A 282,272-nucleotide genomic window follows, 5' to 3' on the forward strand; every position below is an offset into this window, starting at 1 on the left:
TCTTTGTGCCGTGAGCCACGAGCACACACATGTACTGCGGCCCTGCACTCAGAAGCCAGAGCTGCCAGCCATGGGGCCCCAGCGCCATCATCTGGGTGGTAGATCTTTGGAGCTGTATGAACTCTGAGACTTTGTAGAAGAGTCACAGTGGCTACAGGACTGGGGTGTGATGGGCGCTGGAAGTTCCTTGGTCATTCAGGACGTATTGAGTACCGCAATGCACAGCACATTGACAGTAGGTGGTATCTGCACAAAAGGCCGGCTTCTCAGTAGCCCCTCAGGAACAAGTTCACTAGGAGCTCCAATCCACGCTAGCCTGGCAGGCGTGAAGGGGTTGAGGCCCAGGCTGAGACTCATTTAGCACTCTGGGGTAGCGACCTCCTTTCCCATTGTACTTCAGAAGCTCTGGTGGCCTACCCCTTAGTGCTGTGGGCATGGCCTTATGTCTCCAGGGTCTGTGATGTGCTCAGAGATCATATCAGGCATTGGCTCTACCCACCAGCTGGAGTGGAGCCACAGTCGAGCCCTTCTCCCCAACAGAACCAACCGTCCAGACTCAGGTGCTCAGGTGACAGAGCCACTCTGTCATGCTTACTGCGTTTGTATTTAAAGTAGAATCACTGAGCAGCCATTTAGGGACTTTTTTGTTTGTTTGTTTTGTTTTGTTTTGTTTTTTTCTTTTTTTCCTGAGATTGGGTTTCTCTGTGTAGTCCTGGCTGTCCGGCAACTCTCTCCACAGATCAGTCTGTGAGCCCTGAGCTCACAGAGATCCACCTGCCTTTGCCTTTGAGTGCAGGGATTAAAGGTGTGCACCACCACCGTCCAGCCTGTGTAGGGACACCTTAAACTCAGAATTCCACACAAACATTAAATTTAGATTTGGTATGATAGCCATTGTATGGAAATTAAAGACTCATTGATTATTTGTGAATACTGGTGGTGTCTGACAGCTCCAAACTGATCTTTTCTGTATCAAGCACCCAACTCTTACCCAGAGGTGCACGTACTAAATGGGTAGAGAGCCTCCTCCCATTCCCCAGGGACAGCTTGCTCTGCCCTTCTGTCTTCCAAGCCTCCTCCCTTTCCCTCCTCCCTCTCCCCTCCCCATGCTGACTCTCAGGGGCAGAGACCAGTAACAGTAACTTCACACAGTTGGGTCCTGCTGGTCTGGTACACATCATGGGATCCTCCTGAAGCCTCTCTTTCCTTCCTTCTCTATTTAGCAAGAAAGGAAACGGAGGCTGAGAGAAAACATTTGTCCAGAGTGGTAGTGCTCAGGGTGAGGCTTGTCTGGGTAGCTCACACTAAGGGAGGAAGACCTACTGACAGGGAGCATCTGGCCTAGGATGAGGAACTTGGGGCCTCCCTGGATATCAGGTCTTAGGCATGGTTACAAATATTCCCCGAGCAGGATGCTGGAGAGCTTCTGGGTCTCTGCTCCTCCTGTGTTTTTGTGTGGTCCTTCTGCACTCTCCCTTCCCACAAGCCTGTCCACTCTGTGGGGGAAGGGTTGATTCCTGGAGCTGCCCCCACTGCCCCACTGACCAGCCCACCTCAGCCTCTCCTCCACTTCCCCTCACAACAGGCCAGCAGGCCGCTAAGTGCTTGGGTGATCTTATGCCCGCAATAAATCTAATCATTCTGTCCCTCCAGGAAAAGGAGGAGCCTCAGGCATTAGACTGGACAAACATCAGCTCTCCCCACAGGCCAGTTGTAATCCCACCACACTTCCTGTAACGGGCATTTGTGCTATTAATAAGCAACCTGGTAGACATTTATCACCTCTTTCTGGGGAACTCAGTGGCCTCCGTAGGGGTTGGCAGGTGGCTGGGCCCTGTAGGTCTGTGGTACCAGGTGGCCCCTAAGAGTTACTGGCCTCTCTGTGCAAGGTCAGCAAAGCAGTCACATACATCCCTGACCGGAATGGGAGCCTCACCAGCTAAGGTGAGGCCTCTATTTGCATGCACATAGAGCAGGGTTGCTGGGATCAGATGGGCAGGATGGAATGGACCCAAAGGCTGGGGACGTGTAAGGTGTGGTCCTAACATCCTTCTCTGCATTTTCCCTGCGTTTAGATAGAGGAATATACTTGATGGTAGAACAGCTGCCAGGCATAAATGAGGTCCTGGGTTCAATTCCCAATGCTGCAGGAAAGTCATAACTACAATGATGATGGCTCTACCATTTCAGTAACATTCCCTGCTTGGGCTCACATAACCCTCGGAGTCCCAGGGCTCCTCTGAGAGCTCGCCTCCAAAGATTTCTCTCTGTTGTCTTAAGGTAGCTTATGGGCAGCCTGAGGTGTTAGGCAAGGTCAGGGGATGCCAATCTTTGAAGCCAAGACCTAGCAGGCAGTCCCAATGGGAGTGTGGACTGCATCATAGGTAGGCTGCCAAGGAGGCCCCAAGGCTTGGACAGAAGCCCAGGGCATCTCCAGTCCTTGCTCCCTGCTGTCTTCTGCATCAGGGTTTTCCTTTTCTGCTCTCTCTGTTCCTCTCCTGACCTCCTCACTTGCAGAGCTCCTACAGTGGGTTCCCTGGGCCCTATGGGGTAGAAAACAGGGTGTCAGAACCACTTGACAGTGGGTGATGCCCAGAAGAGTACATGCATGTCAGTTCAAACACATGGGGACCCAAGCACTCAGGTACATTCCTTGAGAGGAACAGGATGGTGGATTCCCACTGGTCAGTGTGACGAGGCCAGGGGCTGCTCAAAGAGAGCCTAGACAAAAATGTGTTGGACAGGAGAGCAATTGCCCTAAAATACAGAGGGGAGGGTGATAGGCTCCTTAGCCCCAGCAGTCTTCCTGGGCCCACAGCTTTGAGGTGGGAAGCTGGGTTTCTGGGTGCCAGTCGTAGACCCAGGACTTGGAGCCCAAACCAGATCCAGCTAGGGCAGGCAGAGGCTAAGGAGGCCCCAGAAGGCTCCAGCCACCCTAGAACAACCCTCTCCATCTTCTGTTCCCTGCCCCCTAGTTTCTGTGGGCACGATCCACTCCTGTGTTTACCCAGGGCGATTTCAGCTGCGAAGCTGTCGGCGGCAGTCTGCAAACAGCCCCCGACGCTGCCTGCCAAGCGCCGCCAGCCGCCAGCTTGCTTCGCAGGCGGTTCACACAAGCTGCCCCGCCTGGCACCAGGCTGTTAGCCGGCCTTCTCCAGGAGCTGGCAGCATCCCCAGGGTGTCATCTCTTAGTGTCCTCATCTGCCAAGGGTGGTTTTCTGTCCAGCCACCTTTGCTGCAGTCTCTGAGTACCCCTAGACCCAGGAGGAAATAGGGGATTCCAGGGTTCAGTGACACCTCAGAAGTGATAGAAGAAGTCTGGGGAGATGGTAACCCTGGAATCCCTCAGGACCCTGGTAAGGGGTATACAGTACCCCTGAGACTTGGGTATGGGCCACCTGTGCAGTACCTTGTACCTCGGCAAGCGGGCATCCTCTGAATTGGCTCTGTGGGTCACCTGGGGCTGGAGACCTGACTGCCTTTGGGTCTCTTTAGTAGATGATTCTGGTTAACCCGTTACAAGCACATTTATCAGTCCTGAGATATTTCCTTCCTAACCCTGCAGACCCTGGGTACTCAGCCTGGCTAGAAGAGTGGCTGTAGACCTGAACTCTCCTCAGCCTGAACTTCCTGGCCCTAGGCATGCATGGGTGGTGAACCATCACCATTGGGAGAAGTATTAGCAGTTGATAAGCTCCTATTTGCTCCAATCCTTGGTCCAAGTTCAACCTTGTGGACATGAGGAGTTGCTAGGGTCACACTCCAGTCAGCCCTGTTGCTTGTTGCCTCTTGAGATTCCAGAGCTCTGGACTGGCTTTCTGTCAGCCTAGACCTGTATTGCCACACATCCTGCTGAGGGATGAAGATGTTAGAGGCCCCAGCGATCTCCGAGGCCTGACACTCTCAGGTCCCCCCAGTTTCAAGGCAGCATGCTCCCTCTTCCACCTCCGAGCTCAGCCAGTTCTATTTTAGCTGGTTTATTGAGGCCAATGCCACAGGTTCAGGGTTCCCTGAGGCCAGGAGACACCACGCCTGGCCTTAGGACTGGCCTACATCCTTTAAGATTAATAATCATGTTGGCTCATGGCCTCATAATTAAGTGCTTGTTCATCCCCATTATCATCAGGATGATTTGTTCTCTGGACAATGAAAGTCCACCTGCTGAGGCAGGGGCCTGCAGGCAGCTCGCTGGTACCCCAGCCTGCAGTTGATGCCAGAGACAAGGGATGGGGTACCCGCCCCTGGGACCATGTCTCCTTTGCTTTTGTTTTCCAAATATTCTGTGGCTTAGAATTAACCCTGGGACTTCTTTGTGTGTGTGTGGTTTTTTTGAGACAGGGTTTCTCTGTGTACTAGCTCATGTGGTTCAGCCTGGCCTTGAACTCAGAGATCCGCCTGCCTCTGCCTCCCGAGTGCTAGGATCAAAGGCGTGCACCCCCACTGCCTGGAACCTTAGGACTTGTTTACTGATCTCAGGAGCTGCCTGAAGCTAGGACTGCAAATGGCCTGGCCCTGGCATCTAGCAGACCCCACCGGACAACCTCAGGGATCAGAGATGCTACAAAGCGGTATGGATGACCCCAGAAGTGCTGTGTCACATGTACGCACACACACACACACACACACACACACACACACACACACACAAACACGCACATGACCCACACACACATGCACACACAGGACTGGGTCTTCGGCCTCTCCTCTCAGCTCTTCTCTCTCCTGCTTCTTTGACTCCATCATCGTAAAGTGGGACCAGATCTGTGTTCCCCCCCACTTCTGAGAAGGAGGCCTGTACCGAGAGATGAACAACCATTCACAGCTTGTCTCTGATACCTGCCCCGCCCCATCCAGTGGGCCCTGAGGCACTCTGAGCCAGTGACCCCTCCCCAACCGTCTGGGCTGTGTTCTGTCATGGCAAACAGGTATTGTTGCCTTCGCAGATGCTGGTTTGTGAGATAGGTCATTGGGAGCCACCCCAATGGCTCAGGCCCTGCAGGACCAGGACCCTTACCTGGCCCACAACTCTAGTCCAGCTCCACCCGGACCTGAAAGGTAGGAGGAGAACAGCTGAAAGGTAGGAGATCCACGAGCTGACTTTGGGCTTACGGCCACAGAGGTCACCAGGTGGCCACTCTTTCCCCTCCCCACTGACTCTACTCTAGCTGGCAGGTGCCAACAGTGGAAAGAGGGGTTCACCTCTGCACCCCGTGCTCTCCCTGTGATTAAGGTCAGTGCCTGCCCACCTGGAACTTGTGGAGCTGAACACTTGAAACACCCATGTCTCAGGGTGATTTAGGCATCCTGTAACCATGATGGCACCGTAACCATAACTCACAAGGAGTACACACAGACTGCTTTATATGACTTGGGGCTTTTTTCAAATTAGGGCTAAAACACATAGCAAGATTTCACCCCCACCCCCACCTCGAGGGAAGAGAAAATATAAAATCATGAATTAACAAAGGATATTTGGTCAAACATAACCTCCCAATAAGTATCGATGTTAAAATTACGGTTATTAGCCATATTTCCTTTCAGGAGCAGTTAGAGTCACTTCAGAAGGTGAGGCAATTAATTTTTAAGTTTATGTTGCACATTATAACACAGCAGGCCATTAACAAGATGGCAACATTAACCTTAATGTACTTGGCAAAGACAGCTGTGGACATTGGCTGGCCAGGCTCCTGAGCTGCACAGACCCGGGACATCCGACAGGCCAGGGCTGAGAGACTTCACCCCACTTCCCCAGCCAGTGGAAAAGCCTCTATCCAAGCCCACCAGACTGCTGGCAGTGGTTGCTGTCCGCCCCAAGAGAAACGGCAAAAGTGTCCTGGGCCAGACCTGGGTAGAAAGCGACAGCTTGGACTCTCCACAAGGAAGATGGAAGCTGGTGAGGGTCCAGTGAGACTCTCTCTGTGTCGGTTGGGACCAGAGATCAGAGCTCAGTCTAGAGCTATGGTTAGAAGGCAGAGACACGTGTCCCCATAGCCAGAGAATCTCCTTCCATAAGCCCCTCAGAGTAGACACACAGGGTGCTCCCACTTTCCAGGAAAGGTTCCGGTTCAATGCTGCACCAGGTAGGGTTGGCATTCCTGCCTGCGGTGACTCCAGAGCCAGGAAGTGCATCCCTCCTCCAGGCCTTTGCACACCCCTTCTGTTGCCCCTGGCTGCACCTCACCTACAGTGTGTCCTCTGCAGACTCTACACCAGTAGAGACACTCCTGGGGGTGGGGGGGGTCCAGACACCTGGGAGAAGGGCCACCGACCGGAAATGTGTGCCATTCATTTTTGAAAGAAACATCCCCAGGGGGCTGGAGAGCATTGCCTGCTCTTCCAAAGGTCTTGAGTTCAATTCCCAGCAACCACATGGTGGCTCACAACCATCTGTAATGAGGTCTGGTGCCCTCTTCTGGCCTGCAGACATACACACATATACAGAATATTGTATACTAAATAAATAAATTATATATATATATATATATATAACTTTAAAAAGAAATAAGCATCCCAGGCAGCACTGTGGCTCCAGGGTGGAGCCCTTGTTTAATATTCCCACGTGGGAGCCCCTGGGGTCATCTCCTGAACAAGAAGGAGGGGCCATGAGGGGTGGGGAATCTTTGGCCAGGACACAAGAGGCACGAAAGCTCTTGAACTGGCTTGAGTAGCCAGGCCACACAGGTCATGAGGTTACTTGGAGGATCCTCACCATCTCAGGGAACACAACGGCGAGGCTAGCTGGGGACTTGGCTAGGGCAGGGGACAAGCCTGCTTCTGCTCCCTCTGGACTTCATAGGCTTTTAGCCAACTTTCTTGCCCAAGATCATGACTGGGAGTGGCTGGCAAGGAGGTGTGGACTGTGGTTGGCCCTGGAGCAACCTGCAGCGGCTGGGCGGGAGGGTGTCCAGGAGCAGGCAGGAGAAGGTCTGCCCCGAGAGGACAAGCCAGGGAACCAGACCAGCACTGTATCTTTCCTCTGGTATGAAGCTTGCTCCCCTCAGGTCCCAACTCAGATGTCAGCCAGGTCTCAAGCCGAGTGGGGAACTTGGAGCATGGAGACGTGGAGATGGAGCGTACCTACACTCCATAGCTGAGCAAAGGTGACCACTGGAACCGGTAAGGATGTGAGATTTAGGAGATGCAAAAGCGGAGGGACTGGGAAGGCTCACTCCGACTAGGAGCCAGTAGTGGGGTCCTTTCTGCTGCTGGCTAGGGAATGGGCTGGCTGTCACCTCCAGGATGCTTTTCTAGCCTGTCTACCCCGGCAAAGTGTCTCCTCTCCCCAGCTTGTGTGGATCTGGAGTGGGGATGAAAGCTGTGCTGCTGGATGTGTGGGGGCGGAGCTGAGCAAAGGTGGGCTCGCCCCAAGTTTTCCCTGGACACGAGGGGTGCTCCCTACATCTAAAGAAAGCATTAGAGGCCACCACAAGGGCACCTACCAGGTTCTCTCCATCAGACCCTGAGTGTCAGAGCTGGCTTCTAGCTCAGCTAAATCCTGTCCCTTGTCCCTGTTGCCTGACGCAGGCAGGAACCTGTATCTATATACCACATGGCTGGGCTGGAAGAGGTGGCTTCGTGGACCAGATGAGGGCAGAGGTCTGGAAAAAGAAGAAGATTCACCCATTCACTCACTAATTCACCTCATACGGTTGTCACTCACTCGCCCCCTCAATGGTGGTGTTTCTCAGGACCTGAGCCAGACCTGGCTAGCAGCATGGGACACCTAGTCTCCAGAGGCCTGTGCTACCTGGGGCACATTTGGGTGCTGAGAGCGACTCCCTTAAATCCAGGTGTCCCAAGTCCCTTTGGGAGAAGCCTTACAGTCACAGAAGGCACTAGAAGACACCCTTCCTCCTCCCTCATTCAGCTCCCCGTGGTGTTGGGAACCCTTGTGTTCTTAGCTTCTTGTCTGTGCCTCTATTACCCTGAAGTGGCTTCCTTGTCTCTGTGTGGCCGTATCCTGAGGACACTGGTCACAGTAGAGTCAAGATCTTCTGTACTCAGTGTGGCTGGACTTCAACTAGTGAATTATATTCCCAACAACCAAACCCAGAGAAAGCACTGTCTGAATACCTGGGTGGGGGTCAGGACTTGGACCTGATTTAGAGTCTGCTCCCTCTGGCTACCACCCAGCTGGAGACAGGCAAGCCCAAGGTATAGGCTGAGCACATTACCTCAGGCCTGACCCTTTTGTACTCTAAAGCCAGCCCAACTATTCTCATTGGAAGCTGAAGAAAGCAGGATGGGAGGTACCCTGCTCACTGTGTGAGGGCCTGGAGGGGCCTGGCTCCTGAGGGGCCTGGCTCCTGAGGGGCCTGCCTAGGACCCCCAAACTCTGAAGTGACATGATGCTTAATCCCCACCACACACCAGGTAGACCCCTGAGTCCTGAGACCCCTTTGCTACTGCCCTGGCTCTTGCCCCAGGAGATGAGCCTTCCTCCCACCTTGTAGGGCCAGTTAGAACCTCAATTAGCTCGAGCTGATAAATGGGGAGGGACGGGGGTGCCGGGACAGTAGCCCTCTTGCCATCTTGCCCAGGACCTCTGCCAACAAGACTCAGATGGATCTGAAATGAGCCTGCCGGGTCTCACACCTATAACTTTAAATTAAAAAAAAAAAGCCATGTGCTGTTCTGGGCTCCAGCTGCAGCCTGGTGTGGCAGCCCCATAAAGATCATGTTATAGTACAAGCCATTACGCGCCGGTTTACTGTACACACATTTCTAAATGGTTCGGCAAACAGCAGCCTACTCACGGGCAGGGAAGGAGAACAGCTTCATTTGGGGTAACAAATGATCCTTGATTTGATTTTAAATGCAATGACAGCCAAATTTATTTCTTATTTAATCACTTCCCTGCGCCGCGGAGAGCGGGGCGATATTAACTCCACAGTGAGCAGACTGCGGAATCCACGAGAAGAGACGACCCATACATTATGTTTACAGGGCTGAGCAGGGCGGCTGTGCAAAGCACGCCACTAGAATGGGTGTTTTTGTCATTTACACAGTGGCTTATATCATTATTTCTTCCTGCTTCCAATTTTTCAGTAATAAAAATATAGGCAATGTGATTCTCTTTGCATTACAGATAAACCATCTTGATTCTTTATTAAATATTTTTATTAATCTGAAGTGCTGCAAAGTGTCGGGGCAAATAAATCAGGTTGGCAGCAGTCATTTCCCTCTGCCGGTAGGAGCTCCATAAAGTGGCTTCGGCGAAGCGCAGTGCCCGGAAAGGCCCAGCTTCATCACTGGCTCCTGTCTGCCCTGCTTCGTGGATGTGTACACTTGGCAGAAGTGACAGTAACGGGATGTTTGTTCTTCAAGATCCAACTGGTTTGGGAAATCACTCTACAATCCCCTGGTTTGTGCTTTATTTAATTAGAAATTATTCTCAGCTTCACTCTGTGCCAGCTTGGAAAATGCCCTGTCCCAGTAAGGCTAGGAAAGAAGGGGTACCCCAGAACTCTAGAGAAAGGCAGCCACTGGACAGGGCCTAGGTATATTTGGGGGCTATGCCCAGGGTCATACTGTAGCAGTATCCTGGTCTTAACAGGGGCGGACCAGCAACAGCTGAGGGTGGGCAGGGATGATAGTGCAGTTCTAGCTGCCTGGCTCCTCACCCCTGCTTGTTTTCCCTTCCCATGATGGAGACATACAATGAGAGAAATGGGCTAGGATCATTAGAGGGCACAGTTTCTTGCTGGAGCATTCTCTCTCCAGACTCCGCTAGAAACCCATTTCCGAGCTGGTCACAGTTACAGGCATGGGATTTATTTCATCAGCATCCCTCCTTCTTTTCCCTAGCTGTCTTATTCCTTAGGGAAGCTAATTGGTACCACTCAACTCTGAGATGACTACACAGAGAAGACCTCTCTGGGGTTACCTCCTCCTGGCTGTTGGGGTCATTGCCGCCTGGGGACTCTAGTTGTATCTGCTCTTTGATGGGGTATCTGACTAATGGGAGGTAGGTTGTCCTTCAGTACCCAGGCTCATGGATGGGTCTGGAGTTAAAAAGAGTTCCAAGGGTCTCTTGGCTTCAGTGGAGCAAGATGTGGAGTCAGCTCAGTGTGTGTGTGTGTGTGTGTGTGTGTGTGTGTGTGTGTGTGTGTGTATTGCTGCCAAGGCTTTGTGACTCTGGAATTCCATTAGTCATGAGGTCCCACGGCCTTGACATCTGCCCAGTCCTAGCCTGCCTCTTGAATGACAAAGTCTGCCCACTTTGGGGTGTAGCCTCCTTCCTCAAACAGAAGCAAGACTGTTGACTCCACAGTGGACAGCTGTTAAGACTTGTGACAGCTCTGACCCTGCAGTCCCGGGCCTGGTGACCCAGACAAGCCCTGACCAATGTCTAAACCATAGCTTCCAACTCAAGAGTAGAATATCCACACACATCTTGTAGACTCATTTTCTCAGGCTGTGAACCTGGACCTGATAGACATCCTAGGAATGTTTCTCCCAGCTGATGGTGGAGGCTGGGCCCCTGTGGAGTGTCTCACTAAGTGCAATGCCCATTAAAGGGACCTCAGAAGGCAGACCGGGGAGCACAGGCCAGGGCAGGGTAAGGTAGGAGAAAGGGAGAGGATGGCACAGTGGGAGAGGTAGATGGAAGATTCTGGAAGAAGACCGTCTTGGCAGTACCTCCCAGGGCGACCCCTCAGAAGGAAGGTGAACGCCCACATCTCTGTGGGGCCCAGCACTTGAAGTAAAGGGTATCCAGGGGACACTTCCAGAGAACCCTTGGTTACAATCACACAGCCATGCTCAGTGCCAAGAATTCACTGCTGAGTGTCTCTTTGACAACCTGTGGGGGTGGAGGGTGCTCATGTTCCTATTTTCCACTGCTTAGGCCAGGGGTCAGTGGTGGCCTGGCTCGCCCACATGGGGCTCCTGCTCTCTTTCTTCAAGCCTGTAGTTCCCCACCTATAAAGCCTCCTTTCAAGTCTAGGTGTTCCTGGGGCTCGGACTGAGAGCTGTGTGTATCTGGGAGACGAGCGGTTCCTGAGACTCAGCACCCGAGTTGGGAAGGGACAGGGATGCTGTCTGGGCACCAGGAGAACACGGAGTCCCTGCCACCTCCTCAGCAGGGAGCATGATTGAAGCTCATGTGTCCCAGCCTGCCCAAGGAGCAGAGACTGGTGATACCAGTTTGTTACTAGACTTAGGCCATCCCACCTGAGAACAGGGGTGCCAACTGGGCAGAGCCAGCTGACTGGTTTTGCTGGAAGGATAAGGCTGGGGTTGGTGGAGGAATGAATATTCGGGACTACCCAGGCAAATGATTCTATCCCTTCTTTGCCTCAATTTCCTATCCTACTAGTGAGAGTGTGACTCTCCTGGACAGCCACACTTCTGCTGCCCAGGCTAGAGGCTGTCTCACAGGGACCAAGTGGGTGCTTGCTGTGGTCACTGAGGGAACCAAGACTCTGAGTGCTGGGCTGTACTGGCAGTGCCCACACACTTGCTTCAGTTGTCCCAAGAGCTCTCTAAGGGCACTCAGGGTATAGGAGGCCTATGTGGTGGGTTGAAGGGAAACCCATCCCTCCCAGTGCCTCTTGTGAGGTAGTCCTGTCCCCTTCGGCACAATGACTGGGGACGGTGAGTTTGGTGACACCTTGTCTCCAGTAGGGATTTCAGTTTGGGAGGGGGCTGTTTAGACACCAAAGGAGGGTGGGTCCCTGAGCGCTCTAGTGGGAGGACCCGACCTCTTACCAAGCAGAGACATTTCTAGAAGCTAAACCTCTGGGTGTCCAGGGGGAGAGCAGGTGTTCATGTGGCCTCTGGGTTAGAGTAGGTTACTGCCACCTGTAGTCGGGAGTGGGTTCCTGCCATCCTCCATGCCTCAGGTCTCCCAAGACTCCCTAATAAGAAGCCCGAGCTTCTGTCTAGCCTTGAAGCTCCACTCAGGCCTGGAGTCACGGACAGTGACTATTTTGTGCTTTCATTCCAGTGACTGAGTGCTGTCTGTTGTGCCAATTGTGACGTCCGCACAGTTGGTGGAAGAAAGGAAGGGACCTTATCCAGGGGCAAAGATTGAGGCTTTGGCAGACCTCACCCAGGCAAAAGCAAGCCATCCCTGACTCCTCCTGTGCAGCTCTAAGCAGGGTCACAGAAAAGGGCCCTGTCTGTGTCTACTGTGCCCACGCACCGTTTGCAGGACTTTGTTCACAAGTGCCCTGATATGTACGTGTGGGTACGTTCATGCCATGCCACAGTGCGCATGTGGAGTTCGGGGGAACGGCTTGTGGGAGCTGCTTATCTCCTTCCGCCATATGGGTCCTGGGGATTGAACTCAAGAGGGTGGCAGTCCCAGCTCTCTAAGAAACAGCCATTCTTCCTAGAACACTCACTCCGAAGGAGGGTCCCCAAACCGCAGGCACCTCCTTAAGCCTCCCAAAGTCATTCTTATCTCTGTGACACTTGTGTCTGGAACCAGGAAGAAAGGCCGAATACACATATCTTACTATAATTTTGGGAAATTCCTGAGGATTGCCAGCCTTTTGAAGGAAGGAGTTCTGATGCTTCCTACAACATCGATGAGCCCTGGAGATGTTGTGCAGCCAGTCACAAGAACAAATACCTTGCATTTGTGTGTGTGTGTGTGTGTGTGCTGTATAGTTGCAATTAAAACTAGCAAAATTATCTATTTAGGAAATCCTTGGGGGGGAAACAGTTATGCCTATGTCAAGGGGGCACAGGAGCTCACTGGAAAGGCCGAGAATGGAAGCAGATGGAGCCAGAGTGGCCGAAGGCCTGGGTTGTAAAAAAACTGGAGTGCGTGAGCACCTTGGGTCTGTGCTAAATGGAGCAAGCGAAGGGGTGAGCGGGGGAATAGGAGACAAATCTCTCACACTGAAGAGAATTCCAGGTCACTCACCCCTCACATGTGGGGGCACAGTTCTTTACTTTCTTAGGGCCAGAAATGGGGTGGCACTTCCCACAGAGTAGCCTGGCACAGGGCTTGCCAGGAGAGCAAGGCTGACAACAGAAATGACAGCCTGCACTGGCAGGGTGGGTTGAGGGCGGCCCCTGCAGGACAACCCCATAGTCATGAAGGTAGAACGCAGCCAAAAGCAGAGAAAACCCCTGCCCAGATGCACTCTGAGCCCGCAAGGCCACCAAAGGAAAGAATGCTTGAGATGCTGGTACAGCCAAGTGGAACCTAGGGAGCCACTGGATACAACATGTGGTGTCCCAGGACAGGATGAACAGCAAGTGAAAACAGCAGACCCGGATGAAGCTTCAGTTACTGAAAGAGACTAGATTCCCGGGAGCATGGTATCAGGCAGTTCCGGGGTGTAAGGTGACTTTGGATAAGCCACACACTTCATAGGCTGGGACGTGTGGACCAGATCCTGTGTGGATTCCTCCAGTCCCAGACTCCAGGCTTCTTTTGTAAGCTGGCCAGAGTCATAACGCTGACCCTGACCATCTATGGGGCACAGAGCTGTTACAGCTGTCCCATCTTATGTCGCAGCTGTGATGACATCACCATCCCCCACAGAAGGGGAGTCTAGGGGAGAGCCTGGCAGAGGGCTGAGGGGCACTGTTGTTCGCTCTGGGAGGGACTTCAGAGGGAGAGAGTGGCCGGAATAACCACATTTAACCTATCATAATGTGGAGAGTTTTGTTATGAAAAACACCAGAAAGCCATTAATGTAAATCATGAAATATTCATCAAGGAAGTCACTTAAATGTCTTGTGTTCCCAGAAGTGGCGTTGGGTTCTTCCTGCATCCGGGCGCCAAACACCAGCTACTGAACTCTTCCTATGCATTAGCGCTGAACTGGCAGCCATAGCTCATACCACAGGCGGTGGCCTCTGTGCCCTGGCTCACCTAACAGGAGTCGGAAGGTGTTGGGGGAGCCATGACCATTATTCTCCCTCATGGGCCACTCAGAGTGACACTTGTCTCGTTAGAAATCCCCTGGATCAGTCCATCAATTCATATCCCTGCGTGAGAATGACCAGAAAGGGAACTGCCAGGCTGGAGAATGAGTCAGCAGTTGAGAGCACTTGCTGCTCTTCCAGAGGATCTGGGTTCAGTTCCCAGCACCTACATGGCGGCTTATAAACATAAATACCCCCCCCCACACACACACACACGAGACAGGGTTTCTCTGTGTGTGTAACAATTCTGGCTGTCCTAGAACTTGCTATAAAGGCTGGCCTTGAACTCACAGAGATCTGCCTGCCTCTTCCTCCTAGGTGCTGGGATTAAATATATATACTACCGCCACCTGGCATTTATAAACATTCTTAACTACAGTTCTAGAATACCTTCATCTGGCCTCCATGGGTACCAGGCACACACATAGTAGACACACATGCATGCATACACACATATATATAGGAAAAATACTCATAGATTAAAAAAAGTAAAAATAAATAAATATCTTTAAGAAAGAGGGTGGGAAGGGAAGGTGTAAGCAAGTGAGGGTGGGTCTGGGAGGGGCTGGGGGAATCTGCCTAGGAAATGGGGGTCTAGTTCTCTCTGGTCTCTGCCTGTTCTTGACAGTGGCAAAAGCAGGGCAAGTGTTTGATGAAACTTCCGGGGCTTCTTCAGGACTTTGACCCTCCAGCTGGCTACACACAGGGTCCCTTGATGAAGGGGACAGAAGATGAACCTTTTGGAGCTGTACACAAAGAAGACCCTAGCCCAGTAGAGGGAAAGAGTGTGCTGGGAGGCCCTGAAGGGCAGGAAGTCCCCAGTGGGGTCCCAAGAAGCCTCTGTCTCATCTTCTGCTGTACCACAGTATCCTGGAGAAGGCTGGTGCTCATCTTTGGACTTTTGATTCTCTCCATGTTCTCAGGGGTTTCCTGGGCCTTCAGAGTCTAGCCAGGGTAGGAAGGGCCAGATGAGGCTGGGGCAGGAAGTGGGGGAGCTCTGGCCCCTGTTCCTTTGCTTGTGTATACCTGGCACAAGACTTCCCACCTGGGTGGGTGGAACCCCTAGGAGAGATTGCCGTCCTTGTCAAAGGGAGGCCAGGGATGTGCTACTAGGCTCGCTGTCCCTTGCTGGGATTTAGTGTCCAGGATTCAGGATGCTAAAGATCATTCTGTGTGCACTAGCCTTACCCCATAAAGGATCCTCTACCCATGGTGCTGCTGTGACAAGTCACCACAAGTCCCACACAGTCCATTTCAGTGACAAGCTTGGAGCCTTCTGGTAAAACTAAGCCTCTGGAGGCTCCAGGCTCTCAGATTCTCAGTGCCATGGCTTCAGGGATAGTTACTTGGGTCCCAATTCAATGATTTCCATGGGCACAACTCACTTACGTGCACAGACAGAGCTGCCTACTGTTTGGCACCTCTGAGACTGACCAGATGCTTGACGTCTCAGGCCTGTTGGACCAAACTCTAATTACCAATGGGGCTACTAAGGACCCATTGGGTACACCCCATGCCCTCCCCTACTTCTTCCCTCTCACTTCTTTTTTCCTTCTCCTCCATGTCTTTCTTTCTTTTTTGAGACAGTGTCTTGCTATGTAGCCCTAGTTGGTTTGAATTTACTATATGGATCAGAGTGACCTGCAAATCCTCCTGTTAGTCCTCCAGTCTCTGATTCCCTGGAAATTGCAGCCATCTTCCTATTTCTGACTCCCAAGTGTTGGGATTACAGGCCTGTCAGCATACCCAGGTAAGAATATTTTTAATCTATTTTTTTTTCTCGAGACAGGGTTTTGTTGTATTGTTTTATTTGTGCTGTAACAAATAAAGCTTGCCTGAAGATCAGAGTGCGAAACTAGCCATAGTAGTTAGCCACAGAGGCCAGGCAGTGGTGGCGCACACCTTTAATCCCAACACTTGGGAGACAGAGGCAGACAGATTTCTGTGGGTTCAAGGACACCCTGGGCTACACAAGATTAAATCAGTCTAAAAGAGAAACAGAGCTCATACCTTTAATCCCAGCACTAGGGAGGTGGAGACAGGAGTGATATGGCTGGATGGAGTGAGGCAGATAAGTCAGGAGGAGACAGGAGTTCATGGCATTCAGTCTGAGGATTTGTGGAGACAGGATATTGTGCTTTGGTTCTGAGGATTCGGTAGAGGTAAGAACTAGTGGCTGGCTGCTCTGCTTCTCTGGTCTTTCAGCTTTCACCCCCTAATAGCTGACTCCAGGTTTTATTATTAAGACCAATTAGAACCCACACTTCAGGGTTTCTCTGTGTAGCTCTGGCTATCCTGGAACTCATTCTGTAGACCAGGCTGGCCTCAAACTCAGGGTGATTAAAGGCGTGCGACACCACCACCCGGCAAGAACCGTGTTATTTCCACAACCTCTGCTATTGTCCTGACACGTTCCACAGGGAGCTGATCTCTCAGGCCTCCTCATGTGCAGGGTTGCTCTATGTCATGGCCATCCCTAGGACTCCTATATTCTTTCTTTATCCCGAGTTGAGAGGACCAAACTCAGGGTCTTGTGCTTGCTGGGAAAGCTTTGGACCCCTGAGCTAAATCCCCAGGTCTTTGTCTGCTCTTTCTAGACAGCCAAGAGCAACTGTGGCCACCCCACTGCTTACAGGCACACTGGGGACAGGGAGGGCTGAGGAGGACCCAAAGTGGCAGGCTACATGAGATCCCAGAGGACTTTGGAGGTGGGGTCTGGGGAGGTGGTGGAACCTAATTCTGAGCCTGTGGGCTCTGTTATAGGTATTGCCCTGGCTGAGTCACAGGGCAATGTGAGGGAGAACAGAGGGTACAGAGGGTGAGAGAGCCTCACACAGCTGGCGCCGCACACATCCTCTGAAGGTTGGGAAAAGAGGTTTTCTCTGGACGGTCTGGAATGAAGCAGCGGTCATGACGATAGTGCGGGGGAAGGGAGGAAGTCTGGGTGGCCCTTTTGTGTGTTGTCACTCTTGAAAGGAGGCATCTTGGAAAGTGTTGCTTTCCACAAGAACAATCAGGGAAGGACATCATGAAATTTGATTTTTCACTTACTGTGGACTTAGTAAACTGTGGTTTACTGGGCACTCGAGTCAGCCTCTAATTGTCTTAAACAGCAGAGAGAGCCTCGGAAAACTGCTGCAGGGAGGCTCGGGAGACTCTGCTTCTTCATCCAGCTCTGGAGCGCAAAACGGAAGATTGACGTCGGGCCAGACCCTTGGTCTTTGTCTTTCCATTTCAGATACAGAGAAGATGCAGAAAATCCGCCTTGGTGTTCAGTCCTGGTTCATGCTTCCAGGCAGAAAAGTCTGTGGAAGTTAAGATTACACAGGACTAGCCTGCATCAGAGTTAAGATTGGAATTCAGTGTCTGTGCGGATCAGGGTTAAGCTTGTCTTCCGGTCACTCCAATCTTAGCAGTAAGACACAGAGTGGCTGCCAAGGCCCAGGAACCTAAGAGTGGGCAGCATCCCCTGCGCTGAGGGGAGGGGTAGCTGCTTTTGACTCCATAATGATATTCCTCTAAGCTGACAGAGAAGAAAGCTGACCTAGTGTCCCCTTGGTCTCTTGAGGAAGGGACAGGGCCCGGCTGCACAGTTGAGGGCCCAGTTCCCAGATGACTGGAATGGTGGCTCTCATCTCATTATTTTGGGAGCTGGGAAATTACTATTCATGACAGTAAACTTAAAAATGAAATAATAAGTCTGTCCTTTTAAGAAGCAAATTACGATGTCAGAATATTCATGAGCTGTGACTTCATGGGAAATGGCAGCCGCCGGGAGATTATCATTTGGTTAAGTCAGCAGCGGCAGAATTTAGGGAAATGTGCCTGTCAGTCTGAGGAGATGGTGATTAATACTTCCTGTTTGCGGCCCCTTAACGGGTGCATTTTAATGTAATAATTAATTAACCTTGGGGATCAGTCACATTTCACAGCTCCTGCTGCTGTGGCTCCGGGCCGGTGGAGGCAGCCTCTTTCTGCCAGATTCCTGTCCACCCTGGGCACTGGATCCTTCAAACTGACCTCCTGAGGGGCTGAGAGGTCACGACTGAGCCCTAATCTCAGGGAGAGAGTGTGTACATGATGGGGTGGCATAGGCAGGACAGGGGACAGGAACCCAATCCTGTGCTAGTAAATGTCTGTGGCCTTTCCCTTAGTGCTGCACGTTGAGGGTCCCTGAACTCATGTCCACTTGGAACCCTAGGATGTGGCTTTTCAGGAGAGGGTTTCTGTAGGTTTAGGATCTCAGATGACCTTGCTCTGGAGCACTAAACCCCACAATGAGTGTTCTTACAAAGAAGGGAGTGGAGAGTCAGAGGGAAGAAGCCAGTGATTTGAGCCAAAGTTTAGGATGCCCAGGACTGAGGGAAGACACAGGAAGATGGGAGAGGCCTGGGATGGCCAATCTTACTGGGAACTTGGTGTTGACGACTGACCTCCAGCATAGGCGAGAAGGCATTTCTGGTGTTTGGAGTCACAGACTCCCTCATGAAGCTGCAGCTACCCCAGGACACTCTATCAGCTCTCTGCCAGGGTGGCCAGCATTGAGGCCAGCTCAGGGAGGCCCTCGGGTAAAGAATAGGAACTCTTTAGGAACTGGATCGGAAGACCTGGTGCTGGCTTTTGCAGTGAGCAGTACAAGTGACCAAACGCCAGTTTTCTCCTCTCTAGGTCTAAGAGTCTTCCGTTGTAGAGGGTTGACCAGAGATACACCTCTCAAACTGGATCCCCTCCCGTGTACTCTTAGGGAGCATGGAATCCGAAAAGCCTGCCCTTCTATTTCCTTCACTTGCTGCCTGGAAAACACAGTCACCCTTCCTAGCTATTCCCAGCACCTTCCTCTGGCAGTGCACACCTCAGTACTCTGTATGTGGCACTGTCCAAGACAGCTCGAATTCTGGGTTCTGCAGAGCATCAGTAGATTAAAAGTGGCCATGCCAAGCTTTGGGGTCCCAGGTAACACACACACCTGCTCATGCATACATGTGCACCACATACATGTGATGACGGTCATGCCTACAGACACACACACGCACACTCCCATATAAACTCATACACGTATGTGCACAAACAGATCCACATGTATACACTCATATACATGCTCACACATATGCTCACTCAGGCTACATACCCAGCCAACTCACAAATACCTGCTTTGAGCTGGACAGCAGCTTACTTGCGCTGTCTAGTGGCTTTTCCCGGGTACTGCAGTATCAAATTTGCACCCTGGGGCCTCTGTCCTGTTCAGGGCCGGTGGCAGCATCTGGGTCAGACTCGATGCCTTTTTCCAGGGAGGCCCTTTCCAGCTTGTCCAGCATAGTTAACGCCAACATAATATGTACAATGACACCACACAGGGCTCAGTGGCTTGGGGCAGGGGATAGGGAGGACATGGGAAGGAGGGCCATTTTCCTGGCAGCCACCATTGAGGGATGCCAACCTCCTCCAGTGAACTCCTGGTGCTGGGGCAAAAACCTGGTCTCCACCCAGGGTTAGCGCTTTCTGAATCACAACCCTCTCTGGCTCAGCTGGGCCCTTGGGCCTGCCACACTCAGAACACTTGAGGTGGGAACTGGCAGGCTCTGAGAGCACCCATTTGGCTTGTTCTCTCCTTGAAGACCATATGGGTAGGAGGAGGTTCCTAAAGGTGTAAGTCGTGCTACGTGGTACAGGTTACTCAGATCCTCCTCATCCGGTTTTATGGGCTAGGGTCTGGGCTAGGGGTCCTGTGTGAAGGTAGGAGTGGGTTCATCTAGTAGACTGTGTATATAGCCCTGTATAGTGTGACTTTGGGACCTTATCCTGGTCCCCTTGGCTAACAGAGGTTCTGAGAGAGCCCAGGAACCCCTCTCCGAAGTGGTTAAAGCTGATTTCAATTGCTGTAATCAAGAGACTTCAGAGCTTTACTTAGCCCACCTTAGGAAACCTTGATCTACCAGTCAGGGAGCTCCCCTGCCTTCCCATGTCACACCCCTGGCATAAATAGCAAGTACTCAATAAACACTTCTTTCTTTGGGTTGGCAGGGAGCTAGCATCATGTTTTCTGAAGCAGAGACTGAGATCAGGGAGAATCTGAGTCTCCATGCAAGTCCCATGCGTGAGCCAGGCAAGTGAGTGTTAGGATTTAGGTATTATGCTGGCCTGCACAGTCATATGGCAGAATGTGCCCAGGCAGTACTCTGGCCAGCCCAGTCCTGGTCTATTCAGGGGTCCCTTGAGGGACGAGCTCCGCCCACTCCCCCACTTTCTTCCTTTCTGCCATTCTCTCTCTTCCTCTCTCCCCTTCCCTCTCTGTCTCCTCCTTTCCTCTCTCCCCCACCCTCCTCTCCTCTCAATAAACTGCACACCCAAACTCTGTCTGCATGGCACATTCTGTCACCCACTGTGGTTTAGACCCACCTGTCATGGGATGCCACAAAGGTCCCAACTTGTGCTGTATCATAACAGTAAGTAGGGGGAGAATCAAGTGAGTGTCCCTTGAATACTACATCAGCATCTGTATAGCTTGGCTTTAGAGAGGGCTGTGACCTTCAAGTTTCTGTAGCAAGGTCGACCTGGGAGGCTGGGCAGAGGGCTTTGAGTGGTGTCTCTGTGTTAACGTGGAAATCTGGGTCTGTTGGAGGAGCGGACTTGTCACCTGCTGGGGACGGACAACAAGCATACATTGCAGAGACCACTTTCCCCACAATTTCTCCTGTTTACCACCCCTCTCCTGGGGGTCCTGGAGAGCCAGATCTAGCACATGGAAGGGACTTGTTTCATGTCCCTCTACGCAATCCCTTCAGCTTCTTCAGTGGCAGGGTGCTCATACTGACTTTTGGCTCTGTGGAAATATGTTGCCAACACTCTTAGTCTACAAATGGGGAGTCTAGGCAGCCATGACAGGCTTCCAGGAGAAAAGTGTCCTAAGCTTGAAGAATGAGTTGAGTTGCCTAGGCTTTGGATAAAGAGCAAGGGTTTGATGGGGAGAAGACTGGGGGACTTGTAGATCAGCTGGAGGGGCCTCAAACCCACTGTTCACAACCTCCATTGCTTGGTTCTGGGACCATCCACCAAGACTCTGATCTGTGGCAGGAGCCTTCACCTGCAGGGCCTTGCGGACTGGAGACTCCAGGGTGGTGCAACACATTACATGCTGTACTTAACTAGAAATAGGTGCCGCGGACCCTTCTGGGCCTGTCTAAGGTCAGAAGAAGTGCTGCTCGTGACAGGATCTCGTGTACCCAAAGATAACTATGAACTTGACCTCCTGATCCTTCTATTCCTACTTTCATGCCACCATTCCTGGCTCAATGATCGTTGTTTATTGTTCGTTTGTTTTTTAATTTAAGAAGATGTATTTTTGTGAGTGTTTTGCTTGCATATATGTATAACATTGCAGACAAACCTTTGGACATCAGAAGAGGGCGTCCGATCTCCAGGGTGGTTGTGAGCTACAAGGTGGGTTCTGAGAAGTCAACCTGGAACCTCTGCAAGAGTAGCAAGTGATCTTAGCTTCTGAGCCGTCTCTCTGGCCTCTGTGTGTGTGTGTGTGTGTGTGTGTTTTATGCAGGTTTTTATGTTTTCCAGCGTGGCCCTGAACTCATTATGTAGTCAAGGATGACCTTTCTGATCCTTCTGGTTCTGCCTAAGTGCTAGGATTATAAACACGTGTCAGGTTTATGCAGTGCTGGGAATCAAACCCAGGGCTTTGTGCATGTCAGACAAGCACTTCACTATTTGTGACACATTCCTAGTAACCTGACCTGAAACGTCCTGGCCGAGACGTTTCATATTTTTTAATGCCAACTCTGAGATCGTGTGTGCTTGATTCTGTAGCCCTTTTCAACAGGTATCAAGGATGGTGGTGCTGACTGAAGGAACGAGGCGGAAGGATAACTGCTCCCCATAAGCACCTGACCCTTTTCACACAGTTTTGGTAAGGGAGCCGGGAGCCCGACTGGGAACTACACCTCCCGGCATGCCTCGGCGTACTACGTATTTCCTGTGTGGCGGCAGCGGAGGCGGCAGCAGCAGGGGGAGCGCCTACCAGAAAAACCACAACTCCCGGCATACTCACGGGCGCACATTACGTACTTCCGGCGCGGCTGCGGCAGCGCGCCCCTGGCGGCTACTGCGACGGCGGCAGCGGCAGCGAGGGGACAGCTTCGGCCCCTTCAGTGACGGGCGGCCCAGCCGACAGGAGCCGGGGCGGGGCGGCGGCGGCCAGCGAAGGAGCGCGCGGCGGCCCGGCCCCGCCCCTGCTCCTCCCGCCAGCCCCGGTGACCTTCACGGGTTCGGGCGGTAGGCACAGGCTCGGGCGGCGGCGCGATGTTCGTGCAGGAGGAGAAGATCTTCGCTGGCAAGGTGCTTCGACTGCACATCTGCGCAGCCGACGGCAGCGAGTGGCTGGAGGAGGCGACCGAGGACACGTCGGTGGAGAAGCTCAAGGAGAGTTGCCTCAAGCACGTAAGGCCGAGCCCCTTAAGACCCCGTTGCACCTCTGCCTCCTTCCTTCCTGGAAACCAAAAACTTAGACTCCTGGCATGGATTCCGCCCCTGAGTCCTATCTCCACCTACTCCCCAGACCTTCGCTTCTGCCTGGGACTCGACCCCGGGATTCTTTGTACAGCCTGCGCCTCCCAGCCGTCGCACCTCTGGGTCGGGTCGGGACAGCTCCTCCAGCTCCTTTTCGGAGCGAGACGCAAACCTAGGAGAGAGTCCGGCCCGGCTGATAGGCGAGCTTTATTTAATTTCTGCAATATCCTGATGTAGTGAAGGCAACGAGTGAACGGAGACCGGGAAGAGAGAGAGCAAGGGCTCCTGGTTTTCTAGTATTAGGGCTTGCTTGATGTTGGGATGAGGTTTTTTTGTTTTACATAAGTTTTTCCCAGAAGCTGAGAAGTAACTGGATCCCTTTATTAAGAGGGCCCGCTTCTTGCTTGAGAGCCAGCTACCAGGAGCCCCTGACCTGGGGTTGGCCCTTAGCTGTAGTCACTTAAAATAGTCTCACTCTGGGAGAAGTCCCTGGGCTTCTGTTTTCTTCTGGGGCAACAGTTGATTGAGTGGGAAGGTCCAGGACTAGGATCTCCTCACCAGCAAGTGTCCTTTGTAAAGTTTACTTCCATGCTGTGAGCTTTGTACTATCGTTAGCTTTTTGGTTTTAGGTAGTTCAGTCTTGGGACTAATTCTTGAAGCCTCTCTGCCTCTAAACTGCTCTCAGTTAAAGGTGAGAGAGATAGATGCCTGTTAAAACCCGTGTGCCTGACATGATTAGTGCCAGAATTCATGTTAAAGGTGGCCACAACTTTTTCATGGAGACTCTGGGAAGTCAGGGACCTGCAGTGGTAGGTAGTGGAGCATTGTGTTGCCTCTAAAGGCAGTCTTCAAGTTTTTGTGGCAGCTCTTTGAAAAGGGTAGTTTAGCATCTCCTTTGTGGGGTCAGTCTGTAATGTCAGGTAGGCACCAGGAGATCTGGTTCAAACCCATGCTACTGCACAGATACTGGGTAATCATGGGTCTTGGCTTCTGTGGTTCAAGTCAAGGAGGCTCACATGAGCAAGGGTGAGATGTATTTAGACTGCTTTCTTGTTTTTCTTCTTCTTGTTCTTGATCTTCTTGCTCTTGTTCTTCTTGTTCTTCTTCTTCTTCTTTCTCTTCTTCCTCCTCCTCCTCCTTCTCCTCCTTCTTCTTCTTCTTTTTTTTTTTTTGAAACCAGAACATTTATTTTATGGCAGATTGAAATCCTCAAGATGAACTAGATGCTGCAACAGCTGCCCTCTTGGGTGTAGGGGTTGTCCCTTCATGGAATCCATGTCTGAATCTTCAGTATCTTCAGTAGACAATTTTTAGGTGCCTCATCTGCCCAGTCCCGGTAGTGTTTCATCTCTTAGCCTTGGCACTCCAGTTATACTTTCTCTTGCGCTTGGCAGGGCAGCCGCATTTGCCACAGGTAGACTTCTGAAGGTGGTAGGCCTTCGAGCCACAGCGGAGGCACAACGTGTGCGTCTTGTTGCAACGCTTTCCAAAGGATGATGTTCCTTTCGTTATCTTGCTTCTGCTAAAGAGACCGGAAGAGCTTGTTTTTCTTTTTAACAGGTCCCCATGGTCTTGCTATCTAGAAAACCCACAGGGTCAGCACAAGCGAAAAGGTTGGGGACTCCTTGGGCATCTAGACTGTTCGTAACATTTACACTTGTCTAGTTCTGTGCTTTGTTCTCTACCACCTGGTTGGGTTCCTTGGGGCTAAACTCGGAGTGACTCTGAAGCCCGTATAAGGATTGAGGGAGCCAGTGAAAATGTGTTGTCAACCCCAAACCACATCAGCATGGGATGTCCCCTCCACTAGTGTGGCATTTTGCTTAACTTACTAATGGTGTGGATTTATATAATCAGTGTGGCAATATTTTATGAAGAGACTGAGAAATGACTCATAATCAGTGTGGCAATATTTTATGAAGGGACTGGGAAATGATTCATAAATGCTTACTAGCAAATTTCAGGAACAGTGGGGAAAATTAGGCAACTGATTTTGATATGGTGCTAATTATTTGTGATATTTAATATTTCAGTTGGTATTGCAGTTGTATCATTTTGAATTTATGGGTCTTTATCCTTCTTTAAATTGAGATTTTATTCTACTCTGCGTTCTCCAGGTGTGAGGATATAGCATAATTAAATAACAGGACTAGAGAGCGGAGGCATCAGAACTGACCCACCCCCAGGTCCCGTTGTCTCTAGGAGTCACAAAGCGTTCATCAGAAGAGAGGGTTTTCCAGTTGTCCCTGACTGTCTCCCTGGAAACCTATCAGTGCACATCATGTTTCTGTCTTGACTTGACTTGCTTTCTGCTCTACATACTTGTGCTGGCGTTGTTATTACTGTGATTTTTCTTCTTTCGGCGCTACCAGAGGGGTATGATTAAGTCTTTCAAACTTTTCTTCCACAGTGCTGCTGGAAGCCTACTGCTGTATTGAGGAGTCTTGTTATTGTAGTTCTTAAGGAAATGTTTTCTGCCTTTCCGTTTTTTTGTTTTATCCAGAGTGACTTCACTATGGTATTCCCTAGCCTCCATTGCCTTTGTCTGGGAAAGGGACATAGTAACCCTCTTTTCTAAAGGGGGTTAGTGGTGGTATGGTGTGATGGAGCTGTAGTGTGGAGGAAAGTGTCCGAATGAAGCGTAGAACAACTGTCCCAGGTCCTGTGAAGATGGACAGTACCAGACACAAGCATGAGGAGCCAATGCAGATACCTCTGGGATATATGTATGTGAACTTGCGGTTTGTGGTGGTGTGCAGTTTCATGACCTATGCTTATGTCTTGGTACTGGAGTGCTGTTGACATGCTTCAGAATACAGGATTGTGTGTGTGTGTGTGTGTGTGTGTGTGTTTCAGACTATATTCTGAACCTGGCAAATCCACTAGGATTGGCTACAGATTTTTGAACTTCAAAGTAGCCCACTTAGTATTAATGGAATCAGAAGGGGTGTTATACTCTTTTAGTTGCTGTGACCAGGTACTACATAAAAGCGTCTTAAGGGATGAGTTTATTTTGGTTCATTGAAGGGATGCAGTTCTTTATGGCAGGGAAGATGGCTCTGTGGTGATGGGAGCTTGATACTGCTTGCCCACTTATCTTTAGATCAGGAAGCAGAGAGAGGGCAGTGCTGGCCCTCAGATGACTGTCTTCTTTTTAGTCAGTCTGGTTTTCAGCCCATGTTCTCTTCTGGTTAGCAGCCATGTGTAGAGGCCCTTTGTTGAGTGTGTGCATCATGGTATCAAAGGCCTGGCAAACCCTGTAACATGAGGGCCAGCTTGTTGGGGTTTCCGTCCCGCCCGGTACCCCAACAGCCGGCAAATCCCAAAGAGAAATTACACACAGGACTCCATAAGGTTATAAACTGATTGGCCCTTAGCTCTGGCTACTTATTAGCTCTTATAACTTATGTTACCCCATTATTCTTATCTACGTTAGCCACATGGGCTCAGTACCTTTCTCAGTATGACAGCTTACATGTTGCCTCTTGGTGGTCTGCGCAGGAATGGCTGAGAGAGAGCTTCTGCTTCCAGAATACTCCCAGTCTCTTTGCTCCACCCCTACTTCCTGTCTGGCTTTCCCGCCTATACTGCCTGCCTGGCCAATCAGTGTTTTATTAAAATATGATTGACAGAATACAGATAATTCTCCCGCACCATTTCCCTCTTTTTTTTTTTTTTTAAACAAAGGAAAATACCCATAATCCATTTGTTGGGAATGTGGGCGTAGTATTTCAGGCTACTTCATGCTGGTTGGGGGCGCTGATAGTCTTAAGGGGACCTAAAGAAAATTTAGAGTTATAATCAAGTCCTGACTGAAGTATCCTGGGAGTCTTGATCATCACAGGCTGCAGTCTTGAATCAGTTCTGGATGTAGAACTCTGTCATCTGGGCCATCTGTTCCTGTCGGAGATTTCTCAGGTGGCCTCCCTTGGTCAAAGATGATTTTTCTTAACTCTGAATAAATCCATAGCCTCTCATTTTCTGTGGAAACAAAAGCAAAATCTCTTCTCCAAAGTAACATACCTTTTGACTTTAGTTTTGAAGCCAAGGTATTTTCAAAATACCTATCTTGGGTTAGTTCAGCAGCATTTATAAACAAAAGTCTTTTAGCAACTGTTGCTCCTTCCTCAGCATTCAAACAATCCAAAGAGAGCATAATAGCATACAGTATCAAGATTCTCTGTATATTTTCCATCTTTATGTGGCTTTACTTTAACCTCTATTTTTTTTATTTTTACTTTTACTTTTTGAGACAGGTTCTCTGTATATCTTTGTCCTGGAATAACACTGTAGACCAGGCTGTCCTTGAATTCAGAGATCCCACTGTCTCAGCCTCCCCAGCACTGGGATTAAAGGTGTGTGCTACCACACTTTGAACTCACAGAGATCTGTCTCTGCCTCACAGGCATTGGGATTAAAGGCGTGTACTACCACACCTTGAGGTCACAGAGGTCAATCTACCTCTGCCCCTTGAAGTCACAGAGGTCAATATGCCTCTACCTCCCAGGCATTGGGATTAATGGTGTGTACCACCACACCCAACTATTTTCTTTCTTCCTTTTTTTACATTAAGAACTTTAACTTTTAGCCTGCATATATATTTCTAACACACTGTAAAACATTTAGAGGTTTTCTTCCTCTTTGAATCTCTCTTTACTGTATATCTCTTTTTTTGACCACATGAGCCTTTAATTTACAAAGCAATATGGAAAGCCGTGGCTTTGACAGCTAGATCCAGCTCATTCCTTAGCTTTCCAGACTCATAGCTGAGATACCAGCCAGAGCTGTGTTCACTGCCACAACTCTATGGTGTTTCAAGGTCCTTGCTAGCAAGCAAGCTGCATCATTCTGCTCACAGACCACACTCAGTCGGACTGCCTGCCTGAAAGAGTCAGAGTTTGCTCTGGCAGGACAGCCCAGATAGCCGGCATTTTGAAACAGCACAGTTTTTCTCCTGCTACAGCTGAAAACTGAAAAGAATGCGTTCAGCTTGTCATCAACAACATTTAAGTGTTTTGTGGCAGAACCTCTTTAAAGAGCTGCAAGGTTTTGCAGCTAAAGCTGAGTCAGGAAGCCTCTCTCAGATGAGAGCGCTTGCTTGCCTCTAGCAAGCAAAGTAGACCTGAGAAATTGCTGCCACCAAGAAGCCATGCTTTACTCTATTTTTTTCCAAGCTTTCTCAGGCTTTCTGTGGATTCAGTTATCCACGTCTGGGCGCCATATGTAACACGAGGGGGCCGGGTCTGCTTGTTTGGGGGTTTTCTGTCCTGCCCAACCCCCCAGCTGTTTAGTCCCAAAGAGAAATCACACACAGGACTCCATATGATTATAAAACTGTTTGGCCCATTAGGTCAGGCTTTTTGTTAACTCTTATAACTTATGTTACCCCATTATCCTTATCTACATTAGCACATGGCTCCGTACCTTTCTCAGCTGGGCAAGTTACATGCTGCCTCTTCGGTGGTCTGCGCAGGAATGGCAGAGGAACTTCCCTGCTTCCAGAATACTCCCAGTCTCTTTGCTCCACCCCTACTTCCTGTCTGGCTTTCCCGCCTATACTGCCTGCCTGGCCAATCAGTGTTTTATTAAAATATGATTGACAGAATACAGACAATTCTCCCGCATCAAAACCCTATGTTCCAAATGTGCTAGGTGGCCCATTCTGGGATGGGCCAAAGCTTCCTCCAAGCTGTGTCTCAGTCTCTTTCAGTTTTAGAAAGTACTGATGAGCCATCTCATTGGGTTTCCTGGGCTGCTTCCTTTTTTAATCTAACACCAAGGGATCCATAGCAGCAAGTTTTGGCCTTGTTCTGAGTTTGGGGAGGGCCTGCAACTGACTTGGCATGATGTGGTGAACTGGGCAGTGGTGAACTTGTGGAAACTTGTACCGGTATACTTGTGAGTATACCTGATGTTGAACACACAGGCACAGTGAGTCTCTGTCTTTGTCATGTGGCACTGGCAGTGTGTTCTTGGTCTCTGTCTACATGACAGTCAGATAGATGTGGTTCAACTCAAAGACAAGCAGGACTCTGTCCTTGGAGATGGGTGAGTGCTGGAGCCTGGCTGAGATCGTGAGCTGTTTGCCAGGCCTCTGCCTACAGTTTGTGGTGGAAGGTTGGAAGGGGCTACACAAGCCTCCACTCAGTATGCGAAGTCACTTGTTGTGAGGGTAGCTTCTCTGGTCACTGCAGGGTCCTTTTGGAGATGTTATCTTCCTCAGTACTTCTGATAGTTTGCTTTCTAGTTCCTGCCTACCTCCTCTGCCTGACACTGTTTCTAGGTTTCTAGTGCCCTAGGGCATAGACACAGTTGTGAGCCCCCTGGTCTGCTGTAAGCTGCATCTGGAATATGACTATTGCTTGGGCCCAATGCAAAGCTGAGGCCAGTAATGCATTGTGCTCTGCTGAGGACTTTGTGGTATTCATTGGGCAGGTGTCACCTCCTTGCTCCTGGAAAGCAGTCTTCTTTCTGTGCTTGTGGACACATAGATACACACCCACATGCAAACAAATATACACTATACACATATACTATGTACAGAGATAGAGAGAGAGGGAGGGAGGGATGGACACAGACAGATGACAGACAGACACAGGGACAGAGAAGAATCCTCAGTAATTCCGGGTGTGGCTTGAGGTGTTAGGCTCAATGTTACTCCTATCACAATTCAATTTTATTTATAGATATGTGACTTGATTCTCCCCCCAGGGTGCTCATGGGAGCTTAGAAGACCCTAAGAGTGTGACCCACCATAAGTTAATACATGCTGCTTCAGAGAGGGTGCTCAGTGACACCAAAACTATCTTGGAAGAAAACATCCAGGACCAAGGTAAGGAGGCCATGAGAGGCAGTATCCACAGAGCATGGCGCCTGTGTCCCAGTGCCACCCACATGGTGCTTTTCTGAATCTAGACAAAAGCAAAGACCAGATTGACTCTGGTTCTATTTATTTATTTTTTATTAAAAGAAGTGTGGGTTTTGATGTACTTGTGAACAATAGCAGAAATATAAACTGAACAACTGGCAGACATCTGAGAAGCCATAACGAGAGTGTTATGTTTAATCCTGTTTTAAAGCAAAACGACATTCTGGAACTTCTGGGGCTTTATTTTTCTGTTGGACACACTCATCACAGTGGCTGTTTCAGGGTCTGAGTGAGATACTTCTGTTGTGCACACCCACTTCTTCATTCATACATCACTCTGGGAGAAAATTTGTTTTCTGTATGTCATTCAGATGCGGACTTCAGGTTGTCATCCTTTATGATGAGCTATGACCAAAGCTCAAAATGTCATGGACGGTGATTCTCCTCCCCCATGATGAACTGTGAACTGGCTACAGTTCAGGTTGTTCAGGCTTTAGGTCAAGTTAGAGATTCACAGATTTTTAGGACCAAGCCCTTGAAAATAAGGACATTGTGCAAGATGTCCCCCAGTGCTCTGTATGCTTCTCAGGAATATGCTGTGCCCACCTCAGAAGCCACAGGTTATCTATGGTGACTCAGTGGCCACTTCAAAGCTGAGGAGGGAAAGCTGGCTCGACTGGGGGGGGGGTCCCAAAGGAAACCCTGACATCAAGCATCCAGCACCTTTCTTGTGTGTGTGTGTGTCTCACTATAGCCTGGCTTGCCTAGAGCTATATAGCCCAGGCTGGCTCCAAACTCACAGTATCCACCTGCCTCTGCCTCATGAATGCTGGTATTAAAGTGTGCACCACCATTCCCAGCCCTTTTACTCTGCAGAGGTGTGTGTCCATGTATGAATATGCACGTGGGGGTCGTGTTGACGTCACTTTATGCACTGAGGCAGGGTTTCTTGCTAATGCAGAACTTGTCTATACAGCTGTTCTGACCAGCTTGTCTCTGCCGTGCTTACCTGTCACTCACGTGGGTCTGCACTCCAGTCCTCACTCTTCTATAGAAAGGCCTTAAACCACTGAGCTATCCCTCCTGACCCCCTTCTGGTACCTTTTATGTCATTTATGGCTATGAAAAGGTAACTGTCTTCATAGATACAACTGTTACATTTTTTTTTCTAGATGTCTTGTTATTGATAAAAAAGCGTGCTCCTTCTCCACTTCCTAAGATGGCTGATGTCTCAGCAGAAGAAAAGGTAAGTTTCAAAGTTTGGAACTAAGGGCTCTTCACTGGTAGGTGTTGTTCCTTGTGCTTCCGACTTCAGAGAGCTTGGTTTATTCCCTGGGCCTGTATAGCCCCTCTAAGGGGACTTACATCGTGACTGAGCCTGTTCTGCTTGAGTGTGTTCATGGTTGGTGTCTAGTGACAGAGAGCAGAGGAGCGCGAGGGCACCATCCTTAGTGGGTGCTTCCTCCTGTGCTCCCGTGTGAAGTGCCAGTGCTGATCTGTCTTTCCCGTCTCCCAGAAGAGTACTACAGAAAGCTGTAGTTAGATAGTCTGCCCAGAAGGAGCAGGCGTGCGCCTGGACTGGCCTGTGTGTGTTCTTGCAGTTGTATTGAGTGCAGTGGCCTGGAGTTTATGTTAGAGGGTGATCTGTGGCTTGCACCTTCCCTTTATCTGGAGCCTTAGGAAGGTACCCCCTTTGTTGTTTGTGTAGTGACTGCTCCAGAGCCCATCCTTCAGCAAGGTTCTCTTATGCAGTGCAAGATGCATCCTGTGCATAGCTTGTCTCAACACCAGACCACACACCTGTGCTTGGTGGAGAGATGATATTTTAAAGATTAATTTCTTTTTAAACATAGATTTTTATTTATTTATTATGTATACATAATTCTGTCTGTGTGTATGCCTGAAAGCCAGAAGAGGGCACCAGACCTCATTACAGATGGTTGTGAGCCACCATATGGTTGCTGGGATTTGAACTCAGGACTTTTGGAAGAGCAGGCAATGCTCTTAACCACTGAGCCATCTCTCCAGCCCCTTAAAGATTAATTTTTAAAATTTTTTATTTGTGTATTTGTGTGAGTCTGTGTTTTTATGCCTGCAGAGGCCAGAGAATATATCTGATCCCCGGAGCTGGAGTTAGAGATGGCTGTGAGTCTCCTGAAGTGGGTGCTAGGAACTAGACTTAGGTCCTGTGGAAGAGCAGCAAGCATTCTTACCGGCTGAGCCGTCTCTCCAGTCCCAGGATGTGCTCTTTTAAAGAATAGTCACCTTTATTTAATGCCTTTTCCTGTTTTAGGAGTCTGGGCTTTCTTTATATGTGCTCTGAAGTGCCAGGGAAAGTGTTGATCTCAGGGAAGGATCAGGCCAGCTCTTGGGCTGGATCCATGACCTGATAGCAGATGAGCTATTTTGGAGACTCTTCTGGGGCCAAGGATATATGAGAGCGCCTGGGTTTCACACCCTCCTTATCTTTGGCCACCTGGCCATGGTGGTGTGGGTGTGGGTACTGACAGGCAGCTCCATCCATCTTCACCAGACAGATCCTGGGCCACCCCTGCTTTCCTGAGCCAATGGCAGAACTCAGATTACAGACTTGAAACTCCTGTAGCTATTAAGGACATAGTTCCTATCACAAACTGTGTGGCCTACTGCTTGCTTAGGGTACTTATGCAGAGTACCTAGCTAGTAGTTTGCTAGAGCTGCCTTGACATAGTATATAACAAAAAGAGAAACATCATGGCATTATTTAAAATTCTAAGTAAAAACAATGCAGTTATTAAGAGTCAAAGAGTACTACAAATCTAATAAAAATCATACTGGATTCATAACAATAAGTGTTGGGGACAGATCTCAGCTGCCTTGCACTTGCCACTGAAACCCATCCAGTCCACCTCTACTTCTTTCAGCTCTTATTCTTGGCAGTTCTCTCTCTTCCTGCTTCCTAGATACTCTGCATTCCTTGCTCTTTCTGCCTTTACCAGAGTTAGAGTGTGGCTTCTTAGTGATAAGGATACAGCTCCCCTCCTAGTCTCCTTCCCTCAAGTGATAGTAGAAGATGGGGTAAATACTGTTTTCTGTTTACTTACTGCCCTAGTTTGGGTTTTTATTGCTGTGAGGAGATACCATGACAACTATAACTCATTTAGTTGGGGTGGTTTGCTTACATTTTTAGAGGTTCAGTTCATTGTCATCATGACTGGGAGCATGGTGGTGTGTAGATGTGCTGCCTCATCTTGAAGGCAACAGGAAGTTGACTGACAGTCACACTGAGGGAAGCTTGAGCAAAAGAGACCTCAAAGCCTGCCCCCACTGTTACTCACTTCTTCCAACAAGGCTATACCTACTTCAACAAGCCACATTCTAATAATGCCACTCCCTTTGGAGGCCATTTTCTTTCAAACTACCATATTCCACTCCCTGATCCCCAAAGACTTACAGCCATAAAATAATGCAAAAAAATGCATTCAGTCCAACTTCAGAAATCTCCATAGTCTCTAACAGTCTCAAACTTGTTTCAAAGCCCAAAGTCTCTTCTGAGATACATGGCAATCTCTTAACTGTAATCCCCCTGTAAAAATCAAAATAAAAAGCAGGTCACAGGCTGGAGAGATGGCTCAATGGTTAAGAGCACGGGCTGCTTTTCTAGAGAACCCAGGTTCAATACCCAATACCCACGTGGCAGCTCTCAACCTTCTGTAATTCCACTTCCAGGGGATCTGACACCTTCATGCCAATGCACATAAAATAAAAGTTGGGAAAAAAAGCCAGATCGTATACTTTCAACATATAATGGCACAGGATATACATTATCATCCCCAAATGCAGGGAAGGGAGCATAGTGAGGAAATACTGGACAAGAGCAAGGTCGAAAACCAGCTGGGCAAACTTCAAACACTGCAGTTCCATGTCTGATGTCAAAATACTCTTTAGATTTCCAACTCTGTTCAGCTCTGTTGACTGCAACAAATTTCTTTCTCTTGGGCCAGTTCTGCTCCCTGTTAGCAGCTCTCCTGGGCAGGTATCTCACAACTCTGGTGTCTTGGAGAACATCTTGTGTTCTCCAAGACAATCTAGGCTTCAACTTCACAGCTTCAAGAAATGGCATGTCTTCTAGACCTCCATTCAGGGACACCCCTGATACATGCCTGGCCTCAGTGACTTTATTCCATAACTCCTTTCTTCTGTCCTTAATTCTAAAACCAGAACCATGTGACTGAAACTGCCAAGTTCTGTTGCTTGTGGGGGCTGGGACATGGTCCCCTGGTTCAATTAGATCTTCATCAGCTTTCTGTCTTCACTGCCTAAACTTGACTGCCTGAAATTTTCTTTGTGGACCATGCTGGCCTCAAAGTTGGAGAACTGCCAGCCTCTGGCTTTACAGTGCTGGGATTAAAGGTGTGCCCCACCACACCCGGATCTAATCTTTTCTTTAGTTTCTTTTCACCAGCTTGAAACTTAACTGGGCGGGGTCTTACCTTGAGGTCACCACTCCCTTTATTCCATTTCTTAATCCATTTATCGCCTTCAACAGAGGATTTAGCTTCATTCCACTTTCTTGTGTTCTTTTTCTCCTCAGATATTTTTCCTTGCTTAGCTTGCTCCTTTTCATTATATATCTGCATTTGAGTTCCCACTAATTTCCACATGAAAACATCTATACTAGGTTGTTTTGAGATTTCTTTTGTCAACAGAATTAATACAAAGTTCTTCACTTTACTCAGGCAGACTCTTTGGACAATGACAGAAGGCAGCCACTTTCTTCACCAAAATATCATGAGAACAATCCCTAGGCAATATACTAAAGTTCTCTGAAACCTCTTGAGTAAGCCCCCTATAGTTCAGATAACTCTTAGCACCTCTGTCTTCCATGTTCCTACTAGGATGGCCCATTAAGCAGTGCTTAAAGCATTCCGTGGCTTTCCAAACTCAAAGGACCAAAGTCCAAATTCCTCCAAACAAACACATGGTCATGCCTATGACAGTGATACCCCAGTCCCTGGTACCAACTTCTGTCTTAGGGTTTCTGTTGCTATGAAGAGATACCATGACCATAGCGGCTCTTATAAAGAAAACATTTGAGAAGGCTTATAGTTTCAGAGGTTCAGTCCCTTATCATCATAATGGAGAACATGGCAGTGTGCCGACATGGTGCTGATAATGCTACATCTTTTCTTTTCTCTCTTTCTCTTTCTTTCTTTCTGTGTTTTTTTGAGATAGGGTTTCTCTGTGTATTATAGCTGACCTGGAACTAGCGCTTGTGGACCAGGCTGGCCTCAAACTCATCCACCATTGCCTAGCTGGTCGTGCTACATTTTGCTGGCAATCAGTTTCATGAGGGAAGCTTGAGCAAAAGAGACCTCAAAGCCCGTCCCCACAGTGACAAACTTTCTCCAACAAGGCCACACTTACTTCAACAAAATACATTCTAATAGTGCCACTCCTTTTGGTGGTCATTTTCTTTTGAACTGCCACACTTACTACTGTTGTTGAAGTGTTTTTTTCTGCCAGGAACATAATATGTTAAGATATTTTGACCTGGTGGTGGTGGCATCTGCCTTTAATCCCAGCATTCAGGAGGCAGAGGCAGGGAAATCTCTGAACTCAAGGCCAGCCTAGTCTACAGAAGGAGTTCTAGGACAGTCAGAGCTAGAGGGAAAAGAAAAAGATTTTTGTTTTGGGGCTAGGGATGTGGCTTAGTGGTTGAGCACTTGCCTTGTGTGTCCAGGGCCTTGTGTGCTGTGTCAGTTGCTGCCCACTGTGCAGTCTTTCTGTGCTGTTTCTGTTGCCTCCTCTTGTTGGCACTGGCTTGTTTTCTGTACTTAGGCTTGTGAGGACAGAAGGCTCAGCTGACTGTTGTGCGTTCTTTTCTGAGGTTGTGGGAGGATGTGTGTCTAGGTGCTTTTCATGCAATTGACAGGATTCTGTCTCTGCTGTTAGCTGGGGATTACTCTTAGTTCCTAGAGGCAGTTTGCATGACCTTCCGTCTTCATCAAAGAAGTAGAGATTTTTAGTGGTTGACTCCCCTTGCTGGAAAGAGTGATATCCTTTGTAAGGGCCCTCTGGCCAGTACTAAAAAATCAATGTGCTTTTTCTGCATTCAGCTGTGCCATATGACACAACCCAAGCCCAGGGCTGATCAATCCTGCTTATGTCTTAGTATCTTGCAGTCTTTGGGGACTGTTTTCAGGAAGCATAGGACTGTCTGAGTTCTTTTCTGAAGAATTGGGTATCTTCTTGTCTTGTTCCTTTGGTGTGTCAGACTTGACATCACTGTGATGTAATACCTAAGGGAACATGCTAGAGGAAGAATTTATTTTGTCTTAACTTTTCAGAAGTTTCAGTCTGGGGTCAGTTGGCTTCATTGTTTTAGTTATCACAGTGCAGAAACCTGGAGGAAGAGCATAGCGGACAAAAGCTGTTCACTGCATGGTAGTCAGGAAACGAAGAGTGACAGGAAGGGGTCAGTCCAAGTTAATACTCTGTAAATGACACATCTGCAGCTGACAATGGTGGTGCACTGTAACATGAGGGCCTGCTTGTTGGAGTTTCTGTCCTGCCTGGTTCCCACAGCCGTTCAGCCCCAAAGAAAATCACACAGAGGTCCTCATAAGTTATAAACTGACTGGCCCATTAGCTCAGGCTTCTTATTAACTCTTAAAACTTATATTAGCCCATTATTCTAGTTTATATTAGCCACATGGCTCAGTACCTTTTTCAGTGTGGCAGATCACATCCTGCTTCTTTGATATCTGGACAGGACTGGGGAGGAATGGGCTTCCTTCTTCCCAGAATTCTCCTGTTCTCATTGACCTGCCTCTACTTCCTGTCTCGCTTATACTTCCTGCCTGGCTACTGGCCAATCAGTGTTTATTTGAAACATAATTGACAGAATACAGAATTGTCCCACACCAGTGCATGTCTTTAATTCCAGCACTTGGGAGGCAGAGGCAGGCAGATTTCTGAGTTCAAGACAAGCCTGGTCTACAGAGCTAGTTCCAGGACAGCCAGGACTGTGCAGAGAAACCCTGTATGGAAAAACAAAACAAAACAAAAAGATACATCTTTACCCATTTCATCTAACCGGGCTTTGCCCCCATGGTTCTGCCATCTCCCTACTGACACTTTGAATCTGAAAACCGATTAAATCATGGATTAGGCTACAGTTCTCAAAAGCTCTTTGGGAACACCCTCTCAGACGTACCACAGATGTGCTTTACTAGCTTCTCTGTCTCTCAACCCACAGGGTAGGTGGAATGTGACTTCATCTTGGTCTCCAGGCTTGGCAATCCACATCTGACCTGAACAGAGAGTGTTACTCTTGGCCTTCTGTGATCACCTCCTTTCCCTGCTCCGTCTGTCTGTCTGAAACCTAGGATCTGTATATCCTGAGGAATTGTGGAATTTCATTATGCACTCTGAAATAGACTTTTCCCAGATTCTGGAGATTCAGATGTTTGAATTCTAGAAATTGACTTCTGGATCTTTTGCATATTTTGAGATAGGGCCTTGCTGTGTAGCTTTTGTTAGCTTGTACTTCTATGTAGACTAGACTGGCTTTGAGCTATTGGAGATCTTCCTACTTCAGCCTCCCAAGTGCTGGTATTGTTGATGTGTGCCACCACACCTGTTTGTTCTGATTGTTGTTGATTCTTTTTTTCTTTAGATTTATTTATTTATTATATAGACAGTGTTCTGTCTGTCTGTACACCTGCAGGCCAGAAGAGGGCACCAGATCTCATTACAGATGGTTGTTAGCCACCATGCGGTTGCTGGGAATTGAACTCAGAACCTCTGGAAGAGCAGGCAATGCTCTTACCTGCTGAGCCATCTCTCCAGCCCCAATACTTTCTTTCTTGCTTTCTTTCTCTACTGCTGTTGTTGGCTGACCTGGTGGGCTTGCATCCTGTGGATTTCCTTGGCTATATCTTCTAACTATTCTGTAGCTTCTTTACCTGGCTGTTTTGGCTCTTGCCAGTGGCACCCTAGTGTATACATGCTGGGTTGGTGTGACTTCAAGTTGCTGGTACCGAGGTACCCAGCTCCCTTACCTGCTCCTCCTCTTCCTCACCACTTCCTTATACCCCTAGCCTCTGAGAGCCCTGGAAGCTTGGTGCTTTGTGCCTAGATAACTTGTGCCAGCTGCTGAGCTCAATGGAGCAGAGACCCTTTTGCACACTTCTTACTCCAGTCTACCCTGTTCTGGTTGGCTTGCTGATTATGTGAGTAGCTGGGGTAAACAAGAAGCAAAGCAGTAGTAGGGTACAGGACGGTTCCCTCTTCCCCCTTCTCCCTCCCTTGTTGTTAGGAGCGCCGTTTGTTCGTTTCCAGGCTAATCAGCCTTGAAATAACCACACAGAAACTATATTATTTAAATCACTGCTTGGCCCACTAGCTCTAGCTTCTTATTTGCTAACTCTTACATATTAATTTAACTCATTTCTAGTAATCTGTGTATTGCCACATGGCTGTGTCTTACTGGCAAGATTCCAAGTGGTGGCTGTCTCTGGCGGGGCTACATGATTTCTCCCTGACTCTGCCTCCTTTCTCCCAGCATTCAGTTTAGTTTTTCCCACCTACCTAAGTTCTGCCCTATCAACAGGCCAAGGTAGTTTCTTTATTCACCAATGGTATTCACAGCATACGGAGGGGAACCCCACATCACTCTCTCTCTCTTAAGTGCAGCCTCCCACTCTAAGCTTTCAGTTTTCACCAGACTGTTGTTGGCCAAGGCCAGTGAGGCAGAAGTATGGTTCTGGCTCTTGGATCCAGGCCTGCCTTTTCTGGCACCAGTATCCCAGTGCCGTTCAGTAAGTTGGTATGGCCTTGCTCTTAGGTTTTATCCTGTGGGCTCTTGGCATTAACTGTGACCCCAATACACCCTTTGTGTACCTTTCCGTTCCTTCTGAACTTGCTGAGTGCTGCTCCCTCTGCTGGTCTGGTTTTCTCTCCTGTTCTTATCTGTGAGCTTCTGCCACCTTCATCCTTTACTTTCATTCATGGAGGCTTGGGAGACCTCCAGGCTTCACTGCAGCTGTGTGCTTCCTCTGGAGACCTCTGCCTCAGCCCCACCAAGGTACCACAGGACTGCCACTCTGCAGCACCAACCTCTCTGTCTTCACCTGCATATGGTTTATAGCAGGTACGATCATGTCCTAAGCATCTTTTGGCTTCTGCTTCTAATACTGTGCACAGCACTTTCCAGAATCTTCTAGCCCAAGAGGATCACAGCTAAATCTTAAGAGGTTACTGTTCTCCTCGCTTTTGGCTGTTGGTCCAGGTTCATTGTCATACTCTTCATATTCCTGGACTCTTCTTTCTTACTTGAATCATTTTCTCTGCAGAAGAAACAAGAACAAAAGGCTCCAGACAAAGATGCTATCCTCCGGGCAACAGCCAACCTGCCTGCCTGTAGCACAGACCGGACTGCAGTCCAGACCACCATGAGAGATGTGAGTATGTTGCTAGTGTGGGGCTAGGGGCATGTCCCGTGGGGTAGCAAGAAGCTCTTTAAAAGTGTTTAGGGTTAGTGTGGTGGCTGACATATACTTGTGGTCCTGGCATTCAGGAGACTGAGGCAGGAAGATGGCTTGAGCTCAGGCTTGAGGCTAGCTTGGATATTATAGTCGTCGCCCATACACACACACACACATACACACACACACACACACACACACACACCTGAAACAGAATATTCAGGGACTCTTTACGACATCAGCAAGCTGTTGTATAAACTATAATTTTCTCAAACTACAAAATTGACAAGATATCTATATCACTGAACAGACAGGCAGCTGTAGGGAAATGAAGTGGCTTTGCTCTGAATACAACAAAGCTTTCAGGGAGGAGTCTGAGCTTCCCAGTTACTTTAGATAAGAAAACTAAGCTAAAGTCGAAAGCCTGCAGCTTCCATGGGCTAGTCCATGTTAGAGTATGCGTGTGTCTGTGCAGGAGTCAGGGAAAGTGGCCGGCATTTAACTTCAGCCGTTCTGGATCCGTACTGACAGTGCTAGGAGCTCAGCTTCCCTGGGGACTTCTTGAAGAGTTCCATTTGATAAGAGTTTTGTAATTCTTCTGACTTGGACATGTGACCCTCCTTGGTTTTCTAAGGGTCCAACCCTGAGTAGGGTCTCAGGAGGCTTTAGGTTGTTCATGTCCCATCTCCAGGCCCAGTACCAGACAGGGAGCTGGTGCGGATGGTGAAGGAGTCTCTGATCTCACCAGTTTAGGGGTTTTGTTTATTATATATAGCTCAGGCTGGTTTTAAATTCGCAGAGATCTGCCTTCCAGGTGCTGGGATTAAAGATGAGGGCCAACATGCCCTCATCATAGATTTGGAGGACTATGTCCAGGGTAGAGTTGCAGATCGATTAAGGTTTGTTGGATATTCAGAGAAATAATTTTTTTTTGAGACAGGGTTTCACCATATAGGTTAGGATGGCCTTAAACTTCCAGCACTCTTTCTGTCTCAGCCTTGCAAGAACTGATTACAGGTGTGCATCACTGTGCCAGGCATGATCTCTTTCTTTATTCTACTGCAGTTCCAGACTGAACTCCGGAAGATCCTGGTGTCCCTCATTGAGGTGGCACAGAAGCTGTTAGCACTGAATCCCGATGCAGTTGAATTGTTTAAGAAGGCGAATGGTATGAGTGGGTCCTAGCTTGTGCCTGCCAGCTGTCTGCCCAAGCCTCAGAATGTGTCCCTAGCCCTTACATTGAAAGCACGTTCTGCTTTTGGTTGACAGCGGGAGTGGCTGGGGGCCGGGGAGGGTGGCCATTTCTTGTGTGTATGTAAGAGCTGATGTTAGGCTCAAGTTTTCTGTGGCATCAGTAATTGCTAGGAGCCTTTGCAGATGAACTTATGGGCTTCAAAGGACTTAGGAATCCTCTCATGGTAGGACTTCTCTTTTTTCTCAGCTATGCTGGATGAAGATGAGGATGAGCGAGTGGATGAGACTGCCTTGCGGCAGCTTACAGAAATGGGCTTTCCCGAGAGCAGAGCTTCAAAAGCCCTCCGACTGAACCAGTATGCTTTCTTTCTTTCCTTCTTGGAGCTTGACCTGGGCTTCCCTGTGCTGTCCCCTCCCAAACTCTGATGGAGCAATACTTTTTTTTTTTTTCAGATTTATTTTGATTTTTATTCACCTGTGTATATACATGTGTATATGTCCACCCCACCCCCAACTCAGGTTCTCCATCTTAACCTCTGAGCCATCTCTCCAATCTGATTAAGTCATTTCTAATATGTGTGTTTTAAAAGATGCACCTTAGAGGCAGGCGGTGGTGACTCACGCTTGGGAGGCAGAGGCAGGTGGATCTCTGTGAGTTTGAGGTCAGCCTGGTGTACAGAGTGAGTTCCAGGACAGGCTCTAAAGCTACAGAGAAACCCTGTCTCGAAAAACAAAACAAAACAAAACAAAAAGACGCACCTTATTGTTGTGTCCCAAGTGGTTTGATTTATGATCCTTTTGGTGTGCATGTGTGTTTTGAGGGTCTCTGTCTTGAACTCCTGGACTCATGCAACACTCCTGCTCCTCAAGCTCCTGAGTGACTGGGACTGAGGTGTGAACCACCATACCTAGATGTTAGGAAAGTTAAAAATCAATCTGTAAATAGGCTCTGCGCCCTCAAATTAGGAGAGCTCTAAGCCAAACTTGCCTCGGCAGGGACAGTTCTTTCTTAGTCCTTCTTGCTCTCCTGGTTTCAGTCCCTTATTCAGATCCTGTATGAATACTGTAGACCAGATCAGAGCTGCTCTTTGAGCTGTGGACCTAGGACCTAGATTCCTTTATCCCTTTCTTTTGGGCACATATCTGTGCTGCCCTGTTGGGTCTTGGGAGTTTGAGGCAAGGGCTGTGTGAAGGTTTCCATCCCCAGAGATCATCTGCTGCTGCTGTTGCTGCTGTTCCTGCGGTCTCTGTTGAAATATGTTGGAACACACGGGATAGAAAAGTCTCCAGTGACTATCCTGGAATCTCTTGTCCCCTTTCAGCATGTCAGTGCCTCAGGCCATGGAATGGTTAATCGAACACTCGGAAGATCCAGCTATTGACACACCTCTTCCAGGCCATGCCCCACAAGCAGGGGCAGGTGCTGCAGCTACCACCTCCACCTCCCATGAAGCTGCTGTGGGAGCAGCTGTGGGAACTAGTGCTGGAGATGAGGAGGCCCGGGATGAGCTCACAGAAGTCTTCAAGAAGATCCGCAGGAAAAGGGAATTCCGAGCTGATGCGCGGGTATGTGATGGGGGCTTCCGCCTGAGGTTGTCTTTGTGTTGTGTTGTGCGAGGAAACTGAGAGGCCTGGAGTCTGGGTGGGAGTTCCCATTTAGGCCTGGGCAGACTTGGGTCTTCATAAAATTTTCCGTGCTTGGGTCCAGTTGGCTTCTTTCTGCTCAGTGACATCTCCTGAAAAGCTGAGTGTGCAAGCTTCTGTCTGTTAGAAGTTTGCTGCTGCACCTGTTGCTGTGGCCTTTGGGCTGGGTGGGCAGTGTCCCGAGAGCTGGAGGAACATCTCGTGGACTGGCAATGGAGTGGGAATATGTCATGCTGGCTGACTACTGGACAAGAGCCTAGGATCTAGGATATCTGTCTGCCCTCTATCAGCTGCCACAAATGCACATTTATGGCCCCACCTGATCATCGCCACAGGTTGATACTTTTCTTTGTGTTCTTTAGTCTCGCTCCTGTTCTTGACTGGAGTTTTAATTCCTCCTTGGGCCTTTCACTTTTTTCAGGGTGCACATCTGCCCACTCAGGGTGCATGCTACTTGCTTTTTGGATTTTGGCATGTTGAATAAATGGTTTTCTCAGGGCGTCAGATGTGGCTTATATTTTCCTTAGTAATCCCATTGGCTAGGTTGAGAGATTTCTAAAGATAAATGAGGCTTTACTTGTGCAGGGCTGAGGGAAACTGGCAGCTGGGGCCTGTTTAGTTAGTTGTCCCGGTGCAGTCATGTGCAGTACCAGCTGCACTTCCTCTGACTTCAGTCCTTGACTGTAAAGACAAAGCATTTCCTTGCTCTGCTCTGCTCGCTCTGGCTTTAAGTAAAGATCCCAGTCCCCTTCTTCCCTCAGGTGTGCCAAGTGTGATCCGCTGCCTGTGACTGACTGAAACAAATCTGTTCTGCACATTGTGCTGCTCCTTGGTGGGCAGTGTCCTCTGGTGAGGTGCTGACCAGCTTGTTCTTCTCTCTTAGGCTGTCATTTCGCTGATGGAGATGGGCTTTGATGAGAAGGAAGTGATTGATGCACTCCGAGTGAACAACAACCAGCAGAATGCTGCTGTGAGTGCCAGCAAATTGCAGCCTGCACATCTAATGTTGCCTTTACCTTATGTGGCATACACTGGGAATGTCCCTTGTCTCGGAGTTTCCACACATAGTTGGTGGTGGCACTTTTTATGTGAAATACTAGGGCAAATGTTTCAAACAGAAACTGAGAAAATTCTGGACCCACAATGCTTTTGTGTATATAATTTGTGAGTTATTAGCTGTTAAGATCAAGTTCCATAGAATGGGTGTAGTAGTGCGAGCCTCCAGTCTCAGCACTTGGGAGGTAGAGGCTGGTGGACCTCTGAGTTTGAGGCTGGCCAGGGCTACACAGAGAAACCTTGTCTTAAAGAAAGAGAACAAACAAACAAACAAACAAACAGAAAAGATCAAATACCATGCCATGAACACACAGTGGCTGCTAACAGGTTCTCCGTCCAGGGAGTACTGTGTGATGGGCCTATCCTCACGTGTGTGTGGAGCTGAGGCTCAGACACCTGAGGCACAGTTCTAGATCCAGAATTTCCAGGATCATTGGCTGTGGAGAGATAATTCTCATACTGGGGTTTTCCTCAAGTAAAGCCAGTGGTAGGGACTATGTTGTGAATAGGGCCATGTCAGTGATCAAATTGAACTGCAATGATAGCTCTGCTAAGAAAGCAAGGTTGATACTTCCTTCTGTCTCTATCCTGGCTGAATGTGGACCAGGTTTGTTTATGTTAGGGCCCCTTCCTGGTATTGCAGCAGCAGGGGCTTGTGGAGAACCACAGAAAGGGACAGGTAAGCCTCAGGTGCTTTGAGAAGGGACTAACTGCTCCTCTGATGTTCTTGGTTTAGTGTGAATGGCTGCTAGGGGACCGGAAACCATCCCCTGAGGAATTGGACCAGGGCATCGATCCCAGTAGCCCTCTGTTTCAGGCCATCCTGGACAACCCAGTGGTGCAACTGGGTTTGACAAACCCTAAGACATTGCTAGGTATGTGTGTCTACTTAGACCAGCTGGGGTAGGGGACACATGGTGGGTGGGTTTCCTGCCACAAGACATAGGTGCCAGTGAGACATAGGTTTGGGCACTACTAGTGTGCCATGCAGGTTGGCTTCTGCAAGGCATTTTAGGCATTTTAGCTATACTTCTGAAAGCCTGGTCCCTGGAAGTTGGGCTGTCTTGGTGGGATGGATATCTGCAGAAGGTCACTTGAGACGGGCAGAGCAGTGGTCTGAATGGGGATAGGAGATGAGGAGATGGTATGTTTTGGCTTTTGCTTACTATTTATAAGACACTTCTTTGATAATTATTTTAAGTTGTGATATATATTTATATATTAAAAATCTGCCAGTTGGTGGTGGCACACCACCACCTTTAATCCCTGCATTTAGGAGACAGAGACAGATATTTGCATTTGAGGCCAACCTGGTCTACAGAGCTAGTTCCAGGCCAGCTAAAGCTATGCAGAGAAACCCTGTCTCGAAAAACTAAAAAAAGAAAGAAGAAAAGAAAAAAGAAAAAAAATTCACATAATGGGGCTAGCAAGATAGCTTAGTGGGTAAGAGTATTTGCTTCTAAGTAAATTTGACCCTGGAAATCACATAGTAAGAGGTGAAAACTGACTTCTGCTTGCACACTGGCACATGCATTCCCCCTAAATAAGCAAACAAATAAATAAATGCCAAAAATATAAATAAAATCTATACTTTTAAAAAGTGATAGAGCTAAATAGCTATGCATATGGCATCCATTTGTTAACAGTGCAGTTAGCCAGTTTTAGTGGCCATGACTATAACCTTAGTGCTTGGAAGGCAGAGGCAGGAGAATTGAGGGGCTAAGGTCAGTGTGAGGTGGATTGCAAGACCCTGTAGCAGCCTCTCCCCACATAACTGTTATCATCGGTGTCCTCAGTACTGGTTCCAGGGAGTGTGTGCAGATCACTCAGGTCTCTCCTAGTGGAGCATAGAAGCAGATGTGGCTTACTCGGGCAGTCCCAGAGGACAGCCTAAGCTAGGAGTGAGACCCTGTCTCAGAGAAACAATAGAAGAAGCGTAGTATCGCTTATACTCTCTAGATTCCTTTTGGCTTCTAATGTAACATAAAAGCCAGGGGAATGGCTGTGATTCTGAATTGTTCAGGGATGATGATAAAATGGAAAATTCCATATGCATTTGTGTAATGCACATTTTTTTTTCTTGAAGTTTTATGTTTGTTTGCTTGTTTTTTTTTTTTGTTTTTTTTTTAAGACAGGGTCTGGCTATACAGCCTCCTGAATCAAGGTGGGCGTTTCCTCAGAGTTTTATTCCTGTGAGTGCAGGGGGCCGACCCATCCAATCCCTACTTCCTCTGAGCCTTCACATGTTGTTCCCATTCATCACCCATCCCCTTGCATACAAGAGTGGCCGTGACCTTGAGGGCCTTCCTTCCTGGGCTTTCCTGTAGGATTTGTTTTGACCACTCTTTTATACATATTTTCTGTCACTTGCCCCTGCCTTATAATGTGGCATCACTTTTTAGGCTACGTCTGTGGCTTACTGCCATTATCTCCTCCTGTGAGGTGTACTATGCCATGGGCCAGAGATGACTGTATCCTGCTGTCCAGTGGTACGTGGGTTTTTTCCTTGCATTCAGGAACTTGTTGCTGTCCCTCATGCACATGGGCTACCTGTGGTGGGCACAGAAAAGGTACTGCTGCCTGGACCCAACGTGTTTTATGCTCTCCGGTCTCTGGTGGAGTTCAGCAGCAGTGTGTGACGTCACAAGGGCTTCTGTGTCTTCATGTCTCTTTTCCTTCTGGGTTCTTCTTTTTCTCATTGTTATGCAAGCTTTTCACATTGTGAACACAGGTCCTTCCTAGCTTACTGTGTATGTGGTCCCACTTGTGGCTGCCTATCAAGTAGCTTTTGGGAACAGAAGTTCTCTCTATTCCTTGAACTTGAAAGGTGCCTGTTATCTTTATGTTCAGAAAAACATTTCTCTTAGGTTATTGGAGCATTTTGAAGTTTCTTTAAGTCCATCACTTAGCTGAAAATGTGTATGTGTGCATGCAGGTGTGGGTCGTAGCACGTGTGGTATAGGGTCCAGAGTTTGCCTTATGTGTTTAAGGCTGTGTCGTTGGTGTTTTTGTTGTCACTGGTCCTTCCACACTGACAGCATCACTCTCCCAACCCTTACCAGGCTCTTTGTGACTCTTAAGAAAATAATAGGTGCTGTGTTGGGATCTGACCAGAGGACTGTGTGTGTGCTGGGGATCCAGGGCCTGGCATGCTAAGTACACGCTCTGATGAGCTTTCTTTTCGTTTGTCACTGCGGATCTTGCTGTGTGGAGGCAGTGGGTTTTAAGGTACATTTGGTCAGATAAAAGAACCTCTCCATTTTAGGTACTGGTGTTTAACCTTTTTTTTTTTTTTAAGACTATTACATATATATTTAGCTAGTGTTACCCTTTCTTCCTTTTCTGAAATAAGCCACCTGGAGTAAGCATCCGTAGTCTGTACCTGGTGTGTGTGTGTGTGTGTGTGTGTGGTGAGGGGTCTGGGCCAGTAGGACAGGACCCAGATACGTAAACTGCTCACAGCAGCAGCCTGATCACAGGGCAGGGTGCCCAGCATAGCAGGACTGAGTTGCCTGCAGCAGTGGCACATGGCTCTCAGCCATGTCTGCACTGCAGGCTGCTCCATCGTGAAGTACTCCTGTGAAGGTCCAGCCTTCCATGATGTATTCACTGTGCTTGAGCATGGAGGTTTTTCCAAGCTGATGGTGTTGAATCTGTTGGGGTACAAAGGGTTAGGCACATGGGCATTTCCTGTGGTGTCTGGAAATGGAAGTTGCAGGCTGACTTTTAAGTCTTGCTGGTGGCTCTCCAGAGTTGAGGTGCTCTGAGCTCAGGCTGTTGACTACCCACTGATGGACTGTGAGCTGGAGTACTATAAGCACATAGGCAGTCTATGGCTTTGCCAAAGATGTAAGCGAGGGCAGCTGACCACCTTGCTGGAGGGCCATGGGTTGTGGGTGCTCTGATCACACTGTCTACCTCCCTGTTGACAGCCCCTGAGGTCTGACTTCTCTTCTCAGATCTATTTGGTCAACAACTCAGGCACTGTGGTTGGATTTTAAGGGTGAGTGCTAGGGTCAGTATTGAGCACTTTGTGTCCCTGCCCCCATCACTTCAGGGCCACTGGGAAAGGCTCAGTGTGCCCATTGGTTTTGGGTGCTGCCACTCAGCTCTGTTGTCTTCCCACAGCATTTGAAGACATGCTGGAGAACCCACTTAACAGTACACAGTGGATGAACGACCCAGAGACGGGCCCTGTCATGCTGCAGATCTCTAGAATCTTCCAGACACTGAATCGTACGTAGGTGGTGCCTACTGTGCTCCTTGGCTGTGCAACCTCAGCAGCCTCCGAGGCAGTGGGCACAGGGCCCAGCCGGGATCTTGCCTGGATCACAGCTGCGGTAACTCTCCTTCCCTGACCTTACTGCTTATCACCTTCTGCCATGTGGCTGGAAAGCTGCAGTCCTAGCTTCTGCCAGGTGTTTACAGGAAGTGGCTCTTGCACTGGGAAGGTGAACGATTGCTGCCCCATCCCCTCCAGATGCTCTGCTGGGCTTCCGAAGTGCTACTTGAATTGACCCTTAGGTATTTGCTTGTGGAGCCCACTGTATTTTAAAGATGGCATGTTCTGATCCAAAGTGTTATGTCAAGTGTGCTAATTTAACCAGAGTGACTCACAGATAACTTTAATAAATAAACCCTTTTCCTATTTTCAGTTGTGTTACTCCACGGCAGCAAGGACATCACATGTGTTCTCTAGGCGGTGTGCGTGCAGCCTCTGCCCAGAGCAGCTGTCATTGCCGCTTCTCTTTTTGAGACAGGGTTTCTCTGTAGCCCTGCCAGTCCTGGAACTCGCTCTGTAGACCAGGCTGGCCTCAAACTCAGAGATCCACCTGCCTCCCAGAGTGCTGTGATTAAAGGTGTGTCATCGTCATGTTGTGCTCCCCCTCCCCCCACACTTTTATTGCCACTTCTTTACCTTGGAATATGGATCTTCTGGGATGGCCTAGCTCAAGTCGTGTCTAGGGACAATGACATTGCTGGAACCAGGCTTTTTCCCCACAGGTACAGCTGGCAGAACAGGGAAGTCTCCTAATGCCATCCTTTTCTCTCTTTTCTTATATATTTTTATTTTTTAAAATTCTAGTGTGTGTGTGTATGTGTGTGAGAGAGAGAGAGAGAGAGAGAGAGAGAGAGAGAGAGAGAGAGTGTGTGTGTATGCACTCATGGGTGCGTGTGCTTGTGCATGTACTTTGTGCCACAGTGCACATGTGGAGATCAAACCTACACAGGAATTGGTTCGTTCCTTCCGCCATGGTCTCAGGGATCAAGCTCAGATGTGCACCAAGTCTTATGCACCAAGCCTTATTTTTTTAAATACCTTCTGGCTCATCTTTCTGGCCCATAAAGGAGTCCTTTTCCTGTGACCCCTGCTCAGTGCTACTGTGTAAAGCTCTCAAGTGTGTTTAAGCATCTTTATGAAGCAGCCTCACCTGCCTGACCTCCACCTCCAAGGTTAGCTATAGCCTTGGCACTCACCCTGTTGCAGAACCATCTAAGAACATGTTTCTAGGTGCTGGGGAAGCAGCTTGGTGGGTGACGTGCTTCTGTATAAGCACAAGGACTTGGAGCTTGAATCCCTGGCACCATGTAAAAAGCTAGGCATGGTGGCACGTGCCTGTAACCCCAGTGTTTGGAGAGGGTAAGTGGAGTTTTGATCCTGGAGGCTAACAGTAAGCAGGAAAGTGATAGAGGAAGGGGTACACAACAAAGACTACGCTGCTGTCAGTCCCATGTCAGGGCATCTGGCTATCTGCCTAGTGAGTTGAAGAGTCAGGGATCAGAAGCTCTGAGGGAGGGTGGAGAAGTGACTCAGTGCCTAAGAGCACTTGCTATTCTGGCAGAGGACTCAAGTTTAATTCCCAGCATCCACATTGGGTGGCTCAACAACCACCTGTCTGACTCCGACCCCAGCTTCAGAAGATCTGGTTTCTTCTAGTCGCCGCACATCCAAATATAAATAAAGGGGCTGTGGAGGCCATGGAAGTGTCCTGTACCTGGGGATAGGCCCTGATGCTCTGGGCTTTTTGTCCAGGATCTGTGTGTGTGTGTTTCCTACAACACAAGTGTCCTCAGAGTGACCAAGTAGACGAGCAGCTGTGCCCATGTGACAGCTTGAGAAGCCAACGCAGACTGGCTCTGTAAAAGGTCTGCATTTGCAGAGATTGGATTTTCTGTTCTTTTGGTTTTTTTTTTTTTTTTTGAGACAGGGTTTCTCTGTGTAGCCTTGGCTGTCCTGGAACTCACTCTGTAGACCAGGCTGAACTCGAACTCACTCAGATCCACCTGCCTCTGCCTCCCGAGTGCTGGTATTTCAACCAACGTGGATTTTCCCTTCTTGGCTGTTCTTACAGAAGGCTTCCCCTGCTAGTGTGTGCCTTATGTGGCTCATTGGTAGCCCAAGGCTTGAGGTTGATAATGCACTTTCTTTAATCTCAACCTCTGGTGTGCATACAGCAGTGTTTCGATGGGGTTGTAGTTTTTTGACATTAAAAAGAATCTTGAATTGTTAATGATGCGTGTGACAGAGTATTTTTTGAGCCACAGTGCGTGTATTAAAGTCAGAAGATATTTAGTGGAGTCCATTTTCTTCTTCACTTTTTAATATGGATTCTAGGTGTCTGACTCAGGTTGTCAAGCTCACCTGCAAGCATTTTACTTGCTGAATCAACTGCCCAGCTCTGGGTCATAGTTTTAATACACTGTGCAGTTCTGGAAAGAACCACAGTGTTGGTAACCAGTCTGCCCTGGGGCCCCAGTCTGCCCTGGGCACTACTCTAGTGCCAAATTTCACTCCTTTGTCCACTGGGGAGTGCACAGGTATTGTTGTGCTCTTGCTACTTGATACACATACAGCCTCCTGTGGAGCCTGTTGGGTGAGCACTGTCTAGCAGTCATTGTTTAGGGCTGGTGTTGCATGGCTGGCAAAGCATGGAATTTGTCATTCTATATGTAGACTTGAATTGAAAGCTGGAACCCAGAGAGAAAAAACACTGTGCCTTGAGCTGGCTTTAAGCTCAGTTTATGTCTCATCTGTTGATGGCTAAGTGACTTCAGCCAGTTGCGGTGGGTTTTGTGGTTCTTAGATGTAGCTTTTGCTGATGAGGTATGAACATAGGTCTAGTGACAGAGGCCTGATGGTATTTGCACCGTTGGCCTAGGTAGGACATTCATTCTTTTGAACACAGGGCAATTGTGTCATTTCAGCTTCTGCACAGCCTTGTCCCTTAGGGAACTTGTAGGATGGGTCTCCGTGCAGATCCACATTTGACACTTAAGGGGGGGTGCACAAGGAAATTCTAGTGGGGGAACTGGATATAGGGAAGGCCTTTGGGTTCATGGCCCACAACCTTCTTGAGGGCAGGACCTATGCAGGATTCCAGGTTCAGGCCTGGCAGGTAAAAACAAAACAAAACAAACTTCGTGGGATGGGTGGAGATAGCTTTAAGCATGTGGCCTCTCAACCAGCAGTAGATCCTGTGCCCAGAATTTACTTGCTAAATTTCCACACTGGGCTTGAAGCACTGCTGTGATCAGATGGCTTAGAAAAACCAGTGTTTCATTGTAAAATACTTGTATTTAATGGCATATTTCTCTCTCTCTCTCTCTCTTTTTTTTTCCTCTGAGACAGGGTTTTACTGTGTAACATCCCTGGTTGTCCTGGAACTAGCTCTGTACACCAGTCTGACTTCTGAGTCACAGAGATCTGCCTGAATAGTATGTTCCTAACTATGGTTTTTTAATAAGACAGGTATTCCAGGCGGTGGTGGCACACGCCTTTAATCCCAGCACTCGGAAGGCAGAGACAGGTGGATCTCTGTGAGTTTGAAGCCAGCTTGGTCTATAAGAACTAGTTCCAGGACAGCCAGGGCTACACAGAGAAACCCTGTCTTGAAAAGCAAAACACACACACACACACACACACCAGGTACAGCTGGGCGATGGTGGCACAGCACTTGGCAGGGGGCAGAGGCAGGTGGATCTCTTTGAGTTCTGGGTCAGCCTGGTCTACAGAGTTAAGTTCCAGGACAACCAAGGGTACACAAAGGAACCTTGTCTTGGGGTGGAGAGGGTAGACTCCCAGGTATATTTGGATTTGGACTCTGTACGTACAGAAACCGTAGTCTGAGATGCATGGCATGGGGCAGAATAAGGAGTGGACACGGCACTCAAGAGCCGACCGGACATAGAGGTTTCTCTGTGTAACTGTGTGGATTGTGGACCAGGAATAAGGGGTGGGTGGAAAAGTATGCATGCTGCCCTGAGGAAGAGCATGAACCACAGAGTCTTTTGTCAGCTGGCCTGTTGGTTTTCCATCCTTGCTAGACCCTTGCCACCTTTCCCTGTGATGTCCTGTCCTCCATACATACCCTATGACCCCAATATGGCGATGTTGAGACTGGTCCTTTTGAGGGGTCTTGTTCCCTGCTTGGTTGTATAAGGCCTGTAGTACCTACATGTTCCTGTCAGCACGTTGCCATGGGAGTCCAGCTGCGAGGTACCCACTAGCTGCAGAGCTGTGCAGGTAGATGAAGGCAGGGAGTGGGAGGTGGAGAGCCATTGAAGTAAAAGGTGAAGATCTTGAGTCGAGGATTGGCATGGGGAGTTGCAGAAGGGAATGGGAAGGGAGATAGACAGGAAAGTTGTGGGGATAGAGTTCTGTGCCAGAGAAAAGGGCCTGAAGGACAGTAGAAACAGGTCGCAGACAGGGAAGGGAACTTGAAGATAGTTGAGGGTACTCTCTTCACTACCAGAAGGCTTGGACTACTAAGCATAGGACTACCCTAGAGGGTGGTGCACCTCCACCCTTGGCTGCTGTATGTTTTCCAAGCATAGCTCCAAGAGCAGCTATTTATCAAAACACCAAATATAGACTGGTGTATGATTCATCAATCCCAAGATACCCTAAAGAAGTGAAAGCAGGCTCTCCAGCAGGTCCTGTGTTCATAGCAGAAACTGCCATGTAACCCAGAGGTGGGACAACCCAGTGTCTGCAGACATTCTGGGTCAGCAGCATGTGGTCCATCCATCCCTTGGGGCGCTACTGTGCCTTAACCAGAGGGAAATCCCCTCCTACAATAGGAATTGATCCGGAGGAATCATGTTGAGTGACAGGAGCCAGACACAGGTTTCCAGAGCTCACAAAGCCAGGACAGGAAGTGAACTAGCGTGTTTCATGGGACAGTTTCAGTTTAGGAAACGGAAGTTATAGAGAAGCGTGATGATGATGGTCGCACTGTGGGTGTGTTAGTATACTGAACTGAAGTTACAGTGAAGTCGGCTTCCAACTCCAAACCTAGGACCAAGGGACGAAAGAATGTAAAGGTACACGTCTTTTAGTGATGCTTAGCAAGAAGCAGCGGCCTAGCTTAGGGTGCCTCAGGAGACAACCTTTCTTGCACGGGTGGGGTGCCCTGGAAGAAACCCTTAATTGCCTGTCCCTCTTTCTAGATTCTTTCTGACCAAGCTGAGAGACCCAGCACTCTGCAGTCTGGTAGTGTTCCCGGGGGACAAGAATGGTGTCAATTCAGATCAGCCTGTCAGGTTCCACGCCCAGGAGAGTTGGCAGAGAGACCAAGATGGTTGATGCTGTGCTATCTATTGAGAGATACTTGGATACCTAGAGAGGTGCCCACAGGAGGATGTGTGACTGGCAGCCATGCTGAGGACTGAAGAGTTGTGCCTCAGGCTTGGATGTCTAGTGGAACAGGCACAGAAGTATCCTCTCACCCATCCTTTCCGTCCTCTTTCATGGGAGCTGTCAGAGCCTCACAGATCCCTGGAGAGAGGACGAGGCTCCCATACACCCTGTGGGTGTTAGGCTACAAACTGGCCCCACTTGCTTCTAGGCTTCTGGTGCCATTCTAAAGGAGGATTCATTTGGATTTCAAAGGTCCCTGCCAGCTGAGAGGCCCGACTCCTGTTGTCATACTGACTTTTGGGGGCTCTTCACGTCTCTGCCCCTAGTGGCTGGTCTCTGGTTAGATCATAAGGCACAGGCCAGAGAGGCTGTGATGGTGGTGGTGGTGGTGGTGGTGGTAGTGGTGTGGTGTATGGCTTGTGCAGGCCATCCAGCTCCTTGGATTTAGTTCTTTTTGTTACATTTTTACTTCTGACCAGCCAGCTCCTGGATGACAGCAGCCATCTCTACCAGGTGCCCTTATACACATGGGGCTGTGGCTTGCCTTGTTCTGCCCTTGACTTTGAGGGCACAACTTTGTTCTGATATGTCCTGGTACCCTGGCCCTGCAAACTGAAACCATATGCTACTGTGTCCCTTGGGGGTTAGGCTTTCCAGTTAAGAAGTGTGGTGCCATGTGTAAGGTCTCCCCACCATTGGCCACACAGAGACAGATTACACCTAGTTTTTTCCTTGGGAGCAGCTCTACCCCATGGACTTTACTGTATCCAGACAAGGTGAGACCCCCTGATCATAGGAGCTGTATCCTTGAATACACAGAACCTATTTCCAGGCTGACCTCGAAGTTATAGAGATCCATCTGTCTCTGCCTCCTAAATGCTAGGATTAAAAGCATGTGCCACTGTCGGGCACCAGGCATGACTTTGACATTTGGTTTTACCCAGTTTGTGGAAGTCTTTTGGAACTAAGGGACTGTGTGTAGGACTTTGTCCTCACTACCTTGAGGTTGTGCCTCAGTTTCCTCCTTTACATGGACAGGAGTTTGCTGGCGGGTACCTGCTCAGACCCGGGTCTCTGCTGAGCTGAGTTCCATCTTCTTTCACACCTATTTTATTTCACCTTTGGTTTTTCAAGACAGGGTTTCTCTGTGTATCCCCGACTGTCCTAGAACTCGCTCTGTAGACCAGGCTGGCCTCGAACTCACAGAGATCTTTCTGCCTGTCTTCCGAGTGCTGAGATTGAGATTAAAGGCTTATGCAACCATTGCCCCACCTCTTCATACCTAATTTTAATGTGGGTCTCAAAGAAATGTGGACACATGTCCAGTGTGCAGAGATACAAGTGCCCCAGGGCCACACAAAGTCAAGCCTTGATTATGTTCTTCAGCATTTACCCTGTCTCCAGAATTCAGAAGGTCTAAAGATGACAACAGGTGAACAGTGCTTATGTTCCAGAAGCAGCTGGCCTTGAGATGTATGAAGACCACTCACGAGTGGTGTGGTCAGAGGCATTTGACTGGGCTCAGGAGACCCCAGACTTGGTCCTGGGTAACATGGAGTTTTTCTACTTGCCACTGTCCAGATGAGTGTTCTCATTCACAAAGCTGAAATCTTGGGCTAGCATGGGTGAAAACACAGCTACGTCCTTGTTTTGGGCTGTGTGGTCCACAGATCCTGACTAGTAAGGAGACAGCCTCCAGGCTACTCAGTCCATTGTACAGCACAGTGCCTGCTGGGTGGGTGGGTGGGGTGGGGGGGCTGGTATATGTTCCAGGAGGGCAGGCAGCCAAGGACTTCTCAGCAGGCCCAGAGCTGGGATAGGGCTATACCATCTTAGGCTCTTAGGAACTATAACTCCAGTTGCACAAAAGCCTGGGCAGGCTTGCTTGTCTTCTTCAGAGGCCTAATGGCCAGAGGAGCTTTAGTCAGTAAGCGTGTAGCAGACATCTAAGCAGAGGACAAGCGGGCATCCCCAGAACATCATGGTTATGTTGTAATTTCAAAAACGGCATGCAGGAGAAAGACAACATGCAAAAGAGCTCATGTGGAGAGGTTTTTTTTTATTGGGGGAAAGAGAATGGGAAAAATGGGGAAGGGGAGATGGGAGACCAGCCTCTGGGGACAGGAGCAGCAGAAGAGGAGAGAGAGAGAGAGAGAGAGAGAGAGAGAGAGAGAGAGAGAGAGAGAGAGAGAGAGAGAGAGATGGGAGGTAGGCAATGCCCATCCTTTAAAAGGGAACAGTGAATGTGCACAGGAGGGGCTCTTAGTGGCTGCAGCTGAGGACGGAGCCTGTCAGGACCAGCTTGTGCCCAGCCTGACTTTCTTTAGGGTACCTTTAGTACCTCAACAAAGCATTCCTCAGTCACCCAAACGAGAGTCCATATATCAAGTTTAGTTGGGGTGGGGGTCGTGCTGAATTTTAGGGTTTTGTTTTTTATTCATAGTTCTTTTATTTGGATAGCAGTCTCATCATATGTGGTGAAGAACATTCAAATATGAACCCAAGTAAATCCAGATGTTAAATACTGGTCTTCAAATTTTATAGCCAATGATGCCACGTTTGCCTATCATCCCCGATATAACCACAGCCACACTTCAGTGGCCACCAAACTATTCAGCACCTCTTCCTTAACTGTTAATTATTGAAGATACCAGTTTTAGCACCTAGAATTTTTTTTTTCAAGTTCTGCGTAGCTGCTATAGGGAACTCAGCAGAGAGTTGTAATCAGGTCAACCTTGGTGTATTACCAAAATGTGGCCAGTCGTGGCTTGAGTTTACAGTGCTGGGGCCTTCTCTGACCGGTGACTGATGAGCTCAGCTGTGGTCTAAGGTGGAAGGTCCGTCACTGTGAACCACCATCTGAATGTCACCTCTGGAAGCTTGTCTGCTGTTTGGAGTTTATGTCTGTAATCTCAGCACTTCCATTTACAGGAGATAAAAGCTAATGTGAGATACATGGTGGGACCCAGTCTCAAAGAGAAAAAAAAGACTGAGTTTTTAAACCATTTGTGTTGAGGAACTAATTCCCTTAACTTCTCTAAGGCTATTTAAAATCTAGTTTCTCTTTTTCTTTTTTTGGAATTATGTACAGAAGTGACCTGTGTTTAGAGTGAACAGCTGATGGGTTTTCTACGAACAGGAAAGGGTGTGCAGTGGGCCCTTTCCTGTTGAGAAATGGCATTCTGGTGTTTGCTTAGTCGTCCCCTCATGCTGGGTCAAGGATACCAGGGCTATAAGCGGGACCAACTCCATCTCTTTCCCCCACAGTGAATAAAGTGAAAATTGTGTCACCCTAGGAACTAATTCTGAGGGGTCATCCTCATTTGGGGGTCAGGATGGAACACCATAAAATTGTAAACCTTTGATTTCAAACATGCTACAATCAAAACAGCTTGAATTCGCCTCCAAAGCTGTGTGTCTTACTATGGGGCAGGATTTAGTTAGCACAGAAGTGCTTCCAACGTGACCACCACGCCTGCTGCCCACCCAGACATGGCACTAGCATCGTCTCTCCCCTCAGCAGCTCTAGCTGTTTTCTTTTCAAACTGGAAAAACTTTAGAGAATACACCAGCATCTTCACATCTGGAAATACAAGGGGACTCTGGTAAGAAGACACTGGCAGGAGGGGCACAGACATCATTAGTCGCTTTTTTCCTCTGGTGGAAAGCAGCCCTGCTTGCCTCGGTGTTATGGAGGCATGGAGGTGATGTAATTGCTGGGGATTCCCATCCCCTGGAGAGTCTCCTATCTCTAGTGTCAGTCCATGGGCTCTGTCCTGCTTGGGGTGGTCAACTTCAGCCAAGAAGAGGCCAGGGGCTTCCAACCAACCAAAGGTTCCGTTGAGGCTACTCTGGGCCTTGATGGGGTTTGCAGGGAGGGTCACACCAAAGGTCCGCAGCTCCTGGATCTGAGGGCACTACCAGGAGCAGATGGTCTGCTGTGAGATGGAACCCAGGAAAGCCAATACTTCAACCTAAGCCACTGCCAGTCTGGATTAGCTATAAGCCACACTCATCCTCAAAACCCTCCCTGGCAATGGTAACCATCAGCTCCTGAAAAAATTGGCTGTTCTGCATCCTCAGGTAGAAGTTGCTATTGATGGCAATGTCAATGACAACCCTGGTCTTTTGTATTCAGCTCACTGTCTGGCTTTCCCAGGCTCTTGGGGATTTGGAAGTTGACTTGGTCTGAAGCAGTTTATCTTCAGTCATGTCCGCCCTGGGGGAGGGATGAAGGAGAGTGGCAGATGTTGATGAAAACCTTTCCTTCCGAAGAGTTGGTCTTTATACAGAAACCAGGCTGGGGCTGGATCTGCATAGATTCTGGCCTAGCTATCTGGGCTTGCTCTTTGGAAGGTGGCAGCAGCGGCTTCTGAAACCACACAGTCTCACTGCCTATCGACTCTGTGTCTCTTAGCTCTGGAGCCAGAGCTTCGAGTCAGCCACGACCCTGGGAAAAACTCCTAGGCATCCAAAACATGGAGAACTTTTCCTGGATAAACAAAGCTGGCCTGCTGTAGGGCCTCAGTTGATTCTTAACACACAGTACTGTTGCGTGAGTTCTAATTGGTCTTAACAATAAAAACCCGGAGTCAGATAGATATTAGGGGGTGAAAGCAGAAAGATCTGAGAAGCAGAACAGCCAACCACTAGTTCATACCTCTACAAAATCCTCAAGCTGGGAAAAAAAGGCTTGCTCCTCTCTCTGCCCAGCCATATCACCTTCTGTTTCCTCCTCCTAATGCTGGGATCAAAGGCGTGAGATCCCAAGTGCTGGGTTTAAAGGTGTGTGCCATCGCTGCCTAGCCTCTATGGTTAACTAGTGGCTAGCTCCATACTCTGTTCCCCAGGCAAGATTTATTTGTTAGAGCACCACTCAGGACTCAACCTAACAGTCTACAGTCCCATTATGATGAGGGCATCGTCCTCAAGTCTGTTGGGTCTGTTGGTCAGTCCTGTTTGGTAAAATTATATCTGTTTTCTAAAAAGAATTTTGAAATGGGGCGAGCAAGATGGCTCAGTGAGCACAGGCGCTTTCACTAAGTGGGTGACCTGAGTTCAATCCGCAGACCTGCAGGATGGAAGGAGGAAAATGGCTTCTGCAGATTGTCCTCTAATCTCTTCATGTACACCGTAGTACATGTACATCCTCATACACAAAATTTACAAAATTGTGAAATCACACAATTCACTCTTTTGAAGTGTGTGATTCGGTGGTTTTTAACACGTTTTGCACATCCGTCTAGCTCGCGGCGTTCCTGATCCATGCCTATCAGGCCGTAGCACTTCAGCTATTCTGGATCTGCTGAGTCAAAGCACATTTTCCACCCAGGCTTTTTTTTTCACTTAGCACCAGGCTGAAGAGCTTCCCCTGAACTATAGCATGGGCCTGTGGTTCATTCCCTGTAGGAGTTAAGTGATTTTCACTAAGCTGATTCCTTTGTATAATAGGCCATTGGACAGTTGGACGCCAATGTTTACTCTTCATCCATTGATGGACCCCTGACTGTACTGTCTCTTGGCTGTAGGGAATAATGCTGCCGGAAGTGTGGGTGTCCATTTTTGTTTGCTGTCCCTTCCACATTCCTACTGGACACAGGTGTCCACACTTAGTCCTTTCTGTGCTATGTACCCTTTGGATAATCTGGTAAAACCCAGACCTCTTCTGAGAGAATGCCCTCCATTTTGAGACAGGGTCATGCTGTGTGGCACAGGCTGTCCTAAAACTCTCCAGCCTCCAGCCTCAGTCCTCCCAGGAGTGATGCTGGGATTACACGTGCATGTCACTACACTAGCAAATTAAAAATCACTGTTTCAAATGTCTTTTTCTCCCCTTTGCCATGATAGAGATGAAATTTAAGGCCTTACACATGCTAGGCAAGTGTGCAGTACTAAGTCATATCCCCAGCACTGGTTTCCATTCATTTATTCATTTGGTTTTCTGAGACAGGGTTTCTCTGTGTATCCCTGGCTGTTCTGGAACTCACTCTGTAAAGCAGGCTGGCCTTGAATTTATAGAGATCTGCCTGTCTCTGCTTCTGGATTCCTAGGATTAAAGGTATACTCCACCACTGCCCAGCCAGCCCTGTTTTTCTAAAGATTTTGTGTGTGTGCATGCGTGTGTGTGTCTGCCTGTCTGTCTGAGTGTATTTATGTGCAAGGGACTGAGTTGTCTCCTGGAACTAGAGTTAGAGGCAGTTTTGAGCTGTTATGTGGGTTCTGGGAAGTGTCCCGGGTCCTCTGCAGGAGCAATTAAGTGCTTTTAGAGCCATCTTTCTAGCCTATGCTGGCCTCATGTTTAAAATAAATAAGCAAGCAAACAAAAACAACTCTCAAAATAGGGCTTGGTGTATACCTTTCAGTACTTGGGAGGCAGAGGCAGGTAGATCTCTGTGAGTTTGAAGTTGGCCACGGCTACATAATAGAGACCCTGCCTCAAAAGAAAAAAGTCAAAACAGCACATACAAATGTGCTACCATCTCATTGTCAATGTCATATATACAAGCACAAGGCCAGAGGTCAATGTTGGGTGTCTTCCTTAGTCATTTTTCATCTTTTTTTGTTTTGTTTTTCGAGACAGGGTTTCACTGTAGTTCTAGAGCCTGTCCTAGCTCTTGTAGACCAGGCTGGCCTCGAACTCACAGAGATCCACCTGCCTCTGCCTCCTGAGTGCTGGGATTAAAGGCATGCGCCACCACCTTCCGGCTTCTTCATTTTATTTTTAATAATATTTACTATTTTTTATGGTGTATGGGTGTTTTTTATATATGTGTGTGCACATGTGTTCCTGGTGCCTGTGGAAGCCAGAAGAGAGCACTGAATCCCCTGGAACTGGACCCAGTTGCGAGCTACCATGTGTGCACTGGGAATTGAATCCAGGTCACTTAAACCATTGTTCTTGTCTTAGTTAGGGTTACTGTTTCTATGATTTGACCAAAAGCACATTGGGGAAGTAAGGGTTTATTTGGCTTCTGCTTCCACATCACTACTTATCACTGAAGGAAGTCAGGACAGGAATGCAAAGAGGGCAGGAACCTGGAGGCAGGAGCTGATACAGAGGCCATGGAGGGGTGCTGCTTACTGACTTGCTACTCCTGGCTTGCTAAGGAGAACCCAGGCCCACCAGCCCAGGAATGGCACCACCTATAATGGGCTGGGCCCTCCCCATCAATCACTAATAAAGAAAATGGCTTACAGGAGAAAACAGGAATTTTTTCAAGTGAGGTTCCCGCCTCAGATGACTCTAGCTTGTGTCGAGTTGACATAAACTAAGCCAGTGTAGTAGCTCTTAACCGGAGTCAGCTCTCTAGCCCTTCCACCTTAGTTTTTGAGACAAAGTCTCTCACTGAACCTAGCTTGCCAGTTTAAGCCAGTCTCACTGCACCCTCTAATCAAATTCTATCCACTAAACACATGTGAACAGGAAATAGACCTCAGAACAGGTGACTGGGAGCATTTCTGAGTTCTGTGTCCTAGCTGGTGTCTGCCTGATTTTTTTTTAAAAATTTTTTTATGGCTATGTAGCAGAGGATAGTCTTGAACTTGTCATCCTCCTGCCTCAGCCTCCTAAGACTGAGATCCCAGGTTTGCACTACCACATCCAGCTTCTATCTGGTTTTGCACATAGAAGTGTCGTGAAGGGATAACGGTTTGGTTGGAGACCTCAGAGGAGTTTGCACTGGGGTGTGGAGCAGCCTCCCTCCTGATTCACCTCTCAGCTCTGTCCAGATTGAACAGGAATGAGCCCAGGAAGGGGAGCCTGCTCTCAATGGGCCACACAGCCTCTTACTAGCAGGAGCTCCTATTGTGCTCCAAACTGGGTGCTGGTGGAGCTGTGAGTATATAGGGAGGACTCCTAGGAACACCTTAGACTCCCAGCTCCGGGGTGGGAGCAGACAGCTGTCCTAGGTTACAGGGAAAACTGTTACAAAGGCTTACCTGCTCAGTGTCCCCAGGTGCAACAGCCCCTCCAGGTGGCCTCGTCCCAGCTTCCTGTGGTGCTATCTTGCTTTTTGTTGTTCGTTTTTCGAGACAGGGTTTCTCTGTGTAGCTCTGGAGCCTGGCCTCGAACTCACAGAGATCCGCCTGTCTCTGCCTCCTGAGTGCTGGGATTAAAGGTGTGCAGCACCACTCCCCGGCTCTGTGGTGCTGTCTTAAAACTTTTTCAGAGCTTCCTGTTATGCAGGGAGGTATGGTCAGGGATCTTCCCATTATTCATGCAGGGCCAGGATGCTTCTGATTTCTCTGCTGTCTGCACACAATTCTGATGCAAAGGCCAGGAAGAGTGGAGTAAATACTGTGTTGGAGCAGGTCATACATATCAAGCCTTCTGTGGCTATATTCCCTTTGTGGACCTGGGCCATACTCGCCACTGCCACAGATCGGGAGTGGGCCTCAGAGCCACGCTGCATCACTTTCTCCTGGGCATCTGTGATGAGCCTGTGTCTAACAGTAGTGACTTACGGCATATGGGGTCATACCTGTTGTGTGTCTGAGTGGGGGTAGAGGACCAGTTTGAACCAGAATTTTTAAGAAGACAGGTCAGCGGGCCCTGGCTTGCCAGGCAGACTGTTGGCCTCCTCTGGGAGACACTAGAGGGTGAAGGACAGAGTTGCTTCCTGTTCTGGTTGCAAGCTGGTTTGTGTGTGTGTGTGTGTGTGTGTGTGTGTGTAGCTACTGCCCACTCTTTGATTGGCACTTTCATTGTATCCTGAGGAGTCAAGGGTGTCCAAGAGAAGCTGTTACTCTTGTCTCCTTAGAGCCTGCTAGCAACTCTGATAAGCCACTCTCAACTCCTCCTGGAGTTTGTTGTAGGTGCTGGGACAGAGCCTGCCTTCCGATGGGGCTGAGGCCTCTCCTTCCCATGTTAGATGTTGTCGGGGCCTACAAGATGTGAGCACTGTGCAGAAGCGTGGGCCATGGCTTTGAGGGACGATCCCTAAAAATGAAAACAAGCTTAGCATCTAGACAAGGGCTAATCTTGCCAGCTAGTCTTTCAGAAGGCAGTTTAAATACACGGCTCTCACCAGCCCAGTGCGGCCAGTGTTTCTCTAGGCTCAAGTTCATTCTTCCTCTGTGCAGCCGGCTGCTGGAGCTCAAGGGACCTCAGGCTGTTCCTTGAGCCTGGGGCACCCTGTGTTGCCGGACCCTCCATCTGCCTGTTGGCCCAGTGTCACCAGTGTCTCCAGCACATCCTTTGATGGTTCTATCCTGGTCAAACTCAGTAGCTCTGCCTAAAACTTCACCCATGTTATAGCCCCCTGTCCATTTGTAGCAGGGAATGCAGCTGGCATCATGTTCTGTCTCTGCAGCTGAGACAACTGTCCCAGGCCTTTTCTTGTCTAACCCATAGTGCCTTGGCTCTGCCACCAGTACAGAACTAGCTGGTGCTCACTCCAGTCAACCTTCCTGCCCCAACACCTCCTGCTTTCTCTCCTGCTGCTAAAGGAGGAAGAAGAAAGGCCCTCCCTGCTAGCTTTTGGCCCAGTCGTACGATGCCAGCACTCTGCCAACCTATCCAGCACTAGACCTTCCTACTACTGCAATATGCCAGTGGGCATCCCAATGATGTAATCTTGCCAATCTTAAAATGGACTTGGTCTACTGTACCTTCTGTAGCCCCTAAGTCCCACCTCCCCTCCTGAAACTGCACCGATTGTGAGAATTCTTCCTCTGGGGAGACAAAAACCAACCCTTTCCTCATAAGGATAAAGCCCCAAAGACAAACCAGAGTTCACTGTGTGGAACCAGTGAATTTATTGGGCTCACTTACAGAACATGGGTGAAGTGCTAGTTATAAAGGGGTGGGACCCAGCTGGGCAGTGGTGGACACGCCTTTAATCCCAACACTTGAGAGATCGAGGCAGACGGATCTCTGTGAGTTTGAGGCCAGCCTGGTCTATAGAGCGAGTTCTAGGACAGCCAGGGCTACACAAAGAAACCCTGTCTCAACCGCACCCCCCAAAAAGTGTGGGACCCTAAAGCAGCTATAGCAGATTTTTTTTTTTTTAAATCCTGCTGTCCTGGAACCTGTTATGTAGACCAGGCTTGCCCCTAACTTTTGGAATTAAAGGTCTGAAACACCACACCTGACGTTGCACCAGAAAGTCTTTGCTCGTCACAGGTGGCTTCCTAACAGCTGCAGGATGGAGGTCTGTCAGCTTTAACACCTCCATAGGCCATATGCAGTTAGAGCATTATTATACACAAATGGCTAGAAGGTGCAGCAGGGAACACCTGGACTCTCAGGCAAGGGCTCAGTGACCCTCCTCACACACCCTCCTCCTTCCAGCTGACCTGATAAACCCGGCAGCTGTCTTGCTCAGAGGACAGCACTGTATGACAGCACCGCATACCTTGCTGTCCCTTATGGCACTGCACCATCTGCCTCCGGGGGCCTTGTCTCTCTGTTACAGCAGTTGCATCCCGTGCCTGGGGGACCTCCGTTTTCCTTCATAGTAACAGTAATCCCTGTCTTCCCTACTTCACCTTTACCTCAACATTCCTAAAAGGGTTTATTTTGATTGTCAACTTGAGGAAATCTGGGAAACAAACTCCATGACACATCTGTGAGGGCATTTCCAGAGAGGTTTAGCTGAGGGGACATGATCCACCCTGAAGGTGTGTGGCACCATCCTATGGGGGTGGCCATCCAGACTGAATAAAAAGGAGGACACAAACTGAGCCCTAGCATTCATTTCGGCCATTTCACACTCCCCCTGCTGTGCCTTTGCTGCCACGATGCGTTCTGCCCTCAAACTGTGAGCCCCTAAGTTGCTACCTGTTAGTATTTGGTCATAGCACACACACACACACACACACACACACACACACACACACTACAGGATGCGATGCAAATACTCATTGTGAGGATGTCTGGCCCCTTCAGGCCTCTGTTTCACAAAAGTGCCTGTCAAGGATAGTAAGACCCCATGAACAGAATCACTCTCCAGACTCCTGAACTAGCTTTCTTCTCCTCCTCTGCCTCTCCTATCTTGGCTGAAGACAAGGCTTAGGCCCAAACCCCTGGACTTGAATAAAATGAACAGATTCCTAGAAAGACACAAAGCATGGAACTTGACTGAACAAAGGTGATTTGAGCAGACCTCCAGTAAGGAGGAAAGTCTGTCATGACTACACGAGCTTCAGGCTACACGAGCCTGAAGGACTGAATTTGGTCCCTGGAATCCACTGTGGAAGACGAGAGTTGACTCTGAAAGCCAACCGCTGACTGCCACAAGTGCACCATGGCACATGCTCTTGCGTGACCTCCCTCACCACAAGCCACCCGGTAAGACAAGACCAAGGTAGGTCTGTGAGATACTGAGAGCGTTCATACCAGCTCTTCCCAAAACTGTTAAGAGGGGTCAGACATAGTGGGTGGCTCATGTCCGTAATCTTAACACATTGGGAGGCTGAGTAGGAGCTTGTCATAGAATGAGTTTTAGACTAGCACGGCCCATAAGGCTTTGCCTCAAATAGTTAAACCAAACCAAGCCAAGATACAAAAGGAACACTCCCAGCTTACTTTTTTGGCCAGTAGCAATCTACTACTAAAACCACCCACAGACACCGCAAGTAAACCGAAGACTAGAATCTGCTATGAAAACTCAACGGGTAGCAGCAAACAGAGGTAGGTTTATATAAAAAGGATTATGCTCACGCCAAGTGGAATCTCTTCCAGAATACAGGGATAGATCAGTATCTGAAAACCAGTCAATATACACCACAGCCAAAATAAAAACCTTTACATGACCAGCAGGTGCAAAACAAATCCCTTGACAAAAAGCAGTTTCCAAACTGAATGTCTTCAGTCCCAGCACTGGGAGGGCAGGGAGGGCAAAGGCAGGTGGATCTCTGAGTTCGAGGCTAGTCTGGTCTACAGAGCCAGTTCCAGAATAGTCAGGTCTATATAGAGAAACCCTGTCTCTAAAAGCAAACAAACCAAAACCAAACCAAACCAAACCACCCTAGTTTCATGAGGAAAAACACTGCACCGACTTGGAATAGATGGGTTTCTTGAGCTTGATAAGGAACATCTACCAAAACCCCACACTCACAGTCAGTGCAGAATGCTCTCTTCAGGTCAGAGTAAGACAAGGAGCCTGGTTTTCCTGCTAGTCCACAGGGCACTGACGGCTCTAGGAAAGGTAGTTAGGAAGGCAAGAATGAAAAGGCTCCCAGGTAGGGAAGGAGGAGGTAAGGCAGACACACTCCTCTCTACTCACAGAGGACATGTCTGTATCAAGGACATCTTGAGATCTAAACTAGCAAATGGGTTTCTCGGAGCTGCAAAATACAGGGCCAGTACACCAGATCCCTATCCCTGACCCCCTTTCACCTCTCTCCCATTTGCCAGCTTTGTCCTGCTACATGCCTGGTACCACCCCACATCTCAGTCAGACCAAGTTCTGCTGTTCCAGCCTTAGGTCCTACGCTCTTTTGCTCCTGGGGCTCTGTGCTTAGTGGCCTTGCTGTTTCTTACACACTGGGGTTTAGATCAGCCTACTACAGCAACCCAGTCTACTTTCAAGGACCGGCCTCAACAGTCTACTGCTTCCCAGACTCACACCAAGCTCACATCTTGCCTCTTTCTACCCAAATGTCCCCCTCTTGTCTCTCCCTGGCTATCTAGCCCTAACAAATTTTTAATTTTTGAGACAGGTCCTACTAGGTAGTTTTGGTTGACCTGGGACTCAATTAGAAATGGGTGTCCCTGAAGCCACAGAGATCCATTTACCTCTGCCTCCCAAGTGCTGGGATTCAAGGTGTGTGCCACACCAGGCGTCTATACACTTTCCGTTTTGCTTTTTGAGACAGGGTTTCATCTCTAGGAGCTGAAGCCGGCCTTGAATTTCATTCAGATCCTCCTGCCTCTACCTCCTCAGTGCTGGGGTCACAAGCATGGGATACCATGTCCAAACTCATCCTCTTTTTATTTATCTATTATTACTTTATAAATAATACCAATCAAAATTTCCACTTTCTCCCCTCCTCCCACTTCCCTCCCGCTCCTCCACTCCCCTCCTCGCCTCCAGTCCTAAGAGAAGGCAGGGTACCCTGCCTTGGGGGAAGTCCAAGGACCCCCCCCCCCATCCAGGCTTAGGACGGTGAGCATCCAAATAGAATAGGATCCCAAAAAGCCAGTACATGCAGTAGAGACAAATCCCAGTGCCACCTCAATCACCACTTGATCTGATTGTATGCACTCTCTCCTCGAACATCCACTCTACTTACTGTCTTTTTGTGGGTAAGGGATGCTCTGACAATGACAGAGGTTAAGCACCCTGAAGCTTACAGGGCCAGTACGGTTACCCACAACCCTCACACCCGGGGTGCTGGGTTCCTGCTGCTCCCCCTGGGCTGGTGCATACACTGTCGCCCCTCCAGTGATGTCTTCCGCATTGCGCACCCAGGTTTCACAAAAATACTCTAGTTCCTTTCAAGCACTAACGCAGGCCACACGCGGCGCTGGTCTTAAGCATCCATTCCCCTAGGCGCCGAACCTGAGCGAGAGAACACCCCAGTGTCCGTTTGGGGTAGTGGAGCTCGCGGTTGCTCCGGAATCGAGCGCTGATCTCAGGTACTGTTTCCGAGCCGCGTGCACTCTGCCTGCTTCGGTGGCGACGTCTCGCGATCTCCGACGGCAGGCCCAGCGCCCGTGCAAACCCTAAGGGTGCTCGATTCACAGGGAGCCGGCCTTGCCAGAGGTAGAGACGAACCAGTCCTTGAGCGCAACAGTGATGCTCTATGTACCCAATGCGCCCGATGGTAATCCCCCAAGTCGCTGAAAAGGAGGCGGGTCCCCAGCATAATATACTGCGCCTGCGCAGACCCGGGCTTGGGGGCGGGCCAGGGGCGTGTCTACTGTGGCAGAAGTGGGCGAGACTGGGTGGACCGGCATGTCTACTGCGCTTGGGGATGAGGTAGGGGCGGGGCCGAGGGCGTGTCCACGGCTACTGAGGACCCGGACTGGGCAGGACTAGAGGGGCGTGCCTGATGCTCCCGCAAAGGACGCGGGCTGAGGGCGGGCCGAGGGTGTGTCTAGAGCGCCTGAAGAAGGGCACAGGTACTGAGCTTGCGGAAGGAGGGCGGGGCGAACAGGGATACGGGGGCGGTACCTACTGCGCCTGCGGAGAAAGGTGGGGCTGCGGGAGGCGCCAAGTGCGCCTGCGTGACGCGGCGGCGGCGCGTTAGCTTCTACCCGTTGGCCGCCGCCTCAGCTGCCGCTCCTCCGGGGCCGCGCACGCGCCGCCACCGCCGCCGCCCCCGGCCCGTGCCCGCACCGCGCCTGCCCCGCGCCTGCCTTGGCCGGCGCTTGCCCGCCGCCGCCTCCCCGGCCGGCTCGGCGCCTTCTCGGCCTCGGCTCGGCGCCCGCAACATGCAGCAGCAGCAGCCTGGGTGGCGGCGGCGGCCGTGAAGCAAGGGCCGTGTGCCCGGGCGGGCGGCGCGGGAGGGCGTCGGCGTCTTTGTTGCGGCCGGGCCGCCGCGGCCTTTGTCTGCAGATGGACGCGGGCGGCCGCTCCGCCGCTGAAGGCTGGAGGAGGATGGAGGCACCGCCGGAGGGAGCCGACCTGGTGCCGCTGGACCGCTACGACGCGGCGCGGGCCAAGATCGCAGCCAACCTGCAGTGGATCTGTGCGAAGGCCTATGGCCTAGGTGGGCGGGCGCGGCGGGGTCCGGGGCAGGGGGATGGGATTACAGGGGGACGAACGGGGAACGAATCGGACTCCGGGTTGGTACTAGAGGGGAAGCGACGGGACATGGACTGCTGTCGGGCGCGACCGGGAGATGTCGGACGGGTGCGGGAGCCGGGGGATGGGACCAGAGGAAGACGAACCGGGGTCGGACGGGATATGGGACCAAAGGGGGACGCAATAGCCGTAGGATGGGACCAGAGGAAGACAGACAGGGAATAGATTGGACTAGGTATGATACAGAGGGGACAGAAAGGGGACTGACATGCAGGGGGATGAGACCAGAGAGGATCGTCGCTGTACGAACCGGGCAATAGGACCAAAGGGGATCCGATGAGTCGGGGGGATAGGGGACACGGAGAAAGGTCTGGGGACGAGGAGTGGAGACAGCCAAGGTTGGGAATGAGGCCGGTGACAGGGCCAGGGCGCGCCTTCGCATGGTGTCGGTTCAAGACTTGCTGTCCTGGCGGGTGGCCCAGGTGAGCGAGCACTGAGGTCGGCCGGAGTAGGTCCTGGCACGGGACTACGCTCGCGTATCATCCATACTCTTTGAGTCTCGGGTGGGGTAAAGGGTGCCTGTCTGGTGCAGTGTTATTCTGGGCTACTGGACTGGCCGTTTGAGTCCAAAAGGTACTTTCTTGTGTGAGTAATCTCCGTTTAGCCATCTCCTACTGCAACTGTGGCCAGAAGGCTTAGTTTGAATAGTTGGAGACTTAGTCCAAGGGAACAAACCCAGAGTCCCAGCCATTCTGGTTTATATATTATGAATTTTGATACTTTCCAGAACATGAGCTATTGGCTACTCCAAAGATAAATTTTGTGTTACACAAATTGTGCAGAAACAACCCCTTTGGCTAATTCCTGTTGTGAAGAACAAGGTAACCTTGTCATGAAACCCCATTTATGAGACCTAATATGCTTAGTGGATTAAGACGCTCTGGTTGGGTGTTCTGAGAGCTTTGCAGGCCAAATAATGCTGGTGATGAGTTGACTGGAAGGCTCTAGTATCAGTGACAACTACCTTGTTTCAGGCACAAAACTAAGTGTTAAATACTTTTGAATCCCTTTGAAATGAAGCATGAGTTGCCCTTGTTCTGGCAGAGCCATTACAGACTGGGTTGCTGGAATAACCTTTTCAGGACAGGGTTAGGTGACCAGTTTAAAAGACTTGCTAAGCAGGTGTTCTCTGTGACAGGGGACTGTGTTGCATCAGGCCTCCACCTCATCATAAGGACAAGCATGTTTCGCGAGTTTTGGGAGTAAATAAACTGCTTTATTTTATTTTAAATTTAATGCTATGGTGTAAAGCTAGCAGTGTGGAAGTAGTTCTTTTACAATTTTTAGTTTTATAATTCTTGGTCACCGCTTCTGTTGAGTTTCAGGTTTTGCATGGTGGTGGAGAAACACTGCTGTGTAATTGGCTTTATCTGACTTTAAAAAGTACTATTGAAGAAGCCAGGTGGTGGTGGTGGTTCATGCCTTTAATTACAGCATTTGGGAGGCAACATAGAGAAACCCTGTCTTGAAACCTGCTGCCCCCCAAAAAAACCCCAAAACACCGAATAACCGCTGAAATGGTTAAAAAGGTGTGTGATACCTAACTAGAGCAAATAGTGAGTGCCCAGTGGTTACATCCACCATTGCTACTTCCACATACCCCTCATTGCCTTGGCACCTCCCCCTACACTGCTGTAAACCTTTGCTGTTGTTCTAAGCTATATCATTAAGTTTTTTTTTATTTGTTTACTTTTGGGGACAGGGTTTCTTTTTCTTCAATAATTTGTTTATCTTTATTTTATGTGTATTGGTATGAAGGTATCATATCAGATCCTCTGGAACTGGAGTTACAGATAGGTATAAACTGCCATGTGGGTGCTGGAAATTGATCCCATGTCCTCTGGAATAACAGTCAGTGCTCTTAACCACTGAGCCCTCTCTCCAGCCCTGAGACAGGGTTTCTTTGTGTAGTCCTGACTGCTCTGGAACTCGCTCTGTAGACCAGGCTGACCTCACTCTCAGAGATCTTCCTGCCTCTGCCTCACCAGTGCTGGGATCAAAGGCTTGGGACACCACAGCCTGGTATCATTCAGTTCTGCATGATTTTTCTTCTTCTCCTTCTCCTTCTCCTTCTCCTTCTCCTTCTCCTTCTCCTCCTCCTCCTCCTCCTCCTCCTCCTCCTCCTCCTCCTTCTCCTTCTTCTTTTCCTTCTCCTCCTCCTCCTCCTCCTCCTCCTCCTCCTCCTCCTTTTTTTCTCTTTTTGAGGCAGTGTCTGGCTTGGATTCTTATTTAGACCATTCTGGCCTTGAACTCAGAGATCCATCTACCTCTCTGTCTCCTGAGTTGCTGGCATTAAAGGTGCATATAGACACACTGGCCTAGTTTTGTGTATTGTTGAACCTTTCTAGTGCTGTCTTTTGAGGCTTTCTTTTCTTCTATAGATTATGTTTGTAAGTTCATCTTAGCTCCCAGCATTCTTTTGCCCGGCTGTTTAGTATTTGACCAAGGCTAGCCTACCACATGCCATTGTCCTACTTAGAGGTGCTGGCTCATTTCCAGATTTTTGCTCTTAAACATGGTACATCCTAGTGCACAGCTCCTAGTCTTATGTACAAGTTTCACTCTTGTGTATATGTATTCTTTTAACCTTTGTGCTGGGCATGGGACTCAAGGCTTTGCTAGGCAAGTACTCTTGTTGAACTGCCATCTGTGTTTTTAAGGTTGGCCATGTAGAAATAGTTTATTTAGACTCTGTTTATTTACTTTGTAGTTTCTCTAGGAGGGTGTGTTTAGTTATGTTTAGTGGTAACATTCAACTTGGTTTGTAGTATCTAGAGATAAATTTTTCTCTCGTTGGCACCTGGTTTAGTTTTATTCTAGTACCAGATTACTCATGAGGTCTTGTTACCTCATCAAATAATGGAGAAAATGGGCTTTAAGGTTTTAGTTTTTTTTTTTTTTTTTTTTTGAGACAGGGTTTTTGGAACTGGATTAGTAGACCAGGCTGGCCTCAAACTCACAGCGATCCTCTTACCTCTGTGTGTGCCACCATGCCCAGTGGTTTAAGAATTAGAGTGCTCATTTAAGGACCGGGAGGAAGATCAGGACTGAGGACCAGCAAGGGACCCGAGCCTAGGTGTCCCTATGATCTGAGACAGGGCCTCTGCTAGCAGAATGCACATCATATGTGTGTTAGAGGTCTTTCCCTTCCGTTCACTGTTGTAAATGAGAAGGTTTCCATTCTAGACCCAGCTTCGGCAATTTATATGACCAGGCTGACTCAGCTGGACAGTTGCTTATGGTGTTCATAGCCTGGTATGAATTTACTTCTACCAGCCTGGCGTTGTATCTTCCAGAAATCAGGGTGGGGAGGGAGTTCTGGCAAAATATAGGGGACATCCTCCTCCCCCCAAAACAACTCTGTTCCTATTCCAGGGTGAATCTTTATCTTTGGCAATCTCCATGTGATCTCATCTTAGGCTACTAGTCATTGGCCATGCTGCTTTCCATTTGGATGCTTCAGTGACAACTTAGTTTTCGTGGGCAGTCATAGGGAAAGGGTCTTCTATGTTTTATGTGTTATGCTCTTTTTGGTTAAGTCTGGAAGTGAAAATAGTTTTCCTTCTGTGTAGGAGTTGGAAGTGTGGTGGAACTGTGTGGCTGACTACTGGAGACTCCATTGTCACTTGCCCCTGAGAGTCCATGACCCTATTTCAGGCTGCAATCTATAGCGAGTGGCAGGCTCTGGAGCTCACCCTAGGCCTTGGGCTTATGGTTATGAAGAAACATTTTCTCCAGATTTATTCTGCTCTCGTGCAACAACCTAGATTTGGGCTCTGTCCTATACTTCTGTTTTTAGGTTTTTGGGGAATATGATTTTCGGGTGTGTGACTTTTGTTATAATGCATTTGATTAATGGTGAAGCTGTGATTCTTTGCCTGTCTAAAATACTTGATGGTCCTAGTAAAGACCAGCCAATATCGAGGCAGAAGCAAGGATAGGCGGGGCCAGCAGGCAGAGCATAAATGGAGAAATGAGGAGCAGGAAGACATCAGGGGTCAGCCACCCAGCTACACAGCAAGCCATGGAATAAGAATTAAAGAAGGTTATACAGAAATAGAGAAACATAAAAGCCCAGAGGCAAAAGGTAGTTGGAATAATTTAAGAAAAGACTAGGCTTTTATAATTAAGAATAAGCCTCCGTGTGTGAGATTTATTTGGGAGCTGGGTGACAGGCTCTCTTAAAAGGCCAAAAGAGTAAAAGATCACACAACAGATTCTATCTCTTCTTTTTCTGGCAACTCTTGCATTACATTGATAGTCTTTTAGTTATTTTTTGGGAGTAACTTATTAGGCATGCTGAAAATTGTTCACTTAAATGTGTTTGCAAAGAGGAGCAAAGTCTGCTTAACTGTAAGAATATAGTGGCATTTGTGTGAAACCTGCAATAAATTAATTGATAAGTTCAAAGGGGTGATTTGAAGGACCATTTATTTTACAGGATAGTGTGCTAGACCAGGGCTGCAGCAGTCCTGGCTTTTGCTTCTGGTCTATTTGCATTGTATTTGTGCCCTTAGCAAACTCAGAGGTATCTAGGCTTTGGTTTCAGGGAATAGTGGGGGAATATGAGTTTTTATCTCTCAAGGACAGTGGAACACACAGGGACCGGATGAGAAGGTTCTCAACTGTTTGCAAGGAGATTGCTCTGTGGCTCAGCAAAAACTGATTTGTCCTTTTGCCCCAGAGCTGAGCTGTCCTGAATCCTAGGCCCAGTCAGGAGCTGATCCTTCTCATCTTACCACCAGCAGCAGGCTGGGTTGGAAAAGGGTGGTGACCTAGCTGGGGGGTTAGGTCTACTAACCAGGAATGCTGCTCTCTGTCCTTTTTCTACCCCCGCCCCCGTTCTTCTATGCTCACCAGAGTCCTACAGACTGCTATTTTGAAAAACACGCTGTAGAATAAGAATTCATATTCCGATCTGTGGCCAATGGAGCCCAGTTCCTAGGAAATATGTGCTAGAGCCACTGCAGACCTCAAAATGCTTTTACATTGGTTGGCCTAGTCAGTGTTAGGAGCAGAGCCCTCTCCTAACTCTAGGAGTCACCACATTGCTAGAGTCATGGTATTGTTTTGTTTAGTGGCATTTGGTCAAAAGGAGTTCTATTGTGATGTTTTACTCTTTTGGCTTTTTGGGGGGTGTACCACCCAGCTCCTAAATATACACAGAGGCTTATTATTACTTATAAACACCTGGCCTTATCTTGGTTTGTTTCTTGCCAGCTTTTCTTAATTAACCCGACTACCTTCTGCCTCTGGGCTTTTATCTTCTCTATTTCTGTATACCTTTCTTTACTTCTCTTTTGTGGCTTGCTGTGTAGCTGGGTGGCTGACCCCTGGTGTCCTCCTCTCCTTGCTCTCTTGCTCCTCTTCTTCCTCGTTTCTCCTTTTTATGCTCTCTGTCTGCCCGCCCTGCCTGTCCTTGCTTCTGCCTTAAAATAGCCAATAGGCCATTCAGCGCTTTATTAGACCATCAGGTGTCTTAGACAGGCAAAGAATCACAGTGTCACAGAGTTAAACAAATGTAGTATAAACAAAAGCAACACACCTTAAAACAGTCCTCCCCAACAGAGCTCACTTCTTGGAACCTCTTTCGATAGCTCCAGAGCTGGCTGGGACTGCTCACTGCTCCTCTCTTTCCTGGACTGGGCATGTTTCCCTGGGAGCAGTCTGCTGCCTGAGCTCAGTTCAGAAGTGTCTTACCAAGTTGTTCTAAGTCACAAATTGTTCAGACCACTGTTTCATGAGTTTAGATTGTGGCTTTATTTACTTTTATTTTAAGTGTCTGGGTACATTATCTTCATGTATATGTCTGTGCACCATATCTGTACCTGGTGCCCTCAGACTAGAAGAGGCCTTCAGGTCCCCTGGCACTAGGCATATATATAGTTGTGAACTCCTTGTAGGTGGTGAGAATTAAACCTCAGTCCTCTGGAAGAACAGCCAGTGCTCTTCAGGGCTGAGCCATTTCTCAGCCCCTAGACTGTAGTTTTTAAATAGCCTTTTGTTATTCTTGGCAAGTGAGTTGGGTGTTTCTGAGTGGGCGGGTCCAGGAGCCTCAAGTGTTTGCTGTTCGTGAGAAGTTTGATACTGTAGGGGCTGCTGCCTGGCAGCGGTTGCCATGACCCTTTCTCTGCAGGGTGTCTGGAGAACCTCCTATCTTCTTGTTTTGGTATCTCTGCAAGATTAGGGGTCCTGGCTCTCACATGTACTGTTGTGCCCACCTGCAGAATACTCTGGTGCTTGTTATGTATGTAGGGGGAATTTATGTCTTTAGAGTTGTGCTAATTCATGTTCTCCTTTCTGGCCAGATGCCAGGAGCTAAACACTAATCAGAGAATGAAAATCTGTCTTTAATCTCTTAGCTAATCCTTTGTTTGACCCTCCGAAGGGTTAGCTACTATTGTGTTTCAAAATGTTAATTTTGGCTATACATTCAGATGGCTTTTAAGAGGGGGACTGGTTGAGACAGGGTCTCACACTATTTAAGGCTGTCCTGGAACAAACTTACTGCTGCCATGTTGCGTTGATTTTTGTTTCAGGATAGCCCTGTCAACTTTAGGTATGCTAGTGCTCCCTCTACCTCAGAGCTGCACTGTTCAGTGACCTGGATGGCTCTCAATTTTCATCTTGTCTGAGGATGACTAACATGGAGCCAAGATTAGTTTCATCTAATGTCTATTGTATGCATAGCTGTTTTTTACAGTATAGGAAATATAAAAGGAAAAGACACATGGTGCCATCTAAATTTGTTGATCACAATCCTCATGAAATATGGACATTCATGGAGGAAATGGAAGAGTTGAAGGTGAGGGACTGAGGAGACAGCTCAGACACTAAAGAGCTTGTGAGGCAAGGAACTGGGGAGATGGCTCAGATTGGTCAAGGGCTTGTTAAACAAGCATGGAGACTTGAGTGGAGTCCCAGAACCCATATTAAAAGCCAGGTATGGAGCTGGTGAGATGGCTCAGCAAATAAAAGATGCTTGCTGCCAAGCCTGACAACCTGAGTTTGATCTCTGGGACCTACATAATGGAAAGAGAACTGGCTACTACAAGCTGTCCTCTGACCTCTACACATATGCTGTGGCATGTATGAGTATACATGCACATATACGAATTAACAAATATTGTTGTTTTCAAGACAGGCTTTCTCTTTGTAGCTCTGACTGTCCTGAAACTCGCTCTGTAGACCAGGTTTGCCTTGAACTCAGAGATCCATCTTGCTGCCTCCTGAGTGCTGGGATTAAAGGTCTCCCCCCCCCCATCACTTGCCATAAGTAATTTTAAATACTAAAAAAGTCAGATGTGGTATATGGTTGTAATCCCATACTGGAGAGGTAGAAATGGGTTCTCAGCCTGGCCTACTCTTTGACGCTAGGTCAGTGAGAGATCATGAGTCAAAGAACAAAAGTGAATGGCTCTGAAGGGTGGTGAAGGCCTGGATAGCCCCTGAGAGCAGGGGTGGGTATCTGACTGCACCATTGTGTAGCAGCCAAGTGATCTTGTGCCTTGAGTAGATTAGCTGTGCTTAGGCAGAGGCGTAAGGGCTGACACAGTAGGTGATTAGTTTGGAAATAGTCTGGGGCCAGGTTGTTTACCATGTTCCAGGTGTCATTGGGGATTTCTTTGTATGTACCTGGGAACACTTTTGAATAGGAGATGGTTTGCTGCTAGCCTGGGAATGTACTTTGAGCAGGTAGTCCCCAGTAGGTAGTCCCCAGTTGCTACAGTTTCAACCAGTCAAAATTAGAGGTGTATCAGTCCAGGTGAACATTGTCTTATGACCTGTAGGAACTGAATGGAACTTTGAAGGCCACACATGCAAAGACCTATAAGGAGAATCCTGTATGATGCCTCATTTACAGAGGAGCAGATGCCACTAGCAGGTCAGGTGGGGAAGAAGATCTGGATCTGGAATGCCCCATAAAGAAGTATGTAGTCTAGGCAAGGGCAGGGAAGAGGAATGGAGGCAGGTGTGGGTGCAGCTAGCACAAGCCTAGGCAAGTGGAATTTAGAAGCTGAGATTAGCTTGGACAAAGGGCTGAGTTTCAGATATTGGGATGTCTTAAATGACAAATTGTTAAACCCTTGCAGGGGTTTACTTATGGACTGTTCTTAAGGATATTTTCTGAGGAGGAAAGAGATCTGGCTTTTTAGCAGGGCATAGTGGGTACTGCTCAAGTGGATTCTTGTTTATCAAGTGGATACTTGTCTTGGACCTTTATTGGAGTATAGTTGATACACAGTACAAAGTTTTGGTGGTGTGCCTCCTCCAGATCCCTGTAAGTCTCATCCTGGCCTTCCTGTACCTCTTCCTGCCTGGAGTTTCTTCCTATTTAAGCACATCAGGGTCCTGCACCTAACTTTCTTTTCTCCACACGGTATCATTGAGATTCGTCTGTGTATCTCATGGTGTGCAGGTCTTTGCTTAGTAATAGTATTACATTGTATGGCTAGCCCATTTGTCTGTTGGTGAATGTTATTGGGATGGTTTCTAGTTTTGGGATATTATGAAAAAGCTGCTATATGTATTCATTTCTGTGGACAGATATTTTTATTCATCTTAAATAGATGTAGGAGTAATGGGTCATGAGATAATGCATTTTTAATTTATAAGAAAGTATGAAGTTTTCTAGAGTGGCTGAGTCATTATTTCCCATGAGCACTATATGAAATTCTCTGCCTTCATGTCACGCTTGGTGGTGTTGGTCTTTATACTTTTAGCCAGTCAAGTGGGTGGATTGCACCTTCCTACTGTGGTTTAGTATGCATTTCCCTGATGACAAGTAAAGAGGAGCCTTTTAAATTATGCCTTTTGTCCTATTAGTTTCTTCCCATGTAGTAATAGCTTTTAGGATCTTGGACAATATAAGAAAAATTAAATTATTTTGAGGTTTATTAACATGTAGTTGTAAGATGTTCTGCAAAGGTTCTGGATGTCTTTACTCAGTTTCTCAATGGTAACTTCTTTTTTTTAAATTTGCTTATTTTTATTTTGTGTGCATTGGTGTTCTGCCTGCATCTGTGTCTGTGTAAAGGTGTCAGAAGCCCTGGGACTGGAGTCACAGATAGGTGTGAGCTGCCATGTGGGTGTTGGGAATTGAACCCAGGTCCTGGAAGAGCAGCCAGTGCTCATAACTGCTGAGCCATTTTTCCAGTTCTGCCAATAGTAACTTTTTATAAATCTATTGGAAAATTGAAACCAGATGTTAGTTACCCTTTCATGACTGTGACTGTTTTGTGGTCTGACTGTTGTTGCCCTTTCTTTCTAGTTTTTGACTAGACTTAGCCTGCTGACCCCTGCTTAGATAAGCAGTTAGTGCGGCAGTGTCACCTTCCCTGCAGCTCACATGTGTTGGTAGTTTATAGTGTGTGGTTTTGTTTGTTTGCTTGTTTTGGGATGAAGGCTTATGTAGGCCAGACTCAACTTAAGCTTAGGGATGACCTTGAACCGATCTTCCTGCCTCTACCTCCTCAAAGTGCTGAGATTACAATGTGTGTCACCATGCTGGGTTTATGTTTTCATGTTTATCTATTTCTATGTGTGAAACGTTTCCTTTGATGCTTGCTTTTATTTCATTTTGTTTGCTATGAAAAATACCATAGCCTGGGTAATTCATAAATGATGGAGATGTATTGTTTACAGTTCTAGGGGCTTGGAAGTCCAAGTTGAGTGCAATAGCAGATCCTACATGTGATAAGGCTCTGGTCCTGGTTCTATACCCAGGACCCATAAAACTGGGTATTGTGGCATGTGCCTGTAATTCTAGTACTTGAGAAGTAGAGGCAGGAGGATCAGGAGTTCAAGATCATCCTTGTATACAGCAAAATGAAGGCCAACCAGAACTACATGAGATCCAGTCTTTATTCCCATCCCACATTTAAACATTCGAACACAGTACAGTGCGAATATACCATTTTGATACTTACATGTTGAGGAATGATGGGAAATATTTTTCTTTTTTCTTTTTTTTTTTTTTAAAGATTTATTTATTTATTGTGTATACATTGTTCAGCCTGCACATATGCCTGCAGGCCATAAGAGGGCACCAGATCTCATTACAGATGGTTGTGAGCCACCATGTGGTTGCTGGGAATTGAACTCAGGACCTCTGGAAGAGCAATCAGTGCTCTTAACCTCTGAGTCATCTCTCCAGCCCTGGGAAATATTTTTCTGTATTAAGCTATTATGTTTCTACAGGAGCAGAAAACATTATGTTACAGTAAAAACATATTGCTGTTCATGACACACAGTAGCCTTGAATTCAAGGTGATACATTTCAGGTTATATTTGTTGGCTTGTGTGGTATGATGGCATGTACAGTGTGTATGCTGTGTGTTCAGAACCAAGGCTGCAGTGAGTTTTTTGATAAAACATGAGTAAGCACTGCCAGAAACATCTTGGATCCATGATACATTTGATTTTGGATTGATTTTCTGGTTGTTGTGTGTTTGGAAACTTTTTACTGTTACTATTTACTTCTAGCTCCACATTCAGGTATGTTGCCCCTACATATGTTGCTACCTACAGTGTAAGAAGCTGAGGCCTAGAATTTAATTTATTTTGGTGAATATTTGGGCATGTAGCAAAGATCATTTTAAACAGCTTCTTGCTCCCCTCGCTTGCCTTCCAATCCTCCTGTTCTTTTGGCCAAGTAGAAGAGCTTTCCTTAAGACTCTGCTGACCAGGTGCCGGAGGTCCAGGTCCTTGTGCAGTTCCTGTCTGGACCCTCATAGATTAAGTTGTGGCAACATCTCCCATTTCAAAATCTCCAGCTTTGTTTGATTCATCAGGACACAGGCAGAACTGAGGTGTGTTGCCCACACACCCTTGGGATAGAACAGTGCAGATGGAAATGCTGTTCATACCTTGAGCATGAACGGGTAGAAGAATATCAGAGTAAGAAACTAAGCCGGTTATTTTGAAGGAAGAGAACTGAGTGTGAGGTGATGAATTGGAGCTTTAGTTTTCTTTCCAGTCCTTTCTCTAATCTCTTAACATTAATCCTTTTTCAGTGCTACTTCCCTTCTCTCCTTTTGTTCCTGTTAACTGGGTTATTTAAGAATAAAATGCCCAGGAGTTCCCAGATCCAGATGACTTTCAGTAAGAGGGTGGGAATTTTCTACTTGTTGTCACTCTGTACCCCCTCATGTTTCTATATTCCCTACAGCTAGCTTCTTTAAATCACCTTGGCTTCTGGGCTTCTATAGAATGTGAGTCCTGTGGACCCAGATTCTGGCAATAAGCATTCTGTCAGTAGCAGCCTGGGCTTTGTGTACAGGTAGTCTTGGTGTCCTCGCTGGCTCTAATAGCTTTTTCAGTTGCTGATGAACAAGTGCCAGAGTTTTCATGCTAGTGGATTTGTCTGTTTTATTAGCTCTGTCAGATGTTTTATGTATTTTGAGTCTAGTTAGTACTAACAGTAAACATCATTTACTGTTTGTCTTTAGTAATTTCTGCCCTACCTACCTTTTTTTTTTTTGTTTTTTGTTTTTGTTTTTCAAGACAGAATTTCTCTGTGTAGCCCTGGCTGTCCAGGAACTAGCTTGGTAGACTAGGCTGGCCTCAAACTCACAGAGATCTGCCTGCCTGCTTCCTGAGTTCTGGGATTAAAGGCGTGCACCACCAATCCTGGCCTCCTTCTGTTTTTTCTTTCTCAGCCTTCATTGTACTGTCATCCTCACTTAGCTGTTTTTCATTTTGTGCAGTATGCTACCATGATCAACTGCACTCTGAAAGTGTTTAATGGAAAAATCCAGAAATAATTTCTAAGTTTTCAATTGCATGGCATTTTGAGTTGCGCAGTGGTTCTCAACCTTCCTAATGCTGTGACACTTTAATGCAGGTTCTCATGTTGTGGTGACCCCTGACCATAAAATTACTCGGGTTGTTGCTTCATAACTGTGAAAGGGTCGTTCAACCCCCAAAGGAGTCTCAGCCACAGCTTTCGAACCACTGGAGTAGTATGATTAATCACACACCATCCTTCCTGGGCTCTTAAAATTGCTTTATTGTGAATTGAACTTCATCAGTTACATCTGTATAGAAGAATAGGGTTTGGGACTACTTCAGTTTCAGATGTTCATGGATGTCTGGAAACCAGTCCTGGCAGAAGAGGATAGAGGGCATTGTAATCCTTTCTGATAATGTAACAGCTACTGAAAGCGTTTAAAGATTTCTCCAGGAAATCCCATGACAGGGAAGGAATTACTGGAGGAGAAAGGTGTCCCGGAGAGTGTTAACTTATGACTCTGATAATTTACCTGATTATAGCTAATCCCACAGTGCCTAGTTCCTGGCTTTTCCTTTCTTTTTTCTGTAAACTGTAATGTGGCTAAAGGGAAGGCTGAGAGAAACATAATTTCCTTTCATCATTTGGGTCTAAAACTTATATTTCCATTGACCAATATCCATCTCTCAATTTTTTGGTAGAGAAACCAGCAGTGTACTTCAGATTCTACTAACACCATCTTCTTATTAAATACTGTTTGCATAATATAGATATATTTTTCTGCCCTACATCTGGGCTATACTCCTAATCATGGTGTATCTGTTTCCATTTTATTTTTTTTTATTTTGTTTTCTCATCCTTATCCCCTCCTTCCATCTGTCACTCCCTTCCTTCCTTGTTTCTTTTTGAGACTTGGTCTTGCAGTGTTAAACTCAGGCTAGCTGCAAGTTGGTTTATCTTGCTGAATTAGAAGTGAATTTCTTGTGACTAGCATATTGCTGTGCTGCTTTTGTTGTTTGAGATAGGGTCTCTATTATGTAGCCTTGACTGGTCTGGAACAAATTATGTGTAGCAGGCTGGCCTCCAACTCAAAGAGATCCATCTGCCTCTACCTCCTGAGTGCTGGAATTAAAGATGTGGGCCACTAGGCTCCTGGTTCTGGTGTGGTAGTTTTGTTTGTACCGTGTTTCAGTGAAAACTCCAAAGGACAGTCTGCTATAGTTATCATAATGCTCATTTCTTCCTGCTATTTTTTCTTAATGCTTCATTTTCTTTCTCTTTGGAGGACTTACTTTTGCCATTTTCATAGTTTTTTTTTATTTTACTTACTTTTAAAAATTATTTTATTATGGGAGGCAGAGACGAGTGGATCTTTGTGAGTTAGAGGCCAGTTTTATTTTATTATGGGAGGCAGAGACAAGTGGATCTCTGTGAGTTAGAGGCCAGTTTGGTCTACAAAGTGAGTTCCAAGAAAAAAAAAATATATAATATTGCTTGCGTGTATGTCTTGTACCACTCCCCTGCTTCATGTACAGGGAGACCAGAAGAAAGTGTCAGATCTTCTGGAACCAGAGTTACAGTTGTGAGCCACCATATGACTTCCAAGACTCAGGTACTGTGCAGTATCCAGTGCTCTTAACTGCTGAGCCGTCTCTCCAGCCCCTGGTTATTTGTATGTGAGAGAGATGTGTGTGGGTGTTTGTGTTCGCCACTGTGTATGTGTGGAGGTCAGAGACAGCTTACAGGAGTCAGTTCTCTTCTTTCACTGTGGTGGGTTCTGGGGGTGGAACTCAAGTCATCAGGCTTGGCTGCAGGCACTGATGCATACTGACACCACAGCTTCAGATGACAGTCCCACTGTCACCGAATTCCCTCTACAAGTATGTCATTCCTCTGCTTCAGAATTTTCTTTTTAGCTTTAGAAGTTTGAATATATGTCTTGGCTCAGATTCCTTTGGGTTTTCCTGATTTATGGTTTGCTCAATGTTTTTATGTTTTTGTTTGTTTTGTTTTGTTTTTCGAGACAGGATTTCTCTGTAGCTTTGGAGCCTGTCCTGGAACTCGCTCTGTAGACCAAACTCACAGAGAGCCACCTGCCTCTGCCTCCTGAGTGCTGGGATTAAAGGTGTGTACCACCACCTTCCGACTCAATGTCTTAAAATCAGTAGGTTGATGTCTTTCATTGTATTGGTAAAATTTCAGTCATTAATTTGCTCTGTACTCTTCTTGCTGCCTTTTCCCATGGGACTCTGGTGGACAGCTCCTCTTCCGTAGCTCCGTCTCTTTTCTTCTTCTTCCCCATTCTAGTCTCCATCTTCTGCCTGTGGTTCAGATTGAATGGATGCTATTGATGTAAGCTTAAAACCTGCAGTTCAGTCCTGTGCCATTGTCACCCTGCGGTTCAGCCTGTCCAGTGAGTTTCTAAATGTCTGTTGTTCTCCTTTTCATTTCTTTATTTAGTGTTTTAAAAAACTTTCTTTGTTGAACTTTTCTAGTTTGCTTCAGAGTTTAATTCCTGCAATCATTTTGTGCTGGCGACTTTCACATGTCAGAGATGTTTCAACACTTGCATGCTAGTGTGTGTCAGTTGGTCATCTTACTGAGTGGAATTTCAGGTGATTCCTCATCATCTTAGTTATTGCATGAGGAGCCAGGGCTCTTAGACTGACTTTAACAGCCGGTCTCCTGTCGGGTTTGCCAGCAGCCTTGAGCTTCATTGTTGGCTCTGGTTCTAGTAGGTCCTGGGCCCAGCCCTATGCTTCTGGTTCAGTCTACTCATGGGCCTCCCTGCTGCTGTTGCTTAAGGGCAAGAGGAAATTCCCAGGCTGGGTAGGTGGGACGTTGGCCTACAAGACTGCTGCTTATTTCACACAGTTCTGACAACTTATCAACCCATTTTATAGGACAGAGCTGTGATTGGCCAGTGATAGGCAGGACCATTCCTTGATCTGGACTGCTTAATTATGCATGCCTTTTCTTTGAGCCTAAATTTCATGTCAGTACCCTAAAGATGGACTTAGAGGTCGCTGGACCCTACTATTTTTCCCAGTGTGATCACAGTGAATACATTCTTTTCTGTCCGTCTCTGTCACTTGTACTGTTAATTGGTGTATTGAAGACAGGTGGCCAAGCCTAGCTCGTTGGGGATACCAGGGACCAGAATTATACCCATAATCTCTGGTAACAAGGTGATTCCCTTTACTGGAATCCCCAGCTATATGGGAAAAGGAATTTCATGACCAGTGGGGAAGGAGAGTATCTTCTCTGCCAGGTGCTTTTGGTGAGACCTTGTTTGTTGTGTTCCTTGGTCCATGTGGCTCTGACTTTAGGGAAAGGTGTCTCAGGCTGGATAGAAAGCAGAGCACCTTTGCCCCACAGTGTCTCCATGTCCCCTGATGTTTTATTGTTGTTGGGGGCTTCCTCTTGATCCCCTCCTTCTAAGGCCCAGAAACTAGTTAGTTGCCTGTTTTGCCTGTTGTACTGGGAGTCCTCAAACATTGGACCTGCTCTTGGTGGGGGTGCCCTGCAGTGTGAAGTCCAACCAGCATCCTCCACTTTCTAGTTCCCCTCTGCTTGTCCTTGATTTTTTTCAGGGTTTGTAGCTGCCTTCTACACAAAGGGGCAAGCAGGAATGGTCTGCTGGCCTGGCCTGACAGGAATCCTTCTGGTACATAAAATAAAAAATATTTTTGCCTTTGAATTCTGTCAGTGCTTTTTTGATGTGGGTTTCCTTTTTGAGTCTTGCCGGTATTTTTAGTGGTTTCATAAATTTTACAAGGATTAGAAAATTCTCTGCAGTGTCTGCTTAAACATCCTTCTGCCATGTTCCTTCTCCCTTCTGGGCTTGCATTTCCTTTCTGTGGTCTAACAACCATTGCCACTTGCTTTCTCCTCATTGTCTTATTGTTCTTCATTATGGATACTTACTCTTTGAAAAATGAAACTTATGCCCTGGCAGTGCTGAAGCATGCATGAGCAGCCCATATATGGCGGTTCTGTTGAACTTGTGCATGTTGGGTTTCATGGTCTAAGTTGCTGCTTGCTACCTACTCATCTTCCTCTCTCAAGTGTCTAATCTTAATCTGCTTTCAACAGTTCATTTTATGAAACTTGTTCAGTCAGTATGTGTGTGTTGATTGTTGTTCTAGAGTTTCTGTTTTTGCTCTTTCTCTAGTCTATCACTTTTTTCTTTATTAAAAATACTTTTACTTTTCTACCTTGGGTGTCATCCACAATCAGCTAGTCTGTGGATGATCAGTTCTGTGGCTTTTTGTGGGTGCCTGAGCCTGACTTTCTTTGAGTTTGTTTATGTTAGGGTTTGCTAGGCTTCCTGAGCTTCTTGAGCTGGCCTTGAACTCACCAGGATCCTCTTGTCTCAGTTTCTGTCTGCTGCTGTGTTAGAGCTTTCTCAGTCGTTGCCATTCTAGTTGCAGTGGATTTTAGCAAATGGATCTCTTGAGGTGGCCAGGACATTTTTATACACAGCTGACTGTAGTAGTAGTAGTAGGCTTTCTCGGACCACCAGCCTGCAAATCATGGCACACAAACTTATTAGTTATGAATGCTTGACTTTTCCTTATGCTTGTCCCACTTAACTTAACCTTTTCTCTTCGTCTACATTTTGCCTTGGAACTTTTTACTGTTCTTTCATTCTGTATGTCTTACTTTCACTGCTTTCTCTGTGTCTGTCTGTCTGGTGGCCTGGGACGTCTCTTCTTTCTCCCTCCTCTCTGTTCTATTTATTCTCTCTGCCTGCCGGCCCCTGCCTATCCCTCTACTGACTAGCTATTGGCCATTCAACTTTTTATTAGACCAATCAGGTACCTTAGGCAGGCAAGATGAAGCAGTGACACATCTTTACATAGTTAAACAAATGCAGCCTAAATACCTTTTCATAGTTAAAGTTTTAGTTCACGACACCTGACATCTCTTCCTTTCTGTTTTGGAATCCCTCCCCACTCTCTGTCCCCCCTCCTAGCCTCTGACTAGTAGCCCAGTCTACACTGTACAAAGAGTCCATGGAACCTTCTTTCCCTTGGTGTGTCTGTTCCTGATGCTGCTGAGGCATGTTGATTTTGGTGGCTCTCCTCAATGTGTTTGGGTGGAATAGGGTGGCTGTATAATTGCCAGTGTCTCCTGGAATAGGGTGGCCGTATAATTGCCAATGTCTCCTGACCACTTAATAGTTCCTTTGGCTTGTCTTCCTTGCCTGCCTAGCCCAGGGTGAGCTACTAGTCTGACCTGCTCAGCTTACATTCTCACTGTGCCCTCTTTCTGGGTATTCATACATAGCATACATAAATGCTGTTTCTTTAATTTGTATTTCTGCTTCGCACATGTCGGCCTCTTCAGAATGCCGACCCTCCCCCCATATAGCTATGTCTCTTACTGAGCTCCTCTTTTTGCCATGGTCATCTTCTGGGCCATAGTTCCTACTTCAGTGACAGTGCCTGTCCTGTGCCTGGCTGGTGTCCAGGCCTGTCTTCTACTCTAGGAAGCTATTTTCCTACCCTCTTCTTTCCATTATTTCCCAATACAACCTGTTCTAGTTTATCCTTTTTTGTGCTTCCAGAGTATATAAGCCTACTCAGTGCCCTGACAGTTGAAGGCACAGCATTCTCGTATTCTGTTCTATTCGCCACTCTGAACTGTGTTTCTTAAAATTGTCTGATGAGAGTCATTATCTTTTTTTTTGTTTGTTTGCCTAAGCTGGGCTCTGTGCATACTTCAGTATGATGCTCCTTGTTATGGAAGTTGCCTACTTTTTTTTTTTTTGTCCTCTTCAGAGCCTCAGGTGTTTGCTGAGGGTGATGGTCTTCTACCTCCTTTTGGTGGCCCAGAGTGTTCATGCATTTCCCAGTTCCTGTAGGTGCTCAGTAATTGCTCAATGATTGTAAACTGCTGTCTTCGCATTTATAGGGCAACAAGTCACCCAAAACACTCAGAAGACATTTACAATGCTTTTGTATTATTTTTAAATATTTTATTATCATTATTATCATCTTAAAATTATGTATGTATATGTGTGTGTGTGTGGGGGGGTGTTGTTCATATGAGTATATTACTACAGAGGCCAGAAAGGGTGTTGGAACTTAGTAGGCAAGTAATTATAAGCTGCCCAATACAGGATCTGAGACTCAATCTTGATTCTGCAAGAGCAGTATGTGCTTTTAACCATTGAACCACTTCTCTAGCCCTAAATTGCTTTGTTTTAAGAATAGTTATTGACTGCTAGATATTAGAAGAACAGACGTGTGCAAACATAGCTTCTGATACGAGCTGAGCTGAGTATTATCTAGGAACAGTCATTGCACAGGTGGACTGGGAGAAGTAGGTGCTCCCTTTCTGAGCTAGGGATAGTTTCTGCCCTGAAGTGGGCTGTAGCACTTTATAGCTGGATTGGAGGGAACTCACAGATTGTGGTGGATCTACTGATCTGATTGCTGTCTACCAATATAATTGTTCTGGTTTGTTGTCATGAATCTCAAGTGTACAGGAATGGTTATTGTTTGTATAGGATCTGATGTGCTAATGACATGAACCACCTCAGGCCTAGGGAAACATTTCCATTTGGACTCCTATCCTGGCCGGGGTTTGTTTTTTCTTTTTCTTTCTTTTTCTTTTCTTTTCTTTTTTTTTTTTTTTTGTCTTGCTAGTTTCCAAGTCCAGGATGTTTATGTCTTTATACTGTGGCTTGAGCTCCAGATCTTCCCTAGGTCTTCCCTTGTGTCTGTCAAAGGCTGACTTTTGGTGTGCTTTTGTGGTGTCCTGTCTCCTTCCCTGCAACAGAGAGAGACTCTGTAGTGTCCCTCCTGAGCTGTGCTATTTCTGCTCTCAGAAAGGAACCTTACTGGCTATCCAGGTGAGCGGGAGAGTGGCTTGGACCAGCCAGTATGGCTTGCAGTTTTCTAGACATCACATGGATGTCATGTAGATGGTTCAGAGGAGGTAGCTGGGGCTAGTATACATGTTGGGATAGACATACATCATGGCTTTTGAGGTCTCAAGGTGGGTAAAGTCCCCCAGAGGTGAAGTCAGATTTGTTCTTGGAATTTTTGAACATGCAAGAAGAACCCAGATAGAGCTTGAGGTATGAGCTGAAAGTTAGACGAGGGATAATAGCTCTTGCTGGTAGCCCTGGTAGCGAGGTACTGCTACTAGGCACTTAAAGAAGGTGTAGGCCTAAGATGACTCTTGTCTATTTTCCTGGCAGAGCACAAACTTGGGGTTTGGGCTCCCTAGCTCAGAACCTTGCTTGATTTTACCAGACTAGAACCAGATCCCACAGTGATGGTGTGATCTGTGCCTCTCAGTTCCGTTCCATGGGACTCCTCACTCGAGTGTGGTGTGGCTCATCCCCTCTTTCTGTGCTACACATGGCACTACGGCTCTTTCCTCAGTCATCTGACCAGGCAAGCAGAGGCCTTCCCATGTGGAATACCCAGGGCTCATCCTTTTATTACCACCACTCTCTGCTTAGTGTTAGAACTGTAGATGGCTTCAGAATAGGATGCTACCCAATGTAGTCATCCCGTATGGGATTTGACGTCCACTAAGCCTGGGCAGCGAGAACTGGTGCACAGCCATGTTCACTACTTTGATTGCTGTAGTGACCAAATCCTATGTGCACAACAGAGCTTCAAAACTAAAGTGCTGTGTAAACTTTAGCCATGTTGTTAAGAAATAAGAATCAAAAGTGAAGTCGGGATTGTGGAGCAGGGCTGGCAGTGGGTAAATGTGCTTGTCATATAAGCACATTTGATTTCAGTTCTGGAACCCATGTAAAGGTGGAAGGAGAGAGCCAACTCTACAGGCTTATCCTGTCTTTCATATTCATACAGTAGCTTGTATGCACTCCCTCGTATATATATACATATACACACATACATACAAAATAATAAATTTAGAAAATGATTATGGAACAATAACAAGGATCTAGAGACCAGTAATTAGACCCGGGCCTCAAAAAACATAGTACCTATCAGAAACAAACAAACAAGGGAGCAGAGAAAGGATGCTGGGGCAGGGTAGGTAGCTTCTGAGAGCTAACCTTTTCTCACTGTGGTGGCTACACCTGGCATAGGGCTAGAGGAGTTTGGATGTTTTCCTGTTAGGGTTACTATTGCTCTGGTGAAGCACCATGACCAAAAGCAAGCTGGGGGAGGAAAGGGTTTATTTGGCTTACACTTCCGTGTCACTGTTCATTATTGAAGGAAGTCAGGCAAGAAACTCAAACAGGGCAGGGACCTGGAGGCAGGAACTGATACCGAGATCATGGAAGGGTGCTGTTCACTGGCTTCCTCCCCATGGCTTGCTCAGTCTGCTTTCTTACAGCCCCTGGCACCACCCACAATAGACTAATCACTCACTAATTAAGAAAACGTACCAGGCGAGGTGGTGGTGGCACTTCCTTTAATCCCAGTACTTGGGAGGCAGAGGCAGGTGGATCTCTGTGTGTTTGAGGCCAGCCTGGTCTACAGAGCTAGTTCCAGGACAGCTAGGGCTACACAGAAAAACCCTGTCTTGGAGAAAAAAAAGAAAGAAAGAAAATGGACTGGGCATACACTCCCAATGCCAGCACTTGGGAGGCAGAGGCAGGTGGCAGATCTCTGTGAGTTCAAGGCCAAGCCTGATCTCTGTAGTGAATTAGAGGACAGCCAGGCAATATAGTGAGATCTTGCCTCAAAAGAGGGGAAAAAAAAAAGAAAGAAAAAGAAAGAAAATGCCCTATAGGTTTGCCTGCAGCCTGACCTAATGGAGGCTTTTTCTCAATTGAGGTTAAAATCAGGTGATTTTAACTTGTTGATACAAATCAACTAGCACAAATGTCCATGGATTGTGGGGTAATTGTTTCTAATATGTTTTTTCCCATTTATTTGAATACCCTTCTTGGTGATGGCAGCTTTCTAAACTCTCCAGGAGGTAAAGATAAAGATGTTTGAGAAGACCAAACTCAAAGGTCTGGGGCCCTGGGTAAAAGAATGGAATTCTTTTTCAGGACTTTGTGCTTTCTACAGAGGATAGGTTTCAGTATCTTACAAGTGGTGCAAAGAGATACAGAATCAGTGTAGCACACTTGGCTCCCTGGTCATGTGTTTGTTGTAGGCAGTGAGTGCATGAGAGACCAGATTACAATTGGTTCCTGTCTCTTTTGACATTGGACATGTCACATCTTTTTTTTCTGTGCCTCATTTTCTTGTCTGTAATGTGGGCACATTAGTCATTAGTCTTGATCAGTAGAATTATGATTAAATAGTGTGCTGCCTGAAGCAAAGATGAGTGAAAGCTGGTTGCCTTTGTTCTGTTGTTACAGTGCACCAGATTTGGCTCATTTCCTAAAGAGCAGGCTGTTGAGTCTCTGCTGTTACCTGGATCTTGATTTTGAAAGAAGACACACAGAGCTCCCTCCCCAGAACTAATGCCACTGTGCTCACAGCCTCCTATTCAGGGGTCACCAGATGATGCATCGTCTCATCTCAGCCCTGTGATGTGTTGGTTTCCTTTGAGCACACTAAGACCCCAGGACTTTGTACTTGTGTCCCACCATCATTCAGGTGATGGTGGAAGTTCAAAATGCCTTGTATTGCCTCTGTTGTGCAGATGCTAATGAGACTGTCAGTTGGCCCTGGACCTTGGTGTGTTGATTGTCACCTGGTCAGTGGGCTGCACCTTGGCTGACATTGTGCTGGAAGGTGCTCCTCTGTATGTTCTTATCCATCTGGTGATGCTCCAGACTGAATTGTGCATGTCCACTCACCCACTGCTCTCTCCTGCCATAGACAACATCCCTGAGGACCTCAGAGATCCTTTTTACATCGACCAGTATGAGCAGGAGCACATTAAGCCACCCGTCATCAAACTTCTCCTGTCAAGTGAGCTGTATTGCCGTGTCTGCAGCCTCATCCTAAAAGGGGACCAGGTGGCTACCTTACAAGGACACCAGTCTGTCATTCAGGCACTGTCCCGGAAGGGCATCTATGTGATGGAGAGTGATGATACCCCTGTGACAGATGCTGACCTCAGCCAGGCACCTATTAAGATGGTAAGTGTCTGACAGGCATTCCTTCTGTTCCCTTGGCTGAGCAGGCAAGACTCAGTGCCCTGTTGTTAGGTGACAGATGGTGAGGTCTGTCCATGTGCATTGGTGGTCCTTAATGACATGCCTGTATTTTAAAGAATGCCACCATTCTGAAAAGAGCAGCTTGCTTTTGGTTCTTCTCACTGTGACGCAATGAAGTGTGATGATGTAAATGTGGCAGGGCACACCACTGCAGAGCCTTTCGGTTGGATGGCTCTACTAGCCAAAATAAGTTGCCCTGTCCTCAGAGCTTCTGCCTGGTCCCTAGCCCACTATGTCTTTGCATTGCTTTTGTTAACTTGTTCCCTGGCATTTGCATGCCATAGCTTTTTTCACTCACTTTAAGGATGACGTGTTGTGGGTGAAGAGAAAGTTCTGAAGAGACTGAAGGTAGGGTGATACAGAAGAGCACCCTGTTGGCATCCCAGAGCCTTAGGAAGCAGAGGGAGGGTACAGCCTCTTCCCACAGCTTTTCCAGGGCTACAGAGGAAGCTTATAGTCTTCTGGTAAGAAATGAGGACCCTGGACCACTACTTCTGTCTAGAACAATGCCCAGCCAGTGTTGTTCTTTGTGGGGAAGCCAAGGCAGAAAGTTTTTTTTTTTGTATTGGGACCTGGTTTAGGATACTGACTGCTGCCTCTGTCCCCAGAGTGCCCACATGGCAATGGTGGATGCCCTGATGATGGCCTATACTGTGGAGATGATCAGCATTGAGAAGGTGGTGGCCAGTGTCAAGCGATTTTCTACATTCAGCGCCTCAAAAGAGCTTCCATATGACCTCGAGGATGCCATGGTATTCTGGATCAATAAGGTGAGTGCCTGTCTAGCTCTCTCTTGATCAAGAGCTATCTGCTTCTTGTTCCCCTTGCTGGGAATTAGGCATTAGGACTTGTCATTTAGGACTGCCTTATGCAGTATCCAGCTAGGTGACCAGTAGGTTAGCAGACAGTCCTCACTCCTGAGCACTGAGAGTAGAGCAAGATGGGTTTGTGTGTGGAAATACACATATATGTGTAGTGACAGCTAATGAGATTTTTAATGAGCTAACCTCATTTTTATCTGAGGTACTTGTGTATAGTACTTGTTCGTGATCTTTGCCAATAATTATTGGGGAGGGATCAAGTTTCTTGTGTATTTCTGTGTTTGAGTGATTGGTTGATTTTTTTTTTTTTATCAGTGTATACGTGTGTATACACATGTATTTATGCATGCCTGTGGAAGAAAACCTCAGGTGTTGCTCATTGTCTTCCACCTTGTTTGAGACAAAATCTTTGGTTCTCCACCTTCCATTTTGCTGTAGGAACACAGATTTCAAACACTCGCTACTGTGTTTGGGGTTACATACTGTGCTGGCTGGCTATAGGGGCATCGTGGCCCAAGATAGAGTCATTTTGGAAGAGAGGAGGACCTCACTTGGAAAAATACCCCCACTAGATTGACCTGAGGGCAAGCCTTTAGTGCGTTTTCTTGATTGATGATTAATGTGGGAGATTCTAGTGATTCTTGGTGCTATAAGAAAGCAGGCTGAGCAAGCCATTGCTGCCAGGGGGTAGCATGCTTTCATGGCCTCTGCTTTTAGTTCTTCCAGGTTCTTGCCCTGACTTCCGTCAGTGATGTACCGTTACCTGGAAGTATAAGAAGAAATACTTTCCTCCCCAAGTTGCTTTTGATAATGGGGTTTTAGCGTAGCAGTAGAAATTATATAACTAGGGGCTGGAGAGATGACTCAGTGGTTAAGAGCACTGGCAGTTCTTCCAGAGGACCTGGGTTCACTTCCCAGCACCCACACAGTAGCTTACAACTGCCAGTAACTCTACCTCCAGGGGATCTGACACCTTCGCAAAAATAGCAATGCACAGAAAGTAAAAACAAATAAATCATTTTGAATAAAAAAAGAAGAAACTATAACTAAAATACATAGTTTTGGGGGATCTCATTTGGTTGCTTATGCTTGCTTAGCAAGTATTTTACCTACCTACTGAGGCCCCCCCCCCCATCCTGCATCTTCATTAGGGTTTTAGTCACTGTGAAGAGACACCATGACCACAGCAACTCTTATAAAGGAAAGCATTTAATTGGGGCGGCTTACAGTTTCAAAGGTGTAGTCTGTTATCATCATGGTGTGACATGGTGGTATGCAGGAAGACATGGTGCTGGAGAAGGAGCTGGGTATTGTACATCTTGACTCACAGGCAACAGGAAGTGGTCTGAGACACTGGGTGTAACTTGAGCATATGTGAGACCTCAAAGTCTACCTTTACAATTCCTCCAACCAAGCCATACTTACTACAACAGAGCCACACCTCCTAATAGTAATATTCCCTATGAGTTTATGGGGGCCAATTACATTTAAACTATCCCCCCCCTTTTTTTTGGATAAAGGTAACCTGGGTTGGCCTTGAACTTGCTGTGTAGCTGAGGATGACCTTGAACTCCTGCCTCCCAGGTCCTGGGGCAGACATACAAACATACACCATCATGTCAGGCTACATACATATTTCAAGCAAATAAAATATATTATTTGTCTTCTGATTTGTCACATGGTAGACATAATGTGCTGATTTGAGATTATGAAAATTATGCACACTGTCACATAGCCCTCCATTTCTGTCCCTTGTTCTTATGTCACAGACATATTGGCATTCCACCATTAGATTTAAATTACTGTGTTTTGGTATCTGCTTATACAACTATATTCCTGTTCTAGGACCACAGTTTGTTTTTCTTGCTTCAGTTTTCATAAACATCTTCTTACCTAATATTTATAGTTCATGGTTTTCTATTTTAGCATTTCCACAGCAACTTATAGTCCCTATTTATTTGTTTTCCCTGGTGTGGCTTCTCTGGTGGTTGCTAGATTGTAGGCTTTTTCCTTGGTCAGAGTCATCAGATGCAGTGTATTTTCTGGCTAAATGGTCTCCCCACTCTGCATCCAGGGTGAATTGTCTAGCATCCAGCAAAATGGAGCTCTCTTGTAACCTTCACTACATTTGTGTATTCTTAGAGTCTTCTCTACAACTTCACAGGGGCCTCACAAGCTTCAGCATTGAAGTCTGTATAGTGTATTGAGTTTTTTCCTTGTGGCATCCCTCTGGGATCCTGTCTTCCCCTAGCTTAGATAGTGGAAGCCTAGTCTGCATGCATTTCTGCCATTCTGGACTCCTTTTCTCCTCCTAGCTTGAGGTGTAGTTGATACAGCCTTTCTGCAGAGCTGCACCCCTACTGTGATTGAGCATTCTGGGTGGAAAATCTGGCACAGGGCTACAGCTGATCAGGTGTATATCATTTTGGTTCTCTGTGCTGAAGGTGGACTGAATCATCTCTGGTGGTCACTTAGGGTTTCCTTACCTCCTAGGTATTCTGAGTTGTACCATGACCCATCTTTCTGGGGCTCATATAACTTTTTTTGGTGTGTGCGTGTTATATGTTATATGCATATATGTGTTTGCATGTGTATACATGTGTATATGTGCATTGGCATGAGTACATATGGAAGCAAGAGGCCAAAAGTTGTAAATATCTTGCCACCCAAGTTTTTTTAACTAGGGGCTCACACTGAATGGATTGCTCCCTAATTGGCTAGAGTGTGTGGCCATTTGTCTTAGGTCATCCTATCTCCATCTCAAGAGTTGAGATTTATTGATTGATTGATTGATTGATTGATGGGTGCTGGGACTGAACTCAGGTCTTCATGCTTGCACAGCCAGCACTTTACCTCCTGAATCCTCATCTCCAAGATTTTACTGATGCCTGTGATTTAAAACTCACTCTACTGAAACATAACTTGTGAACCATGCCACGTATGGACATGGTTCCTCCCATTTTAACAAGCGATGATATCCTTTAAATAGCCACCACAGTCAAGGCAGCTTTTCTGTCATTCGTAGAATGCTGCCTTGGGCTCCTTTGTAGTCAGCCCCTCCCCCAGGCCCAGATTCATACCCATCTGCTTTTATCTTTTTATCAGTCTGTCTGCCTAATTTTATGTGCACTGGTGTTTTGCCTGTATGTACGTCTGTGAGGGTGTTGAATTTCTTAGAACTGAAGTTACAGACAGTTGTGAGCTGCCATATGGATGCTGGAAACTGAACCCAGGTCCTCTGGAGGAGGGTGTGTGTCTCTGAATGCTGATACTCTTTCTGTGAGTAAATACTTAGTAGCATTGTTGGGTCAGATGAGTGTAAGTTGTTTAGACAGAGTCTCACTAGACCAGACTGGCCTCAGTCTCACCAGTTGCCTCTGACACCAGGTGCTGGAACTAAAGACCTATTCCACACCCAATGTTTAGTTAAGTCTTTAGGAAAAAAAATGCTGCAATATTTTCTAAGTGAACACCTTTTTAAACTCAGGAACAGGATAGAAATCTTTTGGCTCTAACTGTTAATCAGTACTTGATCTTTGATTTGGGGCCATTTGTGTGGCTGTGTAGTAGAATCTCTTGTGTTTCCTGATGTCTATGTTTTTGCAAGTTCTTATTTGGATATTTTACACAACTTTTATTTGTTTTGTTTATGTGTTTGAGATGGGTCTTACTTTGTAGCTGAAGCTGGCTTGGAACTCTGTGAAGCCTAAGCTGGCCTTGAACTTTCTGTCTTCCTGCCTCAGTCTCTTGACTGTTGTGATTACAACTGTGAGTGATATCACTCTTGGTTTAAACCAGTTTTTAACTGGGTTGTTTGTCTTAATCTAATTGTAAGTGTACGTACCTTGTTAGGACTGTCTGTTGTGATTTTTTTAGTCTTGACTTCTTACCATTTCTTAGTAAAGTGAAGGATTCTGGAATTTTGAAGCCCAGTTTACATTTTTCTTGCTAAGTGCTTTTTGCACTGCCCCAAAATTCAAGGATTTGCTCCCTTTCTTCCTTCTAGTGGTCTTTCCTCTTGCCTTGAGCTTTCTGGTGCACCTTGAGTTTATCCACTGTGCAAGAGGAGGGAAGGGATGAAATCTACCTTCTTTTTGAACAGAGAGCAGTTAGTCTCCCCATAGCAAAGATTTTTCTTTCTTCTACATGCTACTGTGGCAGTGGCTCCGTTGGGACCCATTTGAGCTGCACATGGGAGTCTGCCTCTAGGTGTTCCTTGTCTATTGAACTGTGTGACTAGTTCCATGGTCACTTGAGGTGAGTGTAGCTTATGCAAACAGTGGAATGTAATAATGACTTGAATTTGGACAACACATGTCTTTGAACTGGATTCTTCTTTATTAAAGAAAGATTTGTTTCAGCTCTAGTAGGTTATCTGCATGTCCTCACGAATTTTTAGAATCAACTTATTCGTTTCTACAAAAGCACTTGTAGGGATTTTGATTGGGAATTCATTGAATCTAGATCAGTTAGAGGGGCATGGATGTGTTACCCTGTTGAGGAATGCAGCCATTGTCCTTTTCATGAAATTTATCCCCAGAATTTCAGTGTTTTGAGTTGTGTTGCAAGTGGTGTTTCTTAGTTCCATTTCCAGTTGCTTGTTGCTATTCTACAGAAGCACAATTAAAAAACCCTTTTCCCTATGGAATTGGCTAGGACCTCTTGTAGAATGTGGAGTTGAAGTGGTAGAAGGCAACATTTTGTTTGTCCCTAATCCTCAGGACCCAGATGTTGGTCTGCAGTTATCTTTCAAGCATTACATGTCTCTGCTTTTTAATATTTATTTTCTTCTTTTACCTTTATCTTCTAATTATTTTACTTTTTTTTTGCTTCACCTTAAATTAATTAATTAATTAATTTATTGTTACAGAGTTTCTCTGTGTAACAGGCCTAACTGTCCTGCAACTTGCTTTGTAGACCTGTGTGACCTCCAACTCACAGAGATCTGCCTGCGTCTGCCTCCTGAGTGTTGGGATTAAAGGCATGCGCCACCATGCTTGTCTTGCGCACAATGCCTGGCTTATCTTAAATTTATTTTTTTAGAGACAGGTTCTAATTCTTTAGTCCAAGCTACCCTTCGAGTTCCCAGCATTTGTGCTGTTCTAGCCTCAGTGTTCGCCTCTTGATTGTTACTCGCGCATAGCAACTGAGCATATTTATATGCAGTGATGTTTAGCACCATGTAATGTTTGGATCCAGTTAGCATATCTGTAATGTCAAGTATTGATCTTCTTTAGGCTGAGAGCAGATAAACCTTGTTTCTAGGAGCTGGGCAAGTAGCGCAATGGGCAGAGATACTTGTCTAGTGTGCAAGAAGCCTTGGGTTCTGTTCTCAGCACTAAAAACAAAAGCAAAATTAAATGTTTCAGCTATTGGAAGCATTACACACTCTCTGCATGCATTGTTAAGGTAGAAAGCTAGTTCCTTCAGACTTGGGCTTTGCTTCTCCTGTGTGAGGCCACAAGGCGGTGCATCCCCTCCAAGCAGTGCTTTGCTTTGTCTCATGGACTTATGGATGCTGCACTTCATCATTCCCTTTATTCTGTTTCATTTGTGGTTTCTTGTTTTATCAGTGGGTTATCTGAAAAGACTTGTTTGATTTTTAATATTTGAAGGGAATTTATTCCAGACACAGTTTTGTATTTTGGGCTTTATTTTTTAAAGATTTATTCTTACTATTTTTATTATGTATCTGCTGGGGGTGGAGGTGGGGCATGTGAATGCGAATGCAGGTACTTGCTCAGGCCAGAGGTATAGGATCCCTGGAGCTAGAGTTATAGGTGAGCCACCCTAAGTGGGTGCTAGAAACCAAACTCAGATCCTTAAAGAGCAGTATCTGCTGTTAACTGTCGGGCTATCTCTCCAGCCCCTGCATTTTGATTTCTAGTTTAATTTGGTGGTATGGTTTGAATCCCCTGGGGTGACTGAGTCCCCTTGGCAGCTAATGGTACCTTCACTTGTTCCAGTCTTCCTACTCCTGAGGGTCGTTTTCTCGGGGGACAGGAGCTACAGTGTTGCCCACTTCATGCTTCATTCTGTCAGCTCTGCTCTAAATAGGTTCAGTCTGTTATCAGGGTTTGTACATTTTTACGAATTAACCCCTAGTCTTTAAGCTATGTCTATCAAAAGTGAGAAATAGCCCTTGTCCCCAGAGACTTTCTGCGTTTAGAACCCAATATTTTTTCCAGCTGCCTTGTGAGCAGTATTGTTGTGCCTGTGCTATACCTCTTTCCTTCTGTACTTGTTTTGTGAGTGTGTGTGTGTGTGTGTGTGTGTGTGTGTGTGTGTGTATCTCATTATATAGTCTGGCTTGCCTCAAACTCATTATGTAGACCAGGCTAGCTCCAAACTCAACAGAATCCACCTGCCTCTGCCTCGTGAATGCTGGTATTAAAGGTGTGCACACTGTCCCCAGCCCTTTTGCTCTGCTGTCTATTTGTTTAAGTGGATTCTTGAGCACACTGTAGTTAGCCATCCTCATTTATTCATTTGATAGCCTCTGACTTGTATTAGAGTATTTAGACCAGTTAGATTAGTGTTATTGTCCGTGTGTCTGAATTTTACCGTCTGGCCTGATGTCTGGTTATCTCATCTTTTTTTTTTTTTTTTTTTTTTTTTTTTTTTAAAGCCTTCCCTCCTTTCTTTCTTTGGGTTACCTGTAGTTCTCCAGTATTTCATAGGGGTTGCTGTAGGTTATGACATGCATTGTTAGGTTGCCAGGGGCTACTGTGACCAGAGTGATGTATTCACGGTAATGGGAGACATATTTTTCTCCTAGGAGTCTGTTGTTGTCGAATTCATTTTATGGCAACCCCACCCAGTTAGTTCTTTTATTTTCAGCAGTCGTTTGTTTATTTTGTTTTCTCTTATTTTGTCCTCGCTGTGTTTGTTGCTGGGGAGGCTGCTGCTGACCAGTGCTTTCTGGTTCTTGTGCCCTTCCTGATTGTGAAGAAACAGCAGTTCACAAAGACCATGTGGTGTCCACACTGCAAAAAGACAAATAGAGTCTTGATATTTTAAGGAGACATTCTCTTTGTTGGAGGGGCTTTGAATATTGTCAGTGCAGGTGCACAATGAGACCAGAGGAAGATGTCTGTTACTTCTCTTCTTTCCTTATCCCCGTGTCACAGGGTCTCTCACTGAACCTCGAAATCACCATGGTTTTGGCTAGACTGGTTGGCCTACAGTGATCCTCTTCTCTTTGCTTCCCACAGTGTTGGGGCCACATGTACTGTTGGCCTGTACTACGTGTACTATGGTACTACGCACTATGAGACAGTTCTCGAGTCGGGCAAGGGCCTGGAGATTTAAACATACACACACAGACATTGAGACAGTGATACGGGTCTTCCTTGTGTTCAGGGGCAGCTTATATAGTGCTCTGACCATGCCCCAGCTCTCAGGATCTTTCAGCTGCAAACTCATCAATAACCACTCACCTGCAGTCAGGATCTCGTGCTCAGAATAGTTGCAGGCTGCTATGAGCAGAAGAAAACAAGTTGTTGACAGGAAATTCAGAGTCTGGTGGTCTGCAGTCCCCAACAACCACAGGTGCACCTAGTCGTGCTCAGTTTAAAAGAAATTACATTTTTTAAAAGATTTATTTATTTATTACGTATACAGCATTCTGCCTCCATGTATGCCCAAACGCCAGAGGAGGGCACCAGATCTCATTACAGATGGTTGTGAGCCACCATGTGGTTGCTGGGAATTGAACTCAGGGCCTCTGTAAGAGCAGCCAGTGCTTTTAACTACTGAGCCATCTCTCCAGCTCAAGAAATTACATTTTATCTATCTGTATATAAAAGTATGTGTGCTTGTGCTAATGGTGCCATACAGAGGTCAGAGGACAATTTGTGGAAGTTGATTCTCTAATTCTACTATGTGGGTCCCAGGGATTGAACTCAGATTGTTAGGCTTGGTAGCAAGTGTTTTTACTCACTGAGCCTTCTTGTCAACTAACTTCCACCTTCCCCCTTTCAACACTGGGATTTACTGAGCCATCTCTCTAACTTGTATATATTTTTATTTACTTTTGGTTTGTGTGCTTGCTTGCTTATTTATTGATTGACTGATTGACTGATTGATTCAGGGTCCCTCTCTATATAACTCCGGCTGTCTTGGAACTCACTCTGTAAATCAGAGAAGTCTTGAACTCACAGAGATCTGTCTGCCCTTTCTTCCCAAGTGCTTGGATTAAAGGTGTGGGCCTATATTTATATCTTGGAATGGGGTATCCCATATCCCAGGCTAGTCTTAAACTGGTTATTGTTATGTAGTTGAAGATGAATTTGAACCACTAGTTCGCTTGCCTTCATACCAAGGGTTATACCTAGTTTTATGTGGTACCAGGAATTGAACCTAGGGCCTTGTGAATATTAGACACTCTATGACTGAGTTATACTAATCCCTCCCTCTTTTAAGAGACAGGATTTTGCTATTCTAGGTTGACCTGGAACTCACTATGTGGCTCAGACTGGGCCTCAAGCTCTTAGCAGTCTTACCTCAACTCCCAAGTGCTGGGATAAGCTTCGTGCACTACCTTGCTGTAAAAGGAGCAGCGGGCTGCTTTTCGTCCCACCTGGTTCCTGGCCGCCTGGCTAGCCTGAAATAATTACACGGAAACTGTATTTATTTGAACACTGCTTGGCCCATTAGTTCTAGCCTCTTATCAGCTAACTCTCACATCTTGACTAACCCATATCTAATAATCTGTATTTTACCACGAGGTCGTGGTATAAGTCTAGCCAACGTCCGTCTCGGGAAGGGGAATCATGGCGTCTGCCTCATTGCCTTCTTCCCAGCATTCTATTCGGTCTACTCCACCTATCTAAATTCTGCCCTATCAAAAAGTCAAGGCAGTTTCTTTATTAACCAATAAAAGTAACACAGACAGATGACCCTCCTACATCACCTTGCCTGGTTTAGCTTTGCTCTTGTGTAATCCCTAGCAGTATCTCAGATTTCTAGGTGTCCCTGGGTCCCATTTGGAGAACTGGCTGTACTTGCACATTTCCTGCTGCTGTTTCCTTTCCACCTAGTAACTCCTGTAGTGATTTTTTTAGACTAGGTATGAATTAACTGAGCCTTGGCTTCCTGGAGGAGACTTAATAGACATTTTTTTCAGGTGCTACTACATCTGGATATAGACAGTGGTTGGCAGCATCTGTCTTTGGGTGAAGGGGAGGCACTGGGGGCTGAGATTACAGTTCTTGCCCCAATTCTATTTTTTAAAAGTCAGCACCTATTCTCATGCTCAGCTTTACTTCCCCTCAGAATGTGGGGTGTGTGTCTCGTGTCCTTCCTTCCCTTCCTGTCTGTCTCTCAGCCCACTCCTGCCCTAGCTGCTCTGTTCTTCCCTGTGCTCCCAGCAGATACTTGGTTTGCCTTGCTGTGGTTATTCTCCTTGATTCTGAAAATAATTTATGTTTTTCTTTAAAATACAAAATTAATTTACATTTTAGGTACAAATATAGAATTTTATGTAGTACTTTTAAATTTTTTTATATATATAATAACAAGGGCCTCATATATCCAAGACTGGTTTGGAACTCAACTGTGTAGCTGAGGAAGACCTTGAACTTCTGATCTTTCTGTCTGCATCTCCCAAGTGCTGAAATGACAACAGGCATGAGCCACCTCATCTAGTTTTTATGAGTGGCTTTACTCGCCTTCAAAAATCTGACTATTGGCTTAGTAAGATGGCTTACCAGATAAGGGTCCTTGCTGCCAAGCCTGCCAACCTGAGACTGGTCCTTATTCACATGGTAGGAGAGAACTGCTTCCTGTAAGTTGTCTTCTGACCTCCATGTGTGTACTGTGGCACTGTGAGCACAAGCGCATGTACACACATAGAGATAGACAGACAGACAGACCGACTATGTGCGCCTATGGCCTTACCCTGTGTGGGGCAGAGATAAGCAGTTGTAAACCACTATGCGAGTGCTGGAACTTAAACCCAGGTCATCTGCAAAAAACAAGTGCTTTTACTACTGAGCTGACTCTCTAGCCCCTTTATCTTAGTTTTAAAGAGATTTTTGTACCTTCTTGATATTATGGTAATGTAGTGATATTTCATTTGTATTTTAATAAATAAAGCTTGCCTGAATATCAGAGAGTAAAACAGCCACACTGGTCAGCCATATAGACCAGACAGTGGTTTGGCACACACCTTTAATTCCAGTAGCCACACTAGTTAGCCATAGAAGCCAGGCAGTAGTGGTGCATGTCTTTAATTCCAGCCCTAGAGAGAGGAATATAAAACAGGAGGAGACGGGTCTCTGCTCAATCTCATTCTGAGATTTCCTAGAAGCAGGATCGCCATTTTGGTCTGAGGTAGAGGTAAGAGCCAGTGGTTGTTGGCTGCTTAGCTTTTCTGATCTTCAGGTTGAACCCTAATATCTCTCTCTGGGCTTTTATTATTCATATTACAATGTAGTTCAAATACTGTATTTTTGTTTGTTGATGAGCCACTCAGTCATGTACATTTTCACCTATTACTCTGACCACTCCTCTAGGTATTAATGTGTATTTTTACAAAATAAAAATTATTATTTTATAAATACAAATTAAGACATTGTTTGTGTGCAGGATGTACGTGTGGGTGCACATGTGGCACAATAGGCTTGTTGTAGCTAGAGGATAACTTTGTGGAGCTTGTTCTCTCTCCTTCTGTCTTTGCATGGGTTCCAGGGATTGAACTCCAGATACTAGGCTAGAGTGACAGGTGCTTTATCTGCTGAACTAGCTCATTGACCCAATCAGAAATTTGATGCTATCTTAATTTCAAGAGAGATTGCTTAAATCTCTTTTTTAGGGATGTACAGCTTGGATTTTATAGTTGAACTTTATTTTGTGTTGACTTTCTCTGGTCAGAGGAGATGTGACCCAAGATTAGGTCGGTTGTTATGGGTTGTCAGCAGACAGCTGTGTACACAGTGTGCATGGGGTCTGACCTTCATGACCACAGTGGTGAGGGAAGAGCCTTGCACTGGTGTTTGGAGGCACAGTGATTTCTTTGCAGGAGCAGGCTGACCCTGTGAGTCCTGGTAAGTCTTGGATCACATGGAATCCAACTGTTTTTACATCTTTGTAATTGACCTGATAGCACTTGTGTCTTAAGAGTTAACAGTCGGTGCTGTGGCTCTCCTGGTGATGAAATGGAGAGATAGGGGATGACATGGGGAGCAGTGGCCTTCTTAATGCATTTTCCTTCTGTCTTAGGTAAATCTTAAAATGAGAGAGATAACAGAGAAAGAAGTTAAATTAAAACAGCAGCCATTGGAAAGTCCTGCTCATCAAAAGGTAAAGGGTAAATTTAATTTCTTCAGAACGCATTAAGTTAATGTTAGTAGTAAAGAATTATGTCTGTTTCTACTTGCTCATTCTATATTTTTGTCATCCCAAGCAAGCTAGCCTCTTTAGATTCTACTGGTGGCTGATTTTCAATGCTTCACTTAGGTGTTACCATGGGCAGCCTGTCTTCTGTTCCTACCCCCAAAAAGGGTTCATAGTTTGAACAGGGGGTATTCTGGGAGGACTTGGGAGGATCAATAATGGAAACAATGTAGCCTGAGCTGAGAGTGAACTTCTGAAGGTAAGAGATTGTAGTAGCTGTGCCCTGGCAGATTCTTGAGATGGCCTGTTAGGTTTCATGAGGCTAATGGGGGTCTGAAGCCCAGTGCCTGGAGCCAGTGGAAAGTGTGTACCTTGGAATGGGTGCAGATGGGTGTGTTCATTCCTCATTCTGGCTTTGGCCTCATTTCTGGCCATTTTCTCTTTTGCCAAGGCCATGTGTTACAGTCAGTGGTGTGTGCACAGGAGTGCCTGACTGTTGACACAGTTTTATTGCTGAGAGCAACATGTCTTCTCTCCTTGTGGTTTTCTCTCTATATTGTCCAGCTCTAGTCAGTTGGGTTGAGTGCCTGCCTAATCCTTTGATGGGACAGACACACATGGGCATAGACAAAGGGGGCAGAACTCTAGCCTGGTCCCTGACTTTGTCAAGTGTGGAACTATTCTTTGCTGTTGTGAAGGATAGAGTTGTGAAGGGGACAAGTTATCTTCCAGTTTAATTGCCTGGTATTGTGATCGACTGAGGTCATGCACACTGGAAAGCCTTTGCTTACCAGAGGCTATCTCCACTTTTTCGTGTGAGCATGTGTGTCATGGCCACGCCTGGACCTACAGTGCTGACATTCCTTTCCACCTTCCTTCCCGCTTCCTGAGCAGTCTCCCTCCAAGTGGTATTGGAAGTTAGTACCCGTAAGTGACCCAGACCACCAGCCGCAATCTGCAAAGCCATCTTGTTGCCATCATGCGCTTCCATTAAAATTGCTCGCACCCAAGACTGGGTTTTTGTTTGTTTGTTTAAATGTCCACCTGGGGGTTGTGTTACATCTTCTCTAGCATGAGCCCTGCTGGCCACGCTGATGGGCTTTGTTATGTGGCACTTTGGAATTTCCATGTCATTTCCCCCAGGTTCTAAGTGATCTCTAAGTAACCAGTGTAGCATAGCTGACAGGAAGCAGTCTTTCCTCATAGACCTCAAGAGTCTGATGGTGACCTAGTGACTGGCATCGATCCTTAACCTTTTTTCCTGCTGTTACTTTGCCTGAGAGGTAGTATCTACCGTGACCTTTCCTACTACCTATATCCTAGGCTGTCAGGTTGGGAAAGTGTTCCCCCACTGAGGGCACAGGCGGGCTGCAGAAAGTACTCTTGCTGGTGTGTCTCGATATGGTCTCCTTGTTGCTGTCCCTCAGCCCTGTATGGAAGTCAATTCAGATTCTGCAATCTGAGTTAGGTCAGTGCTTCTGAAATAATGAATTTTAATACAAATTTTAGAAACCAGGATTAGGTTTAGTAATTTCAGCAGTACCTCACTGGTGACCAATTCTGGAAGTGGGCCAGTCTGTCACTGCTCTTATGTGCCTGGTGCCAAGTGGTGCCTTTTCATGTGAACTTTTGGGCACAGATCTCTTTGCAGATTTTGAATGTGCCCTTTGATTGCTTCGATCCTGTAGCTTCATTATTTGGCCCAGATTGTCCTTTGGGTTCTCACTTGGACCCATGGCTGTGGGTTACAAAAAGCCTATGTAAACGTAGGTTGTTCTGCCTTATGATGTGTTAGAAGGAGAAGAGCATGCTTAATGGGTGTTTGAGTCCTGGGCTTGACTAAGGCAAGGGCTCACAAACTCAGGTGTCAGAGAGGTTTGGTTTCAGATAAGTTTCATGAAAAAAGAGAAATATAACCAAAATTAATCTCCCTTATCTTGCCTTTGTTAGAGAGGCTATGGGTGTCTTATAGTGATGTTTAGTAAATAGACCAATAAGAAAAAGTGTGGTAAAGATTGACAGATTATGGGTTTTATCTGAACATTTCACAACTAGAAGTTTGAAGATGTGGGTGAGCAAAGAGTCGTGAGCCTCCTGTGCCCCTGTAGTTCAATGTCAGCCTAATTTTTACCCATACCATCCATCTTTACTCAAGAAGTCATTTGCTTTGCTGCATGCCTGCTCATTCCCTGTCTGCTCTCTCCGTGAAAGCCTGGCCTGGAGCATGCTGTGATGCATTGCATGCTGGAACCTGTGGACTTTGCACGTGTGGTACAGTATGAGGCGGGTTCCCTGTGATAGTACATGTCATGGGCTCTGAGAAACAAGTTAAAATGTATGTTGGAATATACAGTCAACACAAAACAAGCCTGTTGCCAAATCCTAGGGAATCTGTTGTGTTTTCTGGCAAGCATCACTACTGGTTATTTCAAATGTCTGTAGAGACATCAGCTTGAAGTCTAGAATCTAAGATGATTGTTTGATTTGGATTCACCTGCAGAACTCTAAGAAACCAATAGTTTTTGTTATAGGCAGGTGCTGGCTTTCTTCTTTTTTTAGTTTCTGTTGTGTATGTGCCCCCTCTGGAGGAAATGTGATTGGAGGTTATCCTGCCCTGAGCACTGACACAGACAAGAGCCGTGCACTGCAGCTCTGGGGGAGTTGTCTCTTCACTGAGCAGCCCTCTCTGCTAAGTTCTCTCTGACCACGGGCAGAGACACATGGGCTGTGGTGCTTAGAATACCGACGGTGGCTTCCTCAGGTGTGAACATAAGGGAGCCTCGGCCTGGCATTTACTTGATGATCTTGTGAGTTTTAGTCCTGATGTTTCTCTTGCAGTTTTTGGTGACTGGTGTGGAAATGTGAGAAATTTGTTGAACCTGGTTTCTGAAATTTCTCAAACAATCAATTAATGCTATTTTCTTAATGATCAGTGCTAATCTTGATAATACTTAGAAAAGTGCCTGTAGCTTGGGTCTTTCAAGCTGTGAATGCTTACTGTTTAACTTGTTTCTCATTAGTTTGTAATGCATTGGCTTATAATAGTGTAGATGTGTGTTTTGTCTCCTCCCATGTGTGCCCACTGCCAGAGTCAGTTTAGAGTTAGACTGGCCCTGGTGGTGTTAGCAGTGGATCTCTGCCATCCAGTGTACCCATGGACCCAGTCCTGGATCTGACTTGTTTATTCTGGACAGAGGATATCATCCACACAGTCATAATTTTTTCTAGGCAATAACAGTTGATCTTCATGTGGCTCTAGGCTTGGTGTAAATCTTGCTCTAGCAGTGTGCCTGTAACATACGCAGGGTGAAGTGATCTCACACGCAGAGACCATTTTCCTTTTATCAACTGCAGGTCCGCTATCGGCGAGAGCACCTTTCCGCTAGGCAGTCACCCTACTTCCCGTTGTTGGAGGACTTGATGAGAGACGGCAGTGATGGCGCTGCTCTCTTAGCGGTGGTTCACTATTATTGCCCCGAGCAGATGAAACTGGATGGTGAGTGGAGAATGCTTCCCCTGAACAGACCTGAAAGGGAACAGTGTGCATTTAACATGCAAGAAAAACCCAAGGAATTAGCATGGAGTCCCTGTATCAGCTGGCATACTACCACATACCTAGAAATGCCGAGAGACCAAATATCTCTGCATCGTATGTGATGTGGAAATTGCCCATTGAGTATTTGGATAATATGTCATTGTATTTTGTGACTTTGCCTCTGTTTCAGAGTGAGTGAGATCCTTCCTTATTTTGAAACACCTAGAAAGTAAGCTGGACAGGGTGGCACACACCTGTGATTCTGGCATTTGGTAGGCTGAGTTTGGACCAAGATCAGCCTGGGCTGAATAAATGAGACCCCTTGTCAGACCACAAAGAAACAACTCTGTAGAACTTTCTGAAGACATAAGGATGAATGCTAGAATCAGTTTGTCTCCTGCCTTGGCCTGATGCCCGAAAACCTCTTTCTAGGTGATTGTGACCTGCAGGGGAAGGAGGAAAGTGAATGGTTGTGAAGGGCATGGCACAGACCTGCTAAGGTGATGTGGAAGCACCAGTTGTCAGTGGCTCGGTGTCCTAAGTACCTTTTGTTTGGTGTGGACAGGTAGAAGGCTAGGGACCCCACTAGTGCCTCTACTGGAACATTGCCTCAGACTTTGCCTACTCCAGGCATGGAATCGCAGATAATACATTCTTTACAGATACAGAGGTGACTTGGAAGACAGGGAAAAGGGCTAGAGGGATGGCTCAGCAGTCTTCCAGAGGACCTGAGTTCAATTCCCAGCACCCACATAGCAGCTTAAAACTGTCTGTAACTCCAGTTCCAGGGCACTGCCAACTGTGGTAAAACACCAATACACATAAAAATAATTTTAAAAAATGATAAAATAGTTTAAAAGAAAAAGAGGAAGAGCTACAGGTTCCAGGAGGATCAAAGCTGCAGGTGGACAATGAGTTCCTCACGTCCAACTGGCCTTGGTCCTATGACTAGGACCTTTTGGGGAACCGTACCAGAAAAGTCCTATCTCACCCAGGAAAATACGAGGAGGCTTTTCAAGTACCTGTGTCTCTGAAGGACTAAGAAGTGAGTAAGAGGGAGGCCAGGTCCACAAAACAAAGCAAAAAAACAATTCTGGGGAAATAATTCAGTGGTAGACACTTGCGTAGCATGACTGAGTCCCTGGGCTCAGTCTCCTGTATCACGCAGAAAAGGAGGAATGTTTTCTGGGGGTGTAGCACAGTAATTTAATGCTTGTACAGCTTGCAAAGGCTCCGGGTTTCTTCCCCAACGCTGAAAGTAAGACTTTTCTAGTGTTAGCGACGCTCTGGCCCATCTTCAGAAACCACATTTTCCAAGGAAATGCACCTCAGTGGAGCTCTTAAATGTCACACAGGTTTAAGGCCAAGACTTAGGTGAAAGAGCATAGACTGCTTAAAACGCAGAGGGACGTAAAGAAAGAAATAGAAGTGGTATGGAAGAGGGTAGGGCGGGCACTCCATCTCAGAGTTTTGGGGTTTTCCCCTTCTGTACCTCAGCTCCAGCCAATCTGAAGCTCTAGGTATTCTAGACTGCCCTCCTGAGAGTTAGAGATACATGCACCACTGCCCATTGTGCTTTGCCATCTCCCTCTCCAGCTCCGTCTCCACTTGTTGTCTGCTTTGTTTGCTTCTCTGTTTTTGAAACAAGGTCTCTACATAGCCCTGGCTGTCCTGGAACTTAGTATGTCGGCCAGGCTAACCTCAGATTCACAGAGATCCTCCTGCTTCTTCCTCTTGAGTTACTGGGATTAAAGGCATGCATCACCATGCCTGGTCTGTACCCTGCTTTTTAACCTGCCTTTTGAGGACCTTATGGCAGAATGTAAATTGGGGCTAACATCATTATTGGAAACAAAATGACAGAATTGTATGAAGAAGCTGACAAGCCACACATAGCTAACTGAAACTGCCAGAAGCAGGAATTTGGTAATACCATAGAAGACTTGAATATAAACGTGGCAGACTACATTTATTGTCCCAGATATTGTGCTAACACTAAATAAAAATAATTGATCACAGCTGGCAAGATGAACGGGGTAAAAGTGCTTACTGCCAAGCCTGATGACCTGAGTTCAGATCCAGAACACACAGGGTGGAATGACAGAACTGATTCCTGCAAGTTGTGCCCTGGCCTCCATATATACAAATATTTGCAAATAATGACCCTGGGCCAGGTGTGGTGCGACACATGTTTATTTAGTGTTGTGTCGTGTTCTTCCCCCCCCCCCCAAACACACTTAAGCAGAGATAGGCAAAGCTGTGAGTTAAAGGACAAGCCCGGTTTACAATGCAGGTCCAGGTTGGTCAGGGTCACATAATTGAGACCACGCCTGAAAAAAAACAAAACAAAACAAAAACAAAAAGACTTGGGTGGGCTGGAAAGATGGCTCAGTAGTTAAGAGTGCCAGCTGCTGTTCCAGAGGTCGTGAGTTCAACTCCCAGCAACCACAGGCTCACAACCATCTATAGTTGGATGCAGACATTTGTGCAGATAGAGCACTTATATACATAGAATAAATAAATAAATCTTTTTTTATAAAAAAGAGAGAACTTGATCAAAGCCACATAAGAAATTGCAACAGATTCCAAAGCATATGTTCTCACTAGTTCAGAACATTAGAAATCAGTAACAAAGACAGCTAGCTCCTTTCTGTAATACTTGCAGACCAGGGGCAATATGTATAAATGCTCCATGGGTAAGAGAAACCAGAACTGGTGGGTAAGAGCTGTAAGAGTGGGGGCTTTTTATATGTTTTCACTGATAGGTAACAACCATTTAAAATAACACTGGAACTGGAGAGATGGTGCAGAGGTTAAGAGCACTGGCTGTTCTTCCAGAGGACCTGGGTTCAAATCCCAGCACCCATATGACAGCTCACAACTGTCTGTAAGTCTAGTTCCAGGGGATCTGACACCTTCACAACAATGTACATAAAATAAATTTAAATGAATTATTTTAAAAAATAAATTAACATGTAGGATAAACGATATGGACTAGGTGTTGAACAAGTGAACAACTAGAGGAACTATAGTACACAGCCTGAAATGTGCTGTAAGGGAGGTGAATGTGTTTGTCTGAAAGTAAGGCACTTGGGAATGAATGAACTAGGTCCATTGCACAACTTAAAAAAGTCTGACACAATCCCAGAGAAAAGTGAAGGGAAGAAAAATGAAGTTTTGTGACTGTAGAGTGAGCAACTGAAGTTCTAGGCTCTAAGGAGCTGGCTAGCCAAGAAGTAAAACAGAAGGACAGAGGAGGTCAAGCCAGAGAATCAGTGCAGTTCACCAGCCAGAATTCTGAAGCTGCCACAGGAAGATGGAAGGACTTTGGCTAGCAGTCATACATGGGGGTGTCTTTGAAAGTCAGTGTGAAGATCGGTGAGAGCCTGGGTCCCCCTTTGCTTCCAGCAACACCCTCCATGTCCAAAGACTGGGGATATAACACACTTGGGGGAGACTGAGCCTGTAAGTCATAGTCTCAGACTTCAGCATAGGAAAGGCAGCGGTGAGGTGACCAGAGCTTTTGTGTGAGCTTCCTCCAGGCACCTGTATCATTAAGCCTTACTTCCTTGTTGGATTTCATTAAGACCTTTATTTGTTCCACATGCAACACAGGGAAGGCGTCTTCTTTGCAGAAACTTGTCTTAAGGACAAGATCCACAGTTACTGAGGTTTGGCATCAGCTGGCTTTTTGCATTGGTCACCTGCAGCAAAGACCACTTCCTAATGCCTCCCTCCAATAGTGAAGGGGTGTCCAGGGTGACCCTGACATTTGAGAAAATCCCCTGAGGGCAGCTATAGTTCAGAATATACAGACAGCAGTAAGAAGCTGGGATCTAGTTGCTAAGAATGAGTACTGGGAAGGGGCATTTAGAAAATGGTCATATGGTATGTCCACATTAGGTTCCATATAGTTCTGAGGAAGTGTGTGCATTTTGGTATCTGAAGTGTAAGAGTCTACTAAAGAATTAGATGGCTGAGTAGAAAAAGAATCTCCCAGGAAACAGAACAAAAAAAGCAAAGACACGGAAGTGAAGGAGAAACTAGAAAAGTGAGATCAGTTTAGGAGGAACTAACAGAATAGAGAAGATTTAGCCAAGGGAAGTGTAGATGTCCCTGGGATGAGCATAGACACATTTCAAGAATCTTCTGAATGTGTCTAGTCAGAGGACTGTGGTGTATACACTAGGAAAGCCCTAAATAACTTCGTGAGAAGGCAGAGCAGGTTACACAGACTAGGAGATTGTATGACAGCAGCAGAACCCTCAGCCAAGTCCTGGAAGCAGCACAGCCTGCTCTTTCTAGCGTGCCCCCCCCCCCCTCGTACTCCAGGTTTGCTGGGGAGAGGCGACATAGAACACTTCGTTTTTCTTTGTGGAGTTTAAAAGATAATGTATCTTGTTGAAATAAAAATAAAAAAGTAAATTTAGGAGTAAAATAGAAACATTTTAAATGTTTTGAAGAGAAAACTATAAAACTTAAAGCTGTTCTTTTGACAAATTCATAAAATAGGTAATTTTCCAGACTGATTAGTCAATAAAAGGGGGCAAAATAAAGACTGCAGAAAACAAAAGGACATAAATTCAGGTCTAGTAGACATCAAATAAAAATATGAAGAGTATTTCTGTGCTGGGTATGTTCACAGTGTTCTGACACAGACTGTGCGTATTGGAGAAGGAGGAATGGAGAGCTAGAGACCCATAACTACAAGGCAGGTAGACTCAGATGTCAAGAAGGACGTCCTTGTGGTCTGACTTCTTGTGGGAACTTTTGCTGGGCCATTTCCCATACTTGTAAGAAGTTGACAGTTTCTGTGGTTTATAAATTGTCAGAGAGTAGGGAAGATGGGACGCTGTTGGTCTCTGTGTAAGAGGGTTATCCCTGACTCACTGGGAAGAGACCCCAGAAGATAGTTAAGGCTGGCTTGTCTTGTCAGCACAGATCGAAACCTTGTGTAAAATGTTGGAAGACTCGAAACCTTTACACCTGCTTTTTACACAACTGGCTTAGTAGGTGCACTTCCTGGCCTGCAGTGATGTGATTTTACCTGGTAGATGCTGTGGTCTACAGGCTGCCCCAGCTGTGGACCAAATATGAACAGGACCAGTTTCTTGTGTCCTGTAGGCTGACTGCACCAGGAGGCAAGGAGAAACCCTGGTGATAGCCCAGTTTGTCCTAAACTTTTCTGTAGTACTTAGAAGAGGCTTCACATTCTTAGATGTGGAGAGGCAGTATCCCAAAAATTATTATTTATCTGTTCTGTAAATATATTGCCAGTCCAGTAAATACTTTCTTTTCAGTTATCAGTTACCTTTTTAAATATAAAAATGAATCCTCTTTTTAAAAAGTAATAATGCAGAAAAAAAAGTTTCCTGAATTCACAAAACATTTCAGACAAATTTCTTAATCATATGTTTATGGACTCTATTCTATAACCTAGCTTAATCTGCTAGGCAGAAGCTTCTGAAGCTGTTACTGACTCACTTCCTTATATACTCGTGCACAGCCTTATATCTGATATATACAAAAAATAACAGCGCCAATTTTTTTTTGAGCCACTGAAATATCCAAAATAACCAATCATGCCAGACAGAAACAGACACTTCTGCCTTTGAAAGTCAACGCTGATGAGAATATGCTCGGGAGAACCTTGGACCCAAGAGCTCTCTGGAGGGAGTGTGACAGATTCTATTGTAAGGCCATGACTAACTTGCCACAGAATCCCCACGGCCACGTATGTCTGGACCCAGACACGTGTCTGGACCCAAATGCTGGAGGGACTGAGGGCCCCTCTCCTGCCACATCCAAACCACAGTCACAAAGATATTGCTCAGAATTCCTCACTGTGCTAGACTAGGGGAAAGCCACCATGTCTGGAGCAGAGGCTGATACACACATAAACACCAGGCCCAGCTGTGTCAACGCCAAGGATGCCCACAGAATCATACCAGCACCCGTGCATCTCACAACCCCTCCACAGGTTGAGCCACAATTGCATTTCTCACAAGATTCTGCTTCTTTGTTGACCTCCAGCTGAAATCTTGCGACCCTTTGGCTGGGGTGGAGTGGGCTCCCAGCTACCTCCCAGCTCTCCCAGACCCTCGACCCTCGGCCCACCCTGCCAATCACAGGCAGCAGTCCCAGAGACTGCCCAGAGCAATACTTTTGTTTTGTTTTGTTCTTACCAGGATCGACAAGGCAACACAGGGGCAAAGTCGTAATGTTTTATTTTGGCATAAGTTTAATATGTAGCAGATGGCTCAAGGAATTTCTGTTTTTTAAAATCTAGCTTTCCCAGGGTGAGACTTTTCACTTTTATGTTTGGAGTAGCTTAGGGAACAGAGGCTTTCCTGGCAGTGCTGGTATGTCCTGAGGCACGCTATCTGAGACCATGTCCAGGCTTGCCAACTGTCCAGCGACGGCCTTCCACCCTTCCCTCACTGTTTTCAGTTGTTAGGCCTCGCAGTCTCCCTGAAGCCACAGTGCCCAGCCTTTGCCTCTCTTGATTTTCAGGCTGTTGAGTTGGTCCCTTGTCCCCTGGTTGATTGGTTTGGTGTTTCCTTATGCTCTGCCTGCCTCAGACTACAGTGTGCATCCCAGCCAGCATCTGTGCCTACTGTGTTCTTGGTCAAGGTGCTGTGCTGGCCTCTTAAGACCCCTCAAGAGAAGTGATTGATGCTTCATGATTACCTGAGTCCTTTATGGGGGAGACCCTTGGAATATGGATCTTCATTTATCATCTCCCTCCTCATCTGAATTTTACCACTGGAGTTTTCAGCCTCATTTCCTGTCATGCTGCAGGGATAGCTTTGTCTTTTTCCTGCCAGCACGTCTGTTTGTTGATTCACGAATTGAACTCTTGTTACAATCTCATGATCTTATAGCCTGTGTTAGATTCCATTTCTCTCATCATACTTGTTGCTTACGTTTTTACAGATTTTTTAGCTGCATTAATTTTGAAGAATAAGAACATGGGGTTCTTGTTCTACAACTGTTAAATTTTGTTTGACTTTACACTGGCTGGAGTGTGGCATTGGCCCAGGGCAGTCACTTGGAACACAGAACAGCACACAAACCACAGGAAAGAGACATTCAGTAGAAAGCTGTGTGTTGAGAACAGGGAGGACTGGGCAGTCAGGAATTTTACAAACAGTATTTCATGACCAGGTGACAATACCTCACTTGATACTGACACACCCTGTTCTTGAACTAATGACCTAGACTGGAAGACAGCATTTGAGATCTTTGCAAAAGAAGAAAAAAAAAATCCTTTTTTTCTTATTTTTGTTCTTGACTATGCTGAACTCCTCTGTTCCCCCCACCCCCCCAACCCCCCCACTTTAAAGGGTGGCACATACCCGGAGGCCTTGGTGCATTTGTCTTTTGATCCTACAACTGCTGTTTACTGACTTTTACTAAGGAGCATCCAGACAAACACTGGAGGCCCTTTCAGGGGTTCTTATTTACTGCCTGTACCACATTTCCCAGCGGAGGGTCTGCTTTCCTGAATTTTCCTACCTGAGAGGTTGGAAAGATCGTTGCTCTCCGTAGAGGAGGCTTGTACTATGTGTAGTCTTCATTTGGAGAATCAGAGACCTTGTTTGACAATTGTAATTTTGTGCATATCCTAGCTTCCACCCTTTGCAAATATGATATTAACCTCAGGCAGAGGTATCTGCTTGCTGAAGAAAATGCAGACGTTTTTAAAAATTATTTGAATATTATTTATATATGTGGACGTTGGTGTGATGGCACAAATGTGGAGGTGAAAGGGTGTCTTTGTGGAGTTGGTTTTCTCCTACCTTTTTGTGAATCCTGGGGATTGAACTCAGGAGGTTGGACTTGCAGGGTAAGAGTCTTTACCTGGGGAGCCATCTTGTGGACCTGGAAACAAATCTCTCTAGAAGGTGATTTCCACTGTTCATCTTTTGCATGCCCTCATGCTAGGGATGAAACCCAGTGCCTTGCCTATGGCAGGCAAGTGTTTTGCTACTAACCTCTAGCTGCAGCTACCACTGTTCACTTTAGGAATCCGGTCTGGAACTCTCATACGATTTATGTTATAAAGGCAGATTCTGGAGATTTCCCATATTTTCTTTCTACATTTATGTCACCTGTAAAACTTACTATCTTTTAAAATCCCTTAATCCTGCCTACTTTATCACCACCTCTGCCACGTAAAGTTTCAGTTCAGAATTGTGTATCTACACACACCCTTGTGAGCAGGATATGCATATCATAACACAGTCTACCTGACTATCTACTAGATATTTGCCTGAAGGAGGTTCCGTCGATGGCTGACAGCCTATATAACATCCGGCTTCTGAGGGAGTTTTCCAACGAACATCTGAACAAGTGTTTCTATCTCACCCTGGAGGACATGCTGTACGCTCCCCTAGTGCTGAAGGTAAAGCTACCATCAGACATGTGCTTAAAACCAGCTGCTTTTGAGCAGGTCCTTACCGTGTCTGTGTTGTGTTTCGCTTTAGCCGAACGTTATGGTTTTTATTGCTGAGCTCTTCTGGTGGTTTGAGAACGTCAAACCAGATTTCGTGCAGCCCCGAGATATTCAGGAACTGAAGGATGGTGAGTGGTGACTGAATGATCATAGCCGTTTTCTTGAAAGCCCAGAGGATTGAGGTAGCCTGTATAATTATAAAGGCCAAGGTGCCCTTTCTGTCAGTGCTTTCACAGACCAAAGGCCCAAGCTTGCCTTTCCTATCTGTTCATGTTCCAGTCTGTGTTGTCTTTAAATTAGGTATTTGTAACAGTCTTCAAGGGTCAGCCTATGGCCTCACCTGTTAAAACCAATTTTGAGAAGTTTGGTTTTAAGTAGAAGTTGGGTTGTTTTCATGTTATAAAAGCTACAGGTTTTCTGTTTCCTGCTGATACTGTAACTATAAATAATAGATGTATCTCTGTGCAATTGTCATTTCTGCAGCTAAAGCAGTGTTGCAGCAGAAGAGCAGCCGGCCTCCTGTCCCCATCTCCAACGCAACCAAACGTAGTTTCCTGGGTAGCCCTGCTGCCATGAGCCCCGCCGACCTGCCACCACCCACTCAGCCTCTCTCTGAAGGCAGCCATCGGTACCACCTCCACTCGGAGGAGCCCGAGTGTCTGTGAGTCTGTCATACTGCTTTTGGGGTCAGTTTGCCATCCTGTTTTCCTTCTTATATAGTAGCCTGAGAAACCAAAACTATTTGTTAAAGTAGGTAATGCGGAGAGTACCTGAGTATCTTCTGCAGCTGCTGTCCTCGCAACTGGCTGTCCTCTCGTCTGTTCCAATGTTTTAAAATAAGAGTATTCATGTAATATTAATCAATACAGTTTAAATACTTTAAACTGTAGTATAGAAAGGAGATTTCTCAGCTAGGCGACGGTGGTGCATATCTTTAATTCCAGCACTCTGGAGACAGAGGCAGGCAGATCTCTGTGCATTTGAGGCCAGCCTGGTCTACAGAGCAAGTTTCAGGACAATCAAGACTATTTAACAGAGAAACCCTGTCTTGGGGGGGAAAAAGGAGTTTTCTACATTGTTTCTTCACAATGCAGTGATACAGCTTCACAAGTGGTCTAATGAGAAGAGACTGAGCAACAGTCCAAATTTGCTCTGAAATGTAATCTGATTGAAGGATGCTCACCTGTTATCAGTACTGGTTCATCTTCAGTGAGCAACGGCTTTGACAATGAGGCAGTAACTGGAACTCTTGAGTGTTTTTTGAGAACTAATTTTGTCATTAAGACTTAGAATTTAGCTGACTGGATCGAGGCTGATTGGCTACAACCAGGTCAGTGGGCATGTGGGATGAGGATGAGAGAGCTCTTCTCAGAGGGGGTTTGAGCCTCTTGTATGGAAGGAGAGGCTGAGAGAGTATTTTCAAATGGAAACATAGTTTTAAAATGTGGAGTGTGAATTGAGATTTAAGGTGAAAACAATACTCAGAAGTGATTTTGAATGACTGGTTAGACACATGTTAGAAAGGACCTCAGCTTTCTGACATTGACACTAAGGATGCTAGAGAATTGGATCAGGAAGAGAGTGTTCAGAGGATACAAAGTATGTCAGGTGGTGCTAGGAGTGTTAAGGGCTGAGACTCACTGACAGGATCAGATCTTTGGAGCAGAAATGGAATTCTGTGTATGGTTTAGAGCCCATGGGTACAGATGGTGGCTGAGATGTGACAGCATCTCAAGGGCAGAGCTATACAGCCGTGTGGCTCCTTATGTGAGTACGTGGGTATTCTTGCTGCAGTCCTTGCATCCAGTCCTGGTTCTGGATCTTTATGGTCAGATCCAGTACATGCAGCTTGTATGTATGAAGTTGGTTAAAGCAGCATTGGTATCACATGTGCACTGGCTCAGCGACCTTTTCTACCTAACAGTGACTGTGAAGTTTTCTCATTCATCAGTTTCTTCCCTTGAGCAGCTGTACACTGTTATACATTCTGGTTCTATTCTGTTTGGTTTTTGCTGGTCGTTGTGCTATGGGTGGCTGTAGGTTTGTAACCTTTACCCTCTGCCGGGAAGTCTTCCCCTGCCTCTGATGGGCTCCTCTGGGTTCCCTATGCCTTTCACCCTGTCTGTGCAGTTTGCCCCTTTTGTCTCCTTCTCTACCTTGTGTCTCCTCCATCTCTGAAGAACCTTTCCCTGTCTTTGTCTTTTGGGTTTAACCATGTAGTAACTTCAGCCCTGGGTGTTGAATGCCTCTGTGATTCCTGCCCACCCTTTATTACTGTCCCTTAGCCAAGTTCTCCCCTAAAGTAAAATAGCAAAATAGCTACCCTACAGTGTAAGTGTGTTTCCTGTTGGGCCAGCTAGTGCCAGCCCCCATGGTTGGGTGTCAGGCTACTGTAGCTGCATGGGACAGTGCTCACCTGGTCAGTACTTGTGCGGCACACTTTGGTCTCTTGTGAGTGAGTGTCTTTATGGCCATAGCCATGAATCCTCTTTTATTCAACCTGTGATTGAAGAAGTAGAAAAGGTGTGAATAGTTGTGGATTTTATGTGTCTGTTTCCATGTTGTTCTGTAAAATATGAGTATGTTCTCCTGGCTCTGTGGGAGTGCCCTACTTGTCCATGTAGGCTCATGCTCATACTCAGCACTTTCAGTTAGTTGGTATAGTGGAATCATCTCTGTGGTCTTTCTGTTTACTTTTGTATTTTAGAGACAGGGTCTCACTATATAGCCTTAGATGGCCTTGCTATTAGATCAGGCTGACCAAGAATTCAGAGATCTGACTGCCTGTGTCTCCTAAGTGCTGGGATTAAAGGTATGTGCCACTACCGTCTGGCTTGTGAGTGTGACATTTTCATACATACATATGCATTGTCCCTACCCCCACCCCCGTCCCCTTGCTGGTCTCTTTTGTTGTAGTCACTTGAGTTTTTATGTCAAATACTGCAACCAGAAGTTGTATGATCTCTGTTTGCCCCTTTGGGATTTGTGAATGTTTGTGTTTGTGCACATGTATGTATGTACCTGTGCAAGGAGGACAGAGGTTGATGTTGGTGTTTTTCTTGATCACACTCTACCTTATCTTTTGAGAACTCACTGATTTGGCTAGACTGACTAGTCAGCAAGCCTCTCTAGTGCAAGGATTGCAGATACATGTCGCTCTGCCTGGCTTTTTTATCTGGGTACTGGCAGTTGAACTTGCATGGCAAACACTTTACCAACTGAGCTATCTCTCCAGTCCAATTTTGAAATTTTTATCCCAGATTCAAAACTCTGTTGGTTTTCTTTTGGTTCAGTTTTATGGGAACTATTTTCTCAGAGAAACCTGCTGTTTGCCTCCAGCTTAGTACAAGTTTATAATGGTTTCTGTTACTTGTATGTGTTTGCCTTTTACTTTCACATTGATTGATTGTGTATATGAATTTGTGTATGTGTGTGTATTTATGATTATACACATACCATAGCATCCATATGGAAGTCAGGACAACTTATAGGAGTAAGTTCTCTCCTTCTACGATGTGCGACCTAGCAATAGAATATAGGCTGTCAGGTTTTCTCTGCCAGTGCTCTGCTCTGCTGAGCCATCTTGCCATCCTCTGCCTTTGCTTTAGAACTTGAAGAAGTTTTATAAACTCACTATTTTCTCTGAATTATTTTTATTTAGTGGGAAAGGAGCTTCCACATTTAGTCCATCCCATCCTTTGTTGCCACTGAGGCAGAAACAGCAAAAAGTGTCACAGGCAGAGGACGTCCCCGGTGAGAGCATGATTCTCTTCTATTTTTCCTTTTGATACTTTTTACTTTCATAGTTTACTAAGATAATATTCCTCAAAATTAAATGATCTTGATCTAATATGCATCCATTTTAGTTAATAATAGCAGGAAAATTTTTTCTGATGTTTATATATATATAATATAAAGATTTATTTTATGTATGAGTACTCTGCCTGCATGTATACCTGCATGCCAGAAGAGGGCATCAGATCCCATTATAGATGGTTGTGAGCTACCATGTGGTTGCTGGGAATTGAACCCAGGACCTTTGGAAGAGCAGCCAGTGCTCTCTCTAGCCCTAGCAGGATAAATTTTAGTTTGTATTGCTACAGCTCAGAATTTATAGTCTTGTGGTATAAATGTCATTTCAAATCTGCTAAGTTCTGTCCAGCATCCTGAGCACTCTGCACTGACTGCACTGTTCTTCATTTACTGGAGTAGCTGGAAGTTGCACTCTTCTGGTTATCTGCTTTCCCAAGTGCGCTTGTGGACTGAGTTAAGGTTCATTACCCAGAGAAATGGCTGTTACATTAAAAGAATTTACAAGTGGTACAGAGTTGGTCCCTTAACATTGACTTTTTATTTCCTCCAAACTACAGATCAGCGACACAGATCGAATTCTTTAACTCGGGTTGATGGTCAGCCACGAGGCACAGCAGTAGCATGGCCAGATAAAAAAAACAGGTGAGTAACTTGGAACTGTTTCTAATTAGGTGTTCTTTAGACTAAGCAACAGTTCTCAGATGTGTTTCAGGGACCCTTAAAGATTTGCCAAGCTGCTTCAGAGAGCTGGCAGCCAGTGTTTTTGCAGCAGTACCAGTATATGCTTACTCTATTTTGTGCTCGGCCTCTCCAGTGAGCCACTATGTACTTGCAGAGTGGCTCTGTGATTTGTGATGTCCCAGCAATAGAGGGAGATGTGAGAGTCTGCCAGATGTCAGAGAGGTCTGTTGTAGCAGTAGTGCCACCTACACTATAGGTCTTTTTTTATTATTATTTAAAATACACACACACACACACACACACACACACACACACACACACGTGTTTTATATATTATTATTTTTCAAGTTTCTTGTGGTGATATTTACTCAGGGTTTAAAAAGTGTCTGAGCTTTCATTTGTGGTGTGCTGAGTTTAGTAAATCAAGGATCATTGGGACTTTGTTTACTTTAAAGGGCATGTGAAGGAATGCTGGGAGCAAAATGTTTCTGAATCATTCACCCACTTGAAGTTGCCTCTGGTGCTCTTTTGCCCTAGAGCGTTTATATAAGGCTTCTACGTGGAAGATTGGTATTCTCTCTCTCTCTCTCTTCATACCTTGAACTCCTCTCTCTCAGGATTTAAACAGTTAGTTTCTCCTCTTGTTTCAGGCCTGTGTCCCAGCCAACACCCTTTGCTCTCCATCATGCTGCAAGTTGTGATGTGGACCCCAGCTCTGGTGACAGTATCAGCTTGGCCCGCTCTATCAGCAAAGATAGCTTGGCATCCAACATTATCCATCTTACCCCACAGAATCAACCCCATCCTTCAGCTGGAAAGACCAATGGGAAAAGCCTCCTAAGCAATGTCAACATTGAGGATGAGGAGGAAGAACTTGTGGCCATCATCAGGACAGATGTATCTCCTCATTCCCCAGAGATCCCCAGGACCTCACCTCAGGCCCCAGGCCTGGTAGCAAGTGTCAGGTCTCCCCAGAGACAGGTTGACACTCTGGAGAGTAAGCCTGACAGTTTTTACTTAGAGCCCCTGATGCCAGCAGTACTTCGGCCAGCCAAAGAGAAGCAGATCATCACTAAGGAAGATGAGCTTGGAGAAGGGAGGCCAAGGACCACCATGTCCAAGAGGCCCAGTGAGGGCTCCCAGCCTCTGGTACGGAAGAAAGTGACTGGTAACCATGGCAGTCGTGACCTGAACAGAACTTTCACCCCAATTCCTTGTTCAGAATTTGCTGCAAACATTGATCCTGCAGAGGTAGGACCACAGTCAGCAGAAGCTGCAGGAGAAGGGCAGCCTCTGGCCATGGGTAGATTTGATTCGTTACCTCAGGGACAGACTGCTGATGGCTTCTTCCTCCATGTAGGCAGGGCTGAGGAAGATGAAGGGAGGTGGTATGTTGGTTCACAGAGCCCCAGCTCCCATGATTCAGAACCCTGGACTATCCTGAGACAGGACTCCGACTCTGATGTAGTAGACGTAGAGGATGCAGAGCAGGATTTCATTGGTGAGGACCATCCTGTGGTTATCCCCAGATTCGCTGGTGAGGAAGAATCAGCCAAATTACAAGAGGATATGAAGGTGAAAGAACACGAAGACAAGGATGATGCCAGTGGCCGCTCAAGCCCATGTCTGAGTACGACCTCTCAACTCAGCAGCATGTCCATGGCGAGTGGTAGTGTAAAGATGACCAGCTTTGCCGAAAGGAAGCTCCAGCGGCTCAACAGCTGTGAGACCAAGTCCAGCACCAGCAGCTCCCAGAAGACCACCCCAGATGCATCTGAAAGCTGCCCAGCTCCTCTGACAACATGGCGCCAGAAGAGGGAGCAGAGCCCTGGCAGGCACAGCAAGGACCCTGCCAGTCTTCTGGCTTCTGAGCTGGTACAGCTACACATGCAGCTAGAGGAAAAGCGCAGGGCTATTGAAGCCCAGAAGAAAAAGATGGAGGCGCTGTCTGCGCGGCAGCGTTTGAAACTGGGCAAGGCAGCCTTTCTGCATGTTGTGAAGAAGGGGAAGGCTGATGGTGCCCCACAGCCACTGAGGCCCGAACACTTCACTAAGGAGTTCACACAGCACAATGGGGAGGACTTGGATGATGGCACTTGTAAAACTGAAGGATTCCTCGTCAAAGAAGATCAGAGAGATCTCGGTGAGTCTCAGGATGTGGCATTTGTACAGCTACATAAACCCAGGGACCCAGCTTCTCTGCATGATGGCGAGAAGCACAGAGTGATTTCCACTGCTCTCCTAGAGGACAGTGTCGGCGAGGTAGATGTGAATGAGTGTGACCTGTCTATTGAAAAGCTGAATGAGACCATCAGTACACTGCAGCAGGCTATACTGAAGATCTCCCAGCAGCAGGAGCAACTTCTCATGAAGTCCCCCACAGTGCCAACATCAGGCGCTAAAAATAACTGCCAGGACCAAAAGGTAAAGGCCCCAGTCCACTTTGTTGAGCCACTCTCTCCAACTGGTGTGCCTGGCCACCGCAAACCCCCGCGGCTTGGCCAAGGCCGGAACTCCCGTCCGGGAAGGCCAGCTGAATTGAAGGTTCCAAAAGACAGACAGCAGAGTTGTTCCCGGAGCAAAACCCCAACACCCAGTATGGAGACACTCCCACATCCTCGATCTTTGCCCCCAACCACCCATCCACGGTCACCCTCCGACCCAGGTGGGGAACCCCCTGAGAAGTGTCTCTTTGACAGTTACAGGCTCCATGATGAGAGCAACCATCGGATATTTGTTCAGTCCTCTTGCAAAGATGCAAACATTGTATCAGAACAGATGAACTTTAAGGAGGGTCTGGATACAAGTGTGAAAGAGGCGGGGCTGAGCTCCTCTGCCATCTCAGGCAAAGAACACACCCTGATGGAAGAGCCGTTGAGGAGCAAGGCCAGCCTCATTGAGGTGGACCTCTCTGACCTGAAGGCCCCTGACGAGGATGGGGAGGTGGTTGGCCATGAAAGTTCAGCAGAGCTTGGTGGAGATGGCGACCAGAAGCCTGGTGTTGGTTTCTTCTTCAAGGTGAGTGGTCATGAGGTGTGCTGACATCACCTCACATATGAGGGCGTCTCAAAAACTCCTGCTCTAAGCTGACTCCATAAAAAGCCAGGGGAGAAACATGTTTGACTTTGTGGGCTACAGAAGCCTCCATCATGAGGGTCAGATGTTACAGGCAGCATACCCTAGAACCTGATAATTGTTATGAGTCTTGAAATACTTAATTTTTGAATGACATTTTGGTCATTTTAAATTGTAAAAAGTGCTCAGAACTTGAAAGCTATACAAAGACATCCAGGCAAGATACGACCTACATGCTGCAGTTTGCCCACCCCTGCCACGGAAACCTGGCTGCAGAGAAGCTTTACAGATACCTCTGTTTGTCTCCCTACACTTTCTCAGAGGTGCAGAGAAGTATGGGTTCTGGGGTTGCTCTTCTTTTTTTTTTGAATATTTATTATGTATACATAATTCTGTCTGTGTATATGCCTGAAGGCCAGAAGAGGGCACCAGACCTCATTACAGATGGTTATGAGCCACCATGTGGTTGCTGGGAATTGAACTCAGGACCTTTGGAAGAGCAGGCAATGCTCTTAACCTCTGAGCCATCTCTCCAGCCCCCTGGGGTTGCTCTTCTATCCTAACCATTCTGTTTCCTCCTGACCACGTGGCATAGTCTCAGCCTTATAAGACACACATTTTATTGATATTTGTGGTTTTGTGTGTGTGTCTGTGTGTGTGTGTATGTGTGTGTGTGTGTGTGAGAGAGAGAGAGAGACAGACAGACAGACAGAGTGTGAGGTTGATATTGGGTGACTTCCTTGATTGTTCTCCACCCTGTGTATTAGACGTGATAGGATGAGTTCAGGGTAATATGTCCATAGACCCTTATATACTGAGGCAAGGTGTCTTACAGAATGCAGAACTTACCATTTTAGTCAGCTTGGCTAGCTAGTTTGCTCCATAAGTTCCCTATCTCTATGTCTCATGTACTGGGATTACAGGCAGGCTGTCTTTTCTGCCTGACCTTTTTGTGGCTTCTGAGGATCTGAACTCAGATCCTCATGCTTGCCCAGAAAATATTTTCTCTGCTGAGCCATCTTCTCATTCCCATTTGTACTTTGTGTGTTATGAATGCAGTCACATTGGCATTAGCTCAATTTGTGGAGAAATGTGTAGTTTTGCAGGGAAAGTGAATTTGGTGCAGGCCATGTGGAAGGTCGTCTAACTGAGGCTGTTTTGATGGCTTGGACTTCTTTCTGTTTGTGTCACAGTGTATACACATATGTTAAGTTCATTCATTAATTAAGGTGTCAGAGCTGGGCGTGGTAGTGTATGCCTTTGGCAAGGAGAGGCAGACAGATCACTCACTGAGTCTGAGCCCAACTTGATTTGCATGGGGAGTTCTAGGACATCCAGGGCTACATAGACCCTGTCTCGTGGTCTCTCCCAAAGAAGTCAGATTTTCTAAGTGTATGTTACAGTCCATACTTGATCAAGGTAAGCCTAGGTTGAATAGCTTAAGGGGTTTCTTGTATTGTCACTGACTGTAAAGTGATGGGTTTTATAGGATGAACAGAAAGCAGAAGATGAGCTTGCTAAGAAGAGGGCAGCCTTCCTTCTGAAACAGCAGCGCAAGGCTGAAGAGGCTCGTGCGCGCAAGCAGCAGCTGGAGGCTGAAGTGGAGCTCAAGCGAGATGAAGCCCGGTAACCTCTTCCTCAGCAGCCTCCAGCTGTGTTCAGTGGGACAGCATAGCCATGCATATAGATGGTATACAGGGCCAGACTGGACACTCAAGTTGGGATAGCATCTCACAGCCCCTTCACTCATTCCTCATTCCTGCTCTTGCCACTTACCATTACTAGCCATGACAGGACACATCTGCACAGCTGTCATGTCAGGTAGCAGCCCTATGAGTCCTGTGCATTCATTCCCCATTTTAATGATGAGGCTAAGTGTGTAGCACAGGAAATAAGTTGTCTGTGGTCCCAGCACTCTCCAGAGAGTCTACCAGGTGATTCAGTCCCATCCTACCCCTGTCACCACTGTCTCTTGCTCCTATACTCCCAGAGCTCTAGTAATCCGCAGTGGGAACCACAGAGAAGTACCCTGGGGAGAACTGCAGGAGGTGGGGCTGGTAGATTCCCACCTAGGAAGAGTGCCTCTGACCCAGTCTCTTGTGAATCTGTTTTGCTCCTAGGCGTAAGGCTGAAGAGGATCGACTACGGAAGGAGGAGGAGAAGGCCCGGCGAGAGCTTATTAAACAGGAGTACTTGCGGAGGAAGCAGCAGCAGGCCTTGGAGGAGCAAGGACTTGGCAAACCTAAATCGAAGCCTAAAAAGCCTCGGCCAAAGTCAGTTCACCGAGAAGAGTCCTGTAGTGACTCTGGAACCAAGTGCTCCTCCACCCGTAAGCAGCCTCATCAGCACCCATGCTGCAGTTACTGTTTAGTGCTCGGCTTCTTTATCTCATTATAATTTCTCAAGACCTGTGTGAGGCGGACAGGGTAATGGGGGATTATCCCTTCAAACAGGCTTAAGAAATTGGGGTGGTGCTTTGAGATAGAATGGGTCATCCAGGGTTTGCGCCAGAGAGTTGGCTGGGTTTGGCAGAGGGAAGCTCCATGCCACAGTGAGTTACAGCAGCAGGGATGGGCCTGGTAAAGCTCTTCACAGTCTGCCGCTTTCTTGTCCCTGCAGCTGATAACTTGAGTCGCACGCACTCTGGCTCCAGCCTGTCCTTGGCATCTGCAGCAACAACAGAACCTGAGAGTGTTCATTCAGGGGGCACACCTTCTCACCGGTAAGGAGGCCAAGCAGCTATGGCATCTCAGTGCTCTTGCCAAGAGAAAGAGAGAACCCTCCAGATCCAAGCTGAAGGAGAGATGTTTTGTAACTAATTCCACAGTGTTTAGGAAGAAATCAAACCTACCTCCCCACCAGGACTTGGCAGCTTTTGTCACATCCCCCCTCATTCTTTCCCCTCGGCCTCCCTGTCAGGTGTGCACTTCTTGTTGCACAGGAGTAAGTGGGTGACACCTAGTCCCATCGCACACACACTTCATTGTGTATCTCATAACATCGTACTTGTCAAATCATCCTTTCTTCTGATCCCAGTCTGTCTAGTCATCTATCATCTATTGCCCCCATAACTAATACCTCTGACGACCCTTGCCCAGCCTGGATCTGTTGAAATGCTGTTAATTCAGGACTATCCACCGTCTTTTCTGATCTTGACAGTTTTGCAGCCTGCTCGCCTCCACCCCCCACACCCCACACCCCATGGAATCACATGCTCTCAACTGGGCAACCTGAAGTGTGAATATCTTTCTCAGGTTGTGGGCAGCTAGGGCCCAATGCTTTTGGGATATTTGGATCATTAAAAGTAGTGTTTCCAGCCAGGCGGTAGTGGTGCACACCTTTAATCCCAGCACTCGGGAGGCAGAGGCAGGCGGATCTCTGTGTGTTCGAGGCCAGCCTTGTCTACAGAGCGAGTTCCAGAACAGAACAGGCTTCAAAGCTACACAGAGAAACCCTGTCTCGAAAAACAAAAGACAAGAGTTTAAAAAAAGTGTTTTTTTTTTCTGTTTTCCACAAGCTGTTGAAACTTCCCCTTTGCGTTACAAAGTAATTTTACAGGTGTTATGGGTCCCTGTCCAGACATCAGTGCATTTTTACTGCAGGTTTAAGAGCCCCTGCATGTTTCTGACCTCTTGTTGTAGCCAGGGTTCATGTGAATGTTAGCATATATTGGCATCTGTGAATGCTGTATGTGAAGAGGCATTTTTCTGCCTCCTTAGTGTCTAATGGCTTTTTGTAGCCCAGAATTTGTGGAGGACTCCTGGGGAATCTTGAATAGTGCTTTAGTTCTGTTCTGGAAGTTAGTTACCAAGCTAAATTCTACTCTCAGCCCTATCAGCGTGCCTAGAGAGCATCAGCCTATCTTCTAAGCAGTTTTCTCAGTCTTCAGCCATAGTATTTACTGTTTGATATAGCATCTCTGCTTGTGTAGCCCAGACCTGCCAGGAATCAGAGAGTATCTAAGGCATGAGTTTTCAGACTAGCCCCACTGTGCTCCTTTCTTCCCTGGGTCTCATCACTTTTTGACAGCTGTTAGTCACCTGTGCTTTGTCCTCTGTTCTTGAGCCTGCATCATTCACTCCCTGCACTTTCTGGTGGCACCCTCTGGAAATAACTAATAAAATCTTACCAGGTCCTCCACCTTCACAGGAAGGCCCTGTTGCAGCAGTGGGCATGCTTCCTGCCCTGGTGGTGCAGGTGGCCATGGTAGTAGAAGAGCATGGTACAACTAGAGCGTCTTGTCATTTTCTACCTGCAGAGTTGAATCACTGGAAGCCTTACCCATCCTGAGCCGCAACCCCAGTAGGAGCACAGACCGAGACTGGGAAACTGCATCGGCAGCTTCTTCTTTGGCCTCTGTGGCCGAGTACACAGGTAACAGCCACACATCCTCTTTAGAGTATATTGGGCACAGGGGCACCCAGGTGTAACACTCCTTAAAATACATCTTTATTTTGACCGAAAGGTATTTTTTTGAAATTAAGTATTTATCCAGTGTCAGAGCTGTATCTAACTGCCAGGTATCCATAGCAGGGAGGCCCTGACCTGTCCTCACATTTGTCTCATGGGCAATAAATAATGCCAAGTCCCTACTACTTTGGAGAGCAGAGCTAAAGCAGGTTCGCACATCCCGGGCACTTGGAACCTTAGGTTTTCAGGTGTTTGGGTTTGTAATTTATATAATAAAAAGACACAAGTCAGAGAGTAGCTGCTGTTACTTTAATCTGCCTTTTTCTTTTACATTTATAATTGCAAATTCTTTTGAGTAGATTTGAAGAGGTCCTTATGGTCTGTTTTCAAAAATGTGTACCTGTCTATGATCGAAGCTTTCTGTATTTTTCTGCTGAGAAAAGTGTTGCCCTTTTGTGTGTGTTTGGCGTTTGTTATTAATTTTGCAAATTTTGATTTGGTTTCCTTAGGTCCTAAACTCTTTAAGGAGCCCAGTAGTAAATCAAACAAACCAATTATTCACAATGCCATCTCTCACTGCTGTCTGGCTGGAAAAGTGAATGAACCTCACAAGAATTCAATATTGGAGGCAAGTGTCAAATTTCTTGACGGTTATATTTAGAATAAAAGGTGCATGTAGATTACAATTCTATTAGCCTTTGGTGTTTGCTCAGAGGTGTTTTCTCTTTCTCTTATTTTAAGCTACCCTGTTACTGAATAGCCATGGAGTCTTTTTCTCCTGATTACCAGGGAGTAGAGGATGTGTCCTGAGCCCTAAACACAGAGTTCCTATAGGGACCAGGCTTGGGGGCCCCACAGAAGATGGAATTTTGAAAGGTGGAGAAAGATGGAGCTTTGCTTCATTAAAAATTCAGTTAATGGTTTTATGTGGGACAAAGCTAAACATAAGGCTTGCTAGCCAGGGAAGAAGACACTTCTGTTTGTGGTCTCCATGGTATGTGGGCCCTGAGAGGGCCAGGATCCTGGTCCAATGGCTCACATTCCTGTGGGGGAATATATGGATGTTTTGTTGGTGGTGGTACTAGCAGTGGAACCCAGAGCTTTATGCTTACATATACACAAGTACCCTGCTATCAAGCACATCCTCCCCCAAGAGTAGATTAGATGTTTTTAAATGAAGAGCAAGTATAAATAGTTTGGTGTACTTGAGACAGAAAGGAAGCAGGTGATCCTGCTGCCCTGCTAGTGAGTGCCCATGGTTGGAGACAGGCGTTAGAGAGAAGGGTAGGCCTTGGAAGCACTTTGGGCACCTGAGTCACCAAGAGCTTAAAAATTATGTCAGGTGAAATATGGCTTGTCTTTACTGTGTGGTCACCTTCCCTTCTAGGTCTGTGTATAGTAGCTCATGTCTATAATCTCAGCACTTAGAGGCTGAGGCAGGAGGATTGCTGTGAGTTTGAGGCTGGCCTGATTGTAGTAGAAGACTTTGTCTCAACAAAAGAACAAGAAAAGGTAGTAGCATTACCAAATGTAAGGGTGCAGACTGCAATGAGAAAGCGCAGGTCAAAGCCAGGGTCTGACATGCTTTCCAGTTGAAAGCTTCAGTCTGGGTGGTCAGGAGGGAGGCCCACATCTGCACAGTGAATGCTTTCAGAGTGGATATTGACGAACAGTGTGCAGTGACCAGGGAGGACAGGTACATCGAATGGGCTACTATCTAGAGTGGTGGAATCCATGTTGGCTCTGTGGGTCATGCAAGAAGACAGCCAGGCTTGAAAGGTGAATGTGAACTTCTGATTCCTATCAGACTTGGATTCACAGCATTTGGGCTTCAGACAGCAAGCAAGGTAATTGAAAAAGTACAACAGCAGCAACAGGGCCTGGGTAGAGCTTCACTAGGCACAGTGCCCAGAGGTTGACCCCGTAGGTCTTCAGAAAAGCTGTCACTCAAACAGTTGAAGGAAAGACAGGGTGTGCAGTTCAAGGGCAGGTGAGAGAGGGACTCTGGGCTCAGGGTCTGGTCAGAGGTCACAGGGCATTGGGCCTCTGTGAGTGACAGCAAGACCAAAACTGGCTTTACCCTGAGTAAAATGATGGTATGGATATGAGCAGAAGAAGACAAGAACTGATTGACCCCACAGAGGGTCAGAGGGCAGATGAATGAGGAGCAGGGCCTCTGGAGGGAGCTTGGGGGGAGGCGTATGCTGCCTACCTTTAGAGGACAGCCTGAGAGCGACCTGATTTCATAGGGAGCAAATGACACCTGAGTTAGGAGTGACTTTGGGTCCTGCCTGTAACAGAGGAAGTGCTATGCTGGCTCACGCACAGTTAGTGGAGAGGGAATGGTAGAGTTCTCTGAACCGTGTGCTGACCTTGAGCAAGATGCATACCCAGAAGGTCTCTGGCTGTAGACACCTGAAAATTAGGGATGAGCTCTAGCATGGCTCCTTAACGTGGCAGGAATGGGATTCTTGTAAGAGAAAGCTATGAAAGCAAGTGGCCCCATATTTCAGGGGGAGTTTATGAATGTGTTGCTGACCTTGGGGTATCAGAAAAATACAGAACAGTGTTCTGTCTTTCATCAGAAATTATGTTTTAGTAATCACTACCAAGCCCTCTTCCTTATTTGCTTGTTTTCAGTAGTAAAATTGGTACCTCTGGAAGAACTTGTTTTCTCCCACTGCCCATTCCTTTATCTCTTTTCCATTCCCCTTTCTCCTTCTCCCCTCTCCCTTCTACTCTCTTCTTGTCTCTTTTTATATATAATCTTAAAATACTTTCTTTGAGAATTTCATACAGTGTATTTTTATTATACCACCTCTTCCCCCCACTCCCATCCCACATTCCTTCCCAGTTCCATCTCTTCCTTCTCCCTCTTCTTTGAATAACCCAGAGTCTAATTAGTGCTTTCCATGTGTGCATGACCATGGTGCCATCACTAGAGCATGAGCAACTTTTAGTGGCCACACATTATAGAAAATGACTATATTCCAGCAGTCATCACTGACTGATAGCTCCTTAGCTAAAAGTGGGGTCTTGTGAGGCCCTTCCTATTCATGCTGGAATGTTGACTGGCTTGATCTTGATCTATCAGAAAATATTTGGTTACTCCCCTAGTAGTCTTGCCACTGTTTCATCAGTGGGCACATCTTTCCCTGTAGGTTGGTATTAAAGCACTCAGTTCCAGCACTGAGTAAGACCATTAAGGTCTTTTCTTCCCCAATGACCAGTAGCATCTCCTAAGCACAATGAAAGTTATCCAGCAGGGAGGAAGTTTTCTTTATTTCAGTTTCTTTATTTCTGTTTATTGCTTTATTTCTATTCAACCAAAGTATGTTGTGTCATCACAGTTAAGGTCTTATTGTCTAGTAATAGTAGGCACCCAGGACAATGGCAGCAGGTTGTGTTTGGAGGTCTTTGGGATCCTTGATCATATACTTGTAAGGAAGTATTCCATGCCTGACACAGATTATTTTTTGTTTGTTTGTTTAATAATGCATGTTTTTTTGGGAACAACATTGTCCACGCATGCATGGTATCTCTACTCCTTTAAAACAAAAGTCGTATTTTCTAATTAACATGCAAATTAGTGGGTTTCAGTAAGACTTTGCCGTATGCCTTTACTTTTTTTCTTCTTCTTAATTAAAGACTGGGGAGATGGGTCAGAAGTTAAGAGCACTTTTTATTCTTATAGAGAACCCGAGTTCAATTCCCTGCACCTACATGATAGCTTTCAATCATCTGTAACTCTGATTCCAGGGGACCCAATACTCCTTGGATACCAGACACACATGTGGTACACATGCATACATATATACAGACAAAACACTCATACACATTAAATTTTTTTTTTATTAGAATAGCACATGGTTGTAGCTGTGTAGCCTTATATCTGCTTCTTCTCTTCTCTGATGATCTTTATGTCTAACTTGGTGTTTACCATACCAAGTGTATGACTTTGGGGTATGTTTTGAAGTAAGATATAAGGTACTTTCTCTTTTTGTTCAGGATTGCTTTTTTATCTAGTGTCTTGGTACTTCCACATGAATTTTAAGATTATTTGTAGATGGAAGTTCTGCCCCGTCTGGTCCCTCAGCTGTTCAGTCTCAAAGAAACACACAGAGGCTTGTATTAGTTATAAACTGTTTGGTCTCTTAGCTCATGCTTATTATTAACTAGCTCATTAACTTAAATTAATCCATAATTCTTGTCTATGTTTAGCCACGTGGCTTGATACCTTTTATGAGTGAAGCATTTTCTTCATATTTCCTTTGTGTCTGGCTGGTGATTTTGTCTCTGCCTTTCCTCTTCCCAGAATTCTCCTAGTCTGGTCACTCCACCTATACTTCCTGCCTGGCTACTGGCCAATCTGCATTTTATTAAACTAATATGAGTGACAAATCTTTACAGTGTACAAGAGCATTATCCCACAGTAATTATTTTTTCTGTTTCTGTGGAAAGTGTCACTGGAGTGTTGATTGGAATTGCATTGAATCTGTAGGTTGTTTTTGGTAGGATGGCCACTCTCACAGTGTTAACCTTACCACCAGTCCAGGAACACAGAAGGACTTTCATCTCTGCTGTTTTTCTCAGTTTCTTCCTTTGTTGTCTTAAAGTTTTGTGTTTTGTTTGTTTTATTATAGAGCTCTTTTGTTTGTTTGTTTGAGACAGGGTTTCTCTGTGTAACCCTGACTGTCTTGGAACTCATTCTGTAGACCAGGCTGGCCTTGAACTTACAGAGATCTGCCTGCCTTTGCTTTCTGAGTGCTGGGATTAAAGGCGTGTGCCACCACACTTTTCTTAGAAATGGGTGCTATTAGATACTTACTACCTTGAAATAGTACCTCCCCATTAGGCAGTTATGGTGACCTGGGGTGTAAGAGTGTCATTCAGTGTTTCCCATCTCTTCCCATTCCCCAGGAGCTGGAGAAATGTGATGCCAACCATTACATCATTCTGTTTCGAGATGCGGGGTGCCAGTTCAGGGCACTTTACTGCTACCAACCCGACACTGAAGAAATCTACAAACTCACTGGCACAGGGCCAAAGAGTATCACCAAGAAGATGATTGACAAACTGTATAAATACAGCTCAGACCGAAAGCAGTTTAACCTGATCCCAGCCAAGACCATGTCCGTCAGCGTGGATGCACTCACAATCCATAACCACTTGTGGCAGCCCAAGCGGCCCACAGTGCCAAAGAAGACCCAGACTCGTAAGTGACCATGGCAACCAGGACTGAGAGGATGTGCTGACGGGATTCTTATTTATTATTTTCATTCATTCGGTACGAAATGTGAGGAGCCACGGACAGTGTTTACAGAGGTTCCTCCAGAACAGAGAAGATCCTCTCACCCCTGCTCTCATGGACGCTGGGCACGGAGAATACAGGAGTGAGTGCTGTTTTTCATGGGCACAGCTGCTGTCACCCTGCTGACCGCTGAAATCCCCAGAATAAGGGACATCGTGGAGTGAGGTCCTGGGCTGTGAACCCTCACTTGAAGTTCTTCAGGATAAGTTAAATGTGATCTGCTCTCTGGCCTCCCTTCACCCACCCCTTTGCACATTGCCTGATGCCCCATGTTGGCCAGCTGTAATCGTGCGTGATTATAGGGCCGAGGCTTGTTCTCGGGTCAGGGTGTTTGAATGTCTTCATAAAAGGAGTTCGTATGGGAAATCTTTTTCATTTTAGAAATTGTATGATATTTATTGACTGTGTCTACTGCCAACCTTTATATCCAGTTCTAAGATTTCTGAAAAAAAAAAATCCTGTTCCTTGCTGCTCAGAAAAAGTTTACTGAAAATATCAGTTCACTAAAAGCACTGAAATCAGCAAAGTTTGTCTTCTGCTAAAATGACGTTTACATATTTGGAGTGATTATTTCTGCCACACAGTTGGGAGGGTTGTGGGGTACTGCTAGCTGATGCTGGCCTCTTTGGAAGCAGGCAGCCTAAGCCGGCTTCAACCACCACTGGTTAGGTCTGGGAATGTGCTGATTTGTTCACTTTAATAAAGGCAGATTTTGGTATAGTAGTGTACTTTCCCCCCTTTGGTCGCCGGCTCCTTGTGGTGCTGTCATGTCCTGGCTTGCCTACCATAGTTCTTGCTTCTGGAGGAGCACATGTTCAGTGGGGTGTGCAGTCTCAGGTGAGGTTGGTAATTCTTTGTTGCCTCTTTAAAAACTTGGTTATTTGCAGTTATTTCAGAATGGTGTAGCTGCTTCGGGTCCTCTTCCCCTGGTCCCTGTGGTGACTCCGTCAGAGCAGACATTCCTGGGGAGCAGAGGTGCCCAGCGATGGATCAGTTGTGAGAAGACCCTGGAGCCATGTTTAGTTTTGCACATTTCTTTTTGAGAGTGTTACTTGAATCTGAACTGCAGGAGGGAAGCAAAGGTAATGGAGGAAAGTTAGACAAGTGTTGGCCGCCCAGGTAGACAGAGGAAAGGAGCCTAGGACGGAAACCAGAGGAGGTGAGGTTGTCATCTTCCTCTTCATCCAGTCGTGGTGGCACTGTGCCGTGTGAGCATTAAAGTCTGGCTGCCTGTCACCAGCTGTCCCCTGTGTGTCTTCATTTCTCACTGTGCACTTGATGTTATATTTATTTTAAGAAAGCACTGAAATGTAATAAAGTAATAAGCTGGCTTTCTGTTAACCATGTGTGTGGTTGTCACAACTCCTTCTGCTGACAGTGTCCCCAGCTCCTGGCCTCCAGGACTGCACATGACTTTTGTGTTGCCTTGGAATTTGATTATTTTTCATGAAGCACTGGAAGATCCATTGTAGAGGCAGGAAGCTGCATTTCTATGCAACTTCTGCTGTGATGAGTCAGCACGTGCGTGGCCTGTCCTGGAGACCATCTCAGAACGCAGAGTTTGGACGAGAAGTGCAGCACCTTAGGTGTCAGGCAGCAGCTGTCTAGGCCATGTGGCATGACAGCTAAGGTGCACCTCTGCCTTCTGTGTGCCATGGCACAGCGGTGGCTTTTATTAGGATGTTTCAGGTACAAGGCTGTGGTGGGGATCTGGGGCCTTCTGGCTGCAGCAGGCTCTGCTTACACGCACTGCTTTCTGAGTCCTCCAGTGTGTGGGTGCCTACTGTGCCTTCACCAACTGTGCTGGGAAGGCCGCTCACCTCACATTGCCTCTCAGGTCTCCAGCAGCATGTGTACCAGGTGTTGTACTGGTGTCTGGTGGGACTTTGTGCAGGAGGTGTCAAGTGATTCAGTCCTTGGTAACAGCAGATCCCAAGGAGCACAGGATGGGTGATATTAAAAAAAGCTTGTCAGAAGTAGATGTGCAGACACATGGAGAGTGAGGGGGCTTGTGCAGGTGTCCATGTGTGCACAGAAGCATCTGCAGGCACATGTGTGTAGACATGGGATGTACCTATATGTGGATATGGGAGTATGTGCAGGTGGCCTGTATACACACATGTGCATGTGTGTATGTATGCCAAAGATGCTATTTCTAGTGTGACCTTTTGACCTGATGATCTAAGTGTATTCCTGCAATGCATTCCTGCAATGCAATCTCTAGTCAGATTTTTTCAGGCCCAGATTTCTTTAGGCAATATTAAACAATAACAAAATTTACTTCTATATTGTTTGAAACTATGATTGTTATTTGGAAGAAGAAAATATTAAAATAATTTTTCTGTTAAAAGTTAGTTGACTTGGGTAAACCTTTACAGATTGATTCTGGTTTTTTAGTGAAATGGTTTTGGTCTTGGAGACTTGAACCTGCCTGTGGCTCATTTTATGGTTGGTTACTTATGTTCAGTGCCATGTGTGGGAAGCTAATGCTGTCTCCAGTGTTGTGGCTGTGGCCAAGTCACCAGCCCTAGCTGGGAAGCAGTCATGCCCAGGACCCTCTTATTTCTCACTGATTCCTTTGCAATAAGCTTGTACCTTGCGGGCATGGGTCTTTCCTGGTGTCTGAGGTGCAATTCTTGGGGGCATATCTGCTATCTGTTATCGTTGGTGTTCTATGCTTTGTGTTGCTGTGATACATCAAAAACCATGATCAATAAAAACCACGACCAAATGCAACTTGGGAAAGAAAGGGTTTATTTGGCTTGCAGATTACAGTCCACCCCTGTGGGACACCAAGGCAGGAACTGAAGCGGAGACAGTGGGGTAACGCCACTTACCAGCTTGCTTCTTCCCCGGCTCACTCTGCTGCCTTTTTTTTTTTTTTTTTTTTTTACACAGGCTGGACCCTCCTACATCAGTTAGCAATCAGGACAATGCCACACAGACATCCCTAGGCCAGCCTGATAGAGGCAGTTCCTCAATGGGGATTGTCTCCTCCCAGGTATTTCTAGGTCTGTGTTGGCAAATCTATGACAACCTTCAAAACTGTGAAAGGTGTTCCCAGTATCTTCCCGTGTCAGTGTGTCCCATCTGAAGGCCCGTGCTATGGGCAGAGTTAGGGATTTCAGAGCTGTGACAAAAGCGACCCTGACGAACTGGGGCTCCCTAATGGACCTTAGTGTATGATGTTAGGTTCCTCCCTTCACCCCTCAGCCCTCACAGTGTTTGCCAGGGGTTTGACCTGGAAAGATTTGGCAATGCAGTCACCCATCCGAGGTCTCTGAATAGTGTTTGCTTTCCCCAGTCATTCCCTGAGTAGTAAGTAAGGAGGTACCGTAGCCAAACCTGAGGGTTGGGGATGAGGATCTGAGCCCAGGCTGCACTCCATGAGTGGTTCACATCAGAGTAGTCTCTCCAGTTAAGATGGGTAGTCCAGACCTAGCAACCGTCTGGTAGCACCTTTCCCGTGAGAAGGGAAGCCATCGGCCTTGGTCCGAAATCTGTTGCCTGAGGAACAGATTGACTGGTGTTCACATGCAAGCTTCAGAGAGTATGGTACCTGTCCCTACACCAAGACAAGATCTATGGTATCCCAGGTTTGTGTCCTTACTGGAAATGATCCTGTCTTGTTTTCTCATATAGAGAGAAACAGTCATGCCACAGGCAGGAGAACAGTCCCTTGTGTTTGTGGCGGATTCTTACGTGTTTGACTATATGGGCCTGTTTGAGTCCTGTGCAGCCACTGCCAATAGTTCTAGAAGGCCACAAAGCTGGGAGGCCTGAGAAGGTGGCCCTGTGCTTGATGTGTCGGAATCGGGGAACAGCCAAGCTCTGGGATCTAGAGCTTGTGCTTCTGTGTGGTTATTTTCAGTTGAACTGACACAGATATTTTCAAAAGACAACTTGGTTTTAGTCGCTGTTCTGGGCCTGTAGTTCAAGGTAGACCTTCCTAAAGGGAATGGAACACCCTGGCAGTGCCGTGCGCATTCTCACGAGGTGCTGGCTGGAATCGTCTTTGTCACCCCTGTGTTCCTTATTCCTGGGCTATATTCAGTAGTAAAGGTTGTAGCAGGCTTCGGTGCCTACCAGCCCACTCACACCAGTCTCACCCCCACCCTACCCCGCCATTGCCACAGTGTTGAGCTTGGAATAAAAACTTGCGGTGCTGGGAATGGTTAGGTGCTACTGTTTCACGGTGACATTTAAGCCATATTTCTGTGTGGTTTTTCAAGTCAAGTGATTGGCTCACAAGTATGCCTGTTTCCGGTTTCTTGTCCCCGGAGGGCAGACCCTGGCAGGAACAGTGCTCTGGGGAGATGTAGCCCCTGCTGGTTAACAGTGGGTCCTGCCCCTACTCTTGGACTTGTGGTGCTAGGCTTTGTATCAGATGGAGGTGCCGTTTGCTATTGCTCTGGGGTCGTTTATGTTTTAAAGTTCCAGGAGTCCCTGTTGAGCTGGTTGATAACCACTGGGTACGGGGACATCTCTCTTTGTCCCTTGTCAGTCAGGAGTGGATGGTCACTAAAAGGCAGTTAAACTTCTGCCAGGTGAACTCAAGGAAGCAGCTGCTTACCTCTGTACCTGGGTACAGGGGTCCTTCGGGAAGGCTATAGGACCTGGGAGAGCCAGGGATCATGCCCTTGGCAACTTCAAATGCAGGCATGCTGGGGACAGTGAAGTCACAGAGAGCAGTCACTTTGCTAATGTTATTTGTGGTCCTGCTGTGGGGTGGACATGGACCCGGGGTTCTCTCTGGGGTGGTAGGTCTGCTCTGTGAGACTGACAGTCTGCCTGCAGAGCTCCCAGGGGTACTAATGGGCTGATAGTCATCCCAGTGTGTGTGTGGGGGGGGTAGAGGGACTGGAGAGCCCATCCAGGGCAGTCTGCCCTACCCGAACTTCCGCACAGCTGTCTCCTTCCCCACAGCTGCAATCCTGTTCATGGTCCTGGCATGTTTTGCCTAGAGCTACAGAAGTAGATAGGACCTCCACCTCTGGGTATCTGGGGGCAAATGAGAGGCTTCTTCAACCAGGTGGTCTTGGTGACATCCAGGCCCACCCGTTCCCGTGGGTGCCACCCTGCCACAAACACTGCAGGGCACCTTCTGTTTTGGAGTGGTTTTCCTTGCCCCAGATCGTAGCTGCAAGCATTCAATAATCAGGCCAGTTTCCAGGAGGTTGTTGTGAGCTACCTGACCTGAGTGTTGAGAGCCAAACTTAGGTCCTTTGGAAGAGCCACAGCCTCTTGGCCATCTCACCAGCCCCTTGGGTTTACTTTAAGAAATGACATTCATTGAAGGTATCCAACAGGCACAAGCCAGAGCATATAGGTGAACCCTCCATCTCCGCCTTCCTCAGTGCTGCCAGGTGCTTTTTACTCTTTCTTGGACTGTCTCTGGTGCTACCCAGGATGCCACGTGAGCAAGCCCGTGCCACTATGCACCAGCACCGAGTTGGCGCTTCACAACCAAGCCTTTTGCTGATAGGTAGGATGGAGGTAAAGGGTAGCTACCCCATGAGGAAATGCCTGTGAGGCTTGAGTCTCCCTGCCCCTAAGAGGGAAAAGCAGCCAGCACATAAAACAGGCAGTAGGCTTTGAGGCCTGATGTGCCACCATTCAGGTGTTACAGTAGAGAGGGGACATCTCCGACCTGGGGAAGCAGGAAGGGAGGAGCCATTGGCGTCTGATTTCCTGGTGAGGAAAGTCTGGAGGATATCTCAGGAGGACCCCACAAGCCCTAATCCTGCTGCTGAGCCTGTGGGCCTATCTAGTCTGGTGCTGGCCTACAGAGTGGGCTCATGGGAGTCCTGGAGGGGCCAGACTTTGGAGTAACCTGAGTTGTCATCTGTTCAGCCATGTGTTCATCAAGACTGAACGCTTCTCTCTGTGAGACTCCAGTTTCTTGGGCCCCTTTTCACTCCTTTCTTCCTCAAAGAAGTTCTTCAGAGAACAGAGACAGGAGCCTTCCATTGTGTGTACAGCAGACAGGTCAAGCTGTGGCTTTCTAGAAACTTAGATAAGGTCTCACTGTCAACCCTGCCTGACCTGAAACTCACTGTGTGCACCAGATGACTTTAAATGAACCGACTTACCTTTTATGTGCTGGGGTTAAAGGTATGCACCATCAGACTTGGTCTGTCATATTTAAGACACTTAAAAAAATGTATTGTGTAAGCTGAGTGGTGGTGGGACACAACTTTAATCCCAGTACTCAGGAAGCAGAGGCAAGTGGATCTCTGTAAGTTCAAGGCCAGCCTGGTCTACAAAGTGAGTTCCACCTTTATGAGGGCTCTGGGGATCAAACTCGGGCCATTATGCTTATATAGCAAATGCTGTTATCCCCTGAGCCATCCCAAATGTCCTGCTTATTGTTTGGGGTACACACTGTTTTCATGCCTTGATGGGCATTTCTTTTTTTGTTTGTTTGGGTTTTTTAAATATATTTTATTGATTTTTATTGAGCTCTGCAATTTTCTCTGCTCCTCTCCCTGCCTCTCCCCTCCCCTTCAACCCTCTCCCAAGGTCTCCATGCTCCCAATTTACTCAGGAGATCTTGTCTTTTTCTACTTCCTATGTAGACTAGATCTATGTCTGTCTCTCTTAGTGTCCTCATTGTTGTCTAGGTTCTCTGGGATTGTGGTTTGTAGGCTGGCTTTTTTGGCTTTCTGTTTAAAAACCAGTTATGAGTGAGTACATGTGATAATTGTCTTTCTGTGTCTGGGTTACCTCACTCAAAATGATGTTTTCTAGCTCCATCCATTTGGATGGGCATTTCTGACCACATGAAGTTGGCCATATTTCCATCTCTTCATTTGTTGGATGTACTTTTTGTCTTGTAAGATGTCTATGCAAGTTTTTGCCTATTTCATTATCTTTTGCAAATTGATTTGGCTTTTCTCTTTTCATGTTGCTTGTGATAAATAATTCTTAAGATTTCTGGGGCTACATTATCAACTTTTTATTAGTAGTGTTAAAAAAAATCCCTTCTCTGCTCATGCAGGGTCATGAAGACTTTTAAAGTAACTTAAGCCTTCTTGGTTTGGGCTTGTTGGTTTCCTGCCTGTCATACACCTGGGGTTGGCTTTGGGCTGGGGATGGTCTAAGAGTCTGTATGTTTGCTACTCTGTGACTTTGTTCCTCTTCCTTCTGGGCCCTTGGTCTGTGGATGGGTGGGGTGAGAGCCCCACCCAGAGAATTAGGTTCCATATAGGCAGAGGAATTGAGGCCACAGAGCTAACGAAGCTCTTCAGAAGGCTGTAAGATGCCGGTGCCGGGGTCCTCCAGGTGAGCTCTGGCAGGGCTGGCGCCTCCCGCTGTGCTTGCTGTGAGAGTGCTGGGGGGGCTTCTGTGATTCCTGCCTCACACGGACAGCATCCAATGCAGCCAGCTTATAAATGCAAAAGCTTATTTTTCTGTCTGCCTTGCCGTGAGCAGTCCTGCTCAGCTCTCACTAATTCTTACAGCTGACAGATGCACTCGAACTCTGTTAGCATTTGCTGGAAGGGAATGGTGTCTTTTGTGTGTGTTTGTTTTTGTCTCTGCTCTACAGTCCTTAGGACTTTGGTTGTCTTCCTACCTCCTTGCTGTGCTGCAACTCTTCCACAGCTGCCTGGCAGAGATGCTGGACATCCTCCTGGTCCTTTTGGGGTCTTTCTGTTTAGGTTTCCTTTCTTAGTGTGCCAGAATTAGGTTGGGTTTTTATAGGATGCATTGTATCCCACTGAAATGATGGTGAGTCTTCGTACTGTTCTTCCTGGTGTTTAGACAAACCTGTTTCCCTGGCATGAAGGAGCCCAGCTCTATCCTTTCTACACATTGTCAGATCTGGTTTCTGACATTTTGTAATGTTTATGCCGAGAGAAAGCTGAATTCTCTAACCGTAGCTCCAGGAGCATTTGACTTCTGCTTCTGCGAGCACTTGCATTCTTGTGTACCCCCCCATACACACACGCACATGCATGCGCTCTCTCTCTCTCTCTCTCTCTCTCTCTCTCTCTCTCTCACACACACACACACACACACACACACACACACATCTCAGAGCAGAGTTTGCCTTGCACAGTCCTGGAGGCCTGAGGTAAGGAAGGGGTGTCAGGGCTAGCTGCTATGGCTACTTCCCTCAGCTTGTAGACAGTCTACCTACCTGTGTCCTGTATCAGTCCTAACCACTTAGAAGAACACCAGTGAGATAGGCTTGGATCCCCAATGACCACGTCTCTTTGATTCTCCTCTTTCAACCCTTACACTAAACCCAGTCATATTCTAAAGTTCTGGGGCTTAGGGCCTGAACACAGGAATTTGGAATACACTTTGCCATGGTAGATGTTATCACAGCAAGACTTCTACTTGGAGAGAGCTGACCTCACATGATTTTCCTCCCATTCTTTTGATTTTTCAAGATAGAGTTTCTCTTTTTAGCTTTGGCTGTTCTGGAACTGCTCTGTAGACCAGGCTGGCCTCAAACTCACAGAGCTTTCTTTGCCTCCCAAGTGTTGGGATTAAAGGGTGCGCCACCATGCCTGGCTTTCCTCCATTTTTGTATGATGAAATACTGGAAACTACCCAGAGAGCACAGTAGTATGTGTTAGATACGAAACAACTTCATAACACAAGCACTCTGGAGACCAAGGCAGGAGGATCATAAACTCACAACCAGCCTGGGCTACATAGTGAGCAACCAGGGAGGTCCCAGTGGTTGTGGGCAGAGCAGGTGATGGACAAAATGTTGGTTCCTACAGGGGCAGAGAGCTTGGTCCAAGCTGACTGCAGCCTGGGATGATGATGGCCCTGTTGTACTGTGGCTCATCTGTAACACAGGGATCACAAAGTCGGTTGACTGTTCCAGTTACCAGCTGGTCTGGGGCTGATAAGATGGAAGAGCCGATAAGTGAAGTGGATTTACTAATTGCAGAGGACAACATAAATCAGAATTCTCTAAGTTCAAGCCGTCTGGGAGGATGTGGTCCTCAGTTGAGGGGCTTCTGGAAGGCAGCCCTTGTTTGATGTCTGGACACTGGGGTAAAGGGACTCACGGGGTCAAAGTGCTGAAGCACATCCTGTGTCTAGAGGCAGAGCTTAGCAGTCCTGACTGCCCCGCCTGTCTCTTTGCTCTACTGCCAGCATATGCTGCGGTGAGGACTTCTGTGGGCTTTTGTTTTCTGTATATGAAAGTTTGTTGCGTGTGTAGATTGCAGCAAGTATCTGCAGAGGTCAGAGAAGGCATTGGATCTCCTGGAACTAGAGTTATAGGTGGTTGTGAGCTGCCAGGTGGGTGCTAGGAGCCAAACCTAGGTCTTCTAGAAGAGCAGCAACTGCTTTTAACCACTGGATCACCTCTTCAGGCAACCCTCCTCCACCCACCCCACCTCACCTTTTTTCTTTCATAGGGTTCAATGAAGCCGGGGCTAATTTTGTTCTTGCTGTGTATACCAGGCTGGCCTCTGCTTCTTGAATCCTGGGATCAAAGGTACGTGCCACCACACCTGGCTTGTTTTGTGTCTTCATTGTGCCATAGTGGGTGAGATTCTATCTTCTCACACAACTTGGGAAACCTAAATGTTTTTCAGCTGAAGTGCTAGCAGGGAGGTATGGCAGTGCCTCCAGTTAGGGCCTCCTGAGAACTGCTAAGCCAGCGTCTGCAGGTCAGCAATGCAGCCTGCACCGTTTGCTTGTGCCAATGCTATGTGCTGATCATGTTGCGTCCAGGTCCTGCCTAGACCTGGAGTTTGGCCTCTCTTGGTTGCTAGGACTCTACCTCAGGAAGTTGGGCAGAGCAGGGATCAGAGGTGGTGCTTTGTGGGGGAGGGGATGAAGAGGGTTGTCCTAGCCTGGCTGTTCTTTGTGGCTTACTTGGAACCTCAAGATATGGAGAGTCAGTGTAGGTACCACCCAAAGGTATCACTACCCCAGCAGTCTAACCTAGTGGGATGATGAAACTTCTAGGAAGTTTACTTTCAAAGTCCAGGCTTGTGCCTTGCCGCTCTGAGCTCTTAACATGGGTCTGTGGCTCAGTTTTCCTGGTGAAGGGACTACTCACCTGTCCTATGGTCTTTGAGAGCATCCCCAAGCCCATGAGGGAGGAGTGCCTTCAGCCATGCAAAAGACAAGGCCATGTCTCTGTTTGGCATCCCAGTTAGCGATCATGTGCTTCAGGCAGAGGCTGGGGATGGACAGTAGCCCCATTGCCTGCTGTCTCCTGGACCACTGCCAGCTGTTTCGGATATCCCTGTCCATCCATGTAAGCTGTGTAGCACTGGATGCTCCCACTTGGAGGAAAAGCAGGCCTTAGGCCAGGGAAGTACTAGGATGTGTCTGGTTGTAAAGGGTCTGAACAAGGATAGGGGTAGGGCTTGCTGTGTTACAAACTGTCCACCCCTGGCAGGCATCAGTTAGAGATACCCAGAGTTGCCCATGCAGAAATCCATAGGCACGGACAATGACTTCCCCCTAAGGCTCCGGGCCGGGCTTGAAGCTCTTTGTCTAGATAGGCAGATGCTACCTCCAGCTTAGAGCTAGAACATTGTGGGATCCCTCTGTGAGCTGCAGTTGCTTTGGGAACAAGACAGGCACCCCCCTTCTGCAGACAGAAGCCCAGGCTGGAGGGTTTGCTCGGGGGTATAAGCAAGCTCTGCTTAGACCCATCAAGCACAGGACTGCAAAACTTCTGATGTCACAGGAGGTGAGGATGGGTACGGCAACACCAAGGGTGTTTGAGTCTAGACGGCTGCTGTTCCCACCCCAGAGTTTCTAATTGAGCCCCCCACCCTCCAGCCAGACTCCAGGTTCTATGTGATGTGGTGAGGCTGGGGGCTGAGGCCTTGGACTTCAGCGTGAGCACAATCTGCAGTGCTATTGGGGTCCCCACAACCTGCAGTGCTACTGGGGTCCCCACAACCTGCCATTGCACAGCTCCTTTCAGAACACTGCCCCTAGAACACCCCCTTTTTTCACTGGTCCAGGTAGTTGAAAAATACAGAGACTCTGAAGATACACAAGTCTAAGAATCATGACTCACTGGGCATGGTGGTGCACGCCTTTAGTCCCAGCACTCAGGAGGCAGAGGCAGGCAGATCTCTATGAGTTCAAGGCCAGCCTGGTCTACAGAGTGAGTTCCTGGATGGCCAGGGCCACACAGAGAAACCCTGTCCCCTCATCCCTCCGAAATCATGTCTCAAACAAAACAAAACAAACCCTTTTTGAGGTCATTAAGATGTGTCTCCATGGTGCCTGTCGGATGAGGGGTCAGAGCGGCGGGGTGGAAACATGACAGGGCTGAACATGGCCTGGGTGGTACTGGCAGAGGTAGACGGAAGCCACACACCCTCAGGAATCTGTCTTGAGATGCCTCACGGCATGAAGTACATGGCGTGGGTGGAGTAAGAGGGACCTGGGAGATGGGTCCTAACATGCTTCCTTCATGTCTCATGCTTGCTTTCTGTCCACTGTGGGTTTGTCTTGTCATTGGCCAGCTGAAACCATCCTCAGTCTCTGTGGCAGGTGTATAGTTGGATTGGTGTCACCCCCAGTGCAGAACAATGTGCGACGGTTTCATCCCTTGCCTTGGTATCCATCTCTGCCCTTCCTCTTCTGCTCTAAGTGCTTAGGCAATTGCATATCCTGTCCTCTGCCCGTCACTGCACATCTTTAAATAGACACTACTGAGACGGCCTAGAGCCTGCAGCAAGCACTCACGCACTGCACAGGCTCCCAGCTCCCGCCCCCTCACCGCAGAACTGCCAGTCCCACTGCCCCTCAGCACTAAACCACAGGCTGCTGTAGCATGAGGGCCAGCTTGTTGGGGTTTCTGTCCCGCCCAGTACCCCAACAAGCCAGCAAGTCCCAAGGAAAATCACACGGAGTCTACATCAGGTTATAAACTGATTGGCCCATTAGGTCAGGCTTCTTGTTAACTCTTATAACATATATTACCCCATTATCCTTATCTATGTTAGCCACATGGGCTCAGTACCTTTCTCAGTGTGACAGCTTACATGTTGCCTCTTCGGTGTTCTACGCAGGAATGGCTGAGAGAGAGCTTCTGCTTCCAGAATACTCCCAGTCTCTTTGCTCCACCCCTACTTCCTGTCTGGCTTTCCTGCCTATACTGCCTGCCTGGCCAATCAGCGTTTTATTAAAATATGATTGACAGAATACAGATAATTCTCCCGCACCATTTCCCTCTTTTTTTTTTTTTTTTAAAAAACAAAGGAAAACACCCATAGTTCATTTGTTGGGAATGTGGGCGTAGTATTTCAGGCTACTTCCTGCTGGTTGGGGGTGCTGATAATCTTATGGGGACCTAAAGAAAATGTAGAGTTATAATCAAGTCCTGACTGAAGTATCCTGTGAGTCTTGATCATCTCAGGCAGCAGTCTTGAACCTGTTCTGGATGTAAAACAGACATCTGGGCCATCTATTCCTGTCAGAGATTTTTCAGGTGGCCTCCCTTGGTCAAAGGTGATTTTTCTTAACTCTGAATAAATCCAGAGCCTCTCGTTTTCTGTGGAAACAAAAGCAGAATCTCTTCTCCAAAGTAGCATACCTGTTAACTTCAATTTTGAAGCCAAGGTATTTTCAAAATACCTTTCTTGGATTGATTCCACAGCATTTATAAGCAAATATCTTTTAGCAGCTGTTGTTCCTTCCTCAGCAATCAAACAATTCAAAGAGAGCATAATAGCATACAGTATCAAGATTCTCTGTGTATTTTCCATCTTTATGCAGCTTTATTTCAACCTCTATTTTATTTTTTCTTTTATCTTTTGGCTTTTTGAGACAGGTTCTCTGTATATATCTTTGTCCTGGAATAACACTGTAGACCAGGCTGTCCTTGAACTCACAGAGATCCTCCTGTCTCTGCCACCCCAGTGCTGGGATTAAAGGTGTTTGCTACCACACCTTGAACTCAGAGATCTGTCTGTCTCTGCCTCCCAGGCATTGGGATTAAAGGTGTGTGCTACCACACCTTGAAGTCACAGAGGTCAACTACCTCTGCCCCTTAAAGTCACAGAGGTCAATATGCCTCTACCTCCCAGGCATTGGGATTAAAGGTGTGTACCACCACACCCTATATCTCCCTTTCTTTTTTATTTTTAATGACTTTAACCTTTTAACCTGCATATATTTTTAACTCATAGTAAACCATTTAGAGGTTTTCTTCATCTTTGAATCTCTCTTTACTGTATATCTCTCTTTTTCTGACCACATGAGCCTTTAATTTACAAAACAATACGGAAAGCCGTGGCTTTGACGGCTAGATCCTTAGCTTTCCAGCCTCTGCGGAGGTACTGGCTGTAGCCATTTTTGTTGTCACAACTCTATGGCATTTCAAGGTCCTTGCTAGCAAGTAAGCTGGAGCATTCTGCTCACAGACCACACTCAGTCGGACCGCCTGCCTGAAAGAGTCAGAGTTTGCCCTGGCAGGACAGCCCAGAAAGCCGGCATTTTAAAACAGTGCAGCTTTTTTCCTGCTACTGCTGAAAACCCGAAAAGCATGTGTTCAGCTTTTCATCAACACTATTTAAGTGCTTCGCGGCAGGATCTCTTAAAAGAGCTGCAAGGTTTTGCAGCTAAAGCTGAGTCAGGAAGCCTCTCTTAGATGAGGGCACTTGCTTGCCTCTAGCAAGCAGAGCAGACCCGAGAAATTGCTGCTACCAAGAAACCATGCATAATGCTGTTATTTTGTTCTAGAATTACTTCCCAAGCTGTCTCAGGCTTTATGTGGATACAGTTGTCCACACGTTGGCGCCATTTGTAGTATAAGGGCTGGCTTGTTGGGGTTTCTGTCCCTCCCAGTACCCCAACAGCCAGCAAACAACAAAGAAAATCACACACAAGACTCCATAAGGTTATAAATTGATTGGCTCATTAGGTCAGGCTACTTATTAGCTCGTATAACTTATGTTACCCCATTATCCTTATCTATGTTAGCCACATGGGCTCAGTACCTTTCTCAGTGTGACAGCTTACATGTTGCCTCTTCGGTGTTCTACGCAGGAATGGCTGAGAGAGAGCTTCTGCTTCCAGAATACTCCCAGTCTCTTTGCTCCACCCCTACTTCCTGTCTGGCTTTCCTGCCTATACTGCCTGCCTGGCCAATCAGCGTTTTATTAAAATATGATTGACAGAATACAGATAATTCTCCCGCACCAGGCTGCAGCCCCGAGGCACTCGGAACTGTTCTGAACAGGTTTGGTTAGATTAGTTAGGAATAAGGAACACGAAAGGCTTCTTGCTAATTCTCTATACTTGAACATTCTGTTGCAGTGTTTAAATTCTAGTTCCTTCTAGGCTGGGACAGACCTGTTCCACATGGAACGAGTGTTTCATGAGAGCCCTTAAGGCCAGCAGGGTCTGGGAGAATCGATGGGGTCCAAGGATGGCTGGGGCCAGGGATCCTGCAAAGACAGTATATTCTTCAAGCCTGGGTATGAAGGAAGCTATGGAAGGTTCCAGGTATGCAGGTGGTTTTTATTGAGCTGGTATCTGATATCTCACAGCACACATGGCCTCCTGGCCCAAGTGCCAGTCCCAGGGCCTGGCATCTTTAGGAACTAGCAAAAGGTTGTGCTGAAGTATCTGGTTGTACCAGTAAGAGGAACCCCCCAACACACACACATACCGAGAGACCGGAAATGTGTTCCCTAACTGCAGGTGCATGGAGAGTAAGCACCCCGACCCAAATATGGGTCAGATGACTTTCCCAAGGTGCCCCAAAGGTGGCAGCTCTTCCAGCATGGGCTTGAAGGCTGTAGCCCCATCTAGATGGAGACCAGTATGACTCTGTGTCTCTGGGCTCAGCAGCCAGGCAGGTGGCTGAGCAGGAAGATAGAATGTGGGTACTGGGTCAGACCCCTCCTGCTACAGAGTGATGGCCACCGATAGACCCTAGGTGAGTTCTGGACATGCTAGTCCAGGGTAAACCACTTGCTTCTCCACCTAGGCCCCAAAACAACTTCCCTGAGCCCTTACAGCTAACTCTGTTCCAGTACCCCTCACCAGGGCTCATGTATACTTTGTGAGCAAGTGGGTCCCAGACAGACAAGGAGTGGGGGTAGGAAGGCTGGGTTTGCAGGTGGGCCATGGGAAGTGAAGATTTGGTCCTAGGCACCCTGTCAGGCAGGTTATAGCAACTGCCTTGCCCTTTAGAGCCCACCCACTGGAGGGTCCATCTTCTCTGCCTGGGAGAACTTGGGCCCTTTGGTCACCCCTTCACCTCAGCCTTCAGGACACCCAAAAAGCACATGGCGAAGGGTCACATCAAAGGCACCTTCCTCCTCCAGGGTGGGGTGAGGATGGATTTCCAGGAGTCTGGGGCCTTAGGTGGGCTGTTTCTACCTTCAGGGCATGCTGGACCATAGAGGGAGGCTGATTGCCAGCTTGCCAGAAGGTCCTCTGGACTTGACTCATGCACACACCCTGGCAGCTTCCCAGACCCAGCCACCCATAGCTACAGGGGATTTATTACTGTTTTGAGAAGGCCATGTTGGCCAGGCCAGAGGTTGGGGGCAAGTCTGTGAAGTCTGGGGAGGGAAATACAGGAGGCAGTTCTAACCCTAAAACAGGTGAGCCTCGGACGTCCTCCAGACCCCGTGTCCTGGAGCCTTGTTTCATGCATGCCTGCAGGATATATCCATTTTAATAGAAGGTTCCAGTTCCAACCGTGCAAACCACAAACAAGACTGAAGTTAGCTGCCTGGAGCAATCCCTGGAGACCTGAGGCGTGGCCAGAGCCCAGAGCTAATTGTGCTTCTCAGATCAGGTGTTTAGAGACAAGACTTTGCTTTGAGTATGTGAAATCGTCCGTGGGGACGCATCATTTGCAGGTCCTGGGTCCCCAGGCTCCGCAGCTGGGGGAGCCCAAGTGTGGTAGCTGGAAACATCATCTGACCTCCATAACCACAGCTGCAGGGCTCCCTCCGTTGCCATGGCCGACCACAGGACTCTGAGGACCCCCACCCCATGCAGGGGGCAGCAGAGCTCAGGTTCAGCCCCTGATAAGTCCCTCCTTTGTTCTCCACTTAAAGGGCAGGCATGGCACTGTTACTGTTGGCCCCTTGCCTGGTTCTGGGGAGAGGCAGCCCCCATAGGCCCTGGTATAGTCTCAGAGCCATGCAGAAGCTCTGGTCAGAGTAGCACGTTGGGCGGCTAGAGCTGGTCTCCATGCAGGGGTCTCCCCAGTTGCAGGTCTTTTCTTCTCCCATGCAGCCCAGAGCCCCTTCAGAAATTACTGAGTGAAGCCATGCAGGAGGGTGGGGCCTGGGGTCGTGTCCAGTCCCTGCTCAGTTCCTTCTCTGCTGCTAGTCCCATACTTTGGCTAGACCCAAGTCACGAGTTGTGGTACAGCTTTGTAAAGAGATGCAAATCATACATACTTGTAAAAATAGGTTAAAAAGTGCCTCCTGCCAGTTTCAAGGGTAGTCCAGTGGTCTCATGATTGTCCCCACCGAGAGAATTTCCTTCCTGGGGGACAAGTCTTGGAGCCACCGTTTAGTCATAGCATAGCCTGCTTGGGCCAAGCCAGCGTGTGACAATGCTCTCTCTGTGTTCTGTGTCCGTCTGTCTGTCCCCACACGGGCTTCTTGGCTGCTCAGAGCTGTGTCTCATCCCGGGTCTCAGGATTACAGGATGAGAGCTTGTTGCTGCAGCTGCTCTTCCGACTCTGGGAGCTGCTGCCCACGTGGGCCAGGGGGTCGGAGCGGATGAGGTACCTGTAGAAGACACCAAGGAAGGATCTGGAACGACAATCCAGGTAGCCAGCCACACCAGACCTGTGCCAGCTGTGGGGTCTGGAGCTCCACGCCGGATGCTGGGAGGGCCAGTACTTTGTACTCACACAATGTCATTGGGCTCCAGCCTCGTGTCTGGCGGGGGGTTGATGAGTACGTAGGAGAGGGTGTTCTGGTGATGGTCGTTCATCTCGTCTGTAAAGGACATAGCCCAAGCATCACCCAACCCCACCCAGAACAGCTCTGCTGGACCCCAAGGAGCCAGGGGAGGTAGTTCTCCAGCCTTTCTGGCCATATACTGACTGGTCCTCCCTGATACCTGTCCTTCGCTTCTGCCTGCACTGGGCAGGGCTCAGCCAAAGGGAACAGCAGAGCGCTGGCTCCCTCTCTCCCAGGCTGCTTGCTCGTCTGACAGCCAACCTTAGATGACAATTTACCAATAGAGGAGAGGAGTGGGGGTACTGACTGAACAGAGGCACCGAGCACCCCTGCACATATACCTGTACAATGCCAGAGTGCACCTGTGCACACCTGCATATATAACTGAGTACACTTGTACATACCTATTTACACCCACATTGCAAGCACCTATGCATACTCCTACATACATGCACCTGCACATATACCTGTGAGCACCCATAAACACTACTGGCCACCTGCAACATATGACACACCCATATACCAGTAATACCCACATGTACAGCCGTATAACACCTACACATACACACTATCTGCTCCACACCTTCACACCTGCGTGCCCTCCAGGAGCTGCTCGGGCCTTCCTGTCACCCTCCTGAAGCGCTCTGCAGGTACCACTGTCCCTGGGACTGGGCATGCCACATCTACTCCCTATACTTTGGACTCACTGGAGAACAGGGTCATTTCCTCCTGTTTGTGGCTATGCCGCTGCTCCTCCAGGGAGAGACACCAGCAGTGGCCCCAGGGTGATGATGGACTGTGACCCCTAGGAATGTGGGTGGTTCTGGAGCAGCAGCCAGTTATATCGTTGATGTCTGTGCTTGACCAGCAGGGCACCATGGCCACATACAGTGCTGGCAATGGCCTTGAGCTTGCTGGCCTCAGTTTACCCACTTCATGTTTAAAGGTACCTCTGGATTCCAAGGACATACAAAATGAAGGTGACCTGGGACAGGGCATCTTCTGCACAGCCCCTTCCAATGTCCTCTTATCCTTTGTCATGTTAGACATAGCCCTCTGTGACATTGAGGGAGCTGCCAGGTAACCACCTGGGCCAGGGTAGGGCATGCTTTGGCTCCCAGAGCTTCAGCCCCAAGGTGAGGCATATGGCGCAGAATGCTTCTGCGAAGTGGGTGTGTCTGTACCTGGGGTAGTTCAAATGGAGCTTTTACCTCTGCCTACTTCTGCAGGGTAGAACAGCCTGGTAGCCCGCTCTCCACATAAATAGGGTGTGCTGTTCTGCCCCATGAGCATCAGTTTTTGCTTTTCCACCCAAATCCTACAGTCAAGGTCCCCCATGGTGTGGCTCATGTCAGGAGCCAAGTGGGAGGCGTGTTATTCTGGGAGCAAGTCTCTCATGCAGCTTTGGGGCGGGCAGTGCAGGGGCAGTAGGGTGTGTGCAGGAGCAGGGGGATTCAGTCATGCTCACTCCAGACCATAGTCACTGATACGTGTCTATTAGGGCCACCAGACAGTCACCCCGCCAGTGGGGCTAGAAGCCCTGGCTGTGAGAGGAAGCTACTGGATCCTCCCTCTTTAGGTCTGGGCTCTGGGCTACCATTCTCCTCCAACCAGGGGCAGATCTGGGGATCTTTGAGACTAGCAAGGCCTATGGGAGGGCAGGATTAGGCCTGGCTTTGTGCTTCTGTAGTGCTGAGCTGAGAGAGCCATGCCAAATCCCAGCTATCATGCCAGGGCGGGGCTGTGGACAGTCCTGTGGTACTGACTCCAACTGCTTAGCTTGGGAGAGCAAGCCAACTGCCCCAAGGTAGCTTTAGTATCCCCGTGCTTGGTAAAGGAAGACAGCAGGTAGGAACGGGGACAAGGCCCAGCTTAAATGCACTTCTAAAACAGAAACTCTCAACAAGTCAGGCCTCTGCAACATCTCTGCTTCCCCTCGCCTTCTCCCACCTCCCTACCCGAGCCCCGGGCACCTGTCCCCATTTCCCCATAAGCTTCCTAATCTGAGCCTTAGCTTGCTCATCTCAGAGCCAGAATAACTTCAGGGCTGTGTGCTTTCTCTTGCCTCCTGTGTACACTGAGCCCCTGGGGACCATCCCACACTGGACGTTACCCTTTATGAGCAGGTTGTGACATTCCAGCCTCACATTCCGACACCACTCCCTGCTGCGCGAGGGCACTATGAGTCCCTGTCGCCAAGTTCCAGCACGTTTTCCCCAGTTGAGCACACAGGTGATGCTCAGTGAACACCCAAGAGCACCCTGTGATCCCGCAGGAGCTGCCCAAGCTCTCACCTGCCCGCCTTTGCGTAGGAGCCATACAGGAAGCAGATGTAACTGGGTACAGGGCATGCTTGGGTCATGGAAGTCACCGTGTGGCCAGCAGAGGGCCCAGTTTCCATAAATGCTGTCATGGGTGGCAGGATGAGGAAAACCACAAGCCCAGGAGATGCCAACACTTTGCTCTGTGGCTGCCCACAGCCATCCTTGCAAATAAGGACCCAGTTAAACTGACGTCTACCTGGGCCCAGCCACCGCTAAAGCTCCCAGAAAACCTGATTGGAGGAGAGGCACCTAAGGCAGTGGCTTAGGCTTTGCTCTGGCCTCAGTGTGGGGTAGCTCCTTGTACTCAGCAGCAATAAAGCCCACAGATGAGAAGTGATCAGCTCTGTCTCAAGCAGATAGAAAGAGCCTGCTCTTGAAGCCCCAAGTCTACCTGGCTTGGGTAGTCCAAGCCTACCTATGCCTTAGCAGAGTGCAATCCTAATTTTCATCCTCATGCCTGGCAGGAGGCTCACAAAGACACATAGGGACTTTGGGCATCTCGTGGGACTAGAGGAGCAAGCTGTTGCTGGAACGGCCTGCTGTCTAGCCAGGGCGAAGCTAGATGGCATGGCACATTCTAACAACAGAGCTGGGTAAAGTATTTGGGCTTAAGCCCTGGGGCCAGGGTGGGCACCATCATCTGGGCCCTTGACCCTCAGCCAGAACAAACCAAGGAGGAAGATAGAAGACCTGAGAACCCACTGTAGACACACAAAGCCCTCTCATCTCTCCTGGTCACTGTCTGGCCCAGCCAAGGTGGCAAAGGGTTGGCACGTCCCCTATGTGGTGGCTGGTATCCACTGGAGCAGAATTACCTTGCAAATATCCCAGGTTTACCCGATTCATCACATCACTGGCTGTTAAATTTGCTACGTCCTCTATGGAACACATAGGAGAGGCACAGACAGAAACAGAGAGAGAGACAGGTCAGCAAGCAGTGGCGGGGTGGGCACGCTGGCACAGCAGAATGGGTGCAGGGCAGCGGTCAACTGCACGCAGACACCGTCCATGCCGGGACAGTGGTGGCCAGCACCAGCCACCTCAGAAGCAAGTCAGTTGCCAAAGAGAATCTGGTTCTTCTCTGCCAAGCGCTGGCATGGGGGCGGGGTTGCAGAGGCTAAGGGGCACACAGGGCAGGTGCCAGTTCTGAGCTTGGTCATGTGGGCTGGACTTTGTATCTGCTAGTACTTGCCATAGCTCATGAATGCTAGAATCCCCTTAGTCTTGGTGGCTAGTTCCCTGGAACAGCAGGTTACCTGGGCAGGGATACAGTGGGGATCACTAGATTGAGGGCATTGTAGGGACACTCCACACTGTGTGCACGTGACTGGGAAAGGCTCTAGGGTGGTCATGCTGGTCTCAAAAGTTTTCCCTGGGTCTACCCTTTAGTAAAGTCTAGCTCTGCCTTGTGAATATGCCCATCATGCCCAGTATGCGTGGCCAGCACATGGTCCAGCCCCAGTGACCTCTGGGCAGCTCCCTCTGCTTGGAGGAGTCTCTAGGGCCCCATCTCCGGTGATGATAGGCATCATGACGCAGGGTGGGCCTCAGCAATGGCTGAGTATTGAGATGCTAGAGGAGTGTGGGAGGGCATAGGCCAGAAGAGAGTGCTTGGGCCCCCTTTGACCTCATCAACAGAGGCAGCCTGGTTAAACTCACACAGCTGTTATCCAAAAATGGCACAGAAAGAAGGGAGTTACAGGAATGGGATGACTACCCTGGGAGGACGGTGGGATAGACAGAGGATGTGTAGGCCATTCTTGTTCCCAACAACTGTGCCCCATCCTATCCCTGGCCAGGGACCTGCTAACTCCTTGCTTCACATCTCTCAGAAATGGGAAGACTGGACCTGTACCCTAATGAAAGCCATGAGCTATGAGGGAGCCGGCTTGGCTCTCCACTCTACTCTTCCTTTAGGTCTAGTCCCTTACTTTCTGCTGGGGAAACTGAGGCTCTAGAGTAGAAGAAGAGAGCCGGTTTGTGGGTCACTCTGCACCTTCTCCATACTGGGTAGGGGTAGACACTCCTCTGCCCCTCACTGAGCAGGCTTAAGTGACCATTCTGTGGCTACGCCTGCTGAAGGGGTCAGATAGATTGAGACGCTCATTAACCACTTTGCTATGGCCCAACCTGCCCTGCCTTGTTGCCTGCCCTTACCGTAGCCCGTGGTGGGCAGCCCCAGGTGTTTCATCCGGTTCTTGACCAGCTCTGAGAGCTCCTGGCGCTCTGAGCGCCGGTAGAGGCTGAGCCGCTGCTGTGTGATCCACTCTGTGGCCGCAGGGGCCTTCCCCGCCTGCTTGCTGCTCTTTCGACTCAGCTTGCGGGCCCACTGGAGGCTCTTGCGGCGCAGTAGGGGGTGCTCTGCCGGATCAGCACTGCCCCCGTGGCGGCCGTGGGTGCTGCCACTGCTGGAGGCAGCGCGTGTGCCCCAGGGCCCCTTGGCCTCCCGAGTGTCCTCGCGGTCCTCCATGTTCACTGAGATCTGGGACTGGGCAGGCAGGAGGGCTATGGGATGGGGCTTTGTGCCTTGAGGTGCCAGGGAGGAGATGAGCTCTGGACCCACAGTGTGAACACCAGCCTTCTCCAGGCCAGAAAGACTGTGGGGTCCTGTGCTCCCACCTGTACCCCAGTCTGCCTGGCCTCCTGGACCTGCTCAAAGTCTGATCCAGGATGGAGCTAGCCTGCCCCAGGGAAGAGGATCCTTTGTCTCTCCAGACTATCACATCTATGGATCTGGCTGGTTGATCTGACCTGGTATATCCTGGCTTTGCCTTAGCACTGGGACCCCTGTCTATACCGGTTTCCCCCCATGCTGGTGGGGCAGGGATCCCCATCAAACACATCCCTGGGAGTCAATGCGAACAGAGGTGGGGTGTGGTGGGCTGTGCATGACTGAGTGAGCATGTGAGGTGCTGGGGAAAATGTGGGGACACCATCAGCAGCCCTTGAGAGAGACTAAGAGTGATAATGCAGGCGTGGTGGTCAGAGGCTGCAGGGGGGCCATCTGATGGGGCATGGAGCTGGGCTGGGGTGAAGGGTACACACGATGTGGGCAAACCCATGGGTGATTTCCCCCTGCCTCAGTTTCCCCATTGCATAGCAGGATGGTACTTGCTGAGAGTCCCGCCACCACCCCCTCCCCCGGCCCTGAACAACCCAGCGGCCAACACATTTTCATTTCCTGCCTGCTTCCCAGGGGTCTGGTCAAGGTAGGGAAGAACTCCATGAGACACAGGTGAAGCAGAAACGCCACATGGGGTGCGGGGGTGCTCACCTGGGCTCTGAGGTCATGGGGCTGTAAAGGAAACCAAGGACTGTGTAGGACCGGTGGGTGTCTTTGCCCCTACCCCAGTGCATCCTCGCCTCTCAAATCCATACAGAATATGCAAGGGCAGGATGGTAGGTGGACTACCATAGTCTACCACAGTAGACTAGCTGCACCCGACCACCTTTGATACCCTACCCAGCCCCCCTGGAGGTCTGGGATGCTCCCCAAGGTCACCATTCTTCCCGCAGTGGCAGTTGCCCTCGCTGGAGGCACATGTTTTGGACACTGATCCTGCCTGGAAGGAGCCTCTGGCAAACGCCAGTCACACACAGGTCCCCAGAGCTGGACTGTGACAACAATGGGGCTGTACCTCAGAGGAGAAGACATGGCACTCAGTCCTGTAGATGCCGATGGGGATCTCAGCACTGGAGGAGCAGAGTTTCTGAAAGAGGCGACCGTAAGTTCGGATCCACAGGTCATCCTCGGTTACCTTCATCTGATGAGAGGAAGGGCTGAGAAGGGCTGCAGGCAGCACCCAGAGTCCCAGGACTGCAGTGACCCGAGGAGGGTGCCAGGCCTGTGCCCTACGGCACTGTACACCCGGCCTGCACTTACGGCGCAGAGGTAGCCGGAGCCTGGGGTGGTGTCAAGGCCTAGCAGCAGCCTGGTGATGGTGATCATGTAGTCTTTCACGAAGGACTGTGGAGCAGCGGGGCCACGTGAGGCAGATGCTCCAGCCTCAGCACACTCAGAAGCCACCTGCCTGCCAGCCCAGCACATGAGATCTAAAAAGGACCAGGACCCTAAACCCCCAGAGTGGTACCAGGGCATCCCTGAAGGCAGTTAGACCTGCTGCCCCAGCGGGAATATATCTCAGGAGATCTGGGGAGAGCTGCCCAGAGCAATGGGACCAGATCTTAGATGGGGAGCAACTGTGGGTTCTGGTCCAGGGATCATGGGACCCTGCCCACCTTCCTCCACATCCCAGCTGACCTGGTAGAGCAGCGTATCCAACATGCTGATACTAAATACTCGACCAGCAGCAAATGGCAGGCGGAACATGAAGGCCAGGTTGGAGCCATTCTCCCGTTCTTGCTGCAAGAAAGGGGTCCTCAGATCACAGGTGGTCTTAGAATTGTGGGTGGCCATCGGAGTAAAGACATGTACATAGGGTGTGTTTATGTGGGGTATGTATATGCATATGTTTGTACATGTACATGTGGTATTGCATGCATGCATTTTTGTGTGCGTGTGTGGTATGAGCATGGGTGCATGGTATGGATGCATGTGCTTGAGTGTAGTGTGTGCATGGTATGTATACATGGATGTGTGTCTGCATACATCAACAGACTTCTGGCTAGCAGACTTGAATATTCAGCTGCATCTCCCCAGACACACTCAGAGCCAGAGCCTAGGGAGAGTTTGGGCTCTGAGAAGAAATTGGGACCCAGAACCTGTGAGATATGTCCTGTATTTAGAATCTAGGGCCTTGCACACACTGGGCCTTTCCATCAGTGACCCCTCCACCAGTCACATCTTCCCTGTGACAGAAGGAAGCACACAGGACAAGGTGGCAAAAATTCCTTTCATTTTGTCCTTCTTTGCACTCCAGTTAACAGAAGAGGGCAAGTGTGTGTGGGGGGGGTGAGGTTGGAGAGCGAAGCAGTGGGGCTAGGGTGTGTGGGCTTGACTGGCCCACGAAGAACCACGTATGTCTGAGCTACGAGACGTGGTTGTACCACGTGACAGTTCCATAGTCACAGCCACTAACTTCCCACTCTGGTGTGCACCATGTGCAGGTGAACCACGGTGGTAACTCAAGCATTCCACTGGCTTTCCTAAGGACAGCACTAATCAGGAAGGGACCATGCCACAGGTCCAAAGAGACTGGAAGGAAGGGGAAGGAGGGTTGCTAATGTTAGCTTCTTTCCAGAGCGTTCCCTTCTATTTTAGACAAGGAGTGGGCATTTTTCTTCAGTGTGGGCAATCCTACAAAGCTTGGTGCTCAGTGATAGGCAGGCCTTAACAGTGGGTGTGACTGGGGAGTCTACCATCCCCAGGAAGCCACGATACCAGCAGCCTCCTCATCTTCTTCCTTATCTTGTCTGCCCAGGGCCCAGGACATCAGCCACTGTGGATCCCAAGCCCTCAGCATACATGAGTTCACCACTGTGTTCTGAGATCCCAAGCCCTCAGCATCCATGAGTTCACTACCACCAATGTGGATCCCAACGCCTCAGCATCTGTGAATTTGCTACCACCGTGTTCTGGGATTGCAACCCCTCAGCATCCGTGAATTCACTACCACCATGTTCTGACTTCTTCAGTTTGTCCTTGCCATCCCTATTGTGATGAAGCCACATGACGGGCCCTGGACCATTCACTGCCCTGGGATGGACAACAGCTGACAAGTCCAGGATGCAGAGATGGGTCAGCCACCAGGTCCATGCTACGGGGAGGGGAATGAAAGAAAGCCCCACCCTTCGCTGCTGACATCTGCCATAGGGGGCCTGACTGTGTGAACCAGTTACTGTCTGTGTAGGCTGCCTTCACCCATTCCCAGGCTTCCTTGAGATCCCTGAGGAGCAGGGCTGGCCCCAGGTGTGACTGTGTATATGGACACAGGCTCCACGATGACTCCAAACCTGGACACCAGCCTGGCCTACCCTCAGTCACACTGTGAGGACCCTGGTGAGATGTGGGGTCGTGGTCTGAGTGGCCACTCCGAGAATCCTAGCGCCTTGAACTGTTTAGGCATTCCTTGACCCTTTCCAGTGTGGATGCAGATGCTGGGGAGAGCAGAGTCCAGGGATGCGGGTAAGCTGGACAGGAGGAGTCACACTGTTGTCTGGTCCTCTGCCCACCTGGCTCCCTCATGCCTCTCTGGCTCAGCCAGACCCAGGCTCCCATGGGCCACTTCTACTTTGACCTAGCTTCAAGTCAGCTCTGTGCTCATGTGCAGTAAGAAACCCCAGAGCTTGTCTGGAATCAGGCGTGGCCCAGACAATTGCTGCCTTCTTCAGTCGGCCATGCTGGCCTCTGGCAGCTCTCCACAAGCACACTGGCCCAGGCGGAGCTAGGGACTCACACAGAACAGCAAGCCTTGGCGGCTGTGGCTGCCTCCTCCATACCTGGCCTCTGCTGTCTTCATCTTAACACAGGGCTTCCACTGCCCCTACCCCAGTGCCTGGCCATTCCTTGTGTGGCAGGTGTGGCCACAGCCACCACACACCAGAGCAACATAGACAGCGACCTGTCCCCCATAGTCCTGTAGTTTCCCATATTCCTAGTGGGTCCTGGGTCCTTAGCATGTCTCTAACGCCTTACTGAGTCCCTTGTGTCCCCAAGTTCCACTTCTGGCCCAGCCGATTCCCTCCATGGAGCTGACCCCTCCTACAAATTCCAAAGTCAGAAGCAGGAGGCTTTCCCCACTCTGATCCTCAGAGCTGGGACAGAGGCAGTGTCTGGTACGATGTGGGCTGTAAGTATCTGTTACCAGTTTGTGGCCGATCCCAGAGAGGATTACGACTGACTTGCAGGTGCTCCAGGAAGTAGCCCCCCAAGGAGAGCCCTGCATCAGCTGACCTATCTCCTTGGCTCTTATGGGACAGAAGCCCATCCTCCCTCACCTTGCTCATAACCTCTTTGGGCCCTTTGGCAAAGGCTGACCCACCAGGAGGGGCCCACTTACCTTTTCCAATTTGGAAAGAGCCAGAGAGTAGCTGTCCTTGGCACGGAACTGCATGAACCGCATGTTGGAAGGGTGGGTAAGCTCTGTGGTGATGCTGAGGCTGGGGAAGAGCCTGGGGGAGGGATTAGCAGAGTTGTCTTCCAGTCAGGGCTGAGAGTCTGAGGGTCTGACTCATGGTGGGTCATATGACTGTGATCAGTCAGGGCTGAGGGTTGGAGGCGGTTCCAGTGCTCTGGGGGTCTGTGGTGGGTCGTATGGCTGTGGTTAGTCAGGGCTGAGGGTCTGACGCGGTCCCAGGGCTCTGGGGGTCTGTGGTGGGTCGTATGGCTGTGGTTAGTCAGGGCTGAGGGTCTGACGCGGTCCTAGGGCTCTGGGGGTCTGTGGTGGCTCATATGGCTGTGGTCAGTGCTGTGGGTGAGTCTATGGTGAATCCTGTGGTCATGACTGGTGGCCTCTTGTGTGTCTGGTACAGACGTGGATATTGGTCTCTGGTAGATCTTGTGGTCAGGGCTGTGGGGTCTGTGTTGGGTCCTTGTAGTCATAGAGGTGTGGTCTCTTGTTGGTCCTGTGGTAAGGTCTGTGAACTCTGATGGGTCCTATGGTCATAGCTTTGGAGACCATGGTGGGCCCCATGGTCAGGGCTGTGGACTTTGGTGGGTCTTTTGGTTGGGGCTATGGGTTCTCACAGTGGTTCTGACACATGGTTCTCCATATCCATTTCTGTGGAGACCTCATAGGAAGCCTGGCTCCCAGGGGTCAGGTGCTCACCGAAACATGGTCTGAACATTGACAATGGTCTTGGCATCTGCCATGTAGTCCTCTTCGGCGCTCATGGTGCTCTCCTTGTCCACCACCACCAGGTTGTCGGCATAGATAATTCCGCACTGTAACAGGCTGTCCAGGCTGCACAGGGCAAGGACTATGGCGAAGGATTCCCCTCCCCCCCCACCAAGTCCCTCCCAACCCCTTCTCTCTTTCCCTGGATCTGGGCCAAGTGCTCACTGAGGAGCTCTGGGGGAGGACGGTGGAGGGGCAGCAGGCACTGTGGCCGTGGCTGCTCTCATCTTACTTGTCCACGGAGCCCTCCATGTAGTAGACCATGGGGAAGCAGCAGATAGCCTCCAGGAAGTGGTGGTCAGGTCTGTGGGGACAGCAGGGCTGACAGGTGTTACTTGCTCTATGCTTTATCCTCCCCACACTCTTGGGGCCCCCAAAACATGGGACTAAGGGGTACTTAAGACCAAAAGTTCTGCCGCTTATCCAACTCAGGGGAAATAGAGGCCCTGGACTTGCTGAGGTTATACAGCCAAGACAGGACCTTGGGCTCTGACTGCCATGCTTCTGGGTCCTTGGAGGAAAGGAGCTATGGTTTTGGGGATCCCCGTGGTCCTGCCACTGGAACTGTCAAGTTGTGGGGACATGATGTGAAGAGGTTACAGGAGAAACTAGAGAGGAGCTGCTAAGGCCAGTGAGATACAGAAGGCATGGCCACGGAAGCCACGGAAGCCACGGGGAACTGGCCAGCAGTTCCGGCATGGGAGGCGAGGCATTATGGGAGTGCACAGTGTCTCACTTGTTGTCAAGCAGCAGCACGATGGGGTTGAGTTCCCGACGAGACCGATAGTAGGCACGCAGCGGCACGATGAAGTTGTAGAGCCCGTTGCCCGCCGTCTCAGCAGAGACAATAATCAGCTTGTTCTTGAACCCATAGGCCTTGGCATCTTCATAGCTGTTGTGTTTGCAGCCCTGGGGATGTGGAGGGAACCCAAGCTAGGCACCACCCTGGCTGTGGGAGAAGCTGGTGGGCCAACATCAGCAGGCACGTGCAACGTGGGAGCACGTGGGAGCACGTGGGAGCCCTGGGTAGATCTTGGGCCACCAGCCACCAGGGCTCATCCTGCTGGCCACCACTAAGGTCAGTGTCCCACAAAGCTGGGTGTAAGCCAGTCACTGCAGCATTTAGCTACAGAAATACAGAGGGCCGAGTCATGTGTGTACACGTGTGTGTGCATGATAAGTGTTCACACAGTCCATTGCTTAGCTCTGCCTACCACTGAGCCCAGAATCAAGGTCTCAGGCAGCATCTGATCTGATCTGATCTGTTTCCCCAAGCCCCTTTCCCTAAATTGAGTCAGACCTCAGTTGGAGGTGCCTGGTCCCAATCTATAGCTGGGCATGCGCAGGGAGGAAGTGTGAGAGGCTGGCAAGCATCAAAGGGCTCAGATCCCAAAACAACACAGAGCAAAGTATGGGCCCTGAGTAAAACAAGAGGCCATGTGCCTCCACCGCGTGAGTGCAAAGGATGGTTTCCTTGGCGACATGCTAAGGAGAACTACTGGCGGGATCTAGAATTAAGAGAGCTGATTCAGAGTGGGGAAGGTTAGAAGCCATCTTGCCCTTCTCTCGGCAGTGACTGAACCATAGAGACAGTCACTTTTACAGGGGGACAGCATGGCCAGAGATGCGGCCAACTGAGCCCCACTCCGCTTCAGTATGCTCAGCCTGGATGCATGGGCTGGCTCGATCATAGATGGAGTTCTGTTGTACTAAGCACAGAAGCCAAGCTCTTCAGAGGTCAACAAGGGATCCCAGGAAGGCAGGAAGGCATGTGCTGACTTAAAGAATGACAAGGACTTGGGTTCCCCTGACAGGAGACCCCCAACTCTGCCTGACTCTGGGAATGGGCTTTATGAGGACAGAAGCAGTCCTCCTCATCTGGGAACATGCAAGATGTTTGGGGGCTCAGGGCTCGGGGGTCCTAACTTGCTTTCAGCCGGTTCAGAAAAGGCTGCCGTGAGATCAGAGCAGGGAGGTGGAGAGCGGGTGGGTGAGGTAGGGAGGGGTCTGCTCCTGCTCAATTGCAGCACCCCCGAAGTACATGGTGGCCACCAAAGCAGGATGGCAGGTGGCCACAGCAGAGTCTAGGGTGCCGCTGCAGAGACTCAGCCTTACCTTGTCCAGCCGCAGGCAGCAGAAGGGAGCTTTCACAGGCAGGAGGTGGCATAAGGTTGGGGAGCTGCCAATGTAGGGTGAGTTGGGGGGGTAGCCCTTCACGTACCTGGATGAAGACAGGGACCACAGCATGGCACCCTTTACCTGGAATATTCATGGAGTCACCTGGTACTAGCAGGGATGCCTTACTGTCTCCCAGCTCCTAATCCCTACATCTGCTGGGACAGTCACAAGAGACAAGTCCTCAGGGACCTGTCCCTGCATCCCAGGTTAGGGCTGGGATAGGTACATCAAGGTCCTAGAATGGCCCAGGTTGAGGTGGGATGCAGAAGGACCACTTGTTACCACTCCCCTCTGCAGGACCCAAGGAGGGCTGGGAGCATCCTTCCAATGGTCAGTCCCCCGGGGAAAAATTCCACACATAATATACTTAGTGCAGATATTTACACATATGCACATGGAAGAAAACACAGGAACAGATGCATGCACACATACACACGTGTACACTTGCACACATGTACATACACATACAAGCAATATTCACCCACTTCCACACATGTACATACACATGTCACGTGCACACACACAAACACACATTCATATTCTCTCTCTCTCTCCCTCCCTCTCTCTCTCTCTCTCTCTCTCTCTCTCTCTCTCTCTCTCTTCCTCCCCCTCTGGAGCCTAGAAGCTGAGAACTCCAGGGTTGTAATCACCAGTCTACTGAGGGATGTCCATGGCACCCCAGGTGATAGATAGGTACCTGGGCCTGTGCTTCCAGTGGGTTACACTAGCCTCTTAGGAGGCTGCCTCCCATCCTCCCCACCCTACAGTGCTTAATACACACCATGTCATGCTTTGACACTGGGCCCTGACCACAACCCTCTAGTTCTGTTTCCATGTACCTCAAGGAACCCAGCCACAAAGACCCATGTACTTTCTGTTTATAGGATCTGGGAGCCCCACCATTGACCCCTCAGCCTTGGAGCAGCTCCCAAAAGGAGGATGCCCTGAGGTCAAAGTAACTAAACTGTTGAGGTCTTACTAATGTCCCTCTTGGTCTCAGCTAGGAAGATTTGGCCTCAGACCCCAGCCAGGATGTCCACTTGAGACAGGCTTGTAGTCTCTGGTTCTGGACAAGGTCTAGCCAAATCACCTGCTGGTGACTTCTACAGACCCTGCCCCAAGAAGTCCCACCTGAAATGAGGTACTACCATACCCAGCAGTACCAAGAGAATCCGATTCTGCTGTGATTTTAGCTCAGGAATGTCTGTGGTTCACTGCCTGGCTCTGTACCAACTCATGGAATAACCAAGGGTAGATAGCTCAGTGGTTGCAATGTCATGGGGCTGTGCTACCCCATCGCCCAGCCTGCTTCTGTAGGCCACTGAATGGGGCCTCTGAGTCCCATTATCTCTGACTCCAGCCAAGGCCAGGGGAGGGTGGCAGCCTAGTACATCTCTGCCAGCGTGCTCTCAAGTGCTCCCCAGGACTAGGCTTGGGGTGATTCCCTGGCCCCACCCAGAAGACCCCATTGGTGAAGCAGGGATTGCTACTATACCCAGCACTGGGGACCCTTCCCTCCCATTGAAAGCTGAGCCCCACTTAACACTCACTCAACCACAGAGAGCCCCTCGTCGTCTGAGGGCGTCACCTCGTCCTCTGACTGGTCACTTAGTAGGTCGCAGGGCAACAGGGCTGAGCTGTCTGCCAGCTCCAGGACGGGTGCAATGCTGGGGCGCCGACTACCAGAGCCATTCTCCGTGGGCAGAGTCAGCTTGCCGCCGCTGCCCCCGCCACCGCCACCCTGGGAGGGCCGGCAGTCTGTGTTCTGCAGGTCCATGGCCACTGTCCCTGGACAGAGGGGTTGAACCTGACCAGCAGCCCTTCCTACTCCATTCTCTAGGCCAGCTGTGCGGCCTTGGGAATTTCAGCACATCTCCGAGTCTCAGTTTCCCCTTCAGGACATGGGGTGGGGGGGGCGGGCTGAGGGGTGGTGATTGGCCCTCAGCCAGGGCCCCATCCATACTGGTTGCTGTGACTGATTCTGACTTCCTGAGGGTAGGACCCTCGAGGCTTATGGGAAACTGATAGATCCGCTTTAAGGACAGGGCTAGAGAGGGTGGCCACCCAGGAACACAGGAGCAGCAAAGCCATTTTGCATTTGCTGGTTTCTGCTGCTTCCACTTCAGGTCAGGGCTGCTAGCCTGGGGTCCTTGGCCAGCTCAAGGATGCAGCTCACAGCCTCTGTGGGCCAGAACTGAGGAGTGGGTGGAAGGGCTTCCTGAGCCACTCTAGTCTCAGGCATGGGCATGAGCAAATACAAGCAATGGATGCAGGTTGAGCTGGGCAGCAGAACCCCAACCCCAAGCTCTCCCTCAGGCCTGACCGCCAGGGCAAGCTGTTACTGCAGGAGTGACTTCAGAGCCAGGCAGCTGCTGGCTCATGTCACACATGGCTGAGAATGTGTACCACAGAGTCAAAGTCCCTGAGACCACTTAGACTGGGCATACAGTGGGCACTTATTAGCATCAACTTGTTTTGTGGGTCCCAGCTTGGGTCTAGTACCACATGAGATGGTCATTGCCCTGGATTACCTGTGGCCTGAGAGTTTAAATGACCTATTCCTGTTCCCTGCTGTCCCCTGGAGGGCTGGTAGGGGATGAAACATGCCGTAAGGACCACCTTTGGAGTTTTGGCCCAGCCCTGCTCAGGAATCAGTTCTAGGAAGACAGCGGTCCCTGGGAGGAGCCTTGAAGCTAAGCTGTTGCCAACTTCAGACAATCTACCCCTAGTGGATGCCAGGGCTTTCATCTCTTCAAGGGATGCTCCGGGCTGATAGAACTACAGGGGCCTCTGGTTAGTAATTAACTACTACAGTACCCCACAGGCTCTCAGTTACCCGGGTAACTGATGCTCGCCAAAACTCTGACTGGTGGGGGTACCCCGATTGGACAGATCCACAACTCGAGGCTCAGAGAGGCTCACACTGTCCAAGAAAGAGCTGAATCTCATGGGTCAGGGGTCTCCTGCCCAGTGGCAGGTGGTATGTGAAAGCCACCCACCTTGGAAGCCACCCACCTACCACCTGCCTGCTGCACCAGCTCACCCATAGAGGCAATGATGCTATGCACCGGCAGACGGGATGGCCCCTCATACAGTGCCTGCCCTGTGAGTCCCCGCCTCTTCTGCTTCTCCTCCTGCTTGAAGATGAAGGCTGAGTTCTCCTCCTTGGTGATGTTGATGTAGAAGCAGGTGTCGGAGGCGGCCAGGATGTGCCGTGGCCCCGGGTTCAGCAGGATACTCTTGTTGTCCTCACGTTTCACCCCAATGAGGCACACGCCATACCTGAGCAGACATGGCCTGGAGCTCAGGGTCACTCCTGGCACCCTGTGGCTCAGGCTGCCCTCCTGAACTACTCATTCTCCTCCCAGGGACCCCACTTGGACCTCTTGGAAAACCCTCTCCTTGGGTATTGGGGACCTAAGGACCCCAGGGCAGCCTCAGAAGAAGCTATGTGGCAGGTTCTTACATGAGCCTTGTTCTGGGATGTCCTAACTTGGCCGTCCTCACCAGGTAGGCAGAGCCAAGCTATGCTGTCCTTGGTTGAGATTCTGTGACTTTCCTGCCCCAGGGCCCCACCCATGCTGACCTGGCCCTGGGTAGGGAGGATGAGCAGCCCAGTGATGGTAGGAACAGCGGGCTCCAACCCTGTATTCAGCCCCGAGTCCCGCGTACTTCTTGTGTGCGTGGAAGGCTGCGTAGGTGAAGCTCTTGCCCTCATACTCCCGGAAGAACTTGCTGTCGCCCATGCGAATGTGGTACACCTCATTGCCCGAGCAGCGCCCATACATGCGCTGCCACTGCTCTGGAGATTCCTGTCCTTCCCTACCAGAGGAGCAGGGTAAGGTAAGGAGGCCACCACCCTCATTCAGGGCTGGCCCTCCTACCCAATTGGTTAAATGCACCCTGCATCTCCCTGGACCCCCTTTCTGTGCCAGACCTCTGCCCACTACATGCCCTCCTCCTCCAGGGAGCCCGCCCTGCCTTGTGGGGTTGGTCGGGACGGCCAGGGCGTGGTAGTCGGTCTGGTACAGAGCACTCACTGGCCACGGGATGTGTGCACCAGCAGGGTGATGAGGGTGGAGGTGGCCGGGCAGATGCAGTTCAGGGCCAGCATGGCGTACTTGCACTCCTCCTCGCATACCACGTGGTCTGTGGGGACTGCAGGGTCAGTACCTGCCACTGTGGTACACCTACACAGCACCCACGTCTTTCTGAATGTGTCAAGGCTCTCCTGCTCGATGCCCCTGGAAGCCTGGGCATCCAGCTCCTACTCAGCAGGAGTTCAGCACCTTGGCGAGCTGCACGTTGAGTCCCAAAGGTGCAGCCGTGTTTCTGGGGCCACTCCAGTTCTATTCAGGTGGGCCCTTACCTGTTCCCCAGGTGCCCATCATGGGCTCTGACCATAGAGGTTTTGATCAGGTAGTGTTCTTGCCTCCCACACCACTTCTGGCTCCTGTTCCCACCGATCTCAGCCCCAGATAGAGGCCAGATCATCTGCCAAGGCTACCCCCTGGTAGCTCTCCATTCTCTGATGCAGAGATCTGGTGGGCATGCTCTCCCCAGGATGAACCTCCTTGAGCTCATGTGAAGAATACTTTACTTCACCCCCACCCTTTACCCCCTTGCAGTCTGCACGCCCATGATGCCACAGGGCCCCAAACACACCAGCAAATTTGACGTGAAACTTGTTTTCAGGCTTGAGGATCTGGACGTAGAGGGGACAGTTCGGGGCAAAGTCCTTCACAGCCCAGGCTCGAAGAATGGTTTGGTGATCCTGGGGGAGGTGTGATTGGTGATGGAGGGCCTACCGCTGAGGGGAGGCAGGCAGCGCAGGCTGGGGGGAGTGTGTCTGAACTCACCGCAGCTGTGCGGTCCACCTCGTTCCTGCTACTGAGGATAAAGCAGGCCTCTCCGTTGTCCATCCTGCAGAGCACCAGCTGCTGAGCGAGGCTACAGACCCAGAGGGCCTCCCCAGGAGGAGGTCAGGAAGTCAGGAGGTCAGGAGGGGCCCGGTGTATGAAGGGTAAGAGAGAGGATGGCCCAGCAGGGGGCCTTGCTAAGGTAGTCAGGCCTGGCCCAGCAGGTTCCAGCATCAAACCCTGCAAGGCATCCCAGGCCTCCTAGCCTCCCCAGATTCTCCTGGAACATTCTGGACAGGTCAGGATGCCCGGACACCCATAGCAGAGTTGAAGCTCAGATGCCAAACAGGGCCCATGAGCCGAGCCTGCCCTGGAGACACCAATTGGTCAGTGGGGACTGTCTGGGGTTTCCAAGCTGTGGCATGATGGTGCCCAAGAGGGGGTTCTAAGCCACGCTGTGCCACATCCATCCACACTCTGGCCTCTGCTTGCAGCTGTCAGAGGCTTAGGGCCAGAAAGAGTGGGTCCTCCTGAGCGCTGTCTCAATGGTGCTGATGACCGAGGCCCTAGGGCAGCTGACCTTTCGTGGGGCACTGCCCAGCATCTGGGGCCTGTCTCCTGGGCTCCCATCCACCCTAAGTTGGACCATAAAGCCTGTCCTCTTCTGTTGACTATTTAGCAGCCCAGACTTGGGTGGTCATCCCTAACTCCTTCCAGGTTCCCAGGAGACTGGTTACAGAAACAACTTGACCCTGCTGAGAGCTGGTTGGAGAAACCTTTACCCAACAAGCAGGGCAGTAAAGCCTCACGCCTGCCCCACAAAAGCCGTGGATGCCTCCCTGCCTGGCTGCCACTTCCTCTGTCCCATCTACCAGTCCAGAGCTGGACACAAGCAGCTACAATCTCATGTGAGCTGGGCAGGATCCCCATGGGAGCCGAGGCTCAGGATTCTGGGAATGAGAGACCAGGGCCGTTGTCCTGCTCGCCCTTGGCTATGCACCACCTGTACCACACAACGAAGGGTACAGGAACCTTCTGGAATGAAAATGTGGCATGGGAGGCATTGGGGGAAGAATCCCAGATGGTGCCATAGCGCAGTCCAGTTACACGTTAGCAGCACATTCGCGTCACCTCAAGTCACTCTGTCAACTTGTCTTTAAATCAAGAGCCACCCTCAGCCCTCGTGTCTTTACCATTGACTCTCAGAAGCCAGGTTTTTTTCCCCCCACCCCTGGTCTATTTTAAGCTTCCTGAAATCTGACAGAGAAAAATCCCCAGACTCAGAGCAAGAGAGGGAAAGATACCCAAAGGCAAGACCCACAGCAGAAGAACACAGCTTGGCCAGGCGTGTTTGCTAGGCTGTGTCGTGACTAGCATGGAGGGATGGACGCCTAGGGTTCCGCTCACCTGGGCCTAGATCCTGACCGGTTCACCCACCCTGGCCCCGCTTCCACCTGGGGCCCCTGCCTGCCTCAGGCCCTGTGCCAAGCCATGCCTGTCATGGTCCTACTTCTACCTGGGGACTCCCCGTGGCCTCAGGCTTAGGTCCGACTGTGCTGTCCTGGCTGACACTCACTTGGCTCGCATGAGGTCCTGGTCCTTGAGGGCAGAGCCCTGGAGGTAGATGACCCGCTGGGACCACAGGGGAATCTGCAGTACCCTGCGCACCTGGACATCCATTTCGGAGGGACACAGGATGACCACGTAGTAGTCCTGCTGGCCAGGTTATAAGTCAGTGCCTCTGAGCAGGATCCTGTCCCCCCCAGCCTGTATTGTTTCCTTGATGGTGTCATTCCCAGGGCCTTATGGGACCACCACAGCCCCCGCCCAAATACATATCAGATACAATAACCAGGGACTAGAGTGCTCAGATACCTTGCTTAAGCATGTGACAGTCTTGCACAGTGGGGGCGGGGGGTGGGAGGGAGGTGACTGCTCTGGGAGCCTGGAAAAAATCTGAGGCTCCCCAGGGGTGCCTACAGCCTTACCTGGAGCCGGGGATGGGCATAGAACTCATTCAGGAAATCCATGAGGAGGTCAATCTTGAGGGAGCTAACACACAGGACCACATGTTTTTCCGTCTGTGCTCGGTGGCGGCTGTAGTTGCCCCCTGACTTCTGCCGTTCCATCCAGAGGTAGACAAGCTCTTCAAACTGTGGGGAGAGAGAGGGAGGGTGAACACTGGCATCCAGTGGGGGACAAAGGGTGGGGCAGGTGCTAAGGGCAGAGAGTAAGCGCAGGCCTGCTTGGCTGGCCGGATGTAGAAGTGATGGGGACGGTGACCTTAGCAGAAACCAGAGCAGGACCAGGAGATGGCATATATAAAGAGCTGTCAGAAAATTGTGGTGTGTGACTCCAGCCACGGGAAGTCTAGCTCATGGCCTCAGAAGCTACATGGCCAGTAGTGGGTGCCAGAGCCTGTCCTCTGGCACCTGGACAGACAAGAGAGTCTTGGCTTTGCCTATCAATCAGCTTTCCTGGCAGTATTAGGAAACCCTCAGCACCGAAATTAGGGGTTTCTTTCTAACAGTGACCAGATGAGGTGCCAGGTTCCTGATGCAGATGCCACACATTCAGTCCTTGCCCGTGGGGTCCTCTAGGGCTGGGTGGCAAGAGTTAGAAGAACTGCCATGTTCACATCTGCCTGGGTCACGTGAGCTGCACGGCACCCTGCATGTGGCTCTGATGTGTCCACTGCCTGTTTTATCTTGAGCATCAGAACCACACATGGATTTTGCTCATTTCTGAGTGGACTGTGGCAGCAGACCCTGACCGCTGTGTCCATTCTCAAGTCTGCACCTCACTTCCATGGGTCCTCACCCACCTGTGGCTGGGGGTGGCAAGACCCTCAGGCTGGGGGACACGGGGGCTCCCTGCAGGTGGTCCATGGGGTGTTCAAGTCTGTCCCTCGGGATGGGGAACACAGGGGCTCCCTGCAGGTGTCCGTGGGTGTTCAAGTCTGTCCCTCAGGCTGGGGAACACAGGGGCTCCCTGCAGGTGGTCCATGGCAGGGCACTGCTGCTGGACAACATGGGCTTGCTTCTTACCTCTCTCAGGCCTCAGTTTCCTCATTTGGAAAGTAAGAGAAGAGTGCCTGCCTTGCAGGCTACGGTGAGGGGGTCAGAGAGCTAATGAAGGGTTCAAAGGGTTCACAGTGACCCCTAAAGTGTATGTCTGCTCAGAATCTTGAGGCAGGAGCTGATTTGGAAAAGGGGATTTTTGTGGCTTTAATCTGTTGACCTGAGATCATCTTGAATTATGGTGACTACTAAATCCAATACCCATGGGTCCTTGTAGGCGGGACAAGGGCCACATGGTCATATGGAGATGCCCATAAGGTGGAGGGTGTGCTTAGGAGGCCACCACACCCATTAGAACTCTGGACTCCCATTAGCCCCTTGCAGTTTCCTTCTGACCTCCAGAACACCTGTTATCTAAGTGTTTGGACGTTGAGTCTTAAACACTCAACCTTAGGCCCCCATAGAGGGCAGTGAGGCTCAGGGTCTCAGAGGCTCTGAGAAGGCGAAAAAGAATTCCATCCCATCTTCATTTCAAAGTAACTCTGGGGCTACTGGGACAGCGGCCCATCTTCAGCGGGCAAAGGGGCAGAGGTATCCAGAGGGAGTTCAGATAGAAAATGTAGGCTGAGAGTTGTATGGCTGGACTCAGCTACCTGTCCGTGGACCCATCCTTGGAGCTGTCTTGGACTTCTGCTGGGTCAGGATGAATGACCAAAGAGCTGGTGGGGCTACAAGATGAGTAGCCAGGCTGGAACTCTGATGGCTTTATAGAGAGGGTAAGCAGTGAAGTATGGACAGGACCTATAGGCGGTGAAGGGGGCTCCCAAGAAAGATGTCTTCCTGGAACCTAGGAATGTGACTTCATTTGGAAAAATAAAAGGGGGCTTTTATTGCAATCAGGGTGTGGCCTTTGCATCAGGAACCTGACATGATCTTGATCAGGTTGACCGCCAGGAGCTCTGACAGCAAACCTTGGATGTCATACCATCAAAGCCCACACTGAAGAAGCTGACATAGGTGCCCAGTTCAGCAAGAAGAAAGGAGACGGTGTGTGGGGTGGGGAGGGGGGAGGAGATGAGCGACAGAAGAAAGACCATGTGCAGGGCAGTCAGTTTGGAATGATTCGTCTGTGAGCCAAGAGATGCTGAGAGCTGGGAGCTGAGGCAGAGCTCACCCCATGCCTTTAGAGCCCTCTGAGAACCACACCACTGACATCAGATTTTGGACCTGTGGCCTTCATAACTGTGGGGGACAGGTGCTGCTCCATAGTGTGTGGCCACCTTCCATACGTCTCCAGACACCTGCACACTCCAATCCCGGGGACTATGAGGCAGAGGCAGGAGGATCTCTGTGAGTTTGAGATCATACTCTGTCTCTTGTTATATAGCAAGCTCCAGGACTACATAGGGAGATGCTGTTTCAAACCCCACCCCCCTTAAAAAAAAAGAGAAAGAAATCTTTGCAAAGCCCCAGGAACATCAGAGACTTAAAGGCCTTAACAAGCCACAGCCTTGTTCCTGCCACGTGTGTCAATTGACTCTCATAAAAATCCTCAGATGGGGAGGTGGTCTTGAACTTGTTTAAGGCTGAGATTACAGGTGGGAACTACCCAAGGCCTGACCAGGGAATTAGAAATCTTACACAGACTAGCAAGGCCCCAAGAAGCTTCTGAATGGTAGGAGGGAGGGCTGGAGATGCCTTCGGGAGTATTCTACGCAGAGCCTCAGAAATGGAGGTGCAGTTGGGGGGATGGAGGGATGTACATTGGGCTGAACCAGCCCATCACCATCCTGCCATACACACTCTGTTCTGGGTGGGCCTGGACCTCTATGTGAAGAGACAACCTTAAACTTCTGCAAGAAAACAGACTTACAACTGAGGGAGGAAATGGCCTTTTCAGGTAAGAGAGGAAAATGTTAAGAGAAAGTTTGGTGTATTAGACCTCGTTGAAACTTCAACTGCAGGGAGAAGGGCAGGACCCTTAAAGAAGGCAAGGAATGAGTTCACAGACTAGCAGCTACAAGCGGAATGCTTGAGGCCGCCAGCCAGCAGCTAGAAGCGGAATGCTCCCGGACCGGCTTCTAGACACAGAAAAGCTAACAGGTCGGGGAGAGATGCCTGGAAGGACAGTGATGGGTGACAGGGACAGGATTAGCACACTGTAGACTCTCAGGGCAGCATACTCAGGACAGGGGCCAGGAGAAGTAAGGGGGTGTCTGCTGGGCTTGGGGCTCAGGGCTGCAAGGCCAGAGGTGGGACTGGCCCAAGCAGAGCTCAGGGTCAGCAATGGCACTTCCAGTTGCCCTTGTAGCCCTAAAAGTTGCTTAGCTGTGGTTGGGAAAGAGGGTGAACTTCACCCCTACAGTCCCTCTCTGCATAGGTTCTTGGGGTCACGTGGGCACCTCAGACCCTCTGGAAGGAAGAGTCTGTCTTCCATGATTGCTCTTGGGCAGAACAACAATTCACTGTTCACTCGAGTCAAGGGAGAAGCTCTGCAGTGACCCTCCATAGGACCGGGAACGCCTTCTCTCTGGTCTCTCTTGGGAATGCCCTTCCAATGTGTGCACGACCCCACAGATCCCTCCTGTCTTTATACCATTCCTCATGGAATGACTCCTGGTCGTCCCTGTGTTGAGTATGGAGACTCACCTGCAGTGGGAGTACCACGAGGGTCACACAGATCAGGATGACCACCAGCAGCTGGGATGGCCAGATCTTGGGTGTCACATCACCAAAGCCCACAGTTGAAAAAGTGACGATGCAGAAGTAGAAGGAAGTCAGCAGGTTCAAGTTCCCACCTGCCCGCTCCAGGTGCTGGATCCCACAGGTCCTAGAAATACGGAGAACAGGGCTGCAGCAGTGGCAGGGAGGGGCTTCAGTGGGGGAGGCTGCAGCAATGAGGGGAGGGGCTGCAGCATGGGGGAGGCTGCAGCAGGGGGAGCAGGAAGTGCAGCAGGGGGAGGCTGCAGCAGGGAGGGCAGGGGCTGCAGCAGTGGGGGGGCAGAAGCAGGGGGAGCAGGAACTGCAGCAGGGGGAGGCTGTAGCAGGAAGGGCAGGGACTGCAGCAGTGGGGGAGGGTGCAGCAGGAAGGGCAGGGGCTGCAGCAGTGGGGGAGGGTGCAGCAGGAAGGGCAGGGGTTGCAGCCACGGATGGGAAGAGCTGAATGATAAGAGACAAGGCTACAATGTGGAGTGGGGATGCCTGAGTTGGCTGCTGTGAACGTGGAGACAGGGCCTTCCCACCTCCCCACCTTCCAGAGGGGTAAGGCTCTACCAGTCCTGGGGACCGTATCACCTAGGACCTAAGTGACACACTCCTGATCACTGGGATACTGAGTGAGTGAGGTTGTAGAGCTAGGTCTGGATGCCCAGCACCCACAGGTGATGTCAGTCAGTAGTAGGGTGGTGGGGTTGCCATGGTGAGGGGGTGCACTTTAGCCGCAAAGGAGTACGGCTGTAGCAGGGACGGTGTGGGGCTGCCCCAAGTCCCGCCAACCTGTCCTCCAGGACCTGAGGCCACTCCTAGCCAACTCATCCTTGCCTGAGGGATAGCAGGGGTGACTGAACCTCTTGAGGACATGGAACAGGGCCACTCCACAGGCAGATGCAGGAGGTTGGAAGGTCTGCCCATGTGACCAGAAGCTCCCCACTCTAAGTGACCCTCCAAGAGACCCTGGCTGCTTCTAGACTCCGTTCTCAGATGGACATCAAACCAAAGGGCCCACGCTCAGCCCAGGGGCCAGTTCCCTTCTGAATTGCAAACCTAGCCAGTTGGGCAGGCACCTGCAGGTCTGATGTTGTACCACTGTGTCCCTGATTTCCGGACATGAGAATCTGGAGCTAAGTTCTACAGTGATCTTTGTGACCCTTCTGTCACCGCCCCTGATCTGTCTTCTAGGCTTGCGGTCTTCCAGCGGAGTGGGCTAGCCACGGCTACCTGATGCGACCATGTGGTGTGTAGGGCACTCACCCCGTGAAGACGAGACACAGCAGGGTACAGAAGAGGATGAGCACCTGGTTGAACATGGCTGACTGTGTGCGCAGGATGGCACGGTGGAAGTCATTCTGCAGAGAATGCAGCCATCAGAAGGCAGGAACCATAGGCGCCCCCACACATAATAAGCAGAGACCTGGTTATAGTTCCTTCCCAGGGGAGGGCTAGGGGCAACATTGCCCTGTGTTGGTCACACGGACCTCAGCTTGGTCTCAGGATGAGCAAAATGTGCCAGAGGGCAGATAGGTGTGAGCATCTTTGGCTTCAAGACTCTTACATCACTGTGCAAGTGGGACAGAGCTGAGTCAAGGGATCTGGCCAGGAAGGTCCAGGCCACCCGGGAGACAGCTGTCATCCTGGCTTTTCTTTCCAGGAGACGGGTGTATTCCAGCAGAGGCTGGCCATAGGGATAGTCGGAGCCTGCATTCTTCCAGTCCTGATTTTGCAGCCTGAATCTGGTTGTGCTTACTCACATCTGCACACTCTGTCCTACCTTCTCTTCAGCCCTGGGAAAGCTGTCTTCAGGGAAAGAGGAAGCTCACACTGGACTGGAATGTGTCACGTGGCAGGCATCTCCTGGCCACGGCCTGGTCCCGCCAGCAGGTGGGGAAACTGTTCTCTAGGAGCCTGCAGGGGCCAGTGCTCACTTACGATCATGTTCTCCAGCGCGTGCTTGGCCAGCCAGCAGTTGAGAAACACGGGGATGAACAGGTTCCGAAGAGGTGGCCAGAAGACCTGTGGTGTGTGGGGGAGAGGTCAGGTGGGGCATGGGTAGCCGAGCTTGGGGCTGGGGCTCACCCACCGTGATGATGAAGGGCAGAGTGTTGATCATCTCCAGGATGAAAGGAACGTGGAAGACCTGCTCCCAGATGTTGCCCTGGGGGCCAGAGGTATTTCAGAGCCAGCAAGGGTCGGTCAGGGGCAGGGAAGGGAACTGGGAGCTTGGAAGGTAGGTAGAGGTAAGGGTTGGGAGTGGGCAGTCCCCGAGTTAGATCATAGGTGCTAAGGGAGGGGCTGTAGAGAAAGGGCTTGGTGGGAAACCAGGGCGGGGTAGATACAGGGAGCCACTCACTTTGTAGCTGAGGTAAATGAGGAGCATGGTCTCTAAGAAGCTTATTGTGGCCACAATGACCTGCGTGAAGAAAGGAAAGAGACTCGGAGCAGATCTGGGAACAGGGCCTGACAAAGCTGGGTGCTTGTATGTGTGAGCGTGTGAGCGTGTGAGCGTGTGTGTGTGTGTGTGTGTGTGTGTGTGTGTGTATACACAGGACTGCCTGTACCCTTGCTGCTGAAGAAAGATGGTCTTGATTGGAAAGACTTGTAGGCAGCTACTCTAGGCCTTAGGATCGGTAGAAGGCAGCCCAGACCCCAGACTCACTCCATTCCTGCCCTGCTGGGGCACCCTGTGGACAATCAGGGCCAATGAAGTAGGGGGGTGGTAGAAACCTGAAGAGCATCACTAAAGCCACCCTAGGAGGTAGAGGTGGCAGAGAGGGCATGAGGCTCGGTTGGCAGTACTCATTGGGCCCTGGGTAGGGATGGAGCCTCCACTACAGGCATCTGTGAGTCCTATGGGATCCTCCAGGCTAGGGACCTAGGCCTCTGGCACATAGTTGGGGAAGACTCCCTCAGAAGCTGGCCTGAGTTTCTGACCCCTACCTACTTCCCAGGAAGACACTAAGGATAGGGTGGGTCAGCAGGGCGGAGAGGTTCTAATCAGGAAAGAAATGAAGGGGGAAAGTATGCCCTCAGTGATCCAGGAAAACTACAGTAAGAGTTGTCAGGCCTTACTGGGCCTAAGTCCCTTGCTTCATGGGTGAGCCCGAGGCCCTTACTTGCTGATAGGACTTATGTTCTCTTACTTAACCCAAGCCCTCTCCTTCCTGAGTCCACACAAGCAACCTCCATTGTGCAGGGAGGAGGGGTAGACTGGGACTCACCTGAATCACCCACAAAGTCATCTTCCTCTCCACCCACAGAATGGGAGCCCTACGGAAAAAAGGGAAGTGAGGCCCTGACAGGGTGACAGCTGTCAGGGCACTTCCTGTTCAGGCTCCAGAAGAATATTCCCAAGGTAGTGAGGGTCCACTAGCCAGATGCGGAGGGTGAGTGGAGGAACATGTGCTTCATTCAAAATTCCTCCTCTCTGATGGGGAAGATCCTCGGTGCTGATTCATCCAGGGTGCAAGGGTGCAGCTGAACGTATCCCAGGGACTTTAATGGACCTCAGGTGGGCATTGGCTCCACTAAAGCCAGACAGTTAAACTCCCACAGACCACACCTGACAACCCCGTTCCTGGCCTGGCCCAGTATGGCCCTGATAAATGGGAGCCAGGAGCAAACTCACCAGTGGAACTCGGAGGATGAGCCATTGAAAGTGTAGTTATACTTCGTGCAGCCCCAGCTGTGAAGAGACAGAAGCACTGGCCCAGTCCCAGACCTCCAGGACCAATGCCAAGGGTCCTTTCCAGAGCTGCTATGGGCTCAGGAAAAATGGGAAGGGCACCCACTTGCTCACTCAGGGCCCACCGAATGCCCCGACTGGAGCTGATGCTCTAGCATGTGCGGGACCTCCCTGGTCTGCCCTGACCGCGTGAGGAGGCTCTTGAAACAAGAAGCATAGAGAACACGTCCCTGTCTAGAGGTCTGGGCCCTGCAGTGAGCTGCTGCTCAGGAGAAAGTGAAGACTCAGCCTGAGCCAGTGACAAGCTCCTGTACAACCACAGATGGCCCAGTGTGACACGGATGCCCGCTGGAGGTCGGAGCTGCCTGAACCAGCCTGGATAGTTTTTGAGAGTCAGAAAGCGATGAATAAACGACCTTCATCTCCCAAACCACTTGAAGCATATCCAAGCACCTTGGAAACATCTGATGAGAGGTAGCAGGGTACAGCCAGCATTCTAGCTCTGCTCCAGGCCATAACTAGCACCAGGGTCAGCTACCACAGGGACCTCACTGCTCACAGAACCCAGAAAGGGGCCACTTCTACCCTGTCCTCACCTCATCTGAGCTTTATTGGGGTTGTTGCACTCAGTACCCACAGAAGTCTCTGAGCCTTTCTCTCAGCCTCTTACCCAACATCCATCTACTTATCCTTCATCAGCAATCACTCACCTATCCATCCTTTGCCTCATCTACGGTCTGTGCATCACCTATCTATTATCCATCATCATCTGATCTATGACCCATGCATCCATTTACCTGTGCTCATCATTCTATCCAACATCCATCCATTCATCTCTCATCGACATTCATCCATATGACTACCTAGGTATAATCTCATCCTTGGTCCATGCATCCATCATCACCTGATCTGTAATTCCTGAATCTATCTCCTTATGCACCCTCTTCTCTAACATCTACTCAGCATCTCGCCCCCATCTATTCAACTACCCAAGCATCCATCCATCCATCTACCCATCTGGTGTACAGCTATGCACCATTCACCCATCTGTCCATCACCCAAATATTCATCATCTACCCACCCCACAGCCCATTATCCCTGCTAGTGATGGTGATGAATTCAACAGACTTGGGTCCTCTAGGGAGGTGGAAGCGGAAGTCCTGAAGCCTTGGGGGCTTGGAAAAGGTGTAATAGACCCAGAAGAGAGTGTTTTGAGTCAGCTATAGCCTCTATTTTCCCTCAAACAGCCACGGAGGGATCTTCCTTCCTCTGACCTGTGTAGTGATAAAAGGTTTGTTCTCAACAGCACGTGAGGGTTTCTGAGCTGGGAATTCTAGTTTTCCTGAAAGTGGGCAACGGATGAGAATAAGGAATTCAGTACAACTTCGCACACAGGCTCCAGGGGCTGGTCTCCTGCCTAGAGATTTACAGGACCTCAGCAGTTCAGGAAGAGCCTGCTCTGTATAGCCCAAGAAGTAAGTCAGTGTTGGCAGGGTTCATGTTTGGCCCAGCAGTGGCCCTCAAACTCCCGGCTCTGACTAAGGAGTCCTGTGGCATCTGAGCCCACTTGTCAAACCCACTGGCATGCTAGTCAGAGGCCAACAAAGTTCAAAAGAAATCGTCTCATCCAAAGTCACTAACAAAGTGAAGGGCCAAGTACAGCATCCTCCGAGGGCTGTGGGAAACCAGGAAGTGACAGATGCAGGAACTCAGACCTGGGGGAAGAGTGTCACCCCAGAATAGAATTGAGAGGATAAAAGGGGGCAGAGTAGGAGGTAGGAGTGACAAGCACGCCCGTGGCCCAGGGCCCAGCTTCCGAACCCCGCGGGGCACACTTCAAGACAATCCTGGCACTGAGGGCTTCTGGGCCAGTCCAGAGATGAACCAGACGCATGCCAAGGCCTTCCCAGGCACTGAGAGACCGGCAGCTCTCAGGGAAGACAATGACACCCTGCAAGGATCTGGGCTGGGAAACAGCACTGACGTCTCAAAGCAGCCAGGCAGTGGGAGGATTACCGAGAAGACACCAGAGGAAGAATCCTCAGCTTCGTCTGCTGGGTCCTCTAAGCCCACTTGACAGCAGAGACCTCTTCCTCAAGGTGGTTAGAACACACACTGTGACTGCGTGCACAGCTCCACACTGGGGGCCCCGCCATCATTCTAGGCCTGACTGAGTGGTGTCTGGGCATGGCTCTATGCTGGGGTCACACTAGGGGAATAAGACTTCCAAAGCTCTGGGGACAGGGCTCCCTAGAAGTCTGGTGGAGTGTTGGTCACAGGTCTTCCACACGAACGCCCATAATACCAGTGAGGATCATTGGAAAGGCTCAGTCTGAGGACCCCAGCCCCGCCAGGTCACCCACCATCCGATGCCCTGGTCTGGGTTGTCGAGCAGGACACGGACGATGTACAGCAGGCAGGTGAGGAGCTTGAGGGAGAAGTTGAACAGCCGGATCCTCAGGCCTGTGGAGAGGGTGACACTAGGGTTAGGAGCTGCAAGGAGCAGGCCTACCTGCTCTGCTGGGGTCTCTCAACAGCTCTCTCCTGAGGGGCCCTGCATGAACTTCCATCTCTTGCACTTGTATTCCGGATGCAGAGGACAGATGCGTCGGTACCCCTTCCCCAGGCAGACTCCTCTGGTCACTGAGGCTCGGTGCAGAGGCTTGGGGTGCAGGGGATTTCCTGAGGGTGCTTCCCTCGTGGGAACAGATTTAGACACTTGGCGCCACAGCCTAACTTCCAAGCCCCGTCTTGCATCTCAGGTAGGTCCAGAGTGGCCAAGCTTCAAGCTGGGAAGGAGTCGGGGAAGTGTGGAGGTGGGGATTCCCAGGGTGTGGGTTGGGTGACACGGGAGATGGCCCCAGCTGGCTCCTGGGGACAGCCTAGCCCAGTTCAACCCAGTGTCCAGTATGGGGGAGGTCATGTCTTCACAGGTCAGAAAACGGGAAGTCAAGTTGACCTCTGCCCTATGCCTATGCAGATGGCACATTTTCTCAGGCTCCCAACCTGCCCATCCCCCTCCCCCAGGCCCCTGACTCACTGGATCTTTGGTTTTTGATGAAGAACAGCTTGAGCCTCTCTTTGCAGGTGTTCTCATTGACATAGAATTCCACCTGGACCCTGAGGGAGGAGAGGAAGCTGAGGCTTAGGGTCAGGGGGTTCAGGCCCAAGGCAGGGGCTGGAGCCTCAAGCCAGAGCCAGAGTCCCAAGCCCAGCTGAGTTCTTTCAAACCACAGGAGCAGAGAGGAACTTGGGAGAGACAAATGTCCCTACTTTGGACCCTGAAGGTCTGTGGTGTGAAGCAGCCATTCATCCTCCCACAACCTCCCCTTGCTACACCTGCAGCCACTGGGTACCATCTGCTCAGCATCCAGAGCTCTCCAGGCCCCGAGGAGATCAGGGCCACAGCACCCATGGAGCTTTGGGCACTGGGTATTCAAATCTTCTTAGTAAAATGTTCAGGAGTTGACAGTCATTTCTTCTGGTGGCCTCCAGAGTTTGTATTCTGAGACCAACCATTATAATCTCAGGGATGGTCAGAAGGGCCAGCAAGAAGTAGTCATCCTGTGAGCCTGGCCATCAGCTTTCTGACCTCCATCTTCCCCCTCCCATGGCACTGCACACAGAGGCCAGTCTCTGAGGCGTGGCCACACTTACATTCTCTGAAGTCCTAAGATCACCCAGGGTAAATAGAGAGTGAGCACCTGGCTACTCGCTTATGCCCCATTGCCACACCCAGGAAGAGCCACTTGTTCACTGAGAATCACTCTGTGGCGAAGGGAAGACAAAGCCGCTGTTCTCAATCCCCAAGCTGCAGACATAATCCTATGCCCTGCCCATCCCCTTCAGGAGTAGGAGATGAAAACGCCAGTGCCGACAGGGGAAGGATGACGCAAGTCTGAGTCTGGAGCTTGCATCAGCTTGGACTCCTGTAGCAGGTGTGGTCAGCATGCAGCATTTTCCCTCTCGTGTGCCCTTGAATGGTCCATGGCTCGCCGTGATGGACACGGGGCTCCCTGGACACGTGGCTTCTATCAGAACGACCTCAGCATCTCCCCAACAGACAGAAGCTCCCCCAGGAAGGAATGAGGTAGGACACAGCACCAGGGACCATAGCGCAGGGTGGGATCACGAGGCAGAAGGGCAGAGGGACAGCATGTCTTGCTGCCTGCAAGGGTCGTGTAGGGCATAGAGAAGTCAGCAAAGGAGACAAACAACAGCTTGGATCCCTGTTTCTACCCCGCCCCCGCCCCCCCCCCCCCCCGCCCCCGCTGGGGAAGGCGGCACCGAGCCCAGGGGGGCGGATCCGGAACATCATTTTCCTTTGAACAGGTACTGGCTCGGCAAGACAGTTGGAGAGTTTGATGTCAGTGCCTGGCTGGGGATGGCTATTCCAGTAGCACCCAGAGTGTTTTCGATGGTCACTATCAGGTCGGTGAGATGGCTTCGTGGGTGACAGCACTTGTCACCAAGCCCAACGACCTGAACTGGATCCCGGGTTCCACATGGTAGAAGGAGAAAACTGACTACGGTAAGTTATCTCTCAGCTGTAGTTCTCTTTTCTTTCTTTCTTTCTTTCTCTTTGTTCCACCCAGTTCCCAAATAAATATACGGAGTCTTATTATTACTTATAAATGCCCGGCCTTAGCTTGGCTTATTTTTAGCCAGCTTTTCTTAAATTATCTCATCAAACTTTTTGCCTCTGGGCCTTTTTTTTTCTATTTCTGTATATCTTTTCTTTCCTTCTTATTCCGTGTCTGGCTGTGTAGCTGGGTGGCTGGCCCCTTGCTTCCTCCTCTTGCTCCTCTTTGCTCCCCCTCTTACGTTCTTTTCCTTCTGTGTATTCTCTCCGCCTGGCAGCCCCACCTATTTCCCTCTCCTGCCTGGCTACTGGCCGTTCAGCTCTTTATTAGAGCAATCAGGTGCTGCAGGCAGGCAAAATAGCACAGCTTCACAGAGTTCAGCAAATGCAACATAGAAGAATGTGCAACATATCTTTGCATCATTAAACAAACACTCCACAGCATGAACGAATGTAACACATCTTCAACTAATATTTCACATGCATGCTGTGGTACATGCATGCCCCCAAAAAAGCATACACCAAATAAATAAACAAGGGTAATAAAAATATTTTTTAAAATCGAATCACTCCCTGAAGCCTACTGAGTTCAGACCGCTGTATGCACAGCCGCTTTGCCATGTGACCTGCCCGTGGCCTGGGTCACAGTGGCTCTGCAGGTCACAGGGTTGCTTGAGGGCCCAAGGGCCTGCTCACCTCACCAGAACCAAGGCGCTCCTGGGGTTTGGTGCTGTGCAAAGACTGGGTCCACCCTGGACTGCACAGCAAGCCAAGCTTCCTGTAGGCAGGGAGGGGCCAGCCCCGTGCTAATGGTTGGTGTGCTCTAGCCCCTCCCTCTATACGTCTAAACTCCACTTTACCCAGCATCCTCACTGCACCTCAGTACATTCTGCTGTCCCAGCACACATCACCCGCTATGCCGCACACACGACACTGCACACCAGCAAGTTCCATGCGCCACACTGTTTAGCACACCCACTATGCTACAGTACACCTCTGCATCCCATGTTATCCAGCGTACCACCGTTGTATCCCCACAGCACCCTGCTGTACACACTGCATGGAAGCACAGGGTCTTTCTAGGGCTCTAGGAGCTCCAGGCAGGAGAGGATACTGTACATGACTGACTGAAGAGCCAGCTGTGCACCTTTCTCTCTGAAGGGGCCTGAGGCTAGGGAGACAGGCTGCACAGGGGTGGGAGCAGGGAAGTCATCGGATGGCTTGAAGGACCACCTGTATCCTAAACGCATGTATGAAGTTCTAGAATCGCTCTCCTCTCCACCCACCTCCTCTACAATAAAGGACTCAAGGAAGAGTCTCCCCACTTGCTCAGCTCCCGTCCCGCTCCAATAGGACCCTCAGCAGGTGACCAGGACCTTTGCTAAGGTAACAAGGTGGCAGTCTCTCTTCATCTCCCATACAGCACAGACCACAGCCTTTCTGATCCACTGTGGTTCCCCTCCCCTATCTTTGACTCCATTCCCGTGCCACCCCTAAATGTTGGGGCCTCAGGGATGGTGACAGGAGGTTTCTGCAACCTGCCAGATGAGAGCACTAAATTCCACCTGCCGTGGGTATGCCCCAGTAGCCGGGCTGGCTACTCACTGCCCGTTGCGATTCTGTGTCAGTATAGACAGGAGGGAGTGTCTATAAGGTGTCACATGTTAAGAGCTTCATCGCTAAGAGGCAAGAAGAAGATAGGAACTAAATACAGCTGTGTGTGTGTGTGTGTGTGTGTGTGTGTGTGTGTGTTGAGGGGTTAGGATTAGGTAAGATCTCTAGGGAAGAACCCACAGTCAGTCCTGGTGGCTTTCTAGGCAAAGGGTAACTTAAGAGACAGGTGTGCTCCAGCTCCTGCCATGTGGGATGCCTGAGACCACCTCTGATCTCTGTCTGCAAAATGATTATTACCAGATGTGGCCCTTGGCATTGGGCTAACCTGAGCTGCATAAGCTCCCTCTCTGTTACTCAGCAGTCTATGGACTAACACACTCCCCTTGGGTAGAATTATCCATTGCAGAGCCTCCCATGCCTCCTCTCCTACCCCATTAGACACAGATGTCCCAGGATTCACTGGGGAAGCACTTGTGTGCTCTTCTTGTAGCTAGAGCCCCTATCACAGGCTTGGAGTCCTCCTAGGGTCCCCATTGTCCCTGGAAGAACGGACAGAACCCTGACCTTCCCTCTGTCCCTGCACCCTGCTGCCCCATCTCACTAGACATTCTCATGGGACATTCCAGTTGGACATCCCCCGCTGCTTCCCAACTGTGCCTGCACACTGCCCCACAGGTCTCCTGAGTACCCAGTCCTCCACCCCATGCCCATAACCACTTCCAACTCCACTCTCCAGGCTCCTGTCCTTGTCATCTTCCCAGGAGCATCTTGAGACCAGAAAACTCAGTCACCTATGAAAGAAGCCACCATGGCCACTGTGTTGCTCAGGGAACATTCAGGAACCTGTCACACCCAGCCCTTGCTGGCATCCCCCACCCCAGCTCCAGAAAGCTGACCTGACTAATGACACCCATGAGCAGAACAGTTACCTCCCAGAAGGGCTGCCCATTAGGCTGCCAACACCCATTGGCATGGTCCCCGGTGTTTTGTGGGCAGTGCCCACTTATGGCTGAAGGTGTTCTCCTGGAGGAGCCATAAGGCCTGCTTGGCTCCTTTGAAATCAGAGCTCTACAGTGCCAGAGAAATCAATGAGTCCTCCTTTACTTTTAAATTTTTGATAAACTGTGGCCACTCACTTCCTCTAGCAGCACACAAAGCAGGGATTAAGACGATCCATTTCACTCCAATCTGTGTTTAAGACAGCATGTGTGATCTGCCCTAAGGAGAGATGAAGACCCGGGGCACAGTCCTACAGGAGCATAAGGGGTTTGTGAATGACCTTCTCCTCTTACAGAGCCTGTTCACAGGCACTCTTGGGCCTGTAGGAAGCTCCTGGGAGTCATAGAAACTGCGCTGGCCCAGCAGGCAGAACCTAAGGACTGAGAGCCAGTGCCCACTGGGAAGTCGGACAGATGCAGGCTCTGCCTCTCTCCTGCTTTTAGCTTAGTTTCCTACTGGGGATGGGAACAATAATGGGAGCTTCCTCCGATAGTATCACTGAGTACCTAGAAGATGTAAGTGCTTTAGCAAAGGTGAGGTTAAGACGTGTCCTGCAGTGTCCCTTGGGAACGAGCCCAGAGAGAGGATACAGTGAGAGATAATGGGTATGGGGGCCAGGACTAGCACCTCATGGTGCTGGCGTGGGGGTCAAAGTTAATGCAACCAGAAAGCCACCTCAGCCTACATTGTTAGATGCATCACACTGCAAAATCAGAGCCTGTTTGCATACGTACCAGCCATGCCCACAGATTCTGGATCGTGTATTGGCTCAACCACGAGTCCGAGCTGAAGCAACCTTACTGAGAAGCTAGAGAGTACAGCCTTGGTACTGACTTCTTGGGTGAGTGAGTAAAAAGGGCCCAGAACAGGCTGCCAGGGGCAACTCAAACCTGTTCCTCCTTGCATCTGCAGAGGGCCGGCCAAGTGGGAAGAGATCCAATGCCCCCACAACCCCAAAGCCTTCATAATCTCCTGGAGAGTTCAGTAGAACTCCATTTGTGGCACCCTTCTGTGGCTCTGAATTCTTCTTGGAGGACAGGTGGACTCACAGCCCTCATAGTATCCCACATAGACGAACTCCCCAGGAAGGCCCCCTCCAACACTCCAGGCCTCAGCCTCACAGAGCCTGGGGGCAGGCAGTAGAGTTGAGCTGGCGTGGTATGGGTCTTCAGGCTCCACCTGGGAAACTGAGAAGGGATCCGATGTGGCCTGGGAAAATGGGCACTGGCTTCTCAAACTAACTCCCCTGCAAAGGGAGTTTTCTTGGAACCCCAGGGCTCTCTGAGGAGCTTAGGACATCTACCATGATTGGTGCTGGCTTTGGGGCAACATGGACACAGCCTCAGCCCTAGGGCAGCCACAGACAGGTTCTTGCTTCCCCACCATTGCCAGGTCCAAGGCTCCTGGGGAGGAGGAGTGGGATTAGGAGGCGTGGCCTTGTTGGAGGAGGCTTCAAAAGCTCACCCTCTCCAGCTAGCTCTATGTGTTTCATGCTTATGGATCAGATGGAAGCTCTCAGCTACTGCTCCAGCACCATGCCTGCCTGCTTGCCCGCTGCCATGCTCCCCCACCATGACGGTCACGGATTCTACCCTCTGAAACTGTAATCCCCAATCAACTCTTTCTTTGATAAGTTGCCTTGGTTGTGGTGTCTTATCACAGCAATAGACAAGTAACTAAGATAGTCATCCACCTCTGGGGAGCCCATTTCCTCTCTACAGACTCTTCCCAAGGGGATCATTAATCATATGTCTCCAGTTCCCAGAAGCACCTGGTCCTGGGAAGTGCTGGCCAGCACTGTTATGGTTGGTTCTACCTGGTTGTTGGCCCTTAGTACTGGGCAAGAGTAGCCTTCTCAATGGGGCTTGATTCTCAGGGGTATGAGGACACATCTGTCCCCGAGACAGTCCCTCCCCTGTGAAGCACTTACTGAGAGAGGGAAGAGTCCAGGCTGAAATCCTCCACATGAAGCCTGGAGACAGAGTGGGCACATCAACACAGACGGTAGGTGGGGCTCCAGGGCCCTATCAGGACTTCAGGCAGTATCCCAGAGCAACGGGGTATGCCAGAAGCTCCAGGCATGACAGGTAGTGTCAGGGCAGGCAGCCTAGCATGCAAGGCAGGTAGAAGCCAGGCCTACCCTCGGAACTGGAGAAAGCAACAGAGTCCTTAGATGCTGGCACATGCAGGCTCTGTACTCTGGCCAGAGCAAGTGACAATCTTTTAGCCAAGAGATGAAGATAGGCCTCTCTCTCATTCATGTTAAGCCTGTCTCTGGCCTCTTTGTGACCCCGTGTCCAGCAGTGGCCCCTCCAGCGGCATTGTCACCGAGGACACTGAAGACAACTGAGTAGTCCTGCTACAGGGTCACAGCTGGGCACAGGAAACCTTGGATGGCCTATCTCTTGGTTTCTTGTAGCTGAGCAGGTCAGGACCGGGAGCTGGTGTTTCTTGGGTGATTGAGGTCACTCCTCTACCTGGTCAGCTCTGGACAACCTGGCCTTGAGTTTCCCTAGACTCCCTGCCACGGAGAAGGGGTCAGCATCTCTGGAGTGCCAGCTTGTGTTGGGAGCTTACTGCATGCTGTCCTGGGCCAGCCCCTCCAACCAAGGACTTCACTGGGGCCTCTCTCAGTTTTCAAAGCAACTGTTTTCCAGATGAGAAAACAAAGATTCAGTGAAGATCACTGCGAACCTCAGGCAGCATCCTGTATAACCTGTGTTGGGACATCTGTGAGGCCAGGATCCTTTTCCACATTCCAATATGTGGTCCCTCCTGGTCCCTGGGTGGAGAAGGTATAGGATGGGCATACGCTTGACAGAGTCAAGGTCCCCACTGGTATGGCAATGGATGGACAGCTCGGTACAGCTGAGGCGAGTCCAGGTTTAATTGGGTGTGAAGTTTGGGGATTTCTGGGAGCTTCCAGATGCCCTGCCTGTTTGTGTAGCTGAGATTCTCTTCCTGGCCCCATCTCTGCCCCAAGATCTAAGATAAGGGTCTGAAGAACCTGGCAGAGCTGTGGTTTGCTATGATGGGGATAGGATCATGTGGCACCTAGCACAGAGGACCAAGCCTGATGCTTATAATCCAGATCTGCTCCCTAGGTCAGACCAACTCCCATCTGCATGGGCACCATCTGGGCTCCTGAGCCGTGCTGCATGTACAGGGTGCCTGAGGCTGGGACAAGGCGACTCCACTGTACTCTGGAGAGGCTACATCCCCATTGTCGTGTTACCTGGTTCAGATCTGTCCCTTAAAGGACAATGGCCTGTGTATAGGCAGCAGGGCATCATAGATTGATGCACACTCTGCCAAGGGCTGGTGCCTGGGAATATGAGGTCAGTCATCTGAGCTACCTATCAGGGGTGCTTCGAAGGATAGGAAGTGGTGGGGATAAAGGAAGGTTCACCTGAAACATCCAAACGGTGGTTTCTATGCCTGCAACTAGTAACCTAGGTACCACTAAGCCTCCCTCATCAGCATGACAGCCCTATGGAGCATGGACACAGAATAAATGACTACAATTGGGATTCCTTTCTGTACCCATAGCCTGTTGCTCTCTTCAGAGTCTGGGGCTCTCACAGGAGCCTTTGGGTAGACATAGGTATACCCGACTTGAACCCTAAAGGGGCAAGCTCAGCTAGGCACCTTTCTGGGGGTCCTCTGGGCTGATGGGAGGTCAGGGTATTTGGGCGTCCACTTCTCACTGCACCCCATGAACCCTGAATCTCAGGGGATGCTTTTGGGTATTCAGATAATTAATTTCATGTCAGGGAGGTTCCTACAAGCAAATAAGGAGCCCACTTATTCTTCACTGGATTGTATCCTCCAGATTTACAGGCTATAGCCATGACTCCTGTAAGATCAGGGTGTAAGGTAACTATATTAGGGAAAAACTGCAGACATTAAGTTGAAATGGGGTCTTATGGTGGACCCCACACAGACTAGCTAGTATACCAGTAGGAAGAGTTCAAGACTCAAGTCACAGAGAGGGACAGAGAGGGAGAATTGTGTGACTACATGGGGAAGATGGCCAGAGTGTGGGAGGGGCCTTGGAGCAGGCTGCCCACATTCAGCTCCCGAAACCACGAGAAAATCAAGTTATATGGTTTCCACCCCCTAGTCTGTGACAGCCTCCACAAGCTCAACACACTTAAAAAGGGAAACCTGTGTCTGTTAGAGGGACCAGGAAGGAGTGCACCCCATACTGGAGCCCTATACCCACGTATATGCCAAGAGGATAAATCACTGTCCAGATAAACATACTGGGAAGGAGGAGAGAGTGGAATAAACCGGTAACCACAGAAGCAATAGAGTACCATCTGTGGTGAGCAGTGGGGTGCAGTACGTAAAGTTGGGGTGTATCCAACTGCCAGAGTGGAGAGTGAGGCACTTGAGAGCCTAGAAAGGGTTAGGGGTGCTGTATGAAGGCTATTCAGTCGAGTCACTTGGTGGGGCAGAGGAGGGTCCATGATCCAGAAGGGTTGTGGGGCCTATGAGCTTCTGGACATGGAGGACAAGGATATCCCAGCAAGGAAGATCCAAGGGATTGCCTCCTGGGCCCAAGAATACTAGGGTGAAGGAAGCTGGGGATGGGGAGAGATTCGGCTCCCTGAAGCTGAGCCGACAGGCTGGGACTTCTCAGGAGAATATCAAGGTGATGTTTGAGCCTGAGAAACTGCTGTGCGAAGGCCTCGGGCTTGGTGGGGGAGCCACTGACCTATGATGGCTAGGAATAGAGCCTGGGAATGGAGCGGACCCGGAGTCTGGCTGCTGAGAGACTTGAAGTCAGAGTGTGAAGTCATGTCCCTGCTGAGGTAGTGAATGGTCAGGAAGCAGGTGGTGTCAGGGGGCGCCAAGACGGCATCTCAGAGTGCAGGTTTGAGGTAGACGTGGGCTGGCTGGGAAGAAGGCTGAAGACCAGGGCCTGGAAGGTCTTGGGGGATGGGTCACAAAGCCATGAGGTAGGGGTCTTGGTCCTCAGCACCCTTGGCTTTAGGGAAGCTGTGGTGGGTATACAGGTATGGGGCAGACTCAGCTCAGAAGTAAAGCAGAGAGTTGGTCCTAGACTGACCCAGTCAGAAGCAGGCTGGGGTACCACTGGGAAGGGGGATTCCTGGCACCCTTGCCCCAGCCTCTACTCCTAAGCCATGCTCTGATGGGAGGTCCCTTCTCCTGGTGTCTGCCCTTAGGGAACTGCGAGCTTCTCTCTGGTATAGGCTCAAAGGGGTGACCCCAGTGTAGACCCTGGGGGGATGCAGCAAAGCAAGTGGATATTCTCTGGAGCCTCAGGGCTGGAAAACCGGCCTTGGCCAAGCCAAGCCTCTGCACCATCCATCAGGCCCTACCCCAACTCCATTCTAGCACCTTCGGCTCTCCCCACCTCTACACCTTCACATTAAGACCCCAGGGATGCCAAAGGATAGACGATGCTTAGCCCTGAACCTTCCCGCGGCAGCATCTGCAGGAATCTCAAACCCCTTCCTCTTCCTGGAATGTGGAGACCCCACAAACCCAGGTTGCCAAAACTGTGTTCCCTGGGCTCACCTCCTACGTCCTTTTGTAGCCTTCTACCCACAACACAGCCACCACAGCCATCCAGGACATCTGCTCTCTTGGTCCTGCTACCTGCTATAAAATACACCAGTGACATGTCTCTCGGAGCCTTCAGAGATTCCCAGCATATGCCACTAGGGACACTTTCTAGGATGTCTCTGCCTTCTGTCCCTTCCAGTCGACCTCCAGTCCCAGCCCCGTGGACATAGCTCAGGGGTGGCCTCTGACCTGCCCGTGCAGAGGTTCTGCCTCACCCCCTAGCCTCCCAGCTACTTCTCCTTGGGCATGCACCCTCCTTCCACCTCTCACTGCCTCAGCCGGTCCCTGAGGAAGCAGATGGGGTGAGGGGGCGTCCACATAGCGGACACGTGGGAATGCCTCAATGGCAGACTCAAGTCAAGTGAACCCAGAGTTGTAGAAGGCGTCCCAGCCCCTGACCTATTGAGAGGTTCACTAATGACCCAGCCCTTCCTGGGTTCCAAAGCTTTGGAATAGAGCCCCCTTTCCACAGCCCACATTTCCTAACCATTCTAAACCTCAGTGGGAGGCAGAGAAAGAAGGGTCAGGTTGGGCGAGGAAGAGGAACGGGCACCAGGCCTGCTATGAGAAAGTGCAGAGCTTCAGGGACTATGTGGGCATGCATGGGGGCCATGAAGATACTTTTCTCCTCTCTCTGCCCCGCTGCCTTCCCAGTGGTAGAGAGGCAACCAGGCTCTAACTTCCTGGACAACAGCCCAGACATAGGACAGGGGCAAGTGCAAGTCACGGCCCACGATCTTGCCTGGAAACTTCAGTAACCCCGGTTCCTAATGTGTCAGTCAGTCAGTCTTCCCCATCCTCCTCAGCTGGGATCTGCTTTGGCTCCCAACTGCTCGTCACAGCAGGTGTTCAGATGCCAGCTAAAGGCTCAGGCGCCACCTGGGCCCAGCTGGGTAGACAGTTCCCTTCTCTCTGCTCTGCAGAAGGAGGCTGACAAGGACCCTGAGAGTCAGGGAGAAAGGCCATGCTTGTCAAAGGGGCCAGCAGCTCAGCTTGTGGTCTAGAGTCAAGGGCCTACATGCAGAAGTGCAAATGGGAAAAGAGGTGGCCACAGAAGTGTCACAATCTGGACTAAGACGCAGCCTGGGCAGAATTTCCATACCCACAGCTTACTTCTCCTGGGGCCTGATAGGCTGGGAAGGAAGCTTCCGGGATCACTGGCCCACAGTGTCCACTAAGAGGAGGGAGAGGCCAAGAGGGGGTCCCCAAGGATAGCAGCACTGGCTATCCTCTTGCCCTGAGTTTCCCATCAGCTGTGGGAGGCCCCTCAAGAGCTGCTTCTGGCAAATGGGTGGCATCACCCTTCCCATGTGAGAAGCAGGAAACTGGTACAAATGGGGGAGGCAAGGGAAGAAGGGGGGTGCTCTGATGACCTTAGTCCAGCCATCTGCTGGGTCCAGCCACTGCCAACCCATCAGGCTTGACCCAGCACCGGCACCCCACCCTACCCAGCATTTCCACCATGCCTCTGTCCAGAAAGCCCTGCCAGCTCTTGCTCATCCTTAAAAGTCAGTGTCCAGGAAGTTGCCTGGCCTGGTCCCATCCAGTCCTGCCCCAACTGCTACCACAACAGGCTTCAAGCCCACAATACAACGTGCCCACACTAGGCCAGGTCTGATTCATTTCATTCCCCCGCAGCATGCAGCAGGGTTCTTGGCACAGGCAGGTGATGGCTAGGGATTCGCTGCTGCAGAGACCTCAGTGTCCTCATCCATGAAATGGGGTGTCACATCCTGCCTGGAGCTTGCAGGAGGATGAAAAGGGTGGGCTGCCTTATGCAAAAGCTTTCTGCATTCTGGCTGCCCAGCCATGCTGGTGCTCAGCATGCCCATGCCTCTACTGTCCCCCAGCCAGTTTTCCAAGTAGTCTGCCTGGGTCTCAGAAGCTCACCTCTGAAGTACCTACCTCTCCATAGTGTCCCCTGCTGAACTCACCCAAGTGGGACTTCCTAGAGCAGTGTGGGCCAGGGCCACCTGGACCAGAGCCCAGGTCATAGTTGCAGGGCCCTGGGTTCAGCCTCTAAGCAAGGGGCCAGGGTCTAAGTCTCCCCAGACCAGGCTGCAGCCAAGGGGTGGTGGGGGGCCAAGGCGCCCTCTTCCCTTCCCAGGCTACTACAAGCAAAGCCAGGTGTAGGGGAGCAGAGCCCGTGCTAGACAAAATGCAAACGATGCGAAGCCCCTCCCGCGGGGTCCTGGTCCCCCGCAAGCGTCCCTACCTCTGGCCCACGTCGCTGCCTACGGAGCCCCCGCCGCGGGCCGGCAGCAGAGGGCTGAGCCCGTGAGGTTCCTCGGGGGCTGCAGCGCCGGCTGGGGTATCCCCCGGACCCGCCTTGCCCTCGGACGGTGAGCGCGGCAGCTTGGCCCGCGCCATCCTGCGGGAGCGCTTGGCGCGGGTGGCTGTGGCGGGGGCGGCGCCGGGCGCTACCACCGCGCTCCTCACCCTCAACGCGCAGCACAGTGGAATGGTCCGGGGTGGGGAGGGCGTCGTCTTGACTCCCCGCGCTCCAAGGTCGGCCCCAGGTTCTTGTCCCAGCCTGGATGCCTCAGGGAGAACTCAGTTCCAGTATACAACTGTCCTATCCCACTCCTACCAGAAGTAATAGTCTTGGTGACAACGGTCACTGCGCCGAAGGGAGGGGATGCAGGAAGGGTAGTGTAGGAGACAGCTCATGTGGCCCTTGGCAGCTCACCTCCAGAGGAAGTTTGGTGGAGAGATGAGATAGCTATCTCTGCTGGGCATGTACCCACATCTCAGGGTACTCCTGTGTGTCCTGGGAACAGTGATCTATTGCTCAGGATGGCAGGAAGCCCAGAGCCCCACCCATCTCCTAACCCCTACCTCAGGGCCTGACCAAGTGAAGTGAGCCCATCCTCCAGTCAGATGGGAGATGGTAAGTGTGTGCCCATCCTCCCTCCTGCTCAGGGTCCTCACCCTCCAATCCTATCCCAAAGCTGCCAGGGTTCCCCCAAAGGGCAGTTACTGATGGCGGAATGCTAGTGCCCTAAATCCCCATCTTGTGTGTGACATCTCCAGAAACAGGGTATCTGTTGTCTATGCCAGGCACCTGGGGACCTGCACAGTGTCACCTCGCAACCTGAGCATAAGCTGGGGAGGTGGCTCAGAGCAATTAAAGTCCTTGCTACACAACCATGAGGACTTGTGTTCAATTTCCAGCATATACAATAAAAAAGTCAGACTTGCTGACAGCACACACTTAATATTGGAGAGCTGGGGAGGAAGAGGCAGGCAAATTCCTGAAGGCTGCTGACCAGCTAACCTCACCAAATCGGTGCGCCCCAGGCCCTACTAAGAGACCTTGTCTCAGAACACAAAAACAAGGGCTAGAGAGATGGTTCAGTGGTTAAGAGCACTGACTACTCTTCCAGATGGACCCAGGTTCAATTCCCAGCACCCACATGGCATCTCACAACTGTCTGAAGATCCAGTTGCAGGGGATCTGACACCTCCACACCAATGCACATAAAATAAAGTTAAATAAACCGTAAAAAATATTTTTTTAAAAAAAGAAGGAAAAAAACCCTCACAAAAACAAACAAACAAACAAACAAAGCCAAAGTAGAAAGTGACTAAGGAAGACACTGAGGTTGACTTCGATCCTCCACAGACACACGCATACGTACACACATATGTGCACTCATGCACAACACACATATGCCTATGCTCACAGGAACAGACATATGCATCTGTGCACCCCCTCTCCACGAAGCCAAACCAAACAAGAACCGTAACAACCCGAGCAGGACACAGTGGGGAAACTGAGGGGCTGAGGGATGACGTGGCTTCCCCCACTAACCTGAAGCAATAAAGAGCAGGGTAGGGATTTGCAGGGAACAGAGCTGGTTCAGAGATACCTCTGCAGTCACATGATAGGGTTCTTCTAGCCCAGCCCTGCCATTTCACAGCCGAGGCTGCAGGTGACTCAGCCAGGTAACAGGTGGGTCACGGCAGATGGATGTCTATGCTGGGAAGTCTGGCTGTCTGGCATCTGCCTGGGTACCGGAGTCTCTCTGGTGCACGCTAGTCCTGAACAGCTGCTACGACTCCAGGGTCTCCTGGTCCACCACAACCTTATATCGCAGATCTCACAAAGCATGGGTTCGGTATTCTCCTTCTTGAATCCCTTCGCCATTGGATGGACCATCCTTGTACCCTGACCACAACTCAGGAAACCAATTCCTTTGGGGAGCATGGCTGCACCGTCTGCCTCTGGTAGAGAAGCCATCAGGGGCAGTGGACTGGGCTGCTGAGGGAAACCAAGGCACAGTTTATGACTCTTCATCAGGATATCCATACTCAGAGCCACCACTGTGCTTGAGAAATGACCGTTAAGGGACCACCCCTATGAAGATGGGCTCACCTTAAGCCATGCTAAAGAGATAGGTGAAATAATTAGTTCTTCTAGATACTTCTTCTTCCCAGAATTCTGCCCCCACAGAGGCTTGGGACAGTAGCCTTGTGGGGCCATAAATCAGCTATTCTAGATTATCCAGAGAAATGTGATTTTCCCCTTTCTTTCTTTCTCTCTTCTAAGCGTGCCTCCTTTATCTCTTTGGGCTACTACCCGCCCCCATATTTTGGGCTCCCTTACTCTTTCATAAAGTCTCTGTCCTCACCACATGGTTGCTTGCCAGCCATGCGTCTGAACCCCATGCCAGCTTAAATGGCATGACTTTTTCCCTTCTCTCCTCCATTTTCTTCCCCTGCCAACAGCTGGGGATTTTTACGGCTTGCCTGCCCCGTAGTTTCTCCTGTAAACTCGAATCAAACTGTCTTTGTGTTAAAAAAGATTACACTTGCTGGCTCTTCCAATTATCTGCTCCAGCTCCAAGTCCTCATAAAACCAGCCTCTGTCGGAGCAAATATTCATGTGAGCATCCCCTGGCTACACACTGTCACAGCTCATGCTGGCCCTAGAAGAACAGCACATTGTACCCATCAAACGCCCCTGCAGATGGAAGCCCCTTTTCCCTTCCCAGGGACCCAAGAAGGGACCATGAGACTTCCCAAGGGCAGGTTGTGGGATGACTCACAGTGATGTGTGGGAATCAAACTAAGAGACACCAGGGCACAACATAACCCAGGACAGGCTGCAGAGCAGAGAAAGTGATGGAAGGACTTGGCACTTGGGGTCACCTAGGAGCAAGGGTAGAGGGTTGCATGAGTATCAGGGATGCAGGGCTCCGTGTTCAGAGAGAACACATCTGCATCACTGAGCAATGGTAGTAACCTACATGTGGGCTGTTCAGATGCCATATCTGCTGGGCACAGGCAGACAGAGGCCTAGCTGCTTGCTCCAGCGTATGTGACACCTCTGTAGTGGATGCCCTGTGCTTATTTTCTCAGAGTCCAGTGGGTCTTCATGTGTCCATCAAACTCCCCAGTTAGAGTCCAGTAACAGACAAGAGGGTGAGTCCACCGTTTCACCTGATGTGACTTAGAGCTGATGTATGTGAAGAATCTCTTGGTGATAGTGGGCAATCTGAGGCAGGAAGAGAGGACTGCTCCACCGTGGCTAAATCACATGGACCACAGCAGGTATATTTTAAACACAACCATCACCTCTGGTTCTAGAGTCCAGAGCCATTTCTTGTATGGGAAGAGTAGCAGATCAATATTCCTTGGCACCTGGGCACACAGGAGGTTGTGTCCAGTTGTTAGGGCACCTGGTATAGAGGGAGGCAAAGAATGGGAGATGGTACCACATGTCAGGCTTGGACAGTGGGGAGCCCCGAGGCTCTGTGGGATGAATGCCATAGAAACCAAGGAATAAATGATCGCCTTTTTAGGAACACCAGGCTACAGATGACATTTCAAGTGGCCTTACCGGGAGGAATGTGAAGCTCCAAGCCAACTGGAGTTACTCCCTGTGGGTGAAGTCTGCAGGGGCAGGTGATGTAACAACACATGTAACAACTTCCCAGACCCAGAGGAGATAAATCAATGCAGAACAGGACAGAATTTGGTTCCTGAGATTCGAGCCAGGACAGAGCACACCAGCATCACAGATATATATATATATATATATATATATATATATATATATATATATATATATATATAAAACAGTGTCAGAAGTAGGGTGCTAAGAATAAGAGATGACAATCCCAGGGAGATAAGGTATTGAAGAAAAGAAAAGGGAGCCACGGACTCCTATACCCAGCTAAGATGTCACCCAAGTCTATAGGAGAAATCAGTGTAAAGCAGTGTGCAAGAATATGGCATACATGCAGACGCCCTGCTGGAGAGAAAAATAACCCTGAAGGTCTGGCACCTTCACCCTGGCTACCATTTTAAGCTAAACCAAGACAACCATAAATTCTGAGAATTCTTCCCACAGTTCCCTGGTAGTGGAAGGGTGGCGGCAAGTGACTGCCCTGAATTGTATTGTTGTCTAGCTGGGGAGATATCAGAACATATTAATAAGGACATTCCCCTTAGACTGTTCCCGTCGAAGGGGAATGGAACCTAGGGCATGCATAGCTGGATGCCCCGGATACCCCAGGCAAGGACATTTCTTAAGATCTAAAAAGAAGGGCAGGTCCAGGGCTGGGCACATATAGTCTTTCCTACCTCGGTGGTTCCAGAAAGGCAGTGTGGTCAAATACAGGATTAGAAGAAGGAATAAGAATGGTATGGCTGTGTAACAGCCAAGAGGTGAGGGAGTCCCAGGGTCTGTGCACCGTAAGGAACAAGCTGGGGATAAGTCCATGGGAGAGAACACCACGCAACCTCAGCAGGGAGGAAGTCTGCCACATGCTACCACAAAGATGGATGTTGGGCTGAGAAATTAGCCACTCAGAAAAGGGCGGGTCCTGTGGTACTCCATTTATATGAGGTCCCCGAGTCCTTGGCCCCATAGAGACAGGCAGTAGAAGGTGGATGCCAGGGCCTAGGCCTGAGTCAGTGTTAGTGGGGATGGACAATGCTAGAAGCTGCAGTGTGACTATGTGTACCAAGTGAGAGAGAAAGGACTCCAAAGACAGAGAGCCTGGTTGCCAGCAAAACCTAACCCCAGGCCAGAAGGAAACTGGCCATCAGGGCTAGAAGCACTACTTAGCTTACTGAGCACAAGGTTCAATATAAAAGAAGCCCCAAGAGACCAGATAAGTGTGCATATCTCCACATACTGAGGTAGAGAGAGTTTTACAGCGCAAACACCCTGAGGGCCCGCCCAGGCATGATCCCAGTATTGGAGAATGAATCACACTGAATCCAAAGAGATGGCTGGAAATAGGGTTACTGACTAGGCAGATGGTTGTGATCCCACGGCAGAAGTGGACACTGATCTGGGCATCTGAGAGTGGAGAACACTGTTCCAACAAGTCTTTGGACTCCTGGGTAGAGACCCCAATTGTCCTCAAATGTTTAAGATATACTTGTGATTTATAAACACACTCTAGAGGGAGGGGGAGAGCCCTGCACTGAAGTCCAGGGAAAGAAGCTGCCGGACACAGTACACTCAGAAACTCATCCTCTTCAACTGACTGAACTTGAAGTTCAAACAAAAGATATTTCTGGACACAAGATGGGGAAGGGTACTTATCAAGGGCAGCAGGAGCTGGCTTTGGCTTTCCTTCAAGGAACAAGGTATGAGGGGATGATAGTTACAGGCAGATCTAGTGGAAGGAAAAAGAGGCAGAACTACTGTTGCATCCTGCTAAAACGTCACCCAAATCCCAGACACACAGAGATGTCTCAAGTGTGGAGCAGAACGCAAGAACATGGCACAGGCATCAGATACTTTTCTTTGGTCAGGGGAGGTAGATAATCTCCAAGGTTATTTGCAGACAGCTCCAAGAACTACCAAATTGAAGTGCGCTGTAACAGAAGGGCACAGTGGACACCTGTGGTCAGTAGGGGCTGATGTAAATGGGTTACAGCAAGTGATAGACAAGTATGTAAGATCTGATTATGGAGCAGATTGTAACAATATTAAAGCCTGTCGAGTAAAGCGAATAATATAATTAGCAAACGCTGGGAGTGTGCAGGGGACTGTGAGTCAAAATAAAAATGCTCTGACCAGGGACTGTGGCTCACATTATCCTCACTGGACAGTCAGTCCCTGGAGAAGGGTATTGTTAGGCAGGGGTGTTTAGGGCATTGCCAGCGAGCCAGAGAGTCACAGACTGAGCAGAGGCCAACTGGAAGGGTCCAAGAGTCAGGGTAACTGAGCATCAGAGGGAATTAATCACAGATACAGGCTACACAGGCTTCCTCTGGCTTCTAATACTAACAGCTCATTGGCTGAAAACAACATACGTGAATCTCACAGCTCTGGGTTCAGGAATCCCATATCCTCCACATCTGTCAGCAGGACAGCTCTTGCCTTTCCCAGCTTCTAGTGACCACGTATATTTCTCAGTGTGGGGTCTCTGATTCCCTTCTATTTCATTATCACATTAACCTCTGACTCTGTTCTGGATCTCTTGTCTCTCCATTAGGAGACCCTAGATGGTGCCAGGCCACCTAGAGACCCCTAAATGTCATCTCATCACTTGGGAAGTGTCTTCTGTACTATGTGGTCATGGGACTCCAGGATTAATTATCCCAGTGATATTAACACAAGATATCACACAGGGCAAGTAAACATAACCCCAGGGTTAGTACATGATTCTCAGAGAGCAATATAAGCACTATCTCTGTCATTGTGTGGGATCACCATTAAGCTTCGTTACTTTGAGAACTGGTATCTTAGTTCTTAGGGTTCTATTGCTGTAATGAAGCACCAAGATCAAAAATGAAGTTGGAGAGGAAAGGGCTTATTTGGCTTATCATATCACTGTTCCTCACTGAAGAAAGTCAGGACAGGAACTGAACAGGTCAGGAACTGATTTAGAGGCCATGGAGGGGTGCTGCTTACTGACTTGCTCCACATAGCTTGCTCAGTCTGTTTTCTTAACCATCCCAGGGAAGGCCACCCGCCCACCATGGGATGGGCACTCGCCCACTGATCACTAAATGAGTAATGCCTTACACCTGGATCTCACGGAGGCATTTTCTCAACTAAGCCCCTTCTCTGATGACTCTACCTTGTGTCAAGTTGACATATAAAACCAGCCAGTACAGCTAGCAATTGGAGAATGTCTTTGGAAGGAATTATATTTCTGGGTGCACAACGAGCCCTCCCTGATGATCAAGTACCGATTTCAGATTGAGGCTGAGGTAGGTAAATCAAGAAATAAGAAGGCACAGGGCGGTGGTGGTGCACACCTTTAATCCCAGCACTCGGGAGGCATAGATAGGCGGATCTCTCTGAGTTTGGGACCATCCTCGTCTACAGAGCGTGTTATAAGACAGCCAGAAATATACAGAGAAACCCTGTTTTGAAGAAGAAGGAGAAGGAGAAGAAGAAAGGTATATAGCTCACAATCTGGCGGGGACAGATGTTTATAAGGAGCCTAAAGTCCTTAGGTGGATGGAGGAGAAGGCTCTGGTTCTTACCGTGATCTTGTGGTGATAAAATGGAAGTGTAATTAACTGGCATCTGGCCAATTTTAATGGGACACCTATGCCTGGAGGCAACATACGAATCACAATGGTACCAGCATCAGGCAAGTTTGGTCCAGTAGACCTTAGATCCAGAGCCCAGCTTACAAGGGATACGTAGTTAGAGGAGAGGTTGACCCCCAATGAAGAGGTCACCAGATCCTTGCAGACAGACAACAGCACACTTGGTCAGAGACTGGCATTTAGCTACTGTGCTCACAGCTGGGGACAGCACACACTGTTGTCTTGGTTCTGTGGGTCAGAGCCATGCAGGGTCAAATCAGGGTCTCATGAACCTTGAGTCCAAGTGTCAGCAGGCTGGGTGCTCATAGTAGGATTTGAGAACGAACCTGCTTCCATGGCAGTCAGAAATCCCAACAGAATGCATACAGTACACAAGAGGGACTGCTGGGGAGCTGGTGGATGATGGCGGCTACGACCCCCAACAAGTCAAGTGCAGGAGGAGACCCTGGGTGCCACAGAGAGCCCCAATCCATGTCTAAAGACCTCAGGCCCCCCATCATCTCTGTGTAAAATCTCTCTGGCTTACATTTTGACATTCCTCTCCCACCCAGAGTAAAGCACTCATAATCTGCATAGCAGGGAAATGCTGTCTCCCTGAACTGCCCCACAACCCTTTGCCCCTTTCTTATAGGGACCCTTGTGACTACATTTTAGAATCACTTTTCTCTCTCAAGTCCCCCACAGAACCACACCTTCAAGGTAACATATGGTCTCTGGTCCCAGGAGCCAGCCATAGACATGTTTTGAAGGCTTATGTTCAGTGACCTGGGAAAGGGTCACAGGCAGACCCGTTAGGTATATGGGTGACCCTTGACTCTCCAGAGGTCCCCATCTCCTGCCATAAAGAGACAGGTGGATGTGAGGCAAGCCAGGTGTCACCGTGGTACTACAGGGAAAAATGGCAGGTACCTCACAGTTGTTGATCTGAAACCCGGGAGGGCAGAAACAACTTCAGTACCTGTGGTGGGAACGCCCAGCCCAACGCCACATCTTCCTTTGAGGACACTACCACTACCGCCAGGATCAAGAGGGTCCCCTCCAGATGGAGACATAGGTCAATCTCTCCTTACCATGCTGGGACTATGCAAATTAGTCAAGCGGATAGTGGGATAGAGCAAGGTCTTTGTGTCCAGTCAGACAGGGCCTTAAGCAGTGTGTGAGCTCTGTCTTCCTGGGGTAGCCAGGTGGTGCTTGCTGAAGAGCATCTTGAGGGTGGAAGGGGGTTGTGGGTGGAGAGGTGGAGCAAGACAGGTCCCCCACAGGCCAAACCCTGAAGGTGTGACTCTGCCCACATCTAAGGCAACAGAAGATGGATAGGAGAACTTCTGGGCTTAGAACCTCACCATGCAGTTACCCAGAAGGACTCTGCTCCCAGGGAGCTCCCTGTCTCTGGGTGTCCAAGCACTTCATGGGGCTGGATACCCAGGGATAGTACCCTGGACCCTGTCTAGCTGGGGTCTTCCGGGACTTTCTAGCTGGTGGTTTTCCTGCCCAGCACAGAGTGATGAAGAGCCCCACACAAATCCTCAGCCTGTCTTGAAGCACCATCACCCATCCTACCAAGTTCAGCCTGGTCAGGACCCTTCCTTTCCTAGTTCCTGCTATCCTCGCCCCTATTACAGACCATTCCTGAGCATTCCTGAGGTCTAGCAGGTTCATGCCCTCGAGGAGATGGGGACTCTCGGCTGCAAAGGGCTTCTTTCTTGGGCTACTTACCTCTACTTTCCAGTCTATTTCCAGGCTACTTAGGGTCTCCTAGGAAAACAGCCTCGCCCCAAGGTGAGGCTAGACTGTCAGATGCCATCGTCAGAGCTGGTACCATGGGTACTGGCATAGCATGCCCCCCCATTAGTGACTGCCAGTTACACCTTCACCCTCTGATGGTGGTATTGGTGTTCTTGGGCCACCAGAACTGAGTGTCTTGAAGTCACAGTGCCCGATGAGCTCTCAGTTCTGGAGGACAGATGTCCAGAGTTGGGACTGGTCCATTTCAGGTTAGCTTTGCAGACCATAGCTATGTGACCCCAGCAAGGTCCACTTCTAAGAGCCAGTTCCTTACCGGTGACCATATATCTATCCCCTTGAGCCTCAGAAGCTGTTGCCCACGTGTGTGTGTGTGTGTGTGTGTGTGTGTGTGTGTGTGTGTTGTATGTATATACATGTGCATGGACATGTGAGTAGAACACACAGGAACTCAGGAACACTCCTCTGTTCCACTTCTATGACAGGGTCACTTGCTGACTCGGAGTTCACAAATGCGGCTAGACTGTCTGACCAGAGAATCCCCATTTCTGCCTCCCAGGATTGGGACTACAATAAGCAGCCGCCACACCTGGCTTTTCTGTGTGGGTCCTAAGGGTTGCTCCCAGGTCCTTACACTTGCCAGGCAAGCACTTCACCAACAGAGCCGTCTCAGCCTGACAGACGTGCGTGGCTGATTAAAAGCAAGTATTGGCCACGCACACTGAGGCATCTGACTAGTGCTGCAGTGGAGGAGGGGTCCAGGCAGAGAGGCTCTCTCTAGGGAACAAGGGAACCTGGCACAAGCTGTGAAGTCCAGTGACTTTAAAGCCACAGCACTCCCTAGTCCCTTGAGAGGTTCCCATCAGCTGCTTTCTTCCTTTGCTTTTTTTCTCTTTCAACAGTCAGACCTACAAGGGACACCTGTGTCTTCTCAATTTCCTATATCGAAGTCCCCACTCCCGGTGGGATGGTGGAGGGGCAGCTGAGGTTGTATGAGGTCTTAAGATGAGCCTCATCACAGGGTTCGTGCCCTTGTAGGGAGAGAAGCCTGGGGACACTCTTTTAAGCACAATCAACACACTCTAAGAACCATACCTATGGACACCTGTTGGACATTCCTGGCCTTCGGGAACCTGATGGACACTGCTGGCCTCTAAAGCTGAGAATAACTGTCAGTGCTGGAAGCCGCCTCTGAGGATTAGTCAGTGGCTGCCCCATGATGGTCCCGCAGCTGACAAAGACAGAGCAAACTCAAGGTACCTTCCTGTTTGCATTCAAATGGAGGAGCTCAGAGGGGCACACACAGCAGGCTATCAGAGGTGTACAAGGGGGGGATCCCCAGGAATGGCAACGTCCCTTTCCCAACTAATCATGGTCCTGGGTGACTCCACAGAGGACCGTCCTCCCTACCCCCACCCCCACCCCAGCCCTCTGGGTTCTGTTTTAAGCTAACTCAGGAGGAATCTAATTTTGAGTCATGCAAGCGAGTCACTAGGATGTGGGCATAGAACACGGGCTCAGAGGGCCAAGCAATGTGTCTAGCTGTGTTGATTTGGAGGATGAGATGAAGCGTTCAGCCCCAGGAGATGCCGGATTCATCGCCTCAGGGTGTCTCTGGGAATCACAGGCATGGGCATGGAGGAACAGACCAGTCTCCTTATGGTGGATGGCTTAGGTGGTGGGAAAAGCTGTCTTCTATGAATGGGGACATGGGTCCCAGCGTGCTCCTCAGCACCCATAGCCCCACAGGTAAAGACCATACTCTCTTAGCTCACAAGTGTACTCTGTCCTGACACCTCTCATTGCCCCTGTGTTTAGTTCCTTTATCCTAGCCCATCTGTTGATATTGCTTGTTTGTAGCCTCCCAGGACCCAAGTTCTAGGATGGTGGCCCAAGTTCCAGAGCCCATGACCAGGCCGGGATACCAGAAGGAGGAAGGTATAGCTAACCCTGGGGCTACAACTCTATATCAAGAGGTCACCTGGTTTCTCTGCACTTTACTCTGTTCCAGGGCTCACCTCACAGGCTCTGTTCCTTGTTATGGACCCCAGGGGATAGAAGGGGGACAGATCAAGTGACCCCCTGTATAGCTAAGTATGGAGACATGAGCAACCCCCATCCCCACGTACAGCTGAGTATGGAAACATGAGGAAACCTGGTCCCAGAAAAGTCTCAACCTGTATCTTGCTCAGGACACCTGAGAGTACCTAGAACATTCCAGAACCTAACAGACCCCATCCTCGTTCTTCCTGCTCAAACCAGGACTCGATTCAATCATATAGGAGGTACAAGAGGATGTCATGGGTGCTTGGAAGGATGCCATGTACACTGACATTCAGGGTTTACTCCGGGAGCCCAGGGAGCTGGCCCTTCTGACTCGGATGACCCCCTCACCTCACCTGAGCACCCCAGCCCAGAGGAGGGTACAGAGAAAGTCAGAGCAGCAGCACCAGGCCCGCCCTGCCCGTAAGTCAAGCTGGTGCAGAGCCAGGGAAGCACCCAGTTGGCATTTTAAATGTAAGTCCCCATGGGAGGCAGTATCAGCTGGTGTTTCCCTGGGCTCAGAAACAAAGGGTAGAAACCCAGTGCCAGCTCACAAGCTTGCTCCAGGGCCACTCTGTCCCTGCAATCTGATCCCACCGGCAGGGCTGTCACCATCCCTGTTCCATCCTCTGCTATGACAGTTCCCATCTCCTGTCCTATCAGTTCCCTTGAAGCCTGCTCTCGACAGGTATGAGGCTCCAGTTGACTGGGTAGCTCAAGCCTAAAACATGGTAGGGATGTTCCAGGCCTTTCTGGGGTTCCCGGACCAGGAGGATACAGTTTCAGATCCTGTGCTCCTGCCCTTCCTGTCCTGATTGCTAGGGGATCCCTGCTTCCTTCTTGAACCCTTTCTGTTCTCCTGGACTCTCGGCCAGGCATGAACTTCATATTCCACCCACTACCGCTTTGGCTCAAGCCAGGCTACACTCTCCATCCTGCCAGTTCACTTCCCATTCCAGATACCTGATGCCTGCTCGTCTTATGTAGGTAAGCCTGGGAGCCACAAGGGCTACTAGTCAGGACCCAAGGAACCCCAAAGGAGAACCAGTGGTGCCCCTAATCCACCCCCCTACCCTAGAGCTGCTCTTGAGGGCTTTATGTACAAACTCTGGTCCTAATGCCCTCTGAGCACCTGCTGCTGGTTTGAGGTACAGATAGCAGGCTACTTGTCCTGGAAGGATGTCCAGAGAGTGGCGTGCAAGCAGGGCTGCCCAGCAGAGGCAGAGCCTGGGGGTTCCGGCTCAGAATGGTGATACACAGTAGGAGCAGAAGTACAATGAGGGTAGGGAAAAGGGCAGGGCATGAGAAGCTGTGGGGGTGGTTGGGATGTGGAGTCAGGCGCTGGCCCCGAGGGCAAGCACGTTCAAGAGTGGATGGGGAGGGCACTTAGTGGGCATCCAGCTATCCAAGGTGCTTGTCAGGCCGTCCTGATGGTCCTAGTGGAGTTCTCCACCCCCGGCTCAGCCCCATTTCATCAGCAGCGCTGCCCAGTCCAACTCTACGGCCATTAACAATCGTAGTGGGCAGTTCTGAGTGCAGGGCTGTCCCGCGAGGCACCCTTCCTTAATCTTTCTTCTCGGAGCCCTGGGTGGAGGACCTGCATCTCCTAAGAAGAATCCAGCCCAGTCCCCAAAGAGCAACTTGGTCCGCTTCAGTTCCTGGCAGGGTGGGAAAGGGGGCACTGCAGGCTCTGTACCCCCATGACTCTGTCCTCAATTGGGGGTGCTCTTCTGCACTGGCAACAAGGGCAAGCCTGTCTCCCCCATTTTTTTTGTTCTGTCAGAAAATATTCAATGCTGTTGCCTCAAAAAGGTGAGCTGAGGTCCACTCCATTGTCTGAGAGCTAGGGACAGCACGGATGGGGTCTTCTCTGGCCTTCCATCTGCAGCAGCACCTTGAAGATGTCCCCTCAGCCTTGATAAGCAGGCTAATCCAGTGACAAACCTACTCTCATCTGTCTGGAGCCCAGCCAGCGGTCACCCGCCAGGTTCCATCTCCCCATGATTGGCTATTCTAAGCAGCCTGGTACTGCCATGCATCTTGGAGACAAAGCCCAGGGGCAGTGCTGCATCCTGAGTTTTCTCTTACAGACCAAGCACAACACTGAGATTCAGATACTCCTACACCACAGCCCAAGGTTCCTTGCGCCACCCTCCCAGGGGTTTTCACCCATTCCGGGGGGGTCTAAGTCTGCATCCCCTAAGCCAGGAACTACCCATGGGATAGGACCAACCTCCTTAAGATGCCCTGGAGTCCTGGAACTGGAACAGTAAGCTGTCATAGGGGCAGGAGGCCTAGAACCTTGGATGTGACAGGATCCACTGAGCTCCCTCTGACTGCTGCTTCCAAGAAGAGCCCAGGACTCAGACTCAGCCCAGAAGGTGAGAGTTTACCCGGGGTTACACTGACTCCCAACATGGGTGAGATCTCAGCTCTGCCCCTCATGGGCTGTGTGCCGTACTCAGTATCCTCCACAGTGGCCAGGCTGGCAGTATAGCCTCATTTGCCCACGTGGGTGGCTGAGCACCTCCCTGTCAAGGCCTCTGAGGCTGTGGTGACTCACCACCAATGACTTTATTCCTCTGGAGAACAGGAAGCCCACACGGCCCTTCCTGCCTGCTTACAGCCTGCCAAGAGTTGGGGAGCAGCTCCCCCCACATTTGCCCTGCAGAGCTAGCTATGGGGCAAGACTAGGGGGTGGAGAGAGTCGGGTGAGGCTAGCCCTCTAGTCTGCACCTGTCTTGTGCTGGGGCAGCTCACACTTACCCCAGATGCTCCCTCTCTGAGATCACTGCCTTGGGTCCTGGAAGTTCTGTGCTACACAGGAGCCCACTCACGGCAGCCTGAGACCCTGTCCCAGGACCCGAACCTACTACTACTCCAGAGAACTCCTAAGAGTAGGTGGGACAGATGGAGCCTGCCCTTCTTTTCCATCCCAGACTAAGCACTTCTAGACACATGACGCAGCTTCCTGGGACATCACCATACTTGTGAAATCCTCCCCGCCAGTTCCATCCTTCACCTGAGAACCAGTGATGGTGCGGAAGGAAGAGGCGACAGGCATGGGGGATGAGGAGGAAAGGGACAAGGCTCCTTAAGTGGGAGTAATGGTAGGGCCATCGGGCCGGGTTCCAACCTGCAGGAGGGAACCTTCCAACACCTGTCCTCCCTACCCTCAAGTTGAAGTCTATGCTCCAAAGCTGGGTCTGCATACAACACAGAGCTCAGGTGATCCAGGACAGGTCTCAGCCCAGCGTGTTCTGTATCACCTGCCTGTGATGAGGACCTGAGGGGCCAAGAGGGGCCAGACTCACCCACTCTCTGCAGCAGACATGAAAGCAGCCCCCGTGAGACAGAGATGGTTTTAGAGCTAAGGGAGCGACTTGGAAGGGGAGGGAGATCTTTATCTTTCAGGATGATGGCTGTGTTCTGGTTTCTGGGAGTGGAGGACTGGGCCAGCTCTGGTTATTTTATGTTTTAAAATGTACGTTTCATATATTTCACAATTAAAAGCACTGAACAAAGTGGCATGGACCTGATAGCAGTTTTTTTTTTCTTTTTTATCCCCTGGGGCAGAAGACGATTGTGGCCAGGCAGACTGTGGCTGCCACCCTATGGCTGACGACAGAAACCTTCACTAGCCATGCCTGGGAAGGAAGGCATGCAGCCTTTAACTCATACCAACCTCAGACACTGGCATCTGTCCAGTCAGGCCCCAGGCACCTCAGGGAGACAGATGCTGTTTCTTCCCCAGCACTGGGAGAATCTTCCCGCAGCTGCTATTTTCCGGAATTCATCAAATCCCACTGGAGCAGGCACCCAGGAGGAAGGGGGCGCCGACTTAAGATGTCAAGCACAGGAAATTGGACCCACAGAAGCCCCAGCCCTGCCTTGTGAGGGTCCCAGGAGGACAAAGGAGTCCCCACCTACAGATGCCAGAGCCAAGACACCATCTCTCCCACTATCTGAGCTGACATTGCTAACTAGACCACCACTAGGGCATCCTTCTTGGATAGGCTTTCAAGGCTGGAGCACTTGACTCAAAAGACAAGAAAGCACAAAATGTAAACGCACCTCGAAACCATGACAGTGGCACACAATTACACTTAGGGGGAGCTGAGGCAGGGGGATGATGAATCAAAGTGAGTCCGAACTACATAACAAATGACAAATGAGCAAACATGCCTACACAGGACCCAGACTCCTTGGTTCTAGTCAGTGAAGACTCGGAACTCACACACACACATGTCCACGCACACACACATGCACACACACGTGCACACACATACACTCCCCTTCGCCCTGCTCTATGTGATTGTTTCCGGTAGGCAGAGCAACCGCCCGTCAAGATCATTCTTCACATGGGCTCCAGCTCTGCACATAGTCCCCACACACTGACCTACTCTCAAAAATGATTTCTTTTCCAGTGTGATTTCAGCAGTTGGTTGCTTTAAGGGCTCAGTGTGTGTTCTGACAGGCTCATGTACTTTCTGTTCTAACAATTACATTGTTTGGGGGAAACTACAACCCAGTCCAGGGTTGCGGGGGCATACACACAGGAGCAGAAGTTCCTTATCATAAGCCTTCTCCTCTCCAGCCAGCCTTCTCCAGTCTGCCAGAGTCCTTCACCATCTTCCCTTGCTGGTGTGAAAGCGCCTCCCCTGAGGCTGTCAGCGAGAACACCAGTGTTTACCCAAGACAGTTATTTGGGGAAAAGGCAGAAAGAGATATTTCTTTCCGGCTTCTTGCCAAGCCCCTCCACTTACGAGTTATTCCCATAGGCTCATGCTGTTGATCCCTGTTTAAAGCACAGAGGAGAATTTGAGGTGAGGGAGCGTAACGTCATAACACCTTCACTCTGAAAATGTGACCACGCTGAAAATGAGCCTGGAGGACTCTGACCCCTGGTGACTGCCTGCTGGGCTGCGAGGCCCTAGTGCGTCCGGGTCTGGCTGGTCCCCAGATCAGGGATCCGCTGGGGTTGGGGCTAAGAGAAGGTGCACATGGGGATACAGAGCTAGCTCCCTCTTTTACCGTCCCCCCCGCCCCCCAACCCCGCGCGCAGCTCAGCCTCGGAACCTCCTAGCACCGGGGTCTGTGTCTGCGTCCGCGTCCCGCTCAGGCCCCCGCAGGGAAGTGCGCCCAGATCTCAGCCCACCCTAAACTTCTCGCCAGGGAAACCGGGAAAGTTGAAGGGCGCTGTGGCGGTGAGGGTGGGGGTGTGTGTTGGGGGGGGGGGGCAGGCAATGCGGGACTCAGCACCTCGGACAGCTCCGTCACTTACCTATCATCGTTCGGGAACGGCTGGTCGCCCAGAAGCAGGTCACGGAATCGGTACCGAGGCGGCAAGGGCAGCACCTCCGTGTCCCGGTCGTTCATTGTTGAGACTGGCGGCATCCAGGAGCAAGTCCCCGCGGCCGACTTTCCCCGCGCAGGGATGGCTTTCCACACACGGCAGCGCCCCCTCGCCGCCCGCGCCCTCGCCGGACGCGCGCGGACCCCCGCCAGCCGCTTCTGGGCCTCCGCGACCCCCCTGGGGGGCGGGACTAGCACCTGCAGGGGGCGGGGCTGAGGGCGGGGCTAGGCAGGGGCGGGGCGCTTTCCGGGTCCTCTGGGCCCTGCACGAATCTCTTTTTCCTGTCACCTCAGGATGAGTGGAGGTTTGGAGATGGGAGTGGTCATGGCTAACTCTAGAAGAGCCTTTACAAAGGTCCCTGGTCTTCCTTGGGTTGGCATGGGAGCCCTCCTCTTCCCTGGACCTGGGCCAGGCAAGCCTCCCCGCCTCCACAGTCAGCTCCAAGGCCGGTTGCTCAGCTTTCTTCAGGTTCTGGAGCCACCCTCAAGGCCTCCTCTCAGCTTCCCTCACTACTGGGTGGTAATAGGCAGTTTAAGTAGAGAAGCTGTAGGACAACACATCAGAACAGACGAGATTAACGACTCTGGGCTTTCACAGACTCTGATCCCAATCATGGGAGTCACTGATAGAGTGTAGTGACTTGTAGAGCATGGGGGTGGGGCAGACTCTGCACACCAGGAAGGTCTCATCCGGTGGCCAGCAGGACTTCGACCCTTTGCCTCTTCCTGTCTTCCTCTCCTTCCATATCCGTATTCAGCTGCACTCACCATAGACAGAACCTGGAGAGTGGCCTCAGAGTCCGCCAGGTTCCAGTTTCCCGCCTCCTGGGGCAGCAGGCTGGGCATATCTATCTTTAAGCCCGAAACCCCTAACTACCTGTAGAAACCCCGACCGATAGCGTTGGACCCAGTAAGCAGTTTACATATACCAGGAGAACACAGGCTCAGACCCACGGCACCCATGCTGCAATGGAGTTGTGGGCCTTGGCACGAGGGGGGACCGTGGTCCACTGGGCTCCTGATCTAACCAGAGTCCTGTGCTTCTTGTGCCCTGGGACAGCAGAGCTTCTTGGGGAGCTTCAGCCCCAGGCCATTCTCTTTCTAGGCTTCTAGCTGTCCGTGGCAGGATGCCGAAGGCAGAATGGTTAATCCGCAACTATCAGACTGAGTAGTGCCCCAGCTTGGCTCAGCTGAGAGCAAAGAGCCCAAGAAGGCAGTACTAGCCTCGTGGGCCCGTTTAAGCTTCTCTAAGTAAGGACGGAGAGGAAGGGGTTTGTCCTGTGCTTGTCTAAAGTAGGTCACAGGCTGTGTGACTGCCATGAGGGCAGAAGACGAAGGGACTATTTCCTTCAGGCAGAGGGTGGACTCTCTCATTCTCAAGCTGGGAAAAGTGTGTGTATCCCCCCTCCCCGGCTATCAGCAGGCAGATAAAGGTGGGTACTCCCTTCCTCTGGAGGTGGGGGATGCTCAGTGACCGTCTCAGCCATGGCTGCCAGTGGCAACACTCACGTGTTTCTCAGGTCACATTTTCAACCCCCAGAATCTGGCAGCGGCTGAAAAATAACATTTTCCTAATTGCATCAGTGGAGTTGCTTGTTTTCTCTTAGTCACAAGCTGACTGGGCCTGGGGAGGTGCTGGCAGGTGGGGAACCACGTGGCCAGGGGTCAGGGCTATATTTCCTTTGGCAAGCTTTCCAGGGACCACCAAGTTCCTAGGAGCTGCTCTCTCTGCTGTCCTGACCTTCTGGTTACTTTTGAGTTTCCTCTCCTGGCCTTAAGAACCAGTGGGGGTGGGGTAGAACCTCTGCTTACTTCGGGGGTGGGGGGAGGAAATGCACCTGCAGTTCAGAGCCCTGGCCCCGCCCCTACGCAGCTGTGGTTTGGGATGAGTGACAAGGGCAGGCTGTCCTTGCAACCTTGGAGAGCTGCCGTACCACATGAGTGAGTAGGTAATGCGAGTGGGCATCCCACAGCCCTCCTGGCACCAGCTCCACTGAGGGCAGCACTGCCTGCCCCCTCCACACCGTTTGAGTTTGAACGTGACTATTGCGTAGGCCAGGGGCCCCAGAGCCTCTGGGAAGAGTGCCCATGGTAGGGAGATGTAGTTGAAATTCTGCTCACGGCATGGTCTAGGCATTGGGGACAGTGTGAGAGTCATGTGTGTTAAGAAGAATTTGGGGGCATGCAGAGCAGGGCAACTAGGGGATCTGTAAAGGTGGGAGCAAGAACATGGCTCAACTGCCAGGATTCAAGGGGTTCACTTCCTGTTCTGCTTCCTATTCCTTCGTTTGTCACCCCAGGAGAGCCCAGGAGGCAGCTGGAACTTAACATTGCTCTTTATTATCTGTCTTGTGTGAGGTGACTGTGTCAGTGAACTAACTGCCTGTTAGTTATATAAGATATAACTTATATATCTTATAAGAATCCGGTGTTTTGTGGCTCAAATAAGTGCCCGAGCCCTCAGCCCACCCTTACAACAAGGTATGAAGTTCAACTTATGAGACTCCGTAGTTGACCCATTCACCCCCACCTCAAGGCAGAGCCAGCAAGGGATAGATAACATGGCTTTCCCAAGAAAGTCTGTCAACTCTGGCTAAAAGCTCCCTGCTCCTCTCAGGGACCCAGTGATGATCAAGGATTCTAAGCACATGAGTGGGTAGCCTTAAGCAAGTCCCTTCACCTAAGTCTTGGTTTCCTCATCTGGAAATGAGTGTATCCATGTTGTTTGTCCTCACAGGGCACTGTAGACTAGTAGAGCAGTAACAGGAAGGCAAGCATGAGTTGCTCTGTGCAGCACTAGTGAATGGGTCGGAGCTCAAACTGGGCCAAAGGGCCAACCTATCCAGGCCATCTGGAGAACCATGCAGAGAGCTTAGTCTTAAGTCACAAGTCTAGGTGGTCCATTCAGAGAGACAAGGGCGCAGAGGACACAGCTCAGCATTCATGACACGACGCATGACGAACCCTCACTGGAGTGCATGAAATCGTCCCAACTCTGAAGCCTTCTCAGCAACTGTGCTCAGGGCTAGGCACCTCCAAGAGCCACGTGGTAGTACAGTGTGATGTGAACAGCCCCAGGCAGGACTGTTACCAGCCCTTGTACAAGGTGAGGGCATTTGGATTCAGGAGTGTAAGATGCTCAAGGATGCTCCAGGGCAGAGACCAGGGAGCACCGGTGCCACCGCCATTGTGCTCAGTAAGCAAGTGCCTGGCAAAAGCAGCTTAAAGGAGGGAAGGTTTATGACGGCGCACAGTCAGAGTACAGTCCACCACGGTGAGGAAGACATGGCTGCAGGAGAGTGAGGTAGCTGGTCACACAGCATCCAGTCAGGAAGTAGTCTCTCTAAATGTTGGAGCTGAGTTCACTTTCTCCTTTTTTATTTAGTCTGGGCCCCCAGCCCATGGAATCCTGCTGCCCTGACTTAGGGTGGGTCTTCCCATCTCAGTTAATGTAACCTAAGAACTCTCTCAAAAACACGCGAGGGCTGTTGTCTCCTAGATGACTCTGGATCCTACTGAGTTGACAATCACACGTCTACTCCTTGTGCACTTGACACCTAGACGTATCACTTGAAAGCTATAAACCTTTCTCCTCTTGTCCCTATAGGTTTACAACTGTTTAATAATGTAAAATGCATTTATTCCCTCTCTAAAAGTCCCCATAGTATTTAATAGTTCCAAGATGGCTTGAAAGCTTAAGTCTTATCTGATACCCAAGGCAAACTTTTAACTGTGAGTTCCTATAAAATAGAAAAAGGGAATTATATGCAGCACACAATGGCAGACAATAAATACTTCCACTCCAAAAAGGAGGAATGGAAACATACCAAGAAACAATCAGACCAAAACAAGTCTGAAAGTCGGTGGGGAAACATGAAACAAACCCTGTAGCTCCATGTTGGGCATCTGGGGCTCACAATGGTATCAGTTGCAGTCCACAGGTATCCACCCACTCCCAGTTCTGCTGCCTCTAGCACCTTTTGTGAGCCATCTCCATGCCAAGCTTCCAGCTTCACTTAGCTAATATCCTATGGTCCTGGCATATTCAACATCCTGGGATCTCCATTGCAGCTCAGGTTTCACCTTCACATTTTCATACAATGTTCTTTTGATGTGACGGTTTGAATAGGTGTGGCTCCCATAGACTCATGTGTTCGGATGCTTGGCCTCTAGGGAGTAACACTATTAGGAGGTGTAGTCTTGTTGGAGTAGGTATGGTCTTGTTCAAAGAAGTGTGTCACTGTGGGGGTGGGCTTTGAGGTCTCATATGCTCAAGCTACACCCAATGTAGGGGACAGTTCACTTCCTGTTGCCTGCAGATCAACGTGTAGAACTCTCAGCTACCTCTCCAGCACCATGTCTGCGCACATGCTGCTTTGCTTCCCACCATGATGACAATGCCCCAATTAAATATTTTCCTTTATAGGAGTTGCTGTGGTCATGGAGTCCCTTCACAGCAATGGAAACCATAACCAAGACTCTCAAGACTTACTCGCAAGTGAATTCTACCTTACCACATACTGCCTGACTTCACCAGCCTTCTGGGATCTTGGTGCAAGCCTTGGTGACTTTTAATCTCACATCTTTTCTTACTCCTAAACCAGTACCACATGGGTAATATTACCTATGTGGTAATATAGTTTTCCTACCCAAATACTAACCAGGCCAGACCCTGCTTAACTCCCAAAATGTGATGAGATTAGAAACATTCAGGGTATGGTCATAGCCAAGTTCTATAGCCATCATAAGATGTAGCCTGGCCCCCTTGAACCACAGTGGTGGTTCCTTTGCATGCTTAGGTGGTTGGTTTTGAGCAGGGAACTGCTCAGTGACATTCACAGTTTAGGTTCTCATTGTATCTTCACAAGGTGTCACCTTAGTGGGAAGGCCTTGCTCATGACACCTTCCCTATTGTCCCAGGGTGGAACAGAAGGGTTCTCTTTAAGGATGCTAACTTCTGACAGTCTCATCAGAGAGCACTTGCCCTGTCTGTAACTGTAAACTTCCCCTTTCCCCTTTAAGGAGGACATTTTCCAGCTTTCTGTGCCACTTACTTTCTCTAATTGTAGACTTGGATGAGAGCAGTAAGCAGTAACCAGGATGTGGCCTGGAGGCTCTCCTGGGTTGAGATTTCCTCTGCCAAATTAATCCATTGAATTCCTCCCTGTTCAAGTTCTCAGGACACGGCAGGATGAAATCACATTCTTTGTCAGAATATAACATGAATGACTCCTAGGCCAGTTCTTGACAGAGCCCCTGTTTTCCTATGAAACTTCATAACCTCCATTTTCTGCATTTATCTTATCTTCTACCAGAATGGTGGCCTCTGCTTACAGTATTCTAAAGCATCTCAAGCCACAAGTCCAGACGGTTCCACATTTCTCCTGCAAAGCAAAGCCTGTGACCACGCTTAGCACAGCTGCAGGTCCACTCCTAGGTCCTAATGTTCTTATTACTTTTTTTGTTGCTGTATCAAAATACCTGACCAATGTAACTTAAGGAAGTTTTTTGGGGGATGATTTGAAGGGTACAGAAGGCACAGCATCAGAAGCAGGGGCCCCAATGTATCTGTAGTCAGGAAATGGAGAGAACGAGGTACTGATGGCTGACTATGGCTGTTTGAATGAAAATGGCCCCCATAGACTCATAGGGAGGGGCATTATAGGAGGTGTGGCCTTGTTGAAGGAAGTGTGTCACCGGGGGTGGACTTTGAGGTTTCAGAAGCTCAAACCAGGCCCAATGTCACTCTCTCTTCCTGCTGCCTTCAGGTCCAGATGTGGAACTCTCAGTTCCTCTCCAGCACCATGTCTGCCTGTGTGACGCCACTCTTCCTGCTGTGATGTTAATGGGCTAAACCTCTGAACTGCAAGCCAGTCCCAGTTTAACACCTTTCCCTTCTTGTAACCACCCATCAAAGGAATGGTTCTGCTCATATTTAGGGTGGCCCTTTCTCTTCAGTTCACACAATCTAGATACTCTTTCATAGACACACCCAGAGGTTTGCTCCCTAGGTGATTCTAGATCCTGCCACACTGACAATATTAACCAACACATCACCCCTCATTACTGCTGCATTGCCCATGGGCATCAAAGTGTGATGTTTATCATGGCCAGGATGGACTTTGTCACCATCTCTCCCTCCCCACACCAAAGGGTCAGGCAGAGGATCAAATGAGATGAACAGAGAGTGGGGTGAGACAGAGAGAGAGAGAGAGAGAGAGAGAGAGAGAGAGAGAGAGAGAAAGAGAGAGAGAGAAGTCTCATAGGCACCAGGCACTCAGTAACCTCTGAATGAGGCACACCATTGTTGAAATCCCACTGTTGAAATCCCTGCCCAGGCACCGAGATGAAAGAGTATGGACTGGAAAGGAAGACATTTGGAAGCTGTGTCCACAATAGCTATAACCACTTACACAGAAACCCAAGAGGAATCAAAGGGAAATTAATTAGAATAAATCAGGACCACCATCTGAAGGGAGCCAAGCCTCAGGGTACCCACAAACCAGAAGCAAGATCAGCAGGAAGCCAGAGACTGGTGCTGGGAACAGAGCCTTCCAACAGCAGCCACAGACAAGGGAACCAGGGCTCCAGCTGCCCCTCCCCCACCCACCCACTTTTCTGCAGGTGCCTGGGGAGCTGTTCCTAATGGGAGGCAGCCGTAGACTCTCCAGGTCCCAAGCCCATTCTCCAACAAATGGATATGCTCATCAACTCCAAGAGCACATGATTTTCCCAGAATCTGATAGACTCTTTCAAAAATTCATATTGATGAAAATGTGCTCGGGAACGGCTACAGGAGTGGGGAGAAAAGACAGGGTAAGGATTCATCTTGTCCACAATCCGTGCAGGTTTAGAGCTGTGTGTGGTAGTAGCCTGCAGAGGCTGGCAACCAAAAACACAAGCACAGCAGAACACCCGTGGTGTAACGACTTCTAGTATTGAGAAGTGAGCAAGGGGCAGGAGCAGTCAGCCTGCCCACTGGATCCAGAGTGGCACCGCTGGGTCCATCCTGAGGGCCATGATGGGTGATGACCAGGCAGACTGGGACATAGGTGCTGACGTAGGGCACAGCGAATTCACTGAACCTCGCTGCTTATTCAGTCCCAGTACTTGTTTTGTCTGGCTGCTGCTCCCTGCCCTTGGCGGGGTCAGTGGTTGAGTTCAGATTCTTGGCTCCAGAGCCTGGGTTCCTAAAGCTGCCCTTGGATAGGATGGAATCAGATTAGACCTTTATAGCCTCGAGCCAAGGAATAGATTGGAAGACAATGTAGAGAAATGCTAACATAAGAAATACCTTTTATTTAATACGCACTCCACAACCCCCAACCCAAAGGCATAGAGAAACTGACTCCTAATCTCTTCTGCACTGGGATGACACTGTCCACAAAAGAAGGGACAAAGGACTGATACAAAGACACCTGGCTGACCACACAACCACAGAAAATGAGAAGCAACCTAGCAGAAAGTGACAGGCAGGCTGGGTGGGTGTCTGTCCAAAGATGAGCAAAGAATTCAATAAAGAAATGAAATGAAGAGATAGTCTGCCTCCTAAGCGATGGGAAAATTACAGAACAGCAAGACAGAGCTGGCAGAAAGCATGGTGGGAAGCCTGGGTTTGTAGACACGCTGGCATCATCACCATCACCAGGAACCATGAATCCTGATGTGGCAGGGGGTCCCCTTTACCCTGGACTATCATGGAGACATCCTCACCCTATTCCAGAGGAGGCTTGGACATTGATTTTTTTTTTTTAAATCACGGCTTTATTTACAAGATCTAAGGCTGCAGAGACTTGGATAGAATAACGCAGGAGCAGCTAGCAGCTCTGTCCCAGGCCGCTCTGAACTCACAGCTCCCCAGAAGCCCCCACGAGTCTGCCAAGGACACATTCCTGCAAGCACACAGGTCTCTTAATGGAAGTCCATTAAAAACCAACTAACCAAGCAAACAGCAACAAAAAACTAGGCACAGGAGAGATGACTCAGAAGGTAAGGACACTTGCCACCAAGCCCGACAGCCTCCTCCTCAACACACAGATACATATATAAAATTCTTGCTGCGTGTGGCTATGCACACCTTTAATCCCAGCATTCAGGAGGCAGAGGCATGCAGATATTTATGAGTTCGAGGTTATCCTGGTCTACAGAGTGAGTTCCAGACCAACCAGATTTACACAGTAAGACCCTGTGTCAACAGCAAAAACAAAAGCTAGACATAACTGCTTTTTGAAGAACCTCAAGAGAGAAAGGAACTTCTTGGAGTCCCAGTTTGAATGTAATGCAGAGACCATCCCCTTGTCTGGCAATCACTACCACAGTTCCATGAGACGTGGTAGGGTCGTTAGCAGTGCCCGATCTCATTGATAAACACTTCTCCCCACTCTGCCAGCCAGAGCGGTAGTTCCTGGTGCCTCTCTGACCTCGGTGGGCCCCAGTGGGGGGCAAGGACTGCTGCACAGGACTAGCGCATGAAGCCAGGGGGAAATGTTCTCCCTGCAAGATTATTTTTAAGAATCTAAAGTGCTCAGTGATCAAGCTATCCCAAGAGCTTGAATGGGACCATCATCTGTGGGTGGAGTGTTTCCTCTGCTGGTATTCCTTCTTTCGCTGTTCACACTGTCATCATTGTCAAGGAGCTTGCAGATCGGCAAACGACAGAGAGGCTGAGAGGGGCACATCTGTATACATACAGAGACACATGCACGCATGTGCAGAGGTGTGCATGAAATGCACACGCATGTTCTTGCGTGTGCAACGTGCACAGGCGTCTGCACATGGGTACACGCACACACGTGGGTATGTGGGCATGTGAATATGTACATTTTTGTGCGCACTTTTACATGTGTGTGTTGCACATGGACAGATTTATATTTGTGTGGGCATATGAATACACAAGGCCAGACAGACATGTGTGCTTGTATGTGTCTGGCTATGCATGTGTGTGCACATGGGCACATGCATGCTTGTGTGTTTATGCATGTATGTCTGTCTGCACACACCTGAGCATTCCCACCAAGCATCTGAGAGAGTCGTGAAAGCAACCCTGCAGTGTCACTGTGGCGGGGACAGCTGAGCACCGGGCTTGGTGCCCAATGAGTGGGAAGCGGCAGAAGCTCTCTGCTGACCATGGCAGAAAGTCTAGCTGCTTCCTGTGCACGGTTAAAATGCCAGAGCTGCTGGAGCCGCCAGGCTGCTGGGTAGGCAGCTGTCCCTAGGGGAGGGCCTTGGTGTCCACGTCAGCCACGGCTGCTCTCTGACAGCTCCTGAGGCACACACCTCACCCCAGAGTGAAAGCTCAGGGTTCTCAGATGAGCTGCCCAGGGGCTGGAGATTCATTTGAAGTGGCACGTGGAGGCTGCTTTCTGCATCAACCAACCTGAAGGAAGACAGAAGTCCTGGCAGCTACAAGGAGACACAGGCCTTGTGAGGGCTTAGGAACCGTCATTGCCCCGCTCCTGCATCAGGGCTATGGGAAAGGCAGAGGTCACGAGGAGGCTAATGATACGTGTTGATTATTTATGGGGAGGGGTACGCACATGCCATGGTACTTGTATGAAGGTCAGAGGTCATCTCTGTGGAGTCTTTTCCTTTCTGCCGTAGGGGTTCGGGGATTGAACTCAGGTTGTTGGGTGTCCTGGTAAGTTTTATATCAACTTGACATGCTAGTCATTTGGGACGAGCGACTCATCAGTAGATAGGTCTGCAGGGCATTTTCATGACTGGTGGTTGATGTGAAAAGGCTCAGGTCACTCGCTATGGGAGGCGCCACCAACGGATGCTATAAAGAAGCAAGCTGAGCAAGCCACAGGAGGAAATAGCATTCACCGATAGCTTCTGCTTCAATTCTTGCCTCCAGGTTCTTGGTCTTTTTTTTTTTAATATTTATTTATTTATTTACTATGTATACAATATTCTGTCTGTGTTTATGTCTGCAGGCCAGAAGAGGGCACCAGACCTCATTACAGATGGCTGTGAGCCACCATATGGTTGCCGGGAATTGAACCCAGGATCTCTAGAAGAGCAGGCAACGCTCTTAACCACTGAGCCATCTCTCCAGTCCGGTTCTTGGTCTTTTTGAGTCCATGCCCTGACTTCCCTCAGTGGCGTACTGTTGCCTGGAAAGGTAAAATGAATTAAGAGTTCCTTCTGGTCTTTGTGTTTCATCACGGCAACAGAAACCCTAGCCGAACTAAGACGCTGCACTTGGCTGCAAATGCCATCTCACCAAAGGGAGATCCGAAGGGAAGGGAACCCCAGAGAGCAAGGTCCAACACTAGGGTCTGTTTAACCATGCACAGGCTCTTCCTTGTTCTCGCTGGTTCTAGTTGTGCCTGGGAAGCTGGCTGCCCTTAGGAATGTGGCCTTATGTGTCTAGAGAGATCAAGAAGACCCAAAGGAGCAGTTGCAAAAGGCAGCAAACGCGTATGATCTAACTCTACCAAATAAAAGTCTAAATTAGGAGGGCATTTTTATTTTTTTTCGAGACAGGGTCTATGTAGCCCTGGCTGTCCTAGAATTCACTATGTAGACCAGGCTGGCCTGGTCACAGAAATCCACCTGCTTCTACCTCTCTGGTGCTGGGATTAAAGGCACGGGCTTCTAAACTAGTTTCTGAAGATCCTGTTCCCTCTGCAATTGGTAAAACGTATGAAGTCAGAATACGTGGGAAGGACTGTGTGGGTTAAGCCTTCCTGCCAGGAGTCATTCACTTCTACATCTGAGTTTCTTATCTCGGCCACTGTGCCCTGGGTTCTGGTAGGATGAAGCTGGCTCTACCTCCAGGGGACCACATGGCAAAAGCCTTAATGATGTTTGAATCCTTCTGCCTGACAAATCCACTCTTAAGACCCCATGTCACAGAAGTAAGTAGACAGATGTTATGCCCTCTATGTTTTCCCACAGACCTGCTTAAAATAACACTGCCCAGATGCCAGGAGAAATGAGGAGACGCTGGCATAGCCCTGTGACCACTGCTAACCCGTACTGTCACTACCAAGTCTCAAGGCAGACACTGTCTCTCCAATCCTATATACTGATGTGATTGTCAAGGCTCACACAGCTACTGAGACTGGTGAAGGATAGGCTGGCTGCAGCTTCCAGAGTCCTCCAGGCCTCTCTGCTCCCCCTGCTCCTGGTGATACCCATGGGGTTCCAACTTAAAACCAGAACCCTCTAATGCTGCCTTTATTTCCATCCTCCTGATCCACCTCCCCTGATTTCCTGATCTAGGGGCATAGGTCCCTCTTGAGGAGGACCTGTCCGGCCCAGAGGCCCCACCCAGGAAACTCCTCCCTTGGCCATTTCTGTTCTCCACCCCCTTTTTTGTTTTTTTTCGAGACAAGGTTTCTCTGTAGCTTTAGAGCCTGTCCTGGAACTAACTGTGTAGACCAGGCTGGCCTCAAACTCACAGAGATCTGCCTGCCTCTGCCTCCCGAGTCCTGGGATGAAAGGCATGCGCCACCACTGCCCAGCCGTCCCTTTCTTTTTTTAAAATATATCTTTATTATTTTTAAAATTAAATAGAGCCACATCATTTCCTCCCCTTACTCCATCTCATCCTTTCCATGGGCACCCTTGCTCCCTTTCGGATTCATGACCTCTTTAAATTGTTATTGTTACATATAAGTATAATGGTGAAAATATAAATTTGGCATGCTGAGACTTTAGCATTGCTTGTGTATATATATGAATTCAGGGCTGACCACTTGATATTGGATAACCAATGAGAGTGTTCATCCCTGGGGATGACTAATTTCCCTCTCTCTGCAGTCCTTAGCTGTTTGTAGTTCTGTCTTGGGGCTGAGGGCACGAGAGCATGTCTACCGGTGCTGTCATCGATTCAGGTCCTGAATGACACTCAGCCATATCGTGTCCTCTTCCTTTCGAGACAGGGTCTCACCATGCTGCTAAGCTAGCCTCCAACTCACAGGCTCCAGCAATCTTCCTGCCCCAGCCTGCTCTCCTTCCTCATCCTTCTTCCACTTGCCTGTGATGTGTGTCTTTTACCTGCATGTCTATGTACCGTGTGTGTGCCTGGGACTTGCGGAGGCCGGAAGAGACGATCAGGCCCGTTGCGACTGGAGTTGTCGGTGGTTGTGAGCCACCATGTGAGTGCTGGGAATCAAGCACAGGGTTTATGTGTTTTTGTTTATTTTTCTGGAAGAGCAGCAAGTACTCTTAACCCCCGAGCCATCTTTCTAGCCCCTCTGTCTTCTCAAACTGAACACTGAACACTGTCTTCATTCTCTGAGCCGGTCCAACTCCTACGTTCAGCCCTGGGGATGCCTTTGCTCCCCTCCCCACCGTTTCCCACACTCAAGGTTTGAGCTGGTTAGTGGGCTGCTCCTGTCCGCTTCTGGCTCTTACACACAGCCACAGCGGGTGTCTACCAGGTACTTGACACACATAGATGTGTGAGATCATGTAGACTCTCAGTGTATATGTTTGGGGCCAGGGAGGCAACTCTTCTTTGGTCAGCATCCCTAATCGGTGTGGACTGTCCCATTTCAGAGAACTCCAGAATAGTTTACAGGGACAGAGGTGCCACCTTTGGTGGTTGGTGGCCCCTGCGACAAGATCTGGAAATCTCTCCACATCTCTTGAAACCAGGTCAAGAAACCTCAGGGGTAAACACATCAAGACACCTTCTGAGATGAGTCATGACACGGGAACAGAGTTCTGTCCTGCCAGGGCTGGCCAAGCAGCATCACTGGTGGCAGAAGCTGGTACTCTCCCGTATGCCAAATAAGGACCTAGGCTATGTCTGCAGTTGGCAGTGGAATCCTGGGGACCATTCTGTCCCTGGCTCCCACTCTGCCCCCCTGAGTTGCTGCTGAAGCCCAATGCATTGGCATCCCAAGCTCCCCGCAGCTTCAGGTACAGAGCTGTCTTGCTGGGCCTCTTGCCCGCCAGAGCTGCACATGGGCCCTCAAATCTCTTTCTCACAGGGCCTGGGTCACTTCCTGCTGACCTGGAGGCACCACTTCCTAACAACAGACCCAGAGGGCTAGCCAGGCACGTACACTGGCTGGAGGCCAGGATCAAGTTCAGTGCCTTTAGTCTTCAGGGCCCAGAGGGTCCCGAGATGGCTGGGATCCAGGCTGTTCAGAACATACAGTTCTCGGAAAGGTCCCAGCTCTGGTGGGAAGTGCACTGGAATGGCAGAGAATTGTCTGACTTTAAGACAGCCCGGGCGGTGGTGGCGGACACCTTTAACCCCAGCCTTCAGGAGGCAGAGGCAGGTGGACCTCTGTGAGTTCAAGGCCAGCCTGGTCTACAGAGTGAGTTACAGAGCTACACAGAGAAAGAAACCATGACTCGAAAAACCAAGTGGGGAGTGGGGACAGCAATGTCATGTGCCTGTCACCTGGGGCAGAAGAATTCTGAATCACAAAAGGGGTATGGCAGAAGAGGACAATGTCTAGTGACCCCGAGTTCACTGGGACCTGGGACCACACAGCAGGGGCCTTGAGGTGGTGTCAGGGAGGATGGGGCTCAGGTATAGAGCTGCCATTGAAGTGCCAAGAGCTCCTCTTTGGACCCCTATTTTTCAGCAATGAAGTCTGGGTGTCTGAGCCGCAGCGGCACAGGGCTGGTAGATATGAGCTGGCAGATTCTGGGGGTGGAATGTCTCGAGACTCCAACTCCTTTGACAAAAGCACCGTGGCTCACATTTCTCAGCAGCTGTACAACAGAGATCCATCCAAGGCAGGGCTGCTCCACTCTACCTGTCTAAGTCCTGGTCCAGGAGTCTGCCCACAGATTTCCCACCCCTAGGCCTCCGCTGAGACCACTGTTCACTGCCAGCCTCGGTATCACCCAGCCTCACCTCTCTTTGCTTCTCTGCCCTGCCCAACACCAGCCCTCCAGCCCTGGCGGTAGCTCCACCTGCAGCCTTGAGAGCAAATCTCTGTAGGGATGGAGGCCAGGCTCAGATGGGGGCGGGAGTGAGGATTTGTGGGCAATGCCAGGTGGAAGACGCCACCAGTAATAAAGCTGAAGTCCAGACCTCAAGGCCACAGTGTTTGTGTCTGGACTGAATCAGGTGGAGAAGCGGGAGAAGCTGACTGCCCAGGGAGGGTGACATAAAATCATGGGGATAAGTGGCAGAAGGTCCCAGAACAGCAAGGGCACAGAAACCAGAGAGACCTCTTGGGGTTACTCTGCCTGACAGAAACTCCTTGATTGACTCCAGAGAAGCCAGGGGGAGGGCCAGGTGTTGTCTCCTTCCCAAGGACACTGTCTGCTTTCAGAGAATTTGCTCCAGTCACACATCGCCTCCCCTAGTACTTCTAGGAGTCTGCCTGGCCCTTGAAGCCCCAGCCGGAGACTTGTACCCTCATCCAAGATGGTCCTCAAAGACCAGATGCCCCTCCTCTCATTTTACACTGGGGAAACTGAGTCCCCCATCAGCAGTGGCATCTCCTGCCTGCCTTTCTGTGTGCTTGGCCTCAGAAGAGACTAGCTGCACCCAGAGGATAAGGGGTAGGGAAGGGAGCAGGGAGGACCAGGACCAGGGCCAATGCCATCAGTGTGCTGCTGTTGACCCTAGGTCCCTCCACCAGTGGGGCACGCATGTAGTCACTTGGGTAGGTAAAGCGATGTGTTCCTGCTGTCTAGAAGGGCTGACTCCCAGGTTGCTGTAAACCCTTCCTCACAGGGATCGACAGGCAGTAGCTGCAAATATGTGACCAACAGACAACTACCACTGACTGACATCTTCTGACAGCTCACGCTCACCCTCTTCCCAGGGGCTCTGCTTGGAAGGGGCTGCCCTGGAGAATTCCTTTCTGTGAGGTGTACTTCTGGTCCCAGGGCTGCTACTCTCATGTGAAGCCTCTTGTGGAATGCATGGTATCCCTCCCCATGCCTGTAACTGAGCGCTCTTTGCAAAGGGGTACGGGGGAGGGGCGCTCTCTGTACCTCACCTTATCCTCATCCTCCCCTCCCCCATGCCTGTATAGTCTGAATTATGGACCTAGAAATGGCTGTGTTCAGGCACCCCTGTGGCTGGCGACAGCAGGCGGGTCCAAACAAACGCTCCTCTCCAAGAACCGCTGCAGAGGATCCTGAGGATGAGAGGCCAGGACAAGGAGGACGAACCAACAGGGGACCAGGGAATTCCCACAGGAAGGTGCTGACTCCCGTGGGGCGGAGTGCAGCAACCCGTACCTGGGGGTGCATCAGCAGTCGTCAAACTTGAAAAGGACGGGTGGGCGAAGCCCTCACTTAGTGCCTCTAGGCAGATGCTTCCCCAGGTGCGCTCACGTCAGTAAGAGGCATGCGGACCGGCGGTGAGGAAGAATGAGTCAGAAACCGCAATCGCCTTTCTTCTCTTTGCTCCGAAACTCTTAGCTTTTATTTTCCTTCCAAGATTGTGTGTGTGTGTGTGTGTGTGTGTGTGCGCGCGTGCGCGCGCGCGCGCATATTGAGGGACAACAACAACAAATCTGATACTTGCGGTTCAGACGCCTGTCCGCGCGCGCCCCCTGCCGATCACACCTTTACCGGCGTCAGTGTCGGGTCAAACTGAGACCTGAAAGGCTGTCAAAAGTCTAATTCTAGGTCTCATGTACATCTTTGGTGGGGACCACTCATTTCATCGCTGGATCTGAAAAGTCTCCTCACCCTGAAAGTCAGAAAGGAGACCCTTTACAGATAGAACCCCTAATCGTGCCCCAGGGCTATGTGTCCTAACTCAGGTAACTCCGGTTTACGTGGGACACAGGGAAGGAAAAGGCCCTCTGCATTTAAAGTAGGCAAGCACCCATTGCACTGCGTTGCTCCTGTGTCCTTCCAGCTTTCCCCTTCTTCCTCCTCTTCCAATAGTGCTCAAGTGGGTAGAGGTCTGCACCGAGAGCCCCAGTGCCCAGGCACCGGCTGGGCCGAGGTGCTGTCTGGACACCAGGTAGCATAGTGTCTTCTGCCAAGCCCTCAGTCACATGGGCACCTTTCAGCAAGTGGTGGGGTGGGTGTGGTACCATGCTCAGATGCTACAGTTCAGTGATGCAGGACAACACTCTGGTAGACGGGGGATTCAGGAGCCACCCTGAAACCTTGAATATGGGCTTTCTGGATCCCAGGAGCCTTTGCTGCCAGTGTTTTAAATAGCCACCACCAAACCCACCATGAGGAGGGGGGCAGGGAAACACAATACCCAGAAGATGGGTAGGGGTTACCCCGACTTCCATTCATGCTTTTCTCCAGACCTGGGGGCCCAGGTCAGTATACTTGAGGGTTCCGCTGACCTTACACCCTTCAAGTCTCTCCGAAGGGTCTGTCTTAGTCAGTGTTCTATTGCTGTGAAGAGACACCATGGCCAAGGGAACTCTTACAAGAAAAAGCATTTAACTGGAGCTTGCTTACCATTTCAGAGGTCTAGTCCATGGCCCTGGGCCTCCAGTGCAAATATAAGCCCCTGGCTCCTGATCCACACCTCCCCCCAGAATTGGGAACTTTCTTTAGCCCAATGCTTTGCCTCCCCACCAGGGTGACCCGAGCTTACAAGCCCATGTCAGCAGCACTGCTGGCCCTCCTTACTGTCTTGCAGCCCTGTCTGGGCCAACCAATGTTATGAAGAGAGGAGCAAGACTGTTCCTCCTACTGCTCCAAGAATCACCTTTCTTCAGCTGACCCCCAGTCCCATCACCCAGGACCCCATCCAGGACTCCAACGGGAAGCAGAGGCAAGAGGTTCCGCTACGTGGCACTGTCCTTTCCTCTGTGGTGCTACCCGCCCATTCTTTGCAGGCCACCAGGAAAGGTTCAGCGGTCTGCATCAACCATCCCCAGGAGAACTCCGGCTGGAATGCCTGCATTCCTAACACCCCATCTCTTAGCACTGCATATCCCTTCAGGTCTCTCCCCACTTTCCCACTCCACCCCACCACGCCCGTCCTCCAATCACCCAGTCTTTGCTGAGGGACTCTTGCTGGCTAGGATGGCGCTTTTGAGGACGACTCCAGATGGGGGTCTCCAAACCTTGGTACCAGCCGAGACCAAGAAGAATGGTGGCTGACATGTCTGGCTGAGGGAGCAAGACCTGGGGCTCGTATGGCTTAAATGACAGCAGCTCTGACATTTGCTGGTAAGTAGAGCCAGTCACTTCAGGTAGGGGGTGGCAGACCAGGTGAGTCAGGGGAGGGCAGGTACTGCTTGGTTCTGGTGATCCTGTAGCGTCGGGGATAACTGAGCACTTGGGAAGAACACCTTCTAGAAGAACAATCGGGGAGGGCAAGCCTAGACACCCTATAGACGTCCTAACACTGGGCAGGATCCCATAGGTGTCACCTACACAGTGGACCAGCTTCCCTCTCCCAACTAGATTGTGAGCTTCTTGAGGGTGGAGCTGGACTCCAAACAGCCCTTAACGCAATGCCAAAGAGCTGTAGTCAACTCGTGTGGGAACGAACCAATGCTCAACAAAAGCGCAAGAGAAGGCCTGGGCACCTGGCAGGCCACGCCCCTAGAAATCCGCTAGAGACCTGATGGGTGGAACCATTTTGCTACTTTCTAGCAAAGTGGCCAGAACCCGGGCTGCAAGCCCTCACGTGGACTGCAGTCAGGTCACGTGGCCTGAAGGCTAGCACGTGAGGCAGCCAGCCAAACACGAGGAGGGGCGGGGCAAGCCCAGCACGAGGTGGGCAGGCGTGAGGGGTGGGCGTGGCGAGGTGCTTGCGTGAGAGTGGGCCTCTGGGTGCTGGTTGGATGCAGCGCTCCTGGAGGTAGGCAGAGTGTGGGTGAGGACAGGCTGGTGGGCAGAGCTGGGGGCTATCTGTGGCTTCCGGTTTGTTGCTTCCTTCCCTCCAGCTTCGTGCCCATGGCGTCCAGAGGCCACGAGCGGACCACTGAGGATTATGGAGTCTCTGGCTTCGCCGGATGCAGGTGAACCGTGGATTGACTGGCTCTGAGAGAGACGGGTCCCCGGGCCTTTCTTTGCTTAGGGTCTACTTTTTGTCTTCGCCCTGCCTGGCACAGCCGGGCAGAGTGCCCCATCTTGGCGTAGAGAGGTGGGGGAGGGGTTTCGAGCTGGACAGGTTGTATGCCTGGATGACCCAGGCCTGTCCGCCACTTCTTTCCAGACGTCCACTCCAAATGCCTTGGTTCTCCAGGTGGAGCACTGGTGGCTTTTGTGGGGTTCACAGGTGGTCTTGGCTCTGTTCTCTGTAGTAAGACTCCTCAGCCTGAGACTCGGGACAACTTACAGACTCCCTCACAGGGCTCAGGCCCCCACGCAGTTCCTGGGGCTGCCGCAAACTGTGGCTCCTGCCTTCGGAGAAACGTGGTCAGCGAGAGAGAACGCAGGTGAGGGCAGCCTCAGGATAGACAGTGCGTCAGAGAAAGGGGTGGAGGAATTTAGGTCTGTGGCTTAGCCAGGTTCTACCGATTTGGACCAATCAGGATTAACACCAGATCCCCAAGTAAACTCAGCCGTGTAGAAGGAGTGCAGGGGCCCTGGTGGTCCACAGTGGACCAGTGTGTTCAGGATCCTCTAGAGGCTAGACTCCTGACTTGGATTCATGCTTACACATACCAGAACAGAGCTGCCTCAGGGCTGTGCCCTCAGCCTAGAGTTATTGTGTGTCACAGCCCCAGAGGCTCAGGCAGCTGGTGGGCTGACTTTGCTGCTCAGGAGGCCTTGGGGGCTGCTCAGTGATGGGTTCCAGAGACTCTTTTTCTCTTTTGGTGAAGGCTAAGCCCTTTTGCTTGTCTGGACGCAGGAGACGGATCTCCTTAAGCTGTGAACGCCTGCGGGGTCTGCTGCCTCACTTTGATGGCCGGCGGGAGGACATGGCATCCGTCCTGGAGATGACTGTGTACTTCCTCCAGCTTGCCCACAGTATGGCTCCTGGCTGGGAGCATCTCTCTGTGAGTTGTAAGCAGGTGGGCCCTGTCAAGCCTCTGCAGTGGATCTGCTGTGTAATAGCCTTGTTTAGGGGCAGCATCCTCATTGCTTCCTTGGGCCCTCTCCTTCAGCCCAAATTGGCCACATCTTCTGCACCCTCATGATAACATTCAGACTTACCAGTTGGTGTTCTCTGGAGGGGGCATGCGTCCACTGTCTCTCCTCAATACTGTAGATTGATTAGTTGCCCTTATGTGATGCCAGTGTTGGGGGTGTTAGGGTCTCCATGTGCCCAATTCTGGCCAAGAACATCTACGCTTAGTCTTCTACCCTCTGATCCCAAGACACCTGCCCGATTCTCAGTCCTGTGTGTATTTGTCACACCTGTGTTTGAGGAGAACTCTGTTCTGGTGACTTGAGGCCCTGTGGTCAAGCCCCAGGGTGGATACAGGCTGACTCAAGAGCAGGGAGGTGTTTGAGGGGTGAAATGTCGGTGCCTGCAGATCCTTTCCCTGTTCTGGACCCACGCCAAACTCAGGGGACTCCCTGGGCATCCATGGGTATCTGATGGGGAGGCTGGGCAGAGGGCAACAGCCTGATCCCTGCTTTCCCCACCCTGAGCTGCTGCCTGGTGTGTGTGTCTTTAAACTTCAGGTTGCTCAGCCTTCCCAGGAGATGTGGCACATGTGGCAGGGGGATGTTCTGCAGGTAACCCTGGCGGATCAGATGGAAGACAGCAAGCCGGAGCCCGGGATCGTGAAAGCATCTGGTGCGACTCGGTCAGTGTCCCCGTGGCCCATCCCTGGGCCCCGGGCACTGTCTGAGCGACAGTATTCAGATGCATAGTCATACTTAACCCCTCACTCACCTTGGACACCACTGCTCACGCTCTCAGGGGCTTTGCCATGGTCCCTTGAGAGCCTGCTGTGACAGTCTCACACAGATGTTGTCGGTGGACCCGGGGTGCTGGGAAGAACGGGCTCACTTGACTCTTCTGCTCTGTGAGTCTCTGAGTTCCTTCTTATACTCTTATACTCTTTTTCAGGGCGCAGGATCCCCCTTGCTGTGGGATGCTGGGTATGGACCAGAGCCCTGACACGGAGAGAATGTCAGAACTGCTGGAGAGATCCTCCTCCCCCGATGGTAAACCCCAGGGCACATTGTCATTCAGTGTGTGGGCCAGGTGCCCTCTGACCCTGAAACGGTTGGCACTGTTGCTAAAAAGGCTGCCTTGCCTCTGCCCAGAGTCTAGCAATAGCCGGCTGTCTCACCTCTGCCTCTGCTGAAATTGGGGTGACTCTGAGGCCTGAAGCCTTTCTAGCTATAGCTCCAGGCCATGGGGTATTGTTCCCAATGCCAAGCCCTGGTCAATAGGTACCAGTGAGTCACCAGGTGGGCTGCCTGATGGCAGTTTACACTTGCCTTTTCTGGCTGTTTCGTCTCTCATCAAGTGTATTTTCCTTGTCTAGACGTCTCAGCTGACTGGGCAGGACTTCTAAGCAGCCACGTGTATCAGGATTATGGGGATAGGCAGCTAGTCTGAGGGAGGAGCTCGGGGTCACCGGAGCAGTGCTGAGGGGCACTCCTCTGCTTGGGTCGCTGTTAAGTACTTCTGGCGTTCACATGTGCACGGCGTAGGACAGTAGCCTGGCCTGCACCGCGAAGGCTAACCTTTCTTCTTTCCACTCAGAGCCTTGCAGCTTGAGCCCAGAGCCTTCCAGCTTGACTCCCGGGCTCTCACCCTGGCTTCCTCACTCGTGGCAATTAGCCAGCCCCCAGACAAGTGACATCCTTTCTGGTGGGCTGCACCCCGTGGGATCCCTGGCCAGGGACACTGAATCTGCAGGCATACTGGCTGAGGAGGCCAACTTGGTCCTGACAACTGTGCCTGATGCCAGGTGGGTACTTTGTGTTTGTGTGTGGGGGTGTCTGTCTGTCTGTCTGTCAGTGGCAGCGTCACTTACCTGCCTTCAGTCCAGCACTAGCCTGTGCCTTTTTCCACTTCTGGACGCTTCCAGTCCTGACTTCTACCCCACATTAAGAGGAGGCCCAGGCAACAGGCCCAAGCCAGACTCACCATGTGGCTTTCTGATATGTGTTTCTAAAACATTTTTGTCTCCTAATTGTCTTTTGTTTGGGCTGATGATGAAATAAATTTGTGTTTGGGGAGCACACACCAGCTGGAGTGTGGGAGGCAGAGGGGAGGGATGGGGATGAAGCCATGGCTGGAGAAGCCAGCGTAGATCGCTGTTCAGCAAGAACCCTATGGCTAGGGCCTGCACCCTGTGACTGTGACTTCTATACTTGGTGCTGGCAGTGTGAGCCTCTGTGGAGTCTGAAGAGCCTTTGTATGATTGGGATTGGTTTCTGCTGAGTTTCTGTTGCCTCGATGCCCTTGGCCACTAAGAAATCTTCTCATCTCTAGATATGCCACAGGAGCAGGGTCTGATGTGATGGATGGAACACCATTTCTGCTGACCACCAACCCTGATTGGTGGTTGGGTGAGTGAGGCTGTGAGCCCAGGCTGCCTTTCCCCACACTGACCCTGGCTCGAGGGCATGTGTCCAACCTGATAGGACCAGGGAGACTGCCCAGGCCCAGCTTGCTCTCTGACCCAGAGTCCCCAGGTCGTCTCCACCTCCTTGTCTGGTGATGATCAGTTGTGACCATATGCGACTGCATGAGCGTGTATGGAAATGATTGTGTGGAGTCCTGGAGTTCAGTAGTGTTCCTAGGTCAGCTCCACGGGGCCACCAGGACGTATGGTAGACGAAGCGTATGTCTTCCTGCCTCTCGGGTCCAGCGTTGAGGGAACACTACTGTGGTTCTCCCACGAGTAGATCTCCAAAGCCCTGAGAGTAGGGTCAGCAGGGCTGGGCTCATCCCACCTACAGGGAGGAGAGAGTCAGGTTCACACTCCCTTCTCAGACAGAGGGACAAAGGGCTTTGCAGATTGGCCAGGGTGGTAGCAGCATGGGAGCCCCTTACGCTGTGACCAGACTGCGGCTAGTGTCGGGGTACGTGCCTGCCGTACTGATGTTCCCTTTTCTTCCAGGGTCGGTGGAGGGCAGAGGAGGCCCAACCCTGGCCATGAGCAGCCCTATGGATAGGGCAGAGGCAAGCTTCGTGGGGGATCCCGAGCCCAGCTCCCAGGAGCTCCATGCTGGCCCTCTAGAGCTGTGGGGCTTGGATTTTGGCAGCCCTGGCCTGGCTCTGAAGGACGAAGCAGACAGCATCTTCCCTGACTTTTTCCCCTGCTAGCTGGGTTATGTCAGCTTGGGGGCAGGGCCACACCAAGGACGTGTTTAGCCTGTGCCCCAACCCTTGCCTGGGTGTTGTATTTGGGGTTTGGTTTGCAGCTGTGGTCTAATTTGAGGGGGACTGGCAGAGCTGCTAGTGGGGTTTGTATTAAAGAGGAAAGTGGTTTTCCTGGCAGAAGCACAATCTCTGACTTTTGAGTAATTAATCCAATTCATTGGGCATATTGCCCCAACTCCATTCAGAGCACAGGCAGCTGTCTGGATGCGTTCGGAGAGGTTCTCAGCCTGGTGGGATCCCTAAATAACCCAGTTCTGTGCCTTTCTCCCAGAGAGGTGCTAGAGACCAGGTGCTGTTCTCCTCCCTGGGGTCAGGTATTCGAGTTGGGTGGGGCCTTTCAAGGGGATCCTGTGTCTTTTATCCCAGTACACTATGTCCTGGGGCAAGGGCTGGTTACCTCTGTACGTGCTGTACATGGACTCCTGGCGACCCTCCGTGTCTGCCCACACATTCCATGCTGGGCGGCTGTGGGCAGACTGAAGATTGGCACTGGACGTCCGTTCTGGGCAGGCTGCAGGCTTATCCTGTTCTCTGCAGTTGGAGACAGCCCCAGGTCCCTGGGACTTCCTCCCCCATATCAGTCCCTGTTCTGGGGCCAGAGCAGCCCAGCCCAATTCTTCCAAGAACCTTGAATGTGAGATCAGAGCTCCCACAAGGCTGCCCCCACAGTCAGTGGAATGTTCCATTCATTCCCATGAGTCACTGCAGACAAAAGCTCGGGAGCAGGTGGCGTGGGATGAAGCACTTGGGGGCTGTGAGCGCTGAGATCATCACACATCCCAGGAGCTGAGAGGGCCACGTGATGGTCCAGGAGGGTCTGAGCGCTCGTACCACTGTGTGGTCCAGGTGGGCGCTGAGCAGAGCTGTCCACCCCCAGTACCTCACCATCACCAGCCCATGGTTTACAGGGCTGAAGACTTTGGTCAGAAGAGGGAGTGGCCTCCAGGTTCCTGGCTGCTAGTATGCCAAAACCATGTCAGATCTCTTGAGCACAGGGATTGTGGCCTCATTTTGCCTGTCTGCTGTTTGAGTTTATTAGTCAACTCCGGTTGGCTGAATTTGCTTGTCTTCTAGAAGAGTCCATGGGTGTGCTAAGGCCGACAGCATGTGTGTGTGTGTGCCCATAGAGATGTGTGTGCATTTTTGTCTGTGTGGCATTTGTGTATCTGTGTGCCCATGAATGTTGGTGTGTGTATTTGTATTTATGTTAGGGTATGCATGTATGCATTATGTATTGGGCATAATGTGTGCACGTTACAGCCATGGGAGGGTGAGCATCCATACCTGCCTTGCTGTGTGACTGCTCCTCTGTCCTTGGGCATGGCCCACCATTCACAAGCATGTGGCCTTAGGCTGAGCCAGGGTCCTGGCCTGCTGCTCTTTCTGGTTTTGTAGCCTTAAGACAGGTCATGGAAGGATTAGCTGTCTGGGTCCTACTCGCCCCTCCCAGCAGATAGACTGGACGTGCTCAACCATCTCCGCAGCCAACCGTTTTTTGGATCTTTTAAACCTTAGGTACCACTGTGGTCGGTGTGTGGCCTTACCTGTGGCACCTGAGAGAGGCAGGGAGTCTGGGTTGAGTTGTTCAGAGTCGTGGCTTAGGGCCGAGGGGAGGGAAGAAATTTTCACAGGGCGTGAGGGGTAGACCCCACTGCAGGAGACAGGTGGTCGCTTCTTCCTGAACCAGAGATAAGAATGAGCCTGAGACCCAGCCAGTTTCTTGTGGGCAAGAGCAGTAATGGGTCACAGACCCTGCTCAGGTAGTGGGGGACCACAGCCCCCAGGGTCCTGGGACTGAGGGCAGACTTTCATTCCAGGAGAGTTGGGAACTTCAGAACCTACCCCACAGAGGAGCATAGGAAAGGGGCTTCCTGGCTCAGGGGTCTGGCCATGGTGTCTACTCCTGTAAGGCTCTGTGGACGCAGGTGTGGTTCCTTATGCAACCATACCTCACCTTTCTTTTTTTAAATTAATATTGGTACAGTTAGCTGAGATTGCAGGAGGTTCTCATCCAGCTGGATTTAGGAGGCCGTGAGCAGCCACCCTGGATAGTCTTGCTGGCGGTTCTGGACCCCGGTCCACGTGGACTGCTCCAACACTGCTCCATTTCCCTCTGCAGAACCCTGCCGCTTCTACGCAGCTCATCCCAGGCCCCAACGCATGGACCTGGTCATGCTCCCTGAGAATCAGCTCTGCTCATCCCCAACCCCTGGCCCTGGGCAGTGATCACCCTGCTTGGGGAAAAGCGCCCACTGCCTGAAAGCTGGATTCTGGGGTGTTACAGCCCTGTTTTCATTCCTACCACCATCCTCCCCCAATGCCCTGCAACTGCGGGTTGCCCAAAGCTTGGAGGCATGCAGTCTGGTGGCATGAAAGGCACACAGCAGTGCTGCCAGTGCTGTCTGCTCTGTGGTCTTTCCTCAGAGCAGAATTCCCAGCGGGGTAGGCAGGGGGCTAGCACTAGAATCCTACTTCATAGGGGAGCCACGTGTCATCAGCAGGGGTTGTTTATGATCGCCCTGCAGGCCCTGTGTGAGACTATTTCTGGAACCCTTCAGACTGCTGGATTCCTCTGGAACCCCCAGTGCTCGGGCTGTGGTTTGAACAACAGAGCCTATGTGTGTCCTCAGCCTATTTGGGAGACTTATTGCCTAGAAGACTCCGTGACAGAGGCCTGCGGGGAAGCGGGGAGGAGTTGGCATTTCTCTGTCCATGGGGCCTCAAAACCTTTGAAGAGAGCCTGTGTGCTTTGTGTCAGGTGAGGGGAGCTGGGTCATGTGACAGCATTCGGAGTATCAGAGGCCCTTCTGCAGGGCCTTGGCAAGTCATGGGCTTCAAGGATGGCTGTGGGAAGGGGGTTTGGGGCAGTTAGAAGTGTGTCTCGTCCCACTTCTTACCTCTCCAGTAAGCACACAGTTCTGTGAAAGTATACACCCCTGTTTTCACAAGGCTCATATTCTCCATGTGCATAAAAGCTGAGTTCTTATCTGGAGCTCAGAAAGGGGTGAGGTAGGACCCAGGTTTGCCTATGTTCCTTCCACAACAGGGAGATCCCCACAGGAACAGACAGTTGAACCTTTGGAAGCTCAGGGTGTGTCCTTTGACAGAGGAGTGAAGGTGTAGAAATGTGTAGGGCGTGTGGAGGCGTGTGTACGTGTCTGTTGTGGGGCGCACCATTGGATGTATGCGTGTGTGTACGTGTGTGCATTCTGGGCCTTGCTTTCCTTTCATGTAGGGTCTCTTCTCTTGGCTGCTGTATTGGGATGCAGGCATCTGATAACCACAGATGGAATAAATGCCACATTCTGGTTCCCGGGCCCCTCTCTGGCTTCAGGCCATCCCCCTCATCCCCCTCCTCCGTCATCCTCCAGTGTCCATGCCCCAGTGCTTCCTCCTGCTCTGTTTGCAGATCCTCTCACAGCCTTCCGCCAGCCACGTGGGCCCCTGGGGTTGCTTGAAAAATAGACTCTGGGCTTGTGGCATTCCCAGCAGTTTTCAGGGACCCCAGGGAATGACCCTCCTGGCTGAAGGATGACCTCCAGTAGACAGTGGTCACAGAGGCTCAGGGAATGACACTCCTGGCTGCAGTGTGGCTTCCAAGATGGTCGCTCCCCGGATTCTTTCTGGTTTTTACAGATGTGGTAGTCAGGTGATATGGCCGGCCAGCCACCAGGAAGTCAGTGGTTGTGCCTATTTGGCAACTTTTGCCTTTGATGGGATGGGGTCCCCACATCCCTGCCTGTTGCCTTGTATTCTCCTGGCCCCTTTCCTGATATGTGATCCTGGCTTAGCTTTCTCAGCCAAGATAGGCAGCTCTAAGTCCAGACAGTGACAGTGATGCCTTGGAGCCCAACTGGCCTGTCTTCTTCATTCAGGTCCCTTGGGTCAGGCTCTGGAGGATGATGGCACAGTCTGAGGGGAGGCAGGGGGTGGTGCTTTATCCTGAAGGATACGACAGGTCCTGAACTCTCCATTGTCATCTCATCAGCAACTCTCTGGCAAGTGCTGCACCTCAGCAGACCCCTCCCTCAGCACCACTGCCACCACCCACATGGATGACAGCAGCTAGTACCCTGGCACTTACGAAAAGAGGTTTATGCACCTCCAGCTCCCAAGAACAAAATATAACAGCTGCTGGGGTGGACAGTCTGTCTAGCCCAGAACTGATCAGTCAGCACCTTGTAGTGGGAACAGAAAATGACATTGCTAGCCCTGTCCTGAGAGCCCCAGACTGCGTGGACCTTTGTGCTTGGCCACTTACGCAAGGGTTGTCACCTGCCCCCATGCTTTGTGGAAATCACAGTTCAGGAGACAGGGTATTGGGACTCAGGGACTTTCAAGATGGTAAACTTGGCTCTGCCACTGTTAGGGAGTGCCTGACCATAATAGGTGCCTGCTAGGGGTACCTGCTCCTGAGGCAGTGGTCAGTCAGGGGTTCCCACTCCTGAGGCAGTGGTCAGTCAGGGGTTCCCACTCCTGAGGCAGGTGGTACCTGGGGTCCAGTCCACATCCTCACTAGCTCATACTCAAGACAGGTGGTTGTTCCAGTGGCCCTACAGTCTCCTCTCAAAGCTCTGGTCTCCAAGCAAGCTCCAACCCGGGCTCTTCCGGACGTGACCTCAGCTCGCACCACCATGCAGCACTGTGCTCAGAAGTAGGAGTGTCAGTCCCGGGCTACCTGTGAGGCTGTGTCTCAGACTGACTTGGGCCTGCAGATGGCTCTTGTTCTATTCTGAATAACTCCAGAAGAGTTCTCCCTCTCCCCATCCTGTGTGTGTGTGTGTGTGTGTGTGTGTGTGTGTGTGTGTGTGTAACGTGCACTAGTGACTGTGGACACATGTCCTAGACAGCTGCTTAACTGAGAGAGCAGTGTGTGAGCTGCAGCTGAGCACCTGGTGGTGGCAGCCACGCTCACCGACACTGCAGCTGCTGCACACAGGACAGACTCCAGACCTGCCTAGGTCCTCAGCATCACTCGGTGCTTGCTGAAGTCGCCTGTTGCCAAGTGCAGCCCAGCGGTTTCTGCCCCCCTCTAGGTCTCACCCCTCCTCCCCAGTGGGACCCTGGTAGATGCCACCTTGCTGCTCCTTACAATTTTACATAATTTGTGTTCCTAAAGACTTTTGTTCTGTTTTTGGAATTTATATAAACATCATGTAGGGCACATTCTTCTGATACTTGGTTTCCAGTGCGTTTTCTTGTTTGTCAGACTCTCCCTCCCTTTCTCTTTCCTTTTGCCTGAATGCCTGCTATTTCTTTTTGAGAGTATGTTATTATCCTGGGGTGGCCTCAGGCTCATTATGTAGCTGAGGACAACTTTTGGGGCCTTCCGCACCCACCTCTCCATTCTGAGTTACAGACACTCTGCACCACACCCAGTCCACCCTGGGATCAAACCCAGGGTCTTGAGAACGCTAATCAAGCAGTTTGCCAGCCGAGCCGTCTCCCCGACTAACCCACACTTTTTGATACTTTTTATTTTGTTTTTTTCCTAGACAGGGTTTCTCTGTGTTCTGGTTGTCCTGGACTTGCTCTGTAGACAAGGCTAGCCTCAAATTCACAGACATCCGCCTGTCTTTTCCTCTGGAGTGCTGAGATTAAAGGTGTGTGTCATCATGGCCTGGTCTAACCCATACTTTTAACTTTTACTTTTTCTGAACTTGTGTTTTGTGATTGGTGTAGTAATGTCTTCAGGCCTCATTCATGTTAAAGTATGTGTCAGAATTTTGTTGCTTTGTTTTTTAGGTTTATTTTATTTTATGTGTACGAGTGTTTTGTGTGCATGTGTGTCTGTGTGCCACATGCATGCAGTGACCACAGAGGCCAGAAGGGGACACACCTAGGACTGGAGTTAGGGATGGTTGTGGGTGGCCATGTGCATGAGTCTGGATAGCAACCCTTATCAGACACGATTTGAAAATAGTCTCTTCCGAGATCTCCTGAATAGATTGGGAGCGTGGGGACCATGGGAGAGGGTAGGAGAGGAAGGGCGGGGAGCGGAGAAAAATATACAGCTCAATAAAACAATTTAAATAAAAGAAAATAGTCTTTTCTCTTCTGTGTGTTGTCTTTTTAATTAACTAACGTGTGTGTGTGTGTGTGTGTGTGTGTGTGTGTGTGTGTGTGACTCCACACTGTGGAGGTCAGAAGAACTCACAGAAGTTGGTTCTCTCCTTTCACTCATGGGTCCCAGGGATGGAATTCAAGTTGTCATGCTTGGCAGCAAGCTCCTTTACCCAGTGAGCCACCGTGTTGTCCCTGGCTGTGGCCTCTTTGCTCAGTGTTCAGGATCTTTGAGGCCCCAAGCTTTCAGTTGTGTGACATCTGATGTCTTTCCTATTGCCTGTGCTTCTGCTGTCCCTTTAAAACCTCTTACAGACTCAGCACCTCAAACTCTCCCTCCTTTATTATCTAAGCTTTGATCGCTTTAGCTTTTGTGTTTAGGCCTGGCTCGTTTTGAGTTTGGAGGGTGTGGGGGGAAAAATGTCTCCTTCATTCCTATGTAGTGTTTTTAGGGCTCCCCCTCTCCGTGTTTGTAGATATACCCACCGATTTAGCAACTTTGTTGGTTTATTCTGGGCTTCCTACTCTGCCCCTAAGATCCAGGCATCTGTCCAGCAGTGTCCAACACTGCTTTGATCACTGTAATGTGCTTTATAATATGCTCTTTTCGTTTATATGGCTTTGGTTTTGGTTTAGAGACAGGGTCTCTATACCAGGATGGCTTAGAACTCAGAGATCTGCCTGTCTCTGCTCCCTGAGTGCTGGAATTAAAGACATGCACCACCACACCCAACTTGTAGTATACTTTGAAGTCAGGTCAGGGTGTTTTTCTTTTTTAAATTTTTATTTTTTAAGAATTTTTATGATCAGGGCCCCTTGGGATTTCATAGGAATACTGAGATGAAATGAAGAAACCCCCCACTCGGATTTTGACAAGGACTGCAGTAAAGCTGCCTGTCACTGTGGTGTCGGCTGTCAGCAGCACTGAGTCCCCAGTCAGTAGAGGGACTTCTGTTTAGTAACACCTTCCTGTTCTGTTCACAGAATTCTGTGGCTTCAGTGTCTAAAACTTTGCCCCTTGGTTAAGTTTGATCCTCATCATTTCTGCTACTGTTGTCTCTAAAGTTGAATTCTAATTTCCGTTCAGAGTATTTTCTGTTAATGCTCAGTGAGCTCCAAGTGTTGGCTGTATGTCTGCAGGAGTCCTCTCCTAGCCAGCTTCAACAGTTCCCTTGATGAAGACCAGAGTTAGCTGAGGGAGTCACAGGGGATGGCCTCAATCAGGTCGGCCTGTTGGAGGTCTGTGGGTCATTTTCTTGATTGCTAATTGATGTAGGAGGGCGCAGCCTACTGTGGACCATGACATTTCTGGACATGTGAACATAGGTTGTATATGGATGTTGGCTAAGCGGGAGCCATCATGGTCAAGCCAGTGTGCAGTGTCCCTCCATGGTTTCTGCTTCAAGCTCTTACCTTGAATTCCTGACTTCCCTCGATGATGGACCGCAATGCTGCAGGTGTCACGGTATGCTGGAGAGATGACTTCCCTCGGTGATGGACCGTGATGCTGCAGGTGCTGTGGTATGCTGGAGAGATAACTTCCCTCGGTGATGGACCGCAATGCTGCAGGTGCTGCGGTATGCTGGAGAGACACATGCTCACTCTCAGCTGGCCCCAGAGATCTGTGGATTACTCAAGGTCTGAAGATAGTGAGAGCTGCTCAGGGTGTGTGTTCTCTCTCAGCTGGACAGGCTTAGATGTGTGGATGGAGCACCTGCACATTGTGTTCCATGTACTTGTTCATGTTTCATCTGTGGACGTTTTGTCTGATTATTCTACCATTGTCTAAATAATAGAGCCTAAGATGCCAAGTCTTGATGGATAGCACTCTGAAAATGTGGCTTTGTGTGCAAAAATGTTGATTAAAACAGGACCTTGAGATAACCCCAGATGGCCTGCATAGGTCCTAGGTGTGATCTGAGGTGTGCTTGCAAGAAGAAGCAGGAGGTGTGTGTGTGTGTGTGTGTGTTTATTACCAGCAGCATGTACAGAGAACCACATTGACAGCTCCCCTGTTATCACACCCCACTAGGACGGCCCATTTCTTACAGTCTATGAGCCTACATTGCCTTGTTATTGTCACCCACAGCTGCTGTCTGTCTTGCACTCCCTGAAGGTTTCCACAGATATGTAACAATAACACGCCTACCATTCTGGTATCAGGTAGGGCAGTGTTACTGTTGCAGAGGTCACCTGTGTTCCATTTGTTTGTCCTTCCCTCTTCCCACAGGAACCACATCTTTTCCCTGTCTCCACAGTTGGGGCATGGGAGATTCGGCAGCCAGAGAAGCAGTTGCTAGGGACATGGACCAATAGAGTTTGACTTGTCTTAACAGCTGGGGAAATGATGCACCTACCACCCGATGGACGCCTAGGCCAGGGGAACTAGCAGAGGAGGGAGGTCCTGTCTGCACCTGAGTTTCTCCAGGTGACTGACGAGGACACCTCCCCTCACCCCCCGAGCTGTGCAAAACCACCTTCCCATTGTTTTCAGAAGCCAGTTTGTGGTCAACACCAAGGTGCTTACAAGAGAGAAGCGTTAGGCTTGGGGTGGCCATGGATCGCTCTGGTCCTCTCTTGGGACCTTTGATTTCTTCTTCCGCCTGACACTCATTTAGAGTCACAAATGATGGCAACATCCCTGTGTGTGCGTTAATTCCCACCTTGACGAGCCCTGTCTGAAAGCCTGTTTTCATGGCTGCTCCACTTCCTACCACTCTGTCTGTTGTGGCCAACTGGCAACGACCCCAAAGAGACTCACATCTTAGACCCTGGCACCCGTGAAGTTGTTCATGTGGTAGAGTCGTGCAAGGACGTGACACTGTAGGATCTTGAGATGAGGAGGGCGGAGAAGCTGCGTATCTCTGCTCCTGGACGTCTTTAGCAGGCACCTTGTGTGGAGGAAATGGCTAGCCTCCTCCATGGTCTGTCCAGCAGCACCCTTTGACCCTGAGACTTTCCAGGGCCACCTCAATTTCAGGTCAGGTCCAGCATGCTGCAGGCTCCCCAGTACGACCAGCAAGTGATTTCCAGCCGATTCTCTTCAGGGACTCACAGCTGGTGCTTTAGTCCCTGTACTGGCTTGCTAGGCTGGGCTTCTCAAAGCTACCAGATCAGCCATCTCTGCTCTCTGAAGGCCGAGAACACCATTGCAGCCACTGTGATACTCCAGCTGGCAGCCTTAGCCCGTGCCTGCTAGAGGTGCTGGGAACAGAAGTGGGGGTTCCTCTGTACCTCCCACTTGCCCCATGGAGCATTACCGGGGTCTTGGGTGGGTGGTGAGATGCAAGGGCTAGAAAAGGTCCTCAGAGGACCATGGTGCCAGCATCAGAGAAGGGAAAGGGGCCAAGGTCATTGCAGACAGGCATAGACAGAAGGCTCAGTGAGACCTGAGGGTGCTTGGGGCTGGGTCCACCCTGGACCTTGGGTCAACTGTCTTTTCAATGCCATCTGCCAGGTCCTCTTAATGGACTCACAGGGGCCCCTTCCACCCAGTTAACTAATTCGAGGCTAGGCTTACCATACTGGCTCTAACTGGGTGAACTTCTCTGAGCCTGTCTTTGAATGTGATCCCACGCCTGCTGGAGTGGTCTGCCTATTGTACTGTATCTTATTGTATTGTACTCTCCCACTTTGCCCACCTCTGAGTTCCTGAGCATCTGGATAGCCCCTCCTGATGTCTGCCCTTCAGTCAATTGCAAGGAGGAGAGTCACATAGAGATGCTCCCAGCTGGGCATCTGTCCTCACGCCCCTGCTGTTTTAAAATGTTCTTGGAATTTGGAATTTGAGTTTAGTTGATTACTGGTTATTCAGATCTTTTCTGGCCTGGCTTTGGTCTTGACCCATTGGGGAAAAAAGTTCCTAGAACTCAAAGTCAAGATAGATCCCACCAGTGCTGAATTCATAGCTCCTGGATGTAGCTCCTCAGCCCAGTGGGGCTAGTAGCTATAGTAACTGCACAGGGCACAGGTGTGGCTGAGAGATGGTGGGGCATGGGTTGGGCTTCCCAGCTTCTTACTAATCTCGAGCACATTGCTCCTTACACTGGACTCATGCTACAAGGAAGCCAGTTACCAGTCTTCGCACTGAAGGACTCCGTAAAATTCAAGTGTCCACCAGGCCTGGGGAGGCTAAATGAGCTGTTGGAGACCAATGCCACCTGGTGGCAACTCCCAGAGCTGCAGGTGTCTAAAGGGATCCTGGCCCTGCTCCACATCTCCTCCTATACCCGTTTGGCTCCTGATGCTGCCTAGACTGTGGCCAGGGACATCCAAGGTGCTGGCAGACTGGTGGTTCCTGGATTTCAGGCTGGGTTCTTCACTGACTAAAAATCTGGTTGCCCATACTTGGCCCTTGGGTGGCAGTGTGAGTATGCAGGAGAGGAAGTGGGGATCTGGATCCCAAGCTCTTCTGACGCCATTGTACAGGACACCAGACTTTGTGACTCATCCTTATGGACGTGCAGCTCTTTCTAAGAACACAGCAAATGCTGCCCTCCATGTCCGCTGGCTGCATTTGGAGTTCCTCCTACAGCCTTTGCGAAGACTGTATTCTAGGCTTACGTTCCATGGCCTGGCCTGGGGTGCCTGAAGTCTGGCTCTAGTCTGCCAGAGCTGGGGTGTCTATGACAACCTAACATGTCCAACCGGAGATCATTCTACTACCTAAGAGACTCATCCTCGCTTGCTGGACAGAAAACAGAAAAGTGTCCAGAGTTATCACAGCCCCTGGCCATGACAGCTCTGCCCCAGGGGTCCTGCTGGCTAAGATACTGAGGTGTCCTGCATCCTTACTTCCACACTTTCATGATGCTCTCCTAGGTAAGTCCCATGATGTCGCTGGGATCGTGGGCCTGCCCTTCCAGTCCTGGTCCTGGCTCTGCATCCTTCTGACCCTGGAAGCCCTGCTAAAAGCCTCTGCCTTCTCACCTCTGACAACTGTATCTCCAGGTCCTTGGAGGGCTTTCCTCTGCCCAGAGGCCACAGAACAATGCCAGGCCCACCAGCAACAGAAGGGGCAGCATTATCGGTGTTTCTGATTCCGTGGACAGTTGGGGTTTACTGACCTAGAGCTGCCTGTGATAGTTTTTCTTAATTGTCCACCTGACTACATCTAGAATTAACTAAAAACCTACGAGAAATTTTTTCTTAATTAAATCATTAGAAGTAGAAGACCCACTTTTTTCACCCTTTCTGTTTCTCTGTGTAGCCCTGGCTGTCCCGGAACTCGCTATGTAGACCAGGCTAGCCTCAAATTCACAGAGACCTGCCTGTCTTTGCCTCCTGCATGCTGGGATTAAAGGCGTGTGCCACCATCACCTGGTGGGAAGACCCATTTTTGGTTCAGATCTTTTGAAGTGGGAAGATCTACCTTTAATTTGGGCCCCACCTTCTGCAGGCAGCCTATATAAAGGACACGGAAGAAGGAAGTTTCTGCTCTCTTTACTTGCTCTTGCTCTCACTAGCAAGTCCATTCTTTCAAAAACTGGAGCCTACTTCTTTGGGGTTTTAGCATATAGTGAAGACCAGCTAAGATATCCAGCCTCATGAGCTGAGTGACTACTGGATACTTGGACCCTCCATTGGTAGACAGCCATTACTGAACTTACGGACCACAACCTGTAAGCCATTCTAGTAAATTCCATTTATGCATTCCTCTAGAGGACCCTGATTAATGCAGATTTTGATACTAGGAGTGGTTCGATAGCAAGAGAAGTATAAGAATGTACTTTCAAAGTGTCTGGAACAGGCTTCCAATTTGACAGCTGCAGTTACGGAAGCCTCTCCTAGAAGCTGGGAGAGTATTGAGAGCCCATGGTGTGGACTATTTCACAAACCTAAGGAGATAATGCATTTGCTTTTCCTGACTTACCAACTGTGAGGGCAATGGATAGCTTTTTTTATTAATTATTTTTTTTAAAATTTACTTTACATCCCTACCGCAGTTTCCCCTCCCTCCTCTCCTTCTGGTCCCTCATCCCCCCCCCCCATCCACTCCTCCTCTGTTTCTGTTTAGAAATGGACAGGCCTCCCATGGGTTTCAACAAAGCATGACATATCAAGTCGAGGAAGGACTAAGCTCCTCCCTTTGTATTGAGAACTGGGCAGCCCAGTATTAGGAATAGGTTCCCAAAAGCCAGCCCAAGCATTAGGGACAGCCCCTGATCCTCTGCTAGGAGTTCTATGAATAGTCCAAGCTACATAACTGTTACATATATGTATGTAGAGGGCCTAGGTCGGTCCCATGCAGGCTCCCTAGCTGTTGGTCCAGAGTCTGTGAGCTCCTGAGCCCAGGTGAGTTGTTAGTTGTTTCTGTGGGTTCCCTTGTGATGACCTTGACACCCTGGCTCACTCGTACAATCCTCCTTCTCTCTTCAACAGGATTCCTGGAACTCGAAGGGGCAATGGATCTGATGACTCTGTGGATAAAACTTCTGGCAGTTTGTGGGAAATAAGGAAAATTATGATGCTGATTGGTTGCTCCGAGCATCTCTGGATAAGTTGACAACGAAAAGAATGAGCTCTAAGGTCAAATTAACCAACTTTAACCTCTCAGAAGATGGTAAAGGACAACGATGAACTCACTGATGAAATTGAGCAGCTCTAGGTGCACATACACGGTCTAGAGGTTTCTAAGTGTGCCCTGGAAGAGAATCCTCTCTCCAGCAGCCACAGAGCTCAAACTGTGGAAAATGAAACTGATCCTCATAGTAAGGCTGACTGAATTACAGCGAAAATTTAAGTCCCAGGCTCAGAGGGGGTGAGTGGTTGAAGTAAGGGCATCAATTGGAGATTCTGTAACTTGGGTTGGAGATGTGTGGGAGGGTCCTACTGAAGCTGAGAACTTTGAACCCTTGGATTCTCGAGGGTTTGTCTCACCTGAGGAAGTGGTCTCTCCGCCCTCAGCAGGTATCCTCACACCCCCACCCTTTTCTGCCTTTGACTGAGGGAATTAATCCTTCCTTGTCTGCCTGGAGACTTATAACCAGGTTTAAGGCAAAGCAGGCCTCTGGAGGAAATGTGGTCCATGAGGAGGTGCGCTACACCACTAAAGAGCTCTATGTATTTGCTAATTCCGTCAAGTAGAAGTCTGGGGGGATATGTGTGGGATGGATTTTAAGAGTGCGGGACACTGGTGATGTTGTGGGGCTCCAAGGGAAGACCCTGCGGAAATGAACCAATAGAAAGTCTTTATTCCATTCAGATGGTGACTGTATCTGGGTACTCAGGACCTGAATACAGTAGTGAGCCTTCCTCAGGATCCATATTTAAGCAAGAAAAGTCATATACTGGCTGGAAAGTTCCCCAAGGTTCCCTTCCCACAGCTGCAAGCTAAGCAAAGAGTACAAAAGTAAAAATATGAGATTAGCAAAAATAATTAGGTCAGGATGACTGTTGCAAAGAGCCCACGTCCTTGAGATGTTTTTCTTCCCGGAATTGTTTTTCTTAGTCTCCCTTACAGTTACTGGCACTTAACTCAGAAAGACAAAGTTCATCCAAGATGCCAAAATGGAGTCACCATAGACAGCTTGCAGCTCGTGTCATAGTGGAAGGAACATAAACTGGATCAGGCTGAGTTTTTTGATATGGGCCCTCTGAGTAAAGTTTCTAGGTTTAATATGGAGGCTCGTACAGTTTAATACAAAACAAAACAAAACAGGTGTCAAAGGTTTGTTTGAATGATTGGCTGAAGCATTTATCAAGCGATGGTCCACTGAAAAGGAGTTGGAGATGCCTGATATCCCTTTGGTTTAGCAGTGATGAAGGAGTTTTAGGCTCTGAGAAACGTGGGTACTCTGTGTAAGGCCTCATCCTCCACAATGGGAAGGCGCAGAAGACACACCCTTCACAAACCCTGTAAGACACAGAACGGTGAGAGCTGCACCGACACATCAAAGACCTTTGCCATCTTCCTTTGCCTTACGTCGACCTAAGAGTCGGAGAAGCTGCTGCTCAGTTGGGATAGTTAACTGCAGTGGGTTTAACTGGATCCTGGGTGGCACCACTGCACCACTGGAGGCAAGGTGGTTATCACAATGCACAGCATAAACAAAGCAAAGATGTCCATCATAGCCTGACCCATAATGGCCAACACGGGTGGCCCGGTTCATATGGACTGTTGGTACTGGCTAATCCATCAGGATATTTCCAGGCATGAAATAGATAAGAGGCCTACAAGGTTTTTATTTGATGTGCCTAAACAGGAAAGTTCTCAAACAAATGAAAGGAAGGCCACATTGGATCATGGCAAAAGGTAGAACTTGGCCTGTGAAACCAGTTTCAAGCCTTGAGCCAGTTTGCACGCCCAGAATCCCTTGAGTGAAGCTAGGTTCTCCTGAGTAAGGCCCTTGATAAAACACCTAAAAGTTTTACTGTTAGCTTTTCTCCAGTCCTTCCCCAGGGGGACCTTTGGCCCTTTACAAGGGTGACTGTACAATGAAGGAAAGGAAACAAGCAGAATTTTCTGGATCTACTGGATGCTGGTTCTGAATTCACGCTGATTCCAGGAGCCTCCAAGAAACACTGTGGCCCTCCAGCTAAAGTAGGGCCTTATAGAGGCCAGGTGAGGCCCTAGAGTTTTGGCTGAAGTCTGACTCACAGCAGGTCCATTGGGTCCCCAAACTCATCCTGTGGTTATTTTCCCAGTCCCAGAATGTATAATAGAGATTGATATACTTAAACTTGGCCGAATTCTCACAATGGTTCCCTGAACTGTGGCGTGAGAGCTGTTATGGTTGGAAAGGCTGAATGGAAGCCTTTAGCGTTGCCTCTGCCAAGGAAAACAGTGAATCAAAAGCAGCACCGCATCCCTGGAGGAAGTGCAGAAATGAGTGCCGTCAAGGACTTGAAAGATGCAGGCGTGGTGGTCCCTAGCACGTCTCCCTTTAACTCTCCCATCTGGCCAGTGCAGAAGACTGGATTATGAAGAATGACAATTGACTATTGAAAACTCAGTCAAGTAGTGAGTGACTCCAATTGCAGCTGCTGTACCAGATGTGGTGCCTTTACCTGAGCAGATTAACATATCTCTTGGTACACAGTACACATTGACCTGGCAAATGCCTTTTCTTGGTACCCGTCCATAGCACGTGCTTTCGGTTGGCCAGGCCAGCAGTATACCGGAACAGTTTTACCTCACGGATGTATTAACTCCCCAGCCCTGTGTCATAACTTAGGAAGGATTTTGATCGCCTGTCTCTCCCACAAAATATGTACTACTCAGCTACTTCCTACTGTTCTTCAGGACAGCCGCTATGCTGATCCCCAATTGTAATAGTCAATATTGTCAATTTGACAGGATCTATACCCTTCTGGGGGAGTTTCTGGATCGAGTTCCTTGAGATGGAAGACTCACCCTATGTACCCATGGCACCGTTCCGTGGGCTGGACCCAAGACCCAGTTAAAAGGGCAAGGACGATGAACACCGTCGTTTACCTCTCTCTGCTTCCTGAGTGTGGGTGCAGTGTGACAGTGGCCTCATGTCCCCACTGTCCGTCCGTCCCCACCACAAGGAACCATGCCCTAGTGAGCCCAAATAAACTCTTCCTTCAGCTGATTTTGCGGCAGGTACAAAAAAGACCCCACAAAAACAAAAACAAAACAAAACAAAAAAACCCCAAACAAACAAACAAACAAACAAAAAACTAACCAATGCACCAATGCCATCTCTCCTCCTCAGCGGGCCCTGATCATGTAGGTGGTCCTTGCACGTCTGTCTCTGCTGTGGTTCAGCACACTGTACCAAGGGATCCAGAAGTTGGGCAGCCTGGAGTGTCAGGAACCTTCCATCCTCCCAACAGAGTCATTCTGCCTGCTGACAAGCCCTTCAGAAGGCTGCCGAGCTCTGCCTGCCTCCCACTCCCACCCCACAGCTGGACTGCTCCAGGACAGACTGCCTCCCAAGCTATAACCTGAAGTAGCCTGCTGGGCTCCTATCTCAGCAATCACTAAGGTTGAGGACTCAGCAGGGTGGCTACCGGGCAATCCTACGCCCACCACAGCACACTGGCCAGGTCTGCCCATGTCTTCCAGGGCAGCCACTCCTCACTCAGACAGGGCTGGCGAGAGGCTGGGAGCTGCTCCTCTAGGGTCCTTCACCTCTGTTGTTCAACAGTAGGGGAACATTTCCCAGAATGTGCCAGGGAGTGTGGTCCTTGACCCAGGGGACTTGGGTACCTGGGAGGAACCTGGGTTTCCAGCAAAGAAACAAAAATGGGGCTGATGATAGGGCCTGGGACAGCCGGGGGAAGCCAGGCAAGGGATGCCACAGATGAGGGGAATGTCAGTTGAGTCACAGGACAAATATATCTTCATTTTAATGTTTTATTTGGAGAGGGTTAGGATTCTCATAACGTCATAAGAAGAAATCCAGAGGGGCCCCCAGTAATGCCCAGCCACCCGCATGGTAATGCTTGTCAACAATAAGATCAAGTCCCACAAGACACAGGTTGGTCACTCCTGCCCTGAAAGGTTTTTACTGTTTCCTGGGACAGAGGGGAAGTGCGTGCAATGAGTAAGAATGTGTGAATGTGTGTGCATGTACATACATGTGTACATATGTGAGTGAGTATGTTTGCTGGTGTGAGTGTGTGTGTGCATGTGCACACGTGAGTGAGCATGTGTATAAGTATATATGAACATTCTGTCTATGTGAATATGTGTGTATGTGTGGCTATGTGTGCATGTATGAGTGGGCATGTGTCTGTCTGTCTGTCTGTATGCATATGTGCATGTGGAAGGGTGTGTATCTGAGTGTATTATGTGAGCACATGAGCATGTATCTGTGCGTATTGCATGATCCTGTATATATGCACGCATTGTGCACATGTGCATATGAGTGAACAAGCATATGTGTGAGCACACGAACATGTGCATGTTTGTGTATACCCATGTTTGTGAGTGTGTATGCATGTGAGAGTGTGTGTGCATGTGTGTGTTTGGTGCTGGGCATTTTATCCGTTATGTGGGGCTGTGTACCCACCACCTCTGTCCTTCAGTGACAGTATTGCTCAGCACAACTGGGATCATCTTGCCACCCATTTAGAGTCACATTTGCTTCTCTTTCCTGACTCTGTGTCCTCTTATCTGTCCCCTTTCCTATAGTTTGGCCATTGTTCTTTTCATGCTGACCCAGGACCCTGGCTTGCTGCAGTCTGACAGCTGTTGCAGGCTGTGGTCAAGGATGGAGCTGCTGTGAGCAGCTGCTGTGAGCATCGATGCAGAGCCACCTTTCAGCTTTCACAGCTGCCTGCTACACGCCCAGTGCAGACCATTGTAATGTGACTTTTATCTGTTGTGTGTTCATCAACACACAGAATAGACCCTTCTCCCAGCAGGGCTGCTATCACTAATCTCTCAGGGAGTCTAGTCCAGAGCCGGGCAGACAGGGGCCTTACAGACTCTGTATCTCCATAGAACCTCGTGGGCCTGTGTGCAGGGTCTTTTAAGAGGCGACTCTGGTGCCAGTCTCTGGGATGTTCTGAGGGTGGTCTTTACTGTCACGGAGGCCCATTACCAAGAAAGGACCTCAAAGTGTCAAATGTGACTTCCCAAACACATGTCTGTCTTCATGTTGAGACCAAAGGAGAGACTTTATTTGCCAAGAGTCTTCAGAAATCAGGTGAGGTCAATTGGGATGCCTGGGTGTCTGACATCTAGCAGTGGAGGAGGAGATGCAGCCACAGAAGGCTATGTGAAGACAGAGGCAGGGAGTAGGGAGATGTGGCCACAGGCGAGCATCAGGAAGAGGGTGATGCCCAGTGCCGGCTCCGCAATACCTGGATCTCAGGTCTCTGGGCTGTATAGCTGCGAGACAGTAAATACCAAGTGCTACACTTTCCTAAGCACAGCATCCAGGGTAGTTTACAGGGCTGGGTTTCCTGCTCTACTCAGACACATTCCGTCAGGCCCCACTACAACCCTGATTCTGGGAATCCATCACACACAATCTTCTACAAAGAACGGTGTGTTGCTCGGCTTCTGTAGGACAACCCAGCAGCAGGCAGAGTGTGAGTTCTGAGACGTGCTGCTCATGGCCACTCTGGGACGAACCTCCCCCAGCCTCTGTGCTACCCTGTCCGGCTACCAACACCTTGGGCTGCCATGTCTTACACTCAGATCAAAATTCACATACCGGAAGCTGACTAGGTCCTTTTTGGGACAACGTAGCAGTTATCTGGGAAGACAAGGGGATGTCAGTGACTTGCTGAGCCTCCCCCTGACTCCCATCCCAATTCTCAGGTTGTCTGTGCCAGGCACACCACGCTGCAATTCTGCCTTCTCTGGACCCTTTCTGGGCCAAAGCAGGGAGCCTACCTTTGTCTATCAAGTCGATGATACTTTGTGAATCCAGTCCATATATTTTGCAGACGTATTCAAATCTTTTCAGGTAAGACTTCTCAAACTTTGGAATGCGTACTGGGGACAAATTTGGGACTTTGTTGGGGAGGGGTCCCAAGGCATCATTCCATCATGTGTCTAGGGCCCATGGGAGACCCCCAACCGGTGGCTGGGATTCCCGAACAGACGGGGGTTGGGTTACCATAGAACGCCAGCACGTGGGTCTTGGTCCCATTCTTGATGTTCTCCATGTAGAAGATGACGTACGTTCTGTAGTCAGTCTCTGAGAGCCACACTCTGTTTTCCCCCTCGTCTGCAGAGATAGAGGGCAGCACATCCTTTTCCCCTGGCACTGGGGCACCCCACCCCCTACTTCTGGAATGAGTGTCATGTGTAGGTAGCTTCTGCTAAGCAGGCATTGGAAGGAGCAGAAGATTGGATGCCCAGTACTGGCACAGGAGGAGACTGTGGTATGGGAGTATGGGTGGCTGGGTACATGGCCCTCATCTGTCTGTCTGAGGATGGGCCTTTGCGTGCTGTCTCCACAGGCCTCAGCATAGTCTCTGCCTTTCTGGGAGTTCCAGGCTGGTGATATCTAGAGACAGGGCCAGACTGGGGGCCCTTCAGTTGCCCCTAGGCTAGAGTGCTCTTGCTTTAGGGTTGGGGGTGAGTGTTTAGCAGAGTGGGCAAGGCCTCAGTGGAAAAGCTTCCTGGCCACCAGAGAAGGAGGAGCAGGGATCCCACTCACAAGCAATGGTGAATTCCCCGTTGGTCTCTGTCTTTTCACAGACCATGGTCACAGCCACACATTCTCCTTGCACCCTGGGGGACAGAGAGGGGAGAGGCTCAGAGCAAGCACCGGTCCCTTCCCCTGCCTGCATCACGGCAGGAGGTCATTGAGCCCCCAAGCTTAGCACCTTGGCTTCCATAACCGCCACAGCTCAGAGGGGGCCTTTCAGACCTTTCAGCTCCAGAAGGAGCACAGAACATAGAAACAGGCCAGGGCGCCCCTGACCCCATCATGATGATCCCCAGGGAAGGGCTGGTGACCGTTCACACACTGGCCCAGGCATGCAGGTGTGTGAGCGTATGAAGTTCCTGTGCGGCACGGGGACACAGTCTCCCCAAGTCTCAGCTTGGGGGGAGGGGCGGTGGACAACACACACATGAAATGGAAGTCGAACTTCAGGCTGCCGTTCTTTAAGATATTGATCTTTCGGATGAAAAGCCTCAGGTCTCCGTTTTCTCTAATCCGTGTCATGTTATCCGAGGCCATGAAAAGAGAGTTCCAGGTCCCGGAAACCTGGAAGGAAAGATTGAGTGACAGTGGGGGAGGGAGGGCTATCACAGCCCTGGGGCTGCTTGACCCCCATGCCCATGCTCCTGGGTGAGTCTCTGAACATTAGCTCCAAGCTGAGACCTCTTTTCGCCTTCCCAGCCCCGCCTCTGCCCTCATTCCTCTCAGGGTTCCTTCTGTACCCTCTGGCTGCCATCATGGCTGAGCTGGGAAGGGCTCCCAAGGCACAGACACCCTGTTTCCAGGCTGAGCATCCCACCCAGTCAAGGGAGGGCAGGTACTCTTCTTGAAGCCTAACCTAGCCCCACAGGGCTTGGCCCACCCTGGCCATGTTGTGGTTCCTCTGCACTGTGAAATCCCGGCTGAACTGCGCATTGGCAAGGCTGAGCACCAGGCCCAGCACCAGCAGTACGACCATGTTCTCTGGTGGACACCTTGGCCTGCACCTCACTCCCTTATGTCCCTTTCTGTTCTGTGGTTGACAGCCTCTGTGGACAGCCTGTCCACACATCCTGTGTCCTATTGGAAGGCTGCCAAAGACCCCCCCCCCCCCGCTCCCCAGTTAACTGGTCACATCCAAGAGCTGGCTGCAGAACCCACTTGAAGTGATGTGCGGTTGGTTCAGAAAGCAACAGGGGAAGTTAGGACGGGCAGGGTTTGGCCATCAGGTCCCTGGACCCAGGCCAGCCTGCTGAGACCATGGGAGACTCTGAGCCCTTGCTCTGTCTCTCTAAGCTGGGGGGAGGAGCTCAGAACCTAGGTGTTTGAGTCCTGTCTCCACACCCTGTCTGACCTCATTGTTTACATTGGAGTGAGTTTGGCTCCTCCCAAGCCATCTGCACATCTTGCAGTTCAGGCCTACAGCAGAGCCCGCCACCCGGCCCGGAGGATGCCATTGAATGTAGCCTGTGGTTCCAAAACTGCAAGAAAGAACCTGAGTGAGGAAGTGCTCGTGAAGTCAGCCCTGGAGTGATTGTGGAGGGGTCCTGAGAGAGAACGATGTTCTGGACTGTGAGGGTACAGTGGTTCGAGCACACAGATCAAAGGGTCAGACGCGTTCCCGTCCTGGCTGGGGACTGGCTGTGGGAGGCGGTGGTGAGACGCGTTCTGGAAATGTCTGCACAGCTCTTACAGCTGTGTTGCAGGACTCTGGCGCCCACTGCCTCCGGACACAGGTGCGTTGGTGGCAGCAGAGGGGAGGCTTTGTTCCTTTGAAGAAACAAGGCTAAGTTTGGCAGCCAGAAACTTTGGCAGCCGGAAGAGCTCAGCCCCCTCCAGGCCATCTAAAGGGCTGACACCCGCTGACTGCCACTTCCCTACTTATGTGGTTCTGCCATCTATGTGCTCTGGGCTGATGTGGTTCTGAGATAGAGGAAGGGTGCCCACCTGTCCCTGGGTACCTGGCAGGTGTCAAGCGTTAGAAACCATCATTGAAACCACACACAGTTAACATCAATGCTAAGTTCTTTGACTTCTAATCTCCCTTTCTGTTGATCATTTTCCTGTAAACAGGGATGGGGCAACATGACACCAGTGCTGTTGACTTTTCCTTAGTCCCCCAGCTGTGCTGAGCAGAAGAGCTGTCAGTCCAGCAGCCTTATAGATTCCCTGCTATTGGGCCCTTCTTGCTTGAGCTCCCAAGCTTTAGCCTGACCCGGGACTATCCCAAGCTATTTGTACTGGGCTTTTCCCTGTCACAAGCCTTGGGGAACTTCAGGTGACTCCAGGATCATTTCTACTCAGGTCAGAGATGGCCCACATGCCCTGGTGACCTCGCAGGACTGCTCGTGAGAGGTAGAGAAGAGGCAACACTGTGATCGGTGCAAACACGAACTTTATTTACACCACAAGTTTGCTTTGACTGGAAGGAAACGCCGGGTTTATATCCAGTTTGATGAGCTGCCTGACACAGCCTTTGCTAGCTACCCCGGTCTTGCAGCATTGGGTCCAATAAAAACCTTTCCTTGAGTGTGACATTTATTGTGGTTTGTAAGCTTGTTTGAGCTAAGGATTCATGTAGCCGAAGATGACCACAAATTCTTGATCATCTTGCCTCCACTTCCCAAGTGATGGCATTACAGGCATGTTCGGTTTGACTGGCCTTGCCTATATTTGGTGTGGGCTGAGCTGGTCACACACACACACACACACACACACACACACACACACGCATGCACACACGCACACACAAAAGAAGCAGGAGAGACAATGGAGCATCAGTGGCAGCAGAGGCAGTGGAGTTGGCATGCCGAGCTGTAGAAGTGGCAGAGCCACCAGATGCTTGACCACTGATGGCGAGTACGGCTGAGCAGTGGGCAGGTCCAGCTGTAGAACATCAGAGCCTCTGGCTGCATAGACACCTGCACAGCAGCCGCGTGCATGAGGGAGAGCCAGCAGCCGCTGCAGCTCCCTTTCTCAATCGCTGACAGTGGCCATAGTAACAGGAGGCCCCCAACTATTTGAGGGATCGGGCTGGTCAGAGATAAGAGAAGAAGTGGAGGCGAAAAGAGGCTGGGGAGCAGAAGCTGGAGGACAGAACGCTGTAAAAAGTCAGAGAGGAATTACCACAGGCCGTGGGCACTTGAAGCATTCGCAAGAGCTGTCAAGACTCCAGAGTCAAGGGCCTCAGACAGCACAGGGCCGGGAACTATAACACTGGCCATTGTTGAGAATTGAGGTATCCTCACTTTACAGGCTAAACAAAGCTATAATACTCGAAGGATAGAAGGGTCTGGCTACCTAAAGCCACCCAAGACTGTGACACTAGGGGGCGCCATCTCCTACTGCTCTTATCTGACAATTGATGTCTCTCACTGAGGTCAAACATGAAGAGAAACAAAAAGCTGCCCAGATTGGTCATTGAAGTGTACGGGTGGAGTAAGAGGACCCCAACCAGATGATTAACAAACAGGGCCAGAAGTTCTAGAAAAGGTGCCTCCCATGACCCATCTTGAGGGAAAGAAGGTGAGTGAGACTGGGCCATGGTTTGTGGGTACCACTCTTCTCCGTTTGCATAGACATAGATGCTCAATGAGCACACAAGGCCCACATCCCACTCTGCAGGGCTCCCTGCCAAGCAAGCCCTGGCTTTCTGTCTGGAGGTGGAGCGGGATACATTTCCTAGTCACGCAAGTTCCAGAGGGACTTTCAGCAAAAGGAAAGAACTGTGCTTCAGGTGGGCAATACGGAAACATCTCTAACTGCCTAGAAGACATGTCCAAGCTTCCCTTCTAGGTCTCTGCAGCTGGGTCTTGGAGCTCCGGCTGTTGGTGGGCATAGGGAAGGTGTTTTGCGGTAGGGGAGCATCTAGGTGAGCCACTCCCTTTGTGTGGCCACGGAGGTTCCTCCATGGCCTCTGCCAGATGCTCTAGTGCGCCCCCACGGAACACAGGCGTCCTGGGTCTGCTTTAGGCTGAAAGCACATAGGGCACAGGACAAAAAAGTTGCATGCAGTGACAAGTACAGGCCCTGGAAGTGCCAGGGTGACCCGTGTAAGACATTCTAGAAAGTTCTCTTGCTCTGTTCCATGCAGGCACAGCTATGGTCCTTATCCCCAAACCCTTTTGAGAAACTTCCAGGACTTAGAGTCGCCAGGCCTCCACGTCAGCACAGGTAAAGTGCTGTTAAAAAGATAATAAACTAATGCATTGACAAAGCCAAGGGTCTAGACAGGGGAGATTGCCGTGTGTGTGTGTGTGTGTGTGTGTGTGTGTGTCTGAGATCGCCAGCAGCTGGAAGTTACATGGTTGTGAACTGCCCGGCATGCGTGCTGGAGATCACACACACCCTATGGATGGGCAGCCAATGCTCTTAGCCGCTGAGACGTTCTTCATCCCCATATGACACTCTCATGTAATTCTCCCTCTAGCAGTTGAAGGAGAGCTATAACATTCCTAAGAAAACAAAACGATATGAATCAAACTCACCCAGCACCCTAAGAAATACTTAGCGTTGCTGTTAGTGTTAGGACGGTTTGGAGTGAAGGACCCGCCTCCCAGGGGTCATAGGTCGCGCCCCCAAATCGATGACAGGAGGACTAACGCTGCCGTAAGAGTCAGGAAGAAAGACAGACTGGGAGAGGTGGGGACAGAAATGCCTAGAACTTTTTCTCCAAATGACCCTAGACCCTGGTAAGTTGTCAACATTGAACTCCACAGCCCCTGAGAACTGTGTAGAGGTGGAGATGTGCCCATGCTCTTGGGCAGGAGTGGGTCGAGGAAAACAAGACTCTCTATAAGCAAATCTGTGCTTCAGACATGGGTCAAATACCTTCTAGTTAGCATCCTACCAAACCATGGCTCCCTGATGTTCTCTGAGAAATGGGGCAAACTTCTCAGTTTTGTTATTATAATGAAATACCTAAGGCAGGCTAATTTTATAAGGAAAGAAAAGTTTGTTTTGTGTTGTTGGTTGATGTTTTGCTCTTTGGGGGGGGGGCTCACCACCCAGCTCCCAAATAAATCACATGGAGGCTTATCCTTACTTATAATGTCCCAGCCTTAGCTTGGTTTGTTTCTCACTAGCTTTTCTTAAATTATCCCAATTACCTTTTGCCTATGGGTTTCTTCCTTTTCTTCTGTACATTTTACTTTCACTCTTACTCCATGGCTGGCTAGGTGACTGGGTGGCTGGGTGGCTGGGTGGCTGGGTGGCTGGCTGGCTGGCTGGGTGATTGGGTGGCTGGGTGGCTGGCTGGGTGGCTGGGTGGGTGGGTAACTGGGTGACTGGCTGGCTGACTGGCTGACTGGGTAGGTAACTGGGTGGCTGGCTGGGTGGCTGACCCCAACATCCTCCTCCCCTCGTTCTCTTATTGCTCCTCTTCTTACTCGTTTCTCCTTCTATTTATTCTCTCTGCCTGATAGCCCCACCTACTCTTGCTCCTGCCTCACTATTGGCCATTCAGCTCTTTATTAGACCATCAGGTGTTTTAGACAGGCAAAGAATTACAGCTTCACAGAGATAAACAAATGCAACATAAACAAAAGCAACACACTTTAAAACAATATTCTCCAACATGGTTCTGAAGGAGCAAGATCAAAGGGTCATACCTGGGGATGGAGTTTCTGCTGGCAGAGTCCCGAGAAACAGGAGGGAAGAGTGTGTGTGCTGCTGAGTGACTACGAGGTCAAGACAGAAATGAAGAAATTAAAGACCTTACTAGAATTCAATGAAAACGAATGTACAACATACCCAGACTTATGGGACACAAGGAAAGCATGCTAAGAGGAAAGTTTATAGCAGTGAGTACCTACCGCGCCAGCACGGTCTGGAAACACGAGTCTCGGCGGAGGGTATCCAGGTTGAATGAAATCCACAGAGCACGAGGTTGAGGTGAAACAGCAGCTTGTTTATTGTTCTGCTGGGGCCAGCTTTTATACCATGGCACCAAATGGGGAGGGGGCTGCGAAGGGACTGTCACCTGACCCAAGGAGGGACTCTCACCTGACCCCGGCAGGGATCAAGGAATAATCACATGCACTTAAACTTCCTCATCCAACTCCAGGAGTAGAGGGAAGTTATGATTCTCTGCAGATAAGCACAAATCGGGGCAGGGAAATATAACTCGGGGTAGCAATTCCCACAAGTACCTACATAAAAAATATGGAGAGATCTCATACTAGCAACCTAACAGCACACCTGAAAGCTCTAGATCAAAAAGAAGCAAACACATCTGAGAGAGAGATTCAGACGGCAGGAAGTAACCTGAGGGCTGAAATCAATAAAATAGAAACAAAGAGAACAATATAAAAAAAAAATCAATGAAATGAAAAGTTGATTCTTTGAGAAAATCAATAAGACAAACCCTTGTCCAAACTAACTAGAAGATGGAGAGAGAATATCCAAATTAACAAAATCAGAAACAAAAAGGGGGACACTGGGGAAATCCAAGGAATCGTCAGGTCATATTTTAAAAACCTGTACGCCACAAAATTGGAAAATCTAAAAGAAATGGATAGTTTTATCGATAGGTACCGCTTACCTAAGTTAAATCAAGATCACATAAACAACTTAAACAGACGTATAACACATAAGAAATTAGTAGAAGTCATTAAAAGTCTCCCAATCAAAAAAAAGGCCAGGGCCAGACAGTTTTAGTGAAAAAGTCTACTGGGCTTTCAAAGAAGAATTATTGCTAATACTTCTCAAATTAACCCCCAAAATAGAAATAAAATGAACATTGCCAAATTCATCTTAATGGACCACAGTCACCCTGATACCCAAATCACAGATTAAAAATGATTAAAGATGAAAAAGAAAGAGAATTATAGACCAATGTTCCTTATAAACATAAATGCAAAGTTACTCAACAAAATACTGCAAACCAAATCCAAGAATACATCAAAACTATTGTCCACCATGATCAAGTAGGCTTCATCCTGGAGATGCAGGGGTGGTTCAAAATATAAAAATTAGTCAATGTAACCCCCCATAAAAACTAACTGAAAAAAAAACTACATGATCAACTCATTAGATGCTGAAAGAGCCTTTGATAAAATCCAGCACCTCATTATGGTAAAAGTCTTGGAGGGATTAGGGAGATAAGTGGCGTATCTGAGCATAATAAAGGCAATATACAGAAAGCATTTAGCCCAAATCAAATTAAACGGAGAGAAACTCGCAATTCCACTAAAACCAGAAACAAGACAAGACTGTCCACTCTCTCCATATCTATTCAGTACAGTACTTGAAGTTCTAGCTAGAGCAATAAGACAACTAAAGGAGATCAAAGAATTACAAATTGGAAAAATTCTTTCTTTCCTAAGTACTGTTATCTGCAGATGAACGATAGTATACATAATTAACCCTCAAAATTCTCCCAGGGAATCCCTACAGTTGGTAAACACCTTGCGTCAAGTGGTTGGATACAAGATTAACTAAAAAAGGTATCCCTCCTATATGCAAATAACAAAGGGACCAAGAGAGAAATCAAGGAAACAACACTCTTCACAACAGGCACAAATAATACAAAATATCTTGGTGTAACTCTAACCAAGAAAGTAAAAGACTTGTATGACAAAAACTTCAGCTTTTGAAGAAAGAAACTGAAGAAGATATCAGAAGATGAAAAAGTCTCCCGTGCTCATGGGTTGGCAGGATTAACATAGTAAAACTGGCCATCTTCCCAAAATCAATCTACAGATTTGATGCAATCCCCATCAGAACTCCAACACAATTCTTTCCAGACCTTGAAAAGGCAACACTTAAATTCATATGGAAAAAGAAAAAAACCCAGGATAGCTAAAGCAATCCTGAAGAATAAAAGACGTCCAGGGGGTCACCATCCCTGATTTCCAGCTGTGCTCCAGAGCGGGAGCAATAAAATCCGCATGGTATTGGCATAAAAACAGGCCTGTTGATCAATGGAATTGAGTCAAAGACCCAGACATAAACCCACACACCTATGGACGCCTGATTTTTGATAAAGAAGCTGGAAATACACAATGGAAAAAAGAAAGCATCTTCAATTTATGGTGCTGATCTGACTGGATGTCTCCATGTAGAAGAATACGAAAAGATCCATATTTATCACTCGGCATAAAACTCAAGTTCAAATGGATCAAAGACCTCAGCATAAGACCAGACACTGAACCTGATAGAAGAGTGAGTGGGGATAGCCTGAACACAGGAGACAACTCCCTAAGCAGAACACCAACAGCACAGGCACTGAGATCAGCATTAATAAACGGCAAACTGAAAAGCTTCTGTAAGGCAAAGGACACAGTTAGTAGGACAAAACGTCAGCCTACAGAATGAAAAAAGATTTTCCCTAACTTCACGTCTGATAGAGAGCTAATTTAAAAATATAAAAGAACTCAAGAAACTAGACATCACAAACCAAATAGTCCAATTTAAAAACGGGGTACAGATCTAAACAGAGAATTCTCAATAGAGGACTCTCAAATGGTTGAGAAACACTTGAAATATTTAACATTCTTAGCCCTCAGGGCAAAGCAAATCAAAACTACTTTGAAAGTCCATCTTACATCTGTCAGAATGACTAAGATCAACCACACTAATGACAGCTAATGGTGGCAAGAGTGTGGAGCACGGGAACACTCCTCCATTGCTGGTGGGAGTACAGCCAGTTTGGAAATCAATATGGCGGCTCCTCAGAAAATTGAAGACCCAGCTATACTACTCTTGGGCATATATCCAAAAGACATGCCGTAAGACCACAAGGACCCTTGCTCAACTACGTTCATAGCCGCTTTATTCATAATAGCTAGAAATGGGAAACAACCTAGATGCCCCTCAGTTGAAGAATGGATAAAGAAAATGTGGTACATTTACACAATGGAACATTACTCGCTGTTTAAAAAATTGATAGTATGAAATTTACAAACAAATAAATGGATGGAACTAGGAAAAAGCATCCTAAGTGAGGAAACTCAGACCCAGAAAGATAAACATGGTATGTACCCACTTATAAGTGGACATTGTCTGTTAAGTAAAGGATAATCGTGCTACAATCCACAGACCCAGAGAGGCCAAGTAACCAGGAGGGCTGTGGTGGAGGGGGACACAGGGATCCCTCTAGCAAGGGGAAAGAGATTATGTGGGTGGACTTGGGATAGGTGGGAACAAGCGGGATCAGGCAAGGGAGGGAGACTTGGGGGGTGATGTGGAAACCTAGTGCATGCGGTAGAAACTCCCCAGAACCTATGAGGGTCACCCTAGCGAGGACTCCTAGGATGTGGAGGATAAGAAGCCTGGACAAGCCATCTTCTGTAATCAGGCAAGACGTCCAGCATTGGGATCAGCGCATCAACCCAGACACAAAGCTTTCGACCTACAACCTATCCTGCCAGCAGGATGTGCTGGTGCAATGGTGGCTCAGAACTTGTGGCAGTGGCCATCCAATGACTTGTCTAACTTGAGGCCCATGCCACAAGAGGGAGCCCATGCCCAACACTACCTGGAAAGCCAGGCACCAGAAGCTGGATGACTCAGAGACCTAGGGCAGAGCCAAACATGACTGGCAAAACAAATCAATGAAATGATTCCTAATGATATTCTGCTGTGTCATAGATTGGTGCCTAGTCCAGTTGTCATCAGAGAGGTATTCTCCAGAAGCTGATGGGAGCAGATGCAGAGACCCGTAACCAAACATTAGGTGGAAGCCAGGAATCCTGGAGAAGAGGGGAAGGAAGGATTATAGTAGCCAGAAGGGTTGAAGACACCAAGAGAACACAACCCACAAAATTAACTAAGCAGGGCTCATAGGGACTCACAGAGACGGAAGCGGCAACAACGGAATCTATGCCAGGTCCTCTGCGTACACATTCTGGTTGTTTAGCTTGTGTTTTCTTGTGGGACTCCTGCCAGTGGGAGTGGGAATGTCTCTGACTCTTTGGCCTGCTCTTGGGGATCTTTTCCTCCTACTGAGTTACCTCCTACTGATATGAGGGTTTGTGCCTAGTATTATTGCATCTTGCCAAGCTCTGTTGATATCCCTGGGAGGTCTCCTCTTTTCTGAAGATCTGAGGGAGAGGGGAGGTGGGGGGGGGGAGTAACTAGGAGGAATGGAGGAAGGGGAGGCTGCAGCAATTGGGATGCATTATGAGAGAATAATAATAATAATAGAGGTGTGTGTTTTCATTCTAGACTGGGGACAGTGTTTTGATTATTATTCCAGCTATTCGGGAGATTAAAGTGGGAGAACTGCAGGGCGGTGGTGGCACACGCCTTTAATCCCAGCACTCGGGAGGCAGAGGCAGGCAGATCTCCGTGGGTTCAAGGCCAGCCTGGTCTATAAGAGCTAATTCTACGACAGGCACCAAAGCTATAGAGAAACCTTGTCTCGAAAAAAACCAAAAACCTAAAAAACAACAAAGTGGGAGAATTTTTTACATTTAGGAGTTTGAGTTCAACTGAGGCAACTTAAAATGACAAACTTGAAGCAAAACAAAGAAAGTCATTGGGAGTCTGGGGCGTGGCTCAGTTGGTAGAGTGCTTGCCTGGGTCCTATCCCATCTACATGGTGTGTATGGGGAGGTAGGGTTGCGGAAAATCCTGTAATCTCAGCGCTCGGGATGTAGGCACAGGAGAATCAGAAGTTCAAAGTCATTCTCTGTGGCACGCCCCTTGACCAGCAAGGAAGAACGACCACGAATCGAGGATTCTTCTCACATCACACTTTATTGGAGCCTCTTGGTTGAAGGGAGAGCGGGAAGCGAAAGAGAGAGAAGCCCAAGCGGCAGCTGCTTTTCTAGGGTGGAGGGACTCGGATACTGTCCTGATTGGTGAATACCACTCTGCTGGTGTCCGGGGCCTCGAGATTGGCCAGGGACAAGGCTCAGTTATGCAAATGTAGGCAAAGGGTGCTCAGCCTCACGTGGCAACATCAAACAAGGATTTGTTTACCCCCAAGCTGCAGGACCACCTGCGCCATATTGTAATGGCGATATCCGGACGGCTCCTTACAATTCTCTGTTACACAACAAGTTTGACGCCAGCCTGGTCAACACAGAGTCACAGCCGAGAAACAACTAAAAGGCCCCCAGGATTGAGCCATGGAGCTGCACCCTAATGAATAAGCTAATCTGATCACCCCCCCCCCACACACACACACACTAAGACCCCTATGAGCCCACAGCTGGATTGTTTCTACCCTTAGAATACACTGATTGCCTTGGGGACTAAATTCCAGGCTGAGTTTGGTGAACACGTTCTTTGCGCAGCAGATAACAGTAAGCCGAAATTGACGGGGACTCTGACAATATGGCATCAGCGCTGCTGACTGTGGAAAGCAGCTGGGTAATGGAGCTTAGCCATTGCCGTAGGGAGAGCCTCCTGTGTAGGAAGGTGTGCGCCTCAGCCGTCTGTGCTAGAAGAGTGTCCAGGTGGAGGAAAGGGAGAGGAGATGGTGGATTACATGAGGCAGTGAGGGTCAGACACTGGCATGGAAGTGCCCACCTTCCTGAGGATGGAGTTGGGCACCAGAGTTCACCTGTTTGCTGGCTTCAGACACAACAGACTCAATTGTGAAGAAAGGAATCCACCTCTAGGTGGAGACACGCTCTGGCTTCCTCCATCCAGGTTTGATTTAGTGGGCAGGTCAGGGACCTGGCTCAGGGGACCACCCCAGGAATGTGGGCCACCCTAGAATATAGTACCTTTCCTTCCCAGAATTCTTTCCTGCTAGGAATGACCTACCATTCTGAGTGCTGACTCAGGAGGGTGTAAATATTTTTTTCTCCGAGACTGTGTAGTCCTGGCTGTCCTGGAACTAGCGCTATAGATCAGGCTGGCTTCGAACTCACGGAGATCTGCTTGCCTCTGTCTCTTAAGTGCTGGAACTAAAGGCAGGCACTACCACCATCCAGCTTTTCTTCTCATCTTTTTCTTTTGGATTCTGACTGGAGCCTAAGGATGTGTTTAAACTCCTTAAGTCACACTTTGGGTGTCTTAGTTAGGATTTCCATTGCTGTGAAGAGACACCATGACCATGGCAACCCTTATAAGGAAAGCAGTTAATTGGGGTGGCTTGCTTACAATTTCAGAGGTTCAGTCCATTATCGTCATGGTGGGGAGCATGGCGGCACGCAGGCAGGAGTGGTACTGGCTACATCTTGATCCAGAATGCTATAGGAACTAGTATGGCACTGGGCAGTATCTGGAACAAAGGCGACTTCAAAGCCCGCCCTCCCTCAGTGACACACTTTCTCTAACAAGGCCTTACCTATTCTAACAAAGCCACACCTCCAAATAGTGCCACTCCCTGTGAGCTTGTGGAGGCCAATTACATTCAAACTACTGCACTGGGTTTCCTTACTTTTCAAGGGTAGAACGAACAAACAAATAAATACAGAGTTATGTTATAATCACACAGAGCTGTCTGGTGATAGTGGGTTCGTATGGTGTCTAAAATGAAACCCCGTGCTTCTATCAGCAGGCAAAGAACACACAAACAAGAGTCTGAGAAAGTGTAAGAAGGGCTTCACTCTTTAGATTCATCAATAGTGTCTCCAGAAGGACGGGGAGGGCACCTCTCTGTCATACAAGACACACAGCACACATGCCACCCCGAACCCTCTCTACCAGGAGGTATCTGTCCTTAGAAGAAAGGCCACAGCAGAAGAAGCAAAAGCCGCAGAATAGTCTAAGAAATCCTTTCATGTTTTCACCGGGACCAAGTCATGTTGACTGGTCATGAAGAGAACCAGCCGGGTGCCATTGTGATGCTGATGACATCACCATTAACTGAAGATCCACACACCACAAAAGCAGTGGATGCAACCAGGTACTTCACGCAGCCAAGTCCTAGAGATACACTCCCTGGGAAACACTGGTCCTCAAAGGGCATTTCGGCTGTCTTCTAACACCACCCTGATCCAAGGTAAGGGGCCTTTGAAGGAGTGGGTGTTGAGACTTTGGATAGTCGTGCCTGGGAGCTGGACTTGGTGCACATCTCAGCATTTGGGAGGCTGAGATAGGAAGATTGTTGTGAGTTCAAGGCCAGTCTGGGCAACAGAATGAGATCCTGTTTCAGTAAACAAAACAAAACAAAACAAAACAAAATATTGCGTGTAGGCAGCCTCCTCTGACCCTGGCCTCTGAACTTGTTGCCGATGCCTCAAGAGATCACTAGGAAGCAGCTGGGGACAGAGTGGCTAGCTGGATGGACCACAGCTCGCTTGTCCATGTATTCCCAATAGTAGTGAACTTAAAGATATCGATCTTCAAACTGCGAGGGTATTTCTGAGCAGGGTAACGTCTCATGAAGAATCGCCCAGTAGAGTCAGGATGTGAGCCACCTGTGATGTCCCATTTCCCAGCAGCCATGTGACAAAGGGCAAAAGAGATAGGTGAATTTATTTTATGCATTTGTTTCATGAGTTTCTACATCTGGACTACAAACCCAGACTGTCATCACATCAGTGAACAAGCAATGGAAGATGACAAAGGCGACCCTTAGCCTTCTGTGTTCTCATGATGGACTTGCCTCGCAAAGCTGGTGTGTTCTGTGCACTCAGAGCTCAGTTGAACTCAGGGCCAGACCCACCCTCCCCCAACCCCTGCCTCAGGAGCTTACTGAATGAGTCTACCACATGCTGGCACGCTGCCGTCAGCACGCTGGACACAGTGTTCAAGCAGACCCAGGTGAAACCTCCAACCTAGGTGCCATGCCACCTGGAGCTCAGATTCAGCTTAGAGCCTCCTGCCCATAATGTGGCCACTGACCCTCCTTACGGTCTCTGCGTAAATGGCCCCAGGTCGTCTGTCTCACCATGCCTGTGAGGGAAGAAATGACAAAGCCAACTTGGAGGGCCGAATTTGTTGGTTTCAGAAGACCTCATTGTCGCGATCCCACACCGTTGCCACAAACACACGATATTTCACGGGAATAAGATGGACTTGTAGGACGGAGAGCCAGTGGTTGCTGCACAAGCGTGAGAACCTGAGCTTAATTCCTGGTACTCGTGTGAAAGCGGGATGTGGCACACGGCCGAAGTCCTAACGCTCAGGGGCCTGAAACAGGTGGATTCCAGAGCTTTCTGGCTAGCCGGTGTAGGTGAAATGAGAAGCTCAGGTTCAGAGAAATCCTGCCTCAAGAAGTAAGGTGGGGAGCAACTGAAGACACCCAACATAGTCTCTGTGCACAGCAACAACACACACATGTGCACACGCATGCATGCACACACACACACACACGCAACACATACATGTGTATGCACACACACATGAGCACACACACGCACGAACACACACATACATACACACACACACACACACACGCACGCACGCACGCACGCACGCACACACATGCACAGATCGACTGGCTTCTCCAGGGAACACAAGGCAAGTCAGCACGTTTCAGATCTTTGAGGATCACTCCAAAGGCCTGTCAAGCAGAATAGAGATGACCTCGATCCCTCTCACTGACTATTCTAGGAGGAACTGTTGAGTTAGTGTCCAAATGTGTGCCGACACTAACCCACCACTGGGGGTGTTGGGATGCAGTGGGTCCGTTTAACCCACACTTAGAACCTTCTTTTCCTCCCCTCCTCCAGGAAGGAATGAAAACTAAGAAGAGACTGCTAATGTTGCTTTTCTGCCTCTTCCTGTTGCTGATGGCTAAGGTCGTCTTCAGGTAAATACTGATGAACCACAGCCTGCAGGAAGGCCAAGGGGGTTACTCTCATCCCTTAAAAATGCCATCAACACATGAGTGAACCAGAAGTTACTTCTTCTCTGGGGGACACCGTGCACATTTTAATTCTTTCATTTTCAGACGCCAGATGGGCATTTGTTGAGCTTCTCGTCCCAGGCTCCACTCTGGATGCTGGCAAACAGCAGACCTGCCCACAGGGGTATTTCATACACTGTGGAATTTCATATGTTACGTGACAATGTCATGAAAATGGAGTTGGGTGGAGGAGAGTGCTCAGTTATTACTGGTTTTGTGGTACTGGGGATAGAACCAGGACCTGGAGCATTTCCAGGTAAGTGCTCAGCCACTGGGCCAGACCTGAGCTATAATTACATCAATTATAAACCACCTCAAAGTTCCAGATTTGTGTCTTTGGGGAGGTTGGTTTTGTTTTATTTTTTTGTTTGTTTGTTTTTGAGACAGTGTTTCTCTGTGTAACATCTCTGATTGTCCTGGAACTCATTTTGTAGACCAGGCTGGCCTCAAACTCACGGAGATCCACCTGCCTCTACATCCCAGGTGCTGTGATTAAAGGTGGTAAATTTGTGTCTTATATAAACAAGACGAAAATCGACCTGCTAGGGTAATATCTGTTAACCTGCCTATATCTCTCCCCAGCAACTTTAACTCCTCCCTCCTCTATGCCTCTTCCTGGATCTGTAAGTTTCTGAGCACCACAGGAAAAGCAGTCATAGCTAAGAACAGAGGTGCACACCTTTGGTCCCAGAACTCCAGAGGCAAAGGCAGGTGGACCTCTGTGAGTTGGAGGCTAGCCTGGACTACACAGAAAGTTCCAGGCTAGTCAGGGATGCATAGTAAATCTCTCTCTCTCTTTCTCCCTGCCCCATATTGAGACAGGGTTTCTTTGTGTAGCCTTGACTGTCCTAGAAGTAGCTCTGTAGACCAGGCTGCCCTCATAGAGATCTGCTTGCTTCTGCTTCCTGAATGCTGAGACTAAAGGTGAGTGCCACCACCACCTGACAAGAGCCTGTCTCAAAAAAAAGAAAGAAAGAAAGAAAAGAAAAAAGAAAGGAAGGAAGGAAGACAGTCCTATCATGAAAGAATACTTTAAAAAATTAATCCTCTCCCAGCCCTCAAGTATGTTTGGCCTCTGTCTGTACATCTTTTAGGATAAAATGGGCATTTGATTTCTTTGCCAGTTTTATTTTGAATCAGGTTGCTGTATTTCTATATTTACTACATGTGTACTGGCAGAGCTGATGTATTTAGGGACAGAAACAGCAGCTGGACAGTCACACCTGATAGACTGCAGATCATGCTCACAGACCTCCATTGCATAAAATAACAGAAATGTAGACATTTAACATATCACTGCTTATCTTTTATTTAGTTTTATTTTATGTGTTTTGCCCATGTGCACATTTGTATATCACATGTGTGCCTGGTCCCAGCAGAGGTGAGAAGAGGGCCTCAGGTCCCCTGGAACCGGAGCGGGTGCTGGGAATGGGGCCTGGGTCCTCAGGAAGAGTAGCCGCCTCTCCAGCCTTCATCCGCTGTGTTTCTCAAGCTCACATTCTGTGGTGTCTTGTATTTTCTCTGGCAAACCCTCTCCTCAGGAGAGGCGCTCTCTCAGGGTGCCATTCTTCACTGTGTGACCATTCTGTAAACCGGAGGGTGAAACTGTCAGGGGCAGAGGGTCTGATGGTGACAGGGGCTGGAGACAGAAAAAGAAACCAGTCTCCCGATGTGGGTCAGTAGGTATGTAGTATGTATGTGAATCTATGTGTAAACATGCACTTATGTGTGTATGGGTATACCAGTGCGTGTGCGTGTGTGTGTGTTACAGGTTTCTGAAGAGACAGCACTTGAGGTGGTAGTATTTACTGGGGGGTCTCTTGGGATAGGACCATATGAGGAAAAACCTCCCAGCAGGTTGTCTTTTTTAAACAGGGACAATACCTCCCGGAGGGAACTTGGGGATCAAGGAGGAGAGGTTTATCCATTTGAGGGTGGTTTTAGTCTAGCCCATGTGGTTCCCAGCCCCTGGTTTCTCCAGATCAGAGAGCCCACCTACAGGGTCAATAGGATCGGGTGTGGTTTTGTTGGCGTGTAATAAACTGAAAATGCAGTCCTGGCTGGATCTAAAGAAACTGGGCTGTGTAAAGTTTTTGGTTGGAGCACCCCTGCCGAGAAGGAACTGACAGACCAGAAGCTCAGGATCATCGCTGGCTCATTAGCTTAGCACAAGTGGGCCTCCCCAAGACAAGGGCCTGGCATTCACAACTGGAGTGTCTCTGTGGGGATCGGGTTCTTTCTTTAGGCCAGGCCACTCTTTAGCCTGCCACAATTTCTGCCCTAAATCTAGAAATTAACAAGATTAACACACTGTAACACAGTGGATTTTTTTCTTAATTTTTAAAAAATTATCTTTAGCTAAGTGCATGTGTGTAGGATTGCATGTGGGTGTGTGCATGTGTCATGGATGCGCTGGAGTCACAGACAATTGTGAACCACTTGACACGGGTTCTGGTAACTAAACTCAGGTCTAGATGACCAAGTACTCTTAACCACTGAGCCATTGCTCCAGCAACACCAACTTGATGGTTTTTGGTAAACTCCCCATTTGTCATCTTGTGCCATGGAATTTTGACAGTCTGTCCTGGGAGGCCGTCGATTTGGTGGTGGGGTATCTGTGCAAGGCCACGTCAGAACACATCAGAGCAGGAGAGCTCCGGAGGTCAGCTCTGACATAGAACACCCCAGGTTGCACACTGGAAGCCATCAGGCAGGTGGTTAAACTAATAGTTAGTGAGAGTGTGGTGGTTTGCATGCAAATAGCCCCAGAGGCCCATAGGGAGTGGCTTTTTTGGAGGAGGGGCCTCACTAGGGGGCAGCTTTGAGGTCTCAGATGCTCAAGCCAGGCCACTGGCTCAGTCACTTCCTGCTGCCTGTGGATCCCAATATAGAACTCTCAGCTACCTCTCCAGCGCCATGTCTGCCTGGATGCCGCCATACTCCCTGCCCTGACAATAATGGACGAAACCTCTGAACTGTAAGCCAGTCCCAGTTACATATTCTTCTTCATAAGAGTTGCGGCGGTCATGGTGTCTCTCCAGACTCGTAAAACCCCAACTAAAACAGAGAGTTTTGCCCCTGACTCACCTTTTTTTTTTTCCACTGTTGGTCCAGATACAGGAAACTCTTGAATCCTTTCTTACTTTCTAACGTGGCAGGCTGAGTGTGGGTGACTTTGCTCAGTTGTAGGCATCTGGCTGTCCTGAGGTCATTGAAGGTGGGCTGGGTTAAGTCACTGGCATAAGGTGAAACTGCTCTTCAAATGGCTGGGATCTCCACTGCAGTGTGCTTGTCTGCAGCCACCTCATAGGAAGCTAAAACACCTGCACTTCAAAGCCTCAAGGTAGCTGAGGGTAGTGGACACGCCTTTAATGCCAGCACTCTGGAGGCAGAGGCAGGTGGATCTCTGCGAGTTCAAGGCCATCCTGGTCTGCAGAGTGAGTTCCAGGCCAGCCAGGGCTGCATAGTAAGACCCTGTCTCACAGAAAAGGGGTTGGGAATCAAACGTGAATACATAGACTCCTCCTGACCTCTTTACATCATGGAAATAACTTTTTTTTTTGAGTTTATAATCTCTAGTAACATTTTCCTCCTCCCACCAAGGTACCCTTTTCTTCATTCTCCTGCTGTTTGTGACCTCTCCCCCAATTCCTGCCATCTGTTCCCTAGGCCAGCTTGTCCCCTTCCAGACCAGGAGATACCTCCTCTCCCAGCTGCTTTCTTGGCCCCAGACTGTGTCCCTAGAGCTTTAACACTGCCCTGTCCCTGTCCCAAAGCCCCTGAAAGCCGAGGCTAGGCAGTGAGGACGGAGGAGAGAGGGCAGCCCAGCCTGCTGTGGGTTCGGCCGATGAGGGCTGGGCAAACAGATGCCGCAGTAACCTACTGCTCTTTGTGCCAGGAACCTCCAGGAAGATGAACTTCGGCGCTCAGACTGGTTTAACCCCAGGTAAGAGCAAAGACACGCATCGCTCAGAGGCGACAGCTTCATCACGAGCATAGTTCTGCCAGGGCACCTGGAATTAGGAGTTTGTTTCCACCATTCTGACACGAGGCCAGGGGAGCTTCCTCAAGACAGGAAGTCCTAGTGCCCTGGAGGAAGCTGGTGCCTTGGCCTGCGTTCACGGTTAACCTTCCTGTTTCTTCAGAGAAGGAGGTATGAGGCAGCTTCTTGCCCCTGCTCCTCGGGGGCAGCCGTGCCTGAGAGGGGTGTTTCGAAGAGCAAGGGTGTGTTCACTAGATACTGGTGTGTGGAGCTGGAGAGCCAGTCTGAAATCTTCCTTTTCTGCCCGGGGTTCCTGGGTGCTTGTAGCTGATGGTGGGGAAGGGTTGGTAAGGCCATGAGGTGGCTGGTATCTGAACACGTGTGAGCTACTGTATCACCTTGACAACATGTCTACCACTCCATCCCTAGTGGCTTAACCTCAGCAAACAGGAGCTGAGGCTTGTGAGAAGCAGGTGGGTCTGAGGCTTGCCCAGGTTTCCCTCAGGTTCATCTGGAAGCAACAGAAAAAGGCAACTACTGACCTTCCTAGCAGTCTCTGGCCCTGGCAGAAGCGGGAAGGTTAGCCACGAACTCGGGCCCAGGACTGACGTGGGCACCTCCCACGGTGAACTGGCTGCTTCTCCACCCGTGTGTGTCTCTCTGTTCCTTTTCTCCTTTGTGTTTGTAGAGGCCAGAGTTCAGGCGTCTTCCTTGACCGCCCTCCACCTTGGTTTGAGATGGGTTGCTCACTGAGACTTGAGTTCTGATTGGCTAGATGGGCTGGCCAACAGGCTTGAGGGATCCACCTGTTGCTAGCCTCCCAGCGGCTAGGATTTCTAGGCCAGTGACACCATACCTATCACTGTTGTGCTGTTGTTTATCTGTGTGTGTGTTTGTGCATGTGTGCACACGTGCTGTGGTGTGCATGTAGAGGTCGGAGGACAGCTTGCAGCGGCCAGGTCTCTTCTTTCACCTGGGGATCAAACTCAGGTCATCAGGTTTTACAGAAAGCACCTTTACCCTTCGAGGCATCCTGCTGGTCCTACATCCATTGATTTTTTTTTCCCCTTTTTAATGTGAACGTTGGGAATTGAACTCAGGTCATGATTGGTGGTTGGCAAGCATGTTATCAACAGTTCTCTGAGATATTGCGTGTGTCACATGCTCTGTGCTACAGAAGTTTGCTAACCAGCTCCCTCTGGGTACTGCTTCTCAGATGACCATTCATAAGCAAGGTGAGGGACATTGAATGGAATTTGCACACCGATATGTGTTTATCCACAGGACAAATTTCTAAAACAAGAGTCTTTGGATTGGACGCCACGGCATTTAAAATGTGTAAAATCGCTGGTTCCCTTTAATAACTGTACAATTTTGTTTTCTTATTTACAGTGCATAACGTCTTATTGGCTCTTTTGTTCTTGGTGAAGCAGACTCTCTTGCTAAACTCTCTCAATTCAGTCTGTGCCTCCACAGTTGTGATGCAAACACCTTTTAGATAATTGGGGGTTTTTTATCATAATTTTTTTTTGTTTTTTTGAGACACAGTTTCTCTGTAGCTTTGGAGCCGTCCTGGAACTAGCTCTTGTAGACCAGGTTGGCCTCAAACTCACAGAGATCCACCTGCCTCTGCCTCCTGAGTGCTTGGTTTAAAGGCGTGCACCACCACCACCTGGCTAAGGAAGATATATTTATACCCAAGAAAGATACAGAATCTACTTTAGCAACATTAATCATTGGGAAATGCAAATCAAGCCACTTCACTTCCAACAACATGGGAAGGATGGGCAGACAAAGCTAGACAATGAAGGGCATTCGGATGTAGAGGAATTTGAACTGCCAGGTTTAATTGCGGCATTGCAAAACTACTTGTTAGCTAGTTAGAGAATTGTGACAGGACAGTGATTCCACCTAGAGGCGGAGTTGGGTCTAGAGACCCATTCCCAAAAGAATTAAAACATGCTCATAGAAAATTCATCTATGAGTTTCCGTGGGAGCATCATCCCCGGTGTATCTAGGAGGTAAATTAACTCATTGTCCCTCCACGGACAGATGAGCAAACAAGATGCAGTCTAATGATCAGGTGGGATAGCTTTCAGTAATATTTCACATTAGGCAATATACAGGGGCAGATGTTAGACACTGCCAGAGGTGGCAAGGAGGTAGTAGCTGCTCTTTGTAGAGTGATATGCCACAATGTTTCATTTTAATTGGGAGCACTATTAACAATATTGTATTTTAAATACATATCTAAAATTATATGTACACATACACACATACCCCGGGAAGATGTACGTTCATATGAATGCAGATGTTGTAGAGGCCAAAGAGGGAGCTGGAGTTGCAGGAGGTGGTGAGCAGCCTGACGTGGATGCTAGGAACTGAACTTGGATCTCAGCAAGCACGTTTTGTGTTTCTACATCATTAGTGTTGTAGACACGGACTTAATGTGTGGAACTAATCTGGTAAAATCTACGCTCTCTAATTTACTTATGAATTCTAGATGATTTTTCTTCTTAGAATTTTGCAGGTAGATGATTAAGTACTGATGATGTATTATGGTCGGCATTGTTTTTCTCATTTCCAATTTGATGCCTTAATTTCCTTTTCTTGCCTTACTTCAAATGGCCATGGTTTCTGCCATTATGTTAAAGAGCAATGTGAGGAACATCCTTGTCATGTTCTTGATCTTAGGGAGAAGAAGCCAGTCTTTCACTATTTAATATGTTAGCTGTAGGTCATTTATAGATTTTTTTTAAAACAGGGTCTCACTTTGTAGTCTTGACTAGCCTGGAAGCATGCTATATTGTAGACAAAGCTGCCCTCAAACTCATAGAGATCCACTTTTCCCTGCCTCCCAAAATTAAAAATGTACACCACCACATTCATAGGACAAGTAGATTTTTTTTAAAAAAAAATTCCATATTAGGCATTTCTCCCCATTCCCATCCTTTTGTGGAAGTTTTTTTTTAAAGATCATGAATAGGTGTTAGACTCCATAATGTTTATCTTGTGTTGAGGGATTTAGGCATGTGACTTTTCTTTAGCTTCTGATGTAGTGACTTACGTTAATTTTGTAATTGCCTCACCTTCTTGTCATGTCCTAATCCTTCTATTTTCTCAGTACTTAATGCAAGTCTAATCTATCTCACTCTTGTTGGATGACACAGACGGCTTGAGCCATGTGTTTAGAACACCACAGGGTACACAGAGCGAGAAAAGGAGCAAGGAAGTCAGGTGCTGGAGCCGGGATCCTGCCTACAGTGCCGCCTTCAGGCAAAACCAAGACGATGGCAGGGCTCTGGGTTGTCTACTATGTTTTAATTGGTTAAGTTGTAACTAGCTCTCAAGATAAATAATCCCAGGCTTCAGAGGAGAATGCCAAGTCTGAGGCCAGACTCTCTGGGGGCGCTGTGGCTCTGCCAGCTCAGCCACTTGCTCGCTGTGTGCCCACGTGAAGAACAAGAAGAAAACTCGCACTCACCCGAGGAAAGGCATTGCCAGGGTCACGTGAGTGAACCCGAGTTTACCACATCTGATTGGCCCCTTGTCGGTGGTGCCATCTCAGGGTTAGCTAACACCTGGCATTGGGTGCCCAACACTGTCACCATGCAATGACACCCAACGCGTGCCTGTTCTTTGGCTTTGACATGGTGACTTGTGTCAGTTTCTGACTGTTGAACCGTGCTGTCAAATTTTACTTCTGCTTTTGTGTGTGTCCCATAGGATGCGTGTGGATGTCATCACCACCACGGACTGGCTGGCTCCAGTCATATGGGAAGGCACCTTCGACAGAGAGGCCCTTGGGAAATATTACAGAAAGCAGAACATCACCGTGGGCTTGGTTGTGTTTGCAGTTGGCAGGTAAATGCTGTGGAGCACTGCCTCTTTACCTTGGGAAATGTGGTTCAGTAACCATAGATGTTTTGCCCCCAAAGAGCTATAAGTCGCCTTTTGTGATCACTACTGCTGAGCATACCAAACAGAATGTGCTACGATGAGTCCCTGTACCAGGGCTAGGTCCATAAGGCCACTCAAGAGTTTTAAGCAAGGCCCCACTTAGCTCTGACTCAGTAGTTCTAAAATTCCATGGCCGTCGTCAGAACTATGGGCTTACTAACTAGCTTGGTGGATTTTCAGACCCAACAGATCTCTACCCTGACCTACTGGAGTTTTCAGTATCAAGGACGCTTCTCTTGTTAGTGGTGTGCACATTCTTGTTAGTGGGTGCACCCACTCCATTTAGAAACATAATTTCTTGTTCTGTGTGTTCCCAGTCTCACTGACCAGTACCTGGACCCATTCTTGCGATCAGCCAGTAAGTTCTTCATGCCTGGCTATAAGGTGATCTTCTACGTCATGGTGGATAGGTTCCTGCAGCTACCTGAAATGGACTACGACCCTCGGCACTCCTTTCAAATCCACCTCATAGGTGAGGAGAGATGGTGGAACAACTACGACCTCATGCGCATGAAGCTGCTAGGTGAGCACATCCAAGACCACATCCGACACGAGGTGGACTTCCTCTTCAGCATGAGCGCGAACCTGGTCTTCCAGAGCGAGTTTGGAGTGGAGACCCTGAGCATGTCTGTTGCCCAGCTCCATGCTTGGTGGTATTTCCGGAAGACAGGGGATCTTCCTTATGAGAGGAGACCTATGTCAGCAGCCTACATTCCCTTTGGGCTGGGGGACTTCTACTACGCTGGCACCATCGTAGGGGGCATGCCCCTCCGGGTTCTAGACTTGACTCAGGAATACATGAAAGGGGTTGTTCTGGATGCGGAAAACGGACTCAACAGCACCTACGAGAAATACCTCAACAAATATTTCTTCCTCAACAAGCCCACCAAGCTTCTCTCCCCAGAGTACAGCTGGGACCCCACCTTTCACACCCTTCGGCAAGTGCGGTCCATGAAGATTGCTCAGTATCCCATAGACAGTTTATGATGTGCCAGTGTTTATGGGCTAATGAACAACCCCAGTAGTTCCTTATAGATACAGAATGTCTTTTTAAAGACTCACACTTCAGAAGCCTGATAATGTACACTCTTTCCAAATCAACTGTTTTTTCTTGCGATTTTGAATCAGCCAATTTGACTGAAACTGAATGAATAAAAGGTGATATTTTATGTCCATACACATAATGCCGTTAGCTCTGTGGTGTAGGCAACGTGAAGTTATTGAGATACGGAGCATATTTTATTTAATGGAGGAAGACTTTAGTTTACAAATAAAAATCTTTTCACACAATGAAAAAATGCTTTAATATTAATCTATAGAAGAAAAAAACAATAAAAGTCCATTGTGCTCACGGCTTGGGTCTCCCATCATCCCTGTGTGCTCATGGCTTGGTATTCCATCATCCCTCTGTGCTCATGGCTTGATCTCCCATCATCCCTCTGTGCTCATGGTTTCATATTTCATCATCACTGTTTGCTCAGGGCCTGGTCTCCCATCATCCCTGTATGTGCTCACGGCTTGGTCTCCCATCATCCCTGTAAGTGCTCACGGCTTGGTCTCCCATCATCCCTGTATGTGCTCATGGTTTGGTCTCCATCATTACTGTGTGCTCATGGCCTGGTCTCCCATCATCCCTTATGTGCTCATGGTTTGGTCTCCCATCATACCTGTGTTGGGTTCATGGCTAGGTATCTTATCCGGTTCTGTTGGCCTTTCTTCTGTCCTGAGCTGATGCCACGTGATTCTCAGCTTCCTCTCTCTACATTAGGGTGGAAGGCTGGAGCTCGATGCACTGCTTTTCTTTTAAAAACTTTTCAAATTTGCATGCAAATGGATGGAAATAGAAAACGCTTTATTGAGTGAGGTAACCCAGACCCAAAAAGAGGAATACGGTATGTACTCACTCATAAATGGATTCTAGCCATAATTAAAGGAGATTGAGCCTATAATTCGTGATCCTAGAGAAGCTAAATAAGAAGGTGAACCCAAAGAAAATCATATAGTTATCCTCCTGGATATTGGAAGTAGACAAGATTGCCAGGCAAAAGTTGGGTGCACGGGGGTGGGGGGGTGGATGTAAGGGGAGATGATGGGTAGAGAGAAGGGAGAAGGGGAGGATTCGGGAGAGCTTGGGGGAATGGGATGGGTGGGATGGAGGAAGGGTGGATATGCGAGCAGGGAAGTAAATATCTTAATTAAGGGAGCCATTTTAGGGTTTACAAGTGACTTGACTCTAGAGGGGTTCCCAGGTCCAAGGAGAGGTCCCAAGATGGTTCCTTGGGCAGCAGAGGAGAGGTTGCCTGAACTGGCCTTGTCCCATAGCCACACTGAAGAATATCTTGCATATCACCATAGAACCTTCATCTGGCGATGGATGGAGATAGAGACAGAGACCCACATTGGAACACTGGACTCAGCTCCCAAGGTCCAAATGAGGAGTAGAAGGAGGGAGAACATGAGCAAGGAAGTCAGGATCACGAAGGGTGTGTCCACCCACTGAGACACTGGGACGGATCTAATGGGAGCTCACCAAGGCCAGCTGGACTGGGACTGAAGGATCATGTGATCAAACTGAACCCTCTGAATGTGGCTGGCAATGAAGGCTGACTGAGAAGCCAAGGACAATGGCACTGGGTTTTGATTCTACTACATGGACTGACTTTGTGGGAGCCTGGTTTGTTTGGATGCTCACTTTTATAGACCTGGATGGAGGGGGGAGGACCTTGGACTTCCCACAGGACAGGGAACCCTGATTGCTCTTAGGACTCAAGAGGGAGGGGGAGGTGGGGAGGGAGAGGGAAAAGGGAGGCAGGGAGGAGGTGGAGATTTTTAATAAATAAATAAATAAATAAACAAATAAATAAACTTTTCAAATTTTATGCCTTCATGTAAATTTCAGATTTCTTTTGTATTAGGAAAAATTCCTTCCTGGACCTGCTGTGGAACAAGGTCCTCTGAGCAAAACGGCTGCCATCTTCATCAGATCAGCTGTGACTACTGGCAAGGGTCCAACATGATTGGGCTTGTTGACTATTGACATTCCCTCACAGAAGGAAAGGGGGCAAGGCTGTCATTGGATCCACATTTGAGAATTCAGTTGGCCCTTCCAAGAATTTGCATCCAATTCTGTCCTAACTGTATGAGGAGGCCTCAGGTCTTAGAGGCACTAGAGTGTTTGGGAGAGATAGTTAACCGAGAGGAGCTCCATTTATGAAGTTATGGGAAGCCTCCATCCTCACTGGGTAAAGACTTTCCGAGGCATATGAGTAGGGGCCACCCATGCTCTTGTAAGTAAGTCAACAAACACATAGGTTCCCCAGGCTAAACTTAGGTTTGCCACTGGTACCTTGTGAGGAGCGGGTAGATTTTCATTTCTCCCTCAGGGAGGAGTGCTTGTAACCAGACATTGAGCTGCTTAGTGTGTAGAGTAACCGAAGGTTATTAAAACTGCATCATATTGTGAGAAATAAATTGTTATGACCCATTTTCAGTATGCTTAGAACGCCTGAGAGTTACAGACCAAAGGAAGCTGTTGGCCCCTCCCTCTTCCAGCTGGGGGCTGGTGCTTGTCTCAGAGAGCTGGGAAGTTGCAGGCTGTCAGCCACGTGACTGAGTCCATAATCAGAAAAGGAAGCAGTCTCAACCCCTAGTCATTAGATAAGATTTTGTGTCCTGAACAATAGGCCAGGGAATTTGGGAAGGAGTGGGCTGTGCCAGAAGCACGTGACTGGAGTGCCGGTCTATGGGTGAAGATGGCAGGGCTTCTTGGGATGAGAGACTTTAAAAACCATTCTCTCAGGCTTGAGAGATGGGTCACTGGTTAAGACCACTTGCTGCCTTTGTAGACGACCCGAGTTTGATTCTCAAGATTCATGTTGGGGGGTCTCACAACCATCTGTAATTATCAGCTCCAGCTCCAGGAGATCCGAAACTCTCTGCTGGCCTTCTATGGTTCTCTCTCTCTCTCTCTCTCTCTCTCTCTCTCTCTCTCTCTCTCTCTCCTTTCTCTCCTCTGTCTCTCTCTTTCTTCCCACCCCCCTCTCTCTCTTTTCCATACACACACATATTAAAAACAAACAAGCAAAACCCAAAAATAAAACAAAAACAAACCGCTGTCTCATGCCGAATCGGCACGGCAACCTTGGTGGTTTGAGTAAGAGGGGCCCCATTGGCTTGTATATGAAAATGCTTTGTCACTGGGAGTGGACTGCTTGGAAGAATTTGGAGGATTAGGAGGTGTGTCCTTGTTGGAGGAAGAAGTGTGTCACTGGGGCTAGGCTTTGAGGTTTCAAAAGCTCACACCAGGCCCAGCTTCTCTCTGCCCCTCTCTCCTTGTGGATGGATTAGGATGTAGTTCTCAGCTACTGTGCCAAGTGGCATGCCCCTCTGATTCCCATCATGATGATAATGGACCACGCCTCTGAAACTACAGGTCAGTCTCAATTAAATGCTTTCTTTTATAATAGCTGCCTTGGCCATGGTGTCTTTTCATGGCAATAGGACAATGACTAACATACCAGCTATGCCATCTGGCCCCTTTCTCCATGATAGAGTCTCTTTTTATAGAACAGTATATTAAAGTAACTGCTCCCTTTTGCCTGTTTCTTTTATTTGTTACAGACTGAGGGTCACGTTTCCCAAAACACTGAAGGTTACACAGGAATGTCACGTCTCTGTGTAGTCAAGTTACCTTTTTTTGGCTGCTATCAAATATGGATGGAAGTAAGGTCTTGAGTGTGCTGAGTAAGAGCCCTGCCCTTGGGCCACGCCTCAGCCCCCAAGTAAAATTTCTGTGCCCAATGGGGCGTTTTCTGTAAGAACACCTAGATTCCCTCACCTTCTTTCAAGTCGGTACCTCTTAAGCCTCCTGGACACTCCTTCAGTCATAGGCCAGGCGGGGAGTCTTGGGGATCCCTTTGTGGTGTTCGATGGGACCAGGTTACCACAGAGAGGGAGGGGAAGACCAGACAGGCAGAGGTAGCTCTGGGCTCTAGGCCCCTAGGAGCTGCCGAGGGCTTTCCTCTGCTGCTGGCCGTGGTGAGGAGGAGGAAGGGAGACTGAAGCAGCAGAAGGTGAAGGGGCCCAAGTGAGAAGCGACATCTAGGCCCTATCTGGGGGACACTGGTCTGTGGAGAGGAAGAGAAAGGGTGGGATTAAGTTCTTCACTTGATTGCTTTCAAATCAGTCAGTGCCCTGATAGAGTCTCACCTCCTCCCCCACCACAGATCCTCAGCATGTTCTCTCTTCCATGGAGCCTCAGGTTTCTCTGAGGACACCCTTCCTGACCTCCGCACATGCAAGGAGTCCCCTGCAGCCCCTGCTCCTGACAAATGGCTCCATTGCAACCTTGCTCGTCCTCTGCTGCTGTCTGCTTAGGTGTGACCTGAGCCTGTCTTGTTCCACTGACATGGCTGTGTGCTTGTTGATTGACTAAATGACATCCTGAGTGGTGGTGCAAAAGGGCTGGGTGCTGGGGTCAGGAGACCCTGAGATCTGGCTCACACCCAGGTCCTCTTCCTAGTTGTGCCCCTCTCCCCTACTCTGGATTGTCTCTGAGCCACACCCGTGGCATGGAGTCAGTAAGTGCCCTCATGACGGTGACTCAAGGTACCGCATAAAGCCTGGCAGCGAAAGCATCCAACACAGGTCTGGCCAGAACAGCAACATCATGAAGGCCGTGCTTGTGCTGTTATTGCATCATGGGGTGGATGAGAACGAGAGGACCTCCTTAAACCGCTGAGGAGCAGCTGGAGGGCAGCGCTTACCAGCTATGTTGAAGATGGGGGCCTTGAGAAGGTGGAATTTCTCTATAAACACCAGGTATTTCCCCAGCCAGGTAGGGTCCTCAAGCATTCTTCTGGCTGGAATTAGACAGATGACAATGAGGGTGGAGGTCTCTGAGCTTTCAGTTCTCCTGGATTAAACAGGGAGGAAGCAGAGCCCCGGGGCAGGGTACAGAGACCCCGACCATCAGCTGTCTGACACTGTCTCCTGAGTTTCAGGGCGTATACTGGGGTTGTTTGGGAAGCAGGACTACCTCCGCAGTTACCTCCCAGACCCAGCACCTCCCTCTCCCAGTGACCACAACAGCCCCTTCACTGTCTCTTCTCAAAGCATGTCGGGGGCAGCCAGTGAGACCAACAGGAGGAGCACATGCAGAAGCCATGAGTTCTATGCCCAACATGGGAAAAGAGGGCAGGCACAGGTCTGATTCCAGCAGTCTAATGCATCTCTAATAAACAAATGAGGCCCATGGCCTTCACGAGGAGCCCAGAGAGACCCAGCTTCCTGCCTGCACACCCGTGCTCCCTTCTCAGAGCTCAAGGCTCTTGGCTTCAGTGTCACCGGGACCCTGGTAGTGGCCCCCCCCTCCTGCCTCCAGTCTTCAAGATGTATCAGCTGCCTGACAACCCCTCAGAAACTCCTCTTGATTCTTCTTCCCTGATGCTTCCTTTTGGGAATCCTGGAAGGACCCAGCTACTGCCAATCCCAGGACAGTGGCAGACTGTATCTGACACCTGCTGCTCATGGGGCAGGATGTGAATGAGTAATGGATTGAGTGAATGAGCTGCCTGAAATAATGCAGGTTCCTGTATGGCGGGAGCTTGGGTGTCACTTTGAGCTGCCCACAGTCCTTAACAGCCATCATGAAACTCTACTTCTGGACAGAAAGTCTCTGGTCAGACTAGGGAGTGACCAACACCTCCCAGAAGACCTAGACACAGCAGCCAGGGCAGGGGAGAGCCATCACCTACCCAGAAGTGCCCACAGGTTTGTGACCTCGCTGTCCTCAAAGCGAACATAAAGAATGAGGTTGTTGTAGTCGGTGCTGACGAAATGGACGTTCATGCTGCCTCCCTCAACTGTGGAAAACCGGGTGACAGGAAATGCCTCTGCCCTTTATCCCCAGGACTCCACCTCCCCCCAGAGACCGTGACACCACTGGGAGGATTGCGCAGTCTGCCCAAAGCTGGTAGCTCTTCCAGGTGTTGGGCTCTGTGAAGGGCATCTGTAACCCCCAGCTGGACCTCCCTCTTCAGCATGGCACCCGGGTTCCCCAGGAAGTACTCACATGTTCCTTGGTACTGGCCTGGGAGCCCCGCTGGATGGACAGTAACATTGATCCCTGTGCATACCCCCTCTCCTCTAGAGAGAAGAGGAATTTATATGTAGTTTTGCTTGACGGGGTGACTGGCTCCAGGCACAGAGGAACCCTGGAGGGGACCCTGGCTGAGAGGCCTGAAATCCTCCCCAGTTCTCAGCTCCCAGTGTTTGGGAGTAGCCTTCACTGGGGTCAGACAGATGGAGAGAGAGTATGGTATGCTGGTCACTGTAAGGAGAGGAACGGGTTCTGAAACTCACAGGGGACGGATGATGGCCCTGCTCATCACGGATGAAACCAGGCTTCCAGAAGAGGCTGAGACCAGACTGTCCTCAGAGTTGGGTCTTGGGCTCACAATCCTGACCTGTTTGTCTCTAACTGTTCTTGTTCAATACAGACAAAGCTCCTATTTCATGGGGCCCACTCTGGTCTTGGACTCATTATATAGCTAAGGATGACTGTAAACTCCTGGCCATCCTGCTTCTACTTCACAAGTGCTGAGATTAAAGATCCATGCCACTAAGCTCAGGTGACTTCAGTACTTTTAAATAACAATAATTTATTTTGCGATTTCCTCCATGGCTGGAGGTTAGACCACATGTTATGCATCTTGGAGGGCATGTCAGTCAGGCCTGGCAGCTCTGTGCCTTTTCTGCCATCTCTTTCTCATAAGCCTTGGGGCATGCACTTGCAAGCCATAGCCTTCAGCCTGGCATGGTACCACGGTCCCTCTGGCCACCCATGCTAACCCCTCAGGGCTCTGGGCAGGAGATAAGCATTACCGCAGGCACTCACTTCTCAAACAGCACAAAGTCCACATCCCCACTGTCTCTTGTCTGAATGGAGTAGAGGGAAAGTCTCAGGGGGTCAGTGGGCAAGACCAGGTCCCTGTGGCTGGTGGCCAGCTGGATGGTAAACCAACGTCCTTCCACCTGCGGGGGTGTGGGCATGGGAACCAGAGAGGTGACGAGTTCTGAGCTTCCGGTCTCAGTGTTCAGAAAATAAGCCTGGTCAGTAGATGGGCACCCATGCCCAGGGTGTACACTGGCCTGCCCACACCCCAGTACAGTGAGCTTCTAGGGGTCCCAGGTCAGAGTGCAAGCTGTGACTTTCTGCTTAGAAATATTCGACTCCATTCTCTTCCGGTGTTCCTTTCTTCTCTGTCCCCTTGATCAGCAACCCCCATCCTCAATGCCCACCTCTTCCTCAATGCCCCCCCTTCCTCAATGTCCCCCTTCCTCAATGCCCCCCTTCCTCAATGCCCCCCTTCCTCAATATCCCCCTTCCTCAATGTCCCCCTTCCTCAATGCCCCCTTACTCAATGCCCCCACTTCCACAGTACCCCCTCTTTCTCAATGCCCCCCTTTCTCAGTTCCCCCCATCCTCAATGCCCCCTTCCTCAATGCCCCCTCTTCCGCAGTGCCCCCTCTTTCTCAGTGTCCCCCTTCCTCAGTGCCCCTCTTTCTCAGTGTCCCCTCTTCCTCAGTGCCCTCCACCTCTCCCATCCCTCCGATCTCTGGTTTGAGCTCTGTTCCCCAGAGTCATCATGACTTGGAACTGTTCTCACTAACCCTCCCAGCCTGGCACAGTCCCCACATCTGATTCTGGGCGCCAAGACCCAGAGATAGACAGGAGCCAGACACATTTTGAGCGACGTGTCCTAGTGGGGACCTGTCGTCTCAGCTCTGGCTCTGCTTCCACAGCCAAGGCTCTACAGCCTCCGCGTCTGCTCTTGGACCACCAGCTTCAATTATCACCGTCAATTACTGGGCGCTGTGTCTCCCAGAGCTCCTGGAAAGTCGGGGTACTTAAGCACACCCATGCTGTGACACTACACCCAGTCCTTAGCCCAGCACGGAGACTGGATCCGGCCATGACACAACTCACCTTGTGTGCGTCAAAGTCGGGCTGTACAGGCACCTCTTCCGGATTCTCCTGGGCCAGATCTATGTTGAAGGCCACGAACAGCAGCCAGGCCCTCACGAGTGTCATGGCACCTGGGACCACGTGCAGCAGGCCCCGGCAGCTCCCCGTCGCTGAGAATATCCTAAGCAGCCCACTTCTAAGCATCTGCTGGCCCGCCTTTCTCTCCTCCCAACCGTGCACATTCCAGTCCTCCCTAGGCCTGAAACAGAGCTGGGTACCACTCAAGCCAGTGAGACAAAAACGTGGTGAGCCTGTCGGGGCAGCTTAACCACATTGCAGTGTGTCCTGGGAGCCCAGGGAGAGGCTGCTGGTTAGAAGGAGACCATAGGGGAGTCTGCTACTCCCTCAGGGTGTAGCCCCTTGCCCCCAGGTCTGACATCTTCCTGGTGTGTCATCCACTGTCCACAGGAGCAGGAGCGGAAGGACTCTCCTCCATCCTTGCTCACCTCACACCAGCTAGCTCCTTCCCGGGGTGTGAAGGGAGCACAGGTCCACACAGACAGTCTCTCTGGACAGCACTTGAGGAACGTGAGGGCCCTGCCGGTGTGAGCTGCTACTGTACCTGTTTATCATGTCTCTCACCACCCCTCCGGCAGCCTCAGGGCCACTCTGCCCCATGGGTCCAGGACAGCATGGGTGGTCACTTTTCTAGTGTCCTCCTTTGCTTTAGGGTCAGGCCCCAGGTTTACTCACTCCTTCCGGACACCACATTGGACAGCTCTTGCCAAATGTGACACCTTCCTCTGCACTGTTTTCTTCTCTGGCCTTTCTTCAGGACATTTTGTTCTGGTTTTTTTTTTGTTGTTGTTGTTGTTGTTTTGATTTTGTTGTGTTTTTTTCTCTTTTGTTCTGCAGGGACTTGGCTCAGGGACACTCTAGAGAGCTGCACACCTTTGGGTTTGGTGGAGGAAGAGCTTGTCACTGGGTAACCAGAGGTCCAGCTTCCCACTAGGGTTGAGCTAGCTGACAGCAGCCAGGCGTTTGCCTGCTCCTCCACTTCGTGATTAAGTTCACTTGCAGCCAACGGTTTCTAAGGCAGGAGACGGTCAATTTTGGGGGAAGGTCAGAAACCCAGGCAAGGAGGACCTGGTCTGACCTGCAAGATCTTTCTGTCTATGCATAGCTCTCTTGGATAAGGTCCTAGCCTCCACTCCTGGCCACAGATACAATGACTCAGGCTTTGAGAGACTTCATGATATGCCTACTTCATATCCTAGAGAACAGAAAATCCCTGCCATGGCTAACCTGACCTTGGCTGTTCCAATGATAAGAGCTGGCTCAGGTTCTGGGGAGGGTGGGCAAGGGCTCTATAAAGGTGGCAATGTTGCCTCTTCCCTCTTCTTGGGCCATTCAGGTTTGCCTGCTCAGACATACAGAGATAGGCCCTCCCAGGTCTGGTCTGGATAGCTCAGTCTCAGGAATCCAGAAGTCCCTGAAGCCCCTCAAAGCTCAGCTGATGCCCTGGGCATGAGATTCCTACCTGGAGACACCGTCCCTACCCCACCTTGTCAGAAACTAGGTGGATGTCACCCCTTCCTAGGGGAGATCCCATGGCCTTTGAGTACAGACGAAAAGGCACTGGAGGCCATGCGCGGATGCTGGGTTTATTTGCTACACAGGGAAGGGTGGGTCGGAGTTGACGGATGGTTAGGAGATGGTGATCAAGAATGCCAGGAGACGGAGGCCGTGGACAGTGCTGACTCTTGGGTTGCACAGGCCTGGACTTGAGGGTGGCAGATGTCCGGTGGTCTGATCTCAGGAATTGTTACAAGCTAGGGAAGCATAGGTCCCAGATCAGTGTCCTGAAGTTCCTCTCTGTCCCTTCCTCCCCGCGCCCAGCCTCCTCCCTCCCACAACCCTGATGTCCCTGTCTCCTGGGCCTTGCACACCCAGGAGAGCAACATGATCTCTAAGCTCTCCATGAGGGCATATTCCCCCAAATCCACTAAAACCTTGTGGTGTGGTTTCCAGAGCAAGGGTTTTAGAGAACCTATGGAGTCCCTCCATGCTTTCTACTGCTGTGAGGGACACGGGCTAATAGGCTCACACTGCTTTTGTGGGGATCTGAAGAGGCAGTCTGGGAAGCCAGGAGACAGAATTGAGGGGAAAGCCTGGATCCAGGGAGCCCCTGGGGAGGGAAGGGCCATGCAGGAGTATGTGCAGAGTGGGGTTCCAAGCCATGCAAGCGTATGTGCAGAGTGGGGTTCCGAGCCATGCAAGCGTATGTGCAGAGTGGGGTTCTGAGCAAAGCACAGAGTGAGCATGAGAGGCACAGAAGTGGCCAGAAATTTTAAAGTGTGTACCGGGGCCCATGTACACACACCCCAGAACCCTGGAGGGAGCCTGAGTCTTCCTGGGCCCACCTGATGTTCTAATTCAGGCTGGGCCCTGGTGCAGCATCCTTCAGAAACCCTGTCGGCTACACTCTGGGGCTAGGCTTTGCAAGATGTTGCCTGGAAAAGTCTATCTGCCAGAATATGGATGATGAAGACTGGAAGGAGTCTAATCACCTACAGACCTCAGGAGCTACATCTTGCTGTGGACCGAAGAGGAAGCGGAGGTCAGCGTTCATCACGTGCAGCCCCTTCTCCCTCCAGTGTGCCATCTTCCTACAAGCCCTGGCTCTGCTAAGCCTCACACACACACCCCATCCTGCCATCCCCTTGATTTCCAAAGACGTCACAGTCATCATAGCCATTGTGGCTGGGGACCCACAGAGAAGAAGCTGTAGGAAAGGAGGCTTACGATTCAAGGACACGTCCTCAATGTTGCCTGCTCCAATGCCTCTTCTGGCTGTGTGCTTCAAATAGGCCGGCAATCCCAGTTTACCTGAAAACAGAGTCCTGCCTACAGCCAGCAGGGTGGAGAGCACAGTTGAACAAAGAGAACGGTAGGGAGGGTACTTGGGGTAGGGAGAACAGATCCAGCCCCTCGTTTCCCCCACCCTCCCCACCCGCCTCTCCAGCTCTCCTGTCATCCCCTGCAGTCTTGAGGCCGTGGGTGGGAACGGCACCCACCGTGGAGCTCAACCACAATGAGGGTATTTCCTTCCCACTGGTTTTCAAAGTCCATGATGACGTAGTCCTTAGTGACGGCCACAAAAGTCAGATAGTTTTGGCCTTGGTCTATAACAAGAAACCAACGGTCATGAAGCTTGCTAGGGCCCTTGTGTCTCCTGGTAGGTACCCTGTGCCTCTCCAGGTGGCGCAGCCTGACTCTGCCTCACGGTCAGCCCACAGTAGTCAGCAGAGCCCAGGGCACAAAGCCCACCAGCCAGTTACTCTCCTGCCTCTGCCTTCTATCGGTCTTCCTCTTGTTCTGCTCCCCCCCCCCCCCAATTCTCTCCCCTGTCTCTTGATCTAGGTCTCTTTCTGGGCCAGAAAACGGGGAGGGCATGCCAAGGAAGGGGAAGGGCTCGAGTCTCCCCGTCTGTCTTCTCCTGTTATCTGGCCTCCTGCGCCTCACCACCCCAACACTGCTTTGTGTTACTTTAGCCTGATCAGCATCTGCTCCAAAGGGAAAACCTTACACAGTACTCCAGAGCCACAGCTGGGGGAGGGTTCCTGAGTGCCTCCTCCCCTTCAGCCTCCCTTCCACTGCCTGCCATTTGAAGAAGGTCAGCTCTGGGCTGGGTCTCTGGGGAGGGCTTTCAGGAAGATTGTGGGGAGCCCTGGGAACTCAAGGGAACACAGTTAGGGCTGCCCTTCTTGGATGTTTGGATTTCGGAAGACATCGCTGCTAGGTCTGGATGATTACCATGCCCGTCCTTCCTGACCAGTCACATTTGCACCCCAGTAGCTCATCACACCCCACCTGAGCCGCCATGCCCCTCAGGGAGGGAGGAGCAGCCGCCCTCACTCACACTCAAAGGTGTAGCGTCCAGGGATGTCAGTTTTCTCTGCCACGAAGAATTCCTTCACGCACTTTCCGTCTTTCCTGAGAGGAAAATAGCCTTCCTGAGCCCTGTCCTGACGGACTGGGCCCTATCAGATCACCTGGATTATCC

The 282,272-nt window shown here is 49.5% G+C and overlaps 7 protein-coding genes and 3 pseudogenes across 30 annotated transcripts in view; 4 read left to right on the forward strand and 6 right to left on the reverse strand.

Annotated features, from left to right (window-relative positions):
- The first annotated feature begins 22,042 nt into the window (after positions 1-22,042).
- Positions 22,043-47,284, forward strand: Ubac1 (UBA domain containing 1). Of its 7 annotated transcripts, XM_048452702.3 has the most exons (13): positions 22,043-22,335; positions 29,116-29,236; positions 30,445-30,518; positions 38,611-38,718; positions 39,808-39,910; positions 40,184-40,292; positions 41,259-41,502; positions 42,464-42,550; positions 43,373-43,511; positions 44,768-44,800; positions 45,039-45,125; positions 46,596-46,639; positions 46,765-47,284. In XM_048452702.3, exons 1-13 carry the CDS (start codon positions 22,198-22,200, stop codon positions 46,810-46,812), a joined length of 1,335 nt encoding a protein of 444 aa, XP_048308659.1. In that variant the 5' UTR covers positions 22,043-22,197; the 3' UTR covers positions 46,813-47,284. The 7 variants fall into 7 exon arrangements, with proteins under 7 accessions (XP_048308659.1, XP_048308658.1, XP_048308662.1 ...); XM_048452701.3 differs by lacking the exon at positions 46,596-46,639 and having other exon boundaries at positions 22,044-22,335; XM_048452705.3 differs by lacking the exon at positions 44,768-44,800 and having other exon boundaries at positions 22,044-22,335.
- LOC125412173 (large ribosomal subunit protein eL37-like) lies at positions 23,614-28,356 on the reverse strand (annotated as a pseudogene).
- Positions 47,285-54,325: 7,041 nt separating the features above from the next.
- LOC125412178 (PIH1 domain-containing protein 1 pseudogene) lies at positions 54,326-56,714 on the reverse strand (annotated as a pseudogene).
- A 9,968-nt stretch (positions 56,715-66,682) lies between these two features.
- On the forward strand, positions 66,683-131,662 carry Camsap1 (calmodulin regulated spectrin associated protein 1). Of its 5 annotated transcripts, none has more exons than XM_048452696.3 (18): positions 66,683-66,934; positions 88,540-88,802; positions 89,489-89,650; positions 100,925-101,005; positions 101,933-101,965; positions 104,393-104,534; positions 112,841-112,980; positions 113,063-113,159; positions 113,515-113,692; positions 116,693-116,784; positions 117,402-117,486; positions 118,176-120,543; positions 122,090-122,226; positions 122,721-122,965; positions 123,220-123,322; positions 124,859-124,974; positions 125,520-125,638; positions 129,931-131,662. In XM_048452696.3, exons 1-18 carry the CDS (start codon positions 66,781-66,783, stop codon positions 130,231-130,233), a joined length of 4,818 nt encoding a protein of 1,605 aa, XP_048308653.3. In that variant the 5' UTR covers positions 66,683-66,780; the 3' UTR covers positions 130,234-131,662. The 5 variants fall into 5 exon arrangements, with proteins under 5 accessions (XP_048308653.3, XP_048308654.3, XP_048308655.3 ...); XM_048452698.3 differs by having other exon boundaries at positions 66,685-66,934; positions 122,721-122,929; XM_048452697.3 differs by lacking the exon at positions 101,933-101,965 and having other exon boundaries at positions 66,684-66,934.
- Positions 131,663-144,769: 13,107 nt separating this feature from the next.
- Positions 144,770-205,344, reverse strand: Kcnt1 (potassium sodium-activated channel subfamily T member 1). 12 transcript variants are annotated; one of them, XM_087899876.1, is made up of 32 exons: positions 205,173-205,344; positions 182,907-182,948; positions 176,822-176,901; positions 176,145-176,244; positions 173,725-173,781; positions 173,318-173,366; positions 172,450-172,509; positions 172,180-172,254; positions 172,029-172,112; positions 171,354-171,448; positions 170,034-170,214; positions 166,353-166,517; positions 165,941-166,077; positions 164,365-164,428; positions 164,171-164,279; positions 163,546-163,654; positions 163,178-163,327; positions 162,549-162,787; positions 161,056-161,293; positions 159,443-159,548; positions 158,064-158,236; positions 157,560-157,631; positions 157,259-157,393; positions 156,491-156,602; positions 153,793-153,894; positions 153,415-153,498; positions 153,170-153,295; positions 152,806-152,826; positions 151,689-152,019; positions 150,347-150,409; positions 147,156-147,243; positions 144,770-147,030 (listed from the first exon to the last, which is right to left on the reverse strand). In XM_087899876.1, exons 1-32 carry the CDS (start codon positions 205,283-205,285, stop codon positions 146,910-146,912), a joined length of 3,681 nt encoding a protein of 1,226 aa, XP_087756002.1. In that variant the 5' UTR covers positions 205,286-205,344; the 3' UTR covers positions 144,770-146,909. The 12 variants fall into 12 exon arrangements, with proteins under 12 accessions (XP_087756002.1, XP_087755994.1, XP_087755993.1 ...); XM_087899868.1 differs by lacking the exon at positions 205,173-205,344 and adding an exon at positions 188,787-188,956 and having other exon boundaries at positions 161,056-161,287; XM_087899867.1 differs by lacking the exon at positions 205,173-205,344 and adding an exon at positions 188,787-188,956.
- A 17,540-nt stretch (positions 205,345-222,884) lies between these two features.
- Positions 222,885-227,531, forward strand: Sohlh1 (spermatogenesis and oogenesis specific basic helix-loop-helix 1). Its single transcript, XM_085681528.2, has 9 exons — positions 222,885-222,965; positions 223,051-223,125; positions 223,411-223,545; positions 223,962-224,109; positions 224,741-224,865; positions 225,132-225,229; positions 225,777-225,984; positions 226,512-226,588; positions 227,143-227,531. Exons 1-9 carry the CDS (start codon positions 222,949-222,951, stop codon positions 227,346-227,348), a joined length of 1,089 nt encoding a protein of 362 aa, XP_085537654.1. The 5' UTR covers positions 222,885-222,948; the 3' UTR covers positions 227,349-227,531.
- A 17,950-nt stretch (positions 227,532-245,481) lies between these two features.
- Lcn9 (lipocalin 9) lies at positions 245,482-247,523 on the reverse strand. The gene is made up of 6 exons (XM_048452757.3): positions 247,428-247,523; positions 246,975-247,111; positions 246,557-246,630; positions 246,011-246,121; positions 245,785-245,886; positions 245,482-245,644 (listed from the first exon to the last, which is right to left on the reverse strand). Exons 1-6 carry the CDS (start codon positions 247,521-247,523, stop codon positions 245,613-245,615), a joined length of 552 nt encoding a protein of 183 aa, XP_048308714.3. The 3' UTR covers positions 245,482-245,612.
- Positions 247,524-259,316: 11,793 nt separating this feature from the next.
- Glt6d1 (glycosyltransferase 6 domain containing 1) lies at positions 259,317-270,592 on the forward strand. Of its 2 annotated transcripts, XM_048452761.3 has the most exons (5): positions 259,317-259,445; positions 261,121-261,200; positions 265,195-265,242; positions 269,005-269,142; positions 269,556-270,592. In XM_048452761.3, the coding sequence occupies exons 2-5, from the start codon at positions 261,127-261,129 to the stop codon at positions 270,223-270,225; spliced, it is 930 nt and encodes a 309-aa protein (XP_048308718.3). In that variant the 5' UTR covers positions 259,317-259,445; positions 261,121-261,126; the 3' UTR covers positions 270,226-270,592. The 2 variants fall into 2 exon arrangements, with proteins under 2 accessions (XP_048308718.3, XP_087756252.1); XM_087900126.1 differs by lacking the exon at positions 265,195-265,242.
- Positions 270,593-272,313: 1,721 nt separating this feature from the next.
- Positions 272,314-278,502, reverse strand: LOC125412176 (lipocalin 1-like). The gene is made up of 6 exons (XM_087900127.1): positions 278,228-278,502; positions 277,136-277,272; positions 276,311-276,384; positions 275,994-276,101; positions 275,004-275,099; positions 272,314-274,364 (listed from the first exon to the last, which is right to left on the reverse strand). The coding sequence occupies exons 1-6, from the start codon at positions 278,408-278,410 to the stop codon at positions 274,339-274,341; spliced, it is 624 nt and encodes a 207-aa protein (XP_087756253.1). The 5' UTR covers positions 278,411-278,502; the 3' UTR covers positions 272,314-274,338.
- A 2,589-nt stretch (positions 278,503-281,091) lies between these two features.
- Positions 281,092-282,272, reverse strand: part of LOC125412175 (epididymal-specific lipocalin-9-like) — a 2,154-nt pseudogene continuing 973 nt past the window's right edge. Inside the window, exons 3-4 of the transcript XR_014998766.2 lie at positions 282,129-282,202; positions 281,092-281,391 (exon numbers count right to left, since the gene is read on the reverse strand). The product of XR_014998766.2 is annotated as an epididymal-specific lipocalin-9-like (transcript). The remainder of the gene's footprint in view (positions 281,392-282,128; positions 282,203-282,272) is intronic.

This window comes from Myodes glareolus, chromosome 21 (assembly GCF_982192425.1).
Source record: "Myodes glareolus chromosome 21, mMyoGla1.1, whole genome shotgun sequence".
Taxonomy (NCBI): domain Eukaryota; kingdom Metazoa; phylum Chordata; class Mammalia; order Rodentia; family Cricetidae; genus Myodes; species Myodes glareolus.

Bases quoted from the DNA above. Each gene is read 5' to 3' on its own strand.
- Ubac1 (XM_048452701.3), top strand. From the start codon at position 22,198: ATGTTCGTGCAGGAGGAGAAGATCTTCGCTGGCAAGGTGCTTCGACTG. The intron at 38,719-39,807 runs GTGAGTATGTTG...ATTCTACTGCAG, and splicing joins TCCAGACCACCATGAGAGAT to TTCCAGACTGAACTCCGGAA. The intron at 44,801-45,038 runs GTGGGCGTTTCC...ATCACTTTTTAG, and splicing joins ATACAGCCTCCTGAATCAAG to GCTACGTCTGTGGCTTACTG.
- Camsap1 (XM_048452696.3), top strand. From the start codon at position 66,781: ATGGACGCGGGCGGCCGCTCCGCCGCTGAAGGCTGGAGGAGGATGGAG. The intron at 122,227-122,720 runs GTAACCTCTTCC...TTTTGCTCCTAG, and splicing joins CTCAAGCGAGATGAAGCCCG to GCGTAAGGCTGAAGAGGATC. The intron at 123,323-124,858 runs GTAAGGAGGCCA...TTCTACCTGCAG, and splicing joins GGGGGCACACCTTCTCACCG to AGTTGAATCACTGGAAGCCT.
- Kcnt1 (XM_087899875.1), bottom strand. From the start codon at position 188,941: ATGGCGCGGGCCAAGCTGCCGCGCTCACCGTCCGAGGGCAAGGCGGGT. The intron at 176,245-176,821 runs GTGAGTCAGGGG...CCCTCTCCACAG, and splicing joins CATCAAAAACCAAAGATCCA to GCCTGAGGATCCGGCTGTTC. The intron at 166,518-170,033 runs GTGAGTCTCCAT...CTCTCCCCACAG, and splicing joins TCGTGGTACTCCCACTGCAG to TTTGAAGAGCTTGTCTACCT.
- Sohlh1 (XM_085681528.2), top strand. The intron at 225,230-225,776 runs GTAAACCCCAGG...CTTTCCACTCAG, and splicing joins GAGATCCTCCTCCCCCGATG to AGCCTTGCAGCTTGAGCCCA. The intron at 225,985-226,511 runs GTGGGTACTTTG...TCTCATCTCTAG, and splicing joins ACAACTGTGCCTGATGCCAG to ATATGCCACAGGAGCAGGGT.
- Lcn9 (XM_048452757.3), bottom strand. From the start codon at position 247,523: ATGGTCGTACTGCTGGTGCTGGGCCTGGTGCTCAGCCTTGCCAATGCG. The intron at 246,122-246,556 runs GTGAGTGGGATC...CTATCTCTGCAG, and splicing joins CGGGGAATTCACCATTGCTT to ACGAGGGGGAAAACAGAGTG. The intron at 245,645-245,784 runs GTAGGCTCCCTG...TTGTCTTCCCAG, and splicing joins CATCGACTTGATAGACAAAG to ATAACTGCTACGTTGTCCCA.
- Glt6d1 (XM_048452761.3), top strand. From the start codon at position 261,127: ATGAAAACTAAGAAGAGACTGCTAATGTTGCTTTTCTGCCTCTTCCTG. The intron at 261,201-265,194 runs GTAAATACTGAT...TCTTTGTGCCAG, and splicing joins ATGGCTAAGGTCGTCTTCAG to GAACCTCCAGGAAGATGAAC. The intron at 265,243-269,004 runs GTAAGAGCAAAG...TGTGTCCCATAG, and splicing joins TCAGACTGGTTTAACCCCAG to GATGCGTGTGGATGTCATCA.
- LOC125412176 (XM_087900127.1), bottom strand. From the start codon at position 278,410: ATGCTTAGAAGTGGGCTGCTTAGGATATTCTCAGCGACGGGGAGCTGC. The intron at 276,385-277,135 runs GTGAGTGCCTGC...TCTTCTCTCTAG, and splicing joins GACTTTGTGCTGTTTGAGAA to AGGAGAGGGGGTATGCACAG. The intron at 275,100-275,993 runs GTAGGTGATGGC...GTCTAATTCCAG, and splicing joins AAACCTGTGGGCACTTCTGG to CCAGAAGAATGCTTGAGGAC.